General features: G+C 47.3%; 2 protein-coding genes across 11 annotated transcripts in view; one reads left to right on the top strand and one right to left on the bottom strand.

Annotated features, from left to right (window-relative positions):
* Window positions 1–2,648, top strand: part of prkcsh (protein kinase C substrate 80K-H) — a 75,760-nt gene extending 73,112 nt beyond the window's left edge. Inside the window, exon 17 of the mRNA XM_060855003.1 lies at window positions 1,156–2,648. The gene's annotated coding sequence lies outside the window, so the exon portion shown is untranslated. The remainder of the gene's footprint in view (window positions 1–1,155) is intronic.
* Window positions 2,649–29,300: 26,652 nt separating this feature from the next.
* Window positions 29,301–127,513, bottom strand: LOC132836036 (ELAV-like protein 2). 10 transcript variants are annotated; one of them, XM_060855243.1, is made up of 7 exons: window positions 127,261–127,507; window positions 95,599–95,702; window positions 67,124–67,277; window positions 65,085–65,087; window positions 61,741–61,966; window positions 56,895–56,933; window positions 29,301–29,652 (listed from the first exon to the last, which is right to left on the bottom strand). In XM_060855243.1, exons 1-7 carry the CDS (start codon window positions 127,487–127,489, stop codon window positions 29,301–29,303), a joined length of 1,107 nt encoding a protein of 368 aa, XP_060711226.1. In that variant the 5' UTR covers window positions 127,490–127,507. The 10 variants fall into 10 exon arrangements, with proteins under 10 accessions (XP_060711226.1, XP_060711228.1, XP_060711232.1 ...); XM_060855245.1 differs by having other exon boundaries at window positions 29,301–29,649; window positions 127,261–127,504; XM_060855249.1 differs by having other exon boundaries at window positions 29,301–29,628; window positions 127,261–127,504.
* Between the last annotated feature and the right edge of the window lie 102,487 nt (window positions 127,514–230,000).

The raw sequence follows: 230,000 nt of genomic DNA, 5'->3' as shown, positions 1-230,000 counted from the left end.
GGGCTGGCCGAGCACTTGAAGTATGGGTTGCTCTTTGTGTTAGATGCTTTCAGACCTTTGCTGCCGATTTGTAATGCCCTGTTTCCAACACCAAAGCAAAATGCTCGAGTGCTCCTGTAGAAAGTGAGAAAATGCTGGAGTCATTGAGCAGATGAGGCAGTTTCTCAGAGGGACAAGAGAGAGAACTTTTTGCCAGAACTGGGTTTTCGATGTAGACCCGTTCTCTGAAGGGTCTCTTATAAGGCAGGGTGTGGGACTGTGCTGATGTTACGTGGTAATTTCCGCTCCTGAAGGGGTGAGCTTCTTTGCACCGTCAAGAAAATATTTCCACGTATGGAGTCAGCTATTACGAGGGGGCAAAGCTTTAAATTAAGGGGTGGTATGTATAGGACAGATGTTAGGGGTAGATTCTTTACTCAGCGAGTCGTGAGTTCATGCCCTGCCAGTAGCAGTGGTGGACTCTCCCTCTTTATGGGCATTTAAACGGGCATTGGATAGGCATATGGAGGATAGTGGGCTAGTGTAGGTTAGGTGGGCTTGGATCGGCGCAACATCGAGGGCCGAAGGGCCTGTACTGCGCTGTATTTTTCTGTGTTCTGTGCGTGGGCGGCACGGTGGCACAGTGGTTAGCACTGCTGCCTCACAGCGCCTGAGACCCAGGTTCAATTCCCGACTCAGGCGACTGTGTGGAGTTTGCACGTTCTCCCCGTGTCTGCGTGGGTTTCCTCCGCGTGCTCCGGTTTCCTCCCACAGTCCAAAGATGTGCGGGTCAGGTGAATTGGCCATGCTAAATTGCCCGTAGTGTTAGGTAAGGGGTAAATGTAGGGGTATGGGTGGGTTGCGTTTCGGTGGGTCGGTGTGGACTTGTTGGGCCGAAGGGCCTGTTTCCACACTGTAAGTAATCTAATCTAATCAAACTACAGATTGCCCCAGAGTGAGGAATCGGAAATCAGTCCCCTCCCCCCCCCCCCCCCCCCCCCACATCAATCACACTCCTCTGTACATTTCCCGTCTAACCTGGACAACTGAGAAGCAAAAGTATCCTGGACAGTGTAACAAACTCATTTACACAACATGTTTAAGAAAAAATTATTTTCTGACCGTGCCCATTGTTCAGTCATTCATTGATCGCTGATGTGTATTATTCTTTTACAGGTCGTTGGAACCTGGTTGGTGAAGAAACACAAAGATGGGTTTGCTGGAACCTGCAGCACTGTTGACCCCAGCAGGCCTCCCTCCGGTTCGGACCAGTTTGATTTTTTTTTAATTGAAGCCCTTCTCTGTCTGGGCACTTTTTCCAAAAATGATATCTTTCCTCTGAGAGAAGATTTTTTTTTCATCGTTGATCACTTGGAACTAAATCAAAGCTCTGCAGAACTCTTTTTTTTCAAACTGATATGCAGTCATTCTCTCCTCCTCCTCCTCCTCCCCCCCTCCACCTCCCACGTCTGTGAGACACGGTGACTCAGCTCAGTATCCAGTGTCAACCAACACGCTGCTTACACAGTGAAGTGCAGTTGACATATTTTCTTTAAAAGGCTTGGTAATAAGATTTGCAGGAGGCAGTCCGCCCGGCTGCTTTCAGAGGCTGCGTGTGTGCGCAGTTGGCTATTTATGTCCCTCTTCGAAATGCGTCGTGTTTTTGGAAACGCAACCTGTTTCGGGTCTGGCTTCGGGAGTCTGTGCTTCTGTAATTTCTGGTTTATGGGGATTCTTTCAAGCGTGTGCGCTGTCTTTCGCATGCCCTCCCTCGCACCCTCTCACCTCCCCTTTCGTGGGCACCAGGTTCTGTATTCTGTTAGTGAATTCTAAATGTGAAATGATTTAATAACCGCCATTGTGTTTTTGCCAATGTGATTTCTTTTAGTTTCAAAGGTAGCTTTCCCCCCCCCCCCCCCAAATACCACCAGTCTGTTCCCCAGATTGTTGTTGTTGAAGACTTCCTCCCTTTTTTTTGTTGCTTAGTAACTTTGTAGACTCCCTGTCTAGAAATACCAGGGCATTTTGGGGAAGAGAGTGTCAGTGTTGCTCAGTACACAGCCAACTGGATTCAGGCAGAGTGAAACTGATTCCCAGGTATCACCTTCAGGGCAAACATTGCTTTCTTTCTTGTTGTTTTGTCCCGTTAGTGTTTCACATTGACAGTCAGAAGCCAGCAGTTGTACACAATCAAGGGTATGTGACAGTAACTGTATGACAGATTTTACAGCTTAATGGATTTGGAGTCTTGGGGACTGGTGGCTGAATATTGCTTCCCTCAAAAAGCTCAGAGTCCCTTCCCCTCTGTCGGGTACTGGAGGTGAATGGGATTCGGCTACTTACCCAGGCATCTTTTATCTGCACTTCAATCAAGCCCAGCTTTTGTATTCCTCCCTTTGGCTGTGACCAAACAATAGTGTATTAAACATTTTTTGAATAGGATCATTGTATATTTTTATTGGATACAAACTCTCTCTCTCTCTCTCCCTCTCTCCCTCTCTCCAGAGACCACCAAGCTTCACTGGTCGTTTCCCCCCCACTCCCTTTGTCAGCACCTTTCTGTCCTATCCGCTGTTTGCAGCCACGATAGAGTAAAATTGCGGGAGCGTTCAATGAATAATTCTGTGGTGACAAAGTGAAAATAAACTGGTGGTTGGAGATGGAACGAATGACGCGTGTTTTGATTTTTGCTGCTCTCCCACTCCCCTCAAATCCCATGAGCTAAATCTCTCTGAAAAACTGAATGAGCCGCTGATGCTGTAAATCAGAGAGAAAAAAAAAATCACTAATTGCTGGAAAAAAAAACTCCAGCAGGTCTGGCAGCATTTGTACCGGCTGGGGCTAAAATATCTTCGTTCGGGCCAGCGCAGCCTGAAGACCATTAAAGACGGTGTGGGCAATTCCCAGCTCCATAGGCCGCCTCCACCATTCAGTAAGATCAGAGCTGATCCAGTGCTGTTCACATCCGCTTTTCTGCCACACCTGAGCATGCAGGACCGCCAAAGCGCAGCCCTTTGATAATCAGACTGGCGGTACACTGGGGCTAGGGGAGATTCCATTTCTAGTTTCGCATTCAGGGATATGTCAGATGAGGTGAACCCTGGTATTGGCAGGGCTCTTGCTGAGCTACTCGGAGGTTGCAACAAATGCTCTTCGAGTATTGGTTTGAATCCTGCCCGTGTAGCTGCTTGGAATTTAAATCCGATTAATCCACACGGTTGTCGTTGAGAGCCCATTCGGCACGCCATTGTCTTTTCAGGGAAGGAAGTCTGCCGTCTTTACCCAAGTCTGGCCTTCACCGTTGGACATTGACTCCTCACTGCCCTCCGAACATGGTCGGGCAAGCCACTCAGTTCAATCATAGAATACCTACTGCGTGGAAACAGGCCATTCAGCCCATAGAGTCCACGTTGACCCTCCAAAGAGCATCCCACCTCCCCTCTCTACCCTATCCCTGTAACTCTCCATGAGTGGAGTGGGGGTTAAACCACCTAGTCTGCGCATCCCTGGACTAATTTCCTCACGGTCAATCCACCCTAACCTGAACATCTTTAGACACTGTGAGGAAACCCACTGTGACACGGGGAGAATGTGCAAACTGCACACAGACAATCACCCGAGGCTGGAATCGAACCTGTGTTGCTGGTGCTGTGAGGCAGCCGTGCTAAACACTGAGCCGCAATGATGCTTGAAACTGTTTCATACAGTTATGGAAGAGATTGCATGGAATAGAACAGCTGAGGGTAATTCGGGATGGATAATGTATGTTGTACTTGCTGGTGTCCTCCCATGGAGTAATAAATCACGAGCAAATCCCGGTGATGTTGCTTCTCCTGTAGGATGCTTACCACTCAGTTGACGTTACTGCACGCCCACAGGTAGCACGTGCAGATTGGTTTCTGAATGTGAAGTACAGGAGGCAGTGTTGCTGTATCCAGACTTTGGACTAATGGAAAGAGGCGATCGTATGGGAGGTAGCATAAAAGCCCACTGCAGGCTCCAGAGTCACTCTACATTTTGCAAGGTAGCTCCCCTGCACAGGCCAATGGCATTTCTCGACTTGGCTAGTCTTACCCCAGAGTTGTTCAGGTGACTGGGAGGGGTTTGGCCATGGCATTGTGACTAATCCAGAAGTTTGCACTAACGTTGTGGGGACGAGTGTTCAAAGGCACCTCAGTTGGTAAATCTGGAATGCAAAGCTGGTCTCTGTGCTGACCAGAACAATGGACAATTGTCCTAAAAGCCCATCCGGTTCAGAGATGTACTTTAAGGAGGCAAATTAGCCACCTGCACCCATATGTGTGACTGCAGTCCTTCCTACACACAGGGTAGAATCCCTGCAGTGCAGATAGAGGCCATTCAGCCCATTGTGTCTGCACTGACCCTCTGAAGAGCACCAGCACCACCCCACCCACCTCCCACCCTCCTCCATTTTTATAATCCTGCATTTCCCGTGGCTAATTTATCTAGCCTGCACATCATGGGCAGTTTAGCACAGCCGATCCAGCCAACCCGCACATCTTCGGACTGTGGGAGAAAGCCAGTGGGAACCCATAAAGACGCATGGAGAATGTGCAAACTCCACACAGACTGCTGCCCAAGGAACTGAACCCAGGAGTTGAGACAGCAGTGCTCACCCACAATTCTGATTTTAAGATCATCCCCCATTGTTCTGGATTTCTCCAACCAGGGGAAGTAATCTCTTTCTGTAGCACCTTTATAATCACTGTTAACCATTTAAAGTAGATCGTCCCTTAATTATAAAGCTCAAATATTGTTCTGGAGAACCTGTCTTACGATCACTGGTGCTCTGTTTGTACTATATATAGAACCCTCCCTAATTCCAACAGGCAGTTAGAGGATCAGCGGTAATCTCACTGCTCTGGTTGGTGAAGTTTGATAAAACTTGGGATGGAAAGTTGCTTTGAGAAATGGATTCCAACACTGCTATCATTGCTTGCCATCTAGATTCACTAATGTTCTTTGGGGAACAGAGTGCTTATCCAGTCTGACCTATGTGTGACTCCAGACCCACAGTCACCATGGTTGACTCTTAGAGTCATAGAGATCTGCAGCATGGAAACAGACCCTTTGGTCCAACTGTCTGTGCTGACCAGATATCCCAAACCAATCTAGTCCCATTTGCCAGCACTTGGCCCATATCCCTCTAAACCCTTCCTATTCATATACCCATCCAGATGCTCTTCAGCATTCCCTCTAATTTTTACTGATGGATGTCCCTGGGCAAATTCCAGAGACGGAAGTTATTCATCAGAGCTGGTTAGAGACAAAAAAAAAACTGCAGATGCTGGAATCCAAGGGAGACAAGCAGGGGGCTGGAAGAACACAGCAAGCCAGGCAGCACCAGGAGGTGGAGAAGTCAATGTTTCAGGTATAACTCTCCTTCAAGATGTATTCATCAAAGTTGGGCATGCATGGACTGTCCCAGTGGATGCCTATCAGTGAGGGAGCGTTACTCTTAACCACCTTCTGAAGTGATCAAACAGTTTACTCAATCCGAGGGCAGAGGTAGGCAGCAAAATTATGTAAAATCATTTTTTAAAAAATTGCTCCTGTGCAGCCTAGTTACCACTAATTGCAAGAGCTGAGATGGTTATGGCAAGATCTGTGATGGTGCTTTAGCGTTCCCAGCTTCCTGGATGTTTAATCCCCGGCTCTACCTTCTCACTCTTAAGCGAGTTGCACCGAATATTTCCAGGCATTAGAAGGCAGAAACGATTTTTTCTGCTGTGGTTTCTCAGGTTGGGGGAGTGAGTTGTAAACTGACTCCTTATTATAGAGAGAGTTGAGTATCTGTCTCTGTCTTCTCGCTGTCTCCGTGATGTTCGTCTCAGGATCAGCTTTTATAAAGGTAGAGTAGTTGAGTTTCCATTTTCTGTGAATACAGGCTGTTCCATATGCAGAAGGTTTGTAAGGCATCAGAAGTTTATGGAATCCCTGCAGTGTGGAAGTAGGCCATTTGACCCCTCGCGTCCACACTGGCCCTCCAAAGACCCTGCCTCCCAAGCCTGCACACCCCCTACCCCCATCATCTTGTTTTCCTATGGCTAATCCACATCGCCTACACATTCCAGGAGCCTGTTGGGCAATTTAGATTCCCTACAGTGTGGAACCAGGCCCTTCTGCCCAATGAGTCCACACTGACCCTCTGAAGAATAACCCACCCAAACCCGTTTCCCTTTGACTAACACTATGGGCAATTTAGCATGGCCAATTCACCCTGACCTGCACATCATTGGACTGTGGGAGGAAACCGGAGCACCCAGAGGAAACCCACGCAGACACGGGGAGAATGTGCATACTCCACACTGAGACGGTGACAATAACTTCCGGAGAGCAAGAGACAGATGTTCAACTCTCTCTACAATAAGGAGTCAGTTTGCAACTCACCCCCCCACCCTGAGAAACCACAGCAGAGAAAATCATTTCTGCCTTCTAAGGCTGGAATCAAACCCAAGTCCCCAGTGCTGTGAGGCAGCAGTTCTAACCACTGAGTCACCGTGCCACCCCAAATTGAGTTTGGCTAATCCACCCTAACCTGCACATCTCTGGACAGTGGGAGGAAACCCACGCAGACACAGGGAGAGTGTGCAAACTCCACGCCGACATTCCACCCTCGGGCAACTTAAACCCGGGATTCTGGTGCTGCTAACCACTGAGTCACCGTGCTGCCCTGTAACAGTTCCTGTAACAGAGGGGAATGGTCATGTGCTGGCGTGGGTGTCGCAATAAAATCCTGGTGAAAAGTGTTGACCGTGAATTAAATTGAAGCTGTTTTTCTCTTCTGTCTTGAAAGTGCGGAGGTAGTGGCTGCTGCTTCCACACTGAAACCTTAGCTAATTGACTATCAGATTAATCTCCTACTCAAAAAGGCAATTGGAATTTTGGTCTTTAGTGCCTGGGGGTTAGAATTTCAAAATAAGGAAGTCTGGTTGCAACTGAGCAAGGCTTAGTGTCAGTGAAGTCACTCTACAGGGCAGTGTACAGTTTTGCACCCTGTATTTGAGAAACAATATACTAGCTTGGAAGGTGGTGCTAAAGAGACCCATGAGGCTCATTCCTGAAGTGAAGAAACTCGCTTAATTAAGAATAGCTGCAAAGGTTTGGCCTTCCTTAGCGTTTAGAAGAATAAGGGGTGACCTTATTGAAACATGCAAGATTCTGATGGGACTTGACAGGGTAGATGATAACATAGAACATAGAAAAATACAGCGCAGTACAGGCCCTTCGGCCCTCGATGTTGCACCGATCCAAGCCCACCTAACCTACACTAGCCCACTATCCTCCATATGTCTATCCAATGCCCGTTTAAATGCCCATAAAGAGGGAGAGTCCACCACTGCTACTGGCAGGGCATTCCATGAACTCACGACTCGCTGAGTAAAGAATCTACCCCTAAATTTAAAGCTATGCCCCCCTCGTAATATCTGACTCCATACATGGAAAAAGGTTCTCATGGTCAACCCTATCTAAACCCCTAATCATCTTGTACACCTCTATCAAGTCACCCCTAAACCTTCTTTTCTCCAATGAGAACAGCCCCAAGTGCCTCAGCCTTTCCTCATACGATCTTCCTACCATACCAGGCAACATCCTGGTAAACCTCCTCTGCACCCGTTCCAGTGCCTCCACATCCTTCCTATAGTATGGCAACCAAAACTGCACTCAATACTCCAGATGCGGCTGCACCAGAGTCTTATACAACTGCAACATGACCTCAGGACTCCGGAACTCAATTCCTCTACCAATAAAAGCCAGTTCGCCATATGCCTTCTTCACAGCATAATTTACCTGGGTGGCAACTTTCAGAGATATTGAGAAGATATTTCCTCTAGCAGGGGCACCTCAACATAGGAGACACGGTTACGGAATAAATGCATCTGAAACAGATGCAACGGCATTTGTTCTCTGAGAGGGCGGTGAATGTCTGGACGATTCTATCCCAAGAGAGTTGTGGAGGCGAGATCACAAAGTATTTAAACGGAAGGTAGGTTTTTGAGATGTTGAGGGCTATGAGGAACTGACTAGTAAAGGGGAACGGAGGCCTGACGCAGGTCAGTCATGAGCTGGGGAGGCAGATTTGGAAGGGTAAATAGCTTAACTCCTCCTCCAATTCCCACCCCAGCTTCTCTCGGGTATTTAGAGATATCGAAGTAGGGATGTCTTGCTGCAGATAGGTCCTTGGTGAGGCCAGACCTTGAGTGTTGTGTGCAGTTCTGATCTTCTAGTCTGAGGCAGACATTCTCGCTACTGAGGGAGTCCAGCGAAGGCTCCTCAGACTGATTCCCGGGATGGCAGGACTGACATATGAGGATAGACTGGGTCGACTGGGCTTGTACTCTCTGGAATTTTGAACAATGTGGTTGGGGGGTGGGGGGGGGGGGTGGTGGGGGCGAGGGGAGGGGGTGGAGATGAGCCCCATTGAAAGTCATATAACATCCTTGATGGGACTGGACAGGGTAGATGTGGGAAGAATGTTCCTGATGTTGGGTAAAGTCCAGTCTAAGAATGTCAGGGACGAATTCCCTCACCCAGAGAGTTGTGAACCTGTGGAATTCTCTCCCACAGGAAGCTGGGGGGGGGGGCAGTTCATTAAGAGATATTCAAGAGGGAGCTGGGCATGACCCTTGTGGTTAAAGGGACCAAGGGGTACGGAGAGAACGCGGGAAGGGGATACTGGGATTTCATGCTCAGCCTGTGATTGTATTGCATGGTGGTGTAGGCTTGAAGGGCCGAATGGCTTACTCCTGCACCCCTTTTCTATGTTTCTCAATACTGACCTTGCCAGTGATGTCCACATCTTTTGAAAATATATTTAAAAGGAAACCCATGCAGCAAGGGCTCCCAAGACAGCAAGCAGAACCATGTGGATTCGTTTTACGTCAAACTCTTCCTACTCACTGCACCATGAAACTGTGTCTAGCTCGACTGCCCTTTATATGAACTCAATCTGAGGGAAGGGCACATCAAACTTGAGACCTTCTGGTCCATCTTTCTACTTGCTCTTGGCCCATGAGTATTGCTGGAAAGACCAGTGTTTGTTGTTTATCCCCAGTTGCCCTTTGAGGAGCCATTTTCTTGCACCGCCCGTGGTTAATGTAATGCAGTGATGTCGGGGAGATTTGTTTTTCTTTGTTCTTTCATGGCTTTGCAGTAAAGGCTAGCATTTCTCAAGCTATTCCTAACTCCCTTTAGGAGTAGGCCATTCAGACCCATAAGCTGAAAATATGTTGCTGGAAAAGCACAGCGGGTCAGGCAGCATCCAAAGAGCAGGAAAATCGCCGTTTTGGGCATGAGCCCTTCTTCAGGAAGGACTCATGCCCAGTAAGCACCATAAGCCTGTTCTGTGACCATCATGCCTGATGGCCTAACCGAGTAGCTGTGCCCTTGGCAATATCCCTTAATACCTTTGCTTAACAAAACGTAATCTATCTCTGCTATAAAGCTAACAATAGGTTGGCTCTCTACGCTACGTCAGTTAAGAGTTAAGAGCCAACCACATAGTCATTGAGTCATAGCATCGTACAGCATGCCCCCCTAGACTTCAAATCTCCCATCCTCGGGAAAAGGCAACTACCAAATTGCTCTACCCTCATTATTTTATAAACTTCTATAATGTCACCTCTCAGCCTCTTACGCTCCCACGATTAACATCTCAGCCTGTCCAGCCTTTCTCAAGCCCTCCATACCCAGCAACACCCTGGTAAATCTCTTCTGAACCCTCTCCAGTTTAATAATATCCTTCCTATAACAGGGCGACCAGAACTGGACACAGTACTCCAGAAGAGCTGTACAACTTCAGCATGACCTCCCAACACGTTGCTATGGGTTTGGAGTCACATGTAGGTCAGACCAAGTAAGGGCGGCAGATTTCCGCATGAATGAACCAGATGGTTTTTTACAACTGTAGCTACGTGGTTGCTCTTAGACTAGTTTTTAATGTCACCTTTCCTTTTTGTTCAGTTCGGACTTTACCATCTGCTGTGGTGTGGTTTGAACCAGTGTCCCCCGTATAATACTGAAAATAACAAACGCTGGAGATCACAGTGGGTCAGACGGCATCCATGGAGAAAAAGCAAGCTAATGTTTCAAGTCCAGCTGACCCTGCTGCTTCATGTCAGCTGTGACGAAGAGACATCTACACTTGAAAAATTAGCTTGCTTTCTCTCAGTGGATATTGCCTGACCTTCTGTGATCTCCAGCGTTTGTTGCTTTCAGTACTGTGTAGATTCTAGCGGGAGCTGGAAAAGCGCAACAGGTCAGGCAGCATCCAAAGTTTAGCAGGAGAATCGACGTTTCGGGCATGAGCCCTTCTTCAGTGAGTCCCTCTCTCACTGCAACAGTGAGTCCCTCTCTCACTGCACACCCCTGGTTAGCACTACTGCCTCACAGCGCCTGAGACCCGGGTTCAATTCCCGACTCAGGCGACTGACTGTGTGGAGTTTGCACGTTCTCCTCGTGTCTGCGTGGGTTTCCTCCGGGTGCTCCGGTTTCCTCCCACAGTCCAAAGATGTGCGGGTCAGGTGAATTGGCCATGCTAAATTGCCCGGAGTGTTAGGTAAGGGGTAAATGTAGGGGTATGGGTGGGTTGCGCTTCGGCGGGTCGGTGTGGACCTGTTGGGCCGAAGGGCCTGTTTCCACACTGTAAGTAACCTAATCTAATCTAGAAACTTTGGATGCTGCCTGACCTGCTGCGCTTTTCCAGCAACACGTTTTCAGCTCTGATCTGCAGTCCTCACTTTCTCCTCGAAGATTCCAGTGGGAATCAGTTTAACTCAGTTGGCTGGGTTGTTGGCTTACAGAGCAGTGTGATGTCAACAGTGTGGGTTCAATTCCCATTGTCGGTTTGAGGTTACCATCAAGGATTCTGCTCCTCAACCTCTCCCCTCACCTGGGGGCCCTCAGGTTAAATCACCACCAGTTGCTTCTCTCCACTAGAGAGCAGCTCCAATGGTCTGGTCAGACTATGGTGACCCAACAACACAGATTCCAGCATCTACAGTAATTTGTTCCCTGGGATATTAGTCTGGGTTACTGACAGTGATAGTCCCGTTGTATCAGCACTTCCCCCTAGAGTTCCAGGATTTTGACTCAATCACCATGCAGGAACGGCGATATATTTCCAACGGCGACACGTATAGGATGTTGGTTAGGCCACTTTTGGAATATTGCATGCAATTCTGGTCTCCTTCCTGTCAAAAGGACATTGTGAAACATGAAAGGGTTCAGAAAGGATTTACAAGGATGTTGCCAGGGTTGGAGGATTTGAGCTATAGGGAAAGGCTGAGTAAGCTGGGGCTATTTTCCCTGGAGCATCGGAGGCTGAGGGGTGACTTTATAGAGGTTTATAAAATCATGAGGCGCATGGTAAATAGAAAAAAAGTTTTCTGAGGGATGACCTTATAGAGATTTATAAAATCATGAGGGGCACGAATAGGGTGAATAGACAAAAGGAGGAGTACAGAACGAGAGGGCATACACTTAGGGTGAGAAGAAAAAGATGTAAAAGAGACCTAAGGGGCAACATTTTCATGCAGAGGGTGGTACGTGTATGGAATGAGCTGCCAGAGGAAGTGGTGGAGGCTGGTACAATTGCATCATTTAAGAGGCATTTGGATGGGTATATGAATAGGAAGGGTTTGGAGGGGTATGGGCCGGGTGCTGGCAGGTGGGACTAGATTAGGTTGAGATATCTGGTAGACATGGACTGAAGGGTCTGTTTCCGTGCTGTACATCTCCATGACTCTATTTGCAAGTCAGGACTTGGATATTTTGGAGGGAAGCTAACAGCCGGTGGTTTGTGTTTGTCCTTCTAGGTGGCAGAGCTTTGGGCGTTGCCGTCAAAGGAGCCTTTAATGAGTTGCTGCCGTGCTTCTTGCAAATGGTTCACACACTGCAGCCGCTGTGGAGGCAGTGAGTGGTGAAGGTGTCAGTCATAGGATCTTTGACACCATCCTGAGAAAGCAGATGGCGTCTTGGTTTTTCATCTCATCTGCAGTCTCCAACACTGCTGAACCCCCTCAGCAACATGCTAAAGTGATAACTGTCATCCTTTTTGATTTGGAGGGAATTGGGGATAGTAAAGGTATGGCCACTTCTGATGCCATGACTCCCTCGAACACAACACCTTGCCAAAGTGAATCATTCACGAAGTGAACCCAGTACCTGCAAAAAAATGATGAGATTTATTCCACTTGAATTCATTTTGGTGAAAATTGCCTGTGGTTTATCGCTCTGAAACTGATAAAGCTGCAGAGGTGACAGTGAAAATATCTGGAGTTACAGTGTGAGACATGTCTTTAATTACAGGTTTTTATTTTGTCTCATTCTTCAGAGGGCGCCAGTAAATATTTCATCATGATTTATTTTTGTACAAGGAATCGTGGGGACTTTGCTTTTAAATTGGAAGTTGTGTTTAAAAATATAATAATTATCACCTGCGATGGTGCTTCTGCTATTTTTCCTTTTAACAGACAATTCTGCAGGTGACGTGCCAATTCTCTGGTTGTTTTAGTTTTCCTGGGCTGCTCTATATAGCTGTCCCATTACATGGCTCAGTGGTTAGCACTGCTGCCTCACAGAGCCAGGCACCCAGGAGCGATTCCACCCTCGGGTGACGGCCTGCGTTCTTGCTGTGTCTGCGTGCAGGTTTCCTCCGGGCACTCCGGTTTCCTCCCACAGTCCAAAGATGTGCAGGTTAGGGTTGGATTGGCTATGCTAAATTACCCCATAGTGTTCAGGGATGTGCAGGTTAGGGTTGGATTGGCCATGCTAAATTACCCCATAGTGCTCAGGGATGTGCAGGTTAGGGTGGATTGGCCATGCTAAATTGCCCCATAGTGCTCAGGGATGTGCAGGTTAGGGTGGATTGGCCATGCTAAATTGCCCCATAGTGTTCAGGGAGTTGCAGGTTAGGGTGGATTGGCCATGCTAAATTGCCCCATAGTGTTCAGGGATATGCAGGTTATGGTGGATTGGCCATGCTAAATTACCCATAGTGTTCAGGGATGTGTAGGTTAGAGTGGATTGGCCATGCTAAATTACCCCATAGTGTTCAGGGATGTGTAGGTTTGGGTGAATTGGCCATGCTAAATTACCCATAGTGTTCAGGGATATGCAGGTTAGGGTGGATTGGCCGTGCTAAATTGCCCCATAGTGTTCAGGGAGTTGCAGGTTAGGGTGGATTGACCATGCTAAATTACCCATAGTATTCAGGGATATGCAGGTTATGGTGGATTGGCCATGCTAAATTACCCATAGTGTTCAAGGATGTGTAGGTTAGGGTGGATTGGCCATGCTAAATTACCCCATAGTGTTCAGGGATGTGTAGGTTAGGGTGGATTGGCCATGCTAAATTGCCCCATAGTGTTCAGGGAGTTGCAGGTTAGGGTGGATTGGCCATGCTAAATTGTCCCATAGTGTTCAGGGATATGCAGGTTAGGGTGGATTGACCATGCTAAATTACCCACAGTGTTCAGGGATATGCAGGTTATGGTGGATTGGCCATGCTAAATTACCCATAGTGTTCAGGGATGTGTAGGTTAGGGTGGATTGGCCATGATAAATTACCCATAGTGTTCAGGGATATGCAGGTTAGGGTGGATTGGCCGTGCTAAATTGCCCCATAGTGTTCAGGGAGTTGCAGGTTAGGGTGGATTGGCCATGCTAAATTGTCCCATAGTGTTCAGGGATATGCAGGTTAGGGTGGATTGACCATGCTAAATTACCCATAGTGCCCAGGGATATGCAGGTTATGGTGGCTTGGCCATGCTAAATTACCCATAGTGCTCAGGGATGTGCAGGTTTGGGTGGATTGGCCATGCTAAATTACCCCATAGTGTTCAGGGATGTGTAGGTTAGGGTGGATTGGCCATGCTAAATTACCCCATAGTGTTCAGGGATGTGTAGGTTAGGGTGGATTGGCCATGCTAAATTACCCATAGTGCTCAGGGATGTGCAGGTTTGGGTGGATTGGCCATGCTAAATTACCCCATAGTGTTCAGGGATGTGTAGGTTAGGGTGGATTGGCCATGCTAAATTACCCCATAGTGTTCAGGGATGTGTAGGTTAGGGTGGATTGGCCATGCTAAATTACCCATAGTGCTCAGGGATGTGCAGGTTTGGGTGGATTGGCCATGCTAAATTACCCCATAGTGTTCAGGGATGTGTAGGTTAGGGTGGATTGGCCATGCTAAATTACCCCATAGTGTTCAGGGATGTGTAGGTTAGGGTGGATTGGCCATGCTAAATTACCCATAGTGCTCAGGGATGTGCAGGTTTGGGTGGATTGGCCATGCTAAATTACCCCATAGTGTTCAGGGATGTGTAGGTTAGGGTGGATTGGCCATGCTAAATTACCCCATAGTGTTCAGGGATGTGTAGGTTAGGGTGGATTGGCCATGCTAAATTACCCATAGTGCTCAGGGATGTGCAGGTTTGGGTGGATTGGCCATGCTAAATTACCCCATAGTGTTCAGGGATGTGTAGGTTAGGGTGGATTGGCCATGCTAAATTACCCCATAGTGTTCAGGGATGTGTAGGTTAGGGTGGATTGGCCATGCTAAATTACCCATAGTGCTCAGGGATGTGCAGGTTTGGGTGGATTGGCCATGCTAAATTACCCATAGTATTCAGGGATATGCAGGTTATGGTGGATTGGCCATGCTAAATTACCCATAGTGTTCAAGGATGTGTAGGTTAGGGTGGATTGGCCATGCTAAATTACCCCATAGTGTTCAGGGATGTGTAGGTTAGGGTGGATTGGCCATGCTAAATTGCCCCATAGTGTTCAGGGAGTTGCAGGTTAGGGTGGATTGGCCATGCTAAATTGTCCCATAGTGTTCAGGGATATGCAGGTTAGGGTGGATTGACCATGCTAAATTACCCACAGTGTTCAGGGATATGCAGGTTATGGTGGATTGGCCATGCTAAATTACCCATAGTGTTCAGGGATGTGTAGGTTAGGGTGGATTGGCCATGATAAATTACCCATAGTGTTCAGGGATATGCAGGTTAGGGTGGATTGGCCGTGCTAAATTGCCCCATAGTGTTCAGGGAGTTGCAGGTTAGGGTGGATTGGCCATGCTAAATTGTCCCATAGTGTTCAGGGATATGCAGGTTAGGGTGGATTGACCATGCTAAATTACCCATAGTGCTCAGGGATGTGCAGGTTTGGGTGGATTGGCCATGCTAAATTACCCCATAGTGTTCAGGGATGTGTAGGTTAGGGTGGATTGGCCATGCTAAATTACCCCATAGTGTTCAGGGATGTGTAGGTTAGGGTGGATTGGCCATGCTAAATTACCCATAGTGCTCAGGGATGTGCAGGTTTGGGTGGATTGGCCATGCTAAATTACCCCATAGTGTTCAGGGATGTGTAGGTTAGGGTGGATTGGCCATGCTAAATTACCCCATAGTGTTCAGGGATGTGTAGGTTAGGGTGGATTGGCCATGCTAAATTACCCATAGTGCTCAGGGATGTGCAGGTTTGGGTGGATTGGCCATGCTAAATTACCCCATAGTGTTCAGGGATGTGTAGGTTAGGGTGGATTGGCCATGCTAAATTACCCCATAGTGTTCAGGGATGTGTAGGTTAGGGTGGATTGGCCATGCTAAATTACCCATAGTGCTCAGGGATGTGCAGGTTTGGGTGGATTGGCCATGCTAAATTACCCCATAGTGTTCAGGGATGTGTAGGTTAGGGTGGATTGGCCATGCTAAATTACCCCATAGTGTTCAGGGATGTGTAGGTTAGGGTGGATTGGCCATGCTAAATTACCCATAGTGCTCAGGGATGTGCAGGTTAGGGTGGATTGGCCATGCTAAATTACCCCATAGTGTTCAGGGATGTGTAGGTTAGGGTGGATTGGCCATGCTAAATTACCCATAGTGCTCAGGAATGTGCAGGTTAGGGTGGATTGGCCATGCTAAATTACCCATAGTGTTCAGGGATGTGTAGGTTAGGGTGGATTGGCCATGCTAAATTACCCATAGTGTTCAGGGATGTGTAGGTTAGGGTGGATTGGCCATGCTAAATTACCCATAGTGTTCAGGGATGTGTAGGTTGGGGTGGATTGGCCATGCTAAATTACCCATAGTGTTCAGGGATGTGTAGGTTAGGGTGGATTGGCCATGCTAAATTGCTCCATCGTGTTCAGTGATATGCGTGCTTGGTGGATAAGCCACGGGGAATGCAGAAGAGGGGAGGGGGTGTGAGTCTGCATGGGCCGCTCATCAGAGAGTCGGTGTGGAATCTGTGGGCCGAATGGCCTGCTTTCACATTGTAGGGACTCTATGATTCAGACTGCGAGCGTCGAATGCATCCCAGGCACAGGCTTTTTGCTGACAAGTTTCTCTCAATTAGTAACGAAGGCAGACGGTTGTACTTAGAAAGGATCCAGGGGAAAGCCTCTGGCTGTGAGAATCAGGCAGGTCTTCCTGACCCAATTGTGGCTTGTATATCCCCCACCCACCCCACCCCCTTACCCTCTTAGTGAACTCTGCGGTGGGTGTTTGCACGTGTTGTTATCTCAATCTGTGATGAGTAAAATATGGGTGTCGTTATTTAGAAGGAGTATCCAAACTTAGGCTGTAAGCTTGAGCAAGCAGACTTTTTAAAGCATTGAATCAAATCTGTGCGCCCAGAACTCAGATCCCCCGTTGCCCAGCTCACTTCACACATGGACTGGGTTGGTAAGGACAGTTATTCTGAACTGTTTATTTCTTTGTTTTTCTAATTGAGAGGGGAAAGATATAACAGGGACCTAAGGGCAACTTTTTCACTCAAGAGGGTGGTACGTGTGTGGAATGAGCTGCCAGAGGAAGTGGTGGAGGCTGCTACAATTACAACATTTAAGAGGCATCTGGATGGGTATATGGATAGGTGGGACTAGATTGGGTTGGGATATCTGGTCAGCATGGACAGGTTGGACTGAAGGGTCTGTTTCCGTGCTGTATATCTCTAAGACTCTATAATTCCTTTGCCTTCAGAATCTATACCTTAGTACGTTTGCACCTCAGACTGCATTGTGAGTGACAACTTGTAGACTTTTCACTGTACTTACGTGAGTACATGTGACAATAAAACTAACTCTAATTCTAATTTTTTAAATCAGATTCATGAGGGGTGGACTGGCGAGGGGGAGGGGCTGCGAATATATGGAGCGAGACTAAAAGTGGTTCCATTCAGTGGGAGGGGAGCTAGTGTTGTCAGAAGGAAGAAGGGAGCAGGAAAGTTGAGAAAGGGGAGACGTTTCTTGAATTCTTATTGTTTTAGGGGAGAAGTCCATTAGAGAATTGGGAACAATTTTGACTTTGAAAAATGTAGTTGTGGGATTTGGGCCAGGAGTTATTACCATCCCTAGTTGCCCCTTGAGAAGGTGGGGTGGGGTGAACCACTTTCTTGAATCGCTGTGGGTTGACTCACAATGCCCTGAGGGAGGGAATTCCAGGAGTTTGACCCAGCGACACACTGAAGGAATGGCCATATATTTCCAAGTCAGGTGGTGATTGGAATGGAGGGCAACTTGATGGCGGTGGTGTTCCCATATATGTCCATCTAGACAGAAGTGGTCGTGGGTTTGGAAGGTACTGTCTGAGGATCTTTGGCGAATTTCTGCAGTGCATCTTGTAGATGGTACACACTGAGCACCAGTGGGCGGAGGGTGTGGATGTGGTGCCAGTCTGAGGGGGGCTGCTTTGTCTTGGATGGTGAGGGGTGTTCAGCTGCTACAATCAAGCAAACGTTCGGAACAGAACCAGGAAATTTGCGGAACTTTCTAAGGAAGGGTCACTAGACCCCAAACATTAACTCTGATTTCTCTCCACAGATGGTGCCTGGCCTGCTGAGCTTCTCCAGCAACCTCTGTTTTTATTTTGTTTCTGACGAACAGTATCTGCAGTTCGTTCAGGTTTAATGAAGCCAGTTTGAGGGATTCCAGCAACAGCGTGTTTGAAAAGAACAACACGACAGCACAAAGAACTGCAATAAGATTCTGAAGTTTATTGTCTGGCATGAAAAGTACAAATAATCAAACAATTCAATGAAAAATGTTTACAGCTTTCACATTTGTATTCCCAGTAATAAATACTCTAAACTAGCAAGTTTGTCCCAACATGAAATCTGCCATAATTTACCATCGAAATAAATATTAAGTTAAATGATCGTAGGAACTTTTACCCCTCCCCCAACTAAATACACCAAAGAGAAAAAAGATCTGTGCCTCCCCACTAATGCTTTGTACACACAAGCTGCTAAATCCAGTGTTTTGTTTTTGTCTGTTGCTTTCCCCGTGACAACTCCTCAGCCTCCCCCCCCATCCCCACCCCAACCCCCCCCCCCCCCCCCGCCACTCAACCACTGCTGTGCTCTTCCAGCACCACTGATCCAGAATCTGGTTTCCAGCCTCTGCAGTCATCGTTTTTAACCACGCACACAACCTGCCATCGGTAATCCCACTCGACTGGACTTCCCATATCCACCAAAAGAAAATCCAACGAGACGCTGTCTTCCCTTTCTCCCCACCCCGCCCCACCCCGGCAACCCCAAAATAAAATTCCCTTTTGCTCATCACCACTCACCCATTCCACCATTAGAGGATTGGCATAAAGGAGAAACAAAAAACTAAAGAGATAGCAAGCATAACGTTAAATTCCATCGACATCTACTATTAGGATAAGACTGAAAATGTTTAACAAGACAAAAGTAATAGCAAAGTTATAACAACTATCACACAAAGTAACTTCCTAATACTCAATATGTTTCTGTTTTTTTTGTATGAGTCACAACATACACTTTTAATCAGTGTACTCACCTAGGGAGAGCCGTCCTTATACTTTTAGTTTTGTTCCCTTTAGAATAAATTAAGCTAAACCACTTATTGGTAAAATTAAAGTCGTTTTTTTTTGTTTAAAACTTGCAAATATAAAGGAACATAAATATACACAGAACGACTTTTACAGTGCGATAATATATATCAACCTCTGAATAAGTTAAGCTACAAGAAGCTATTATATGTCAAAATATTACCTAGGTCATGGTGCTTTTTTTTAAAATGTTTTTTTTCTTGCAATGTAAGCTACCACAGATTCATACAATACACTTAACACGGTTAAAACAATAGAAAATCTTTTTTTCTTCTCTTTTTTTTTAAATCTTAAAAGCTGTTCTAACTAAATGAGACCCATGTCTTACACATAGAGTTCCAGACACAAAGAAACATCCGACAGTAAGAAAACCAAAAGAAGGAAACAGGTAAGTGAGAATGCGAAACTAACCAGCAAGTTTGGCAATAGTCAAGTCTTGGGGGAGAGGGGGGATATTTTAAAAAAAAGCCCCTCCCCCACACAAAGTCAACATGGGTCAAAGCGAACGCCAAATTGAAAATCAAAAGCTTTTTTTTTCCAAATTTCAAACGCAACAGAGCCTTTGCTCAGCTTTGAGAAGGTTAGGTAGGGCTTGTACCAGTGGCTTTTCATAAACATTGTCTTGGAACACACACAAAGAGTCACCCAGCACCTACCAAACCCAACGAAGGAAGAACAACTTATCTTAAAGAGGTGGTAAAGGTAAATAAATATACTGAGGCCTCCAGACAAATGATCAAACAATTTTCGTTAAAGAGAACAGTGTCAACTTTCCTTAGACTAAAAAAAAACTCGACATTTCCCTTTCATTTTGTCCCTTGTAAGTAAGCAAGTCGGGTAACTGGACCCATCGTCCATCGCCAAGGTCGCAATTTGCTCGCTTTCTCAATAATAACTCGAGATGAGGTTTTAAGATCTGGCCGGACGGAGGATGATGTTTTGTTGGGTCATCATAAATACTTTGTGTGGCCCAAAATCGGGTCAATCTCCTCGAGGAGGCGATAGTGTCTACCTTGAGACCAAGACCAATTGGTCCTTCCAAGCTCAGGCAACTCATTCAGTGGCTCTTCCACAAACGTCAAGGGAAGGAACATTTTAGGACCTTTAGTTGACAAACAGGGGTCATCTGTGCCAATTGTGAATGTGTTGGCACAAACCAACACTGATTAGCTGTCTACGTTCTGGGCGAATATGTCAGGAATATCCAAAACAAAGAGACACAATTTGACGTTTATGGCGTCTGATCATTTTCTACAAGTATGCCAATAGGTTATAAATTTGGAGGAGGGAAAATCTCTATGTTTGACTGAATTTTTTCACCGGATGTGCGTACACTGCCATAAAAGCTATCCAAGTTGGTTCAGAAAAACAGGCGTTTAAGCAGCCGCTGGGTCTCCCAGGGCCACCTACAGTCCTTCATCTGACAATTAATGGCTTAACCGTTCCCCCCCTGACAGCATTGTGGAGTGGTACCCACATGCCAAGGTCTGAAGTGGACCGAGATGCCAGTTCAACACCATCCACCACATTCATACTGGCTCGGCCAGCAGCAGCACCCACATCCTCACGGGGCGAATTCGAAAAAGTAAAAGGCATTGGCCGAGTTGCATCGTCCCTCAGTGGCCCGTTTGTGGTTTTGTTTCGGGTTTTTGAAGGCAAGGGACAAAATGAAGGAAGGAGCTCGGATCCTGACCATTTGCCTGTCTCGCCGCTGTCCAAGACTGGGCAGAGCCAGCAAACTGAGAGTCACTTCACATGTTCTTTCTCTTTCACTCTCTTTGGCAATCTTCTCTTTAGGAACGTTGATCTGTCACGGTAACTAAACAGGTAGGCCTCAACTAAATCTTTTCTGCTGTTATGATGTCACTGTGTGGAACCTGTACTGTTGAGAGACTACTCCCACTCAAACTACATGCTCTCATTACTGAGTACAAACTTAGTATCAACGTTTCTTGCTCAAAAACAATGTGTTTTATGCTCCCATTTTTTTTTTAAGTCTTAAAAAGTTATCAGCCTAGAGCACACGTGACAAAACTGTCCTCCCCTCCCACTAAAAGAACATAACCTGTCAAAATATTCTCTTTTTTTTTCGATCAAGGTTCTGTAAAAATTTTCAATGAGGTCTTTCTCTTTTTTATAAAAATAGATTTTTTTAAACCCATTCACATCAAAGAGATCATCTCTTTGGCAAGATTTATTATAATATGAAAAGTCATCAAATGTTTTGCCAATGTTGTTAGAACCCTCCCAGCCCAGCATGGAAATAAGGACTTTTTACAATAATCTATCACAATAAATAGGAAGAGCTTGGAAGCGGGGAGACAAATGGTTAGAAGTCTGCATCATGTTCTTCAACAGGTCTTTAGGATTTTCAGATACATCCGAAAGGGGATCACTTATGAATTTGTTTGTTCAAAAGACCCTACACATTAATACCTTTCCTTTCTCTTTTATCAGTCCTTCCACATTCACAGGAGACGTTTACACTGTTATGAATACATTGGACCATCCCTGTAACTGTCTTTGGCAGCTGTATGCAAGACATACTCACGTAGGAAATAGTCACGGCCTTTTGCAAATCAGCAAGTCCTTGATAATAATCCCTGTTTCGGGGAACAATGCCGCTCCCCCTGGGTCCTGAATCGCATTTTTTTTCTTTGCATTTTTGTTTTAGGAACAGAGGTGAGATGAACAGAGATGCTAAATGCCACAGTGCACACTAATTGTAGAGTGAAACAGGGAGCTGCCAGGTGAGCTAACTCCTGACTACATTCAGATCGGGATGGGGACATGACAAAACAGGTTGTGATTTAATTGGAAGCCAATGTCATTCTGAGCTTAAAAGGGGAACTGCATTTAGCAGAGTTGGCCCAGGAATAAATAATTGACTGAACAACAGCCTTCTGCACTATCGCTGGCTTGACTGAATTTTAAACTTTGTTTTCTGTTAGCAATCTGTATAGAGTTGTGCAGCCATTTGGGTATCGCGAGTAGCAATGCAAATTCCTCTTCATCAATGGTGTCACATTCCAACTAAAGGTTCAACCCGGTAAAGAGAGGCGACAGAAAGTGAGTCTATAAGTCTGCTTTCGCTAACAGTGGCCTCCATTCTGTGAAAAATATTTGCCCCTCAGACTTTGATGGCCTGTGTCCCCTCTCACTGAGCGGGTGGTAAGGTGATGTTTTTCTTGTCACTGACTCTGACATTTCCGTCCCCCTGCTTTTGGACTAGCAAGTGTTTCCTTGCTCGGTTACCTTGATGATTTTGGTCAACCATGTCAACTAGGTGGTTGTGGCAGCATAACTAACCGTGTTAAGTCCTCTACCTGACCAGCTTTGTTAAAGCATAGTCTCTTCATTCAATGTGCACAGTAATAAAATGAGAAATGAGGAATGTAGGTTTCTGAGGCGTGTGTAACAGTTAGAAAATGCATATCATGTCATAAAGCCTATATAATATATATGTATAAATATATACCATAGAGTATTATTGTATAAACAGTGAGCCTTTCATAGATATAATATTTGGCATGGTGTATATTAATAATGGGGAGATAAATTTTGCATGGGGTTACTGGTGGCTATGGTGCATCTATTGTACAGAAGTCACCGATGAAACCATGAGCAGTGCATAATGTGTGAGGCTGGGAGTATTGCAGAGTCAGTGGTGACCTCCCTAACAGAGGGCTCCAGCAAAGGACAGAGACCCAGCAGTTTTCCTGTGCGGTAGCTGCCTCACACACTACAAGAAATCAGCAAAAGCCACAGAGTTGTGGTTGAGAGTCCAACGTGGATTCAGCTCTGAGTGTGAACCCTCTAAACTGGAAGGAAGCCTCAAATCCCGCCCCCCCCCTACAAACATGGTACGCTCGGCAGTGAGTTATATCAACCTCACACCCAGGTTAACTCCTCATATCGAAGCTCAGTATAATTTCAAGACCTCGGGTTTACTGATGGAGGGAGCAGTGTCTTAAGCCAATTTCGGCTGTCAGTAAAGTTGTAGGAAAGAGGGGTTGCTGCTCCCAATTGCTCATAAACATGACAACAGAGGACATTTCATCAGGGCCAGGGTGGGGAGTATACTCAACACCCCTTAATCCAGGATTGAAGGAGATGAGTCCTGAATCTCGATGATAAATTGGTGCTGAGATGTCTAATGCGTGGACATACATCTTCACACAAGGCGCATTCTACCAAAGACACCCATATTTGAGAATAGTAAACTCTCCTGCTACCCAAATCTTTCCGAATTAGCAAGAAAAGCACTGATTGTCACATATTTCTGCTCTCGTTCATGTTTCCTTGTCCTCCCACATGCACACACACTAAAAATTTGGACTGTCCAGCGAGCGAGAGACAGGATAGGGGTGCAGGTAAGAATTGGAACCCCCTTCCTTTTATTCTACTTCAACCCCATTGTGACAATCATCCGCATTGGAGAGAGAAATGGTCTCAGATAATGTGGGGGGGAGGGGGAAGCGAGCATCATCATTATCACCAAGTGGTACAGGACTGTCACTTTAAATCCTGCCCTCCAGTACCTTAGAACAATAGGTATTCCAAAATGGAGGTCTTTGAAGATGGACCACACTTGTACCTGCGTGTTTTAGACAGTTTGTTGCATGGGGTGGGGGGGGGGGGGGGGAGGGGGAGGCAAATTCTGATAGCTCTCTTTCAATCCATGGGCGGTGCCCTCCTTGCACCTACCCCATAAGACATGGTGGTACATGCGTTAATATGGCATCCTTGAATTGGGTGACATGGAGAACGAATGGTTATCTTGGTCAGTGGCAGCCCAGTGGTTGGCGGGTGATTATCTACGAAGGCCAGAACTAGGGAATGGCATGGTTACGGTTTCTGCTTTACTGGTAGTCATGGACCCCTGGTGGCATTGCTCATGGTTAAAGAGTACACCAATCTGCTGGATTTCCAAATCCGGGAGCAGAGGACCAACAGGATTGGTTGGAAGACAGGTCTGGGTCACCAGTGTTAGGAGCAGAGCTCGGTGGTAACAGCATTGGGCTATAATGCCATCTCATATGTTTACCAATGCAATGAAAGTACATTATTAAATAAACTGTAAATTGCAATTGTCAAAATGACAAGCGGGGAATGTAGAGGATTCATTTTGCAATCTGCAAATTACTACTTGGTAAGACAGAGGGAGCAGACACAACAGTATCTCTTTTGAAAGTGGAATTGAGTGAAGACTTCAGAAGGAAACAATTGAAGAACTGTGGGCAGAAACAGCAGTAGAGCATTCAAAAGGATAGCACAGACAAGATGGGCTGAAGGGCCACCATCCATGAAGGATCATTAAATGATACCAAATATAACATCAGAGGAAGAAAAGAGTGGTGACACACAGGGAAGTCTTAAAAGAACTCTCGAGTTTTAGACATTTTTGTTCAGCGGCGCTAAAGGTTCTACTTCACGATTTACCGGGAGTTAAAAATCTCTTTCAAAGTGTGGCCCGAGTAACCTCAAACAAATGCATTAGGGCTTTTGAAAGCTGGTCTAGAATCCACATTGAATCAGAATTGTCCGTAAGAGTATATCACCCACTGGATTTCAGACCAACCATCAATTACTCACACAGTTTGATTAACGCTTCTTAAAAAAAAAGATGGTTTGAAGCAGAGAAATAGAATAACAAATTTCCTTACTTTGGGTTGCTAAAATAACAGGAATAAGGATTGCATTAACATAAACCTCTCCACTTCCCTCTTGCCAGTGGAATGCAACAATTTGAAATAAAAGTTGGAAATATTGGACATGCACAGCCTTAGGAATGCATGGGCGATTACCTATGAAGGGTCAGATGAAGGAATGGTGGAGACTCAGATTTTGCTTTTCTGATAGTGGTGGATTTCCAGTGGCATTGCCCCTGGTTAGAGTGAATGCCTTCCATCTGCTCTGCTGGATTACAACCAGGGAGCAGAGGTAACAAGGAGTTGGAGGTGAAATCTCTATCTTCCCCCATCCCCACCCCCCAGTTCACCGCCTCACATTCTGCCCTCTCCTACTGTTCCTCCTTCAGACAGTGCCTGATCCACTCCCTGTGGGAAAACGTTCCTGCTTCTAACTCCTGAAGCTCGCTCAGTAATCGCCAAGTTACATGGAACTTTCCAGAACATCAGAAGGAAAAGCAGCCACCACCCCTGTAGCATGGTTGTTATAGGTGGTCTCCTGAAACGAGTTTGGGTGGGAGATGATGTGAGACTTTAGGTTAAAGTGACAAGGTGTGGAATGTTTTAATGCGAGGGTCTCATAGAGATATCAGTCTTACTGGGAGACAAGAACACAACCTCTGGTGCCAGGATAATTTATGACTCACTGTGGAGCGAATGTAGAAATCTCCTTCCTCATAACTATTGGTATTTATCAGGGTATTAATTTACTGTGGAATTTGATGAGTGCATGTATACAAGTGTGGGCGTGTTTGTGTGTACATGTTTGTATATAAACAAGTGTGTGCATGTATACAAGTATGCATGTGTACAAGGCTGTGTGTGCATGTAAGTGTGTGTATGTGTGTGCGCAAGAGTGTGCATGTGTGTGTACAAGTGTGTGTGCAAATTGTGTTCAAGTGGATGTATGTGTGCCTAAGTGTGTGCGCAAATGTGTGTATGTGCAAGTGTGTATACGTGTGCACATGTGTGTATGAATGTGTGCATGCGTGTGTGTGGATGCAAGTGCGTACATGAAAGAGCCAGGACAGCGGACAAGGCGTTGTACACCTGATGTGTTACTGCAGCAGTATCACCTGAATTGACCTGTGGTGTGGGTCAATGATCAGAGGGCTCATTCCACTGAGTGTCAGTATTATCTGCTGTTGGATTCTCTTTGGTTCTTCACTAGGAACTGTAGCATTAGTCTGGACAAACAGGAAGACACTGATGGCTGGGAGCATGTGTCTGATGCATATATGTATCTGTGCCTTTGTGCGTCTGTCTGTGATACAGAGTCCAGCAGAGATGAGTTTGTTAATGTGTGTGTTTGTATGTTTGTACTACAGAGTGTCCAGCACAGGAAACTGTGTTAAATATGTGAATATGTGTGTGTGTTTGTGTGTCTGTATGTGTGTGTGTGAGAGAGAGTGTGTGAGTGAATGAGTGTGCGTGTGTGCGAATGTGTGTGTGTTTGTGTATCTGTATGTATGTGTATGTGTGTGTGTGAGAGAGAGTGTGTGAGTGAATGAGTGTGCATGCGTGCATGTGAATGTGCGTGTGTTTGTGAGAGAGTATGTGAGTGAATGAGTGTGCGTGCATGTGTGTGAATGTGTGTGTGTTTGTGTGTCTGCATGTATGTGTGTGTGAGAGAGAGTGAGTGTGTGAGTGAATGAGTGTGCGTGCGTGTGTGTGAATGTGTGTTTGTGTGTCTGTATGTATGTGTGTGTGTGTGTGAGAGAGAGTGAGTGTGTGAGTGAATGAGTGTGCGTGCGTGCGTGCGTGCGTGTGTGTGTTTATGTGTCTGTATGTATGTGTGTGTGTGTGAGAGTGTGTGAGTGAATGAGGGTGCTTGTGTGTGAATGTGTGTGTGAGTGTTTGTATGTGTGTGTGAGAGAGTGATACAGAGAGAAACTAGCAGAGAGATGTCTGTTAACCATGTGTGCAAGCTTGTTACAAAGATTGTTTATACGAGTGAGAACATTTGTATTCACTGCGCCAATACTGAATCGGGTGAACGGAAGTAACTTGGCATCTTTCAATTAGAACAACATTGATTGTTTTTGGCACAAGATGGGACACGGTGCAGAGTAAGTTCACATGTTAAAAAAATACAGGGGAGCAACCGAACAGATCTCTCCGCTCAGGCTACCATTGTCCACTGCTCCTGGCTGTATGATCCATTGGAATGTGGGCTCTTCAAATGGTAGGGTCTAAATGGCTTAAGAAAAATGCTTAGGCTGATCATTCTATCAATATTACATTAGGGGCAGGTGTCTTTGGCAGGCAGCACACAGAGAGGAATGCCCCCCCATTACTGTCCATGACTTTCCTTGGAGATTTTCCTCATGGCATCCAACATGAAAATGTCTCTACATAAAATATGGCGTTCAACATGATCTATTGGGCAGGCTGAGGGTTAAAGGATCTCAGATCCCAGGAGAGGTTTACTCAGGTTGGGGAGATATCCATAAGAGATTGAGAAGGACAGAGACTAAGGGGGTCAGTGCATATTTCTGAAATGTGTCCTGGTTGCTCAGGGATACAAATGGGCCTCAAATCTTCCCTAAGGCCAAACTCTATTCAACCTCAGTATTGCTACCGGGTTTATTTTGAGGTATATTTTTGCTAATTATGCCCCATCAATGACAAAGTACTGACAGGAATTCAGATGGGTCCTCACTGGAACATGGACTCCCTGTCTTGGAATGATGCCAAGTCAGTGGAGGCCGTGGGGAAGACCTTGAAGGAGCTGACAGTGGCCGGAGGATGGAGGAGGAGTTGGTTGTTAGCCTGGACACCTCGAGATCTTCCTATAATCCTCCCTCGTGCAACACCCCCCCCCTCTCTCCTTCACCTCTCCCCTACAGGATGAGATACACAAGGGAAGAGTGAGGGGGAATCTCTGAAAAATACAAAGGCTTTCCACTAAGGCATCTGCCAGGCAATCTCTCCTTATCCACACTCTGCTCTGTCCCGGTATACAACTCATGCTTATTAAACATGAAGGCGGCGCGTGCTTCATTTGAATGTTTATACACATGGAGATATCAAAGAACTTTCTTTCAACATTATCTTTCCTTCTGAAAACACAGTAACCTGTTTGCAACCGTCTTGGGAAGGTAGTTCAGGTTTGTGAAGACGTTTGTCTAGCAAACAGGGAATATTGCCACTTGAGTGATTGCCTCTAGGACCAGTTGCATTGCTAACCTGAAGATTTGGTTTAAATTTGATCATCAGAATATCCAGGGAGTGCAAGGAAAGCAGACAGCAACAGAGTCAGCTCTGCAACGTGCAGCCTCTGAGTTCAACATGTCTCCTATCAAAGTGGCCCTCAAACAGAGAACCTGGGACTCTAGACCACACAACTGGTCACATAGTTGCCAGCAACTCTCTGTTTTTCCTTTGGGTGAGGCCCCTGAACATTATTTTTCTTCGATTCTTCTTTTAATGCGCTTTCAAATTGGGGAAATCCAAGACATTGTGGGCCACTGCTTTTTTGAAATGGAGACAACGAAGGTGATTTGAAGGATGGGGGATCTCAAACCCACAGACGGCTGAACTGACAGAAGCTTCCCCATTAAACCCTGCCACCTCACCCGCAGGATGGTTCCACTCTGCCTGCCTGCAGCCTGCGGGACGGCAGAGGCGGTGACAGCCCCAGGCGGAGGCCCATTCGGCCCGTCGAGTCTGCTGGGATCCTGGTGAAGCGTGGGGCCACACGTTGCCTTAAACAGGGCGGTGTCACGCCATCAGTGGTCGCACCAACAAGACCACGGGGCGGCAGCTGGCGCTGGGAACCAAACGCTTACTTAACAAAACGGGACGCGCCTCTCCCAACACAGAAGCTAAGGGATTTAAAAAGTTGGCGAAGGTAATGGACCATTGATCAAAAGCTAATGCACTTCAGTGTGTCTGACCCAACTCAAAGTGTTCTGCTAGTCAGTATTGCACTTTTCCTTGTTTTTTTTTGAGTTGTTTGTTCATAAAACCGTGGAAGGATCAGGAAAAAAGAGAAAGAAAAGGCAAATTAATTATGAGCTGTAGTTCATAAATAGTCCCCTTTAAAAGATTTTTTTTTGTTTCAGATATCAATTGCAACCACACGACACTTCGGAAAACAGATCTTTGTGAAACTTCTGAAGTTTCCCAGCTCTCTATTTTGCCCATCATTACAAGAGATAATCACCTTCAAGGAAGGTAGTTATAAGTATTATTGATATTAGACTGGGTTAAAGCCCCCTGCGTAGTATTGTTTTATATGTATTCTATTCATATAGTAAGAGCTATGAAAAAAGTATTCAAAGTTGTTTTATGAAATTGCTTCCTCGTTATTTGTTGTAAGATGTCCTGTATCAATATAACGCTAACACTGGCTCTTCAAAAAAGTCTGTTTGTTATTTTTCTCTGTAAGCCCAGGTATAATAATGATTTTTTTTTGTTTCCTTTTGTGTGTTTTGTTCTGTCGCTGTATTCATGTGTGAATGTGTTTTGTATTGTGTTTTGTGCATGTGTGTGCGCTTGGGTGTTGTGTTTTGTGTCTGAGAGTGTGTGTCTGTGTTATGTGTTTGTGAGTTTGATGGCCTACTGATTATTTTTCCTTACTTTTGTGTGCGTGTGTGTTTTTTTGTTGTTGTTTCTGTTGCGGAGGGTGTTCTTGTGTTTTATTTTCTCTCTCTCTCTCTCTCACTCTCACACTCTCTCTCTCTATCTCTCTCTCTTTCTCTCTCTCTCTCTCTCTCTCTCTCTCTTTCTCTCACTCTGCCTTCATGATTTGTGGGTCTTGCTGGTCTTGAAGGACACCTGTAGCACTCGGTCGCCCAGGCGGTAGCCATTCAGGCTGGCGATTGCCATCGCTGCCTCGTCGTAGTTAGTCATGGTGACGAAGCCGAAGCCTTTGCACTTGTTGGTGTTGAAATCACGGATGACCTTGACATTGGTGACCGCGCCAAAGGGCCCAAACAGCTGCCACAGGACGCTCTCGTCCGCCTCTGGGGAGAGATTGTACACAAAGATGCACCAGCCGGTGCCCGCTGGGCCGGAGAGGTTGACGCCAGCGAGGCTCGTCATGCCCTCGATGGTGATCGGAGAGAACCTGGTGGACAGAGAGAGAGGGCTGCTTGGGTGTGAATCAGATCTTCAACCACTTCTCTCTCACACACACAGCACACAGAAATATACATTACATATAGACTAGCACTTAGTGTTGAACTTGTAAGTTTATTTCTCTACTTTAAAACAACTACAATGTTGAACTTACAACCCTATTTCGTTAAATTTCTACTTTATAAAGACTTTAATGCTGAACCTGTAACATTATCTAATTTTATACTTTATAAAGACTGCAATATTGAACTTGCAACTCTATATTTTTATCTTTCTACTTTATAACAACTTCAATGTTGAATCTTATTTATTTTTATACTTTATAAAGACTGCAATGTTGAATCTGTAACTTTATTTATTTATCGACCTCACGTTCCCCATGGGAGACTGGTTAGCAAGGTTAGATCTCACGGAATACAGGGAGAACTAGCCATTTGGATACAGAACTGGCTCAAAGGCAGAAGACAGAGGGTGGTGGTGGAGGGTTGTTTTTCAGACTGGAGGCCTGTGACCAGTGGAGTGCCACAAGGACCGGTGCTGGATCCACTGCTTTTCGTCATTTATACAAGTGATTTGGATGTGAGCATAAAGGTATAGTTAGTCAGTTTGCAGATGACAACAAAATTGGAGGTGTAGTGGACAGCAAAGGAGGTTAACTCAGATTACAACCGGATCTTGATCAGATGGGCCAATGGACTGAGGAGTGGCAGACTTAATTTAGATAAATGCGAGGTGCTGTATTTTGGGAAAGCAAATCTTAGGACGACTTATACACTTAATGGTAAGGTCTTAGGGAATGTTGCTGAACAAAGAGACCTTGGAGTGCAGGTTCATAGCTCCTTGAAAGTAGCGTTGCAGGTAGATAGGATAGTGAAGAAGGCGTTTGGTATACTTTCCTTTATTGGTCAGAGTATTGAGTTTTGGAGTTGGGAGGCTTTTGGAATATTGCGTGTAATTGTGGTCTCCTTCCTATCGGAAAGATGTTGTGAAACTTGAAAGGGTTCAGAAAAGATTTACAAGGATGTTGCCAGGGTTGGAGAATTTGAGCTATAGGGAGAGATTGAACAGGCTGGGGCTGTTTTCCCTGGAGCATTGGAGGCTGAGGATTGACCTTAAAGAGGTTTATAAAATCATGAGGGGCATGACAAAATCTTTTCCCTGGGGTGGGAGAGTCCAGAACTAGAGGGTAGACGTTTAGGGTGAGAGGGGAAAGATATAAAAGAGACCTAAGGGGCAATTCTTTCACACAGAGTGCGGTGCGTGTATGGAATGAGCTGCCAAAGGAAGTGGTGGAGGCTGGTACAATTGCAACATTTAAAAGGCATCTGGATGGGTACATGAATAGGAAGGGTTTGGAGGGACATGGGCCAAGTGCTGGCAGGTGGGACTAGATTGGGTGGACTGAAGGGATGAGTTGGACCGTTTACATGCTGTACATCTCTGTGACTCTATGATGTAAGTGACATCCACATTCTACGAATTATTGTGGTTTTTTTTAAGGAAAGTTGTGATATTGGAAAACGTGAGAAGCATAAGTTTGACTAGCAGCATCTATTGGCTGTATTGCTGCAGGACTGCTTAGAGAAAACAGATTGGCTATACGCACCCTCTTCATTACTCTATGAACCTTTTTTTCATATGTACATCTCCTAAAGCTTGCAGACAGATCTCCCAATTCTTTATAGAATCCCTTGAGTACAGAAAGATGCCATACAGCCCATCAAGTCTGCACTAACTCTCCAAAGAGTGTGCCATCCAGACCGAACCCGCATTTACCAGACCACATCACTGGGGCAATTTCTGCATGGCTATAATCCACCCTAACCTGGCACGTCTTTGAGCTGTGGGAGGGAGGGAACCGGGGCACCCAGAGGAAATCCACACAGAAATAGGGAGAGTGTGCAAACTCCACACAGGCAGTCACCCGAGACTGGGATCGAACCCGGGTCCCTGGCGCCGTGAGGCAGCAGTGCTGGCCACTGAGCCACTGTGCCACCCATTTCGCCAATACCACAGTTGACCACAGCACTGGGGATAGTGGGGGCCCAAACATAATCCTTGATACTAGCAAGGCAGGTATTCTGAGTGAAGACAGCACTCAGCAGCATTCCTTCATGTTCAATTTGGGACTGCGATTGTTGGAGAGTTAGTGGATAATCTCATGGGTGGTTGGACAAACGTGCATAGACATTTTACGGTGGTAGCCATTCAGTCAGATCAGTCTCTGCTGCTGTTGACCTGCACAAACATCTCCTCTCCACCCATCCTCACTGTCCGCTGATTAATTTGGAAATGTATTATGCTGGTACTGACCCACGCAAAACAGAAAGTCTACTATCACTCATCTATCACTACTTTTCCTCCTCTTTTCTTCTTGGTACACCCATCTAACTTTACCTTCACTTCAATGACTTCCACATTCTCTGGGTCATGAAAGGTTGCCCTAGAAACTTTCTTTGCGGATTTATTTGTGACTGTCTTCCCAATGAGATAATACCACATCCTCTAACATCATCCGGTTCAGGAGAAACAGTGTTGGACCCAACATGATGAAAGAATAGTTCGTCTTGGCTAGTCCGGATTACAGCAGATTACGGAATAAATCTTAAACTGCGTTAGCTTCTAGCTCAGAGTGGGAATGGGCTTGGAATTAGTTCTGGATCAGTGGTGCTGGAAAAGCACAGCAGTTCAGGCAGCATCCAACAAGCAGCGAAATCGACGTTTCGGGCAAAAGCCCTTCATCAGGAATAAAGGCAGTGAGCTGGAAGCATGGAGAGATAAGCTAGAGGGGGGTGGGGGTGGGGAGAGAGTAGCATAGAGTACAATGGGTGAGTGGGGGAGGGGATGAAGGTGATAGGTCAGGGAGGAGAGGGTGGAATGGATAGGTGGAAAAGGAGCTAAGCAGGTCGGACAAGTCCGGACAAGTCATGGTGACAGTGCTGAGCTGGAAGTTTGAAACTAGGATGAGGTGGGGGAAGGGGAAATGAGGAAGCTGTTGAAGTCCACATTGATGCCCTGGGGTTGAAGTGTTCTGAGGCGGAAGATGAGGTGTCTGGTGGTGAGGGAGCTGCGGTGAAGGAGGCCCAGGACCTCCATGTCCTCGGCAGATTTGGGGGTGGGGGGAGTTGAAATGTTGGGCCACGGGGCGGTGTGGTTGATTGGTGTGGGTGTCTCGGAGATGTTCCCTAAAGCGCTCTGCGAGGAGGCGTCCAGTATCCCCAATGTACTCTATGCTACTCTATCCCCACCCCCAACCTCCCCAAGCTTATCTCTCCACGCATCAGTCTTTCTGCCTTTATTCCTGATGAAGGGCTTTTGCCCGAAACGTCGATTTCGCTGCTCGTTGGATGCTGCCTGAACTGCTGTTCTCTTCCAGCACCACTGATCCAGAATCTGGTTTCCAACATCTGCAGTCATTGTTTTCACCTTGGAATGATCTGGATCAAGATGAGAGTGGTGCTGGAAAAGCACAGCAGGTCAGGCAGCATCCGAGGAGCAGGAAAATCGATGTTTTGGGCAGAAGCCCTTCATCAGGAATCATTTTATTAGAAGATTCCTGATGAAGGGCTTTGCCTGAAACGGCAATTTTCCTGCTCCTCGGATGCTGCCTGACCTGCTGTGCTTTTCCAGCACCACTCTCATCTTGACGCTAATCTCCAGCATCTGCAGTACCCACTTCTGCCTTGGGAATTATCTGCAGATGACCCGCAGTGTAAGGAAAGGGACGTGGGAAATGAACAGTTTGAATATGAGGCTACATGAGCGTATTCAACACACGGCCACATCAGCCAGTACATCCATGGCAAAAATAGAGAGATTCCTGGTCAGGCATGTGATGGGAAGAAAAATAATTGGAGCCCTCATCTATTTATAGCGCTCTGCTGTGCATGTACATGTTGCCACAGTACCTGAGTGAACATCAATTAGCTGTATGAGAGAAGATGAACAGTCTAGGCATCGCAAATTCAGACTCCGCTACAACAGTCGTGCCATGAATAACATTTTGTAATGTGCAGGCAGGTGACAGGGAAAACAATACACAGTGACAATAAAATTGGGCAGGAGCTTGCCAATGAAACCAGCTGCACCTGGTCTCACACTGCACTCTTTAAGCCCTCTGCAATAATGGCCATCGAGAAAGACCACCAAAATCTTGAGGCAATCAGGGATGGAAACTAAATGCAACCCCAGGTGCTGCCAGACCTGCCGGCTTTCTCCATCCATTTCTGTGTTTTTTTGTTGTTGTATAACGTTAATTGGGTCTGTTTGTTTCAGCTTGGATTACCTGAGCGTTGACATAGCAATTTGTCTGCTCTCCAGGAAAGCAATGCGTCATTGCTGAGTCACAGCACCCTTGTGACAATGAACAAGCAGCGGCCCCAAATAGTCACACTTTAATGCAAGTCATTCTTCCATCAGAACCTCACTCTATTGTCTTTCAATACCTCAGTGTAAACCTGTAAATATTCCCATCTGAGGCTCCCCGCTAAATTAGATTGCGCACCAGTCTGAATCAAAGCCATTCTGAAATTACTGGACCAAATTTGAAGCTTTGATAGTTGTTTTAGTCTAATTCATTTCATTTATCAGAGAAATACGGACTCACATTCACATTGTGTCTTTTACGATTCTAAAACCCTTCAAAGCTTGTGAAATTCTAAGCCAATTAAGTGTGCAGATCCTATTGTAAATACAAAGGTACAGTGGAAACTATTGTCAAGAGAATTGCGAGTAATGCTGTGGGGATTTATACTAAAAAAGGCCTATGGCGTGCTTCCCTACATTGGCAGGGACATTGAATATAAGGATGACAAATTATGCTGCAGCTTTATATAGAAATTTAGATAGGCCACACTTAGAATACGGCATACAATTCTAGTCACCACACGACCAGAAGATAGTGGGTGCTTTGGAGAGGGTACAGAAGAGATTTACCAGGATGTTATGATTTGGAGATGCTGGTGTTGGACTGGTGTGTACAAAGTTAAAAATCACACAACACCAGGTTATAGTCCAACAGGTTTAATTGGAAGCACACTTGCTTTCGGAGCGACGCTCCTTCATAGAAGTCTCACTTCTATCACTGTATTCTAACAGATGAAAGGCTAAACAGACAATCAATTTTTCAATGTACAATTTCAGTTACATCACACTGTAAATTATTGCTATAAATTCTGTGTTACGATCGAGCCCTCCACAATCACCTGATGAAGGAGCGTCGCTCCGAAAGCTATTGTGCTTCCAATTAAACCTGTTGGACTATAACCTGGTGTTGTGTGATTTTTAACTTTACCAGGATGTTGCCTGCTATGGGGGGTTTTTAGCAATGGATAGACTGGGTTTGTTTTCACTGGAACGCAGGAGGTTAAGGGAGTGGTCTGATAGAAGTTTATAAGATGGATAGAGTGGAAAGTGTGAGGCTTTTTTCCCGGGGTGGAGGGGTCAATTACTAAGGGATACCGGTTCGTAGGGTGGCGGGGTTTGGGGGTTTAGTTTTGAAAGATATGTCTGAAGCAAGATTTTCACACAAAGGGTGGTGAGTGCCTGGAACACGCTGCCAGAAGAGGTGGTCGAAGCAGATACAATAGCAGCGTTCAAGAAATACGGATACATGAATACAGAGGGAGTAGAGGGAGACAGATCCTGTAAGTGAAGACAGTTTTAGTATGGAAGGGCAAAGACTTGGAGGGTCTATTCCTGTGCAGTACTGTTCTCTGTTCTAGTTCTTACCTTTCAGAGCCAGGTTTTGCCTCACACCATCTCATCTGAAAGACGGCACCTAAGACAGTGTGGTATTCCCTCAGCACTGCGCGGAAGTATTAACCTCGCTTTTAGGGTCAGGAACTTGGACTAGGACCTGAAACCATTGCCAGTTTCTCAAGAGGGTAACATCCTGCCCAGGCAGGTAAGACTGGCACTTAACAGGCGTTTAATTCACAGCAACAGTTTCACATCTGAATGCAGGTAGACAACATTGGGTTAGACGTGCGTGAGGGAAGTAGAACACAACTGAAGTTGTGACCAGTAAGGTGAAGAAAGGTGCAGTGAGTCCGAGGTACGACAGTGAAGGTGCAGCCAGAAGGACTGAGGAAGGCAAGGATTCATCTGCTCAACATCTGGGCGGCACGGTGGCACAGTGGTTAGCACTGCTGCCTCACAGCGCCTGAGACCTGGGTTCAATTCCCGACTCAGGCGACAGACTGTGTGGAGTTTGCACGTTCTCCCTGTGTCTGTGTGGGTTTCCTCCGGGTGCTCCGGTTTCCTCCCACATTCCAAAGATGTGCGGGTCAGGTGAATTGGCCATGCTAAAATTGCCCGTAGTGTTAGGTAAGGGGTAAATGTAGGGGTATGGGTGGGTTGCGCTTCGGCGGGTCGGTGTGGACTTGTTGGGCCGAAGGGCCTGTTTCTACACTGTAAGTAATCTAATCTAATCAACCCTAAATTCTCTGAAGGAAGTGGCAGCTTTAGCAACACTGGAAAAGATTGACACCATCCAGACCAAAACAGCCCTCTAGATTGGCACCACATCCACCGTGTGCAACATTGACTCTCACTCCATCACCAATACACAGGGGCAGCAGTGAGGACCACCTACAAATCCCCCAGGCTCCTCACCCATGACCAGTACAATCTGGAAGTAGCAGGACTATCAGGTTCATGGGAACACCACCATCTACAGTCTTGCATCTAAGCTATGCAACATCCGGCCTTGAACAACATCGCCATATACCTTCATTGTCACTGGGTCAAAATCCTGGAACTTCCTTCCTAACATCATGCCAACATCAAAGGATTGAGGGGACTCAAGAAAATGGATCAGCACTCTGGGACAATTAGGAGTAGCCTGGCCAGCAGCACCCACATCCTGCATGTGAATAGAAGGGAGGAGGACAGTATGTGGACAATCTACTTGGATTTCCTAAAGTGGATTTTGATCAGCTTCCTCACAAAGGGACGCTACTGTTGGCTGCTGGAATCGAAGGTGGGATCGCACTGTAAGAAGGGGAAGGGGAGTCATTGATTTTAGTCGACGGGTGACTGCATAGTTTTGACAAGGTGACTCATCACCACCTTCTCAAAGTCAATTAGGAAGGAACAACAAATTCCAATGCCCCCCCCTCCTTCCACTGACATCCCATGAAACAGTGGAATATAAAGTGATGGAAGATGCCAGGAGGGGGAGACAAACTCCACAAAGTGCCAGGAATTGATGCTTTTGGAAATAGTGTCTCCATATGCAATTTGAAGGAAACGTACTCAAAGCTGAGGGAGCACAAAGAGGGGGAGATATATCCCTCACTAAGCACCTACTAAAGATGTAGATGTGATGGTAGAGAGTCTGTTCTCTCATCTGGAGATGAGACAGGACAATATGCAGGTGAGACTTGATAAATGACAAGTAACAAATGCATCACTTATTTACCAGGCAATGACCAGCTCCAACAAGACAAAATCAATCTATCGCCCCATGGCCTTCATTGGGCACTGAATCCCCCATGAAGTTACCACGGCCAGAGAGTGAACTGGGGGACCAGCCCATATAAGGACTCTGGCTGATATAGCAGGCCAGGGACTGGAAATTCTTCACTTCCCAAAGCCTGTGCACCCTCTCCAAGTCAGCAGTGTGATGGAATACTCCCCACTTGCCCTGGATGAGCGTGGATCCAACAGCACATGCAATAACCTCGACACTGCCGAGGACAAAGCAACTCATTCGACTGGCACCGTATCCAACCTTCACCCCCTCCACCACCGATGCTCAGCACCAGGAGTGGGTATCAACTATGAGATGCACTGCAGCAACTCAGTGCGGCTCCTTGGACAGCACTGTCCAAACCGACAACAGTTACCACTGAGAACGGCCAAGGGGCAGCAGGTACATGGGAACACAAGGCCTCTGCAAATTCCCCCTTCGAGCCACTCACTATCCTGACTTGGAAATGTATCACTGTTCCTTCACATAGTTCTGGGGATTGGTTTAGCTCAGTTGGCTGGACGGTTGACTTGAGAGGCAGGTGGATCCCAAACACCATGGGGTCAATCCCTGCCCCGGCTGATATTACCATGAGGAATCTTCCTTCTCAACCTCTCCCTTTGCCTGAGGCGTGGTGACGCGCTGGTTAAACTCATCACCAGTTGTATGGGACAGCGATCCTGTGGTCAGGTAAGACTACCTTAACTGGGTCAAAATCTTGATACTCCCTCCCTAACAAGTGGGTGGCATGGTGGCTCAGGGGTTAGCACTGCTGTCTCACAGCATCAGGGGCCCGGGTTTGATTCCAGTCTCGGGGGACTGTCTGTGTAGAGTTTGCACATTCTCCCCATGTCTGCGTGGGTTTTCTCCAACAGTCCAAAGATGTGCAGGTTAGGGTGGATTGGCCATGCTAAATTACTCATAGTGCCCAGGGATGTATAGGTCAGGGTGGATTGGCCATGCTAAATTGTCCATAGTGTTCAGGGATGTGTAGGTTAGAGTGGATTGGCCATGCTAAATTGTCCATAGTGTTCAGGGATGTGTAGGTCAGGGTGGATTGGCTATGCTAAATTGTCCATAGTGTTCAGGGATGTGTAGGTTAGGGTGGATTGGCCATGCTAAATTGTCCATAGTGTTCAGGGATGTGTAGGTCAGGGTGGATTGGCCATGCTAAATTGTCCATAGTGTTCAGGGATGTGTAGGTCAGGGTGGATTGGCTATGCTAAATTGTCCATAGTGTTCAGGGATGTGTAGGTTAGGGTGGATTGGCCATGCTAAATTGTCCATAGTGTTCAGGGATGTGTAGGTCAGGGTGGATTGGCCATGCTAAATTACCCATAGTGCCCAGGGATGTGTAGGTTAGGGTGGATTGGCCATGCTAAATTGTCCATAGTGTTCAGGGATGTGTAGGTTAGGGTGGATTGGCCATGCTAAATTGTCCATAGTGTTCAGGGATGTGTAGGTTAGGGTGGATTGGCCATGCTAAATTACCCCATAGTGTTCAGGGATGTGTAGGTTAGGGTGGATTGGCCATGCTAAACTACTCATAGTGTTCAGGGATGTGCAGGTTAAGGTAGATTGGCCATGCTAAATTACCCATAGTGCCCAGGGATGTGTAGGTTAGGGTGGATTGGCCATGCTAAATTACCCATAGTGCCCAGGGATGTGTAGGTTAGGGTGGATTGGCCATGCTAAATTGCCCATAGTGTTCAGGGATGTGTAGGTTAGGGTGGATTGGCCATGCTAACTTACCCATAGTGCCCAGGGACGTGCAGGTTAGGGTGGATTGGCCAAGCTAACTTACCCATAGTGTTCAGGGATGTGCAGGTTAGGGTGGATTGGCCATGCTAAATTACCCATAGTGTTCAGGGATGTGCAGGTTAGGGTGGATTGGCCATGCTAAATTGTCCATAGTGTTCAGAGATGTGCAGGTTTAAATGGATTGGTCATGCTAAATTGCCCATAGTGTTCAGGGATGTGTAGGTTAGGGTGGATTGGCCATGCTAAATTGTCCCATAGTGTTCAGGGATGTGCAGGTTAGGGTGGATTGGCCATGCTAAATTACCCCATAGTGATCAGCGATGTGTAAGTTAGGGTGGATTGGCCATGCTAAATTACTCATAGTGCCCAGGGATGTGCAGGTTAGGGTGGATTGGCCATGCTAAATTACTCCATAGTGTTCAGGGATGTGCAGGTTAGGGTGGACTGGCCATGCTAAATTACCCCATAGTGATCAGCGATGTGTAAGTTAGGGTGGATTGGCCATGCTAAATTACTCATAGTGCCCAGGGATGTGCAGGTTAGGGTGGATTGGCCATGCTAAATTACTCATAGTGTACAGAGATGTGCAGGTTAGGGTGGATTGGCCATGCTAAATTACTCATAGTGCCTAGGGATGTGCAGGTTAGGGTGGATTGGCCATACTAAATTACCCATAGTGCCCAGGGACGTGCAGGTTAGGGTGTATTGGCCATGCTAAATTGTCCCATAGTGTACCGGGATGTGCAGGTTAGGGTGGATTGGCCATGCTAAATTACTCATAGTGCCCAGGGATGTGCAGGTTAGGGTGGATTGGCCATGCTAAATTACTAGGTAAAAACAAGGACTGCAGATGCTGGAAACCAGATTCTAGATTAGTGTGGTTCTGGAAAAGCACAGCAGGTCAGGCAGCATCCGAGGAGCAGGAAAATCCACGTTTCGGGTAAAAGCCCTTCATCAGGAATAGAGGCAGAGTATGCTAAATCACCCATAATGCCCAGGGATGTGCAGTTTAGGGTGGAATGGCCACGCTAATTTGCCGTTTAGTGTTAGGTGTATCAGTCAGGGGTAAATACAGGGTAGGGGATTGGGTCTGGATTGGTTACTGTTCAGGGGGTTGGTGTAGACTTTCTGAGCTGAGTGGCCTGTTTCCACACTGTAGGGAATCTGATCTAAACAGCGACGGGTGTGGCTCTACCGCGAGGAGGGTCTAGTTTCAAGAAGATGATTCTTCTCAAACTGGGAGAAAGTGGGGATTGCAGATGCTGGGGAGTCACAGTCAAAAGAAATGTATAAACCCTTCATCAGGAAAGAGGGGGTGGAGGGAACGCCGATAGGATGCCACCCCCCCTCCAAATTCCTGACGAAAGCCTTATATCTGAAACATCAATACAACCTCTCCTCGGGTGCCACCTGACCTGCTGTGCTTATTCTGGCGCCATGCTTTACGACTCACTACCCCCTCCCTCCCCCCAAGGCAATTAGGAAGGGCAAGAAACAGTCGGCCTCGTCACATCCCGTGAAAGCATGAAATAAAAGGTGGCTTCCTGATGTTTCGCGAGAACTCGAGGGAGCGTTGCACCGGAGTCAAACGAATTACTTCGAGGAAGGTTTGTCAGAGTGACGGAGGCTGGAGGCAGCAGCGTTGTCGACGGAAGGACTGGCATTTTCTTATAATTCTGGTGAAAGGGCCGCAAAAGCGAGAGAATCCCACCAGTCGGAATTACCTTTGAAGAGGGTGTCACGGTGGCTCAGTGGTTGGCACTGCTGCCTCACAGCGCCAGGGACCTGGGTTCAATTCCAGCCTCGGGCGACTGTCTGTGTGGGGTCGGCACCCACGTTTGCGTGGGCTAGGGTGGAATGGCATGGGAAATTACCCATAGTGTTCGGGGATGTGCAGGTTAGGGTGGATTGGCCATGCTAAATTACCCATAGTGTTCAGGGATAGGCAGGTTAGGGTGGATTGGCCATGCTAAATTACCCATAGTGTTCAGGGATGTGCAAGGTAGGGTGGATTGGCCATGCTAAATTACTCATAGTGTTCAGGGATAGGCAGGTTAGGGTGGATTGGCCATGCTAAATTACTCATAGTGTTCAGGGATAGGCAGGTTAGGGTGGATTGGCCATGCTAAATTACCCATAGTGTTCAGGGATAGGCAGGTTAGGGTGGATTGGCCATGCTAAATTACCCATAGTGCCTAGGGATGTGCAGGTTAGGGTGGATTGGTCATGATAAATTACCCATAGTGCCTAGGGATGTGCAGGTTAGGGTGGATTGGTCATGCTAAATTACTCATAGTGTTCAGGGATAGGCAGGTTAGGGTGGATTGGCCATGCTAAATTGCCAATAATATTCAGGGATATGCAGGTTAGGGTGGGTTGGTCATGCTAAATTACCCATAGTGTCCAGGGATGTGCAAGTTAGGGTGGATTGGTCCATGCTAAATTACCCATAATATTCAGTGATGTGCAGGTTAGGGTGTATTGGCCATGCTAAATGACTCCATAGTGTTCAGGGATGTGCAGGTTAGGGTGGATTGGCCATGCTAAATTGTCCCATAGTGTTCAGGGATGTGCAGGTTAGGGTGGATTGGCCATGCTAAATTACTCATAGTGCCCAGGGAGGTGCAGGTTAGGGTGGATTGGCCATGCTAAATTACCCATAGTGCCCAGGGATGTGCAGGTTAGGGTGTATTGGCCATGCTAAATTACTCCATAGTGCTCAGGGATGTGTAGGTTAGGGTGGATTGGCCGGGCTAAATTACCCCATAGTGTTCAGGGATAGGCAGGTTAGGGTGGATTGGCCATGCTAAATTACCCATAGTGCCTAGGGATGTGCAGGTTAGGGTGGATTGGTCATGATAAATTACCCATAGTGCCTAGGGATGTGCAGGTTAGGGTGGATTGGTCATGCTAAATTACTCATAGTGTTCAGGGATAGGCAGGTTGGGGTGGATTGGCCATGCGAAATTGCCCATAGTGTCCAGGGATGTGCAGGTTAGGGTGGATTGGTCCATGCTAAATTACCCACAGTGTTCAGAGATGTGTAGGTTAGGTGCATTAGTCAGGGCTAAATGTAGAGCAATAGGGTACGGGAATGGGTCTGGGTGGGTTACTCTTCGGAGGGTTGGTGTGGACTTGTTGGGCCGAATGGCCTGTTTCCATACTGTAGGGATTCTGTAGCAGAGAGGCGGGAACTGTGAAGTTGTCCTTCGCAAACCAGGAATAAGGAGGTAAGAGAGTTCCATTGGCATTGTTCACATCAGGGTGTGTGAAGCTTCTGAGTTCATTGATTATAAACTGCGCTGAAAATTTCTCTGGGGATTGAGTAAGGATGCAAGCCGAGATGTCTTGCTGCAATTATACAGTGACCACACCCAGAGGATTGGGTTTGCAGTTTTGGTTTCCTTGTCTAGACAAGAGTGTTCAGGAGATGGAGGAAGTCCAGCAGATTTATCAGACCGACTTCTCGCAAGGTTGAAATGTGAAGAGAGAGTCAAATTCAGAGCTAACTAATATAGTTAGCGAACTATACTTACTGGGAGTTTAGAATAATGACAGGGGGACGCTCATAGAAACCCATAACTTTCTAACAGGACCACACAGGGTAGATGCAGGAGGGATGTTCCCAATGACCAGGGAATGCAGAGTCAGGGGTCACGGTCTCATGATATGGAGTAGGACATTATTGACGGAGATGAGAAATATTTTTGCCTTAGATTGGTGAGCCTGTAGGATTCGTTACCACAGAAAGCAGTTGGGGCCCAAACACAGAAACCCCACAGTGTGGAAGTAGGCCATTTGACCCATCGAGTCTACACCGACCCTCCGAACAGCATTCCACCCAGGCCCGCCCCACTTCCCTGTAACCCTGCGTTCCCTGTGGCAAACCCACCCTTGGACACCATGGGGCAATTTAGCCTAGCTAATCCACCCTAACCCGTACATCCTTGGACTGTGGGAGGAAACCGGAGCACCCGGAGAGAATGTGCATACTCCACACAGACAGTCATCCAAGGCAGGAATTGGACCTGGGTCCCTGGCGCTGTGAGGCAGCAGCTGCCATGCCACCCCACTGACTGCCTTTTCCTCTGCTTTCTGCCTATCCACTCCTCCTCACAAACACTCACCCCATCTCAGCTTTCTCTCCTTGGTAAGGGGCATAGATCGGGGGGTGGGGGAATGGTCATCTTCCTTTACTTTCTCATGGAAAGTGGGCATCACTGGCAAGATTAGCGTTTGTCGCTGTCCCTAACTGCCCCTCAAATGGGTGGCCTAGCAGGCCCTTTCAGAGGGCAGTAAGAGGCACTCACATTGCTGAGGAGGTGGAGTCACACATAGGCCAGACCAAGTAAAGGTGGCAGAATTCCTTTCCTAAAGGCAATCAGTGAGCCAGATAGGTTTGTACAACAATCGATGATATGTCGTGGTCACTGTCACTCAGGCTAGGCTTTGATCTTATTGACCAATAGCAACGTGCGCCCAGCAGGTCTGGTCAGATGGAAGGCTTGTTCAAGCAGAAAGTGGATGTCTGAGTCTCAGGAGGAAGTAAAGCCTATACAGAGAGAGAAAGCTGGTCACCTGCCTATCAGCCCTGTGCTGACTAATCTATGTGTCTGTGTGCACGTGAGTGTAACTGTACATATATGTGTGTGTATGTGTGTATGTGTCTGTGCGTGTGGCAGAGTGTGTGGTGGTGTATATGGGTATGTATGTGCATGTGTTTGTATCTGTGTGTACACATATGCATCCGTGTGTATATGTGTGTATCGGTATGTATATGTGTGTCTGTGCATGTGTGTGTGTCTGTGCATGTGTGTGTGTGTGTGGTGTATATAGGTATGTATGTGCATGTGTTTGTATCGGAATGTACACGTTTGCATCCGTGTGTATGTGTGTATCGGTATGTATATGTGTGTCTGTGCATGTGTGTATCTGTGTGTGTGCAACTGTGCATATGTGTGTATTTATAACTCTGCATGTGTGTGTCCATCCATGTGTGTGTGTGTGTGCATGTATGTACCTGCGTGTGTGTATATATGCGTGCGTGTGTGTGTCTGTGTGTACCTGCATTTGTATGTGTGTGTGTGTATACACTTGTGCGTGTTCAGGTGCACTGGAGTGTATGTGTGTACATATGTGCATGTGTGTGTGTGCACTTCTGTGTGCATGTGCCTGCATGTGTGTGCGTGTGTGTGCCTGTGGGTGTATGTACATACCTGTGTGTGGGGCAGGGCAGGGGCACAGCAGAGGAGGGTGGTACTGCTGGAATTGGTGTAGACTCTACTCATGACTAAAAAGTTAAGCATCTACCATGACGTGATGACGACTGGCAGCAGATGAGTGCCGCTGAAAGTCTGGTACTTTCTCGGCAAGTGAATAGCCTTTTCAAGAAGTTGGCTACTGCCTGTCTAACAGAGGAAGCACTCTTTGTGAGAGGTGTTTCAAACAGCAGCCTCTCACCTGGTCATTGTTGGAGCTCCTCAGTGTCACTGATCAAGGGATGGTCAGCCTCACAGACCAAGCCCTTCCCGTGTGTAGGCACAGAGTGGCTGTCCTGTGCTGTTGGGAAATAAGGAATTCATGTCTTAAAAAGGCTCCTAATTGTCTCTTTAATCACCTGAACTGTGTTCTTGTCAGTTGGCAGGTGTTGTTAATGGCATATCAATCATATTATCCAAGTTAGAGATAAACAAGTGAAGAGCGCTGATTAAATACCCTGAGCACATATAAAGTGAGACTGTTGGGACACTGAAAAGATTGGTTAGGGAGGAAGCAGACGCATGAAATGTTGCATTCTGGAAATAAATCTAATATTAGGACTAAGAGTGGTGACTGATTTCTCACGTTAGTGTTAGCCTTCTGAGTGATTTAAGATGGTTGGATCCCAGCGGATTCACAACTTGCACTGGGATAAGCGATGACAGGATGGGCTCTACCCTATGGGCAGCACGGTGGCTCAGTGGTTAGCACTGCTGCCTCACAGCACCAGGGACCCAGGTTCGATTCCAGCCTCAGGCGACTGTCTGTGTGGAGTTTGCACATTCTCTCCGTGTCTGCGTGGGTTTGCTTCAGTTTCCTCCCACAATTCAAAGCTATGCAGGTTAGGGTGGATTGGCTGTGCTGAATTGCTCATAGTGTTCAGGGATGTGTAGGTTAGGTTCTTTAGTTAGGGGAAGGGAATGGGTCTGGGTGGGTTACTCTTTGGTGGGATTAGTGTGGACTTGTTGAGCTGAAGGGCCTGTTTCCACACTGTTGGGATTCTATACTCTCTGGAATCCACCTCCTCTGATCTGGGAGAATCCTACACAAATTTTTCTATCCCCATACCTCTTTTTTGAACAGGACTGCCCACTTCCGAGCACGGAATATGAAAATTCCAGAACGCAAGAGCAGAAAATGCTCTGCAAAAATGAGAGATAAAGCATTTAATGGGTCATGGGGTAGTCCGCCAATTACCCTGTACTTAACCTGGTGTCAAAACGTAATTGGGTGTAATTGATGCTGAGACCAGTGAACGTAATTGGAAAATAGAAACATAAAATTAGCTAAATGGACATCAAAAGAAAACAGAACAAGCTTTCCAGGCGTACTATTTTACATCCATGCTTTCAAACATGATGTCATATGCTAGTTCATAACTGTGAAGCTGTCAATGTCCACCTTCCTGTAGCTAGCGGTGGCGATTACCAGAGTGAAAGAGAAAGAAAGAGAGACTTGCATTTCTGTGGCGCCTTTCGTGACAACAGCATGTCCCAAAGCGCTTCACCAGTGACGCAGAGATAGCCAGTGATGTAAAGTGGGGGATGCAGTAGCCAATTTGGATGGAAGGGGAGTTTCCACTCACTGTAGTGTGGCATTGAGCTGATCAATGGGAATGTTTGGGGATGTCGCCTTACGGATAAATAGGGATTGGGAGAGTGGGGGGGTGCTTGATTAGATTAGACTTACAGTGTGGAAACAGGCCCTTCGGCCCAACAAGTCCACACCGACCCGCCGAAGCGCAACCCACCCATACCCCTACATTTACCCCATTACCTAACACTATAGGCAATTTAGCATGGCCAATTCACCTGACCCGCACATCTTTGTGACTGTGGGAGGAAACCGGAGCACCCGGAGGAAACCCACGCAGACACGGGGAGAACGTGCAAACTCCACACAGTCTGTCAGCTGAGTCGGGAATTGAACCCGGGTCTCAGGCGCAGTGAGACAGCAGTGCTAACCACTGTGCCACCGTGCCGCCCCGCTTGTTCGAGGGGATTCTTCGTTGCTCCTCTTCAGAAAGGGGCTGTGATCTTTACGCCTCTTGGCGTGTCAAGACCCCATCCAAGAGACTGCACCGAATTTGGAGATCGAATCAACCTAGGGTTTTGCGATCTAGACCTTTGAAATGTGCTGATTGAGCCACATATGAGGAGAATATGTCGAAGAGAGAGACAGAGAAATCAACATTTTGAGTCTGAAAAGTGAGCCAGGCTGGAATGCTCTTCAGAGGGTGGGGTTAGACTCGATGGGCCGATTAACTTCTTGCCGGGATTCTATGGTGGGCTGGTGAAGCCGTGAAGAGGTTTCAGGGAGAGTGGAAGAGATTAATATATCGCAGGAATAAGATCAATGTAGAATGTGCAAACCCTGAACCGCAAGCTCCACGGTTTCTGTGATATGGTGGGGCCCTACATCTGGATAATCAAGCCTCAGAGATACATGTCTCAGGTCACACGCCGATGAAGCACAAACAGAAGTCGCTGGAAAAACTCAGCTGGTCCGACAGCAGCTGTGGAGAGAAATCAGAGTTGACGTTCCGGGTCTGGAGACCCTTCCTCAGCTTTTCCAGCAATTCCCGTTTTCCAGCTCTTGCGGGTTTTTTTTCCCCCCGGTTTCTCTCACCTCGGTGAGGTCGGTCTGGTGAAAGGCAGACCCCGCAGCCAGGCCGCGGCTAGTGCAATCGTAGCCGCAGAGTCACAAAGAGGCACAAACAGAAGGCCTCTTCTCCCTCAGGCGGCTCGGGAAATTCGGCATGTGTGGAAGGACCCTCACCAACCTCGACAGGTGCACCACCTCTGGGTGCCTCACGGCCTGGTGTGGCAGCTGCTCTGCCCAGGACTGTGAGAAACTGCAGGAGGTGGTGTGCACAGCCCAGACCATCACTGAAGCCAACCTTCCATCCATGGACTCCTTTACGCCTCTTGCTGCTGCAGAAAGGCTGCCAACATCATTAAAGACCCTTTCTACCCCAGTAATGTTCTCTTCCGTCAGGGGGAAAATACAGAAGCCTGAACACACACACACACCAACAGGTTCAGGAACAGCTGCTTCCTGGCCGTTATTAGACTGATGAATGGACTCTTGAACCTCAAATAATGCTGATCTTGTTAACGCTGATCTCGTCCAGCACACGCCATGTGCAATATAACCTGTACACCTCTGTCTAAGCCTTTCTGATCTGTACGTCCTTGCTTACTGTCATTTGCCTGTACTGCTCACCAACAAAGCTTGTCACTGTACTTCGCTACACGTGACAATCAATCAACCTTAGGGATCTACAGCACAGGCAAAGACTGTATCAAAAATAACCAGCAAACAAATCAAGTTCAATTTTCCAGCACTTGGCTCATAATCTTTTGTCTAGATTAAAGTGGTGCTGGAAAAGCACAGCAGGTCAGGCAGCGTCCGAGGAGCAGGAAAATCGACGTTTCGTGCAAAAGCTCTTCAGTAGAGACGAGGCTCATAATCTAGTGTGCTTTGGCATCAGAAAAGTCAAAGTATTTCTTCAACGTTATGAGGATTTCTGCCTCTTCCAGGCAGTGAGTTGCAGATTCCCATGACCTTCCGGGTGAGAGAGAGATCCTCACTTTTCTTGTGAACCTCCTGCCCCCCCCTCACCCCTTGTCAATGATGCCCTCCCCCCACCCACCAAGGGGAAACATCTCCTCCTGTCGATGCTGCCGGTGAAGAGGTTACAGAAGAGCAGGAAGCTGCTGGGATTGAGAGTAATATATCGCAGGAACAAGATCAGTGGAGAAAGTGCAAACCCTAAACCACAAGCTCCATGGATTCTATTGTGTGGTGGGGCCCTACATCTGGATAATCAAGCCTCGTAGATATACATGTCTCAGGTCTCACAGGATGGTGGAAGGTGGAATAGATAGGAAACTCATGGAGGAGGCTGGGATGAGGTTGGCGGAGGATCCTCGGCTTTGGGAGTTCAAGGTGTTGCAAATATCCTCTGGGAATTGGATTTATGAATATTACTTGATTTATCATTGTGGGAGAAAGTGAGGACTGCAGATGCTGGAGATCCGAGCTGAAAATGTGTTACTGGAAAAGCGCAGCAGGTCAGGCAGCATCCAAGGAGCAGGAGAATCGACGTTTCGGGCATGAGCCCTTCTTCAGGAATGAGGAGGGTGTGCCAAGCAGGCTAAGGTAAAAGGTAGGGAGGAGGGATTTGGGGGAGGGACGTTGGAAATGCAATAGGTGGAAGGAGGTTAAGGTGAGGGTGATAGGCCGGAGTGTGGGTGGGGGCGGAGAGGTCAGGAAGAAGATTGCAGGTTAGGAAGGTGGTGCTGAGTTCGAGGGTTGGGACTGAGACAAAGTGGGGGGAGGGGAAATGAAGAAACTGGAGAAATCTGAGTTCGTCCCTTGTGGTTGGAGGGTTCCTAGGCGGAAGATGAGGCGCTCTTCCTCCAGCTATCGTGTTGCTATGGTCTGGCGAATGGAGGAGTCCAAGGACCTGCATGTCCTCGGTGGAGTGGGAAGGGGAGTTGAAGTGTTGAGCCACGGGGTGGTTGGGTTGGTTCGTCCGGGTGTCCCAGAGGTGTTCTCTGAAACATTCTGCAAGTAGGCGGCCTGTCTCCCCAATATAGAGGAGGCCACATCGGGTGCAGCGGATGCAGTAAATGATACATGTGGAGATGCAGGTGAATTTGTGGTGGATATGGAAGGATCCCTTGGGGCCTTGGAGGGAAGTAAGGGAGGAGGTGTGGGCGCAAGTTTTGCATTTCCTGCAGTTGCAGGGGAAGGTGCCGGGAGTGGAGGTTGGGTTGGTGGGGGGTGTGGACCTGACAAAGGAGTCGCAGAGGGAGTGGTCTTTTCGGAACGCTGATAGGGGAGGGGAGGGATATATATCCCTGGTGGTGGGATCCGTTTGGAGGTGGCGGAAATAACGACGGATGATACGATGTATATGGAGGTTGGTGGGGTGGTAGGTGAGGACCAGTGGGGTTCTGTCCTGGTGGCGATTGGAGGGGCGGGGCTCAAGGGCGGAGGAGTGGGAAGTGGAGGAGATGCGGTGGAGAGCATCGTTAACCACGTCTGGGGGGAAATTGTGGTCTTTGAAGAAGGCGGCCATCTGGGTTGTTCGGTATCGGATTTATCATTGTCACATGTGTCGGGATGCAGTGAAAAGTATTGTATTACGTGCTGTCCCCTTACATAAGTACATCAGGGGAATAGAACAGAGGGCAGAATATAGTGTTATAGCTACAGAGAAGGTGCAGAGAAAGATTGACTCTAATTTATGATGGGTACATTCATAACAGCAGCTGTTCTTGAATCTGTTGATGTTTCAAAATTTTCTATCTTCTGCCCAATGGAAGAGGTTGGAAGAGATGATAACCAGGGTGGGAGGGGTCTTTGATGATACTGGCTGCTGTCCCGAGGCAGCTGGGTGTATAGATGGAGTCAGTGGATGGGAGGCTGGTGTCTGTGATTCACAGGACTGCGCTTACAACTCTCTGTAATGTCTTGCAGTCTTGGGCAGAACAGATGCCAGACTGCACTGCGATGCATCCGGATAGGATGCTCCCTGTGGTGCATCTAAAAAAAATTGCTAAGAGTCCTTGTGGGCTTGCTGAATTTCCTGATCCTTCTGAAGAAGTGGAGGTCTGCTTTTTTGACCGTAGCAGCACGATCAATCAATACTATGTGCCGCGGGTTAAACCAGTTTTGGAATTGAGGGGCTGAGGTGGGGTACTCAACCAAGTGTTGAACCCCTGACTTGCAAATGGGAAAGGTTTCAGTTCCTAATTCAGGGGCGGGGGGACCCTGGAAGTCTAGACCTCTCACCAGCAAGGTGGAGGGTAGAGATAAACACATGCTTCATGTCTGCCATACTAGGGGGCTTAGTCACTCAATTAGCACCTGCAAAACAAACTGTGTGCAGCTGAATTTCTGTGCCTGTGTTTCCCGACAGGGTTATTTTTATTAACCCGTGGGACGTGGGTGTGGCCAGCATTTGCTGCCTGTCCCTAGTTGCCCCTTGAGTCGGTGGAGGTGAGCTGCCATCTTGAATCGTCGCAGTTCACCCTGCTGTCGGTAGATTTCCCCCCTCCCCTCAATGACACCCAAGTGGAGAAACAGAAGGGACCGGGGGGTGATAGAGGAATAACGTGATTAATCGGGAGCTGGGTTGGTGGAAAACAGGCCAAGAAAACTGGGCTTTGGAAATTAAGAGCATCAAATATGCAAATCAGGAATCAATGTTGAATTTTGATGAGACACTGTCTGGAATTCTAGGTGTTCCTTTAATTGAAGGGGAACTGGAATGCTGGAAATTGTTAAAGGAAAAGACAGAAAGAAAGAAAAATTTTACAGCATTTCTCATTCACACTCGCTGCTCCAAAGTACTTTGCTGCCAATTAAGTATTTAAGGCTTTACAAGGAAGTTACCAAGGTTTGAGTGACAAGGAGAAGGCTGGGACCTTCTTTCATTGGAACGTAGGAGGCTGAGGGGTAACTGCATCAAAGTTTGTAAAATCTCAGGGGGGACATGGATAGGGTGAATAGCCAAGATCTTTTTCCCCAGGGTAGGAGGAGTCCAAAACTAGAGGGCGTTGGTTTAAGGTGAGAGGGGCAAGATTTAAAAGGGACCTGAAGGGGAACTTTTTCACGCAGAGGAGGGTGTGTGTATGGAAGGAGCTGACAGAGGAAGTGGTGGAGGCTGGTACAATTGCAGCATTTAAAAGGCATCTGGATGGGTATATGAATAGGAAGGGTTGAGAGGGATATGGACAAAATACACGTAAATGGGACGAGCTCAGTTTAGGAAATTGGTCGGCATGGATGAGTTGGGCTGAAGGGCCTGTTTCCACGCTAGACGACTCTATTCTTGAAGGATCACGGTTATAAATGAGGAAATCTGTCAGCCAATTTGCATATAGCCAGCTCCTACCATATTAACAAGACCAGGTAATCTTTGATGTTGCCTGAGGGATAAATATTGACCAGGAGAACCCTTCTTTAAAATGCATATTTGATAACAAATGAGAGGGCAGCAGGGCGTTGGGCCACCATTTCACATTAACTCTGACGGCACGCACCACCGGAGGGTCAGCCTGAATTTTGTGCCCAACTCCAAAGAGTGAGTCTTGAACATACCAACCGTACCCTTTCACAGTGGGTACAGCCTGCACACTCTCAATCTACAGACCAATCTGCTCTCTCACAAAGGCTCATCATGTTCTCGGGATAACCACCAGTTATTGTTTTTGGAGAGCAAATTGTTTTTGGAGAGCCGTCACTGTAACATGCGATCGCAGTGAGGTGCTGCTAAGAGCTAACGAACGTCCAGTTGAAATGCTGCGCCAATTAAGTCACGACAGGGTACCTTGCCCCAGAAATGGAAGATCGTTTGATCAAGACGGTACGTGCTACTGAGTAGTTCACCCTGGAATATGTTGTCAGCTTGGGGTTACATTCAGGAGTTGCACAGTTTCGCTTTTGTGGCAGTCCTCATGATAGTCCTTCCTCCCCGTCTTTCCCCTCTCGCCTCATGGACATTGTCCTGGCCACTCACTCACTCTATTTGTAGAACTAGGAGCAAGAGTCGGCCATTCAGCCCCTCCAGCCTGCTCCGTTATTTGGTACGATCATGGCTTGTCATGTCTCAGCCTCGACTCCATGTTCCTGCCCGCTCTCCCTAACCCTTTAACCCATTACTGATTAAAAACCCGTTTACCTCCTCTTTAAATTCACTCGATGGCATCCACTGCACTCTGGGGGAGTGAATTCCACAGATTGGTGGGAAGTGGTTTCTCCTCATCTCTGTTTTCAATTTGCTCTCCCTCATCTTAAGCCAATGACCTCTCGTTCTAGCTGACCCCAGATGAGGAGCCATCTCTCTGTGTCTGCTTTGTCAATCCCCTTTACACCCCTCAATCAAATCTCCTCTCATTCCTGTAAACTCCAGCGAGAATAGGCCTAAACTGCTCAACCTCTCTTCGTAAGACCCATCTTGGGAATCAATCTAGTGAACCGCCTCTGAACTGCCTCCATTGCAACTATATCCCTCCTTAAGGAATGGGACCAAAGTTGTCTGTAATTCTCCAGTGCAGTGTCCCTAATGCCTTGTACAGTTGCAACAACGCCTTCCTACTGGTATACTCTACTCCTTGAGCAATGAATACCAAAATCCCACTTGCCTTCCTTGTTACCTGCTGTAACTGCATACTAGCTTTCTGTGGTTCACACAGAAGAACACCCAGATCCCTCTGCACTGCAGTACTCTGTCGTTTCTCTCCATTTCGATAATAAGTTACCGTCCTATTGCTATGGATAACGTCACTCTTAAAACTTCAGCTGCCAAACTTTGGACCATTCACCTTACCTTGGCCCGTACCAATTTGTAAATTTCTTATTTGTTCAATGCAGCTTATGTTCCCACTTACTTTAGTGTCATCTGCTAAATTTGGCTAGAGCACCTTCTATCCCTGCATTCAAGTCAGATTGCAAATTGAAACATATTGAGACCAGTGATGAGTCAGATCTCCCAACTTGAAGGGTTAACACGAGATTCAGATTTGAACATATCGTAGCGCCGTTTAGTTACAATCGTTACCTTAAAAACAAGTGTGCAGTGATAATACAAGCTGAAGGGAACATGCATTGAGGGAGTACTCTGCTAATGAAATCTTACACAAGTAAAATGAGTGAAATGTAACAAGAGAGATACGGCTGAACTTAGAGGCAGGAGCAAGATGAACATGCATGCTACTGAGAGACCAGACATTGAAACAGAAATAGCAATGTGTCATCATGCCAGGAAAAGATCAAATTAGCTCGAGATGTGATAAGAGGCAGCCGGCTCGAAATTAACAGCAATCCAGTCATTTCTGTGAACGGCTATTGTGTGGAGACACCGATGCTAAGTCAGGTGAGCAACGGTGAGATTTTGTCTCAAAACAACGATCCATCAAAGGACTTGGGCTTAAGCGTGTTAGAGTTTGAGCGAACGGACGGGTTATTACCAGGGTTCAGGTTATTTCGACAGGGCGAATAATGAGAGAAAATGTAGGTAGTGGGAGTTGGGGTTATGCAGAGATAAAACAATGGTCAGTGTCTTAGGGTGGGGGATTTCAAGACTAGGCAGCATATCTTTAAGGTGAGAGGAGAGAAATTTAAAAAAGACCCGAGGGGTCAATTTTTTACACCGAGAGTGTGCGGAATGAACTTCCTGAGGAAGTGGAGGATGGGGGTGAAGTTACTATGTTTAAATGGCACCAAGGACATGAATAGGAAGGATTTGGAGGCGTGCAGACCAGGAGCAGGCAAGTGGAACTAGTTTAGTTTGGGATTACATTTGAGCATGGACTGGTTGGACCAAAGGGTTTGTTCGTGTATGGCGCCATGACTTTAGAGGATTGGTTCTTACTCAGCGAGTTGCTCTGATCTGGAATCTTCTGCTCACAACCATGACGGAAGTAGATTCAATGGCCATGTCCGAGAGGGTAGGGAAATGTTTCACGAAGGAGTGACTTCCAGGGTTATTCAGTGAAGAACAGCAGCGTGAGACTCAAAGGGTAGCTCTCGCAAAGAGCCAGTTGGTGTATGATGGGCAGAGTGGCTTCCCTTGCTTCAGGCAGCATGATGTCAGGGTAGGTATGGTTGTGCTCTTCCCCATTGGCTGGTGAAGAGAGAGAGGACGTTTACTTGGAATGAATGAGGGTGGATCTGTGAAGGGTTTCCCTTCTTTCGCACAGCCCAGTAGTGGAAAGGAGAGGACTGGGGGTGGGTGACTGAGGGACAGTCCCTACCATTGTTCATAAAGCAGTAAGTGATAATAAATGGGAAAGGTAAAAGGACAAAAGTGAGGTGGAGATGGGAGGATACATGACTCTACCTCAGGGACAAGCCTGCTTAGAGGGCTGAATGGCCTCATTTTGATCACCCAGTGTTTGGATTAAAAAATGATCCCCTATCTACAGGTGCTTGGAATCCACCACCAGGGCAATTTCTTTGATGGACAGCTACAATGTTCAATGGAGGAGGTGGGGGGGGGGCAGTGAAATTGGGGTGGTTCAAAGGCTCTGGACTATACACTGAGGTTTTCGAAGGGACAGCACCAGAGAAGGCCCATTGACCATTTTACTTGTTACCATAATTCACACCATGGGGCAGGCTGGAGTGAGGGGTATGGGTTACAACAGGTTTGTATAACCGCAGTTGGAGGAGAGTCTCCCTTTCCTGTTCAAAGATGGAATTCTATCAACTCCATTAAGCCCTTACTACTTAGACTTGTACCTTATGGGGACTCAAAAGCTCAACATCGGGACATGAGGGTAAGTCAGTGATGAAGCTTGTGATTTCCTGCATGTTAGCCCACATAACGTATCCTGTTAGCTGAGTTCTTATTGGGTCAGATATCTGGAAGTTGGCTTGCGACAGTGATTACTGACAAGGCTACCATCTCACAGATTTATATACAGTCTGGACTCTATGCTTTCTGATTTGTTGTTCATCACGTACACTGACCCCATTGCAAGGAGAGAGTGACTGAAGATGAGCTCGGCTAAATCATATACCACATGTTGCGATGCCATGGAAAACTAGATTTCCAGTCTGTTCTTGAATCTGTGCTGTGACACAGCTGTCAGTGGTACACGATGGAGCTTAATGTCACACACAGGGTAGCTAGTTTTAAACCCCTCTGCCAATGCTGCTTAGAGCTATGGAGTCCGACAGCACAGATACAGTCACTTCAGTCCATGCCGAAACATTATCCCAAACTAAACGAGTCCCACTTGCCTGCTCCTGGCCCATATCCCTCCAAATCTTTCCCATTCATGGACTTATCCAAATGCCTTTGAAACATTGTAATTATACCCGCATCCCTCACTTTCTCAGGAAGTGCATTCCACACATGAACCACTCTCTATCTAAAAGAATTTCTCTTTTTTTAATTCTCCTCTCACCTTACAATTGTCCCCCCAGTCATGAAATCCCCCACCCTAGAGAAAAGACCACTACCATTAATCCTATCTATAACCCTGACGATTTTATAAACTTCTATCAGGTCACATCTCAACCTCCCCCCACTCCATTGAAAAAGGTCCCATCTATCCAAAAGAGAAAATGCTGGAAAATCTCAGCAGGTCTGTCAGCATCTATAAGGAGAGAAAAGAGCTGATGTTTCGAGTCTAACTGACCCTAAAAAAAAGGGGAGAATTAGGGAGGTATTTATACGAGGCCCAGAGAAGGTGAGTCATGGCTCCAGAAGTAAAGCTAGCAAAGAGGCCCGAATTTATTGCTATCTCTGCTTCTGGAGCCATGACACACCTTCTCTCAGCCTCGTGTAAATGCCTCCTTATTTCTCCCCCTTTTGTTAGCTTTGACAAAGGGTCAATTAGACTCGAAACGTCAGCTCTTTTCTCTCCGTACAGATGCTGTCAGACACGCTGAGATTTTCCAGCATTTTCTCTTTTGGTTTCAGATTCCAGCATCCGCAGTAATTTGCTTTTATCCCATCTATCCAATCTTTCTCAAACCTTCCACACTCGGCAACATCCTGGTAAATCTCTTCTGAACCCTCTCCAGCTTCATAATATCCTACTTATAACAGGGAGACCAGAGCTACACACAGTACTCCAGAAGAGGCCTCACCAATGTTCTGTACAAACTCAACATGACAACCCAACTCCGATACTAGCTTAGTTTAAATGTCTTTCCGATTAGCGTAATGACCAGCAATTCCTTCATTAAAGCAAGTTGCTCTCTTTGCTCATTCTCACACACCAATTTTGTACCTTTGCTAACTTTCCATTCTCGAACAGCACTCCCTGATAACCCACCTCAGATATCCCGCCGTCCAACCTGAAGATCTGGCTGAAGAATGATCGTTCCAAACTTCAAACCTGAATTAGGTTCACTTGCTGAAGGAGAAAGGCGGGTCATGGAGGTCACTCAGAGTGACGCACTCACAAAACGAGGACCAGTGTGAACAAGGCTTTAGTAAGCACGGTGTCATACCAATATCAATAATGATGTGATCTAACATTCCTGTTATCACTTCTCCTTTACTGGTTAATTGCAGCTACAACTTTGGTGGAGGGTAAGGGAGGAACAGGAGGAGTTTACACCTGCCTGATTAGTCAAAAAAAAATTCCAGTAGAACTCTAACTAAAATACAACACAGGCAACACTGAATATAATATAAAACAAATGTAGCCACCGAGAGGTTTGGACTGGGAACACAGAGTAGCCTTCGAAAGCCAATGAGGTAAATACATACAGGGGGCACCGATATGGGGAGAGAGTGGATTTAGTATTCAAGAAAGAAAGACATATTTTGCTGAAGGTTTTAATCAGGACAGTTCACTTGAATACCAACGCAAGGGGAATACCAAAATTTGTACTGCATGAGGTGGAAAGTGCTGACTGGTGGGTAAGCATTCTCTGGTTGGTTGTACTGCAGGAGGGGGGAGTGTTGATTGGTGGATAAACAGACATTGCTGTGAAGAACGTGCCAGTTGATGATAATTGACAGTTAACTGCCACTCTTTGTTTAGATTTGAAACGGGATGGGGTTGCCATTACCCTGAGAAACAAACTGTCGCCTATTTTGTTGAGTTGAAAAGGGGTTGAACTGATGTAGCTTATAAAGGTGTTTGTTATTGATCGCCAGATAGCTATCATTTTAAAAACGTTGTGAGTGCACTTTGAAGTTTTAGTACATTTGACTGGATTGCTGGGGGCAATTGTTAATGTTTAGCCCTTAGTCAGTATAGCAGCTTAGGAACATTAATTACCTCTTAACGCCGTAGGCCATGTTAAGTAAATTGTCCAGCCTGTAAAGGAGAAGGAAATGGAAGGAAGGGTGGATGTTAGTACTTATGAAACAGTAGCCTTTATTTGAAGAGAGAGAAAGAAAGAGAGAGAGAGAGAGAGAGAGAGATGGAAAGACAGCACAGCAGATATACAACATCAGGTACATGTCAACCATATAATGAAACAATTCCAATCATGCCCTTTCCAATTATGCCAGCAATATGAGACTAAGATGACTGCTGAATTAACATGGCACAGAAAGCCTGATAGGGATTGTCAGAGTTTGGCTGTCTCATTGCATTAGAACTTGTAATTGAAAAATTGGCTCACTGACTGTAACTTGCCAAATTATTTCTTGTCAAGTGCATGTGTGTATTTTCTCACAAACAAAGACTGGATTTATAAAAAGAAACAAGTTTAATTTTGTACCAGCTTGGGCTCGATATTTTAGTTGGCACAACAGCAGATTATCACTCTCCTACATTTGACTGCAGGATAAGTCAAGAGTTCAATGTCTAACCCTTTCTGTTCCACGCTGCCTCCCCCGCCCCCCCCCACCCCAAGCACACACTCAGAAACATAATCAACACCAAGATACATGTTCATCCAAAGCAGACACAAGATTCCTAATCATTTTGCTTTACGGCACACTGGCTCACAGTGCAAGAGTCATTGGTTCAATTCCATCCTTGGGCGACTGTGTGGAGATTGCACATTCTGCCCGTGTCTGTGGGGGTTTCCTCCCACAGTCCAAAGATGTGTAGGTTAGGGTGGATTGGCCATGCTAAATTGCCCATAGTGTTCAGGGATGTGTAGGTTAGGGTGGATTGGCCATGCTAAATTGCCCATAGTGTTCAGGGATGTGTAGGTTAGGGTGGATTGGCCATGATAAATTGCCCATAGTGTTCAGGGATGTGTAGGTTAGTGTGGATTGGCCATGCTAAATTGCCCATTGTGCCCAGGAATATGTAGGTTAGGATGGATTGGCCATGCTTAATTGCCCATAGTGCCCAGGAATGTGCAGGTTAGGGTGGATTGGCCATGCTAAATTGCCTATAGTGCCCAGGGATGTGCAGGTTAGGGTGTATCAGCCATGCTAAATTACCCATAGTGCCCAGGGATGTGTAGGTTAGGGTGGATTAGCCATGCTAAGCTGCTCAAAGTGTTCAGGCATTTATAAGTTAAGTGCATGAGTGAGGGGTTAATGTAGGGGAATGGGATGGGTGGGATACTCTTTGGAGCGTCGGGGTGTAGACTTGTTGGGCCAAAGGGCCTGTTTCCACACCGTAGGGATTCTATGATAAATGCTGTGAAAAGCAGGGCTGCAGTGTACAGAACCTCTGTCTTCTCATTCCATGCTGCATCTTCATGGTGTGGATGGCATGGGCAAGGTCAGGGTTTGTTGCTTATTCTTAATTGTCCTTGGTGAGTGCAGAAGAGCGTCTCCTTCACCAGCTGAAGATCTGCCAGTGTCCTCAAGAGGGCAGAGTAGAGTCAAACTTATCAATATTGGGAATGGAGTCACGTACAGGTTTACCTCCCTAAAAGGCCTCACTGTTAGCAAGTTATTTCCCAATTTTTATTTTTAACAACACAATTCACATCCTCAAGATTTGAGCTGGATTATTAACTTGTATGTTGGTACCGTGTTTTCTACATGTTGGCACTATGCTTTTTGCATGCTTTCTGCATGTTAGCACTGTGTTTTCAGTATCTTGGCATGATGTTTTCTGCATGTTGGCACAACGTTTTCTGTTTGTGGCCACTATGTATTCTGTAATTTTTTTTTCTGTATGTGGGCACTATGTTTTTCTGTGTATTCTCTGTGTGTCGGCACCATGTTTTCTGTACATGGCCACTGTGTTTTCTGCATGTGGGCACCATGTTTTCTGTATGTTTCTGAACATGGGCACTGGACCACATGCAGGTCTGCTTCTCAACCTCTCCCCTCACCTGAGGTATGGTGACCTTCAGGTTAAAGCACCTCCCAGTCATCTCTCTCTCTCTCTCTCCAATGAAAGAGCAATCCTCTACTCTGGTAGGACCATGATGACCTTCCCTTCACCCTTACCAGGCTACGCACATTTTATCTGGGTTCAACTGACTGCACTGCACAGCAAATTTTCCTTGGTACTGAGCAGTAAAATATGGGCAGAGTTGGCAGCAGATCACTGAGAAACAAAATATTCCTGAATGTGTCAATCTGTCAAATTCTTGTACAGCAATGCTAAAGCTTAAGGATTTTCTGAAAAATCAATGTGGGGAAAGGAGTCCTTCCCTTTGTGTGAGCTGGCAGAGGTATTATTTATAAAATGATGCAGCATAGAAACAGGCCCTTCAGCCCACCATGTCGATGCTGTATCATGAATACCAAACACCAATCCCATTTATCTTCCCCTTGGTCCACAATTTACATGTTTAATTTGCCTTGGAGCAATACAGAGCTGACACTAGCTTCTTCAGTATGCAGGGACCTTTTTTCGTTGGTTTTACAAAGTTTTAAAAAGTCTGCACACCACACTTCCAGCAGCTTTCTGTCGCCTCTGCTCACTTCTGTTCCCAGTCCGTACCCAGTTTCTAACCAGTCAGATATGGTGAGCTTCAATACGCAACAGACCTTAAACTTTGATGAAAGGAGTCCTGCTGTTCAGGCTTTCCATTGCAAGCCTGTTCAGCTCATCGACTCTGCTCCACCATTCAGTGAGGTCATGGCTGATCCTCAACTCCACTTTCCTGCCTTTTTCCCGAGCTTGCACACATCCAGGGTGAGGATGCCAGGAGCTACCTTGATTAGAGAAACACAATTCTATCCAGAATAGGAAGAGGCTCCTGATTGGTTGGCGCGCAGAAGGACTAAGAGCAGTGAGCTGGCCTTCTGCAATTCTCAGACTAAACTCCCAAACCGATCAGAATTTCCTAGCATCCCTACAGTGCGGAAGCAGGCCATTCGGCCCATACTGACTGTCCTAAGAGCATCCCATCCAAACCCTTTCTACCCCTTATTCCCTGCATTTCACACGGCTAATCCAACTAACCATACCCCTGGGCAATTTTAGCATGGCCTAATCTGCGAGAGGAAACTGGAACACCTGGAGGGAACCTGGTCAGACACAGGGAGAATGTGCAAATTCCACACAGACAGTCGCTCGGGGCTGGAATTGAACCTGGGGACCCTGGAGCTGTGAGGCAGCAGTGCTAACCACCGAGTCACCGTGCATCTACCTACCTGGTCTGAGAATTGAGACAAAGAGGGCAATTTCACATTTATAGTGCATTTGCCAGATTTCACCTGCTCACTCAACCTCTTTACATCTTTAGCCTTCTTAGGGTTCTCATTGCATCCCAATTTCCTACCTTACTTTGTGTTCACCAGCAAATTTAGCTACCGTATCTTTGGTCCCTTCATCCAGGTTATTAATATCAATTATACAAAGTTTAGGCCCAGCACTGATCCTTGTGGCACATTACATCTTGCCAAAGTGATAATTAAACATTGATGCCTACGCTGTTTCCTATTGGCCAGCTAGTTTCCTATCCGTGCTACTCGCTATACCATGAGCTCTCACTTTCTGCAAAATGCATTCTGGGAATGCAAATACGTGGCATCCACCAGCTTCCCATTATCTACCTCACAGGTTACGTCTTCAGAGCCCTCAAATAAATTTGTTGAACGTGAATTTACTTTCACAAAACCATGTTGACTCTGCTTAATCACCTTGAATTTACCTAAGTACTCTGTTATAATGTCTTTAACGATAACTTCTAACATTTCCACTCTGAAAGATATTAAACTAACTGGCCTGTAGATTCCTGCTTTCAGTCTCCCTCTCTCTTTTTGAATGAAGATGTAAATTTTGCCATTTTCCGAAGCTTCCCCAGACCTAAGGAATTTTGGAAAGCATCAACCGCTATTTCCATTATGAAGCTGCAAAATGTAGATTTCAATTGATAAATGGGAAGCAATTCCCTGACTGTCTGAATGCGGCCTGGCCTTTAAGAGGCTGAAGAGCTTAAGTTCAATAATTTTGAACTGAAGATGATGGTGACGCTGATAAGTGAGATATTAGAGTTGCAGGTAAGCTCAGAGGCTGGTAGAGAAATCATTGCTGAAAGGCAGGACACGGTGAAAACCCTAAACTGCTGTTAATTACTGAGATAACTGCACAGAGGCCGGAATCCCGTCACCAAGTCATCCTTTATTTACTCGTGCGGAGTACACTGCGTGGAGCTAGCCAGCTCAGAGTCCGTGCCCTGAACTGTGGAGATTCTAATCTCCTGGTTACATTGGTCAGCCAGGGCTCTCGTGAGTGACCCAATCCCAGTCAGTAAACTCATAGTCAATGAGGGCCAACTTGGTTCCATTCATTACAATCAACAAACCCAAAATGGCACACAATCCCACAATGTTGGATTCCTACTGGAGTCTTTGATTTGCAAAAAGAAATGGCTCCCTGTTATTAGCTGTTCAGGGACTACTATCAAGAGATTCTGACTGCAATCAAAATATTTGGGAAGTAAATGCACTTTATATATAAAGTCCTGGTTCACCCTGTGGTTTTTACTTGGGGCCAAATTCGTTCAAAGTGATCAACCTCTGAACGATGTTCCAAATGTTGTTAAAATGCCAAGATGTTGCATGCTGGGACTGCAAGATTCTAAGTCCCCGGGCCATCCAGGTCAATTCAGCAGTCATGGGAATACGAATCAAACTCTCAGCTGGCCCCCTTGAAGTGGTACACGATGACAATTCTGGTTGCTGTGGCAAGGAGGCATCCCACAATGCACAGGGTCAGCAAAGACAAGCAGGAGTCAATCATGGCGTCTTACCTGAATCTCTGTGCCTGGTGATGCAGGGGTCCCGGGTACCGCCGGCTTGTGGACTGGTACAGCTGAGAGAGCAGTGCCTGGCCCGTCTTTTGGCTGGGATTGTTTGCGAACTTGACCGTGATGGGCTCAGTCGCCCCTAGAGGTTTCTGTCCATTCAGTCCCTTGATAGCTTCCTCCGCCTCTATCCTCTTGTCAAATCGGATGAAGCCAACCCCTCGAGAGACGCCTAATTGGGAAAAGGTGAAAGGTCACCATTGAGAACCAGTCTGCAGTCACACAACCTGAAAGACTCGCTATCACTTACTCTCTCGGAGTGAAATGCTGCTTTTACCACTTTCCAATTTATTCCTCTTCTCTCTTGCCTCTCACTTTGACTCAGTTTCGACTTGAAATGCTGAGGGTGTACTGCACTGTCAGAGGTGCCCACTTTTCAGGCAAATCTAGGCCCAGTCTGAGATCCCGCGTTCACAATCTCCTGGCAATATTTATCACTTAACTTCACTCATGCACTGGTTGGGCCAAAGGGCCTGTTTCCACACTAGGGAATCTATTCTAAAAAAAAACTAATCTCATACAGGTAAGATAAAAGTAAAATACAGCCAGGTGCTGGAGATCTGAAACAAAAAAAACTGAAATTGCTGCAGAAACTCAGTGGAGAGAGAGAGAGAAACCTTTAATGTTTTGAGTCTAATATGATTCTTCCTCAGGAGAAGATTGCTCTTCATATTGGACTCAAAATGTCAACTCTTGTTTCTCTCTCTCTAAACAGATCTGCTGAGTGCCTCTCGCACATTCTGCCTTCATTTTTACGAATACAGTCATAGAGTCATACATTCAGTCCAACCCGTCCATGCTGACCAGATATCCTAGATTAATCTAGTCCCATTTGCCAGCACTTAACCCATATCCCTCTAAACCCTTTCTATTCATGTACCCATCCAGATGCCTTGTAATTGTACCAGCCACTGGCAGCACATTGTCACACTGTGGTTGGTGGGAGCTTGCTGTGCTGAAATTTGCTGCTACACCTTCCGACATTACAGTGCAGAGGAACTAAAGTCCTTTGGGATTGCACGAAGTCTCAATCTTGCCAAGGTTTGGATTCTACAACCACCGATTGCTCTCCTAGTCAATCTGTGTGCCTGAGCTAAAGGCATGATGGTCATTCAACTATTTGGAATGCGGTCGAAGAGATACGTTCATTGTTTACTGGATGTTCCCATTTCCATGATCTTTTAGTGGATGAGGTGTGTGTTTCTCCAGGTTTGTGTTTCCCTCTCTATCCCCAACTGCAGCATCTCTACCGCAATGGGAAAGGTGATGGCCAAGTGGTATTATTGCTGGACTGTTAATACAGGGACCCCAGGGGACCCAGGCTCGAGCCCCACCACAGCAAATGGTGGAACTTGAATTAAATTAAACAAGCTTCGAATTAAGAGTCTAATGATGACCATGACTCTACTGCCGACTGTTGGGAAGACCTATCTGATTCACTGATGCCCTTCAGGGAGGGAAACTGCTATCCTTACCTGGTCGGGCCTACATGTGACTCCAGACCTACAGCAATGTTATTGACTCTTAACTGCCCTGATGAAGGGCTTATGCACAAAACGTTGACTCTCCTGCTCCTCGGATGCTGCCTGACCTGCTGTGCTTTTCCAGCACCGCACTTTTCAACTCTTAACTGCCCTCTGGGAAATTCAGGATGGTCAGGCCTAGCCAGTAATGTCCTCATCCCGTGAATAAATAAATAAATAAACCTCAAAAATCGAGTTGTCGAACCAGGGAATAAGGACTGAAGAGAGTTGCTACTGATTTACTGTCAAAGTTTCTCACAGAGGTGGAAATATATAAAGATACATGTTGTTAAATTTCTTTCACAACCATTCGCGGGATAAGGGCGTCACTGGCTAGGCCTACATTTATTGCCCATCCCGGATTGTCCAGGGAACAGTCAAGAGTCAACCACATTGGTGTGGGTCTGGAGTTACATGGCGACCAGACCGGGTACGGACATTAGTCCTCCCTTCAAGGACACGAGTGAAGCACATGGGGGTTTTCTCTGACAATCAGTTGATGGCCATCATTCGGTGCGTAATACCAGACTGCTTTCCTTATTGAATTCAAATTTCACCATCTGCTTCAGCAGGATTTGAACCCGGATCCTCAGATGGTTATAAAAACTGAAAGAACTGCTGGATGCTGTGAATCAGAAACAAAAAAATAATTGAAATTTCTGGGAAAGCTCAGCAGGTCTGGCAGCATCTGTGGAGAGAAATCAGAATTGACGTTCCTCAGAACTGACCCAAAACGTTAACTCTAATTTCTCTTGGCAAGGTTTGTAGCTCAGGTTGAGGTTTAGGGTGTGGGTTTGCTCGCTGAGCTGTAGGTTTGATATCCAGGCGTTTCATTACCTGGCTAGGTAACATCATCAGTGGTGACCTCCAAGTGAAGCGAAGCTGTTGTCTCCTGCTTTCTATTTATATCTTTCTCCAGGCTGGGGTTCCTGGAGTTTGTGGTGATGTCATTTCCTGTTCGTTTTCTGAGGGGTTGATAGATGGTATCACTCAGAAAACCACTCAGGGCCCTATTTCTCAGTAAGGGTGTAATGGCCCTGGAACGTGTTCAGAGGAGGTTCATGAGAGTGGTTCCAGGAATGAAGAGCTTAACATATGAGTAACGTTTGAGGACTCTGTGCTTATGCTCAATGGAGTTTGGAAGGATGAGGAGGGATCTAATTGAAACATATAGAGGCCTGGACAGAGTGGATGTTGGGAAGATGTTTCCGTTGGTAGGAGAGACTGGGGCCTGAGGGCACAGCCTTAGAGTAAAGGGAAGACCTTTTAGAATAGACAAAAGAGAAACTTCTTCAGCCAGAGAGTGGGGAATCGATGGAATTCATTGCCACAGAAGGCTGTGGAGGCCAGGTCGTTGAGTATATTTAAGATGGAGATAGATAGGTTCTTCAGTATCAATGGGGTCAAAGGTTATGGGGAGAAAGCAGGAGAATGAGGATGAGAAGCTTATCAGCCATGATTGAATGGCGGAGCAGACTCGATGGCCTAATTTCTGCTCCTACGTCTAATGGTGTCAATCAAGTGAAGCTAACAATTCATTTCAGCAACAGGAACTTCTGGTCTTGGCTAAATCTGTAAAATGAGGAAAGTGGAAATCCAAGTGCCAAGTTGAGTGGCTGAGGGGGGTTGGTATTGAGTTGGCATGGAGGCTACAAGTGACCATGTTAAGGGGGTGGTAGAAGGGTGAGATGGTGTGAGGGCTAAAGGGTCTCACTGTTTTTATGACTGGGAAGACATCACTGAGGAGAGAGAGAAGCTCCTTCCAACCGGCTGTCCTCAGCACTTGCCCAACACTGTGGCAGCATGGGAGCCATTTCTGCTGTTAGAGGGTCCAACTGTATCACACCTCTGCCTAAACCCCCTCCCATCCTTAAACATGGCTCGATGTATCAAACTGAGGCACGTCCAGCAGTATGGGAAATTTCCTCAATAGTAGAAATCCAGCCCTCAAGTCATTGTGGCACTTCAGGAGGCAATTTGGCCCGTCGAGCACATGCCAACCATATTACTGTTTTGTACATTGTCTTAAATGTGAGATTTTGCAGTTTGGAAAGACAAATCAGGGCAGGACTTATACACCTAGTCATAAAGTCCTAGGGTGTGTTGTTGAACAAAGAGACCTTGGAGTGCAGGTTCATAGCTCCTTGAAAGTAGAGTCACAGGTAGATGGGATAGTGAAGAAGGCATTTGGTATGCTTTCCTTTATTGGTCAGAGCACTGAGTATAGGAGTTGGGAGGCCATGTTGCATAGGCCACTGTTGGAATACTGCATGCAATTCTGGTCTCCTTGCTATAGGAAGGATGTTGTGAAGCTTGAAAGGGTTCAGAAAAGATTTGCAACGATGTCGCCAGGATTGGAGGGTTTGAGCTACAGGGAGAGGCTGAATAGGCTGGGGCTGTTTTCCCTGGAGTGTCGGAGGGTTACCTTATAGAGGTTTATAAAATCATGAGGGCCATGGATAGGGTGAATAGCCGAGGTCTTTTTCCTCAGCGTAGGGGAGTCCAAAAGTCGAAGGCATAGGTTTAGGGTGAGAGGGGAAATATATGAAAGGGACTTAAAGGGGCAACTTTTTCACACAGAAGGTGGTGCGTGTATGGAATGAGGAAGTGGTGGAGGCTGGTACAATTATAACATCTGGATGGGTATATGAATAGGAAAGGTTTGGAGGGGTGTGGACCAAGTGCTGGCAAATGGGACTAGATTAATGTAAGATATCTGGTCTGCATGGATGACCTGGGCCGAAGGGTATGTTTCTGTGCTGCACATCTCAATGACTCTATCTTTTTGAACGTCAAAAAAGTTTAATTGCCTCAGATTCAATGGTTCCAGTTGACTACCAATGCTTGCTGAGGGCCCCCATGGGACTTCAGTCCAGTGTAGATTCCTAGGGCTCTGTCAAGTATGGGAGAATGGTACATTTGTTAGACTCAATATAGGGTGTTGCCTTTCGCCTTGACTACATCTCATGCAGGGTTGTAAAAATTGCCACTTGCAATCCAACTGTACCAGGGTTGGGAGGGGACTGTCAATTTTGATTTGATATTGAAGCTTCTTCTTTGTTTCTGGTTAGGTTGGGCTGTTCAACCGTGGAAGGAGATGCCTGACAGAGGACTTCATACAAGGGTGAAGGTTGTTGACATATATGAAGGCAAACATTTGACACAGCACATGACAGTCCTGGTTCAAACCCAAGGGAGGTCAATATTTTTAGTTCTCCAAATAAGCAATGATTAATCATTGGGTGTAGGAGTTAAAAAGGCATGTAAGAATTTGACAACATTGCAATGAGTCAGAAGTTGATAGGCAAGGATACTAACTCAATCTACTTTGTGATCTTCCAGTAGTTGACAATAAAGTATACTTTCACCATGGTGGTAGTCATGAGACATTTGGCAAAGGCACATATTGAAACTTTTCACCTTGCTCTCATCAGGACAGTTCACAAGAATACCAATTTCAGGGGAAGCCAATATTTCTACACTCACACAGTATAAATGCTGGTTTCTCTTTAAATTGGTTATTCTTGCAAAGGCTCCTGATGAGCACAAGATGAAAAGCTTTGGGCAAGTGCGTGTTTTAGGTGCTGCCAAACAACTTGCTGCATTCAATGGTGGAGTTTCTCTTTCAACTACGCTAGAAGGAACTGGACTGGCAGAATGGACATGATCTCCAACTGGTCAGGGCAGTCAGCGATATGTACATGCTTTACATTGAGGACAGACAAGCCCGGTCTGGGGGCTCATTGATCTATCAAGCTGCCCTTAGTCACTAACCATTGACTGTAGAGGTAGAAGGTGGGTCTTACCTGTGACTTGGTCGACGAGAATGCGTGAGGTGATGATTCTGCCGTACTGTGAAAAGAGTTGCTCCATCTCTTTCTGACTCATGGTCTTGGGAAGCCCACTGACGTAGAGATTGGCATCTCGAATAGAGGCAGAGCTGGGCCGGGCGTAGGAGACCTGGAAGGTGGAAATGGTGACACTCAAAATGTGGCCGTCTCAAATATTTCCAGTGAAGAAAGGGGCAAGGGGTGGGGGGGGGGGGGGGGGGGGCAATTTTCTTGTTCCTGGTCTTCAACTCAGAATAGTGCACTCATTTACGGAGGTAATGAGATGGAGGTCATTAGAATTAGAGGGGGGTCAATTCAGAACAGAAATGCGGAGATATTTCTTCAGCCAGAGGGTGGTGGGCCTGTGGAATTCATTGCTACAGGGTGCAGTGGAGGCGGGACGCTAAATGTCTTCATTGATAGATTCTTGTTGTCTCGAGGAATTAAGGGCTACGGGGAGAACGCTGGTAAGTGGAGTTGAAATGCCCATCAGCTATGATTGAATGGCGGAGTGGACTCGATGGGCCGAATGGCCTTACTTCCACTCCTATGTCTTATGGTCTTATGGACAGAGAGTCCTGGCTCCTCATTTTCACATGGAGCATGTCACTGATTGGGATGCAGAACCCGTTGAGGGTTAAATGGAACTGGTCCAGAGTTGCCTGAGAGCAGTTGATGCTTATTGGACTCTGTATTTAAGAGTTGGGATCACCCCTCCCAATGTAGGGTGGCTCAGTGGTTGGCACTGCTGCCTCACAGCGCCAGGGACCTGGGTTGATTCCACCCTCGGGTGACCCTGTGTGAGGGGTTTGCACGTTCTCTCTGCGTGGGTTTCCTCCGGGTGCTCCAGTTTCCTCCCACAGTCCAAAGATGTGCAGGTTAGGGTGGATTGGCCATGCTAAATTGCCCCATAGTGTCCAGGGATGCGCAGGCTAGGTGGGTTAGCCATTGGAAATGCAGAGGTATGGGGTTTGGATGTGATGCTCTTTGGAGGGCCAGTATGGGCCAAATGGTCTGCTTCCACACCATTCAGATTCTATGATTTCATTTCAATTTAGCCCCTTCCCTCTCTCCCTACCCTCGCTCTTTAAACACTGTATTTTTTTCTCATCAACCTGTTCAAAGATGCTATTGCACAGCTCTGGAGCAGTTGGGGCTTGAACCCTTGTCCAAGTGTAGGGACACTACCACTGCACCACAAGAGGGCCTCATTCCTTGAAAATTGCCCTTAAAGGACTCTGCCTGTAAATATTTGATTGGCTACATGGGCGATTACCAGGGGCGGTTAAAAGAAAAAATAGAAAATGAAACTCCCGGTGATTTTGATGGTGGGGAAGTACTTCAGCTGTGCGGAATAGCACTTGGAAGTCCATAAAAAAATTGTAAAGCAGACCCATTCCATTTTGGTGCAGCCCCTACTCTCTCTCCCTACCTCCCCCTCACTTTGATGGCTTGCATTGACCTTAATGCGCTTTGCATTTGATTGGCTGCAGTGGTGATCACTGATGGTACTTAATGGTTAAAAACAGGAAAAAAAATGTCATGGTGATTTGGTGATGGGGAAGTCGGTCAGTTGTGTGCAGTAACTCTTCTGGATATATAGAATAAAAGCAAAAGTTAGATTCTCCCCTTTCAACTCCATGTGGATTTAATCCCTTCTCATTTTCTCTCCCCTTCGTTGATTGGCTTGCTGGAATGAGATTTGTTATGTAAATTGGGAATTTTCTGGTAATGGATAAAGAAAACCATGGTGACTTGGTGATGGGGGAAGAAAAAACATTCAGTTATGTGTGGATGTAAAATAAAGAGTTGTGTTCTGCAATTGGCAATATGAGTGGCGGCTAATAAATTTTTTAAAAACTTGGTGAATTGGTGACACGCTAAAGAAAATGTGTTTAGTTATGCATAAGAGCAATTCTGGGGTAGAGTGCTTCATCTCCCCTCCCTACACTATTCTGATTAAACCTTCCCTCCCCTCCCCATATCTCTCTCTCAGCTTAATTGACTTCTATTGCCCTTAGAGGGGTTTGCACGTACATTATTCAATTGGAAACACAGGGTCATTTATTGATGTTGGGTAATAGATGAAAGAAAATACCATGGGGTCACTTGCTTATGGGGACAATGAAATGTTCAGTTGTGTGTAAAAGTACATCTGGAGAGAGAGAAAGATAGTTATGGTCTCAGTGGTCCAGGGATATGATTCCAGCCTTGGGATTTGCAGTGGTCTGGTACCTGAGAGGTTCTGTGTTCGAATTCTGGATTGTTTGACCTTGGTTTGGGGCTTTTGTGATGCAGTGGTAGTGTGTCCTGGCCTTTAGACCAGGAGCTGAAAATGTGTTGCTGGTTAAAGCGCAGCAGGTCAGGTAGCATCCAAGGAACAGGAGATTCGATGTTTCGGGCATAAGCCCTTCATCAGGAATCTCTAGACCAGGAGGCACAGGTTCAAGTCCTACCTGTTCCAGACATTTGTGATAGCAACTCTGAATACAGGGTTAGAAAATAAGAGTTGGGTCCTTCTCTGGACACCTCAAGAGAAAGAGATATGAGGCTGAGGTGCATTTTACCCTCCCTTGACTCCATTTTCAATTAGTCCCTTCTCCCCTTCCCTCTCTTCTCCTCCTTCATCTCTCGCATTACTGTTGTACTGCTCCCCCCAATGGCCAGTGCTAATAATTTGTTCTCTATTTAAATTTGTCAACTGGGAGGTGGGTTTACACACACTAAAGAAAAAAGAATTGGGTTCCTTGGGCCTATTCCTAGACCTGACAAAAAGTATATCTAACAACGGGTCCAGGCATGTACACATGACGTGGTCATAATTCCCCAAATACTCGTCTCTCTTTTGCAGTTATGGCTCCACCCATCCCTCTTTGGCGAGGGAACTACAGTGCTCACTGGTACCTGAAAGGTTCTCTGCCCAAATCCTGAGTGAGCGCTAATTGTTTGACTTCAGTGTGGGCTTTTGTGATGCCATGGTAGTATCCTCAACTCCAGACCAGGAGGAACGGTTCAAGTTCTACCTGCTCCAGATGTTGCTGATAGCAACTCAAAATACAGGATTAGAAAAATGAGAGTTTTGGGATTGCTTTTTGGAAATGGTAGGTTGGGGTGGCCATCTCCATCTCCCCTCCTCCGGACAGAACTATTATGGTTTAAATCCTCTTGTTTCCCCCCTCTGTGTTTTTCAGTTTCCTTGATGTTTGGTTATTGTTTGGGGGGGTGGTGGTGGTTGGGACAACACATGTTGGTTGTTCATTTGATTATTGGTTCATTTACAACAAAACAATCCAAGCGTTGAGTTGGTCCCTAGTGATGCATTGTCTTTTGAACAGAGGGAAAGGTGGAAACTGGGGTTTGTGTTATTCCTGATTTGGAGATACCGGAGTTGGACTGGGATGTACAGAGTTAAAAATCTCACAACACCAGGTTATAGTCCAACAGGTTTAATTGGAAGCACTAGCTTTCGGAGCGACGCCCCTTCATCAGGTGGTTGTGGAGTATAAGATCATAAGACACAGAATTTATAGCAAAAGATTTTACAGTGTGATGTAACTGAACAAACTGAACTTGCTGTTAAGTCTTTTACCTTTCGAACGGGTTACCAGTTTCGGTTCCTTAATGGTCCTGCTCCACACCCAGCTGATGAAGGAGCAGCGCTCCGAAAGCTAGTGCTTCCAAATAAACCTGTTGGACTATAACCTGGTGTTGTGAGATTTTTAACTTTGTGTTATTCGGTAGCCTTTTCCTACCTAATTCAGACATACAGGTGTTGGTCTGTGTGATAATGCTGTCACTTGAAAAAAAGTTGTTTTGTCCTTGGTATTTTTTAAAAGAGAGGTTGTAAAGGCAGAGGTGCCAAAGCGACTGGTTTTTACCAATGGAAGGGGAGTGGCCAGTTCTCCCAGGTCAGGTTTTAGATTAGATTAGATTAGATTAGATTCCCGACAGTGTGGAAATAGGCCCAACTAGTCCACACCGACCCTCCGAAGAGTAACCCACCCAGACCCATTTCCCTCTGACTAATGCACCTAACACTATGGGCAATTTAGCGTGGCCAGTTCACCCTGACTTGCACATCTTTGGACTGTAGGAGGAAACCCACGCAGACACGGGGAGAATGTGCAAACTCCACACAGACAGTTGCCCGAGGCTGGGATCGAACCTGGGACCCTGGTGCTGTGAGGCAGTAGTGCCACCATGTTGCCTGTTTTTTCTGGTTTTGTTTTTCAGCTGCAGTTGTCACAAGGTGTGTGAGGAGAATAGCAAGCTTCAATAAAGAATTCCTCTGAAACCTCTCTCTGGATGTTGCTGTCTCCTGCCTGGAAGAATCTGTGTTTGGATCTACCTTTTCTTTGCTAAGAAGTGTGTTTGTGGAATGGTGCTGTATTGGAATACTTAATTTGCAATAGTTACTGTGTCATGTCGATTCATTTTTCTAATTGTTGGGTTATTCTAAATTCTGCTTTCTTTTGTTTGTGTTTCATTCGCAGTGTTTAAATAAATTCTGTTTTGTTTTGTTTAAGGCTGAGCGGTTTGACATCTGCTTTTAAAATAAAAATAATCAGGGGCCACACTACCTTCATGAAATATTTTGAGGGGTGGTCTGTAACAGTCTGTGAACCAGAGCATATCATAATTTGTTTTCTCTTGGCTTCAACTGCACCTGATGATTACAACTACTCCTCAGCTCAGTGTCTGTAATAGATACTTAACCTGCCGAACGATTTTATTTTGTGAAGAGAGTGAGGTTACTGAAGCTTTACCTCTCATGTTCCTCAGGACGAATGCAAGAATGCCAATTTTTCAAACAATCACAACAATTCAAATGAAGGAGAGAGGGGTGCTGATTGGCTGGCCAGTTGATTTTTGACTGGATGAGGCATCACCATTCAGAAAAGAAGGCCCAACCTTTATTCCTTCCATGTCAGTTGTTGCCAGAGGGTTTGAAATGTGGCTTTCTTGCAATCGTCCTGATGAAGGCAAGGCAAAACAAGCTTCAGTGACCTGTCTCTCTCAGCGGGAACGCGCTGACTTTGGTTACATGTCGGTTTCCTGTAGCCTGGGAGTGCCACCATTGTAGGCCGGGGGCTGGTTGGAGCAGTCATTATGGAAGATAATACCCACTTGTGTCTGATATCCAGAGGCTCTGCACACAAAACGTCATCAGCACTTGGAAGTGACCTCAGTGTGGGCTATGGCAAGACAGCGTGCTATTTCAGGAACTGACCTCGTTTGTTACACAAGGGCATGTATGGTCTCTTGTCAGCTACATCCAATGTCATAAGAACATTGTGTCCCTCCTCCCTTTGATTAGACCCTAACAGCATTGCAGACCAACTTTGACAATACTTTCAAACAAATCTTTGAAACAGTTGAATATTATTAAATCCCTACAGTGTAGAAAAAGGCTATTAGGTCCATCAACTCTGCATCGAGCCTCCAAAGAGCATCTCACCCGACCCTATCCCCATACCTCCATGTTTCCCATCTAGTCTGCACATCCCTGGCTATACTATGGATAATTTACCGTGGTCAATCCACCTAACCTGCACATCCCTGTCTATGTAGGTTAGGAGGATTGGCCGTGGTAATTCCCTAACTTACGCATCTGCGGACGCTATGGGGAAATTTAGCACGGCCAATCCATCCTAACTTGCACATCTTTGGACTGTGGGAGGAAACCGGAGCACCAGGAGGAAACACACGCAGGCACGTAGGGTGGCATGGTGGCTCAATGGTTAGCACTGTTGCCTCACAGCGCCAGGGACCCAGGTTCAATTCCAGCCTCGGGCGACTCTCTGTGTGGAGTTTGAATGTTATCCCTGCGTCTGCGAAGATTTTCCCCCACAGTCTGAAGATGTGCACGTTAGGGTGGATTGGCCATGCTAAATTACCCCATAGTGCCCAGGGATGTGCGGGTTAGGGTGGATTGGCCATGCTAAATTGTCCCATAGTGTTCAGGGATGTGTAGGTTAGGGTGGATTGGCCATGCTAAATTGCCCCATAGTGTTCAGGGATGTGCGGGTTAGGGTGGATTGGCCATGCTAAATTGTCCCATAGTGTTCAGGGATGTGCAGGTTAGGGTGGATTGGCCATGCTAAATTGTCCCATAGTGTTCAGGGATGTGCGGTTTAGGGTGGATTGGCCATGCTAAATTGTCCCATAGTGTTCAGGGATGTGCAGGTTAGGGTGGATTGGCCATGCTAAATTGCCCCATAGTGTTCAGGGATGTGCAGGTTAGGTCCATTAGTTAGGAGTAATAGGGAATGGGTCTGGGTGGGATATTCTTTGGAGGGTCAGTGTGGGCTTGTTGGGCTGAAGGGCCTGTTTCCACACTAGGGATTCAACGAACGTGCAGAGCCCGCACAGACAGTCGCCCAAGGGTGGAATTGAACCCAGGTCCCTGGTGCCATTTGGCAGCAGTGAGCCACTGTGCCGCCCGAACAGCTAGCCAGCTGAAAGCTGTTGAACTCCCCACTCCATTTTATACATCGAGATGAAAGTTCTGTGATGACGCCGTGAATAAAGGAGGAGGTTAGCATCTTGCTTTTCGCTGGGTGCTGTTCAAACAAGCCATTAATTGCCAGCTACACAGAACAGATTGTGTAGCAGAGTCCTGCTGTAATGACCTACCCATAATCCCTCTCACACTCACTACACAAACCATCGCAATCCCAGGAGAATACTGCAGCTAATATTACCCTGGTAATGATGCAGTTCCTCCATCTGTCAGACAAACAGCTTTTTAAAGGGAACCTTGCCTCATCCAACACACATGAAAGACAAGCAAAGGCCCATGCTATGAACTCAGGCAGTCATTACAGCTACAACCCCCCTCCCACAGGATAGGTACAAAATGGTTCATAAATTAACCTTAAGGGAACTGCATTGCCATGGCAACCACCGACACACGAACATCTTCGCTCGCTGTCAAATATTTGGCCCCCGCGTCTTTTCACATTTAGGAAAGAAAAATTAAACAAGAACCAAAGCACAATGATTTCTGGAAATTGTTTTGTTTTTGTTGGGGAGGGGGGCATCTTGGTGCGTTGGAAATGAGGGGAGGGGAGGGAAGGGAAGAGTAGATGAAAATCCATCTTGCGTGAGATGCCAGCCATTTGTGTGTGTTTGTGTTCTCTCCTGTGAGTTAAAGGGTTGTGTGCATCAGTTGTGTGTGTGTTGGTGTGTGTGTGGGTATCAGTGAGTGGTGTGAGTGTATGTGTATGTGTGTGCAGGTGTGTGTGTGTGAGGGAGAATGTGTGTGCGTGTGCATGTGTGCATGCGCACGTGTGTGTGTGGGTGTGTTGGTGTGTGTGGGTGTGTGTGTATCTATGTGTGCGTGTGGGTGTGTTGATGTGTGTCTGTGTCTGTGCGCACGTGTGTGTGTGTCTGTGTGTGTGAGCGCGTGTATCTGTGTGAGAGTGTGTGTGAGAGCGTGTGTCTGTGTGTGAGAGCGTGTCTGTGTGAGAGTGTGTGTGAGTGTGAGAGTGTGTGTGAGCGTGTGTCTGTGTGTGTCTGTGTGAGAGTGTGTGTGAGAGTGTGTGTTTGTGTGAGAGAGTGTGTGAGTGTGTGTGAAAGCATGTGTCTGTGTGAGAGTGTGTGTGAGAACGTGTGTCTGTGTGTGTCTGTGTGAGAGTGTGTGTGAGTGTGAGAGTGTGTGAGAGTGTGTGTGAGAGCATGTGTCTGTGTGAGAGTGTGTGTGAGAACGTGTGTCTGTGTGTGTCTGTGTGAGAGTGTGTGTGAGTGTGAGAGTGTGTGTGAGTGTGAGAGTGTGTCTCCTTCTTATTTTCTCATGGTCTTTCAAGGCAAAAAAACCATCAGTGAGTCTGTGATTGGCTGTTGTCAGATTCACACAATTTCATGTCTCGGCCTTGGCAGGTGAATGACTGTGGTGGTGCCGAGGTTGCTCTGAGGACAGCGGATGAGGAGTAAAATGAGTGAAGCTTAAAATATCGTCGCCACATGGTTCCTCATTCTGACTCACCCTGTCCTCCCTCCCTCCTCTCCATCTCTACCTTCTGCTCTCCTGATCCTTGGTTGTTAACATTTCTCTCGAATCTTTTCGCACCGTTGCAATCTTCTTCAGCTTCCCTGTGTTCCTCAAGGCCTCAGCATCCTCCCTTACTCCCTCAGTTCTGTGCCTGTCCCTGGAGGTCTGACACTACCGTGATCGAGTATGGGGCCGAAACTCTGGGTTCAGGGCCCCACGTTAGGTCTATTGGATACACAAGACCAGCTTGTGAATTTTACCCCGACTATTGCCCAGAAGAGGAGCACAAGGAAAAAGTGAACAAGTCTTCCCTTAGAGTTCTTGGCAAGATCTATCCCATTGCTCAGTGCATGCCATGATTTCAAAAGGACATCCCTTCACCAATCACGGAGCTGCTCTGCCAATGTCGGCTGTGGCTTAGTGGGCACTTTCACCTCTGAGGTGGAAGGTTGTGGGTTCAAGCCCTGCTCTGGGGCCTAGTCCAGGCTGTGTTGAGGGGAAGCTGGAGGTGATGGTGAGAGGGGCAACTGGCTGGAAGGCAAGAATGGCAGGCTGGCCAAGTTGTTAATTTTACAACCAGCTGTGGGAAAAACCGACCGGGTTATCGTTTATCTTGTTGCTGCTTTGTGAGAGTACCCCTGTGCAGAGATTGGAGGCTGTCCTTTCCACATTAAAATGGCAACTACAGCCACCAATAAGCTGCAAACAATGGTGGAACCTCTTGAAGTTGTGAAAGGTATTTTGGGAACAGGAAGAGGCCCTCAAGGCTGATAGAGTCAGACACTATGGAAACAGATCCTTCAGTCCAACCCATCCATGCTGACCAACTTACCCAAACTAAACTAGTCCCACCTGCCTGACTTTGGCCAATATCCCTCCAAATCTTTCTTATCCACGTATCTGTCTCAACATCTTTTAAATGAAGGGTATGTAGGTTAGTTTGATCTTAGAGTGGGATAAAAGGTTGTCACAACATCAAGGGCTGAAGGGCCTGTACTGTTCTACCTTTCTAAATGTTGGAACTGTACCTACATCCATCACTTCCTCAGGCAGTACATTCCACATAAAAACTCCCCTCTGTGTGAAAAAGTTGCCCCTCAGGTCTCCTTTAAATTTTTCCCCTCTCACTTTAAAATTATGCCCTTTAGTTTTGAACTCTCCCTCCCTAGGGAAAATACCTTTGCTATGTACCTTATCTGTACCCCTCATGATTTTATAAACCTCTATAAGGTCAGCCCTCAACCTCCTACACTCCAACCCAGCCGATCCAGCCTCTCCTTATAGCTCACGCTCCCTAGTCCAGTAATATTCTTGTCAATCTTTTCTGAAACCACTACAATTTAATAATATCCTTACTATAACAGGGTGACCAGAACTGGACACAGTGCTCCAAAAGTGGCCTCACAACATCCTGTACTATCATAACAAGACAACCCAACTCCTATGGTCTGAGCAAAGAAGGTAAGGGTGCCAAACCCCTCTTTATCACCCTGTCCACCTGTGAGTCAACTTTCAAAGAATTGTGTACCTGAACCCTTAGGTCTCTGTGTTCAACAACACTCCCCAGGACCCTGCCATCGAGTGTATAAGCCTAGTCCTTATTTGTTTTACCAAAATGGAGGACCTCACGTTTATTCAAATTAAATTTCATCTGTCACTCCTCAGCCTATTGGCTTAATTGATCAAGATCCCTTTGAGATCTTAAATAACCTCCCTCCCTGTCCACCATACCACCAATTTTGGTGTCTCCATAGGCCTATACCTTAGCTTCACAAAACTATGTCTACCTCAGATTTAAAATTAACAACTGACCCTGCATCACAGCCAATTGCAGAAGAGAATTCCAAAACTTGCCGACCCTTCCTAACATCTTTCCCGAACGGTCCAGAGCTAATTCTCAGCCTATACCCATTAGGTCTAAAGTCCTCAGCTAGCAGACAGAGTTTATCGTTATCTACCCTGTCTTTTTTGTCAATGTCGAGTGGGGAAACAGACCCTTCAGTCCAACTAGTCCATGTCATGTTCCCGATCTAAACCAGCCCCACCTGCCTGCTCTTAGCCCATATCCCTCTAAATCATTTCTATTCATGAACTCGTCTAAATGTCTTTTCAATGTTGTAACTATCCACCACTTCTTCTGGCACTTCATTCCACATGCAAACTATCCCCTGTGTAAAAATGTTGACCTTTACATAGTTTTTAAATCTTTCTCTTCTCAGTTTAAGAATATGTCCCCTAGTTTTGAATTCCCCCACCGTAGGGGGAAAGTCCTTTGTCGCGCACCTTATCGAGACTCCTCGTGATTTTATAAACCTCTCAAATTCCAGTCCCAACCTCTTTATAAACCTCTCAAACTGCAGTCCCAACCTCTTTATAAACCTCTCAAACTGCAGTCCCAACCTCTTTATAAACCTCTCAAACTCAGTCCCAACCTCTTTATAAACCTCTCAAACTCAGTCCCAACCTCTTTATAAACCTCTCAAACTCAGTCCCAACCTCTTTATAAACCTCTCAAATTCCAGTCCCAACCTCTTTATAAACCTCTCAAACTCAGTCCCAACCTCTTTATAAACCTCTCAAACTCAGTCCCAACCTCTTTATAAACCTCTCAAATTCCAGTCCCAACCTCTTTATAAACCTCTCAAACTCAGTCCCAACCTCTTTATAAACCTCTCAAACTCAGACCCAACCTCTTTATAAACCTCTCAAACTCAGTCCCAACCTCTTTATAAACCTCTCAAACTCAGTCCCAACCTCTTTTTAAACCTCTCAAACTCAGACCCAACCTCTTTATAAACCTCTCAAACTCAGTCCCAACCTCTTTATAAACCTCTCAAACTCAGACCCAACCTCTTAATAAACCTCTCAAACTCAGTCCCAACCTCTTTATAAACCTCTCAAACTCAGTCCCAACCTCTTTATAAACCTCTCAAACTCAGTCCCAACCTCTTTATAAACCTCTCACACTCAGACCCAACCTCTTTATAAACCTCTCAAACTCAGTCCCAACCTCTTTATAAACCTCTCAAACTCAGTCCCAACCTCTTTTTAAACCTCTCAAACTCAGACCCAACCTCTTTATAAACCTCTCAAACTCAGTCCCAACCTCTTTATAAACCTCTCAAACTCAGACCCAACCTCTTAATAAACCTCTCAAACTCAGTCCCAACCTCTTTATAAACCTCTCAAACTCAGTCCCAACCTCTTTATAAACCTCTCAAACTCAGTCCCAACCTCTTTATAAACCTCTCAAACTCAGTCCCAACCTCTTTATAAACCTCTCAAATTCCAGTCCCAACCTCTTTATAAACCTCTCAAACTCAGTCCCAACCTCTTTTTAAACCTCTCAAACTCAGACCCAACCTCTTTATAAACCTCTCAAACTCAGTCCCAACCTCTTTATAAACCTCTCAAACTCAGTCCCAACCTCTTTATAAACCTCTCACACTCAGACCCAACCTCTTTATAAACCTCTCAAACTCAGTCCCAACCTCTTTATAAACCTCTCAAACTCAGTCCCAACCTCTTTATAAACCTCTCAAACTGCAGTCCCAACCTCTTTATAAACCTCTCAAATTCCAGTCCCAACCTCTTTATAAACCTCTCAAACTCAGTCCCAACCTCTTTATAAACCTCTCAAACTCAGTCCCAACCTCTTTATAAACCTCTCACACTCAGACCCAACCTCTTTATAAACCTCTCAAACTCAGTCCCAACCTCTTTATAAACCTCTCAAACTCAGTCCCAACCTCTTTATAAACCTCTCAAACTCAGACCCAACCTCTTTATAAACCTCTCAAATTCCAGTCCCAACCTCTTTATAAACCTCTCAAACTCAGTCCCAACCTCTTTATAAACCTCTCAAACTCCAGTCCCAACCTCTCCTTATACCCTCCCCATTCCTGGCAAAAGGCCTTGCTCAATCTGTTCTGAAATATCTCGAAGACTTTGATCAGATCACCCCCTTAACCTTCGAAATTCTGGAGAAAACGGGCCTAATTTGTGCACTTTCACCTCCCAATTTAACCTCTCTGGTCCAGGTATCATTCTTAGATGAATTACAGTGTGGAAACAGGCCCTTCAGCCCAACAAGTCCACATCGACCCGCCTAAGTGTATCCCACCCATACCCCTACCTTTATCCCTTCACCTAACACTACGGGCAATTTAGCATGGCCAATTCACCTGACCCGCACATTTTTGGACTGTGGGAGGAAACCGGAGCACCCGGAGGAAACCCACGCAGACACGGGGAGAACGTGCAAACTCCACACAGACAGTCACCCGAGTCGGGAATTGAACTCAGGTCTCTGGCGCTGTGAGGCAGCAGTGCTAACCACTGTGCCACCCACAAACCTATGCTGCACCCCCCTCCAAGGCCAACATATCCTTCCTGAGGTGTAGATTTTAGAGACACAAGATCATAGAGATGTACAGCACTGAAAGAGAACCTTCGTTTCAACTCGTTTGTGCCGACCAGACATCCCAATGTAATCGAGTCCCATTTGCATGTTTTATTCATTCACGGGGTCTGGGCATAGTTGTTTAGGTCAGAATTTATTGTCAGTTAATAGTCAATATGTCTGCCCCATTTTGTGTACTTGTCCCCTCTCACATCAGACAAAGGGGGCATAATGTGACCCACACCAGTATCTCCCAGACCAAGATGCCATGCATTAGGGTCAGCTACCCAGGTGCATGAGGTTGTAATTAAGTGGCGCTAGGAGCCCGGAATGTTCTGACTGTGTGCGTGGGTGGGCAGGGCAGGGCAGGGGAGGGGAGGGGAGGGGAGGGGTTCCCATCTGCTGCTCAGAGAGAGCCTAATTTGCAAAGCTGACTCAATTCCGGGATGACACCGTCCCAGAGAGCGGAGAAATGGGATTTGTCGCGCCAAGAGCTGAATCACACGCCGGCCATTCAGACGAACCTGTGACCGGGGGTGGTTTGCGGCTCACTTTCTCGCACGTGGGCAGCACCATATGTGAGACGGAAGACACTTAACAGCTTTCGGAGAACAATAGCCTGAATGCTGAAAAGCCCGTCTGTTCCCAAGTTGGTCCCGGACTTTGCCAGGATTAGGCTAATTCGCCAAATCCAGCCTTTCCCTTTGAGGAGGACAAAGACCCTGCCTGATTTGTAACACAACCCTCATTAGTTCGAGGAAGACAGCTCGCCTTCTGTGAAATAAAGGGGAAACGACTCCATTTCGATAGCGCCTACCAGCTCTTTTGGAGTGTAGCTGCTGCTGCGACATAGGTAGCCAATTGGTGTACAGCAAGTTCCCACAGGGTTCAGAGAAAACAACCAGACAATTTGTTTTTTATCGCTGGGGATGAAATAAAACAAAGGACCAAAGTTGATGGAGAATCTGGAACAGAAATTGCTGGAGAAACTCAGCAAGGTCTGGCAGCATCTGTGGAGAGAAAGAGAGGCGCACACGGGAATGTTTTGGGTCCACTTTAGTTCTGACTTGAAGTGGTGACTCTGATTTCCACAGATGTGCTGAGTTTTTCCAGCACTTTCTCCTCAAGCACACGGAGGGAGGCAACAGCCTAGTGTTGTTATCGCTGGACTGTTAATCCAGAGACCCAGGTAATATTCCAGGGAACTTGGGTTCAAATCCTACCACGGCAGATGGAATTTGAATTCAATGTGTGTCTGGAATTAAGAGTCTAATGATAATCATGTATCCATTGTCAAGGGCGACGGGGGGCTCAGCCTCCCAGCATCAGGGTCCCAGGTTCGATTCCGGCCTCGGGTGACTGTCTGTGTGGAGTTTGCATATTCTCCCTGGGTCTGTGTGGGTCAGGGTGGATTGGCCATGGGAAATTGCCCACAGTGTTCAGGGATGTGTGGGTTAGATGCATTAGTCAGGGGTAAATGTAGAGTAATAGAGAATGGGAATGGGTCCGGGTGGGATACTCTTCGGAGGGTCGGTGTGGATATGTTGAGCAAAATCGCCTGTTTCCACGCTGTAGGGGCTCTATGATTCTATGAAAAACCCATCTCGTTCATCAATGCCCTTTAGGGAAGAAACTGCAATCCTTACCTGGTCTGGTCTACATGTGACTCCAGACCCACAGCAGTGTGGTTGACTCTTAACTGACCTCTGGGGCAATTAGGAATGGGCAATAAATGCTGGGCCTGGCCCACATCCCGTGAATGAATACAAAACAGCTTTCTCTTTTCAGTTAGTATTTAGGCCATTGGTTAAGGGTTGGGTTCAGGAAGTAGCAGCAAGAGAGGGACTTCTAAGAGATTCCTTTGCCTTTGAACTGATCTTTTAGCTTTCCACAATACCCTCTGTATCCCTTGAAACCTGGACCTAGTCATTGACAGTTCCTCCGCAGTCCGTTGGGTCAGGCAATGCCAAAGATGTACTAGCCTCTGAGTGAAGAAATGTTCGCCTCATCTCCCTCACAAATAGAACATAGAACATAGAAAAATACAGCGCAGTACAGGCCCTTCGGCCCTCGATGTTGCACCTATCCAAGCCCACCTAACCTACACTAGCCCACTATACTCCATATGCCTATTCAATGCCCGTTTAAATGCCCATAAAGAGGGAGAGTCCACCACTGTTATTGGCAGGGCATTCCATGAACTCACGACTCGCTGACTCTACCCCTAACATCTGTCCTATACCTAACACCCCTTAATTTAAATCTAGGCCCCCTCGTAATAGCTGACTCCATACGTGGAAAAAAGGTTCTCATGGTCAACCCTATCTAAACCCCTAATCATCCTGTACACCTCTATCAAGTCACACCTAAACCTTCTTTTCTCCAATGAGAACAGCCCCAAGTGCCTCAGCCTTTCCTCATACGATCTTCCTACCATACCAGGCAACATCCTGGTAAATCTCCTCTGCACCCGTTCCAGTGCCTCCACATCCTTCCTATAATATGGCAACCAAAACTGCACATAATACTCCAGATGCGGCCGCACCAGAGTCTTATACAACTGCAACATGACCTCAGGACTCCGGAACTCAATTCCTCTACCAATAAAAGCCAGTACGCCATATGCCTTCTTCACAGCACTATTTACCTGGGTGGCAAATGGCCTGCCCCTTACTCCAAGAGGGCGGGCACTGGTTCAAAAGACTGGCTCACGGCCAGTGAATCCTGTCTGCCCCAATCCCCTGAGTCACTCAATCACAGTGATCTCACTGAAGTTGGCCTGGGATGGAGCAGCTTAGCGCCAAAGAGAGGGCTGGAGAAAGTCAGGTTACTTATTTATACATACCCTCTCATTTTATACGCCTCGGGCCACTCTTTGGAGTGGAGACGGTTGAGAAGGTATCTGTCCTAGGTGTATTAAATGAACAGGGACTTGGAGAGGGGGGTGGGGTGGGGTGAGGAAGCAGCAGCCCCCCCCCTTCATTGAAGGATCAATAGGAAAGGGAAGGTGAAAGACAAGGAGTTCTCAGGAGATGGGGATGTGTGGTGAGATTTGAGGAAAAATGTCCCCCGCCCCAAGGGTGGTGAGAATCTGGAATATCCTGCCTGAGAGGGTATTAGAGTCAGGAAACCTCACAACCTTTTCAAAAAGAATGTAGCAGGGTTCAGAAAAGATTTACAAGTATGTTGGCGGGTTTGAGCTACAGGGAGAGGCTGAATTGGTTGGAGCTGTTTTCCCTGGAGTGTCGGAGGCTGAGGGATGGCCTTATAAAATCATGACGGGCAAGGATAGGGTAAATTGGCAAGGTCTTTTCCCAGCTGCAAATGTGTTGCTGGTCAAAGCACAGCAGGTTAGGCAGCATCTCAGGAATAGAGAATCTTTCCCAGGATGAGTGAGACCAGAACTAGAGGGCATAAGTTTAAAGTGAGAGGGGAACATTTTAAAAGGATCCTAAGGGGCAACTTTCTCTCACAGAGGGTGGTGCGTGTATGTAATGAGCTGCCAGAGAAAGTGGTGGAGGCTGGTACAATTGCAACATTTAAAAGGCATTTGGATGGGTATATGAATAGGAAGGGTTTGGAGGGATATGGGCCAAGTGCTGGCAAATGGGACTAAATTGGGTTGGGATAGCTGGTCAGCATGGACGAGTCAGTCCGCAGAGTCTGTTTCCATGCTGTACAGCTTTAGATTAGATTAGATTCCCTACAGTGTGGAAACAGGCCCTTCGGCCCAACAAGTCCACACTGACCCAAGGGTTCAGAAAAGATTTACAAGGATGCTGCCAGGGTTGGAGGATTTGAGCTATGGGGAGAGGCTGAACAGGCTGGGGCTGTTTTCTCTGGAGCGTCGGAGGCTGAGGGGTGACCTTATAGAGGTTTACAAAATCATGAGGGGCATGGATAGGATAAATATTAGAGGCAGGAAATCTCACAACCTTTAAAAGGCACTTGGATGAACACAGGAAATGTAACATCCAAGGTGATGGATCTAGTGTTGGAGAGTGGGATAGGGTAGTTTATGTTCAGTAGAGACTCGATGGACCGAACGACCTCTTCTGTGCTGTATAAAAACACACACACTGAGTTTCTTTTGACCATGCCTCTTGTTGACCTGCTATCTTTACCTGCTATATTCCCCAGTACATTTACAACTCTTCATTCTCAAAGGTATGAGCTCAGAGTCTCTGTGCCCTCTTCTGAATCGTCAGATCATCCAAAATCTCTTCTGCCTACATCGGAACTCCCATCAAGCCCCACCCATCCATCATCAAAGTATCTCTGATCTCCCAGTCCTCCAATGCATCCCTGACTCTACCTTTCATGGGAGAGGGTGGTCTTGGTGAAGGTTTAGGGTGTAGGAAACAGGAGCAGGAGTCGGCCATTTTATCTCTACCCCACAAACCTCTCCAGCTCTGCATTCCTCTGAGTTGCTGCACACGGTTTTGGGGGGGTCAGTAAAGCTGGATGGTTGGTTTCTGACGCGGTGTGGGTTCACGTCCCTCATTGGCTGGGGTTACTATGGAGATCTGACCTTCTCAGCATCTCCCCTCGCCTGAGGTGTGGTGACCCTCTGGCTAAATCACCACCAGCCGTCCCTCTCCCTAATGAAAGAGCGTCCCTATTGTCCATCAGGGCTATGGTGACTTGACCATCATCACTGTATGCCGATCTGGCTTCAAGTAACTAATCCTCCCTCTTTCTGACTCCTAGTTTCTGGGAAATCTCTCCAAATCTTCTTCCATCTACTCTTCCCAAAGCTGCCCCTTAAAGACTGTTCAGCCAAGTTTCATGATGTCAAAAGGCGCTATATGAAGGCAGGTTGGAGTTATTGTTCTGGGGGCGAGACACGTGGAGACTGTTGAACCAGAAACATTCACTTCCCAATTCGTTCCTGGTGGTCAGGACCTCTGGCTGAGACTCCATCACTGCCTGGTTCCTTCTTGGGACTAACTGTAATCCAACCCCATCCCACCACGAGACTCCAACAGCTTTTTCCTCATCCGCACCAGGTAAGATTCCTGACGAAGATGTAAGCGCTGTCTGACCTGCTGTGCTTCTCCAGCGCCACACTTTTTTTGACATTGCAGAATCTGTACCGAGGTACCTTGTACCTAAGATGGTTACCTATGAATGGCAACTTGTAGACTTTTCACTACAGTCATGTGAGTACACATGACAATAAAACTAATACAATTCAATATTTCCTATCCTATCCCCTGTACTCTTCCCAATTTAGTCTGCAGTTTATCTCCTGCCTTAGAGACAGGACGAGGCCTTTCAGCCCTGAAATCTGTTCTGTTATTCAATGAGATTGTGGCTCACTTGCATCTGGATTTCATCAACCAGCGTTGGTTTCCTCAATTGTTAAGTACCCTTTGCTCAAGAGAATGCACCATCAGAGGGACACACATCCAAAACAGAGGTTACCTCGTTGAGTCCAACTGCCCGCTTAAATGGTTACGAAAGGCAATGTTCAAAACAAAGACAGCAGGGGAGATGGCCAGCGACCTTAGCATCGCCCTTTATCCCATTCCCACTGGGGGTACGGTGGTTAGCACTGCTGTCTCACAGCACCAGGGACCAAGGTTCGATCCCACTCTCACGCCACTGTTCATGTTAGAGCTTGCACATTCTCCCTGTGTCTGTGTGGGTTAGGGTGGATTGGCCATGCTGAATTACCCATAGTGTCCAAGATTGTGTAGGTTAGGGTGGATTGGCCATGCTAAATTGCCCCATAGTGTTCTGGGATGTGCAGGTAAGGGTGCATTGGCCATGCTAAATTACCCATATTGCCCAGGGATGTGTAGGTTAGGGTGGATTGGCCATGCTAACTTACCCATTGTGCTGATTGATGTGTAGATTAGGGTGGATTGGCCATGCTAAATTGCCTGTGGTGTTCTGGGATGTGTAGGTTAGGGTGGATTGGCCATGATAAGTTACCCATAATGCCCAGGGATGTGCAGGTTAGGGTGGATTGGCCATGCTAAATTACCCATCATGTCCAGAGATGTGTAGGTTAGGGTGGATTGGCCATGCTAAATCACCTATAGTGCCCAGGGATGTGTTGGTTAGGGTGGATTGGCCATGCTAAATTACCCATAGTGTTCAGGGATGTGTAGGTTAGGGTGGATTGGCCATTCTAAATTACCCATAGTGCTCAGGGATGTGTAGGTTAGGGTGGATTGGCCATGCTAAATTACCCATAGTGTTCAGGGATGTGTAGGTTAGGGTGGATTGGCCATGCTAAATTACCCTATGGTGTGCAGCCCAGGTGGGGTTACCCATGGGAAATGCAGGGTTACAGGGATAGGGTGACTCTGGGCGGGATGCATTTCAGATGGCCCGGGTGGACTCTGTGGCCTGCTTCCACACTGTCGGGATTCTATTTATGGGATCTTACTATGCCCACGTTTGTCTTCTGTGTTTCCTGCGGGTATAACAATGACCCTGCTTCAAGACTCCCTCATCAGTTAGGAGTAGCTTAGAGATGTTCTGAGGATGTGTACGGTGCTATGCAGATGCAAACTCACACTACATTCCTCTTCTTCAGGAAGAAAACCCTCACAGGCCCCTTGGCTTCCCATTCCAACCCTGTAAATTACCTTGTGTGAAGATCTTTGGGACAAAAACAACCCTGAAGCCAGTCAGAGGTATTCGAAATCAGAAGGGCACATGCTATTGAACAGAGAGCTGCCTTCCTCGCCGACTCCCTCGAGTGGATGCAATGCGCAGTGCAGTTTCCGATGCATGTTAAACTTGGTGGCGGGTGGGTCACATGTTCACGACAGGCGCTACATAAATGCAAGGTGCACTCTTTTTGTACGAGGCGAGGACTGACCACGCGGGGCTCATGGGTGTGATGCTGGAAGAGCACAGCCGGTCAGGCGGCATCTGAGGAGCAGGAGAGTCGACGTTTCGAGCGTAGCGTTTCCATCTTTAAGGGCATTGGATAAACATATGGATGAAAGTGGAATAGTGTCGGATATGTTGGGCTTCAGATTAGTTCTACAGGCCGGCGCAACATTGAGGGCCGAAAGGCCCGTAGTGCGCTGTAACGTTCGATAGGCTCTACCTGTCTCTGATCTGCAGTTCCCACCTTATCCTGATAGAATGCGAAACCTGTTCCCACAAGGAATGGCTGAGAGCCCAGGAGCATAGCATAGACCAGTTGGGCCAAATGGCCTCTTCTGTGTTGTTTAGTGCGATGCAGGGGAGTTGCTTTGGGCAGCATCTTACCCTTTGCACGATGCCCATCAGGCGATCTTTGATAGATGTACAGGTGTTGGAATAAGTCATGCAATTGGCTCACTCCCTCCACGGCACTGAGGGGGGGAAAATAATGTACAAGAAAACCTGGAACCTGCTGCATTTACTCTAACAGATCGCTGAAGATCTCTCTGTCGTTTGCTTCAAATGTTCTCTGTTTTTCCCCAAAATAGCACAGGGCTCGAATCTTCCAGCTCCTGCCACAGCGTTATATATAGAACCATGTGAGGCTTTTATCACAGCATCCGCTGTCATCATATTTAATGTGTAATTCCTCAGAGAATTTATGCTTCTTGTTTTCCGAGCTGAGAATTACCGACCCTGCCCAGGGTTGTGGTTGTGGGGTTGTGGGGAGGCAGCACCTCCCCCTTCCCAAATGTTCCTCACTCTGCGTGATGAGGGGCTATTGGGTCTGTGCCGGACGTCTGGTGTGTAAGTCCATCGATGAACCCCCACGACACGCCCACTGTCCCACTGTAATGGTGAGGGCAGCCCACAGGAGGGCAAAGCTGTATGGGCAGGGACATGATACGTTTCCTATACCCAAAACCTTCCTATACCCTCACCCTTCCTATACCCTCACCTTTCCTATACCCTCACCCTTCCTATATCCTCACCCTTCCTATGCCCTCACCCTTCCTATGCCCTCACCCTTCCTATACGCTCACCCTTCCTATACCCTCACCCTTCCTATATCCTCACTCTTCCTATACCCTCACCCTTCCTATACGCTCACCCTTCCTATACCCTCACCCTTCCTATACCCTCACCTTTCCTATATCCTCACCTTTCCTATACCCTCACCCTTTCTATATCCTCACCCTTCCTATGCCCTCACCCTTCCTATGCCCTCACCTTTCCTATACCCACACCCTTCCTAAACCCTCACCTTTCCTAACCCTCACCCTTCCTATACCCTCACCCTTTCTATATCCTCACTTCCTATACCCTCACCCTTCCTATATGCTCACCCTTCCTATACCCTCACCTTTCCTATGCCCACACCCTTCCTATACCCACACCCTTCCTATAACCTCACCCTTCCTATATCCTCACCCTTCCTATACCCTCACCCTTCCTATATCCTCACCCTTCCTATACCCTCACCCTTCCTATACCCTCACCTTTCCTATATCCTCACCTTTCCTATACCCTTACCCTTCCTATACCCTCACCCTTCCTATATCCTCACTCTTCCTATACCCTCACCCTTCCTATATGCTCACCCTTCCTATACCCTCACCTTTCCTATACCCTCACCTTTCCTATACCCTCACCTTTCATATACCCTCACCCTTCCTATACCCTCACCTTTCCTATATCCTTACCTTTCCTATACCCTCACCTTTCCTATACCCTCTCCCTTCCTATACCCTCACCTTTTCTATATCCTCACCCTTCCTATACCCTCACCTTTCCTATATCCTCACCCTTCCTATACCCTCACCCTTCCTATACCCTCACCTTTCCTATACCCTCACCCTTCCTATACCCTCACCTTTCCTATATCCTCACCTTTCCTATACCCTCACCCTTCCTATACCCTCACCTTTCCTATACCCTCACCCTTCCTATACCCTCACCTTTCCTATATCCTCACCTTTCCTATACCCTCACCTTTCCTATACCCTCACCCCTCCTATATCCTCACCTTTCCTATATCCTCACCTTTCCTATACGCTCACCCTTCCTATATCCTCACCTTTCCTATATCCTCCATTGCAGCTGGAGGCCTGAGCCAGCAGTTTGAGAGTTGGGATTGGGGCAGGGGGTGGAGGGTGGGCGGTGTGGTTTCGGGAGGGGTGGGGATATGTGTGTGTGTGTGTGTGTGTGTGTGTTTGTGAGGGGTGAGTGTGTGAGTTAAGGGAGGGGGTGTGAGGGAGTGGGGGATGTGTGAGGGTGTGTGTGTGTGTGTGAGGGGTGGGGTGTGTGTGTTAAGGGTAGAGGTATGTGTGAGGGGGTGAGGATGTGTATGAGGGGTGGAAGTATGATGGGGTGGGCGTGTGTGAGGGGTTGGGGGTGTGTGTGAAGGTGTGTGTGTGGGGGGAGGATGTGTGTGAGGGGATGGGGATGTGTGAAGGGATAGGGGTGTGTGAGGGGGTGGGTGTGTATGAGGGTGCGGTTGTGTGCGTGAGACGAGGTGAGTGTGTGTGAGGGGTGGGAGTGAGCGTGAGGGGGGTGGGGGTGTGTGAGGGTGCAGGGATTGTGAGGAAGTGGGTGTGTGTGAGGGGATGGGGGTGTGATGGGGTCGGCGTGTGTGTGGGGGTGGGGCTGTGTGAGGGGGTGGGAGTGTGTGAGGGGATGGGGTGTGTGTGAGGGGGTGGGAGTGTGTGAAGGGATGGGCCGTGTGTGAGGGGGTGGGGGGGGGTGAGTGTGAGGGGATGGGGTTATAATGGGATCAGCGTGTGTGAGGGGGTGGGGTGTGTGTGAGGGGGTGGGTGTGTGTGTGAGGGGATGGGGATGTGTGTGAGGGGATGGGATGTGTGTGAGGGGTGGGGCTGTGTGAGGGGGTGGGGCTGTGTGTGAGGGGGTGGGTTGTGTGAGGGGATAGGGTGTGTGTGAGGGGATGGGGTGAGTGTGAGGGGATGGGGTGTGTGTGAGGGGATGGTGGTGTGTGTGAGGGGTAGGGGTATGTGTGAGGGGTGGGGGTATGTGTGAGAGGATGGGGGTGTTTGAGGGGGTGTGGGTGTGTAAGGGGGTAGGGGTGAGTGTGAGGGGGTGAGTGTGAGTGTGACAGGTTGGGGCTGTGTGTGAGGGGGTGGGGTGTGTGAGGGGTGGGGATGTGTGTGAGGGGGTGGGGGTGTGTGAGGGCTGGGGATGTGCGTGAGGGGATGGGTGTGTGCGTGTGAGGGGTGGGGGTGTGTGTGAGGGGTGGGGATGTGTGTGAGGGGTTGGGGGTGTGTGAGGGCTGGGGATGTGCGTGAGGGGATGGGTGTATGTGTGAGGGGTGGGGGGTTTTGTGGGGATGGGGGTATGTGAGGCGGTGGGGGTGTGTGTGGGGGGATGGGATATGTGTGAGGGGGTGAGGGGGTGTGAGGGGATGGGGCTGTGTGAGGGGGTGGGGATGTGTGTGGGGGTGGGGGTGTGTGAGGGGATTGGATGGGGGTGTGTGAGGGAGTGGATGTATGTGTGAGGGGATGGGGGTGTGAGGGGGTGGGAGTGTGTGAGGCAGTGGGGATGTGTGAGAGGGGGATGGGATGTGTGTGAGGGGGTGGGGATGTGTTAGGGGGTTGGGGTATGTGTGTGGAGGTGGGGGTGTATGAGGGTGTGTGTGCGGGTGTGTGTGTGTGTGTGTGTGTGTGTGTGTGAGTGTGTGAAGGAGTGGGTGTGTGTGTGAGGGGGTGGGAGTGTGTGAGGGGGTAGGTGCGTGTGTGTGTGAGGGGGTGGGAGTGTGTAAGGGGTGGGGTGTGTGAGGAGGTGGGGGTGTGAGGAGGTGGGGGTGTGCGAGGGGGTGGAGGTGTATGTGTGGGGTGGGGGTGTGTGAGGGTGTATGCGTGAGGGGTGTGTGTGTGTGAGAGGGGGTGGGGTGGGTGCGATGGGTGGGGGTGTGTGCGTGAGGGGTTGGGGGTGTGCGCAGGTTAGGGGTGTGTGAGGGTGTATGCGTGAGGGGGTGGGGCGGGTGTGATGGGTGGGAGTGAGTGGAGGGTGGTGGGGTGGGACGGTGTGGGTGTCTGTGTGCGGAATGGGGTTGTGAGGGGGTGGGTGTTTGTGTGAGTGGTTGGGGTGTGTGAGGGGGGTGGGGGTTTATGAGAGGGTGGGTGTGTGTGAGGTTGTGTGTATGTGTGTGTGAGGGGTGTGTGTGTGTGTGTGTGTGTGTGAAGGGGTGGGTGTGTGTGAGGGGGTGAGTGTGTGAGAGGGTGCGGGGGTGTGTGAGGGGGTGAGGGTGTGTGAGGGGTGGGGGTGTGTGTGAGGGGTGGGGGTGTGTGTGAGGGTGTGTGTGAGGGAGTGGGGGTGTGTGAGGGATGGGGGTGTGTGTGAGAGGTGGGGGTGTGTGTGAGGGTGTGTGTGAGGGGGTGGGGCTGTGTGAGGGATGGGGGTGTGCGTTGAGGGGGTGGGTATGTGCGTCAGGAGTAGGGTTGTGTGTGAGGGTGTGGGGGTGTGCTTTGATGGGGTGGGTGTGTGTGAGGGGTGTGTGTGTGAGGGGGCAGGATTGTGTGTGAGGGGTGGGGTTGTGTGTGAGGGGGTGGGGAATTTGTGAGGGGGTGGGGTGTGTGTGTGAGGGGGCGGGATTATGTGTGAGGGGTGGGGGTATGTGAGGAGGTGGGGCTGAGTGAGGGTGTGTGTGTGCGGGGTGGGGGTGTGTGAGGGTGTATGCGTGAGGGGTGGGGGTGTGTGAGGGGGTGGGGTCGGTGTGAGGGGTGGGTTGTGTGAGGGGGTGGGGGTGTGTATTGAGGGGTGGGGGTATGTGTGAGGTGTGGGTGTGTGTGTGATGGAGGGGATTGTGTGAGGAGGCGGGGGTGTGTGAGGGGATGGGGGTGTGTGTGGGGGTGGGGGTGTGTGAGGGCATGCGGGTGTGTGTGAGGGTATGCGGGTGTGTGTGAGAGTGTGGGAGAGGGTGTGGATGTGTGTGTGTGAAGAATGTGGGTGTGTGAGGGGTTGGGGGTGTGTGTGAGGGGCTGGGAGTGTGTGAGGGTGTGGGGATGTGGGAGGGTGTGGGGTGAGTGAGGGGGATGTTTGTGAGGAGGTTGGGATGTGTATGAGGTAGTGGGAGTGTGTGAGGGGGTTGGGGGTGTATGAGAGGGGTTGGATGTGTGTGTGTGAGGTGTGCGGGTGTGTGCGTTGAGAGGGTGGGTGTGTATGAGGGGTGGGGGTGTATGTGAGGGGTGGGGTTGTGTGTGAGGGGGTGGGGAATGTGTGAGGGGGTGGGGATGTGTGAGGGTGTGGGGTGAGTGAGGGGGGTGTTTGTGAGGAGGTTGGGATGTGTATGAGGTAGTGGGAGTGTGTGAGGGGGTTGGGGGTGTATGAGAGGGGTTGGGTGTGTGTGTGTGAGGTGTGCGGGTGTGTGCGTTGAGAGGGTGGGTGTGTATGAGGGGTGGGGGTGTATGTGAGGGGTGGGGTTGTGTGTGAGGGGGTGGGGAATGTGTGAGGGGGTGGGGTGTGTGTGTGTGAGGGGTTGGGGAATGTGTGAGGGGGTGGGGTGTGTGTGTGAGGGGGGTGGGGGTGTGTGAGGTGTGGCGGTATGTGAGGAGGTGGGGGTGTGCAGGGTGGGGGTGTGTGAGGGTGTGTGTGTGTGTGTGAGGGGGTGGGGTGGTTATGAGGGGTGGGGGTGTGTGAGGGGGTGGGGGTGAGTGAGGGGGTGGGGTTGTGCATTGAGGGGTGGGGTGTGTGTGAGCTGTGGGTGTGTGTGTGAGGAGGTGGGAGTGTGTGAGGGGATGGGGGTGTGTGTGAGGGGGCGGGGGTTGTGAGGGGGTGGGGGTGTGTGTGAGGGGTGGGAGTGTGTGAGGGGATGGGGGTGTGTGTGAGGGGGCGGGGGTTGTGAGGGGGTGGGGTGTGTGTGAGGGGTGGGGGTGTGTGTAAGGTGTGTGTGTGAGGGGGTGGGGGTGTGTGAGGGGGTGGCGGTGTGTGAGGGGGTGGGCGTGTGTGAGGGGTGGGTGTGTGTGAGGGGGTGGTGGTGTGTGACGGGGTGGGGGTGTGTGAGGTGGTGATGGGTGTGTGAGAGGTGGGGGTGTATGAAGGGGTGGGCGTTTGTGAGAGGTGTGTGTATGTGAGGGGGTGGGTGTGTGTGTGTGAGGGTGTGTGTGTGTGTGTGTGTGAGGGTGTGTGTGTGTGAGGTGATGGGGTATATGTGGGGTGGGAGTGTGTGAGGGGGTGGTGGTGTGTGAGGGGGTGGGGGTGTGTGAGAGGTGGGGGGGTGAGGTGGTGGGAGTGTATGAAGGGGTGGGGGTTTGTGAGAGGTGTGGGTGTGTGAGGGGGTGGGTGTGTGTGTGTGAGGGGATGGGGGTGAATGCGGGGTTGGGTGTGTGTGAGGGTGTGTGTGTGAGGGGTGTGGGTGTTTGAGGGGGTGGGTGTGTGTGTGTGAGGGGGTGGGGGTGTGTGAGGGGGTGGGGGTATGTGAGGTGATGGGGATGTATGCGGGGTGGTGGTGTATGAGGGTGTGTGTCTGAGGGGTCGGGGTGTGTGAGGGGGTGTGGTTATGGGAGGGGTCAGGGGTGTGAGGGTGCAGGAAGGCTGGAGGCTGGTTGGTGTGGGTCGAGTCCCCAGAACTCTAAGGAAACGTTCTGGAAGGTTCTGGAGTCTGTACTGTTCCATTTAGTTGCACGTTGTCTGTCTGTGGCTCGTAGTGTCGCGTATTGCACCATCAGAATGTTTTCTCATTGCATTTCTGACCATGAAAGATGGTCATGGCGTAGTGACAATGCCACTAGGCTAGTAAGCCAGAGCTTGGGGATGGTAGTATGGGGAACATGGCTTCATATCATACCACCGTTGCTAGTGGAGTTTCAATTTGATCAATTTAAACTTTCTGGGCTGTTTCTTATTCACTTGTGGGTCATGAACATCACTGGCTGAGTCAGCATTTATTGTCTGTCCCTAGTTGCCCCTTGAGAAGGTGGGGGGGGTGAGCTGCCTTCTTGACCCGCTGCAGTCCATGTGCTGTAGGGTAGACACACAATGCCCTGAAGGAGGGAAATCCAGGATGGCGATATATTTCCAAGTCAGGGCGGTGAGTGGTTTGGAGGGGAACTTGAATGGGGTGGTGTTCCCATGTATCTGCTGCTGTGGTCCGTCTAGGTGGAAGGGGTTGTGGGTTTGGAAGGTGCTCTCCAAGGGTCCCAGTGCCTGCAGCGCCTCCTGTAGACAGTGCACACTGCTGCTCCTGAGCGTCGGTGATGGAGGGAGTGGATCTGGGTGCCAATCAAGTGGGAACTGCTTTGTTCTGGATGGTGTCGATCTTCTTGAGTGTTGTTGGAGCTGCCCCCATCCAAGGCCAACAGGCAGTGTTCCACCACACTCTTGGAGCAGCCTGGAGCTGTGGAGGGTGGTGGCATTGGCATCAATTTCCCTCCACTGAATGGCTCTCTCGGAACCTCTCCCACTGTCATGGGCCAGCATTGGAAGAATTTACTCGTTCTGTCTGGTGACATATGAACACACCTTCCTTGACTCAAACCCGAAGCCTCTGTCTCAGAATCATGAACGCCACCCACTGAGTCACTAGACCTCCTTACTCAGTTCAGCAGGGGTGTTACTGTCAGTTTGCTCCATAGATGATATCTGAGTTCAAATCCCATCGCCATCGGAGAATTTAGTAAATAAAAATTACTATTATCTTAATCAGCAGTGGTATTTTTGGAGCTAACGGCCTGGCACAGTGCCTCAGTGATTAGCATTGCTGCACTGGGCTCAATTCCTGTTCGACTCTCTGTGTGGAGTTTGTACATTCTCCCTGTGTCTGTGTCGCTGGGTCCTCTAGTTTCCTCCCACAATCCAAAGATGTGCAGGTCAGGTGAAATGGCCATGATAAATTGTCCCTAGTGTTCGGTCCATTAGTCAGAGGTAAATGTCGGGGTATGGGTCTGGGTGGGTTACTGTTTGCAGGGTCGGTGTGGACTCGTTGGGTTGAAAGTCCTGTTTCCATACTGTAGGGAATCTAGTCGCTGTCCAAACCCGTCTCCTTCACTGTTTTGGTTTTGGGAAGAGAAATCCGCTGTCTCAACTGATCTGGCCTACACATGACTCCAAACCTGCAGCCAATAACTGGTGGCTGAAATCCTCGCGGTAAGTGTGATGTGGAGGAGCCGGTGTTGGACAGGGATGGACAAAGTTGAAAATCACACAACGCCAGGTTACAGTCCAACAGGTTTATTTGGGAGCACTAGCTGCTCCTTCAATGGGCAGCTATGGAGCAGGATCAGAAGGCACAGAATTTAAAGCAAAAGATCTTTTGCTATAAATTCTGTGTCTTCTGATCTTGCTCCACAGCTGCCCATTGAAGGAGCAGCGCTCCGAAAGCTAGTGCTCCCAAATAAACCTGTTGGACTGTACCCTGGCGTTGTGTGATTTTTAACCCCTTCAGTTTTAAGGGGAATTGAGGATGGGGGACAAATGCTAGGCTTGGAGGGACATCCCCATGCAAGAGCCACGGCAAAACAAAATGGAGTGGGGTTCTTTCGTGATTAGGCACGTACAGGAGCTGGGAGGGTCAGAGAGCTAAACATAACTGCCATGTTCCTATAAGGGAAAAGGGCAGGGTTATCTCTCGCATCTAAATCAAGACCGAAATCCAGAAAGGTGCACGGCCAAACCCGCGCTGATGGCCACACCCCACGCCATTCTCCTCCCACCTCCCCAACTTCACGGTGACCCCATCAATATATCCGTCAGTTCCATTTGTTTCGACTTACTCCTTTCTCTTTGTGAGCCTGGTGGGGTATATAAAGGGACAAAGCACGCTCTGTTTCCACAGCTAGGGCTTGAGCAGGGGGAGGTCAGTAACCTCTGCCCAGGAGCTGCACCTCATCGGGTGCCGCGCTGTATCAAGCATAACTGACCCACGCACGCTCCCTCCCTTACCCCCTCCGTCTTCAGTGCTTTGGCAGGACTTACAGACTGACCATTTCAGAACACCGAAAAGCACCACATTGACAATACAATAGTGCGGGTTGCTTAGCTCAGTGGGATAGACGGGGGTGGGGGGGGGGGCTGGAGGAGGTGAGGTGCACAGAATGAGCCAAGATTGTGAGTTTAGTCTCTGTACCAACTGGGATAACTGCTAGGGCTTTTGCCCTCATGATATATAAGCCACAGGAAGCAAGCCTTAGACAAAGGATGAGTGAGTGCTGTGCCTACCTTAATAGTTTTAGTTTGCAGCTTGAGTCCGTTTAAGGTGTTAATGGCTTTGTCCGCATCGTTGGGGTCCACGTAGTTTACAAAACCATATCCTAAACTCTGGCCTGTGAAGAAACAGAATGGTGAAAGGGGTCAGATCCCACAGGAAGTAGGAGACCGATTGGAGGGTGAAGTACAAACAACATCACAAACTCTTTTCTCAAGGCAGCCCCCAGCTTCAGAGGAGTACTGAGACACACAGTCCCATGGTTGTAAACCATTGTTTTAATTGCCTGGGACTCGCCCCTGTGAGGCTATGGGGACCACAGCTGCCAGTTATCTCCGGGAAGGGAAAGGATGGCTAATTTCCCTCCCCAAAGGGTGTGAATGAAGCAAGGCAGCTTTTCTGGACAATCAGAGTCATTGAGCTGTACAGCACGAAAACAGACCCTTTGGTCCAAATCATCCATGCCAACCAGATATCCTAAATTTATCTATTCCCATTTGCCAGCACTTGGCCCATATCTCTCCACAATGGAATCGCTGGAAAAATACAGAAATGATGATACAGCATATAACCAGAATAGATGATTAAACAGGCCCTTCAGCCCAACAAGTCCACACTAATCCCCTGAAGAGTAACTCACCCAGACCCATTTCCCTCTGACTAATGCACCTAACACTATGGGTAATTTAGCATGGCCAATTCACCCTGACCTGCACATTTTTGTGCTGTGGGAGGAAACCGGAGCACCCGCAGATATGGGGTGAATGAGCAAAGCCCACACAGACAGTCAACCAAGGCTGGAATCGAACCTGGGACCCTTATGCTGGGAGGCTGCAGTGCCAACCACTGAGCCACCACACTGCCCCATGAGACCAGAACTTAACCTGCCTGCCATCCAAAACTCTGGTGGGATTGTAAGGCAGTTAGACTCATTCGTTTGTTTCGGAATAAAGTAGTTTAAGTGAATAGATTTGCTCATAGTCTGTTCTGCTATAAAGCCATAATCACATTCTCGTGTTATAGAAATAACGGGACCTAACAGGGTTGGGGTAAACCACCAAAAATATCAGTAAAAATCAAAGCTAAAATAATAGTTAGCCACCCCACAAATGATAGTACAATCTAAATAAATGTGGGCGGCACGGTGGCACAGTGGTTAGCACTGCTGCCTCACAGTGTCTGAGATCCGGGTTCAATTCCCGACTCGGGCGACTGACTGTGTGGAGTTTGCACGTTCTCCCTGTGTCTGCGTGGGTTTCCTCCGGGTGCTCCGGTTTCCTCCCACAGTCCAAAGATGTGCGGGTCAGGTGAATTGGCCACGGGAAATTGCCTGTAGTGTTAGGTAAGGGGTAAATGTAGGGGTATGGGTGGGTTGCGCTTCAGCAGGTCGGTGTGGACTTGTTGGGCCGAAGGGCCTGTTTCCACACTGTAAGTAATCTAATCTAATCACAAATAAATGTTAAAATTACATATTTTAATGAAATAATGCAATAACTTCAACACTTGAAAGGGTTGCTGAGTTACAGTACAGTATTAAGACAGGGCTGAGAGTTATCATCAGCGTCAACGCTAGTTCTGGTGCATATTAAAAAAATTTGTTTCCCGATTCACCAATCGTGTTACAGCCGATTGTAAAGCTTGCGTAATAGGAGAATTAAGTCGATTAAATCAATAAATTAGATATATATTGAAGTACAGTATCTTCCTCTAGTCATTTTAGTCAGATCAGACAGAACACATTTGGTTCTCTCAGTGTTACACTATCACATGACCATCACGAGGTGAGAGCTCTGGGAATTTTTGCCATTTCATTATTGCTCATTGCCACAAAGCCAACAGCTCATTCACCACAACAATACATTCCCTTTCATGGTGAGGATACGGTGTTGGGAATGTTTCTGTTTCCATTTCCCTCTGAAGTACACTTCACTGGCTAAACTAGAGTACAGCTGCAGTTGTAGGTGCCACATTACAGGCAGGATGTGGATGCATTGGAGAGAATTACAAGAATGGTTCCGTGAACGAGGAACTTCAGCGATGAGGCTACAGCCATTTCTTCTGTAGGGTGATAGGAGTGTTTCCTGCACCACCCCGCTGTCCAGAAATCGCGTGGTACAATTCATGCTTCACGTGTTCATATGATCACGCTATAGCCAATGTACCTTTTAACAGCTCGCGTTTCAGAAACACCATTCCCTATTCATCAATCGCGACCCAGAGAATTCACATTGAAACGCAGGCTATAGCAGAACAGCATGTAGATTGAAGAAATTAGGAATGCTCTTTGTTTTAATTCATTCATGGGATGAGGGTCAGCATTTATTGTCCGGAGGGCAGTTATGAGTCAACCCCCCATTGCTGAGGGTCTGGACTCACATGTAGGGCAGACCAGTTAAAGATGTCAGCTTCCCTCCCTAAATGACATTAGGGAACCAGATGGGCTTTACCCCAACACTGGATTGATGGTCATCATTAGACTCATAATTCCAGGCAATTATGGAACTTTTCTCCCAACTTTTCTGCTATTGCGGGATTTGACCCTACGTCTCTGGGTTAACTGTCCAACAATAACACCACTAGACCATCGCCTCCCTGACGCTTGCGTGACTAAAATGTAGCTAATCATTTGTGCTTAACTATGAGTGTCTCTCTGTGTATTCACTTTGGGCTTTCCTTGGAGAGATCAAGGCTAAGAGGAAATTTGAGCTGAAAATGTGTTGCTGGAAGAGCGCAGCAGGTCAGGCAGCATCCAAGGAGCAGGAGAATCGACGTTTCGGGCAGAAGCCCTTCTTCAAGCTCTGATCTCCAGCGTCTGCAGTCCTCACTCTCTCCTGAGAGGAAATTTGATCAAGATTTTCCAACTCATGAGCTAGCTGGTTAGAATAGACAGGAGAACTTCTATCCAGGAAAAATGTTCCCATTTGTAAAAGGAGCTGAGGCCAGTGGGCACAGATTTAGGGTGATGGGCAAAAAGGCTGACAGAAGGAAAAACTTAGCAAGGAGTTAGAATCCGGAATGCACTGTCTGGAAACACAATGAAACAGGTCCAGCTGGCCACTTGGATTTGATAGAAATAATCCGCAAAGGTTTGGGGGAAAAGGCAGGAGACTGGCCGGAGAGATAACGACGCTCATTCGAAGAGCTAGTGCAGGCATAGTGGGCTGAACGGTCTCTGTGGCTCTGTGCAGGAGTTGCCTTCACTAATGGGAGAGAATCGGTCGGTGATGTAACATTTCAGAAACATGGAATTTTTGCAAAATAACCTTTCAGTATTGTTGGGGGGGAGGGAAGGTGATGGAGTCAGTGGTGCTATTTTTGTCCTTTTATTGACGGAGGCGACACTCCTGTGGTGATGTTCCACAAATTGCAGGGCAGTGTACACAGAGCTGTGGATCCAAACAGCAGCAAAGATGTGGAAGCCGGATCAAATCCTCCCAGAGACTGAGCGTTCCCGCTGTCTCTGGGGATGAACCCCTGCAAGTTTCTCCAATACAACCGCTGTGAGTTCAGGTGTTCCGGTTAACTTAGGGAGATTTCGATCTGGGAGAGGGAAACAGGAACCGCATCTAATCCTGGATTCTGAATCTTGAGTGGGTAGGAAAGGAAGGAATTGCATTCATGTTGTACCTTTCACATCTTCAGGGTATTCCAAAAAATGCGTCACAGCCAACCAACCGGATTTAAGGTGGCAGCATTACTGTTTGGCAGGAAAATTGCAACTGCTAGTTGTCACATAAGCTACAACTGGGATAAATAACCAGTTCACCTCTTTTTTTGTGTGTGTGCGTGTGTGTGTGCATGTGCATGTGTGTGCATGTATGCGTGTGTGCATGTGCGTGTGTGTGCGTGTGTGCATGTGTATGTATGCGTGTGTGCATGTGCATGTGTGCGTGCATGTGCATGTGTGTGCATGTGCATGTGTGTATGTGCGTGTGTGTGCATTTGTGTGCGTGTGAGCATGTGTATGTGTGCGTGTGTGTGCATGTGTGTGCGTGTGCATGTGTGCATGTGTGTGTGCATGTGCATGTATTTGCATATGTGTGCGTGTATGCATGTGTGTGCGTGTATGCATGTGTGTGTGTGTGCATGTGCGTGCGAGCATGTGTGCGTGCGTGAGTATGTGTGCATGTGCGTGTGTGAGAGCGTATGGGGGGTGGGTAGTGGAGGTGCTGCTCCATGAATGGTACTTGGGACAGAAAAGAGATCTTCTGCTCTCCTTCCTTAAAAGTGGCAAAGCTGGCAGAGGTGGGGCTAGATTGGGTTGGGATATCTGGTCGGTATGGACGAGTTGGACCGAAGGGTCTGTTTCCATGCTGTACATCTCTATGATTCTACGGTGTTGGAGCAGCGGTCTCATTCATCTCACTCCGCCAGCAATGCAGCACCTCCTGCTGGTGTACACTGGGGTTTCTGCTGAGGTTTTGGTGCCTGAGGAAGTGGGGGGGAGTGGACCTTGAGGTTTCTGATTCAGAGGTGAGCGCTCTACCACAATTGCCAAACTCTTGACATTGCGAACCCTGTGGGTGGCTGTTATGTCCCGAAAATGATCAGCATCTGCTGTGGTTTCTTACTTTCGCCAACAAAGTAAACTGTCCGCCAATCGGGGGACATAGACATCGCTGGCTAGGCCAGCATTGATTGCCCATCCCTAATTGCCCAGAGGGCAGTTAGAGTCAGCTGCATTGCTATGGCATGTGGGTCAGACCAGGTAAGGATGGAAGGTTCCTTCCCGAATGGCCATTAGTGCAACAGCTGTCTGAAAGTTGACAATGGTTTCACGGTCATCCCTGTCTTATTTAATTCATAATTCCGCATCTGCTATGACTAAACTTGAACCTGTGCTGCCCTGAAATGGTTCTCTGGATTAGTCATCTAGAAATAATACAGCTGGGCCAACATCTCCCCTTAGTTTATTGTAAATCGCTAGTCACCCAGCAGGAGGCAATGCTGAGCCAACCTTCTTGATTAGATATATTCTGGACGTCCAGAAATGATTAAACGAACAGGCCATTTGGCCCATCTATTTGGCGTGTACCCTCCACCTTTGCTGTTCACCCTCCTTTAAGCCCTTTTACTCTCGTACGGGCTGCGAATTTTCTTGGCAAGGCTGGCATTTGTAACTTATCCCTAAATTGCCTCTTTAGAGGCTGGTTAAGGGGGAACCACGCTGTTGTGGAGCTGGGGCCAGACTGGGGAAGGATGGCTGCTACCCTCCTTAAAGGACGTCAGCGAGCCCCAGATGGGAATTTGCAATAATTGAAGGTGGTTGCCATGGTCACCATCATTGAGGCGAGCTTCCTGTTCTAGTCTCCTACATGAATTTAAATGCCACCATCTGCCGCGGTAGGACATGAACCCATGGCTCCACAGCATTAACACAGAATGGCAATGGATTTGATGTTATTCAGCAACAACCATCAAAACTATCTTCCATTTGGATCACACCGCTTTCCTTCCCCAGCGATATGCTTGTTTGGTTTTACTCTCAACAAGAGCTGGCCTATTTTCAGCTATTACTAGGTGTCATTAACACCTATTCTGCATCTGTTTCAACCCTTTTGCCTTTTTCTCCTCACAACCTCACCATTTGTTCCACTCGTTCCTCTTCCATCAACTTTCCGGTCTCCTTCAAATCTGAAGGAGAGTCATTTCGGACTCAGTATTATCTTGCTCTCTCTCTCTCTCTCAACAGATGCTGCTGGACTGGTTGAGTTTCTCCAGCACTTTCTGCTTTTACTTATCATCACGGAGAGCTGAATCTCTTTGGCCCCTCTTACAAGGGAGGAAGCCTTTTGGGACTGCACGGTGGCTCAGTGGTTAGCACCGCTGCCTCACAGCACCAGGGACCCTCGTTCAATTCCAACCTCGGGTGGCTGTCTGCATGGAGTTTGCACATTCTCCCCGTGTCTGCGTGGCTTTCCTCTGGATGCTCCTCCCACAGTCCGAAGATGTGCTGACCAGGTGTATTGGCCATGCTAAATTGCCCGTTGTGTTAGGTTGGGGAGTCCAGAACTAGAGGGCATAGGTTTAGGAGGAAAGATTATAAAAGAGACCTAAGGGGCAACTTTTTCACACAGAGGGTGGTACGGGTATGAACTGAGCTGAGTGGTGGAGGCTGGTACAATTGCAACATTTAAAAGGCATCTGGATGGGTATATGAATAGGAAGGGTTTGGAAGGATATGGGCCGGGTGCTGGCAGGTGGAACTAGATTGGGTTGGGATATCTGGTCGGTATGGACGGGTTGGACCGAAGGGTCTGTTTCCGTGCTGTACATCTCCCTGACTCTATGCATGTAGGGTCAGGGAATGGGTCTGGGTGCATTACTCTTCGGAGGGTTGGCGTGGACCCAGACGGCCGAAGGGCCTGTTTCCACACTGTAGGGAAGCTAATCTAATCGGTCTTCTATTTGTAGCTGGACAGAGTACTTGTATTGCTGGCTGATGCGTTTTCTGTATTTCCGAATACAGGTAGTCCCCATGTTGAGAACAGGTTTCATTGCTGAGTCCACTCTTAAGTCAATTAATATCAATTTGGGACATAATGCAGGACAATTTAAAGCAGCCGTTTGTAAGTACAGGAAATGTCCATATATTGGGCCGACATGGTGGCTCAATGGTTAGCACTGCTGCCTCATGGTATGAGGGTCCGAGGTTCAATTCCAGCCTAGGGCGACTATCTGTGTGGAGTTTGCACTTCTCCCTGTTTCTGCATGGGTTTCCTCCTACAGTTCAAAGGTGTGCAGGTCAGGTGAACTGAACGTAGTGTTAACTGCATTAGTCAGAGGGAAGTGGTTCTGGGTGGGTTTCTCTTAAGAGGGTTGGAGTGGAGCTTGCTGGGCCGAAGGGCCTGTTTCCACACTGAAGGGAATCTAATCTGATCTTTAAAATTAGAAGGGCTCATGCCCGAAACGTCGATTCTCCTGCATCCTTGGATGCTGCCTGACCTGCTGCGCTTTTCCAGCAACACATTTTCAGCTCTGATCTCCAGCATCTGCAGACCTCACTTTCTCCTTTAAAATTACACACCTGTAAATCAGGCGCTTGTAATCTGGGGACCCGCAGATTTCTTTGATGACCCTAGATGGGAAGACTGTTGCTATATGACAATGCACCATCAATATATGCTGGGTTGACTGGGTTGGTGACACTGTGGGTGGGTACTCAAAGCTGCCTGGGGACCTACGCTGAAAAACCCACAGCGGGTTTGATGATAATGATTACGTGGCCACAATGAGGCTGGGATTTAAATCCATATTTTATTCAGTTCAAGTTTCACAATGTGGATCTACGTGCCCAGAACACTAGCCTAGGGTTATTAATCCACTGGCATCATCACTACATCACCACTTTCTACATATGCATCTCCGTCAGCCACTTTAATTATTAACACAATCTCCCCTTTAGTCCCTTATTCTGGAGTTCGTAACTCCCAACTTTCTGCATTTGTTTAAAATAAGGGTTCATGCAATTCTCCACTCCAAATCTCATACCTGGTAAAGCTAGCCTTTCTGGTGGAGAATCAAAAACTCTGAGTAACCTGTTGCCCATCATGGGAGCAATGGGAGTCAAAAGCTAATCTGCCTCAGTTTAATCTGCAATTTGTAGCCATCTCCACCTTTAAATCCTTTCGCTGTGAACACTGAGGGAACAGTATGACTCACAAACAACTGTAATTACAAACACGATTCCATACAGGGGTGTAATGCTAAAAAACAGCCACACAAACACTTTCTGGACGTGAATGAACAGTTCCTTTATATTGTCCGGCATTATGTTCCGACTCGCGAGAAGACTCCAGGACGGAAACGAGTACAGAAATTGTTGGAAAAGCTCAGCAGGTCTGGCAGCAACCGAGGAGAGAGGCCAAGAGTTAACGTTTCAGGGTCCGGTGACCCTTCTTCGGAACGGAACCTGTGCACAACTCAGGGACTGTCCTTACTTCCACCTTTCAGCCAGTTCTTTCACACTGACAACCCCAGCATTTGTATGGCAGCACTTGAGGTGGGGCTATACTGGAGATTCCAGTTGGCTAAGAGTTCCTGCTGATGGGCTTGCAACTTTCTGACTGCTCTGATTCCCAAGTCCACGTGTTCCCAATCGGATCAATACTTGCCCTCCCCACCCCAAACAACATCACAGAAACTAGCTAAAAAAACATTCACAACTTGCTCTATGTGCGAGCTTGATTTGCATGACTAAGCTTCAAAAGCATTGCAACATTTTGTGAAATCCGGTGGCTCTGAAAAGTGCTATACAAACACCGTCCTGATTTTGGATTTGGTTTGTAAGAACTGTAGCAGGTGTGGTTTTTAACGGAGGGAGTTAGGCCACAAATCAGCCTTGATCGCATAGGGTCTCTCCAGTGCAGAAGCAGGCCATTCAGCCCATACTGACCTGATAGAGGTTTATGAAATCATGAGGGGCACGGATAGGATAAATAGACAAAATCTTTTCCCTGGGGTGGGGGAGTCCAGAACGAGAGGGCATAGGTTTAAGGATGAGAGGGGAAAGATATAAAAGAGACCTAAGGGGCAGCTTTTTCACACAGAGGGTGGTGCGTGTATGGAATGAGCTGCCAGAGGAAGTGGTGGAGGCTGGTACAATTGCTACTTTAAAAGGCATTTGGATGGGTATATGAATAGGAAGGGTTTGGAGGGATATGGGCCAGGATATCTAGTCAGCATGGATGAGTTGGACCGAAAAGTCTGTTTCTGTGCTGTACATTGCTATGTCCAATCCTCAAAGGGCCTCCCACCACCTGCATTGCCTATTGCTAAACCACCTAGCCTGCATCTCCCTGGCCATTTCACCTAACTTACACACCTCTGGATTGTGACACAGACATTGGAAGGAAGTGCAAACTCCACACAGAGAGTCACCCAGAATCGAACCCGGGTCCCTAGCGCTGCGAAGCAGTAGCGCTAGCCACTGAGCCACCGTGCTTCCCAGTCTTCAGCTTTAAGGAAGGATATAACTGTACTGGATGCATTATGGTAAAGGTTCAGTAAATGGATTCTGGGGCTGAAGGGTTAATGCTACAAATGCCAGACTGAGTGAACTGGGCTAACACCGCTCCGGAATTTGAAAGAACGAGAGGTGACTTTCTAGAAGCAGGATTTGGATGCGGGAAATGGTTCCACTGTGCGGGGAATCTAAAACAGGGGGACACAATCTCGGGATAAAGGCGCCGTCATTTTGAACTGAAACCTCAGTGGAATTCTCTGCCAACAGGAAGGTGCATGTTCCATTGTCAAATGGATCTGAGGCAGAGGCAGATATTTGGTCTTTGGCAATCGACGGATATGGGAATTGAAGGACATGGGGTGGGGAGGGGGGATGAAAGATTGAGAGGTGGGTCAGGTGCGAAAGTTTCAATGGTCATCTCCTAAATCCTGTTTCTTACACTATAGGTGCCTTCTACTGAATGTGCTCAGACCTCCTATTCAACACCTCTAGATCAAGTGGGTCTCAAATCTGATCATCCTGGTTCAGGGCTACGGACACTACCCGTGCTCCACATGAACCCACTGTTTCTTATGTTATATTCTTGTGTTTCGATCTACCCTTCATAATTTTAACCCTGCTCCCCTACCCCATCAAATCCCCTACCCCATCAAATCCCCTATCACATCAAATCTCCTACCCCATCAAATCCCCTACCCCATCAAATCCCCTACCCCATCAAATCTCCTACCCCATCAAATCCCCTACCCCAACAAATCCCCTACCCCATCAAATCGCCTACCCCATCAAATCCTCTACTCCATCAAATCCCCTATCCCATCAAATCTCCTCCCCATCAAATCCCCTACCCCATCAAATCTCCTACCCCATCAAATCTCCTACCCCATCAAATCCCCTACCCCAAGAAATCCCCTACCCCATCAAATCCCCTACCCCATCAAATCCCCTTTCCCATCAAATCCCCTACCCCAACAAATCCCCTACCCCATCAAATCCCCAACCCCATCAAATCTCCTACCCCATCAAATCCCCTACCCCATCAAATCCCCTACCCCATCAAATCTCCTACCCCATCAAATCCCCTACCCCATCAAATCCCCTACCCCATCAAATCTCCTACCCCATCAAATCCCCTACCCCATCAAATCTCCTACCCCTTCAAATCTCCACTTAACTTCCTCTGGATGGGATGAAATACTGAATGAAAATGTCATAGAATTTGCTGATACCAGGGAACAAAGAGCCTGTTGGTCTCTCTCTGTACCCTCTCAGTGCGCACAGCCCAAAACTGCATCCAAAACTCCAACTTTGTGGCGATTAAGCTTAGATTAGATTCCCTACAGTATGGAAACAGGCCCTTGGGCCCACTCAGTCCACACCGCCCCGGAGAAGAGTAACCCAGCCAGACTCAATCCTTTACCCCTGACTAACGCACCTAGCACTATGGGTAATTTAGCATGGCCAATCCACCTAACCTGCACATCTTTGGACTGTGGGAGGAAACCGGAGCAAACCCACGCAGACGTGGGAAGAATGTGCAAACTCCACGCAGTCAGTTGTCCGAGGCTGGAATTGAACCCGGGTCCCTGATGCTGGGAGGCAGCAGTGCGAACCACTGAGCCACCGTAAGACTCAGGAGCAGACCATTCAGCCCATCGCCCAAGATTATGGGTAATAACCGATTAAAAATCTACCTCGGCCTTCAGTGTATTGAGGATTTACTCTCTGCAGGTTTACTGGGTACACTCACCTTCGAGAGCAGAAACACCTCCCCATCTCTGTCTGAACTGTGCTACTCCTTATTCTAAGATAGCACCCTTTGGTCCTACACTGTCCCACAAGGGAAAACAACCTCTCTGCATCTACCTCATCAAGTCCCCTAAGAATCTTGTGTATTGCTCGTAAGCTGTAGTTTTAATGAATTTCAGAGAAACCTCCAGGTCTATCCTGCCCCCGGCATTCTTATCTACATCTCAGTAATAATTGAGGTATATTTCACATTTGTTAAGTTAAGCCTTTTCCACTTGAGTCACAGCTTTGAATATTGAACTCTCAATTCCCTCAGCATTCCTGTGTCTCTCCTGTCCAGTGGATACTGGGAATGAACATCTAACCGTCTCTTGCAACAACCGAAACTTTCCAATGATAAATATTGCTGAAAAATGGCACATTTTGCCAAGTGTTTAGCCCTTGGATCATTTACAAGAAATACAGGGGTCCAACATGTTCACAGTGTATAACAGGGAGACAATTCAGTTTGATGTAGCACATAAGCGTCTTTGGACGCAGTAAGGTCTACATTCATTGGGTTCCATCCCTAACTGCCCTTTCCATTAACACAGCACTTCTATTGACATTGCAGTAGAGTGGATTTCACTTAAATCCAAACCTTCTGAGGCTCCAATTAAGCCAAGAACTCCAAGTGGTTCAGCACTTTTCCCGAGTCTACAGGAATACAAGCTGTCCATATCCTTCAGTGCTCCCCACTTACAGCAAGAACCCCTTCAGGAATCTCCTGACTACCACTCTCCTTGCACAGTGCTATTCTTGAGTTTTAAAACTTGGTAAGACATCTGCAAGTCCAGCTGTTTCTTTAAGCAGGATGGAAGATGGAAATAACCTGCTCCTTTAGACTCGACTTGGCAGACATGCGAAACGTTCACGGGTTATGATTTTAACACAGTCGAAACCCATCGAATCACAGTTGAAATTGGACCTGAGTTTGCATGTACAATGATACAGGTGCAAAATCGCACTCTTGCGAACTGTAAACCACAGGATGCTCAAATGTGCTTGCAGTATTTATACCGATGATTCGTAGAGTTAGACAGACAACTAGGTGTGACTGCAGTCTTGGTTTAATCGACGTGTAACCACTCCTGGGCTCTTGTGGATTCTCGGATGCCCGTTTACTCTTGTTAGTGTCATTCTGAGACATCGGTCATTCTATTACTTTTGGGGAACAAAACTGTAGGAAGGTGTCAGCAGAGAAGGAGTTGATTCAGCCAGCCAATTCCGTGCTGGACCTCTGCAGGAGAATGTTTTTTTTTCCCTTGATTCTCTCACGGGATGTGGGCGCCATGTGGGTAAGACCAGCAATTTCTGCACGGTCTTAATTGGTCTTAAAAAGCCTTTTCACGGGGGGGCGGTTAAGAGTTGACCCCACATCGCTGTGGGTCTGTGGGTCACATGTAGGCCAGATCGGGTAAGGATGGCAGATTTCCCTTCCCCGAAGGAACAGCAATGATGCAGATGGGCTTTGCCACTGCCTCTGAGACTTGCCTCAGATTTTATTAAAATTTCCAGGGGGTCTGATGGGATTTGAAGTTGGGCCCCCCAGAAAATGTGCAGCAGGTCAGGCAGCATCCAAGGAACAGGAGATTCGACGTTTCGGGCATAGGCCCTTCTTCATAAACTTATGCCCGAAACGTCGAATCTCCTGTCCCTTGGATGCTGCCTGACCTGCTGCGCTTTTCCAGCAACACATTTTCAGCTCTGATCTCCAGCATCTGCAGTCCTCACTTTCTCCCCCAGGAAATGTACCTCCACCCACTCTTAGGCAGTGCATTCCAGAGCAGCACATAAACTGCATAGAGATTTTCCATATATCGCTTTCAGGTTCACTATTACTTCCTGAGTAAATTGCTATAAATCTTGGGCAGCATCTAATTTGCGTATGATATATTGTTGTGTTTGACACAGTACTCTGTATTACAGTCAGCACAGTTCCACTGCTGCTAAATAGCTCACAAGCGGGACATTGCAGAGAATGCATAGATTATTCTCTTCTTAAACTGTTCTAATTATTGAGCACAGCGGGTACACAGTTCCAACCAAGGTGTCAATTGGTTTTTGCTAATACTGCTGTCCCACTTGTACAGAAGTTTAAGAAAAAAATGAGGGAGTGTAGCAGTTAATAAATGATCTCAGCTACAGGATGATGCTGGCTTCCAAGTCAATGGCTGTGAGACCTTTCTGAGAGACTTCAGGGACACCGCTTGCACAAGTTACTGCACTGCATTCCTACTCTGTCAGTCTTTTCCCACCCGAGAACGGGGTTGAGAGCGAATGACAGTTCTCTTCAAAGAATAACACAAACCATCCTTTTAACTTTGTAGCCACAACATGGTGAAGTGCGGGCTGTGAGTGTGAGTACCTGATGTGGCAGATATGTGACAGAAAGGTATGTTGGCACTTAAATGTTGTCTGGGTGACAAAAGACAACACTGTGGATCTTACAATAAAGAGATCCCATGACTGTGAGGGACTGCCAAGACTTGTCATGAGGAGGGAATATTGAGGATTAATGGGAACAGAAAGGCTGTTCCTGTTCATCACTCGGTGAGTTATAGAACATAGAACATAGAACATAGAACATAGAAAGATACAGCGCAGTACAGGCCCTTCGGCCCTCGATGTTGCGCCGACCGAATCCTACCTAACCTACACTAGCCCAATAACTTCCAAATGCCTATCCAATGCCCGCTTAAATGACCATAAAGAAGGAGAGTTCACCACTGCTACTGGCAGGGCATTCCATGAACTCACAACCCGCTGTGTAAAGAATCTACCCCTAACATCTGTCCTATACCTACCACCCCTTAATTTAAAGCTGTGTCCCCTAGTAACACCTGACTCCATTAGCGGTAAAAGGTTCTCAGTGTCGACCCTATCTAAACCCCTAATCATCTTATACACCTCTATCAAATCTCCCCTAAACCTTCTCTTCTCCAATGAGAACAGCCCCAAGTGCCTCAGCCTTTCCTCATAAGATTTTCCTACCATTCCAGGCAACATCCTGGTAAACCTCCTCTGCACTCGTTCCAATGCCTCCACATCCTTCCTATAGTATGGCGACCAAAACTGCACACAATACTCCAGATGAGGCCGCACCAGAGTCTTATACAGTTGCAACATGACCTCAGGACTCCGGAACTCAATTCCTCTACCAATAAAGCCCAGTACACCATATGCCTTCCTCACAGCACTATTTACCTGGGTGGCAACTTTCAGAGATCTGTGTACATGGACACCAAGATCCCTCTGCTCATCCACACTACCAAGTAGCCTACCATTATCTCACTCTTTTGAAGCAGGTCTGTTGAACGAGTGCTTCAAGAACACAAGGCTCAATCAATTTGGAGAAGATACAATAAACTTGAGATTGCAAACAAAACTGTCCTGTCTTTCAGACAATTAAAAGCAGAAGAAACTCTTACGTAAGGTTGTGACAGTCCCTGGCAGGCCCATTGTCGAACAATATTTGAGACAGACCCTTTTCTTTCATTCATTTGTGGGACATGGACATCACTGGCTGGCCCCAGCACTTATTGCCCGTTTCTAGTTTCCCCCTTGAGAAGGTGGGGATGAGCTGCCATCTTGAACTGCTGCGGTCCACCTGCTGTGGGTTGACCCACAATGCCCCCGAGGGAGGGGATTCCAGGATTTTGACCCAGCGCCCCTGAAGGAATGGCGATATACTTCCAAGCCAAGATGGGGAGTGGAAGGGAACTTGGAGGTGGTGGTGTTCCCATGTATCTGCTGCCCCTTGTCCTTCCAGCTGGAAGCTGTGGTGGGTTTGGAAAGTGCTTGAGGACAACAGATGCAAAGAGGTGGATGTGAAGAATTGGATGATGAGAGAGGGGTGGTAAGGATTAGAGAAGGGACCCCAAGGAAGCTAGTGCCTGAAAAGCAAAGATAGGATGTGGATACGGACCATTGGATATTTCTTCACTCTCTTGTTGAGTGATTTTTGGGATAGAATCTCACTTTTGGCATTAAGGGGGTGTGGAGTGTATGGCAACTGGTCATCCTTTCTCCTCCTCATTAACGACAGCACGACTGACCATTGAGCAGGAGAGCAGATGTTTCAGTTTTCCCCTTTTGTACAAGACTGGCCTTGATGTGTTATCATTGCAACTGCAGTCCCAACAGCTCTCCAATGGTGCAAATCAGTGACCAATCCAGTACTTTATAATGACAGATGCCCCCTGTAATGCGCGATCTATAATTCTGCTGCTTGTTCAACCATTTAGAAGCTAATTGACATCAGGGATGGAAATTTGCTGATTGGGCAATTTTTACTTTTGTCATTCATTCAGAGGATCATAGATCGTAGAAGCCCTACAGTGTGGAAACTGGCCATTTGGCCCAACAAGTCCACACTGACCCTATGGCGAGTATCCCACCCAGACCCATTCCCTTACACTATTACTTGGCATTTCCCCTGACGATGAGGGCATTGCTGGCTAGGCTCAGCATTTATTGCCCATCCCTAACTGCCCAGAAGAGTCAACCACATTGCTGTGAGTCTGGAGTCACATGTAGGCCAGACCAGGTAAGGATGGCAGATTCGTTCCCCAAAGGACATTAGTGAGCCAGAAGGGTTTTTTTCAACAATCAACAATGGACTCATGGCCATTATTAGATATATTTTTTGTTGAATTCAAATTCCATCATCTGCTGTGGTGGGAATCAAACCTGGGTCCCCAGAACATTACCTGACTCTGGATTAACCGCCCAGTGATAGTACCACGGGATTGTCTAATTTCTGTGTCAGATACCAGTAACTGTTGATCAAAAAGCAGGCAGGAAGAAATTACGGTTTCCTTTCCACACTCACTGGAGATAATTTCGAGTCAATCTGTTCAGAGATGTTTATGTCCCAACTCTGGACAAGAATGCAGGTGTCCTGACTCAGAGACAGGGACACTACCACTGCACCACAAGGTCCCAATCTTCTCCTGTTGTATATCCATGACGTTGGAAGCCAGCTGGAAGATGCTTACCTTCTGGAACTACAAAGCAGCAGGGAGGAACGTTGCTTCAGACAAGAGGTTAATGGCTGAGGTCTGGTGAATAGTAAGGCCTTTAATTCCCCTGTGTGAAATGGTTCCTTGAAATCAACAGGATGTCAAATGCCTTACTCTGAATTATGACAAAAACATGTCCCATGCCTCTGCTTGCTCATTGGCAAAGATACTTGATAAGTGTCATAGAGTCAGAGAGATGCACAGCACAGAAACAGACCTTTCGGTCCAACTCATCCAAGGTATCCTCAATTAATCCAGTCCCATTTGCCAACACTTGACCCATATCCCTTTCAACCCTTCCTATTCATGTACCTATCCAGATGCCTCTTAAATGTTGCAATTGTACTAGCCTCCATCACTTCCTCTGGCAGCTCCTTCCATCCATGCACCACCCTTTGTGTGAAAAAGTTGCCCCTTAGGTCCCTTTTATATCTAAACCTATGCCCTCTAGTATTGGACTCTCGTACCCTTAAAAGACCTTGTCTATTTACCCTATCCATGCCCCTCATGATTTTATAAATGTCTTGAAGGTCACCCCACAGCCTCCGACGTTACAGGGAAAACCAGCCTCTCCCTGTAGCTCAAACCCCCAAACCCTTGCAACATCCTTGTAAGTCTTTTCTGAACCTTTTCAAGTTTCACAACATCGTTCCTATAGGAGGGAGACCAGAATTGCACGCAGTTTTCCAAAAGTGGCTGAACCAATATTCTGTACAGCCGCAACATGACCTCCCAACTCCTATACTCAATGCACCGACCAATAACTGCAAGCATACCAAACACCTTCTTCACTATCCTATCTATCTGTGACTCCACTTTCAAGGAGCTATGAACCTGCACTCTAAGGTCTCTTTGTTCAGCAACACTCCCCAGGATCTTACCATTAAGTGTATAAATGACCTTAATTGTTAGACTTTCTCTTTTGGTTACAAAGAAACATTTTAGTCCTATCTAATCATCATTGTAACCTTCCTCATAACCTATACAACAGCGGGATCATTTGGACTGAAGATGTGTCTATCAGATTTGAAGTCTTTAGAACTTTTTTTGCTGTTGTTATTAAGTGTCACGATGATATGACACTTTGCAGTTGAGATCTCTTTGTCATAACAATCCAAACCAGTGCTCTGTTCCCTCCCCACAATCCTGCACGCTCTCCTTCAAATGTCTAGCCACTGTTTCTTTAGAATATGCAATATTCTCTGCCTCATATATTCTCAATGGCAGAACAATCTGTCCCGCAACAGATTTCAGTCTAAAGACATCTCTCCTGATCTGCTTCGTAAGTTAATAGCACCTTGCTAAAACTCTGACTACATCCACTTGCTTGTGAGACAGCACCTCCCACACTTGGTGACTTCTACAGTCATCATGTGGACAGCAGACGCAGGGGAACACGGGTATCCCTCTAAGTCACACACTGTCCTGACTTGCTACTGCACTGCTAATTCACTTCATTCTAGATTATTGGGGAAAATGGAATTCTGTCCCTACTCATTCTCAAACCCTGGAAAAAAAACTCACCTCCATCCTCACATCTGTTGTGGAAATAGCCCCACATTTTGAAGCATCTTTGCATATTGTTGGCATCCCACTTCTGTCATCTTCCCACATACTATATTGTCCTTCCCATTACAAGGTGCGCAGAATTTCACACCCGGTGCATCCATGTGGTTATCGCTTTACAAGGGTTCATGCTATGACCGAGAGGAGACGTTATTTGGGTGCAGGGAAGGTGAAGGGAGATTTAATAATGGGGTTCGGTATTGATGGACCAGGGATTGTTACAGCGATCAGTCATGAGAGTGTGGTGCTGGAAAAGCACAGCAGGTCAGGCAGCATCCGAGGAGCAGGAAAATCGATGTTTCGGGCAGGAATCACGCCTCCTTTGTCTACAAAGCAGCATCTGCAGTCCTCGCTGTCTCCTAGTTGATTTCAACCTTACTGCGAAGCCTCTTCCAAGGCTGCCTACCTTGAAGACATTCTCCACCTCCTCTCTCTACAAAAGGCCTCATTCCTGATGAAGGGCTTGTGCCCGAAACGTCGATTCTCCTCCTCCTCGGATGCTGCCTGACCTGCTGTGCTTTCCCAGCGCCACACTCTCAACTCTGATCTCCAGCATGCGCAGTCCTCACTGTCTCCAGAGTGATCAATAGCCAGAGAGCAGCAATTTAAGATGATGTTCAGGAGAAAGTTCCTGACTCAGAGAATTGTTGTGTCGTGGAATGTACTGCCAATCTACCCTAACCTGCACATCCCTGAACACTATGGGCAATTTCCCATGGCCAATCCACCCTAACCTACACATCCCTGAACACTATGGGCCAATTTAGCATGGCCAATCCACCCTAACCTACACTTCCCTGAACACTATGGGTAATTTCCCATGGCCAATCCACCCTAACCTACACATCCCTGAACACTATGGGTAATTTCCCATGGCCAATCCACCCTAACCTACACATCCCTGAGCACTATGGGTAATTTCCCATGGCCAATCCACCGTAACCTGCACATCCCTGAACACTATGGGCAATTTAGCATGGCCAATCCACCCTAACCTGCACATCCCTGAACACTATGGGGCAATTTAGTATGGCCAATCCACCCTAACCTACACATCCCTGAACACTATGGACAATTTCCCACAGCCAATCCACCCTAACCTACACATCCCTGAACACTATGGACAATTTAGTATGGCCAATCCACCCTAACCTGCACATCCCTGAACACTATGGGGCAATTTAGCATGGCCAATCCACCCTAACCTACACATCCCTGAACACTATGGACAATTTAGCATAGCCAATCCACCCTAACCTACACATCCCTGAACACTATGGGCAATTTAGCATGACCAATCCACCCTAACCTACACATCCCTGAACACTATGGACAATTTAGCATGGCCAATCCACCCTAACCTACACATTCCTGAACACTATGGGCAATTTAGCATGGCCAATCCACCCTAACCTGCACATCCCTGAACACTATGGGTAATTTCCCACGGCCAATCCACCCTAATCTACACATCCCTGAACACTATGGGCAATTTAGCATGGCCAATCCACCCTAACCTACACATTCCTGAACACTATGGGCAATTTAGCATGGCCAATCCACCCTAACCTACACATCCCTGAACACTATGGACAATTTAGCATAGCCAATCCACCCTAACCTACACATCCCTGAACACTATGGGCAATTTAGCATGGCCAATCCACCCTAACCTGCACATCCCTGAACACTATGGGTAATTTCCCATGGCCAATCCACCCTAACCTACACATCCCTGAACACTATGGACAATTTAGCATAGCCAATCCACCCTAACCTACACATCCCTGAACACTATGGGCAATTTAGCATGGCCAATCCACCCTAACCTGCACATCCCTGAACACTATGGGTAATTTCCCATGGCCAATCCACCCTAACCTACACATTCCTGAACACTATGGGCAATTTAGCACGGCCAATCCACCCTAACGTGCATATCCTTCTGACCCCAGGAGGAAACCGGAGCAAACCCACGCAGACATGGGGAGAATGTGCAAACTCCACACAGACAATTGCCCTGAGGCTGGAATCAAACCTGGGTCCTTGGCGCTGTGAGGCAGCAGTGCTAACCATTGAGCCAACGTGCTGCCAATTTGATAGTGAACGTTGTATTTAATGGTGGCAATTGTAGGTAGACAGTGATAATGCCATTGGACTAGTACTCCAACAGTCAATGCTCTAGGAACATGGGTTCAAATCCCACTAGGGGAGAATTTAGAATTTGAGTTAAGTGAATTAATTAAAGGAAAAAAAAGATGTTGAAAACATGCTCAGTAAAGATGACCGTGAAACTATTGTAGAGAATCCATCTGGTTCACCAGTGTCCTTTATAGAATGAAACATACAATTACCTTGTGTACAAGATGTAACTAGTAAATAGGTTTGTAACAACAGACATTTACTTTGGAGTAAAAGTGAACAAAATGTACATCTCAAAATCATCAAGAAATAGAGCAAGTGAACTGGAACAGGGCGCAAGAATTCAGAGGAACCTCGATTAACCAGCATTCGATTAACTGAATGATATACAGCCCACCCGTGTCCTTCAGATAATACAGAGGAACCTCGATTAACCAGCATTCGATTAACTGAATGAAATACTGCCCACCTGTGTCCTTCAGATAATGCAGAGGAACCTCGATTATCCAGCATTCGATTAACTGAATGAAATACTGCCCACCAGTGTCCTTCAGATAATGCAGAGGAACCTCGATTATCCAGCATTCAATTAACCGAATGAAATACTGCCCACCCGTGTCCTTCAGATAATACAGAGGAACCTCGGGATTATCCAGCATTTGATTAACCGAACGATATACAGCCCACCAGTGTCCTTCAGATAATGCAGAGGAACCTCGATTATCCAGCATTCGATTAACTGAATAATATACAGCCCACCTGTGTCCTTCAGATAATACAGAGGAACCTCGATTAACCAGCATTTGATTAACTGAATGATATACAGTCCACCTGTGTCCTTTAGATAATACAGAGGAACCTCGATTAACCAGCATTCGATTAACCGAACGATATACAGCCCTCCTGTGTTCTTCAGATAATACAGAGCAACCTCGATTAACCAGCATTCGATTAACTGAATGATATACAGCCCACCCGTGTCCTTCAGATAATACAGAGGAACCTCGATTATCCAGCATTCGATTAACCGAACGATATACAGCCCACCCGTGTCCTTCAGATAATACAGAGGAACCTCGATTATCCAGCATTCGATTAACCGAACGACATACAGCCCACCCATGTCCTTCAGATAATACAGAGGAACCTCGATTAACCAGCATTCGATTAACCGAACGATATACAGCCCACCTGTGTCCTTCAGATAATACAGTGGAACCTCGATTATCCAGCATTCGATTAACCGAACGATATACAGCCCACCCGTGTCCTTCAGATAATACAGAGGAACCTCGATTATCCAGCATTTGATTAACCGAACAATATACAGCCCACCCGTGTCCTTCAGATAATACAGAGGAACCTCGATTATCCAGCATTCGATTAACCAAACGACATACAGCCCACCCGTGTCCTTCAGATAATACAGTGGAACCTCGATTAACCAGCATTCGATTAACCGAACGACATACAGCCCACCTGTGTCCTTCAGATAATACAGAGGAACCTCGATTATCCAGCATTCGATTAACCGAACGATATACAGCCCACCCGTATCCTTCAGATAATATAGAGGAACCTCGATTATCCAGCATTCAATTAACCAAACGATATACAGCCCACCCATGTCCTTCGGATAATCGAGGTTCCTCTGTATTTAGGGTGAATGGTTAAAGTGGACAGACAGTGCAACAAGAAATAAGAGTGAGGGTAACAGTGGGGAACATTCAGTTAATCGAATGCTGGTTAATCGAGGTTGCTCTGTATTATCTGAAGAACACAGGAGGGCTGTATATCGTTCGGTTAATCGAATGCTGGTTAATCGAGGTTCCTCTGTATTATCTAAAGGACACAGGTGGACTGTATATCATTCAGTTAATCAAATGCTGTGTTGAGAACAGCCACCAACCAGAAAGCTGAGTACTCAACTCAAAAACCACTTAAGTAGTCAGAGTGGTAAAGAAGGCATCTGGCCTGCTTGCCTTTATTAGTTGGGGAATTGAGTACAAGAGTCAGGATGTCATGTTGCAGCTTTATAAGACTTTGGTTTGGTCACATTGCATTCAGTTCTGGTCGCCGCACTACAGGAAGGATGTGGAAGCTTTGGAGAGGATGCAGGAGAGGTTTACCAGGATGCTTCATGGATTAGAGGGTACGAGCTATAAGGAGAGGCTGGATAAACTTGGATTGCTTTCTCTAGAGCAGCAGAAGCTGAGGGGAGACTTGATAGAAGTGTATAAAACTATGAGATAAGGCTGACGGCCAGGACCTTTTTCCCAGAGTTAAAATGTCTAATACTATGGGACCCGCATTTAAGGCGAGAGGGGGAAAGTTCAAAGGAGATGTGAGGGGACGGTTTTTTTTAACACAGAGAGTGATAGGAGTCTGGAACGCACTGCCAGAGATGTTGTGGAGGCAGATATGATAGGGGCATTTAAAGGGCTTTTAGGTAAGTATATGACTAAGCAAGGAATGCAGGGATATGGACCAGGGAAGGCAGAAGGAACAACATTGTGGCCCAAGGGCTCGTTCCTGGGATGTACTGTTGTATGTTCTATGTCCTAAAAAGTGACTGGGAAAGAATGGGATTTCTGGTATTATTTTACATGAATAGGAGACCAGGACCTTCTAAGAAGAGACAAGTTTGCCAAATCACCTTGAAGTTAGGTTTGTAGGAGAATGGGAGGGATCTTCCAGACAAATAAAAAAAAAGATGATGGAGTACTGAGGGGGATGACAGAACAAATAAATTGAACGTAGTCAGGAAAACATCGAGAAACTGAGTAGAACACACCTTTAAGAGGAAATAAATAAAAAGTGTGAAGTGATTCATTTTGGAAGGTCGAATTTGAATGCAGAATACACGGTTAAAGGCAGGATTCGTGGCAGTGTGGAGGAACAGAGGGATCTTGGGGTCCATAGGTCCCTCAAAGTTACCACCCAAGTCGATAGGGTTGTTAAGAAGGCATATGCTTTCATGAGCAAGCGGATTGAGTTTAAGAGCTGCGAGGTTATGCTGCAGCTCTATAGAGTCCTGGTTGGACCACATATGGAATATTGTGTTCAGTTCTGGTCGTCTGGCAGAAATTGCTGGAGAAACTATTCAGGATAGGGAGAATCAGAGTTAATGTGAGGCTCAAAGAAGGGTCATGGGACTCAAGATGTTAACTCTGTTCTCCTCTCTGCAGATGCTACCAGACCTGCTGAGTTTCTCCAGTCATTTCTGGTTTTGTTTCAGATTTCCAGCGTCCGCAGTTCCTTGTTTAATTTTACATCTTAAGAGGTAAGAGACATTATGGAAGAATGTTTTACGGGAAAAATGGAACAGAGGAAGAACACATCAATGTAGGATGGCTTGGAAATTGAAGGAAATTATTGACAAATGAAAAGGCCATCCCAGGATAGAGAGACATGGAGAGACTGTACAATGAGTCGTGGATATATCTTTGGGTAGAACAAGATTATAAGGTAACTCCAGACCCGGTTTATTAGAGTCATCGAGATGTACAGCACGGAAACAGACCTTTCAGTCCAACCCGTCCATGCCGACCAGCTATCCCAATCCAATCTAGTCCCACCTGCCAGCTCCCGGCCCATATCCCTCCAAACCCTTCCTACTCATATACCCACCCAAATGCCTTTTAAATGTTGCAATTATACCAGCCCCCACCACTTCCTCTGGCAGCTCTTTCTGCTGCTCTCTGAAATGGCTCATTCAGTCCAGGGGCAAGTAGGGAGAGGCAACAGCAGCTGGCAGTGCCAGTGATGCCCACATCCCGTTAAAGAAAGGAAAAGGCTATACCTTCGGGAAGGGTCCAAATTCACAGACATTAATAATTGATTGATGGGGAGGAAAGAAACCAGTTTATTCCTTCCTCAATCTACAACGAATCAGACAATGGCTGGAGGAATTATCTAGGTACTCGGCTGTGGGAATGGACCATCTTTTAATTTTACTTATACATGAATTTGGGTTAGAAGGCTACAGGCAGCTCAGTTTAACACTTCTGGACATGTCCAGTTGAAATAAAGACAGTGTGAGCAACTCCAAAGATTTTGAGGAACTTTATAAAAGCTGGATATTCTGGGGGTCCTGAGTGAGACTTACGTTTACGTAGTTTTTCTCATCCTTTCGCCTCATTTTCCTGTACCTTTGGGGGTGTAACTGGGCAAACCTTTTTCTGTAGGTCGCTCACAATATTGATTTTTTATAGTGTAAAAGCAGTACAGAACATAGTACAGTAGAGCACAGTACAGGCCCTTCGGCCCTCGATGTTGTGCCAGTCTTTTATTCTACTCTAAGATCAGACTAACCTACACACCCTTCATTGTAGAATCACCCATGTGCCTGTCCAAGAGTCGCTTAAATGCCCCTAATGTCTCTGACTCCACTCCCATGGCTGGCACTGCACTCCACACACCCACCACTCTCTGAGTAAAGAACCTACCTCTGACATCTCCCTTTTATCTTCCTCCAATCACCTTAAAATTATGCCCCCTTGTGACACCATTTCTGCTCTGGGAAAAAAGAATATCCACTCTTTCTATGCCTCTCAACATCTCGTACACCTCTATCAAGTCACCTGTTATCCCTCTTCACCCCAATGAGATAAGCACTAGCTCCCTCAACCTTTCTTCATAAGACATGCCCTCCAGTCCAGGCAACATCCTGGTAAACCTCCTTCGCACCCTCTCAAAAGCTTCCAAACTCTTCTTATAATGAGGTGACCAGAATTGAACACAAGGAATTTGTGTTGCAGATGTTTCGTCCCCTGTCTAGGTGACATCCTCAGTGCTTGGGAGCCTCCTGTGAAGCACTTCTGTGATGTTTCCTCCGGCATTTATAGTGGTTTGTCTCTGCTGCTTCCGGGTGTCAGTTCCAGCTGTCCGCTGCAGTGGTCGGTATATTGGGTCCAGGTCGATGTGCTTATTGATTGAATCTGTTCACAGAAACATCACAGAAGCGCTTCACAGGAGGCTCCCAAGCACTGAGGATGTCACCTAGACAGGGGACGAAACGTCTGCAACACAAATTCCCAGCTCGGCGAACAGAACCACAACAACGAGCACCCGAGCGACAAATCTTCTCACAAACTTAGAATTGAACACAATATTCCAAGTGTGGTCTAACCAGGGTTTCATAGAGTTGCAGCATAACCTCGCTATTCTTAAACTCAATCCCCCTGCTAATGAAAGCCAGCATACCATACGCCTTCTTAACAACCCTATCAACTTGGGTGGCGACTTTGAGGGATCTATGGACATGGACTCCAAAATCCCTCTGTTCCTCCACACTGCAAAGAATCCTGCCTTTAACCCTGCATTCAAATTCGACCTTCCAAAGTGAATCACTTCAGACTTTTCCAGGGTGAACTCCATCTGCCACTTCTCAACCCAGTGCTACATCCTACCAATGTCCCATTGCAACCGACAACAACCCTCCACTCTGTCCACCACTCCACCAACCTTCCTGTCATTGGAAAACCTACTAACACACACTTCCACTTCCTCATCCAAGTCATTTACAAACATCACAAAGAGCAGAGGTCCCAGAACAGATCCCTGTGGAACACCATGGTCACCGAGATCCAGGCTGAATACCTTCCATCTACCACCACTCTCTATCTTCTATGGGCCAGCCTTTTCTGTATTCGGATAGGTAGGTTTCCCTGAATCCCATGCCTGCTGACTTTCTGAATGAGTTGAAAAATGTGGTGCTGGGAAAAACACAGCAGGCCAGGCAGCATCTGAGGAGCAGGAGAATCGATGTTTCAGGCCTTCTTCAGCCCTGTACATGGGCCCTTAAACCTGAAACGCCGATTCTCCTGCTCCTCGGATGCTGCCTGGCCTGCTGTGTTTTTCCAGCACCGCATTTTTCAACTCTGGTCTCCAGCATCTGCAGTCCTCACTTTCTCCTACTTTCTGAATGAGCCTACTATAGGGAGCCTTATCAAATGACTTGCTTAAACCCATGTACATCACGTCCACTGCTCTAATCAATGTATTTTGTCACATCCTCAAAGGATTCAGTAAGGCTTGTAAGTCATGACCTGTCCCTCATAAAAAGCCGTGCTGACTATCTCTAATCAAACAATGGTTTTCTAAGTAATCATAAATCCTGTGTCTCAGAATCCTCTCCAATAAGTGTTCAAGGTTTGTGCGAAGATTTGTAGCTCGGGTGCTCGTTGTTGTGGTTCTGTTTGCCAAGCTCGGCGAACAGAACCACAACAATCCTCTCCATTAATTTGTCCACCACCAACGTAAGATTGATCTGTAATTCCCAGTGCTATCCCTACTCTGTTTCTTGACTAAGGGAACAAGCTTTGTAACCCTCCCATCATCTGGTACTACCCAAGTGGACAGTGAGGCTGTTGTATGAATTCTTATAGAATATTTTAGTATCTGCAGCGATTGGAACCAGGTGGATCTTATTGACTATAAGATCCTTGCTTGGGGTTGTTAACCCTGGATCAATCAGGGAACCCTGGCTGACAGAGGAGATTCAGAGAGTCTCCTTATTCTAGGGACTGGCTCTGAGCTGTCAGATCAGAGCCCATGTACCGTGCACATGATATTAAAGGGTGATGGGAAACCGACCTCTGTGCAAGTATTTCATTGAGTAAAAAATGAGGTCTGCAGATGCTGGAGATCACAGCTGCAAATGTGTTGCTGGTCAAAGCACAGCAGGCCAGGCAGCATCTCAGGAATAGAGAATTCGACGTTTCGAGCATAAGCCCTTCATCAGGAATAAGAGAGAGCAGCCAAGCAGGCTAAGATAAAAGGTAGGGAGGAGGGACTAGGGGGAGGGGTGATGGAGGTGGGATAGGTGGAAGGAGGTCAAGGTGAGGGTGATAGGCCGGAGTGGGGTGGGGGCGGAGAGGTCAGGAAGAGGATTCCCCCTAGTCCCTCCTCCCTACCTTTTATCTTAGCCTGCTTGGCTGCTCTCTCTTATTCCTGATGAAGGGCTTATGCTCGAAACGTCGAATTCTCTATTCCTGAGATGCTGCCTGGCCTGCTGTGCTTTGACCAGCAACACATTTGCAGCAGCAAGTATTTCATTGTCCATCCAACAAAGTCCTCTGCATTTCCCATGTTTTAGCCAATGATTCTGCTCACTGAACCAGTCTCTGAGTTCGACCTCTGCCCTCCCCCTTTCCCCATCCCCTCCCTTGACAGAATTTCACATCTGAATTGACAGAAGTGGAAGGAACACAGATTGCTAGGGTCGGGTCATATTTTTGGAGTCAGGCACGTGATAGGGTCAGAGGAACAGAAGTAGGCAATTCAGTCCCTCAAGACTGGAAGAAAGTGAGGGCTGCAGGCGCTGGAGATCAGAGTTGACGAGTGTGGTGCTGGAAAAGCACAGCCAGTCAGGCAGCATCCGAGGAGAGTCAACGTTTCGGGCAAAAGCCCTTCATCAGAAGGTTCCTGACGAGAGCTTAAGCTCGAAAGGTTGGCTCTCCTGCTCCTCGGATGCTGGCGGACCAGCTGTACTTTCCCAGCACCACACTCTTCCACTCAGTTCCTCAAGCCTGTTCCACTATTCAGTGAGACCATGGCTAATCAGTGGTCGAACGCCATTTCTCTGCCTGTGGGCCAGACCCCTCAAAACCTTTGCTTAACTAGAGAAAAGAGCTCATATTTAAAATGAACAACTGACCCAGCATTTGCAGGAGAGAGTTCCAAATTCTATCATTCTAATAAGGTGCTGTCAGAGAGTTGGTTTGCTCAGTTGGCTGGATGGTTGGTATTTGCTAGAAAAGCGCAGCAGGTCAGGCAGCATCAAAGGAGCAGGAGAATCGACGTTTCGGGCGTAAGAAACATCGATTCACCTTCTCCTTGGATGCTGCCTGACCTGCTGCGCTTTTCCAGCAACACATTTTTAAGCTCTGATCCCCAGCATCTGCAGTCCTCACTTTCTCCTGGATGGTTGGTGTGCCAATGGTATGTGTTCTGCCAATGGGGTGGCACAGTGGTTCAGTGGTTAGCACTGCTGCCTCACAGCGCGAGGGACCCGGGTTTGATTCCAGCCTCGGGTGACTGTCTGTGTGGAGTTTGCACATTCTCCCCGTGTCTGCGTGGGTTTCCTCCGGGTGCTCCGGTTTCCTCCCACAGTCCAAAGATGTGGGTGGATTGGCCGTGCTAAATTACCCATAGTGTTAGGTGCATTAGTCAGGGGTAAATATAGGGTAGGGGAATGGGTCTGGGTGGGGTTACTTTTCAGACGGCCAGTGTGGACTCGTTGGGCTGAAGGGCCTGATTCCATACTGTAGGGAATCTAGAATCTAGATGGGTTCAATTCCCTTGGTAGCCCAGGCTACTGTGAAGGCTTCTCCTCCTCAAATCCTCCACCCCACCTGAGACAAGGTGACTCTCAGTTTAAATTCTCCACCAGTTACCACTTTCTTGTCCAAGAATGGGACTTTGCCTTTCTTTAATAACCTTGCCATTTGCATCTGACTTGAGTTGGGCTACCCGTAGTAGCATGTTTCTCATTCTGGAAAAGAAACAGAAACAGTTGGAGGCCATTCAGCCCCTCTAGCATTCATAAAATCACGGCTAATCTGCACCTCAATTATATTCATCCAACCTCACCTCTCTCAGCAGCCTCAGTTAATACCAATCCGCTTTGGAAAGATTAATTGATCCAATATCCGGGCACTGAATTTCCACCACTTTTTTAACGGGAATAAAGCTTTTGCTCCCACATGGGCTCGGATTTCAAGATTGTGCCCCACCATTTGGATTCCCTCACCAGAGGCAACGAATCCTCCATTTTTATCCCCTTTCAGGACCTTGGCATTGTCCCACCTCAACCCGAGGGAGAGATGAGGTTTGTACAATGATGGGGCGGCACAGTGGTTAGCACCTGCTGCCTCACAGCGCCAGGGACCTGGGTTCGATTCTGGCCTCGGGGGCGACTGTCTGTGTGGAGTTTGCACATTCTCCCCGTGTCTGCGTGGGTTTGCTCCGGTGTCCTTCCATAGATATACAGGTCAGGTGAATTGGCAATGTTAAATTGCCCTTAGTGTTCAATGTATTAATCAGAGGGATTTAGTTCTGGGTGGACTTGCTGGGCTGAAGGGCCTGTTTCCACACTATAGGGAACCTAAAACTGTGTAATTCTACTCTTTATTGTGCCAGTGCTACATTTTGAACAGGCAATTTAATTCATCCCACTCCTCCTGCTTCTTTTTTTACTCCCCCTCGAAGCCCTTCTGTTCTTTCCATTTCAAATATTTTTCTAATTGCCTTTGTTGAACATGACGACTGAAAGCACTTCCTCGCAAAGCGAAGGTAGCAGGGTCTGGACTGCACTGCTTGGCTCAGTGGTTAGCACTGCTGCCTCACAGGGCTAGGGACCCGGGTTCGATTCCAACCTCAGGTGACTATCTGCGTGGAGTTTGCACGTTCTCTGTGTGGGCTTCCTCCCAAGATATGTAGGTTCGGTGGGTTGGTCCGTAGTGGTACTGTATTTGGCTTTGCCTGGGATTGTTGGACAATAGCGCCTCCTACAGTGTGTGCTGGCTTTTCATATTTTAGATTAGATGAGATTCCCAACAGTGTGGAAACAGGCCCTTCGGCCCAACAAGTCCACACCGACCCTTTGAAGAGTAACCCACCCAGACCCATTTCCCTCTGACTAATGCACCTAACACTGTGGGCAATTTAGCATGGCCAATTCACCCCTAACCTGCACAGATTTAGACTATGGGAGTAAACCGGAGTACCCAGAGGAAACCCATGCAGACACACGGAGAATGTGCAAACTTCACACGGACAGTCGCATGTGTGGAGTTTGCACATTCTCCAAAATGGGCACCAAAACATTTTTGCAGCCCAGATCAAAATTCTTTCACCCCTTACTGGGACTAGGCAAGACTGGCATTTATTACCCACCCTTAATTGCCCCCTGAACTGCTTGGCCTTCTGGCCCAACAGTAGGTCAGAGATCACAAGTCGACAGATTTCCTTCCCTAAAGGGCATCAGTGAATCAGATGCGGTTTTAAGACTGATTATTGTTACTTTCACACACCGCAGTACGGGGGCAAGGTTTTGTTTATTCACTCAAAGGGTGTTGGCTTTGCATCATTTGTTGCTCATCCCTAGTTGCCCAGAGGTAGTTAAGAGTCAACCACATTGCTGTGGGTCAGGAGTCACATGTAGGCCGGGCCAGGTAAGGAGGGCAGTTTCCTGCTCTGGAAGGTGAACCAGATGGGGGTTTTATCCCAACAATCAACTCACATTAGACTCATACTTTCAGATTTGACTGAGCTCAAATTGTACAATCAGCCGTGGTGAGACTTGAACCCAAGACCCAGGAACATTTCTTGGGTCTCCGGATTAACAGCCTAACACCACTCAACCATCACCTCGCTCCCGGCCCAGATTTATGTATGGAATTTCAATTCCACCGGCCTGCTGTCAGCCTGGCCTTTTCCGATTGCGAATCCTGTGACTTTGTCAGGACATCACTGGTCTACCCCGAATCCGTGTTTCTGTGCCTTGCCTACTCTCCCCAGTGCATTGCCAGACAGCGCTACACCCAGAAAGGAGGCAGTCAAGGAGGCAGTCTCGCTTCACATGTCCCAGCTTCACAGAAGGAGGCCATTCAGCCCGTGATATCTCCACCAGCTCTCTGAACGAACGTCATGGCTTTGTGCTGTGCTGCCTTTCCCACCACTCTACCCATTCCCTTTGCGCGCTGTTTCATTCCCCTGGACAGAGTATCCCTGACTGAGTTGAAAGAGAAAGTCAAATGCATGTAAGATCTCAGAGTTGGAAGAGGCCATTCAGCCCCTCGGCCCTGCTCCACCACTGAATACAATCATGGCTGATCTCAACTCCACTTCCTGCCCACTCTCCATAACCCAGCACTAATTAAAAACCCTGCCCATCGCCCTACTTCGCAGAATCGCTACAGTGTGGGAGCAGGCCGCTCGGCCCATCGAGTCCATGCTGACTCTCTGAAGAGCATTCCACTCAGACCCTTTCCCAGTACCCTATTCCCTGCATGTCTCCATGCCTAACCCACACATCCCTGGGCACCATGGGTAATTTAGCACGGCCAATCTACCCTAACCGGTACACCTTTGGATTATGGTTGGCAACTGGAGCACCTGGAGGAAACCCACACAGACACGGGGAGAATGTGCAAACTCCACACAGACAGTCGCCCGAGGGTGGGATTGAACCCAGGTCCCTGGCGCTGTGAGGCAGCAGTGCTAACTATTGAGCCACCGTGTCCCCCACTTAAACGTATTCTGTGTCCTGCTGTCCGCCGCACTCTGGAGGAGTGTATTCCACAGATTTACGGCTCTCTGATTCCTCCTTGTCCCTGTTTTAAATCTGTTGTCCCTTATCCTAAAACTATAACCTCTCACTCTAGACTACCCCACATGATGAAACATCCTCTCCACACTTAATTTGTTGGTCCCCTTTGGAACCTTATATATCCCAAGTGCTTCACTCTGTGAGAGACTGGAGAAAGTCTCACTGTTTGTTATAAAGTGAGGGGCTCCTCAGACAGCACCTTCCAAACCTGCAGCCACTACCATCTAGAAGGACAAGGGTAGCAAATACATTGGGACACCACCCCCTGCAAGTTCCCCTCCGAGCAACCCACCGTCCCGACTTGTAAATACATCGCTGTTCCATCACTGGGTCACAATCCTGAAACTCCCTCCCCTAACTTGTCTATCTACAGCACATGGACTGCAACGGTTCAAGAAGGCAGCTCACCCCCACCTTCTCAATACAGGCAGCAACACCCGAAGGAATAAAAATAACAGATCTCCTCTCATTCTTCTATACATGAGTGAATATTGAGCTAAACTGCTCAATTTTCTTTCTCATAAACTTATTTTCCCCTCGTCATTGAAGGGGCAGCACTCCAAAAGCTTGTGATTTCTCATTAACCTGTTGTCCTGTGACTTCTGACTTATCCTTTATAAGATGGGGTAGCCATGATGAGGAGGTGCTGGTGCTGGACTGGGGTGGACAAAGTTGAAAATCTCACAGCACTGGGTGATAGACCAACAGGTTTTCGAACCTCATAAAACAAGCCTCCTGAATTGATCTGGTCAGCTTTCTCTGACCTGCTTTCAATGTAAGTAAAGGGGTGGGGGGGGATCGTGCAGTCGCCATCTTGTGACGAAACATTGTGCAGCAGCACCGTTTGTGGTTTTACCTGTGATCTTATCGCGGACGAGTTTGCAGGACTCAATCTCCCCGATGCTGCCGAAGAGGCTCTTGAACTCTTCCTGCGTCATGTTTTGCGGTAGATAGTTGACGATGAGATTGGTCTTGCTGTCGTCGGAGGGCCCAGCCATCATTGGTATGGAGCAGTTTGTGCTGTTGAGGGATGGGCCATTGGATGTGTTGTTGCTTGTAGGACCGTTTGCCACCTGAGTTTCCATAGTGCTGATTATCTGCTGAAGTAGAAGGAGAAAGACCTTAAGCTTGGGCCGGGCCTTCGCGGATTCCCGGCTGGGAGAGGGAATTAAACAAAAAAAAACACCACGGAGCGAGATGGGAGCGCGACTCAGAAAACCTAGGCACACCGACGTTTCGCACAAGGCACGTCACATGGGCAAGATGGAAACTCATGACATCTCTGAGGTGCGGCGGGGTGGTGGGATGAAGTTGGGGGGTCCTCAATTCTGCGCCTGTGGAAAAGTATTGGGGAGCGCACCTCTCAAAATGATCAGTAATGGCCGTCTCGGAAGTTGCCCTGTTGATGTCAAGTGAGCTATGTTTTGTTCAGCGGGGAGCCCAAAGAGGCAGAGTTAGAGTGGGGTTACTGTGCCAAAGGACTACCCAATAAGCAAATCAAAGCCGTCGTTTTATCAGTCAGGATAGGCATCAGTTGGAGGTTTCAGTCAATCTCAGTTGGGAAGTTTCAGGACTGGTTGAATGGCAGTCATTGTACTTTATAAAGCCTTGCCCACAACTGGAGTGCATGCTTAGCTACAAGGGGCAGAGCTCCCCTGAGTAGTAAGCGGGATCTCTTCCATAAGGGTCATTCCTCTATGGAATCCTCTTTGTCTGGAGAGGAATGACTTGTTTTGCAGGCCGTTAGATGCCGTTGGGTTGACCAGGGAGTCGACGTGCTGCAAGGCAGACAGGAAAGAGGAGTTTGAGACTACAGTAAGCCATCCTGAGATTGTAGGAGCAGACGCAGGCCATTCAGCCCATCGGGTCTGCTCCGCCCCTCCAATGAGATCATGGCCGGTTTGATCTTCAGGAGGAAGTGAGGACTGCAGGTGCTGGAGATCAGAGTCAACAAGTGTGGCGCTGGAAAAAGCACAGCCGGTCAGGCAGCATCCGAGGGGGAGGTAGCTGAGAGTGCAATAGGTGGATGGAGGGTAAAGGTGATAGGTGGGAGAGGAGGGTGGAGTGGATAGGTGGGAAGGAAGATTAGCAGGTGGGACAGGCCATGAGGACAGTACTGAGCTGGAAGGCTGGGACTGGGGTATGGTGGGGGGAGGAGAAATGAGGAAGTGAGGGAAAACTTTCGCCTACTCTTGAAGGAGGGAGGGATATGATTGAGCGGTGTGAAATTATGAGGGGCATAGATAGACTAGATTCCCCTTTGGTGGAAGGAATCAGCGACCTAGAGCGTGGATTTAAGGTAAGAGGCTGGCGTTTGGAGGGAATATGAGAAAATGAAATCACTCAGAGGGTGGTGGGAATCAGGGACTCGCTGTCTGTAAGGGTGGGAGAGGCAGAAACCCTCTTAATGCCTGAGAAGTATTTAGATGTGCCTTTGCAATGCCAAGGCACAGGAAAATGGGGTTAGAATAGTTCAGTGTACAGTTTTGACTGGCACAGACTCAATGGGCCGATGGGCCTTTTCTGAAGGCCTCTAGTAATGGAAGGGAAACATTGGGTATTGAAAATAACTGCACAGAGGCCAGTATCCCATCAGCAAGTCACCCTTTATTTACTCGTACACAGTACATTTGCTGTAGCCAGCTGGGTCAGAGTAATCCCCAGACTGAGGAGATTCTAAATCCCCTGGTCATATATATTCATTTAATATTTCTACTTTTTTTTGATTTTTTTCTTCTTTTTTTTATTTTTTCCCTTTGGATTTTTCTTTTCTTTTTATCCTAAATCTCTTGATTATGGTTTTTTAATTTATTTTTCCCTGGTGATATTTTTTTCTAAATATCCTGGGTGTTTTCCCCCAAAATTTCCTGGGTATATTTTTTCTTTTTTTTTCTCTAAACCTCCCAGTTATGTTTATTTTCTCTTTTTGGTTTTTTCTGTAATCTCCTGCTTTTATATATATATATATATATATATTATATATATCTATAATACATTCAAAATCTCTTGGTTATATATTTTCTTTTTCCTCAATTCCCACCACCAGGAAGAAAGGAGACTCCTGATGAGTCTTCTCATCAAAGAGCGATCAAACCATGAATGGGAGGGCAGCGATTAAAGCAAAATAGAGTTGGAGGGGGAAATAAAGCACTCCACTCCCCGCGGCGCCCACCTCTCCTTGAACAGCTCAAGGGTCTTGGAGACACTATGTGCTCCTTCTCCAGAGACACCTGGGCTTGGACGTAGCTATGGAAGAGGGGCAGGCAGTCTGCCATTACGACCCCCTCCATGTTGCACTGTCTGGACCTTCTTTATGGCCAGTTTGGTCAGGCCCGGGAGCGGGACTCACAAGGAGGTCACCTTTGGTTATATATTTTTATTCAACAATTCACATAGTTTACAAAACAGTTAACATTAATAGCTGTATACAAAGAAACAGCACAATCTTACATGGGAGAGGGTGGCAAAGCCAAACCCCAAACCCCACCGTTCAACCTGTTTTCAGGGAAATGAGGAACCTCAAATCCTAGTTTCAATCATTACAAAATAGTAACAATGACATTTGTACACACAAGACAGTCCAGTTACATTAAAAACAGTGCATACAATACAGACTCCCAGAAACCCAGCAAGCTTCCCTCCCGTCCTTCCCACCTTCCGGCCACTCTAAGGCCCCTACATATCTTCCGGCTCTCGGTCCACTCCATGCCCCTTCCAGTTCTCGGTCCGCTCTGACCCACCTTCCGACCACCTCTAAAACAGCCTGCCCTGGTACCCGCTTGGTGTGACAGCGCCAGCAGGGCCTACCCGCCTTCCGGCTCTCGGTCTGGCCCTACGTACCATTGGGCTCTCACCCACCCCAATGCGCCATCTGGCCCATGGACTGCCCTGACACACCTTCCGGCCACCTCTAGGCAGCCTGTCCCCTCATCTTTGGTGATATTGGCCAGCCTGGGCTTCCTGATTGACACGGGGTAACAACTCCAATTAAGCATCTTATGGTTTCCAAGATCCACCTGGCTCCAATCAGGTCTGGAAGTGAGTTCATGTGAATTACTGTGGGGCCACGAGTGTTAACTGGGACCACGTTTTTGCTATGTTGGATTCAGAGAAGTGTGTTCTAGGGACCAACCGAGATGCTTGGTGAAAGAACTGATGGTGGCATGCGATATGTTTTCCTGAACAGCACAAAGTGTGATCTACAACTTCTGATAGAAGCATGTAAGCCGATTCCACAATAATGTGGAAAATTGGATAAATATTTGAAGAAAACAGCCACAAGGCTACAGGGAAAGGGATGAATTGAATGGTTCTTAGAATGAGCCAGCAGAGCTGTGATGGACTAAGTGGCCACTGTCCTTCCTTATGATTCTGACAGTGGCTCTGATGCTGATTATTCTGGGGGAAGGATTGACTTCCATTTGGTGATGGATGGTTAACCCCATCACTCTAACTATTGTTTGTTGTAGCAGGGTGATTCTGGGATATCTAGGTGATTGATCTTGTCATTCAGTCACTCATCACTGAGCATATCTGGTGAGGAATTGAGCCATATACATACCAGGAAGGTCCTCGTGTCCATCCCCGGTCTGTGCTTTACTCGATCTCAGCCATGGAAAAGGAAGTATAATTATCCCCAACGCCCCTAGAATGGGGATTGGAAAAATCAGCCAGGGTTTCTACTTTGGATTGTGTGTGTGTGTGTGTGTGTGTGTGAACGTGTGTGTGAGCGTGAGAGTGTGTGTATGTTTGTGTGTTCATATGTGTGTGAATGTGTGTGTGTTTGTATGTTTGTGCACATGTATGTCAGTGTGTGAATGCTTATAAATGCATGTGTATGTTCATGTTTGCGTGTGTGTGGATGTTTATATGTGTATGTATGTATTTGTGTATGTTTATATGTGTGTATGTTTGCATGTGTGTGTTTATGTGTGTGCACGCATGTGTGTGGATGTTTATATGCATGTGTGTCTGTGTGTGTTTATCTGTGCATCTGCATGCATGTATGTTAATGTTTATAAGTATGTGTGTGCATATGCGTTTGGCTGTACGTTTGTGTGTCTGTGTATGTATATGCGTGTGTGTGTATGTGCATGTGTATGTGTGTCCATTTGTGTGTGTATGTGCATGTGTGTGTCTGTGTGTGTTTGTGTGCGTGTGTGTGTATGTGCATGTGTATGTGTGTCCATTTGTGTGTGTGTGTGTGCATGTGTGTGTCTGTTTGTGTGTGTGTGTGTGCATGTGTGTGTCTGTTTGTGTGTGTTTGTGTGCGTGTGTGTCTGTGTGTGTATGTGTATGAGCGTGTGTGTATGCGTGTGTACATGTGTGTGTTTGTGTGTGTGTGTGTGTGTGTCCGATACCCCGGGGGGAAGACCTTGCTGACACTGCGCGTTAACACTGACCACTTGGCTAAAAATGTTGAAGTGGCCTGTGTGGAACTATACCTTTGACTGTAGAGACCAGAGAATATTGTGATACAGGGAAGGAACTTGGAAATATGCTGCAGGTTTCCACATCCACCATTCCTCACTTTGGGCTTGGAATAAAATCTGTGCTGACCCTGAGAGAGACAGTGGTTTGGAAATGAAACCAAACCCTGTTCACGATCGACCCCTGAAAAGGTTCGATGGATATGGCCAATACTTGGTATCCAGACTCAGCCAGTAACCATGGCCTGAACCCAGAATGACCGGAGAGAGACAAAACCAAAACACACAGTGGGACTGAGGACATGTGCCTTCAGGAGAATGTGATAGTGGTGGGGGTGATGGTGTTGGTGGGGGAATGGGGGGAATGGGTGGTGGGGGGAGTTGACATATAGTCAAGCTAACGATAGCATGACATCTGAAGGGCTTTGAGCTGGCAGTCTGCAGTACACAGGGAATTCGGTTGAGTAGATAGCAGGGAGCTGAAAATGTGTTGCTGGTTAAAGCACAGCAGGTTAGGCAGCATCCAAGGAACAGAAAATTCGATGTTTCGGGCCAGAGCCCTTCATCCCTAGATAGCAGGGAAGCCATTTTAGGAGACTGTTCGTGGACAGGATAGGTGAGAGTGGTGCTAGGCCCGTGAATCTCTGACTCCAAGGCCATAGCAATGTAGTCGACTCTTAGCCACCTTCTGGGCAATTAGCGATGGCCTCGCCTTGCCGGCCGAGTCAGCGACGCCCACATGCTGTGAAAATTCAGGATGGAGCGTGCAATTGGGAGATTGGACGTGTGGTGGTCAGGGACAGGGGGAGAACTGACATGGATTTGGTGTACAATTTACGAATTTAGCATCAACTACGGGAGGCGACTGCATTAGCAGTGGGTCTTGGGTTTGTGAACCTCTGGGGGCAAGTCACAAAATGATTGGCTCTGTCAGAGAAGACGGGTGAGCATTTTCCACCCCCACCCCAATCATATACAACAGCAATGCAGGATCCCTCAGACACCAACAATAACCCCAGTCTCCACCACAGCCGTTTTAACCAAAGGCGAATCCTCGGTTTAGGACTCCGAGTCTCCCCAGTTATTTGCTGCAATTATTTCTCAACACTTCAGGCAGCGAGTTATTCATCTTTCATCTGGGAGTGTATTTGTCAGGCATGGACCACTGCCAGAAGTGAAGCACATAAAGACTTCAATCTGAATATCACTCCCACATGAAATCAGCACAGCTTACGCAGTTAAGCAGAGACTGAATACCAGAGTGATTTTTCAAGGCAAGGTAATCTAATCATGGGGTTCAGTTGACGGTAAAGGAGCATTTTCAACTTCACAAACAATCTTGCTTTGTTTTTCTTGCGTTTCTAGGAAGCCAGCATGTTTACCCAGGAAGCAAGTACAACTGGGACGCCCATCGGCCATTTTCATCATGACAAGCATGTGTGTTTATGCGACTCTTGATTCTAAGTCTGAAAGTCCCATGTACTCCAATGCCCTGAGCCCTAGCGCTCTGTAGTGTTAAATTAAGCTGGTCTGTTCACCAATCCCCCAACAGCGCTTTAGTGCTCAAGTATGTGGAATGAGCACATCAAGGTATTGGGTTCTAACTCTCAAACACAAAAGTCTATGAGAAATTAAACGTGCTGCTTCCAACAACATACACGCTATAAGCTCGCTAACATTCTAAGAGGGTTTTAAGTCATGTTAATAAATGGTTCAAATGTAGACTGATCTGTGCCATACTCAGAGATAAATAAGATATGCTACACAAACTGAACATAACACAATCCAGCACAGTACTGAGTGAATGCTGAATTACTGGAGATGCTACTGAATGTCATATTGAGTTGAGGCCTCCTCTCAGGTAGATGTTAAAGATCCCATGACTTTATTTCAGATTACAAGGAGGGGCATCTGCCCTGCTGAATAACATTTAGCCTTGAACTAAGATTGCATTAAAAGCTGTATGAACAAAATATGATTTGTGGGAGTCCACTGCATGCTAATGGATTGTTGTGTTCCCTTCATTGTAACACAGACTTTTTTGATATATCCTTGGGACATGATGATGAGCAGTAAGATTAACATGAGAAGGTAATCAGACCATCAGAAATCAGAACAGGGGTAGGACATTTGACTCCCAAGCCCTCTCTGCTATTCCATGGCTGATCCAACATTCCAAATATCCATTTTCCTTGATTTTTCCTTAATTCCCCGTCTTGGTCAATAAGGTAGCGATCTCAGTCTTAAATATGCTCGACAAGGTCATGATGAGTTACCTCCTGAACTGCTGCAGACCGTGTGGGATTGGTGCACCCACAGTATGTTTAGGGAGGGAGTTCTGGGAGTTTGACCAAGCAGCACTGAGGGAGAGGCAATCTATTTCCAAGTCAGGGTAGTGAATGCCTTGGAGGAGAATGTTAGCAGGGGGAGGGGGTGGTGTCACCATCTGCCCACTGCCCTTGTCCCTCTGGGTGATAAAAATCCCTTCAAAGCTGCTTTCGGACATCATGAGGTGCTATATAAATGCAACTTCTTTAAAAAAAGCTTTGGAGGTGCATCTCCTGTACCTTTACTATTGTCTTTGCTGACATAATCATTGGAAATTTACCTTTTAATTTGTCAAAGGCTGGACTAATTACAGTGAAGGTTTCTCACAGTTGGACCCAGGAAGGTTCTGAGGGAGGGTCACTTGAACGTTAATGCTGATTTCTCTCTCCCACAGATGCTGCCAGAGCTTTTCCAGCAATTTCTCTTTTTGGGACTGATTCACAGCATCCGCAGATCTTTCGGTTTTTATTTTGCAGGAGCAAGATGTGGAGCAGGGGTTTGACCTCGTGACAACGGAGTGAGTGGGATGATTGAGGAAGGCTACACTTACAATGGAGGGAGTGGAGTGAAGGTCTATTCAGTCGGTGATGAGGAGGTCGGGCTACAATGGGAGGCTGAGTAAACTGGGGATGAGAGGGGGATCCTGAGATTCCTGGTCTTGTTGAGTAGATGTTGAGGGGTTGTTTCTGTTGTTGGGAAATCAAACAAAACTTGAGGAAAACGTCTCAGGGTGAGGAGCCTGTCACTTGGGATTGAGCTGAGGAGAAATGACTTCACTCAGGCAGTTGTGGATCTTCGGAATTCCCTTCCCTCAGAGTAGCATTCCCTCTAATCTTGGCTACGCATCCACTTACAGAAGGTGCAAGGACCTCAGAGGGAACCCTGGCTTCGAGGATTTGAGGTCAACTTCTACTGTTAGGACTGAGAGAGACATCTTTTGGAAATAAGGGAGCAAACAGGAACGTGGAGCTAAAGGCCAAGTTTAGCCACGATTGTATTGAATTGATGGTATTCTTGTTGCAATTATACAGGGCCTTGGTGAGACCTTACCTAGAGAATCTTTTGCACTTTTGGTCTCCTTATCTGAGGAAGGATGTTCTGGCTCTGGGGGGAGGGTAACAAAGGTTCACCAATTCCTGGGATGGGCAGGACTGATTTATGAAGAAATTCTGGACTATATTGACTGGAATTTAGAAAGATGGAGGAGAGGGGGTGGGAAGAGTTGATGGAAACCTATAAAATTCTAATAGGACGAGAGAGAGCAATCAAGGAAGGAAGTTCCCTTTGACTGAGGAAGTCCAGAACCAGGGGTGACAGACCAAGGAAATGGGTTAGACCTTTTTGGATGGAGATGAGGAGACCTGGAGAGTGGGCATCCTGTGGAATTCTCTACATCAGGAAGGAGTCAAGGCCATAACTCTGAATGCTTGCCAGGAGGAGTTAGATATTGTTTATTGAGCTGAAGGGAATCAGAGGGTAATTGGGGAGAGAAATTGGGGCACAGGGGACTGAGTTGGATGACCAGCTGTGATAGTATTGAGTGGCGGAGCAGGCTCGAAGGGCCGAATAGCTTCCTCCTGCTGCTACTTTCTACGTTTCGCTGTTTCTTTTCTATCAATGAGCGATCGGGCTGATTGGTCTGCTGTGAGTCCCCTCTCCCGTGTTGGTGAGCTGGGTGATTTGCAGAAGGAGCTGGTGACCTTCCAGTGACACCCCTGTCCTTGTCATCGTGTTGGCCGAGGTGGCACCATCGCCCTCAAACGACTCGTCCAATCTCCTGCCGCGCCTCCTACCTCGCTGGAACTGAGTGAAGGAGAGGACCAACCTCTCACCCTACCCCAGAGCCTCATCCCGCCCCCATCGTGTGCTTATCTCACTCTGAGGCCTGGTATTCCAACTTCACTCCCTTTTAAGGTTGGGTAATAGAAATGGAATGTTCTGGACAATTGGAGAAATGCTCCTTTCATTTTTGGTGCATTCAGCGAGTTTTTTTAATCACAACAATTTAAGCTCCATTTGGACACAATCTCCGTCTCTTCACCATGTTCAATCCAACTCCCACTCCTTTTAGATTTTGCCTGGTCTCCATACAGAATCACAGAGTACCAATGGTGCAGAAACTGTCTGTACTAACTCTTCAAATGAGCGTCATTACCAAACGCCAACCTCCTGTTTCCACCAACTCCCCCAAACCCCTGCACATTAATTTGCTTGAGATAATCATCTAATAACCTCTTGAATGCTTCAACTGAACTTGCGTCCACTATATTTCCAGGCTCCCCCTCTCATCTTCCCTCAGATCAATACTGTCCTACTTGCTCAACTTCCTCCCCGACTATCTGCTCCACCCTCCTCTCTGATCTATCACTGTCACCCCCACATTCATCTACCTATCACACCCTCCAGCTACCTTCCCCCCAGCCCCACCCCCCTCCTATTTATTTCTCAGCCCCCTTGGGCCACCCCCTCATTCCTGACGAAGAGCTTATGCTCGAAACGTCGACTCTCCTGCGTCAAGGATGCTGCCTGACCGGCTGTGCTTTTCCAGCAACACACATTTTTGACACTGCGTTCCTACGCCCCAGTTCCTCGCTGAATAAATTTTCTTGTATCACATCACACTGCTCATTTTGAGAATCATTTTAAATCTGCACCGCTTGTTCTTAATCCTGTTATTGGGTCAGTTGCTCCCAAACTATTCATGACCTCTAATCGACCACCTTCACTTCAAGGAGAACTGTTCCAACTTATCCAATCTATCTCCATCAGTGAAGTTTCTCGTTCCCGAAACCATTCTAGTAAATCACTTCTGTACTTTAGCCAGTACATTCACATCCCTTGTATAGTCTGGTGTCCATAACTGTACATGTTACTACAGCTGAGACCTCACCAAAGTGTCTCATGAAAGGTCAACATCACCTCCTTAATCTTGTACTCTAAGCTCCTAATAATGAAACTGTATGAGTCTACACAGTTATGGAGATGTACAGCACAGAAACAGACCCTTCGGTTCAACTCGTCCATGCTGACCCAATATAGAGTCATAGAGTCATAGAGATGTACAGCACAGAAACACACCCTTCGGTTCAACTCGTCCATGCTGACCCAATATAGAGTCATAGAGATGTACAGCACGGAAACAGACCCTTCAGTCCAACACATCCATGCTGACCCAATATAGAGTCACAGAGAGGTACAGCATGGAAACAGACCCTTCAGTCCAACACATCTATGCAAACCCGATATATAGTCATGGAGATATACAGCAACGAAACAGACCCTTCGATCCAACATGTCCATGCTGACCAGATATCCTAAAGCGATTGAATCCTATTTGTCACCATTTGGCCCATATCCCCTCTAAACCCTTCCTACTCACATACCCATCCAGATGCCTTTCAAATGTTGCAGCCTCCACCACTTCCTCTGTCAGCTCATTCCATACACGCACCACCCTCTGCGTGAAAAAGTTGCCCCTTAGGTCCCTTTTAAATCTTTCCCCTCTCACCTTAAACCAATTTCTCTCTCAATGTGTCCCGCCACCTTCCGCAATCTTTACAAATCAGGAACCCCTTTTCTACCCCCTGTTTTATATTATCTTTCAATGTCATCGGAAGGATATTATGAAGCTGGAGAGAGGTCAGAAGAGATTTACCAGGATGTTGCTGGGAATGGAGGGATTGAGTTAAATGGAAAGACTGGGACTTTTTTTTTTCACTGGAGTGTAGGATGTTGAGGTTTATATCATCATGAGGGGCATAGATAAGGTGAATGGCAGGTGTCTTTCCCCCAGGGTGGGGGATTTCAAAGCCAGGGGGCATATATTTCAGGTGAAAGGAGAAATATTTAAAAATAGCATGGGGGCAATTTTTTTTAACACAGATACTGTTTCGTGTGTGGAATGACTTTCCAGAGGATGTGATGCATGTGGGTACAGTTACAATGTTTAAAAGGCATTTGGACAGGAATAAGAAATGTTTGGAGGGATATAGGCCAAGGTGGCACTAGCTTAGTTTGGGATCATGGTCGGCACGGATTGGTTGAACCGAAGTGTCTGTTTCCGTGCCGCCAAAATGTATCATCTCACACATGTCTGCACTAAACTTCATCTGCTGCCTATTTACACACTCCCCCAACTTATGGAGAGACAGGAAAACTGCAGATGCTGGAATCCAAAGTGGATTACCTGCCCACTACACCAACTTGTCCAACATGACACAGCTTCTCTCTCTTCCCTCCCGCAAGCCCTTCCAAGCCTTAAAGACTCTTACGTTTCTCCTTCTCTTTAGTTCTGATGAAAGTTCACCGATCTGAAAGGTCGGCTCTCTGTTTCTCTCTTCACAGATGCTGTCTGAGTTTTCCCTGCTTATGAAAATGTTTTGGTGGAGCACTCTGTTTTGGGGGCAAGAGCGCATGAAGCTCGAAAACACGATCAGCTGCTTCCCCTTGAGGGAAGGTGCTTCAGCTTACTGCACGGGTCTTGTTCAGGCTGTTTTGGATAACAACACGCTGTCAGAGGTTTGGCTTTGAAATTATGAGTGAATCCACTTTCACAAAATGGCAGCGCATTCAAAAGCGGGGAATGGCATGGTCTCCCAGAATGCACCTTTCGGGACAAACCTGATCAAACTGGAATGCCCAGTTGTACGATTGGAGTTGCGTGGAATGGTTTATGACCAATATATTTCCTTCCACGTAAAGAGATCTAAGGGTATTAGGGGTGGTAAGAAAGCGGGAACAGGGGACTGAGTTGGACAATCAGCCACAATCCTATTGAATGGCAGAGCATGCTCGAAGGGCCGAATGGCCTACTCCTGCTCCTATTTTTTTCAATGACTCCATGTCAACAGGAAGTGTGCTCACTCTAAGATCTATATCTGCCTCCTTTTTGAAGACATGCAATGTTTTGGCCTTCAAATGTATTAGGCGCTTAGTGGGTGGCACGGTGGCACAGTGGTTAGCACTGCTGCCTCACAGCGCCAGCGACCCGGGTTCAATTCCCGCCTCAGGCGACTGACTGTGTGGAGTTTGCACATTCTCCCCGTGTCTGCGTGGGTTTCCTCCGGGTGCTCTGGTTTCCTCCCACAGTCACATAGATGTGCGGGTCAGGGTGAATTGGCCATGCTAAATTGCCCGTAGTGTTAGGTAAGGGTATGGGTGCGTTGCGCTTCGGTGGGTCAGTGTGGACTTGTTGGGCCGAAGGGCCTGTTTCCACACTGTAATCTAATCAGCTCAGAATATAAAATGGAAAAGATCAGTGGATTTTTTTTCACAGGATAGGGTTAGGGTTAGGATTATGGAGCAGAGGGTAGGTGGACCTGAAATATGGACTGGCCCACAATCCGAGAAAACACAACAGGTCAGACAGCATCCGAGGAGCAGGAAAGTCAACGTCTCTGGCCATGGGCTTCCAGATTCCAGCATCTGCAGTCCTTACTGTCACCTAGTCCACAATCTCTCAGCATAGTGTCTGGGCCCCAGTAGCTGAACGGCCTGCTCCCCTCAGAATCATTTGGAAGCAATTGCCTACAGCCCCAAGTCTGTCAAACCTGATGATGTAGCTGGGTGCAGAGGATTTGTTGCATATGTCACAGATTTTATACGTGTGTATGAGGAAACCTTATAGTGCCCACCCAACGATCCACAACAAAGTTTAGGGGAGCACCAGTCTCAGTCAATCTTTCACTTATTTTCGCTTTCTGGAATGTGTTTAAAGGGATTGACTTTCGAAATGGAAAATGGCAACAGAATAGGTCAGAGAAAAGGGCTTTCATTTAGGCAGCGCTTTTCCCCCAACGTCAGGATGTGTTGCGCCCCCATCCCATCCCACAAGGGCATGAACCATTCCTTACCACTGGCAGTGTTGTGCCATCTGCAACCCCTCCCCACCCCGGCCAATGCTGTGGTAGACAAGTACAATTCTAATTGGCTGCGGTGACCAATCTGCTTCTCCATAGTTGCGATGTGGTGGACCGGACAGGCTAGAAGGGGGATGGAGCTTCACGATTACTGGGAAAGAGGGGAGGGTCACAGGCTAAGGATGCAGGGACATAGGCCATTTCAAATTGACAGTAGGAGAAATGTCTTTGTCCAGAGAGCAGAGAGCCTGTGGAGCTACAAAAAACAGTCAAAGTCAAAGTATTGAACGCTCTCAAGGAGGGGCTAGATGTAGTTCTTGGGGCTAAAGAGATTGAAGGTTATGGGGGTGAATGCATGAACGGGGGCCTGAGTTGGATGGTCAGCCAGGATCCTGTTGAGTGTTGGAGCAGGCTGAACGGCCGAATATCCTCCTCCTGCCCCTAGGTTTCGACGTTAATGGGAAGAGAGAGTTCTAAAGTTACCATCCTCCTGCTTTTGAAGGGCACAAGTTGCAACTTAATATAGAACAGCAAGCTCTTTAATATCTTTTACTGTGGGCTGTGAAAATGCAGAAATAAAAGAATATTTCCACACATTCTACGGCAGATTTAACTAGTAATGGGTGTTTTAATGCACTGCGTTGGAGACTATTGTTCACATACTTTGAGACCACATACAGGAAGAGAAATAGCCAAGCCATTTAAGAGGGCATTGGGTTAGAAATGGTGTGACAGGACAGGTGGTAAAGTCAGCAGATTAGTGCAGGATATAGGGTCAGTGCAGGTTATAGGGCCAGTGCAGGAAATAGGGTCAGTGCAGGTTATAGGGTCAGTGCAGGTTATAGGGTCAGTGCAGGAAATAGGGTCAGTGCAGGTTATAGGGTCAGTGCAGGTTATACGGCCAGTGCAGGAAATAGGGACAGTGCAGGTTATAATGCCAGTGCAGGTTATAATGCCAGTGCAGGATATAGTGTCAGTGCAGGTTATAGGGTCAGTGCAGGATATAGGGTCAGTGCAGGTTATAGGGTCAGTGCAGGTTATATGGCCAGTGCAAGTTATAATGCCAGTGCAGGATATAGTGCCAGTGCAGGATATAGTGTCAGTGCAGGTTATAGGGTCAGTGCAGGATATAGGGCCAGTGCAGGTTATAGGGCCAGTGCAGGTTATAGGGTCAGTGCAGGATATAGGGCCAGTGCAGGTTATAGGGCCAGTGCAGGTTATAGGGTCAGTGCAGGTTATATGGTCAGTGCAGGATATAGGGTCAGTGCAGGATATGGGGCCGGTGCAGGTTATAGGGTCAGTGCAGGTTATAGGGTCAGTGCAGGATATCGGGTAGGTGCAGGTTATAGTGTCAGTGCAGGTTATAGGGTCAGTGCAGGACATAGGGCCAGTGCAGGTTATAGGGCCAGTGCAGGTTATAGGGTCAGTGCAGGATATAGGGCCAGTGCAGGTTATAGGGCCAGTGCAGGATATAGGGTCAGTGCAGGATATGGGGCCAGTGCAGGGTTATAGGGTCAGTGCAGGTTACAGGGTCAGTGCAGGTTATAGGGTCAGTGCAGGTTATAGGGTCAGTGCAGGTTATAGGGCCAGTGGAGGATATAGGGCCAGTACAGGTTATAGGGTTAGTGCAGGTTATAGGGTCTGTGCAGGATATAGGGCCAGTGCGGGACACAGGGTCAGTGCAGGTTATAGGGCCAGTGCAGGTTATTGGGCCAGTGCAGGTTATAAGGCCAGTGCAGATTATAGGGCCAGTGCAGGATGTAGAGCCTATGCCGGTTATAGGGTCAGTGCAGGACATAGGGTCAGTGCAGGACATAGGGTCAGTGCAGGATAGAGGGTCAGTGCTGGATATAGGGCCAGTGCAGGATTTCGGGCCAGTGCAGGTTATAGGGTCTGTGCAGGATATAGGGCCAGTGCGGGACACAGGGTCAGTGCAGGTTATAGGGTCAGTGCAGATTATAGGGCCAGTGCAGGTTATAAGGCCAGTGCAGATTATAGGGCCAGTGCAGGATGTAGAGCCTATGCCGGTTATAGGGTCAGTGCAGGACATAGGGTCAGTGCAGGACATAGGGTCAGTGCAGGATAGAGGGTCAGTGCTGGATATAGGGCCAGTGCAGGATTTCGGGCCAGTGCAGGTTATAGGGTCTGTGCAGAATATAGGGCCAGTGCGGGACACAGGGTCAGTGCAGGTTATAGGGCCAGTGCAGGTTATTGGGCCAGTTTGGGTTATAGGGCAAGTGCAGGTTATTGGGTCAGTGCAGGATATAGGGCCAGTGCAGGTTATAAGGCCAGTGCAGATTATAGGGCCAGTGCAGGATATAGGGTCAGTGCAGGTTATAGGGTCAGTGCAGGTTATAGGGTCAGTGCAGGTTATAGTGCCAGTGCAGGGTATAGGGTCAGTGCAGGTTATAGGGCTAGTGCAGGTTATAGGGACAATGCAGGTTATAGGGTCAGTGCAGGTTACAGGGTCAGTGCAGGTTATAGGGTCAGTGCAGGTTATAGGGTCAGTGCAAGATATAGGGCCAGTGCGGGTTATAGGGCCAATGCAGTATATGGGGTCAATGCAATTTATAGGGCAAAGGCAGGTTATAGGGCCAGTGCAGGTTATAGGGTCAGTGCAGGTTATAGGGTCAGTGCAGGTTATAGGGCCAGTGCAGGTTATTGGGTCAGTGCAAGATATAGGGCCAGTGCGGGTTATAGGGCCAATGAAGGTTATAGGGCCAGTGCAGGTTATAGGGTCAGTGCAGATTATAGGGCCAGTGCAGGTTATAAGGCCAGTGCAGATTATAGGGCCAGTGCAGGATGTAGAGTCTATGCCGGTTATAGGGTCAGTGCAGGACATAGGGTCAGTGCAGGACATAGGGTCAGTGCAGGATAGAGGGTCAGTGCTGGATATAGGGCCAGTGCAGGATTTCGGGCCAGTGCAGGATATAGGGCCTATGCAGGTTTTAGGGTCAGTACACGTTATAGGGCCAGTGCAGGTTATAGGGTCAGTGCAGGATATATGGCCAGTGCAGATTCTAGGGTCAGTGCAGGACATAGGGTCAGTGCAGGATTTTGGGGCAATGCAGGTTATAAGGCCAGTGCAGATTCTAGTGTCAGTGCAGGATATAGGGTCAGTGCAGGATATAGGGCCAGTGGAGGTTATAGGGTCAGTGCAGGATATAGGGCCAGTGCAATTATAGGCCAATGCAGGTTATAGGGTCAGTGCAGTTTATAGGGTCAGTGCAGGATATATGGCCAGTGCAGGTTATAGGGTCAGTGCAGTTTATAGGGTCAGTGCAGGTTATAGGGTCAGTGCAGGTTAGAGGGTCAGTGCAGGATGTAGGGTCAGTGCAGGTTATAGGGCCAGTGCAGGATATAGGGCGAGTGCAGGTTATAGTGTCAGTGCAGGTTATAGGGTCAGTGCAGGTTATAGGGTCTGTGCAGGATATAGGGCCAGTGCGGGACACAGGGTCAGTGCAGGTTATAGGGCCAGTGCAGGTTATAGGGTCAGTGCAGGATATATGGCCAGTGCAGGTTATAGGATCAGTGCAAATTATAGGGTCAGTGCAGATTATAGGGCCAGTGCGGGTTATAGTGTCAGTGCAGGTTACTGAATCAGTGCAGGATATAGAATCAGTGCAGGATATAGGGCCAGTACAGGATATAGGGCCAATGATGGTTATAGGATCAGTGCAGATTATAGGGCCAGTGTGGGTTATGGGGCCAGTGCAATTATAGGGCCAATGCTGGACATAGGGTCAGCGCAGGATATAGGGTCAGTGCAGGTTATAGGGTCAGTGCAGGATATAGGGTCAGTGCAGGTAATAGGGCCAGTACAGGATATAGGGCGAGTGCAGGTTATAGGGTCAGTGCAGGTTATAGGGTCAGTGCAGGTTATAGTGCCAGTGCAGGATATAGGGTCAGTGCAGGTTATAGGGTCAGTGCAGGTTATAGGGTCAGTGCAGGTTATAGGGCCAGTACAGGATATAGGGCCAGTGCAGGGTATAGGGTCAGTGCAGGTTATAGGGCCAGTACAGGATATAGGGCCAGTGCAGGGTATAGGGTCAGTGCAGGTTATAGTGCCAGTGCAGGGTATAGGGTCAGTGCAGGTTATAGGGCTAGTGCAGGTTATAGGGACAGTGCAGGTTATAGGGTCAGTGCAGGTTACAGGGTCAGTGCAGGTTATAGGGTCAGTGCAGGTTATAGGGCTAGTGCAGGTTATAGGGACAGTGCAGGGTATAGGGTCAGTGCAGGTTATAGGGCTAGTGCAGGTTATAGGGACAGTGCAGGTTATAGGGTCAGTGCAGGTTATAGTGCCAGTGCAGGGTATAGGGTCAGTGCAGGTTATAGGGCTAGTGCAGGTTATAGGGACAGTGCAGGTTATAGGGCTAGTGCAGGTTATAGGGTCAGTGCAGGATAAAGAGTCAGTGCAGGACATAGGGTCAGTGCAGGATATAGGGATAGCGCAGGTTATAGGGTCAGTGCAGGATAAAGAGTCAGTGCAGGACATAGGGTCAGTGCAGGATATAGGGATAGCGCAGGATATAGGGATAGCGCAGGTTATAGGGTCAGTACAGATTATAGGATCAGTGCAGGATATAGGGCCAGTGCAGGTTATAGGGTCAGTGCAGGACACAGGGCCAGTGCAGGTTATAGGGTCAGTGCAGGACATAGGGTCAGTGCAGGTTATAGGGCCAATGCAGTATATGGGGTCAATGTAATTTATAGGGCAAAGGCTGGTTATAGGGCCAGTGCAGGTTATAGGGCCAGTGCAGGTTATTGGGTCAGTGCAAGATATAGGGCCAGTGTGGGTTATAGGGCCAATGAAGGTTATAGGGCCAGTGCAGGTTATAGGGTCAGTGCAGATTATAGGGCCAGTGCAGGTTATAAGGCCAGTGCAGATTATAGGGCCAGTGCAGGATGTAGAGCCTATGCCAGTTATAGGGTCAGTGCAGGACATAGGGTCAGTGCAGGATAGAGGGTCAGTGCTGGATATAGGGCCAGTACAGGATTTCGGGCCAGTGCAGGATATGGGGCCTATGCAGGTTATAGGGTCAGTACAGGTTATAGGGCCAGTGCCGGTTATAGGGTCAGTGCAGGATATATGGCCAGTGCAGATTCTAGGGTCAGTGCAGGACATAGGGCCAGTGCAGGATTTAGGGCCAGTGGATGTTATAGGGTCAGTGCAGGATATAGGGCTAGTGCAATTATAGGCCAATGCAGGTTATAGGGTCAGTGCAGTTTATAGGGTCAGTGCAGGATATATGGCCAGTGCAGGTTATAGGGTCAGTGCAGTTTATAGGGTCAGTGCAGGTTAGAGGGTCAGTGCAGGATGTAGGGTCAGTGCAGGTTATAAGGCCAGTGCAGGATATAGGGCGAGTGCGGGTTATAGTGTCAGTGCAGGTTATAGTGTCAGTGCAGGTTATAGGGCCAGTGCAATTATAGGTTCAGTGCAGGGTATAAGGTCAGTGCAGGTTATAGGGCCAGTGCAGGTTATAGGGTCAGTGCAGGATATAGGGCCAGTGCAGGATATAGGTTAAGTGCAGGATATAGGTTCAGTGCAGGTTATAGGGTCAGTGCAGGTTATCGGGCCAGTGCAGGATATAGGCTCAGTGCAGGTGATAGGGTCTGTGTAGATTATAGGGTCAGTGCAGGTTATAGGGTCAGTGCAGGATGTAGGGTCAGTGCAGGTTATAGGGCCAGTGCAGGTTATAGGGTCAGTGCAGGTTATAGGGTCAGTGCAGGATGTAGGGTCGGTGCAGGTTATAGGGCCAGTGCAGGTTATAGGGTCAGTACAGATAGTAGGGTCAGTGCCGGTTATAGGGCCAGTGCAGGTTATAGGGTCAGTGCAGAATATAGGGTCAGTGCAATATACAGGGAGGGTGCAGGATATAGGGCCAGTGCAGGTTATAGGGTCAGTACAGATTATAGGATCAGTGTAGGTTATAGGGCCAGTGCAGGTTATAGGGTCAGTGCAGGTTATAGGGTCAGTGCAGGTTATAGGGCTAGTGCAGGTTATGGGATCAGTGCAGGATATAGGGTCACTGCAGGATATGGGGCCAGTGCAGGTTATAGGGTCAGTGCAGGATAAAGGGTCAGTGCAGGATATAGGGATAGTGCAGGTTATAGGGTCAGTACAGATTATAGGAGTGCAGGCTATAAGGCCAGTGCAGGTTATAGGGTCAGTGCAGGACACAGGGTCAGTGCAGGATATAGGGTCAGTGCAGGATATAGGGCCAGTGCAGGATATTGGGGCAGTGCAGGTTATGGGGCCAGTGCATGTTATAGGGCCAGTGCAGGTTATAGGGCCAGTGCAGGATATAGTACAGGCACAATGGGCCAAGTGGCCTTCTTCAGCACTGTAACGAATTTGCAATTCATTAATCCAAATGTATTTAAGTTGACATTGAAACAAAGAAACTATCATTGATTGACAACAGACCCTGGGGATTACTTACTCCATTCTGTACAAACCCAGTGATGAACTGGAAAAGTTCAGCAGGTCAGGCAGCATCCGAGGAGCAGGAGAATCAACATTTCGGGCATGAGCCCTTTATCAGGAATGTCCAAAACAGCTTATGCCTGAATCGTTGACTCTCCTGCTCCTCGGATGCTGTCTGACCGGCTGTGCTGTTCCAGCGCCACACTTTACAACTCTGACACTCCAGCGTCTGCAGTGCCCACCGTCTCACCAACCCAGTGCTGGTTGGCTGGTGAATGCTGTTGTCCTACATTCCAACCATGAGTACACTTTTAAAGTACCTCATTGGCTGTAAGCTGCAGGAATCCCTGCAAGTGTGGAGTCAGGCCATTTGGCCCATCAAGTCCACACCGCCTCTCAGAAGGGCATTCCGCCCAGACCCACACCCTATTGGCTAACTCACCTAGCCTGCACATCCCCTGGACACTTCAGGACAGCCAATCCACCTTTGGACTGTGGGAGGAAACCTATAGGGAGAACGTGCGCACAGACGGTCTGCCTGAGGGTGGAATCGAACCTGGGTCCCTGGTGCCGTGAGGCAGCGGTGCGAACCACTGAGCCACCGGGCTATTGCGTGCTCTGAGGCAGCATGATTTGGAAATGCAGCTGCGTCTTTCTCTTTCTCTGACATTGCACAGCAAGATCCCACAGGCAGCACACTTGAAAACCGACTGCCATCCCTTTTATTGCCGCTGGGTGAAGCCTCTCCCTGACCACGGGCCCAAGGTGGTGGTTCACACCCATCCTAGCTTTGCATTGGCACCAAATGATGGGACGCTGGCTGACATCCATCGTGGAGGGTTTGCCATTCTTTGCAAAGGAAGGTTGGAGGTGTACCTTTAAGACTCGGTCTCTTTTAAGCAACGTCTATCTGTCACTGACTGGGCCATAGCGGTGTGACCCCCAAGGCTAGAGAGTTCCCTGGGACCAATGGGAGCTCCTGGTTGGCGACTGCTGCCAGTCACCCAACATGACAGTGCCACCACAAAGGCACTGCCTGCTCTACATCCACCCCAGGCCCAAGGTCCTTGCCTGGATAAGCCAGCCAACTGGTAGACAAAAGCAGGAGGGATGAATCATAGAATCCCTACTGTGTGGAAACAGGCCATTTGGCCCAAGTCCATACTAACCCTCCGAAGAGTAACCCACCCAGATCCATTCCCCTATATTTACCCCTGACTAATGCACCTAACCTGCACATCCCTGAACACTACGGGCAATTTAGCACGGCCAATCCGCCTTAACCTGCACATCTTTCGATTGTGGGAGGAAACCCACACGGACATGGGGAGAATGTGCAAACTCCACACAGACAGTCGCCCGAGGGTGGGATTGAACCCAGGTCCCTGGTGCTGTGAGGCAGCAGTGCTAACCACTGAGCCACTGAGGAAGGTGGAAGGAAGGTGAGGGCAGGGAGCTGGGTCTTGGTGAATTCCCACACCTTTCCCAATGCCAGCTCCTTCAGCCAGGCAGGGGAGCAACTTTGCCTCTGAGACTCTGCAAGCAACCCAGGAGGGGTGCATTACCCACTCAATAAAGCTGCTGTCTACCATTGGGTTCATACCCATTGGCATAAATAGATAAGGTGAATAGCCAAGGTCTTTTCCCTCAAGGATTGGGGAGTCCAGAACTAGAGGGCATGGGCTTAGGGTGAGAGGGAAAGATTTAAAAGGGACCTGAGGGGCAACTTTTTTCACCCAGAAGGTGGTGTCTGTATGGAATGAGCTGCCAGAGGAAGTGGTGGAGGTTGGTACAATGACAACATTTTAAAAGGCATCTGAACAGGCACATGGATAGGAAGGATTGAGAGGGTTATGGGCAAAACACAGGCAACTGGGGCTAGTTCAGTCCAGGAAACCTGGTCAACATGCATGAGTTGGGCCGAAGGGTCTGTTTCCACCCTGTATGGCTCTATACAGAGGAAGCCGTTAAGTAGATATTAATTACCCACCTAAGGGTTTTAATTGACCGTGGATGGGAAGGTCATCCATGGAATGGATGAAGGGATGGCGGGAATGCCTCATCTTCCACCTTGGCACCCTCCAACTACACGGGATCAATGTGCATTCCATCAGCTTCCCCATTTCCCCATCCCCAACCTCATCTCCGATCTAACCCTCCAACTCGGCACCGCCTTCTTGTACTGTCCTACTTGTTGATCTTCTTTCCCACCTTTCTGCTCCACTCCCCTCTCCAACCTATCACCATTACCCCCACTTTCATCTACCTATCGTATTCCCAGCTTCCTCCCCCTCGCCCCCAGTCCTGCACCCCTCCCATTTATCTCTCTACCCCCTTGGGCCACCCCTTCATTCCTGATGAAGGGTTTTTATGAACGAAATGTCAATTTTCCTGCTCCTCGGATGCTGCCTGACCTGCTGTACTTTGCCAGCACCACACTCTGTGACTCTGATCTCCAGCATCTGCAGTCCTCACTTTCTTGTAGGGATGTAGACCTTCCTAGTTTGCTGATTAAATGCCTCCCTCCTCAACAACAAATGCCTTCCCTCCCAGAGAGGGACACATTACGTTCTGCCCTTTCTCATCGCCTCCTACCCTATTCGTTAACTGCACTCCTGGTCTTTGCCTGTCCCTCTCAGTTCTCTGAACTAAAGAATTGATTACGCGCGTTAAGCTGCCATCAAAAGGATGAAAGCATGACGTGGACCCTTATTCAGACATTCAGCTGAAGTGGGCGGCATGGTGGCACAGTGGTTAGCACTGCTGCCTCACAGCTCCAGAGACCTGGGTTCAATTCCCACCTCAGGTGACTGACTGTGTGGAGTTTGCACGTTCTCCCCGTGTCTGTGTGGGTTTCCTCCCACAGTCCAAAGATGTGCGGGTCAGGTGAATTGGCCATGCTAAATTGCCTGTAGTGTTAGGTGCAGGGGTAAATGTAGAGGAATGGGTCTGGGTGGGTTGCGCTTCGGCGGGTCAGTGTGGACTTGTTGGGCCGAAGGGCCTGTTTCCACACTGTAAGTGATCTAATCTAACCTTGAAAAAGGTGGGAAGGGAATGGGAGGCAATGCAGCTGTAAAAAGTGCTGTTGGAATTAGGAGATAATGTATAGTGTAAGCATTTGCTAATCTATAGCATTTAAGCACAGTGAGAGCTCAAGGCAATAAAAGAGCATATCTGTCAAACATTGGGAACCAGAGATGATATTAGGGTGGCTCAGCGGTTAGTACTACTGCCTCACAGTGCCAGAGACCCAGGTTTGATTCCAGCCTCAGGTGACTGTCTGTGTGGCGTTGCATCATTCCCCCTGTGTCTATGTGGGTTTACTCCAGCTGCTCTGGTTTCCACCCACAGTTCAATGATGTGCAGGTTAGGGTGGATTGGCCACAATAAATTGCCCGTAATGTCCAGGGATGTGTAGGTTAGGGTTGATTGGCCATACTAAATTGCCTGTAGTGTCCAGGGATGTGCAGGTTAGGCTGGACTGGCCGTGCTAAATTGCCCATAGTGTTCAGGATGTGCAGGGTGGATTGGCTGTGGGAAATGCAGGGGTAAGATGGGTTTGGGGGGATGCTCTTCAGAGGAGCAGTATGGACTCAATGGGCTGAATGGCCTGCTTCCACACTGTAGGGACCCTATGACTGAATGACTTCCCCTACCCCCAAAGAGAAAGGCCATTCTGCATTTGATTCTGTCACAAACAACAAAAGCTCAGCTGTCCGTTTCTGTGCTGTATGACTCTGCGACTCCTTTTCCAAATGCGGGATTTAGCATTTGAAAAATCACTGCAATAAATTGATTTATAGTTAGTGCGCAACTTCGCCCTAAACTACAAAAAAGAATTGTTAATTTGAATAATAAATCCTACTCAGGATATTGATCCCAGTGTTGTCATTCACATTTTGCATTAGGAAGGCTGTTTATTTTCCCTTCACTGAGGCTGCTGGAGGATTTATAACTCCTGTCTTGGATATGATTATTTCTTCCTCTGCTCCCCACTCCCAACTGCACAGCATCAGACCCTGTTTGGAGATGCCCTTTTCTATCAGGGACGCAAAGCCGTCTCATTTATAAAACAAAATGAAGTCTACACTTGACGACAGCTCTCTTCATTACAGGGGAGAGCAGAGACCGGCAATAAGGCTTCATCAGTTTACCTCAGGGAGGTAACTTGATGTCGCAGATGCTATGTGTGTTTTGGACATATCTCTACAGCCTGGGGCGGCCAATTCCCTCAGCCATGCAGAAACAGCGACGGAAGGGTCAATGTCCTTCAGAATAAAATTCCACAAATCACCATTTTGTGACAAACGCACTGACTGATTTGCCGAACACTTGGTGGTAATTTATCCCAGCTGCGTATCTCTCTGACAACGCCACAGTCACCAGCTTCTGGTCTCTGCGTGTGTAAATCTTTATTATATAGCAACCAGTCCTCCCCCAGTTTCCATTAATAGTTGATTTAATTTAGCGAGTTCTAGATAACGCGATCCTGTTAACCCATTGGCTTGCATGCACCATCTGTGATGTTGAGGTGATAGTTCCTACAGGGGTTCAGGATTGAAGGCGTTTTCACAGCTTCCAAACCAAAGAACATGTTGGGAGGATTCAAAGAACAGTCATTTTCTCTCTCTCTCTCTCCACAGACCTGCTGAGTTTCTGTTTTCATTTCAGATTTCCAGAACGCAAAGTGTTTTGCTTTTTTGTTCGGAGAATGATAGTTTGGTCAAATGTCCAGGTCTGATGGCCACAAACCTGCAATTTATTCCCTTGCATACAAAAACATAGCAATTTTTCCCAGAATAAATCTTGCAGCGATGTTAAAGAAAAATGCTCTTTCATGGGGAGGTGGGTGTTGCAGGCAAGGTCAGCATTTGTCAGTCCATCTCTCAATACCCTCAAACTGTATGGATCTCTCAACCATTTCAGGGGCAGTTAAGATCAACTCCATTGCTGTGGGGTTATGGTCACTTCTAGGCCTGACCAGGTAAGGATGGCAGATCTCTTTCTCTGAGTGAGACAAATGCAAGGTGCTGCATTTTGGGAAAGCAAAGCTGAGTGGGACTTAATGGTAAGGTCCTAGGGAGTGTTGCTGAACAAAGAGACCTTGGAGTGCAGGTTCACAGCTCCTTGAAAGTGGAGTTGCTGGTAGACAGGATAGTGAAGAAGGTGTTTGGTATGCTTTCTTTTATTGGTCAGAGTATTGAGTACAGGAGTTGGGAGGTAATGTTGCAGCTGAACAGGACATTGGTTAGTCCAATGTTGGAATATTGCATGCAATTCTGGTCTCCTTCCTATCGGAAAGATGTTGTGAAACTTGAAAGGGTTCAGAAAAGCTTTACAAGGCTGTTGCCAGGGTTGGAGGGTTTGAGCTATAGGGAGAGGCTGAACAGGCTGGGGCTGTTTTCCCTGGAGTGTGGGAGGCTGAGGGGTGACCTTATAGAGGTTTACCAAAATCATGAGGGGCATGGATAGGATAAATAGACAAGGCCTTTTCCCTGGGGTAGGGGAGGGCATAGGTTTAGGCTGAGAGGGGAAAGATATAAAAGAGACCTAAGGGGCAATGTTTTCACACAGAGGGGGGTACGTGTATGGAATGAGCTGCCAGAGGAATTGGTGGAGGCTGGTACAATTGTAACATTTCAGAGGCATTTGGATGGGTATATGAATAGAAAGGGTTTGGAGGGATATGGGCCGGGTGCTAGCAGGTGTGACTAGATTGGGTTGGGATATCTGGTCGGCATGGACGGGTTGGACCGAAGGGTCTGTTTCTGTGCTGTCCATCTCTGTGACTCTATGACTCAGCTGGGCTTTTAGAGCAATCGGTAATCCTGTCATGGTCACCATTACTAACCTCTTTATTTCAAGTGAATTGAAAATCCATCTTTTGAACCGGATTTTGATTCCAAATTTTACCGAATTGAGTTCTAAATTCCACCAGCTGAACACCAGGTAGCATGTTAATGTGTCAATCCTTTGTGAGTTGAGACAGCATCTTGGGACAGTGATGCGTTGACTAATAATCGATATATTTGTTACGTGTGTTGCTACTTAATGTGTTTACAGTACATGGACAGGGTGGAAACCTCCCCTATTAATGTGAAAGGATTCCAGAGGGACAATAGTAAGATGAGGCGTCAAGTGCAAAGTAGAGATGTCCTATTTTTATGTGGTGAATCCAGATAGTCTCATGTCTAAAGTCAAGGAATGTTTTAAGCTAATAATAGTCACAGCTCCAATCTGATCCCCTTTTGCACAGAGTAGTTAGGGCTGTTCAACCAATATTACCCCAGGAATGAGTAAACATAACGTTGCCTGTATGAGTGCAACTCCAACAGTATTCAAGTGATTCCATACTGTCCACCTCTTTAATCACTCACTCCCTCCATCATGGGTGCACTGTAGCAGAAGTGTGCAGCATCTACAAGGCACACTGGAGTAACTCACGAAGCCTCCTCTGACCCGCAATCTCTCACTGCACCCGGGCAAAAGAAGCTGACTCATTCAAAGACAATCTCCTTCACGTAGCCTTCAAACCCAGCCACCATCCCGACTTCGAACTGTGTCTCGGAGCTCCCGAACAGCACTGCGGGTGTATCCACACCTAACGGACTGCTGTGGTACACCAGCACCCTTTCACAAGGTCAGTCAAAGACGGACAATACAGTCTGGCCTTTCCTGTGACATCCACATCTCCTAATTAATTCATAACTCAAGCAGAGGTGCGTAGATTCCTAATTACTAATGGGATGAAAGGTTACTGGGGGAAATGCAGGAGCATAGAGTTGAAGTTAAAATCCGATCTACCATGATCTGATTGAATGGGCTTGAAGAGCCAAGTGGCCTACTGTTATTCCTATGTTCACAACGTTGAAGAAATGAGCCTGGTGCTAATGTTTGGAGTGCAGTTGGTCTCTACATTGATTGTGTTCAGCTAGGTGGCACTACACCTATGGGTGGCACGGTGGCTCAGTGCTTAACACTGCCAGTGCCAGGGACCTGGGTTTGATTCCACCCTGGGGCAGCCTGTGTTGTGTGGAGTTTGCACGTTCTTCACGTGTCTGTGTGGGTTTCATCTCACTGTCCAAAGGTGTGCAGGTCAGGGTGGATTGGCCATGGGGAATGCAGGAATAGGGTGGGGTGCTCTTTGGAGGGTCGGTGTGGACTTGTTGGGCCAAATGGCCTGTTTCCACACTGTAGCAATTCTATTTGTTGGTCTGTGGGAAGGATTCCGATGGCTGCCTTGTAGCCAACAGACAGTCTGAGAGTCCAATTCGAATATTTTGAGGAGTAATCTAGAACTGACCAAGCTCTTGAGAGCTACATTGAGATTAGATTCGATTAGATTCCCTGCAGTATGGAAACAGGCCCTTTGGCACAACAACTCCCTGAGGAGTGACCCACCCAGATCTACATCCAGTGTCAGAGCACACAGAAAGGTACCAAAGACCTGGAGAGACCAGAGAGACTGGGGTATCTCCCTCCTTAGGGTCAAGAAGATATAATAAAATTGTGTGAAAATCAAGGAAAGGTTTGACAGACAAGATAGTGAAAAATTGTTTTCAGTAGCAGGAGGATAGGTAATCAGAGGATGTGGGTTTTAGATAATTGCTAAAAGGGCTGTGAGGTTGGGGACTTGTGTTTTAACGTGTTGTAGCTATGAACTGCCGTTGAGTAGGTGGGGAAATGCAGGTTTGGGACCACCTTCAAAAAAAGGAAATCGAACAAAAGGGGACAGACTGTCCCCGGGATATTGGGTGGGAGCAGAGGAGTGGGACTATAATTGGAAATCTCTTTCAGAGATCTGGCAAAGGCTTTGGAAGTTCAAAGGCCTCCAACAGTGCTGTTGCTATGAGGCTGTGAAGATATTGGTGCGTTGTCGAGAGGGAGGACAGAGAAACAGAGATATAACTGACAGCTAAGATGACACATCAGTATGAAGCATGCGATGTGATGTGATGTGAAAATAAAGAATGCTAGAACACTGCACGCAAATTGCTCTGGCCTGCAGAATAAAAAGATATATGTTTACACTAAATTAGCAGACAGCAAGATGGAAACAGAAATTAGAAATAAAGAACAATTACTCAAACAGTGATTATTATTTGGAACAAGTACTAAATAAAGTCAAAATCCCTTTTTTTGTTGTCTGCCATTTTCTTATAACAGTAATTGTAAGATTGCATTGTTTCGGTTAAGCCAGAGTTCAGGGGTCAGCCACTCCCTGATATATTCATTGTGGAAGTCTCATGACCAATCAGAATCAAATTGCATTTAAACAAAAGCTGGGAGGTTCACTGTTCCCATATTCTCCATTGCAACATCTCTTCAACCAGGGTCGACCTGCCAACCATTGTCTCATGCACTACGTATCGTTGTTCCCTTTGATATTTGGTATTCTTGCAATGCGTTCTGAAGAGGGCACGATTAAACAACTGGGCAGAATGGCTCTTTTGACAGCAAGGAGTGTGAGGTCCTTGATCTGGGTCGAAGCATACTTCTGCCCTGATAATGGCATATTCATCCTGAAATCCAACCACAGAAGAAACAGAATCCCACCAATTCTACAGTTAATGGCGTTCTGTTCCCGTAAGGAAGGTGACTCCACCTCTGTGGTCTTATAGTTAGACCCAAGGCACATCCACTGCCCTAATATCATTGTGTGAATGTATGAAGAATGATGGAACCTTTGGATGGACTCAGCAATTTGTAAATAATTCATTGAGTATATATCATACACTTCAAATCTCATCTTGGATGTCTTTTTCGTTCATCCCTGTGTCCAACGCAACAATATCTTCACAACCTCACAGTAACTAGACCATCTGAGGCCATCCAACCCCCCCCTCCAGCTCCCCAACACAGCTCTCCAATTATAGCCCACTCCTCCACTCCCATACACCACCTATCACACTGCATGTCTCCACAAGACCATCTGACAGTGTCAAAAGCCAGGTTTTAACATCTCCAGTCAATCTAAGGGAAAGGAATCTGGGCATTCTCCTACCTAAGGGACCACTTATCAATGGGGCAAAATGGTGGTGCATCTGAATGCATCTGAATCTACAGAGCTGAGATCCTGCCAAGGCAGATAGTGAAGCACAAATGCAATGAAGGAACTAGCACAATGCCACCCGTACATGCTGATTGTCATAAACACCCCTCTGGTTCCCTGATTCACTTAGAATGGAGGGAAATCTGCCATCCTTACCCAGTCTGACCGATGTGTGAGCTCAGACGCAAGACAATGCGGTGGGACCCTTAACTGCCCGCTGGGCAATTAGGGAAGGGCAATAAATAATGAGCCCAGCCAGTGACGTCCTCATCCTTTGAACGAATAAAACAAAACAGATGCATCTTGAGACATCACTTTACAGGTTCACCAACAGTGCTACAGGAGGCTTGTTGGCACATTTTTGAGCATGTTTGGAACAGCTAGACATTGGGTGAGGAACACCACGATAGTTTGTTGTTGAGCAGGAGTACAGAGTTTATCTAACGCATTGAGAGTTCCACCAGAATTGGGAAAAAACCTTGCAAGGTAAGGTGCTACCCTTTGAGAGAGATCCATTAGCTTCCTCATCAATTGCTTCCATCTTGAGCCAAATGTCCACTTTCACATACACGTTGAGACTTTTCAAAGGCAAGGTTTAGGTAAAACCATCAAATGGAACAGCAAAGGTCGGCCATTCAGCCCATCGAGCCTGCTCCACCATTCAGTGAGGCCATGGTTGATCTGATAAATCTCCACTTCCTTCCCCAAAATCTTTGATTCACGGTGGCTCAGTGGTTGGCGCTGCAGCCTCACAGCACCAGGGTCCCAGGTTCGATTCCAGCCTCGGGTGACTGTCTGTGTGGAGTTTGCACATTCTCCCCGTGTCTGTGTGGGTTTCCTCCGGGTGCTCCGGTTTCCTCCCACAGTTCGGGTGGATTGGCCATGCTAAATTGCCCGTAGTGTTAGTGCATTAGCCAGAGGGAAATGGGTTTGGGTGGGTTACTCTTCGGAGGGTGGGTGTGGACTGGTTGGGCCGAAGGTTTCTACACTGTAGGGAATCTAATCGGAAAATAAATTGTCTATTTCAATCTTGGTGGCCCATCCTCTGCAGATGTCTGTGGTAAGCTGAAAATGTGTTGCTGAAAAACAGCCCTGATCTCCAGCATCTGCAGACCTCACTTTCTCCTCGAAGATGTCTGTGGTAAAGCAATTTTCCAGCCTCTGAGAGACAAAATGTTAAATGGGCGACCCCTATTCTGAAATTATGCCCTCTGGATCTAGGATCTCCCACAAGTGGAAACAATCTTTTCCATGTCTACCCTGTCAAATTCCCGAATGTTTCAATTCGGTCGCCCCTCATTTTTCTAATTCCCAATGGCTCAGTCCCTGCATATCTATGATCAACTTAGTGAACCCTCTCTGTACTGTCTCCAATACTGATATATCGTAAGGGGTCACATGTCTGGGCACTGCCATCTCCCCACCTCCCCTTGCCCAGCCAAAGAGGAAAGGTGAACATTAACAATGCTGGAAGAGGTGATGACAGGTCCGCTGAAGAACAGCATCAAATAGCCTTAGCCCGTTGAGCCCTGATCTGCTACTGAAGCCTTACTGTGTACCTTGTGGTGCCCCCTTCCAGAAGTGATGGCCTTGCAATATTATCGCTGGACTATCAATCCAGAGACTCAGGTAAGGCTGTGGGAAGCTGGGTTTGAATCCCATCAAGGCAGATGGTGAAATTTGATATTCAGTGGTGGGGGAGGAAGAAAATCTGGAATTAAGAGTCTAATGATGACCATGAATCAATTGCCAGTGGGGAATCTGCCCATCTGGTTCACTAACACTCTTCAGGGAAGAAAGCTGTCACCCCTATGGCTGGGGATCCTGGGATTGTATTCATTAGAGTTTGGAAGGTTGAGGAGAGATCTAATAGAACCTAATAATGCATGGCTTAGAAGGATGGACACTGGGAAGTTGTTTCTGTTAGGCGGGGATACTAGGACCGGTGGACACAGCCTTAGAATTAGAGGGGGTCAATTTAGAAAGGAAACAAGCAGACATTTCTTCAGCCAGCGAGACTGGTGGGTCTGTGGAATTCATTGCTACGGAGCGCAGTGGAGGCCGGGATGTTAAATGCCTTCAAGGCAGAGATTGATAAATTCTTGATCTTGCATGCAATTAAGGGAAATGGGGAGAGTGTGGGTAAGTGGAGTTGAAATGCCCATCAGCCATGGGACTCGATGGTCCGAATGGCCTTACTTCCACTCCTATGGTCTTACCTGGTTGGGCCTACATGTGACTCCAGACCCACAGCAACGAGGTTGACTCTTAACTGCCCTCTGGGCAATTAGGGATGGGTAATGAATGTTGGCCCAGCCAGCAACACCCTCATCCTGTGAAGGAATACATTTTTTTAAAATTCTAAAAGCCATGGGCGAGGACTTTAAGGGAATTGGCCATTTTCTCCATTATCAGCTGAGCAGCCATTGGTGGGAAAGACGGGAGAGGGTGACTGCTTTGTCATTGGAATGCATGTGCGTTTGCTCATCCCTGAGACTAACGTACACGAACATATCTGTACACGTGAACAGTTACACGCCAACATTTACCGCTAATGGAGTCAGGTGTTACTAGGGGACATAGCTTTAAATTAAGGGGTGGTAGGTATAGGACAGATGTTAGGGGTAGATTCTTCACACAGCGGGTTGTGAGTTCATGGAATGCCCTGCCTGTATCAGTGGTGAACTCTCCTTCTTTATGGTCATTTAAGCGGGCATTGGATAGGCATTTGGAAGTTATTGGGCTAGTATAGGTTAGGTAGGATTCGGTCGGCGCAACATCGAGGGCCGAAGGGCCTGTACTGCGCTGTATCCTTCTATGTTCTATGTTCTATGTTCTATATCAATGCATGTGCGCGCGTGGACAAATACTGAGCAGGAGAAAGCAGGAGGGAGACAGGGAACCCACCATTTAGTCTCGTCCTGCTTCCCATCCTCAGGCCAGGTTGCCTAGCCCTCCTGCGGCGCCCATTGATCTCTTTGCTGTTTGATTGTCGGATCGATCTGAGAAGTTTGCAATGGTAGGGGCAGCTTAGCTTTGATTTCGACTTTACCCGTTTGTCGCGTTGGGATCTGGAGTCTCTCGTTTGACAGCAACCTATTGTTCCGCTCTCAAACCGAGCCGAGCAGTCTGTATAAATTAACATAATTTTAAATAAAGATAACTCTGCTCACCATGATGGTAAGAGACAGCGGCGGGGAAAAGCAATATTTTCATCTGGCTTCCAACTCCTCAGTGACGCAGATCAAATTAAAACGTGGGCTCCCCTAGACTGAATTCGGCCCTGCTTTAAACCAAGACAAAGAACATTACAGCTCACTAACAGGCCCTTCAGCCCTCCAAGCCGACACATTCTGCCCTTCCGTACTAAAACTGTCTTCACTTACAGGATCTGTCTCCCTCCATTTCATGTATTCCTGCTCCTTGAACATCATTACTGTGTCTGCTTCCACCACCTTCTCTGCAGCACGTCCCAGGCACTCACCACCCTTCTGTGAATGAGCAAAACTCGGCTGTCCTTCAGTATAGCTCCCATCCCAACCTTATTCATGATGAGAACGCCCAATTAGTGTTGATAGCTCTTTCACTTGACTGTGCTATGACAGTTTTGGGTCTGCTGCTGTCAGAGCCTGTTCTGTACGTATCATATTCACAATAAAATAAAAACAACTCAAGGTGTCAGACCCTTTCTGCAAATAGAAGCAAATTTGTTTTGGGCTGTGCTCCTTCTAAATGCATAATGGCTTCTGTCTAAGATCCTCCTGGTTCAGCCACAACTCTCCCCTGTAGTTCACTGTCAAGTTGCAGCAAGGTAATAACTGCAGTGTGAGAAATAAGACTCTAGTTGTTAATTAGGTTCTCATCTCTCCCTCTCAGCCGTGAATTACTCAAGTTTTATTTTAACCACCAGTGAATCAACGCTATTAATCTGAGACTTTTCATTTGGGTGTGGGGGTTAGCAGGGAGCTTAAAGAAATGGAACCGTTGATGAATTAGAGTGGTGCGTGCATGTTATGAGGGGGAGGTGGGGGCTGGTACAATTGCATTTAAAATTTCATCTGGATGGGTACACGAATAGGAAGGGTTTAGACAGATATGGGCCAAATGGGACTAGATTAATTTAGGATATCTGGTCAGCATGGAGGAGTTGGGCCAAAGGGTCTGTTTCCATGCTGTGCAGCTCTAAAACTCTGTGATATTTGGTTGGCATGGAGGGGTTGGACTGAAGGATATGTTTCCGTGCTGTACATCTCTAACACTCTATGATATCTGGTCGGCATGGAAGAGTTGGGCCGAATGGTCTGTTTCTTTGCTGTACATCTCTAAAACTCTATGATATCTGGTCGGTATGGACGAGTTGGGCTGAACGGTCTTATTCCATGCTGTACAGCTCTTGACACTCTATGATATCTGGTGAACATGGATGCGTTGGGCCGAATGGTCTGTTTCTGTGCTGTACAGCTCTAACGCTCTATGCTATCTGGTCGGCATGGACGAGTTGGGCCGAAGGACCTGTTTCCATGCTATATGACTCCATATGACTTATTATCTAGAATGGTGAGGCACATCTGAAGGGCTGAATGGCCTGCTCCAGTTTCTATGCTCCTAGTTGTAAGAGAATTCAATGCTGTCATTTTCTTTTTCAGTTCAAAGGTTCAGAAGGAATGTGAAAAAGTAAACAAAAGAGTTAAAGAGAGAACATGAGAAGAGACTGGCAGCGAAGATGAAAAGAATTCAAAAGTCTTCTCTATTCATATAAACAGTTAAAGAGTGGTAAGAGGAGGGGGTGGGGAAACAGGGACCAAAGAGAGGAGTTAAGCACTGAGGTAGGTGCATTGCTAATGCACTTAATGATTCATTTACATATTCCTGTATTAAGGAAGATGCTGTGAAGGTTATGACGAAAGGCAAGGTCATTTATACACCAAAGGGTATTGAGTAGGCGGTATTGGATCTACTCCCTGCTCTCAAAATGGACAAGGCTCCAGGAGCAGATGAGTTACATTCAAGGTTATGGAGAGCAATGGGAGTAGAAATGGTGGAAGGCCCTGGTTATAATTTGTCAGTCTTCCTTAGACTGGGATTGGTGCCAGAATCCTGAAGAATTACAAATGTTGCACCCTTGTTAAAAAAAAAGGCACTTGATCAAGGATCAGGCAACAGACTTGTGCCCAATGTTGGACCTCATGGAATAAAAAGGAGGGTAGCAACACGCATATGGAGTTGACCAAGGGATAGGAAAGAGCAGCGGTTAATGGATGTTTATACACAGCATCTGTACTGCAGTTCTTCTGAGTTTGGTGTTAGGGCCTCCTGCTGCTCCTGATATAAATGCACAGGAAATGATTTCAAAACTTGCAGACAGTACAAAACTTGGATGTAATTGTGTACAGTGAGACACAGTGTTGGATGGAGATTGATCAGTGGAATGGGTGAACAAATGGCTGATGAAATGTAATACACAGAACGTGAAGTGATTCACTTTGGTAGGAAGATGGATAAAACAAAGCTTACAATTGTCATAGGTGTATGGGTGCAGAGCAACATGAATGTAGACGCATAAATCATCAAAGGCGAGACACCTTCAGAGACAATGCAGAGATTGATAGAGGCACAGAGGACAAGTGAAAGGTGGTCTTATCAAAGCTGTGCAAAACACTAGAACATTACAGCTCAGTGCAGGCCCTTCGGCCCTGTGCTGTCATTGGCTTCAGCCTCAACTGGAGCATTGAGTCCAGTCCTTGGTGCTTAACACCTTCGGCATAAAGACATTGGAAAAATACCGGAGAATGTTTCCAGGAATTGGGAACTTCGATTAAATTGCAGAAGTTGGAACTATTTTCCATGGGGAAGAGAAAATGTGGAGAGTGGGGATTTGTTTGAGGTGTTCAAAATCAAGAGAAGTCTGGAGAGCGTGGATAGGGAGAAACTGAGCTCTGTTGGTGGAAGCTTTGAAGGCCAAATGAGACCGATTTAGGGTAATCATGACACAAAGACAGTGGGTATGATGTGGGATGCATTGCCTGGTGGAGATAGTAACAATCAAGGCTTTCGAGACTGAATTAGGTGTTTATCTGAAATTGTAAAACATGCAGAGCTACAGGGAATAGGCTCAGACATGGCAGGCCGAATGGCCTCCTCTTGTGCTGCGACTATTCTGCGATTCTGCAAAATCAAGAGGGACAAAATGGCTCCTGAGGGTCAAAGGTTGAAGGTATTAAAAATGAAAATTAATAGAGAGTATGGCATTCAACTCCATTAACCAATTTGTTTTTCAAACATTAACCTCCGGTTTGAGCAGGTGCTTAAAAACAGATCATAAGAGATAGAAATACGAACAAGCCATTGTACCTAATCTGCTGTCCAATATGGTCGGTCTAGTTGCAGCCTTAGCGCCACTATCCTGCCCAAACTCCATGAGTCTTCCAATGTTTCAAGGTCTGTCCAACCCATTTCAAGTGAAAGTTCAGGTCACCATTCTGTCCTGCTGACTTCCTATTGTTACAGAGAGTTGACAGCACGCGTGGCAGCCATTTTGCCCCATTTTGCCTACATGAAGCAGCTGTTTGGAAGAGAGATCTGGCTCACTCTAGCCTTTCCTCAGGAACCCCGTCAATGAATCCTCTTTGTCCAGGTGCCTCTTGAAAGTTTCCATGGAATCTGATTCCCTCCTCCCTTTACACAGCAGCTTCCATACAATCGGGAACGCCACCCAATGCCAAATTTGACAAACATTAGAATTCAGACTTTCCGCAAGATGTATATCGAATCTGTCGACAAAGATCTCTTTGGTAATAAATCAGCCAACATTTCTAACTTGTTAGAAAAGTCACAACCCATTTATTCTATTACTGTGCCCTTAAAGAAAAACGAAGCAATGGTAAAGTTGTATGAAAATTAAATCGACCGTGGGCCGACCTGAAAATTCCTTAGCAATTGACAGAGACTTGCACTTGTTATTTTGTATTCAAATACCTGAGAGGCAATATATTGAATTTTCCATTATTTCTTTCTCTGTAGCTGCATTGAATGATGCAAATTTCTGACTGGATACAGGAACTGTTGCTCTAAATGATGAAGACTGTGCCTTCCCTGATAGTTCATGTCAGGCCTTATTCCCAGTGGATTTCCCTGAGAACATCTGTTCCCAGTCTAGGCGCCCCAGTTCCTGCCTAATAACATTGTAATTCCCCCGATCTTTACTTATGTCCAGTCCTTTAAAAGAATCGGGCTTTGCATTCTTCAATGGCTTTGAGTTATTCCTTTAGGTCTCTGTGATGTCGGGACTACTGTTCCATCATTGTCACTCATGTCGCTCACGATTCCCAAACGACACCATTTACGTTACACCATCCGACACCCTTTTTACAAAAGGACAGGGGCCTTATTCCTGTTAGTCCAAATACGGAGTACCTTTGAAGAGGCAGTCACTGTGATATCGAAGATGTGACCACCAAATTGTCCATCTCGAGCGCCCACAAACAAAATGATAGTGAAAATCTAATTTGAGAGTTCATTGAGAGCTATTTATTGGCTAGGACACTGGGAGTAACGTTTCTGCTCATTCTAGATTGTAATCTGACAATTAGTGTGGATGGACAGCATAGCACTCCCTCAGTACTACACTAGATGCTGTGGTCAACCCTCTAGAACGAAGCAGCGGCCCTACCGCTGAACCAGGAATGTAGGAGCCTAGGCAGATGTTCTGGGTTCGAATCCCACTATGTCAACTGGTAGAATTTAAAGTGAACTAATGAAATATCGATGACTATGAAACTATCACTGATTGCTGTTAAAAACCCATTTTTAAATATATATATATATATTCATTAACATGCTTCATGGGCTGGTCCAGAATTTATTACCCGTCCCTAACTGCCCAGAGGGAAGTTAAGAGTCAACCACATTGCTGTGGGTTTGGAATCGGATGTAGGCCAGACCAGGTAAGGATGGCAATTTCCTTCCCTTAAGAGAGACGAGTGAACCAGATGGGTTCCACCTCCCAAGCAATGGAATTGTGGTATCATTAGACTCTTAATTCCAGATCTAGAATTGCTACAGTGTGGAAGGAGGCCATTCAGCCCAACCCGACCCTCCAAAGGACATCCCAACCCTATGCACACCCACCCTGTCATCCTGCATATTTCCCATGGCTAATCCACCTCATGTATACATCCCTGGGCTTATTGCGGACTGAATTCAAATTCCATCATCTTCTATGGTAGGATTCAAGACCGTGTCCCCAGAACATCACCTGGATCTCTGGGTTAATAATCTACTGATGATATCACTAGGCTATTTAATGCTCTTTAGGGAAGAAAATCTGGCATGGTCTAACCTCTGCAGTGATGGCAATTTGGTCAACTCTGAACCTGCCCTCTGTAGCAACCGGGAGAAAGTGAGGACTGCAGATGCTGGAGATCGGAGCTGAAAATGTGTTGCTGGAAAAGCGCAGCAGGTCAGGCAGCATCCAAGGATACTTGGATGCTGCCTGACCTGCTGAGCTTTTCCAGCAACACATTTTCAGCTCTGTAGCAACCGAGCAAGCCACTCAGACTAAGGGCAGTTAGGAACGGACAACAAATGGTGACCAGAGACCGACCAGAATAAAAGATAACTTTCTGACTTGACTGCAAGAATAGCATCCACTGAACGATCATTGGTCCCTTAATCAAAATGCATAGAGAATCCATCTTGAGGTGACAGGGAGTATATATATATTCAGAAAAGTATTGGTTGATACGCCAACTAAGTTCAAAACCTCTAACATACATTATGCAGCATTAACGCCAAAGATTCTTGCAATACAGAAAGAAACCATTAATAATGTCTCTTAGTCCAAAATCCCCTGTACTTTTCTTGTAGACCAGAATGTTTACTCCTTTGAGTCTTTGTGAAAAAAAACATTTGTGAAAATTGCACTTTGAAGGTTACTATTGAATCTTCTCCCAACCCTTTTCAGGCTATATATTCCAGACCACAAAACACTGCGTTTATAATAGATAGTCTCCTCATCCTCGTCTGTGCTGCTTCTGCCAATTAACTGAAATCCATGTCCTCTGTTTAATGACTCTCTGCCTGGTGGATGCGGTTTTCGCTCACAGAAAATGTCAAGCCATGTCTCCCAGAGGAGTTTCTCAAAGACTTTTCTATGATGCAAAGTGTAATTGGGAAAATTTACTCTATCAAAGCTGTTCATAATTTTGAACAGAGCTATTAAGGGCATTTGAAAGGGCATTTATCTATTGCAGTTCATAGTGGCACAATGTAATTTGCAAATATCTTAGTCCAGTAGATGCATCCTCTACATTGTGCAACTATATTAGGTTAATGAGTGCTACATCAACCTACTCTCTTTGGTATGACATATCTAGTTCATGACAGAGCCCTCCTCTCATCTTAGTGCTCGTTCTGCTCTCAGTTAAAGCATGGTATACCTTAGCTGTTTTATGCTGGAATCACTGCACTCGCTTTGCAAAACAAAAAAAAGGGGTTGTCTCTGTGTCAACATTTGTCGCAAAGAACTAATGAACTGTGAGAGCTTAGTGTTTGCCTCAGGCAATCTCTATCCTGACCTGATTCTCGATTCCCTGAAGCGAGCTCACTTTCAGTCCCACCAACCCCCGACGTCACAAACTCAAGGGGCCTTTTCAACTCCTCCATCAAAACAAGCGGCTTCGAGTACCCTCTGATTACATTGATCGGAACCGGACAACGGTAGGTGATCCCCATTGAATGGAGGGACATGTTGCCAATGTTCTGTACTCCATCAGGACCCATGCAAGAATGCCCAATTTCAAGCCCGTTACAACAATCTATGCTGCAGGTGAAAAAGACACCAGTTGGCTTTAAAGTTGATTCTGATTGGCTGAGGCATTGCCATGCAGGAAGTACTATTGGATCTCAAGCTCCCCCATAGTTTAAGAAAAATGCAAGCCCTAAACTTTTTTTTTATTTATCCACGGGATGTAGGCATCGCTGGCCGGGCCCAGTATTTATTACCCCATCCCTAATTGCCCAGAGGGCAGTTAAGAGTCAACCACATTACTGTGGGTCTGGAGTCACATGTAGGCCGGACCAGGTAAGGATGGCAGTTTCCCTCCCTGAAGGACACCGTAGAGTCACAGAGATGTACAGTACAGAAACAGACCCTTCAGTCCAACTTGTTCATGCCAACTGAATTAATCCAGTCCTATCTGCCAGCACTTGGCCCATATCCCTTTAAACCCTTCTTATTCACGTACCTACCGAAATACCTCTTAAATGTCTCTTTTAAATACTTCACCTCTCACCCTAAACCTATGCCTTTTAGTTCTAGACTCCCCCACCCCAGGGAAAATACCTTGCATATTTACCCTATCTACACCTCTCATGATTTTATAGGCCAGTGAACCAGATGGGATTTTCTTGACAATGGTCATCATTAGACTCTGAATTCAATAACAATCTGGAATTCAAATTACACCATCTGCCGTAGCAGGATTTAAACCGAAGTCGCCCAGAACCATTATCTGGGCCTCTCAATTAACAGTGTAGCAATAATACCATTGGGCCACCAAACCACCAGCCGCTTGTTCAGATTGGTTCTTGCATATGTTGCTTCAACAAGTGTAAACGAGCCACATTACAAGTTTGACTGATTGTCTTAAATCAGTTGTTGGGGTGTAACTATTTGTTCAGTCAACATTGGAGAAAGTGAGGACTGCAGATGCTGGAGGTCAGAGTCGAGAGTGTGGTGCTGGAAAAGCACAGCAGGTCAGGCAGCATCCGAGGAGCAGGAGAATCGATGTTTCGGGCACAAGCCTGATGAAGGGCTTATGCCTGAAACCATCGATTCTCCTGCTCCTCGGATGCTGCCTGACCTGCTGTGCTTTTCCAGCACATTCAATATTGTTCAGCAGGTCTCAGAGTTACATTGAACAGCAGCCATTTGGCTTTGGGTTTTGCAAGCACAAACATTTGGAGTTCAGCCTGTACTCTGCCGAATACAACCAACCAATAATCCCCTGCCCTATAACTTAAGCTTGTTCCCAACCTTTTGATGGGTTTGTCCGTGCAGATGTGACCAGCTCATGCCAGGAAAGTCATGAGGCATTGGAAAATTATAGGGAAAGGAAGCTTGACCCTTGCTGTGCTTTGTAATTGGCGACAATGAGATGGGCAGGATGAACCTTTGGTAGCTCCAAAATATCCCTTACCAGCTAGGGTCAGGATTAAGCATGTGTTCCAGGCCCCTTTCAAATCAAGCTTGCAGATCAATTACCTTTCCTTGTATTACTGACCCAGCTAAAATGACTGACAGTGTTGGTTTCTAGTGAATGGCATATAGGGTTGAGTCTGTCATAATCTCGTAAGGTTTTGTAGACCAGAAAATGGAACCAGAGTACAGGTGACTCTGCTAGAATGTGCGTATTTTTTTTAACGCAAATTCACTGTCATGTGATCGACGGACTGGGGACACTGTTTCTAAATTGCAAACCTTTAAAACGCGTGTTGGCAGTGATGCAACTACACCTCCAGCACCTTAAACACTGACAAAGCATCAGTTAGACTCGAAACGTCTGCTCTTTTCTCTCCTTACAGATGCTGCCAGACCTGCTGAGATTTTCCAGCATTTTCTCTTTTGACTTTAAACACTGTGTCTAACAACCGATTTTTCTGTAACATGGGTTGTACAAGAACACAATTATCATGTTATAGAAGAACTCCCTGTAGTGGTTTTACTAATTTAGGGATAAACTGAATGAGGATTTTACGTATGGGTAACAAGTAATTATTGTGGCTGAAGATTTTGTGATGAGTGAGTCAGCATAAATCTCTGATGGAAACCAACAGCCCATTTGATTCTGTCTAACTAACCTTTTAATGGCATCCCTACAAAATGGAAGTAGGCCATTTCGCCCACTGAGTCCTCTGAAAAGCATGCCATCCAGATCCACCACATCTTAGGAACATAGAACATTCCAACGCAGTACAGGCCCTTCGGCCCTCGATGTTGTGCTGACCTGTGGAACCAATCTGAAGCCCGACTAACCTACACGCTTTCCATTGCTATCCAATGACCATTTAAAAAGCCCTTAAAGTTGGCGAGTCTACTACTGTTGCAGGCAGTGTGTTCCACACCCCTACTACTCTCTGAGTAAAGAAACTACCTCTAACATCTGCCCTATGCCCTATCAATTTAAAGCTATGTCCCCTCGTGCTAGCCATCACCATCTGAGGAAAAAAGGCTCTCACTGTCCACCCTCTGATCATCTTATATATCTCAACCTTCTTCTCTTTAATGAAAACAGCCTCAAGTCCCTCAGCCTTTCCTCATAAGACCTTCCCTCCATAGCAGGCAATATCCTCGTAAATCTCCTCTGCACCCTTTCCAAAGCTTCCACCTCCTTCCCAAAATGCAGTGACCAGAACCGTACGCAAATTTGGACTGTGGGAGGAAACTGGTGCAGAAACAGGGAGAAGGTCCGAACTCCACACAGGCAGTCACCTGAGGCTGGTATCGCGCCTGGGTCCCTGGCGCTGTGAGGTAGCTACTGAGCCACCATGCCACCCCTTTAATTCTCTGGAGCTTAAAAAAGTTTTGGGGAATGTCGTTTTGGGAGGTTGGGGGTGGTGAATGGATGGTGTTGGGGCTGTTTGAACCCTAAGACCCTCTCATTTTGGGGTTGAGGGTCGGGTCAAAAGGAATCCTTTTCCAATCAGTTTCCTCAGTCACCAAGGAAGCACTGCTGGCCTGGGGAGCCACGAACAACAGACTACGTAATGGCGGCTAACGTCTTTTTGCAACCTTCATGGAAGTAGCATGGTGGCCTCCCAATTCCCAGCAAGCCAGTCTGCTGAGTCAAACTGCAAGAATAACAAGTCATTGTGTCTCCAGTTCTCACATTCTGATTCAGGCTGGTATTAATGGTGGATCAGCAAATGACCCTCACTTCTCCTGGAATGAATATTACAAAGTAAGGAAGGATCTGCACGTCATCAAATGGATTCATTTATTCCCTAAATTGCTTTTGACTTTCGGTGAATGATAAGAATGAATTGGCGCCTGAGATCATATCCATGCACCTCCGCCCTCAGACCCCATCCCTCCAACCGTAACAAGGACAGAACGCCCCTGGTGCTCACCTTCCACCCTACCAACCTTCGCATAAACCGAATCATCCGCCGACATTTGCGCCACCTCCAAACGGACCCCATCACCAGGGATATATTTCCCTCCCCACCCCTTTCCACCTTCCGCAAAGACCATTCCCTCCATTACTACCTGGTCAGGTCCACGCCCCCCTACGACCCACCCTCCCATCCTGGCACCTTCCCCTGCCACCGCAGGAACTGTAAAACCTGTGCCCATACTTCCTCCCTCATCTCTATCCAAGGCCCTAAAGGAGCCTTCCACATCAATCAAAGTTTCACCTGCACATCCACCAATATCATTTATTGTATCCGTTGCTCCCAATGTGGTCTCCTCAACATTGGGGAGACTGGACGCCTCCTAGCAGAGCGCCTTAGGGAACATCTCCGGGACACCCGCACCAACCAACCGCACCACCCCGTGGCCCAACATTTCAACTCCCTCTCCCACTCTGCCGAGGACATCGAGGTCCTGGGCCTCCTTCACCGCTGCTCCCTCACCACCAGATGCCTGGAGGAAGGACGCCTCATCTTCCGCCTCGGAACACTTCAACCCCAGGGCATCAATGTGGACTTCAACAGTTTCCTCATTTCCCCTTTCCCCACCTCACCCTAGTTCCAAACTTCCAGCTCAGCACTGTCCCCATGACTTGTCCTACCTGCCTATCTCCTTTTCCACCTATCCACTCCACCCTCCCTCCCCCCAACCTATCACCTTCACCCCCTCCCCCACTCACCCATTGCACTCTATGCTACTTTCTCCCCACCCCCACCCTCCTCTCATTTATCTCTCCACCCTACAGGTTCTCTGCCTTTATTCTTGATGAAGGGCTTTTGCCCGAAACGTCGATTTTACTGCTCCTCGGATGCTGCCTGACCTGCTGTGCTCTTCCAGCACCACTAATCCAGAGCCTGAGATCATTGCATGTGCTAAACTTTGCAGTTTTAATCGGACGAACTAACTCCAAGATAAATCGTCCTGCCTCCTGTCTTTGGTGGCACGGTGGCTCAGTGGTCAGCACTGCTGCCTCACAGCACCAGGGACGTGGGTTCGATCCCACCCTCAGGTGACCGTCTGCATGGAGTTTGCAAGTTCTCCCTGTGTCTACTTGGGTTTCCTCCCACAGTCCAAAGATGTGCAGGTTAGGGTGAATTTGCCGAGTTAAACTGCCCGTAGTGTTAGCGAGTTTGATCAGATTTGCAACTCAGGTTGAGGTTCTGGGTGTAGGTTTGCTCGCTGAGCTGTGTAGGTTAGGTGCATTAGTCAGGGGTAAATGTAGAGTAATAGGGGAATGGGTCTGAGTGGGTTACTCTTCAGAGGGTCGGAGTGGACTGGTTGGGCAAATGATCGGTAGCACTAGTTGAGGAGATAAGCAATGGACAAAGATAAAGTACAATTTCCTCATGGTGTTTGTTCAGTACTCTTCAAGCATTAACACAAACTTGCTTTTACATTCAACAGAGAAGGCATCTCTGGTAGTACAGCATTCCCTCAGTACTGTACTGTAGAGTTTCACCTGAAATAACGGATGGCATCCCACCACCAAGCCATCCTTCATTTACTTGTGTCCAGCACACTGGCTGGGGCCAGTCAGCATGGAGTTAATTCCCTGAACTGAGGAGATTCGAAATCCCCTGGTTATATCGGTCAGCCCAGGGTCTTTCTGGTTAGCGACACCAAACAAGGATCTTGTAGTCAATGAGATCCACCTGGTTCCAATCACTACACCACCCGTTCACTCAAATTCCAGGATCTTGTTTTGAATTGAAAATGTGTTGCTGGAAAAGCGCAGCAGGTCAGGCAGCATCCAAGGAGCAGGAAATTCGACGTTTCGGGCATAAGCCCTTCTTCAGGAAGGTCATTCCTGATGAAGGGCTTATGCCCGAAACGTCGATTCTCCTGCATCCTTGGATGCTGCCTGACCTGCTGCGCTTTTCCAGCGACACATTTTCAGCTCTGATCTCCAGCATCTGCAGACCTCACTTTCTCCCTTGTTTTGAATTCCCAACATTCTGTACTCCATTAGTCAACTGGACCAGAGCCGGTGCAGCCAACGTTAGCTGAAAAAAACTCAATTCCTGGTTCTCCAGTTTATTGCGCCTCCTTAACAGGGCTACCCTGCAGGATTGTCCCAGAGTCTCCCATAATTACACAGGAGTGGAGGCAGTCAAAGGAAGGGTTTTCATTCACTTCCATTTGTTGACCGCGAGGTGATTGGAGGTGGAAGAGAGAGGAGGAGTCAGAGGGGCAATTTTTTTTGTGTGCGTGTGTTGGGTGGGGTGGGGGGGGGGGGGCCGTGGGCAGGGTGGAGATGACGGGTGAAGAAAGATTGCTCGCTTGAAAGACAATGAGCCTCCAGTCAGATTCAATCCACGTTGCAAACAGTGTGGAGTCAAAGTCAGAGGACCAATGGCAAGACCATTAGAAATAGGAACAGGAGTAGGCCTTTTGGCCCCACAAACCTGCCCTGCTGTTCAGCAGGATCCTCGATGGTCCGACATTCCTCACATCCACTTTCCTACCCTTTCCCTGTAACCCTTGATTCCCCGATTAATCAGGAACCTGTCTCGGTCTTACTTACGCTCAAGGACTCAGCCCCCATAGCTCTTGATGGCAAGGAGTTCCAAAGACTCACAACCCTAAGAAATTCCTCCTCACCTCCGTCTTAAATCAGTGCCCCTTTATACAGAGACTATGCCCTCTGGTCCTACACTCCCCCGTGAGGGGAAACATCCTGTCAGTATTGAGCCCGTCAAGCCCCTACATGTTTCAATGAAGTAGTGAGATAGAGGTAGGCTACTGCGCCTTTAATGTAATAACAGACCCCCTAAGTTCTTCGGTATACTGTCACCATATGTCTAGCCACGGGAGGCAATATTAGCACAAGCAACCAAGCAAGGTAGGTTTTCAAGACCTGAGACACCAAGACAGAAGAAGGCATAACTGCCAATGACACAATGCAAAGAGATGAGGGCTCTCTTAGCCAGCATTTCCCATTGGCGATCAGTGCTAAAAATTAGATGAATCAATCATAACAATTAAGAACAGGAGTCATCTATATGGTCCAGCCCAATCCGCCTCTTAATAAGATGGGAGCTAATTTTCTACATCAGCTTTATTTCTTTAAAATTCACATATGGAATGTGGGTGTCGCTGGCTAGACTAATGTTTGGTGCCCATCCATCAGGGCATTAAAGAGTTATCCATGCTGTTATGGGCATTGGAGCCATACGTCGGCCTGACGAGGTAAGGGTGGCAGACTCTTTTCCGATAGATCACGGGATTTGGAGCAGGAGAAGACCACTCATCCCTGAGTCTGCTCTGGCAGACCCATGGCTGATCTGAACATGGCTGGTGCTTGTATGATAAACAACAGTCACGTGGTCAGCCTGAAGCCAGCTTGTTTTTGTTTCGAAACGATCGAGTTGAACTTCCAGTGTCTGTCAAGAATGGGATTCGACACCAGGTCGCCGGAAATTCCGAGGTTGCTAGCCCAGTGACGTCACCACCACCTTCCCCGTTCTATCAGCACTTTCCAAACCCACATCTTCTTGACCAGCAACAGCGGCCAACACGCTGTAACCCTCCAGATTGTACATTTATCCTGACTTGGAAATACATTGCTGTTCCTTCACTGTTGCTGGTTTAAAACCCCAGGAACATCCTCCCTGATGTCTCGACACCCCATAGACTGCAGGTGTTCAAGGAGGTGACCAGAGATCGACAATAAATGTCAAGCAACATCCACCTGAAATCCCCAAAATCCTTGAGAGCCCAAAAGTCTATTTGTCTCGCCTTTGAATGCAGAATCGTTGAGAGGATTACAGTGCAGGAGGCCATTCAGTCTATCTGCACCATGCTGCATCTCTGCAAATGAAAGGAATTCAGCTCGTGTCATTGCCTTTAACCCAAAGCACTGCAATTTTTCTTCCTTTCCACCCATTCTCAATAACTGAGCAACCACAGTCCTCTGGAGGTGGCTAATTCCAACGATTCACAAATTTCTCTTTCTTTCTTAGACCCAGAAAATCTTACTGCTTATTTTGACACCATGGTTCCCAAGTCCTAGATTTTCCAGCCACGGGGAAAGACCTCTCTACCTCACCAAGCCCTCCGTGAATCTCCTCGGTTTGAAGTAAGACAAGGGAATGCAATTATTCTCTCATTCTCCTCTCCTGTCTGTGGGAACAGTGTTTTATTCATATTTCATTTCCCATTGGGAATAGGCCACAGTGTGTTCCCCTAAAAACTTCAGTGTCCAACTTTTAAATGACCGCCAATGAATTCTCTTCAGTTTAACGCAATAGTATGGTTTACCGGTGTATTTAAATTCGGGGGATGACCGTTGTACCACACACAAATGCACAAGTACTCGAGGAAAAGGAGAGAAAAGAGCTTACGATTTGTGAGTAATTTTTTAAAAAAGTCAAAATATATTGCGGTTAATTCATCTGATTTGTGACTGGATTCAGAAAGTCAGTGGCCAGTGGATATTCAAAGATGGTGTTGAATGACAGACTTTGCATATCTTTTGGTGAATATAAATTGTCTCCCAAGAGATAAATTTAAAGATAATTTAGACCAAAGGTAGCCTTAGCTACGCCTGGCTGTGGTGTCACCAATTAAATTTCCTAATGGACTGCCTGGATGTTAACAGCAATCTGCTTTTTGTTAGACTGAAGAGAGATTTCAGAAAATGTATAATTAAAATGTCAAAGACCAGGAATTTAAATCATGTGTTCAGATTCCTCGATAAACCTTGGATTTACCTAAGGTGAATTTGGATTCACCTTAATGGGGGAGTTGTTATGCAACAATGCGTTTCTATTGCTGAACGGGATCATTGTTCACTCCCTAGGCCAATGGTGAGCCGTTAGTGCCACTTCAGGCATGATGAGTTTCAATAGTTGGCTGGGGAGTGATCTCCTCATTGGTCTTTTAGTGTTTGCAGACTTCAAATTCCACCCAATGCAAGGATGTGACATTTGAGAAGGATGGTGCCTGAGTTGTGTTTTAGTAACTGATTAGAAAGATTCCAGCATTTGCGGTCTGTTTGTCATGTGATTAGTGGCAGCCATGTTTTAGTCCAGCTAAAGATCATTTCAGAACTGAAACTATTAAGCTGTTAAAAACAATCTACAATCTCTCATCTGGGCATGACTGATTCTTCTAAACCCCAGAGATATAGGGTCACTCTATTTGAGCTTTACTCTTAGGACAGATGTTAGACAGAAGACCCCCTCAAAATATTTTAAGAAGGTAGCCTCAACCTTAACTTTTTCCTATTTTAAAGGTAAATGTAAAGTGCTGTGATGTGACTGGTGAAACTACTTGACATTAAACAAAAAGCACTTTATTTCAACACTTGAGTTAAAATACAAACAAGAGAAAGGGGCCTTTTAGAATAACCATACTAAACTTAACCGAATAACACATACAGTGCCTCTTCCCAATTAGCTGTTCCAGAACAGTAACATCCCATAAGCACACCCCTTGGCACAGATACAGATTCTGACATGCGGTTCTCCAATCTGGGAGGAACAGAACTGAGAGAAGGCTGACAGAGCAGCCGGGAATCATTCACTGAAGCTCTCAATTCCTCAGAGATCCCAAAGTTTTCCAATGCTTAAAGCTTACAAAAATATCACCAGAAACCCTGGGCCATGAGAGCTGGCAGTGCCCAGACTGTTTCTATTGTCCCAACTCTAAAAACAAACACACCCCGAGGTGCCGCAAGCTGTTTACTTAGATCACATCCAGTAGTTAGTGCTGCACCCCCTACCTTACAATCTCATTTTGAAAATAAAAGCCTAGATAAAATAAAATGACAGCATCATCACGCAGTCCTCTGAACGTAGAAATCAACTTCGTGATCCTTTGTTTGGGGGGGGTGGGAGAGGAGATGCCTCATCTATCTCATTGACTGTCAGAGCAATGAGAACACTGCACCCCAAGGGGCATGAATGGTTCACGATGGCAGCTCACCAACGTCTCCCGCCAGGGGAAGAAACAAAAGAGATGGGCAATAAACACAACGGGGGTGGGTGGAGGTATCACCGTAATGTCACTGGAATGGTAATCCAGAACCTCCTGACTGATGATTACATGGGTTCAAGCCCCATCACAGTAGCGACTGGAATTTGTAGGGTTGGCACAGTGGCTCGCACTGCAGCCTCACGGGGACCCGGGTTCGATTCCAACCTCGGGCGACTCTCTGTACGGAGTTTGCACATTCTGTGTCTGCGTGGGTTTCCTCCGGTTTCCTCCCACAGTCCAAAGGTGTGCAGGTTAGGGTGGATTGGCCGTGCTAAATTGCCCCGTAGTGTTCAGGGATGTGTAGGTTAGATTACTTACAGTGTGGAAACAGGCCCTTCAGCCCAACAAGTCCACACCAACCCTCTGAAGAGCAACCCACCCATTCCCCTACATTAACCCCTTCACCTAACACTATGGGCAATTTAGCATAGCCGATTCACCAAACCTGCACATTTTTGGAGCACCCGGAGGAAACCCTATAATGTGGAAGTAGGCCATTCAGCCCATTGAGTCCACACTGACCCTCCCCACTCAGATTCACCCTACAACCCTGCATTGCCCAGGCTAACCCACCTAGACTGGACACTATGGGCAATTTAGCATGGCCAATCCATCCTAACCTGCACATCTTTGGACAGTGGGAGGAAACCAGAGCACCCGGAGGAAACCCACGCAGACACGGGGAGAATGTGCAAACTCCACACAGACAGTTGCCTGGGGTGGTAATTGAACCTGGGTCCCTGGCGCTGTGAGGCAGCAGTGCTGACCACTGTACCACTCATGTGGTATGGGTGTGGGCAGGATGCTCTTCGGAGGGTTAGTATGGACCTGTTGGGCCGAATGGCCTGTTTCCACACTACAGGGGTGCTGCGGAAATAAAACAACCGTGCACATCATGTTTCACTGTGCCGCACTTTTGCTGAGGAAAACGAAGAAGGTGCCTTTGAGACACCAGCGGCCATGAGGTGATTGAGCATGACTGTGGGCTACTCTGTTCCGAACATTAACACCAACATAGGCCAGTCGGCCTTCCCTTTCTCACACGCTGTTGTCATGCAAGGTTGTTGGCAGGACTCGAGGGTCTGAGCTACAGGGAGAGGTTGGACAAGCTAGGACTTTTTCGAGTTTAGAAGACTGAGAGGGGATCTGATTGAGACATATAAGATTATGAAAGGATTGGACACTCTGGCAGCAGGAAACATGTTTCCGCTGATGGGTGAGCGCCGAACCAGAGGACACAGCTTAAAAATACGGGGTAGACCATTTAGGACAGAGATGAGGAGAAACCTCTTCACCCAGAGAGTGGTGGCTGTGTGGAATGCTCTGCCCCAGAGGGCAGTGGAGGCCCAGTCTCTGGATTCATTTAAGAAAGAGTTGGATAGAGCTCTCAAAGATAGTGGAATCAAGGGTTATGGAGATAAGGCAGGAAGCGGACACTGATTAGGAATGATCAGCCATGATCATATTGAATGGCGGTGCAGGCTCGAAGGGCTGAATGGCCTACTCCTGCACCTATTGTCTATGGTCTATTGTCTCTTTAGAGCATGGGACACTGAGGGGGGATATTATAGAAGTGTATAAGATCATGAGAGGCATGGATGGGGTGAATGCACTCAGCCTTTTTTGCCAGGGTTGGGGAATCGAGGACCAGAGGGCATCAGTTTAAGATGAGAGGGGAAAGAATAAAAGGGAACCTGAGGGGCAACTTTTTTACACAGAGGGTGGCACACGTATTAAATAAGCTGCCAGTGGAAGTGGCTGAGGCGGGTACATTAACATCATTTAAAAGGCATTTGGACAAATACATGGATAGGGAAGGGTGAGAAGGATATGGGCCAAGTGCTGGGGAATAGGGTTAACATGGACGGACATTTTGATCGAGACGGACCAAAGGGACTGTCTCCATGCTGTAGGACTCAATGACTCTCAGATTCTGGGGAGCTACGATTGACTGCTACTTCCCCACATTACCCAGAGCGTGATTATTGTCACAAATGACATCAAATGGAAGGTTGATTTGAAACCTTTTGACGGCCGGGTCAATGCTGTCTCGCCCTCGTACAGGAGCGCATCCTACCTGCTGTCTGAATGAAGCGTGTTCAAAAAACAGAAGGACAGTACCGAGCATTCATCGCTCCTCAGCAGATTCCACAGGCAATTCTGAAGCCCCCAGCGCTGCATCAGTCACTGACCCCAGATCGAGATAGCAGCAGTAAAGGGGTAATGTGAATATGTTGGATGAATTCAGGGAGAAGTTGGATTGAACAGTGCTGGAAAGCGTAGCAAGTTAATTACAAGGATGGCTTACAAACAGCACAGTAACAGGCCATTTGACCCATCTCATACTTGCTGGCATTTATGTCCCACTCATGTCCCTACTCATCCAAATCCATTTCCCCCCTCCCCTGTTTCCAAACATTGCTAATGAATATGAATAAGAAGGCTTTGGAGGGAGATGGGACTAGATTAGGTTGGGATATCTGGTCGGCGTAGACGAGTTGGATCGAAGGGTCTGTTTCGGTGCTGTACAGCTCTATAACCTGTTCAGGCAGGTAACTACCATGTGTCTGGTGCAAGTGGGACCTGAACCCCAGGACCTCCTAATCCAGAGGCAGGGGCACTGCCACCGTGCAACACTAGCCCAGGATCAGTGCCACTGCCACCCAATAAAACCCAGACACTCTCCATCTGCACTGCACCTTCCCAAGTCAAAAACATGATGGCTGGACTCTTTCTGATCCAGAGATGCTTCCTAATCAACTGATTCAGACATATTATGATGGACATCTGGAACAGGTTAGACTTGTATCCAGAGTTTCTGGCCTAGAGGTAAGGACACTGCACCATAAAACGCCTCACTTATGGTTTAGCTCATTCTCCCTTAAATACCGAAGTACCATTCACTACAACCACCCCCTCTCCCTATGGGAGTGAGTTCCATTTTCTCATCACTCTTCCAATGAAGATAAGTCATTTAATTTCCCTGTTGGATATCTTGGTGCCTATCCGAGACTGACAGACTCTAGTTCTGCTCTACTTCCCTTTCCCTCCCCACCCCCCACCCCTCCCCCAACAGGGATACATTCTCCTTCTTTTTACTAAATCAAGCCATTCAAGGGTGTGGCTCAGTGGTTAGCACTGCCACCCCACAATGCCAGGGATGAGGGTTCAATCCCACCCTCGGGTGTCTGCCTCAGTGGAGTTTGCACCTTCTCTCTGTATTTATGTGGGTTCCCTCCCACTGTCCACAAAGATATACAGGTTAGGTGGATTGGCCTTGGTAAATTGCTCATAGTGTGTAGACTAGGTGGATTGGCCATGGTAAAATGCCCATAGTGTGTAGACCAGGTGGATTGGCCATGGTAAAATGCCCATAGTGTGTAGACTAGGTGGATTGGCCATGGTAAATTGCCCATAGTGTGTAGACCAGGTGGATTGGCCATGGTAAATTGCCCATAGTGTGTAGACTAGATGGATTAACCATGGTAAATTGCCCATAGTGTGTAGACCAGGTGGATTGGTCATGGTAAATTGCCCATAGTGTGTAGACCAGGTGGATTGGCCATGGTAAATTGCCCATAGTGTGTAGACTAGATGGATTAACCATGGTAAATTGCCCATAGTGTGTAGACCAGGTGGATTGGCCATGGGAAATTGCCCATAGTGTGTAGACCAGGTGGATTGGCCATGGTAAATTGCCCATAGTGTGTAGACTAGATGGATTAACCATGGTAAATTGCCCATAGTGTGTAGACCAGGTGGATTGGCCATGGGAAATTGCCCATAGTGTGTAGACCATGTGGATTGGCCATGGTAAAATGCCCATAGTGTGTAGACCAGGTGGATTGGCAATGGTAAATTGCCCATAGTGTGTAGACCAGGTGGATTAACCATGGTAAATTGCCCATAGTATGTAGACCAGGTGGATTGGCCATGGTAAATTGCCCATAGTGTGTATGCCAGGTGGATTAGCCATGGTAAATTGCCCATAGTGTGTAGACCAGGTGGATTGGCCATGGTAAATTGCTCATAGTGTGTAGACCAGGTGAATTGGCCATGATAAATTGCCCATAGTGTGTAGATCAGGTGGATTGGCCATGGTAAATTGCTCATAGTGTGTAGACCAGGTGGATTGGCCATGATAAATTGCCCATAGTGTGTAGATCAGGTGGATTGGCCATGGTAAATTGCCCATAGTGTGTAGACCAGGTGGATTGGCCATGGGAAATTGCCCATAGTGTGTAGACCAGGTGGATTAGCCATGGGAAATACAGTGTTTACAGAGAGGGGGGGTGGGCTTGATGGGCTCACCACCCACACACCGCAAACATCAGAAGAGCCTTTCCTGAAATGTTTCAGCCCCTCCTCCCTTTCTGATATCATTGTGACAAGCCGCTACATAAATGCACCTCCATTTTACCATGGGGTCCACTTGCAAGCACAACTGGCGGACGGTGGGACAATGGGGTTTTGCGGAGATTAGGAAGGAGAGAATGGTGAATCTGAGCTGCCCAGCGGAATCCCATTGCCACCTCTGATATCACTCATACTTTGCGTACACAATCGCCCAGTACGGTTTATTCTGGGGAAGCTTCATTTGATTTCATTTGACTCATTGTTGGTATCTGACACGCCAGACTTCCCTCGCTAACAAATAACCAATAAATGCCCTTAAGCCTTAATCGTATAGTGTTCGCCAGCGAAAGCATATGTTACTGATCTGTTGTCGTTCCCCACTGGGACACACAAGACAGCCACCTGTCACTTTCTCAAATCTCTGTCCCAAAGACCAGTAGCTCAGAGCCAGTTGCCTTGGCAACCTTTTCACCCTTTTTCTTCTCTAATGCTTTCTCTCCTCCACCCACCACCTCCCCCTCCCGCTCCTTTTCTGAGCTACTGCCTCTATTCCGTTCAGCTGTTTAGACTAAACCTATTTGTGCAACATGCATCAGAATAGGCATCTGCAGCCCTAAGCTGCTCAGGAATAATGGAGCAATGTAACGGGGAAGGGGCACTGGAGATTGGAGTGGGAGGAGTAAGGCTGCCTGATGGGCCTCTGTGTCATCTGCTGGGAGATTTCACCAGAGAATTTACAGCCTTTCCAACAGAAGACGAAGAGAGAGAAACAAAATGTCAGTGAAAGTTCCAAGCAACCAATTGCTTAGTGTTTATTTAACTTAAGAGGAACAGTTTCCTCCCACAGTCCAAAGATATGCAGGTCAGGGTGGATTTGCCATGAGAAACTTCCCATAGTGCCCAGGGATGTGCAGATTAGGGTGGATTGGCCATGGGAAACTCCCCATAGTGCACAGGGATGTGCAGGTCAGGGTGGATTGGCCATGGGAAACTCCCCATAGTGCCCAGGGATGTGCAGGTTAGGGTGGATTGGCCATGGGAAATTGTCTACAGTGGCCAGGGATGTGCAGGTCAGGGTGGATTGGCCATGGGAAACTCCCCATAGTGCCCAGGGATGTGCAGGTCAGGGTGGATTGGCCATGGGAAACTCCCCATAGTGCCCAGGGATGTGCAGGTTAGGGTGGATTGGCCATGGGAAACTCCCCATAGTGCCCAGGGATGTGCAGGTTAGGGTGGATTGGCCATGGGAAACTCCCCATAGTGCCCAGGGATGTGCAGGTTAGGTTGGATCGGCGATGGGAAATTGTCTATAGTGGTCAGGGATATGTAAGGTAGGTGGATTAGAGTGGTGCTGGAAATGCTGAAAAGAATTGATGTTTCAGGCAAAAGCACTTCATCAGGAACATCGATTTTCCTGCTCCTCGGTTGCTGCCTGACGTGCTGTACTTTTCCAGCATCACTCTAATCTTAACTCTGATCTCCAGCATCTGCAGCCCTCACTTTCACCTAGGGTAGGTGAATTGGCCATGCTAAATTGCCTATGGTGTCCAGGCATGTGCAGGTTTGGTGGAATGTCCATGGGAAATTACCCATAGTGCCCAGGGATGTGTAGGTTAGGGTGGATTGGCCATGGGAAATTCCCCATAGTGACCCGAAAAATGTAGGTTAGATGGATTGGTCATTGGGAATTGCCCATAGTTTCTAGGAATTTGCAGACTAGATGGATTAACCATGAGAAACACAAGGTCAAAGGGATGGGGTCAGCCTGATTTGGGATGTCTGTGGAGGGTTGGTGTGAACTTGATGGACCGAATAGCCTGGTTCCACACTGTTGGGATTCTATTAGCCAATCAGAGATGTATGTTGATTGTACGCTAACTCAATGTTTCATGAAGCCCTTAGAGTGGCACGGTGGCTCAGTGGTTAGCACTGCTGCCTCACTTGCTCTGGCCTACATGTGACTCCAGACCCGCAGCAAGATGGTTGGCTCTTAATTGCCCTCTGGGCAATAAATGACCCGAGGTGCCCACATCCTGTGAGTGAGTTTTAAAAAAAAAATGGGTCAATCCCTTGTTTTTAACCTTTGACCCCTTCATTCCAAACTATGTTCCTGCCCAAATCCAAGTCCAAATTCTACTGAGGCATTCAATATAACCTTGATCACTTTTGATGGCCCTCTTCTCTGGTTGGACTTGGGGAAGGTGGCTGCTTTGCTGGGGGCAAGATAGTCAGCTGCTTGGACACATCAAAATGAGATCTAAGGTTAATTCAGAAGAGAGGGCATACCCTGTCTATTTTTGGAAGATCTTACACTGCATTGTATGTTATTTATATTCCTGAAAAGAAAAATGGCGCCCTCAGCATATTCCCACGTTGGTTTTGCGGTCATTAAATCGGCCTTGGCGTGGGTGCTTCGCGGGCGGTGGCAACTGGCCTTCTGTGCACAGCAAAATCCCGGAAGGTGGGATGGTGAAGTACAGCGGGCGCGGGGAAGGAGGCGCACTGCATCAGGGATGCCCAGGGGCAGACCTCTCTGCCCCCTTGGCAAGGGTTTTGTCCGCCCGGGGTGGGGGTTAGCATGCATCGACGGAAGGAGGGGGCCTCTCTGTCTGTCTGGCAGCCCCACCTCTGCCCTGAGGCGCCAGTCTGGGACTGTACCGCTCCGTTCTGGAGTGCCAGCATAGAATCGCAGCTGGCACCTAATAAGGGGAATCTGAACATTAGCCTGCATTATCGTGAGATTATTTCCTGCCCTGTGCTCTTACTGTAAGTAATCTTTTGGCAGGAGCCCAAAGTAGATCCAATTTGAGGCTTAGGTCAGCTATCCTACCTCTTTAATGAATAAAGCCTATTTATTAGCTCAGTTCTGCATGTTGGTGAGCAGCACTGAACTGCCATTGGCCTTTGAGCACACACAGTTTGCTTTTGACCAGCTCCTGTGTAAGTACTTTTGACTTGGAAGTCATTAGCTCAAATTGAGAAGCTCAAGCAAGGACAATATTGAGAATAAGGGGATCCATTTTCAAAGAGGTTTTGAACGTTTCCAGCGCTGGGGAATCGTACCTTCCAAAGCTGCTGAGGAACATGATGTTTTTTTTGTTGTGTCTGTGTGTGTGCGTGGCATTGACACTGTTGTGAATAACTGGTGCTTTCTGTCATACAGCCCAAGCTGCCTGGCATTCTGGTGCTAATCTTGTGTTTGTCTCCTTTCAGTTTGCACCTTCCAATCCCTCGCTCCACTTTGCCCTGTCGCTTAAACATTATGAATGATTTATGTTAAAGTCCCACCGGCCGGAGCATTTATATTCCTCCCCAGCGGATCATTTCAATCATGTAATGAATGCAAATTCCCCCCAGATGAGCTTCTGGTGAGCTGCTTCGTTCTGGAGAGGGAGCTGTCCTTGATAAGGGTCAGCACTGTTTGTATCACTTCACAAGTACATATGGGCTAGTCACAAAGCCCCATTGGTACGGCTTGACTTGAATCTGTTTGGCAAACCCACCTCCCCACCCCCCCACATCCGCCCCCACCCCCCCCACCACATCTGCCCCCAATCCCTGCCATCCAACAGACAAGGTTTATCACAGACATCTTAATAGTGACATTCACATCCCCCTCATTCTTTGATCCAAAAGTTGGTGGACCTGGTCATGAAAGGACACAATACCAAAAGGAAGCCATTTTGTCCCATTCTGCCTGTAAGCATGCATCCAATTTTCTTTTATCCATTCACGAGATGAGGGGGCCAACATTTATTGCCCCATCCCTAATTGCCCAGTGGGCAGTTAAGAGTCAACCCCATTGCGGTGGGTCTCGAGTCACATGGAGGCCAGTTCCAGGTCAGGATGGCGGTTTCCTTCACTGAAGGGCATTGGTGAACCAGATGGGTTCCTCCACCTCCCCAACAGTCAGCTTATTTCAAGATTTTTTTTTAATATCAAATTCAAATTCCACCATCCGCCAGGTCCCCAGAACATTACCGGGGTCTCTGGATGAACAGTCCACTGATAACACCACAAAACCGCTGTCTGTTCCACATGTGAGCATCATTGACTAGGCTAGCTTTTATTGCCTATCCCTAATTATCAAGGGGTAAGAGTTACAGTTTAGCCAGACCAGGTAAGGATGGCAGTACCTTCCCATTAGTGAACCAGATGGGTTTTTCCACCAATCAGCAGTGGATTCATGGCCATCACTAGACTCTTAATTCCAGATTATATTTCAAAAATTAACCTCACTATTTTTCTTCCCCCATAGCCTGGCAATCTCTTCTTCAATTATCTATCCCAACCTCTTTTCAAAGTTGCTGTTGAATCTGCTTCCACTGCCCTTTCAGACAACACGTTCCAAATCTATTTTTCGCTAATAACGGTGAGTAAGCATTCTGGTTCTTTGTTATATAATTGTGATAAACTCACTGCATCAGGCGCAGCATCATTAGAATTTTTTAACAGGAAACAGATACCAATGGTTACTGAGGTTACCAGAATAAAATCCTCTTGTACAGGTCTGCCCCAATAGATGCTTAAACTCATTAAACGGACACCGCATCAAGAACCAACTGAGTTCTTTATAATCTGCACCTACTGCTGCCTTTAGAATACGCTTTTTTTTTCCAATTTACTTCACCGATAGAGAGAAAATTCTGGAAGTATTTTTCCCCAGAGGTATTCGAGTGTGGGTCTCGAATTCTGTCGTTATCCTGCCTGTTTACTCCCCAGAATTGCCATCCTCCTCTTCCCAAGAGTTCAGGAGTTGGTAGGTCCCATGGAGAATAATCACCAACACCCACCTCTGAACTGGGAACAGGTATTTCTTTTTTATTCTTTGACCGTATGTGGGTATTACAGGTCACTCCAGCTCATCCCAATTTGCCCTTGAACTGAGCGGCCATTTCACAGGACAGTTAAGTCTTCACCACGTTACTGTGGACCATCATCCCCCACCCTCATCCACTTATCACCTTCCAAGCCACCCCACCAGCCCCACCCCTCTCCTATTTATCTCTCAGCCCCCTTGGGACCCCCCACATTTCTAATGAAGAGGTAATGCCCAAAATATCGACTCTCCTGCTCCTCGGATGCTGCCTGACCTGCTGTGCTTTTCCAGCACCACACTTTTGGAGTCTGGTTGTGTAGGCCAAGCCAGGTAAGATTTCCTTCCCTCAAGGGCATGAGTGAACCAGACAAGAGCTTGTTATAACAATCATTGATGGTCATCATGACCAGTGTTACTGTTTCAATCCCAGTTTATTATTAATTGAATTTATAATTCAACCAGCCGGCACTGGTGGGATTTGAAACCCTGTCCCTAGCGCGTTAACACGGAGCAACAATACGCATTAAAAATGACCATCTAGGAAGTACACAACTGAATCTTTTTGACTTCTTTGCAAGGTGAGAAACTGCCACTTACACACAATTTAACAGAGAGAGAGAGGGACAAAAGAAAAAGGATGCTTGCTATGGGAATGGTGCATCAGAGTATGAGCTAGCGTATCACTACTCTTTACAGCATCTCTGATTATGAGATTCTTCAAAGACTTGGACGGGTAGACAACTGCGAGACAAGAACATTTGGCCAACCTGTACTGAGTTAGTTAATCAGTCTCCACTAGTTGGCAACACATGGGTTTTGCCACTCCTGGACTAAGCACTAGCCAGGGCACACATGTTAGACAGCTGCCTGGTCACCTGCACTCAGAAATGTGCGTCTCTGACAATCCATGGGAACAAGGTTCCATGAGATAAACCATTTCAGACAGAGAGTGGTGAACTCGCAGAATTCTCCCCCACAGAAAGCATCTGAGGCCAAAGCATGGCTTAATTTCAAGAAGGAGTTAGGTTATAGTGCCTGGGGCTAAAGAGATCAATGGTATGGGGAAACGTGGGGACAGGTTGTGAAGTTGGATGATCAGCCACAATTATATTTAATAGTGGAGCAAGCTCAGAGGGCCAAAGGCCTACCCCTATCTCATCCAATGCCCACACATGTCTTCAAAGCTTCGGAGTCAATGAGTTGTTTGACAAGTTATGTCAACTGCCCTCAAGAAAATTGGGTGGCACGGTGGCTCAGTGGTTAGCACTGCTGCCTCACAGCCCCAGGGACCTGGGTTCAATTCCACCCTCAGGTGATTGGCTGTATGGAGTGTGTACATTCTCCCCGTGTCTGTGTGGGTTTCCTCCCACAGTCCAAAGATGTGCAGGTCAGGTGAATTGGTCATGCTAAATTGCCTGTAGTGTTAGGTGCATTAGTCAGAGGAAAATGGGTCTGGGTGGGTTACTCTTCAGTGGGTCGGTGTGGACTGGTTGGGCCAAAGGGCCTGTTTCCACACTGTAGGGAATCTAGTCAATCACTTTCTTGAACCGCCATTATCCATGTGGTGTAGGGACAACCACAGTGCATTGGTGTCCCCTGTAATAGATGGATACATTTTGTGACCATTTCTGAAGGTCAACCAAGTCATCTACTTGGCTGTGAAATTACACCAATGTTACTAATACGCTGCCAATTTACAACCATGGCCCTGGCTGATTCTACAGTGATTTCTATGCCAACCTCTGCCAACACTAAGGATGAAGGCAGCAGATACACAGGGTCCCTGCAAGTTGCCCTCCAAGCCGTGCACAATACTGAGTTGGGAATATATCACCGTTCCTTCACTGTCACTGAAACTCCCTTCCTAAGTGCAGACTGTCCTCTGCAGTGCTCCGTGAAGGCAACTCACCATCAATTTTCACAAAGAAATTTGGGAATGGGCAATAAAGGTTGGCCCAGCCACATTCCATGTTTTTCTTTTAAAAAAGCAAATGAGTGAGTGCGGACAAGATTAATGTTAGAAGGCAGTTTAAAGAGGATGCTGTGAGACTTGTTGGCGTTGAGTGGTGGAGGGAGTCATTGTTGGGGAAGGTCCCATCACTATGTATGGGTTACAAATTGAGTAGGAACTGTTCACTAAGAAACACAATGTCCCTTGTACCTATCCCACTGCAAAGCCGGGGAAGTACAGCTCTGTGAGTGACCCTACACCCCAACGATTTCAGTGGATCACCAGCAACCTCTCCAAAAGCGAGTCAGGCTGGACAATGAAATGCTAGCTCTGCCAGTGATGTCTGTATCCAGTGAAGGAATTTTGAAAACGGTAATGCGTCACTCTTTCAATGTTGTCCTGAGCAACATTCTCCCCTCAACCATTGAAAGACATATGCCCGAAACATCGATTCTCCTGCTCCTCGGATGCTGCCTGACCTGCTGCGTTTTTCCAGCACCACACTCTCAACTCTAATCTCCAGCATCTGCAGTCCTCACTTTCACCTCATCCAGAAACTACCTGTCTTTTCTGTTTATGGCAAATAATTGCCACTTTATGACATGTAACAAGAGTAACTGTGTTTCAAAATAATTCGCCATCCCTGATTTATTATTTCTGTGATGTGACTAGATACAAGTCTTCTCTTCAGTGAAAGTTGAAGCGAGAAAAACACTTAAAAAATATTTTTTTTAAAAATCCAGAATAAAGTACTGACTGTAATTTGCAGCAACAAAAGCGTCCTGAAATGACTTACTATATCAAGCCATCAAATTATACCGCGGAGCTGTCGAATACATATTATATTCCACTATGGTGATGGCAAAACAGAAACAATGTAACATTCAAATAACACCTTGTATTCATTTAATCGAATTCCCCAAATAGTAAATGATTGAACCTTGTCAAATTCTGAGTTGACAGCAGAATCAGCTGCAGAATGTTAATTTTGCTGAAATTGCTGTGTCCAATATCACAGATTGTTCAGCGACAAAACAAAACCTATTTCATTCCTCCCTCGAGACAAAAGAATCTCTTCAAAGTGATTATGGTCTCGAGTTGCTAAAATAGTCAGTGTCCAAGGCAATTACACACGCAAGCACACACACGCATATATATCCATATATGTTTTTTATATATATATATATATATATGTATATACACACATACATATAAATATATATATATGCGTGTGTGTTTTAGATATATGTTATATACGTGTGTTATATATGTTTGTGTTTTATATATATGTTTTATATGTGTGTAGATATATGCTTGTATACATGTTATATATGTATATGTTATATATATGTATGTGTGTGTGTATGTATATAGATAGATAGATAGATAGATAGATAGATAGATAGATAGATAGATAGATAGATAAAATTTATATATTATAAAAGATGGGCCTTTTTTTTAACTTTGCTTCTGTTAACATGGTTCTGCATGACTGAACAAAAATATTGGAGACAGTTAGTGCACCTCCGGATTACAGTTTGCGTGTTTGAGTGTGACACATTGTGGGATTAATCTGGGGAAGCTGTGGGGGTTGAACATATCTACTGTGCTATTAAGCTGTACAGACTGTTTGATGGCACCAGCGTTTGCATTATTCATGCAATGCAAGTGATGGTGGTGGATAAAAATGAATGCCTTTTATTCTCCCTCCTTCCAATCTGTTTCGACTCATGCTCTTGGGACTCGGGCAAGGCTGGCATTTAACGCCCGATGCCCTTGAGAGGGTTTTGATGAGACGCAGAATCACACGGCACAGAAGGAGGCCATTTGGCCCATTGTGCAAGTGCTGGTTCTTTGAAAGAGCTATCTAATTAGACCCACTCTTTCCCCGACGTGTAAATGTCTCCTCAAGATTAGATTTCCTACAGTGTGGAAACAGGCCCTTTGGCCCAACAAGTCCACACCGACCCTCCGGTGCGCAACCCACCCAGACCTTCTGATTAATGCACCTAATACTAAGGGCAATTTACCATGGCTAATTCACCTCACCTCTACCGCTTTGGACTGTGGGAGGAAACCCACGCAGACACAGGGAGAATGTGCAAACTCCACACAAACAGTCACTTGAGGCTGGAATCGAACCTGGGAACCTGATGCTCTGAGGTGGCAGTGCTAACCGCTGAGCCACCGTGCCACCAAATTCATCTTAATCACTTTCGGGGATGGGGGTGGAGTGGGGGGGATGCTTTATAATCTGTTTTCTTCTCCATCCCTTCAGACAGCGCATTCCAGAACGCACAACAAAAACAAAATCTTCATCCTTTCTTGGATTCTTCCACCAGTCACCATAGACCTGTCTCTTCTTGCCCAAATACTTTATTAAAATCACTACTCAGTTTCAGCATCTCTATCAAATCCCTGCTTTGATCTCGGAACAGCCAATCCAGCTTCTCCACAAAACAAAAACGGAGGTTGCAAATTTCTGGAACCTTTCTGGTGAACCTCCTCTCTGAGAAAGGGGATTCACGGCAGTCCATGCTGTGAGATACTGAGATTCTTATGCAAGAGATGAAAGCCAGAACTGTTCCGGAAATATCTGTATGGATGCTGCAAATGTTAGTTGGACAAAGAAAAACCAAATTTAAAATTGTGTAAGATAGGAATTTCAAACTGAGCACCAAAATCCCAGCTCATCAAATGCCTGTGTGACTGTCAGTTGAGCAACCTGCCTTTTCTACACCTGCTGTTGACATTACAGACACATTATTGAACAACGAGAGGCCATTCAGCCTATTGAGTGAATTCTAGCGCACCCCCTCCCCCACCCCTACCCCCCTTCAACCCTCCAGCCCCAGGGTGGCCATGGTCAACAGATACATTTTCCCCTCCAAGCCACACACCATCCTGACTCAGAACGGTGGGTCAGCACTGCTGCCTCACAGTGCCAGGGTCCCAGGTTCAATTCCAGCCTCGGGCGAATGTCTGTGTGGAGTTTGCACGTTTTCCCCGTGTCTGCGTGGATTTCCTCCCACATTCCAAAGATGTGCAGGTCAGGTGTATTGGCCATGTCAAATTGTCCATAGTATTAGGTGCATTCATCAGAGGAGGGGTGGGTTACTCTTCGGAGGGTCAGTGTGGACTTGTTGGGCCATAGGGCCTGTTTCCACACAGTAGGTAATCTAATCTATATCACCGTCTCTGGGTCAAAACCTTAGCTGCAGCGTGGACATCTTTACACGGCTAGAACTGTCACCTTCAACAAGGGGCCACCAGGGATGGACAATAAATGCTCGCTCCAGAACGCCCACGTCCCATGAATGAAAAGGACATCACACCATTTGCCTCAGGCTGCCAATGTTGGCGCAATAATTGCAAAAAGGAGGAATGCGCAAATGGCAAATTCTTCAATAGCAGAGAGCGCAGTGAACAGGAGTCTGGTGCAGTGGGATGTGCTGTCTGGCAGCAAGTTCCACAGAAAAAGGCGATGCTACTATTTCGGAAACTATACAGCCAATGGGACATATACCCTTCAAACAGACATCAGTCCAAACCTCATCCCTACCTTACAACAACACACACTCACATTTTGTTTGATCATTGATGCGCAATTTTCAAGGTGAATTTACTCGATCATTTTGTCTTTGCTAAACTGTACAAATTAGATAGCACCCTTTATTCCTCAAGCGTTTTAACACAACCCCAGTTGGAGTTTTCCTGTGTAGAGAATGACCTGTTCCCTGATACCTCACAAGCTAATCACGATCAGACAAGAAAGACCACTGTGTGTCCAATAAGCCTGAAAGTCTCACTGTTCCTCTGTTCTAAAAAGCTCCCCTGCACTGTTGGGGGCACTCCCTCGTGAAATCTCTGGAGCACGAATCCCCTACAGCTCGTCACGCCTAACGGCGAGTCAGTGGATATAGCACTAGACCGAGGGAATACTCGCTGACAAGAGATAACTGCCTTTACCACCTCATACGTGGTACTGACCTTCCCCCTGGGGCAAGAGGTCTGGGTTCAGGTTCGACCCATCCCAGACATGAGTCGTGACATATCGGATAAAAAATGAGGTCTGCAGATGCTGGAGATCAGAGCTGAAAATGTGTTGCTGGTCAGGCAGCATCCAAGGAATAGGAAATTCGACGTTTCGGGCAGATTCCTGACGAAGGGCTTAACCAGCAACACATTTTCAGTCATGACATATTGGAGCAGTGTGGAGAAAGCTATTTACAAATAAAAAAGCTGTTCAATTTTGAAACGGGCAGCCTGTTCGGACCTGATAGGAAGTAATTCCAGCTGCCTCACTGAAAAAGGGTCACTTGTGGTGCAGTGGTAATGTTCCTACCTCTGACCTTAAAGGCCTGGGTTCAATGCCCCAGGTGTGTATTATCACCTATCTGAACAGGATGATTAAAATCGAATACGATAGAAACCAACCCCTAGCAAAGAGATAGAAAATAGGAGTAGGAGGAGGCTATTCAGCCCCTCCAACCTGCTGTGCCATTCAATACGATCACAGTCCCTTGTTTCCACTTTCTCCCCCATACCATTTTGTCCCTTTAGTCCTAGGAACCACCTCTTCTGAAAAAAACATTCAGTGTTTTGGCTTCAACTGCTTTCAGTGACAGAACATATAATGCTCTTACAAGCCCCACAGTACAGGCCATTGAGTGGGTCAGGTAGGCTAGGATGGATGACACCACCAACCTTCTTTGTTAAGGTTAGATTTGCAGATGGTGGTACAGGAGAGGAGGTCTTTTTTTTAAAAAAAAACAACACTCCTCTGATGCGTATGTTCAGGAGGGAAATGTCTATGTTTAAAGGAAATGCTTAGATTTAAAGGAGATTTTCAGTCTGTTGAAAGTGACAAACGTTGTGGTGCTGTTAGACCAATCTCACTCGACTGGGCACAGCTCTGTTCTGACCACGAACAAAATTCACATCTTTCTTGTATAGTTTCTACACCTGCACGATTCTATTTCTCTCAGCCTGCCATCAGGAAGGAGTGCCCCCACAGCTCAGCTTTAACTGGTAACCAGCTCACCAGTGCTGGCACAGGTGAAGACGCGATGAAATAGGCAAAATAAAAGTGGAGGCACACCGTGTTGCATTGGCAAGGAGTGAAGTACTTTCTCCCCCCTGCCCCGGTACTCGGTCAATCTAGATTTTTAAAATCTAAAAATCAACCTTTTCAAAGAGGCTATGCCACACTTCTGAAGTGGGTGGACCTAGACGTTCATGCTCTGAGGTAGGAACACTACCACTGTGCCACATGACTTCCCTTCAACAATGGTGGAATGGCCGTCCATAATTTGTGGCACCATACTAGACTCCAAGACACCACAGTGCAGCCATTTTGGAACTCAGCAGGGAGTTAGCAAAAGAGATACTACTGGGTTTTTGGTTTCTGACTGTCCAGGCACACAAGGAATATGGGAGATCACCAGATTGCCGTCAACACCTAAATCTCAACCCCACCTATTTCAGTATTGGTAATGTCATCATCATTGCCCGGAGGGGAAAAAAACAATAGCATCTTCAGTCAGCCAGTGTTAAGTCTAGTGTGCTGTTGGCTTTGCCCATGGGTTTCGGACGGATTAAAGTTTGGTCTGGGTGGAAGGTCAGTCTGCTATACCATTGCTGCCTCTGGTCTGGGAGTATAATGGTTGGCAAGGCGCCTCTCAGAAAGGGAGAGAGAGAGCTCTAAATCAGAGCCCGGGCCGATTCGGAGAAGCTGTCAGAGGCCAGAGGGGTCAAGGGCTGCCTGGGGGAAATCTATCTGTGGCTACACTGCTGCTTTTGGTTCTCTGCAGGGGCACGCGGACTGCAGTGTGGCAGGGGCTGGGTGCAGAGTGGCGTGGGGTGGGGCTGGGAGTCTCTTCAGTACCAGGGCTGGGATCCTGAAGGTTCGAAGTGAGCTGAGGCATTGAACTTGACAGAAATGGTTTTCTTAACCGGCAGCAACAAGACGAATGCATGTTCAGAAGGAGAGAGTGAGAATGAGTGTGTGTGTGTGTGTGTGTGTGTGTGTGTGTGGGCGTGTATTGTCTCATTGTAACCGAGGGTGTGTGAGGAGCTGAGTAATCTTTCTTCAGGACCATAGTATCTGTGCAAAATGACGAATTCTGGCGTCATGTTGAACCGAGGCAGATGCGACTACATTCTTAGAGCCGCTGTCTCTCTATTTGAATGCAATCTGCGTAGCACTGCGTTATTTTCTCTCTCTTCCCCCCACCCCCTCACACACACAGACGACCAATCTGTCCTCACCCCCCACAGGCAGGATTGTGCACTGTGCTTTTTTTTTCTTGATCTAGTCGGTGGGGAGACGGGTAAAGCGAAACTCAGTGCCTCAACAAAGCAACTCCCAAGATCGGGTCACTGCAGAGAGGGCTAACTGGGACCCTGCATTCTCTGTCAGAGTAAGGTCATGTCAACCCACACACAAGCTGGACAGCTCTGAGGAAGGGTCATGCCACCCGAAACGCTAACTCTGATTTCTCTCTCCAGACCTGCAGAGCTTTTCCTTCACTGTCTGTTTTCGTAACCTGTACACAACGACCTAACCTTGCTCAGAAACGTTATGATATACAGGCCTCCTATCTCAGAGATAGGGACACTACCAATGCACTGCAATAGCCCCTTGCAGAGTCAGCTCATATTTTTCATCATCTTGCTCAGAAATGTTTGGAGCAGGTTGAACTTTAGACACTGGCCTCCTATCTCAGAGATAAGGACACCACCAATGCACCACAAAAGCCCCTTACTGTGTCAACTTATATTTTTTCATTAACTTGTTCAGAAATGTTATGATATGCCTTTGGAGCAGGTGGGATATGGAACACTGGCCTCCTGTCTCAGAGATAGGGACACTACCAATGCACTGCAATAGCTCCGTTACTGTGACAAATTAATGATTTCGCATTAACTTGTTCAGAAATGTTATGCAATGCTTCTGAAGCAGGTGGGATATGGAACACTGGTCTCCTGTCTCAGAGATAGGGACACTACCGATGCACTGCAATAGCCCCTTTACTGTGACAAATTAATGACTTGTCATTAACCTGTTCAGAAATGTTATACAATGCCTCTGGAGCAGGTGGGGTATGGAACGCAGGACTCCCATCTCAGACTGGGTCACTACCACAAGAGCCTCTTACCGCCAACAGTTCATATTTTCCCATTGACTTGGTCAGAAATGTTATGATACACCTCTGGACCTGAACCTGGACCGCCTGTCTCAGAGATAGGGACGCTACCACTGCGCCGCAAGCTCCCCCCCCCTCCCAACCCCCCTTTGTCTCTCATTCTGTCAGCTCAGAGAAATGATAACTCCTGAGCCCATTGTAACGCGGAGCTGGATTCTAAAGTGCTTTGGAAATTCTGGTTGAGAATCCTTTGAAAGGAAGGAGGGGGCAGGGGTTGCGTTAAAAACAAACAAAAAAAACCCTCTAAATATTACTCTTCCAACTCCTCAGGGGAGGGAGAGACTAGTGTGGAGACACACACACACACAACACTGTGGACTCTGCATTCAAACAGCAGTGACCTTGTGTCTCAGAATTAGACATTGCATCTTTTTTTTTCTCTCTCTCTCTGTTGGGTGGGGGAAGAGAGAGGGAAAAAAAATTGTCAAGTGTACACAATGAATCAGAGCTTTGACAATTGGCCTTTGACTCGCCTCGTGTGCAGGACTTTGCGTTTGTTGATACCAGACGCCGATGGTTTCAATTATCACTGGCCTGCTCTCACATCCTGCATCTGAAACAGTCCCTGGCACTCAGGGACAATAAAGGACCGAATTCTTTGAGGACACCCTTCCCTCTCAAAGCATACCTCCCCGCGTGTCTGTGCCTGTGAGAGAGAGAGAGGCGTAGTGTTTCCAATCCAGGACGGGAAAAAATAAAGAGTTAGGGGGAGAAATGTGGTGGGAGTGATCGCCCTGCCATTTCTGTTTTGTTGTTGTCGATGTGTTTGACGCGCTGCCTGTTTAGGAAAAAAAAAGGCCAGCATTTTCACCCCGCCACCCATCCCGATGAGCCCAGCCTCGCCGGGGAAGGGAAATATCGCCCGAAATTCCGCCTTTTCCAGCGGGCAAAAATAAAACCCAGTCCAAAGACGGAGACTCAGGGTGGGGGCATCTGCAGTGCACCGGCTGGGAGCTCCCAGTGACAGCTCACCCAGTGCGCTCTCTCTAGGCCTGGGAGAGCATTGGGATAAAGGGGACACACAATTAGATAAAGGGGATATCTCAAAGGAGGGGACGCTCGGACAGTTGGATTAAGGGGATTGAGTTGGACTAAGGTGACATTTTGATGGAGGGTGCAGTTGGATTAAGGGGACATTTTGGTGGAGGGTGCAGTTGGATTAAGGGGACATTTTGGTGGAGGGTGCAGTTGGATTAAGGGGACATTTTGATGGAGGGAGCAGTTGGATTAAGGGGACATTTTGATGGATGGAACAGTTGGATTAAGGGGACATTTTGGTGGAGGGTGCAGTTGGATTAAGGGGACATTTTGGTGGAGGGTGCAGTTGGATTAAGGGGACATTTTGACGGAGGGTGCAGTTGGATTAAGAAGATTGAGTTGGATTAAGGGGACATTTTGATGGAGGGTGCAGTTGGATTAAGGAGATTGAGTTGGATTAAGGGGACATTTTGATGGAGGGTGCAGTTGGATTAAGGGGACATTTTGATGGAGGGTGCAGTTGGATTCAGGGGACATTTTGATGGAGGGTGCAGTTGGATTAAGGAGATTGAGTTGGATTAAGGGGACATTTTGATGGAGGGAGCAGTTGGATTCAGGGGACATTTTGATGGAGGGTGAAGTTGGATTAAGGGGACATTTTGATGGAGGGAGCAGTTGGATTAAGGGGACATTTTGATGGAGGGAGCAGTTGGATTAAGGGGACATTTTGATGGAGGGAGCAGTTGGATTCAGGGGACATTTTGATGGAGGGTGCAGTTGGATTCAGGGGACATTTTGATGGAGGGAGCAGTTGGATTAAGGGGACATTTTGATGGAGGGTGAAGTTGGATTAAGGGGACACAGATTAAGGAGTCATCGATTGGGGGACAGTTGGATTAAGGAGACACTGTTGAATAAAGGGGACATTTCGATGGGGAGGACCTTTGGGTTAAGGGGGAGTCAGTTGGATTAAGGGGAAGTCAATTTGTTAAAGGGGACATTTTGATGGAGAGGATAACTGAGGTGGGAGGCAGTTGGGTTAAGGGAACAGTTGGACAATTGGCTAAAGGGGGAGATTGTTGGATAAAGGGAGCACAGTTGGATAAAGGGGATAGTTGGATTAAAGAGTTCATCTTTGCACCCCCCCCCCCCCCACCCGTGAGCTACTCCCTGAGAAACAATCTCAGAACAATGGCCCCTTTGACCAACAGGGGGGTGGGATGGCTGGGTGGGGCAGGGAGGGATGGCTAAATTTGGGCAATTATTTGGGGATTCCCCCCCCCCTCCCCCCGGCTAGCATGGGAAAAGGGGGTGAGAGTCTCAGGGCACAAGCCGGGCCGTCGGAGGGGGGTGTTCTGAAGCCGGGAGAAGCAGAGACGAGACGGGGACTTCCACACAATCGCGGGCTCCCCGCCCTTCGCTCCCCGCACTGCGGAGTCCACTTCCCTCCTCCCCCTCCTCCCTCCCCCCTGAACACATCGATAACAAATCCGATGCATTTTTGGGGAGGGAGGCGGGTTTCTCATCTACTGACGGCTGGTGGGGCTGTGTTGAGGAAGCTAATCTATTGTGGGGTGCGGATTAATGATTTCAGATCAGTTGACCGTGTCTTGATGCTTTATGAAAACGGTGGTGAATTTTTCCAGCAAAATTTTGTATTTCTTTTCTCTCTGAAGGGGGGGTGGGGGTTATTTATTGACAAAGCTGACTCAGAGGAAAGTAAAAAATCTGCTTTTGACACTCAATGCGAGGCGGTGCGTGTGAATGTTTGCTTACGAGTTATTTTGGGGGGGGGGGGAGTTTGGAACCAGGCTGGGGACTGGACACTGACTTCTTTCGCCGTCAGTTCTCAGGAAGGGTCACATTATCTCTCGTTTCTCTCTCTCTCCCCCAAACCCTGCCAAGACACCCCCTCCCCCTGAGCTTTTCCAGCGATTTCTGTGTTTTCTGATTTGCAGCACCCGCGGTTCTTTCAGTTTTGCTTTTCTTTAACAACACAAAAATAAACTGTCTTTCTTCTTAAGGCTTCGGGGGAAAAACAGGAAGAAATCCTGGGAGACCTTTGATGAGGGAAACCACTCCATTTGAACGGCGCTAGAAAATGGGTGTGCATTACAGTTACCATCAGCTGAAAGTTTGAGATGAGGAATTAAAGACTTGTCCCCACTCACCCTTTAACAAAAAAAGTGTACAAATCATCAGCGATTTATTTCAAATTTATAGATATATTCTCCCTAGAAAGGAATTAATTTAGGGGTGGGTGGGGATTATTTTGAACAGAAATCGCTGGAGAAACTCGGCTGGACTCGAAATGTTAATTATTTTCCCCCTGTTTTTTTCTCTCCTCAGATGCTGATGAGTTTCTCGAGATATTTCTGTGTGTGTCGGAGATGCGCCATTCTCTGTGTGGCTTCAGGGAATGACTTGAATTCCTTGTCTGTTAACGACGTCCCGCCCCACCCCAACATCCTATATCCAAAACCTGCGGATGATATCCATCAGAGACAATAAAAAAAAACAGAATTCGCTGGATAAGCTCAACAGAGAGAGAGAGAGAAAGTGGAGATAACATGTCGGGACCAGTCTCTCCTTCCTCGATTTTTCTTTACAGCTAAATTTGATGATGGTCAGCCTTTTTCCCCTCAAACTTTAAACATGTAGAGAACTATGTCATCAACCCGCTTCTAAGCCCAGAGATTGAGGCATTATCACCCCACATCACCGGTCCAACATCAATAATTACAATCACAAGCCTTTAGCATAATTCATTGTTAGACAGAAGCACTTGTCGCTTCATCAATTATTATTTTGTTTTGAATAAAAGCCCGCAGTAATACAGGTGCTGTGATTTTGCCACCAAATTGGACCCTTCTCTCTCCCTGAGGGCTGCCAAGACTGGACCACGTTAAAAAACTGCCTCAGTTTAGGGGCAGGAGAAGGAAGGGGACTTTTGAGTTTTAAACACGACACGGTCGCTAAGAGTGGGACAGCCCCCCCCCCACCTTGACCAGGAGCGCTGAAGCGAGCCGATGCACACTCGCCATCGACCCCCGTCTCTGAAACGAAAAGCCCTCCTCTCCATCCCCTGACGGCTGACAGGGAGCGGCCCAAGAGCAACTGGGAAAATGGGGCTAACCACAGCGCTGGGGAGAGGGTGGGTGCGGTCGGGGAGGAGGGAGGGAGGGGGGTGCAGATGAAGGGGCACGGTCGGATGGATTGAGTAGTGTGCGAGGTGGACTCCGGACGAAGGATCTGCTGAGGGTTCAGTCCCTGAAACCTGTTTTCTTTGCCCCCCACCATCTCGCAGGAGACAAAGACATAATTCAACAGATTTTATCTGACACTCCTACTACAGAATCTTATGTCTTGATTTTCAATCCGGTTATAGTTTCGTATTGATTCCACACCCATCCAAACCCACTCACAGCCACCCTTCATTCCCTGGTGTTCCATCCATAATTAAAGGCCGAAAAAAAATGTTAAGTTTCATTGCAATTGTCCATTAAATCGATCTGACACCAGCAAATATACAACGGTCAGGCATTATTCAAAGCGAGTTCCATTAGGAGGTCCACAACTGAATTAATTTCTGAATAACCTGATGTCGGGAAATCAAAATTCAATATCCCTCCACTCCCCCACCCAGGGACAAAAAAAACAAATAACAAATATTAAATGAAAACAGGAAAGCAGGTCACCTGGGTTTAGCAGCGCCCCTGAATTAATGAACACAGCGAGAGAGAGAGAGAAATATCCCCGTTGCCTGACGCTAAGGAGCTGGGTGGGAATTGGTATCCAGCATGGTCCAACGAGAGAGAATACCAACAGTTCTATTTCAGGCAGAGACGGACAGGTCACTGATTGCCAAGGGGGTGAAATATTATCGGATGGGGATAGGCAGGATTGTGGAGTTGAGATCGAAATCTGACCAACCGTGATCTTATCGACTGGCGGAAGACTCTTGAAGGGCCGAATGGTCAATTTTATTCCCCCTCCCCGTTCGTTCGTTCGGAAATACACACAGTTTCCCTGGATCTTCTGAGAGGGAATTGCTAAAGGCGCTCATTCTAAAGTGGGATCAGATAGAATTCTTGATCCCTTGACCCTTTGGCATTGTGGCAGGTGGGAGGTGTCGCCGACCCAGGGGTGGGGTTGACTCTGACGGGGGGTGGGGACACTCAGATGGGGGCGTCGTTCCCCTCTTCCGCCCCTTGTCCCCACCCACAATGGCTGTGCTGTTGCCTTGCCATGATGTTCCAATCCCTCTCCTCGGCTTCAGGGGGCACAGGAAATGTGCCACCTTCCTGCAGTGGGATGCCAGCTGGATACTCTAGGGTGGGTGATGGGTTGGGGGGGTTGGCTACATTGGGGGAGGGGGAGGGGGGTTGGGATGGTGTGGGAGGGGTAGAGGAGGGGGTTGGACTGATAAAGTCCACGATGGGATTGACTTAGGCCACCTCGGCTGGGCAAAGGAGGGCACCCGAGGTGGAGACATGCGTTTGATGCCAACCCCTCCCTCACCCCTCAGGGGGTGGATGGGGGGCATTGTAGTGTCACTTGGTCTCCCTGTACCAAGCGCAGACCACTTGGTAATGGAGACTCTTGCTCGGAAACATCCCTCCTGTGTGTCAGGAAAGCCAGGCACATCTTCGCATCAATTAATGAGCTTTTCACCTGGAAAGCAAAATCCACTTCAGAATTGCCTCTTTTTTTTAGCATTCCGACAACCTGATTACATTTCCACAGGGATTGGGTTGCGGGGGTGTATTGGGGAGGGGGTTGGAAGAGTTGGGGGGGGAGTGGGAGGGGTGAACGGGTTAAGAAAGGGCGGAGTGAGCAGAATTTTCACTGACAAGGGAGCAGTGATTTGTTCTCGAGGGAGGGGGGCAGATCCAATCAATCCTCATTTAAATATAAACATGGGGAGATTGTTGGGGGGGGGGAGTGTGTGTGGAATTTAATGTCCACAGTGAGTGCAACAATTCAATTTGCGATCACAATCCTCACCCTAATCTCTCTCTCTCTCGTTTTTGTGTGATTTCTGAATAATTATAATTGCACCCCCCTCCTCCTCCTCCCTCAAGGGTGTCCTGGAATGCTGCAATTGGATTCTGTGGCAATCTCCCGCGGTGGGAGAGTGGGACAAGGTGGGCGGTAAAGAAATGGTCAGGTTAATGCCGGAGGATTTGAAATCAAAATAGATTCCCCCCCTTTTGTGTGTGTGTGTCGTCCACTGCTTTCCGTCTGGGTTAAATTCTACGGCTTTTCAGAACGGGAAACGTTCCTGGCAGATTTTTAAACCTCTGAACCCAGCCCCGAACGGTCGAATAGGCTGGGCATTCGCCCTTCCGTTTGGGAAGGCAAAGAACAGAGGAGCATCTCACAAAAAAAACAGAGAGAGAGAGAGAGAGAAAAAAATCCTATTGTCCGTACAGGAATTCCTACCGTTTTCCCCTCTTACAACTGTTCAAGATGATTTTTTTTTAAAAAAAGGCTTCCCCTCCAACGCATTTGAAATTGTAGCAATGCTGCCTATTTATATCTCTTGCCCCCCCCCCCATCCCGTCTCCTCTCGAATCCACCCCCCCTCTCAATATCCCCTGTCTCTTCAGGAGAGTTGAAATTGTCTCCATAGGTGTTAGAGTGAGATTAAGTATGAGGTGGGTGGGTGGGGAAGATTTGGAAAGATGCAGGGCTGGTATTTCTCCACCATCATTCCCCCCCTACCCCTCCTCAACCACCCCCTCCATCCCCTTCCCCACCATCTCCCTCCCCTTCCAACCACCGCCCTCCAACACACAATGTATCCACTCCTTTCAGACCTGAAACGAGACACGTCAACAGCAAAGAAAAAGGGTATCTCTATCACCCCCATCCTCATTTACAAAAGAGACTTCGCAATCTTTTTGGGTTGTGGTGGGGGGGGGGGGGGGGGGAGGAGGAGGAGGCAGGGAGGGAGGGACAGTTCACCATCGCCTGAATGCCCTCTACGTGTCCTATGTCTTCAGAGAATTGAGACCCACCCTGCTTTCTCTGAGGGAAGAGGGGCCATTTTATATTAGGAGAGACATACAAAAGCCTTCTTACATACACACACAGACACACACACACAAATCTTGGAAGCTGTGCTAGAGGGAACAAAAGACAGCACAAAAAGAAATAGCTATAACGAGAGGGAAAGCTCAAACCGCCAATGATAGAGAGAGAGAGAGGAAAAAAACCACAAATACCTACAGTGACCATTCTTAACGGGCAGAGCGACGATTTCTTAAGTCCGGCGTGGCTTTCTATCTTCTTTGGGGAGGGAGAAAGATTTATAAAGGAGGAGCGCAGTTGGTTAACGTCTTATTTTCGCCTCTGTCTTCAATTGGTTTCCGATGGACATAAAGTCTTGCACACAGGCGCGTGTGTGCACACGACACACGTACACACCCACACACTCTCTCACACACGCGTGCACACACACACAGGCTCAAAATTTAAAAGAAAAACAAGCTAGTGGCTGGGATGCTGACGGTCCGGACCAGCTTTCCTTTTGCCTCTGTCCCCGAGGTTTAAGCTTCAATAGCCCTGCAGTGTGCTCCTGTTCGCTTTATGTCCCCATCTGTTAGAGGGAGCGTGCTGTCTGATTGGCTGCCGCTTCACGGAGGCAGAACTGATGGGGCCTGTCTTTAACATTCAGTGCCCTCCCCTCTGCCTCCCTCCCCTCTGCCTCCTTCCCCTCTGCCTCCAACCCCAACTGATTTATGGAGGATGCAGTATTTCTCTTCTTACCTGCAGTGTATGAGCTTGGAGTGTTTTAATACTGTGAGTGTGAGTGTGTGTGTGTGTGTGTGTCTGTGCTATATCCCTGTGTTTGGGAGTGTGTGTCTGCCAGTGTGTGTGCGTTTCTGTGTCTGTGTGTGAGAGTAAGTGTATCTGTCTTTGTGTTTCTGTGTTTGGGAGTGTGTGTCAGTATGTGTCTGTCAGTGTGTGTGTGTGTGAGTGAGTGTGTGTGTGTTTCTATCTGTGTGTGTGTGTGTTTCTGTGTCTGTGTGAGTGAATGTGTATGTAGCTGAGTGTGTGAGTGAGTGTGATTGTGCGTGTGAGCGAGTATGTGTGTCTATGTATGTGCATTTGTCTCCCTGTGTGTGTATGTGTGAGTATCTCATTGTGTATGTGAGTGTGTATCCATGTGTTTTTGTGAGTGTTTGTGTGTATCTGTGTGCATGTGAGAGAGCGTGTGCATCTGTGTGTGTTTGTAAGTCTGTATCTTAGAATGTGTATGTGTGCATGTGCGTGTATGTGTGCATGTGCGTGTATGAGAGTGTGCGTCTGTGTGTGTATGTGAGATTGTGTGTATCTGTTTTTATGTATGCTTGTGTATATGTGCCCACGCGTGAGTCCCTTTGCAATGTTTGTGCCTGTGAGGTTCAGTTTACCTTCAAGACAGGACATTAGGAACCCATCGCTCTCACCCTCCTGCCCCTCCTTTCCCAGGCCCACATGAAGCCAGGAATGGCAACTACCAGTGAACGCCACCATCGGCTTGAACGCTGAGGGACCCTCTCCTGATAGACGTGTGGGGGCGCTTCGGTGGGACGGTAGTGGACATGAACTATCAACGTTGGCCCACGCCACCGTCTTGAGGGAGTCAGACCCTGACCAAGGACTTGAGAAGGCTCTGGGAGGTGCCAGCGAAGGGTCGAGGTGCCACAGAAACGCACGGGATGTTAGCCCTGGCGTGTGGTGCTGGAGCGGACCGGTGTCAGCACCTTGGACAGCAACAGGCGGCTCATATGAACTGGGAACAAGAGGAGCCCCTACAACTTGCTCCACCACGCAATAACATCATGGCTGGATCTGATAGCTTCAACTCCGCCCTCCTGCACATCCCACACAGCATGGCTACTGCTCATTGGCTCACTTTGCATCGCGCTTGGCTGTTGCAATTAAACCAGAGGCACTGCTTTCCAAAGCATCTCCTCTCTTGAGTGAAACCTTGTTATGAATTCTCCCAGGCAGTAGGGTCGCCTCACTTCCAGGATTGTCTCGAGAGTTTCCAAAAATTGCAGCTTAATCTCCATGACATTCCAGCATGTAATGCCCAGGGAAAAACGGAGACGGGATTGAAAATAATGTTAATTGCTCCAATTTTTTTCAAGCCCTTTTTCTCTGTTAGTATTGGAATAGTGGAGATGGGATTAAAATGAGGCTTTTCAAAATCTGTTCATGGGACATTGGCCTCACTAGTTAGTCTGTTTATTGTCCACATTTAATTGTCCTTGAGGGAGTGATGGTTAGTCACTTCCTTGGACCTATGCCCACAACGCTATTAGGGAGGGAGTCTAGGATTTTGACCCAACGACAGTGAAGGAACAGTGATATAATTCCATGTCGGATGGTGGGTGGCTCAGAGGGGATGGGTGTCCTATGTATCTACTGCCCTTGTCATTCCAGTTAGTAGTATTTGTAGGGTTGACAGGTGTTGTTGAAGGAGACTTGATGAATTTCTGTAGTGCATCTTGTAGTTGGTTCACCCTGCCGCTACTGAGCGTCAGTGGTGAGGGAGTGAATGTTGGAAGCAGTACTGATCAAGTGGGCTACTTTGGCCTGCATCATTTATTCATTGCTCATCTCTGCAAGCACCGTTGAGAAAGGGCAGCTGGAGATTTGCAAGAGATGTTAAGCTGCCCCTTCAGGAGTTGACCTTCTTGAGTGTTGTTAGAGCTGCATCCATCCAAGCAAGTGAGGAATATTCCACCTCATTCCTGACTCATGCTTTATAGGTAGTGGACAGGCATGGGGAGATGGGAGATGGGTTGCTGCATATTTGACTAGATGGGCAAGTTGGAGATGATGATGAAACCTTCAACATGATGGCTAGCCAGACTGGTCATGGTGTCAGTGGAGGTCACTGGGCTGTTCTAGATTACAGATTCTGGATCAGTGGTGCTGGAAGAGCACAGCAGTTCAGGCAGCATCCAAGATTACACCAGTGTCTTTTGCTATCTATATTTTTATTGAGATCCTGGTGAGGGGATTGCTACTAATGAACTGCAAGCAATTTCTCAATAAGTTATTGGTTTAATTGTAGCTACCGCCCACATGTTGTACACTGAATAACCATGTCTCAATATTTCCACCATCACACTTAGCCATAAATTAAACTGCAAGCAGAAGTACTGAAACTGACAGCAACGATCAAAATGGAAAGATCGCTGACCAACTTACAATTGAGCTCTGACTGACCTGACCCATGTTTGCTGAACACCAAATTAGACTTTGTCATCTTAAAGGGATAAATACTTATAACAAAATAATACACCATGTGTTACTTGGTACCATAGTTATAGTATATTGCTAATTCATTAAAACGCCTCTTAGATTCCTTGTATTCAGTCATGATTTAGAATATAGTACACAAATAATGTGAGGATTCCATTTTCTAAATTAATAGTTGTTTTGTTACAAAATGCAACAATTGAAAGTTTATGGTTGCCACCAGATTAGCTTTCAATTTTAGATTTTTATGAACTGAGTGTAGCCTGCACTAGTTGCTGTGGTGAGATTTGAATCAGGAAGTTAGGCTGAAACTCTAGACTACAAGTCTTGCTGCAGCATCAACCTCTCCCGTCTTGTATAGTGGAAGCAGAATTTCATTGATTTCTGGGGTAAATCAACTCTTTGCTCTTTGAGGATGGAGGAAGGGGAACTGGATGGATTCCATTTGAACTCTCCCTCCTAACAGCACGGTGGGTGTATCTACAACTCTGTGGACTGCAGTGGTTCAAGAAAGTGGCTCGCCCCCACCTTCCCGCGGACAATTAGAGATGGGCAATGAATGCTGAGCTGGTCAGTGATGCCAACCCCCTGTGATCGAGTTAAAAAGAACCAGCAATTCCTCAGTCTCTATAGTATTGCCATTGTGTGGGGATGGTTAGCTTGGTCAGTTGTCTTGTGGTGCAGGGTGACGTCAGCAGTATGGGTCCAGTTCCCAACACTATCTAAGGTCACTGGGAAGGGTTCTCCTTCTCAACACCTCCTCTTGCTTCAGGCATGTTGACCCTCAGGTTAAACCAGCACCAGTCACCTCTCTCCAATGACAGAGCAGCCCTATAGTCGGCTGGGGACTATGGCAACTTTACCGTTGCTGATAACACACACTATTATCGTGAACTATGCTTATTGAATTAAAGAGAAAAGAAACAAAAACAGACACCTCCTACTCAACTACAGAAACTTTCAAATCCAACTGAGAATGCCCTCTAATGGAATAGGAGAGAGTTTAAAGAGGATTTATTAATTTAGGGCTGGACTTTCTCTGAATCCAATCATTGGGCTGAAATGTCTGTCAGAAACGTGGAGCCAATCACTCAATGTGATTTTAACTTCCTTCGGCCAACCACTGGTCAGGGCTGGGGATTATGCCTGGCATCCAATTTAGGGGGGAAGTGAATGGCTCTGGAGTCAAGATGGCCAACTAATTGGAAGCAGCAGTAAGAGCCCATTGGCACGACAATCGGATTCCAAGCCAGACATATAAAACTAGATGCAAATACCTTTCTTGAAATTTACTTTATTTCCACAATGTAGCATTACAAATGCCTATTTCCTATTGTTTCACCAACCCAGAGTCCCAGCAGTCCCTCTTTATATGTGCTCACAGCACCTGGTCAATCAATACCCACTGCAATTTTTAAAATCCTTAATCTTAATAACACAATTAACATAACATCAACAATGAGGCGGGGTCGCCCTCTCTCTCTAGCTACCTTTTTGGGATATTCCATTTACAGTGACATTTTTTTGCACGATATGTGTTTTTGTGGGTGTGTGTCAGTGAAAATATGTGTATGTGAGTGTGTGTGAAAAACTGTATCAGTGTAAATGCATGTGTGTGAATGTGTATGTGTAGGTCGACCTGTGGGATTGTATGTGTGTGTCAGTGAAAGTGTGTGCACGTATGAGTGTGTGTGCGTGAAACTGTGTCAATGTAAGTCTATGTGTGTGATTGTGAGTGTGTGTATAAGTCTGTGTGATTGTGAGTACATGTGGGAGTATGCAGGTGTGTGTCTGTTGTATGTATGACTGTGTATCAGTGTTTTGTTTTTATATTTCTGTTGTGTGTGTGTGACTGTGTTTTGTGTGTGAGTGCTGTTTGTGCACATTGTGTGATTCTGTGCATATATGTGCATGTGAGTGTGAGAGTGCATGTTTGTATGTGTGTGAGTTTGTATGTGAGTGTGCGTGCATGTGTGTGTGAGTGTGTGTGTATGAGTTTGTGTATAAGTGAGTGTGCATGTGTGTGAGTGTATGTGTGTGTGTATGGGAGTGTATAAATGTGCATGAGTTTGTGTGTAAGTGTGAGTGTGTGTGTGTGAGTTTGTGAGTGTGTATGTGTGTGTGTGTATGAGTGTGTGTGTATGTGAGTGTGAGCGTGTGTGTGAGTTTGTATGTATGTGTGTGTGAGTGTGAGCTTGTATGTGAGTGTGCGTGTGTGTGAGTGAGTATGTGTGTGTGTCTGTGTGTCTGTGCGTGTGTGTGAGAGTGTGTGACTGAGTATGTGTGTGTGTCTGTATGTGTGTGTGTGAGTGTGTGAGTGTGTGTGTGTGTGTGTGTGTGAGTGTATATGAGTGTGTGTGTGAGAGTGTGAGTGTGTGTGTGTGAGTGTGAGTGTGTGTGTGAGTGTGTGTGTGTGTATCTGTGTGTGTGTGAATGTGTGACTGTGTGTGTGCGCGTGTGTGTGTGTGAATGTGTGAGTGTGTGTGAGAGTGTGTGTGTGTGTGTGAGTGTGAGTGTGTGTGTGAGTGTGTGTGAGTGAGTGTGTGTGTGTGTGAGTGAGTGTGTGAGTGTGTGTGTGTCTGTGTGTGTGTGAATGTGTGAGTGTGTGTGAGTGTGTGAGTGTGAGTGAGTGTGTGAGTGTGTGTGTGTGAGTGTGTGTGAATGTGTGTGTGTGTGTGTGAGTGTGAGTGAGTGTGTGAGTGTGTGTGAGTGAGTGTGTGAGTGTGTGTGAGTGAGTGTGTGAGTGTGTGTGTGAGGGTCTCCCTCTCTCCAGACCGAAAGCCTTGGGGAGGGTGGAAGAATAACCCAGGACCCAAGAGCAGTTGGAAATCTCAGATTGACCTGCACAGCTGATTGGTCACGCACTTTGAGGACATTCACTAGTAACATGCAACTCTTAGAAACAAGACAGGACATTATTGCATGTCCCATTTACTACCTTCTGCCAATGCAGAATGAGCAATGCCACTGACTAATTCTAAAGAGTGCCTTCCACACATTGAAGCAAGTCTAGGTAGTAACTTCGAATTTGAATGTCGAATCATTGAAGCATATGGCATAGAATGAGGCCATTCGGTCTATCATGAGAAGGAGGCCATTCGGCCCATCAGGCCTGAGCTGACCAGAATAGAGCCTAACCCGCCATGTTTCAGCCCTATAGGCATTACAGATCCAAATTTATTTTCAAATACCCTTCACACTTCTACCTTGATAATCTTTCAGGCAGTGAGTTCCAGGCCCCATCCTATTTGTCTGCGGTGACCCTTGCACTCCCTTCGGAACCTTCCCCCAATGGGCTCTGAGCAGCTGCCTTGGGTTGTGGGGCAGGGTTCTCTGTCGCTGTGATTTCCTGCTGCTGAGTGGTTCGTGGGACTAAGAAGAGGCCATTTTGTCCCCTGAGTCTGGTACGTCATTCAGTAAGAGCATGGCTGATCCACATTCTAACGCCATCTATGTGCCTTGGGCCTACACCCTCTCTATGACCTTGACGGGCAAAAGATGCTTTGATTTCCGAATCGCTGAGTTGGCATTCACTGCATCCTGCAGTAACAGGCCCAGACATCCACCACACTTTACCAGAAGGCCCCTTCCCTTAGCTTCCCTCCTGAACAGCCTGGTGCTGATGTTGGAATGATGACTACCTTCCCTCACTGACCTAACAACCTCCTTTCAAAAGACTCCACCCGGTCACCCCTTCCGTACACAAGTTTATGGCACCTCTTCTCAGAATTAGATTAGAATCCCTACAATTCGGCCCAACAAGTCCACACAGATCCTCTGAAGACCCAGACCCATTCCCCTATCGTTAACCCCTGACTAATGCACCTAACCTACGCATCCCTGAACCCTATGAGCAGTTTAGCATGGCCAATCCACCCTAACCTGCACATCTTTGGACTGTGGGAGGAAACCCACACAGACACGGGGAGAATGTGCAAACTCCATATAAACACTCGCCCAACATGGGAATGGAACCCGGGTCCCTGACACTATGAGGCAGCAGTGCTAACCACTGAGCAGCCCCTTAATTAGTACTGAGAATGTAGCCCGGTCCAACTCCCCTTAGTTAGCTGGTCCTTATCTGTCCTGACTCACTGCAGGAAACATATACAACATCTCGCCAATTGTTCTGTGGTTATTATGTATCGGAACATTATGCAGTACAGAAACAGGCTTTTTGATACAACTCATCTATATTATTAGCTTCACATGGACCTCCTCCAGCTCTTTAAATCTAACACCATCAGAATAGACTTGCCCCCTCATGTTTTCAACAATATATTATAAATAGTTATTGCCGTTTAGAAGACTGAGAGGTTATCTGACTGAGGCTTTAGGGGCTGGATGTAGAGAGGATGCTTTCCCCTTCCCCCTCCAATTCAAACTGGGAGCAGGAGTAGGCCATTTGGCCCCTCCAGCCCATCCCACTTTTCAATAAGGCCATATGACAGATCTCAACACCATGTGTATGTTGATGCCATTGTCAATTATGGATCAGTCCATCTCTGCCAGAATACGATTGGGATTATGTGGGAATGTCGAAGCCACAGGGGGCGCAGGTTCAAAGTAAGAGGCGTCTTCTTTGGGCGGCTAAATGGTTAGTGCTGCTGCCTCACAGCACCAGGGACCCAGGTTCGATTCCAGCCTCAGGCGACTGTCTGTGTGGAGTTTGCACATTCTCCCCATGTCTGTGTGGGTTTCCTCTGGGTGCTCCGGTCTCCTCCCACAGATGTGCAGTTTAGGTGAATTGGCCATGCTAAATTACCCACAGTGTTAGGGGCATTAGTCAGGGGTAAATAGAGGATCTGGGTTGGTCCTTCAGAGGGTCAGTGTGGACTTATTGGGCCGAAAGGCCTGTTTCCATACTGTGGGAAATCTAATCTTTGGCACAATGACGAGGTGGAATTTGCTATCTCGGAGGGCCTTTAGCCTTTGGGATCTTAGCCTGGGAAGAGCAGGAGCTGGGTCATGGAATATTTCAGGGCTGAGTTGGACAGATATGTGATGGACAAGGGAGTTGAGGGTGATGGGAAACAGGCTGGAAATTGGCCTTCCGGCCACAGTCACATCAGCCTATTGAATGGTGGAATACATCCAGTGGGCTGAATGGTCTACACCAGCTTCTGTTTCTTACGGTCTGGTCAAATCGTTCTGAGGTAGTCACCGCAATCACTCCTCCTGGGGTCAAGCTCCAGACTGTAACAACTGTCTGGATGAAGAACCGTAGAAAGTAGAATGTAAACATTATTCAGCAGCCAGTCAGCCCTTCATATCTGGACAGCCTGAGTATGCTAGCCCCCATTCTGAGTCCACTTCCCAGGTTCATTTTCAATGAGTCAACCACCAAAGTGAGTAGACGTGTACAAGAGCTTTCTGCAGGAATCCCAATAGGATTTATTGGTGACTACGTCTTTCTTTACCGAGAGCGATGGATGCGGGAGTGCACTGCCAGCAGTGGCAGTAGACGCAGATACATTAGGGATATTTAAGATCCACCTGCACATGGATGATAGTGCAATGAAGGGTCTGACCTTAGAGTGGTCAGCGCAACATCAAGGGCTGAAGGGCCTGTACTGTTCTATGTTCTGTTTATGTCTTCCTCCCAGTTTCCATGCTCACTCTTAAATGGTAACCTCCTCTCCACCTGTATCCAATCATAATCTGAAAGACCCTTACCCAGTCACCCCTTACTCACTCTTTTGCTTTCGAGAGTAAAAGATCTCCAACATTAAAATCCTTCAGGAGTCAAACCCCGCACTTCGCTCATCACTCCAATAAATCAATTGCTTGTCCCTTCGAAAATGACTCTGTCGTTCTTTTCATAACATGGAGGATAGAACTGAACATCTTGCTGCAGTTAGACAGGGCCTCGGTGAGGCCACACCTTGAGTGTTGTGTGCAGTTTTGGTCTCCCAGTCTGAAGACGGACATTCTTGTTATTGAGGGGGTCCAGCAAAGGTTCCCCAGGCCGATTCCCGGGATGGCAGGACTGACATATGAGGGAAGACTGAATCGACTGGGCTTGTATTTGCTGGAATTTAGAAGAATGGGGGGGGTAAACTCATAGAAACGTATGCAATCCTGACGGGACTGGCTGCGGGAAGAATATACTTGATGTTGGAGAAGTCCAGAACTAAGGGTCACAGTTTAAGAATAAAGGGTAAGCCATTCAGGACTGAGATGAGGAAGCAATTCTTCACTCAGGGAGTTGTGAAGTTGTGGGATTCTCTCCCACAGGAAGTGGTTGGGGTCAGGCAGTTAAGATATATTCAAGAGGGAGTTGGATGTGGCCCTTGCAGCTAGAGGTATGGAGAGAGAGCTCCAGAGGGATACTGAAATGGCATGATCAGCCATTGTCTGGTGGTGCAGGAACCTACTTTCTATGTTTCTAACCAATGAGGTCTAACCAAGAATCAAGTTCACCGTAACTTCTCTGCCAATGGTATTTCTCTTGCAGGGAGATCCAACGGATTTTCTTTACGCTTTAGTTTACAACCCATGTCATTTGCAATATTTCGGTACATTTGGCAGCTCCCTTGCCTTCTCCACTTCCATTAGACACCCGACTCTTCAAGGAGTTAATGGACTCCTTGTTCTCTCCACCAAAATGCATCGACACTCATTGAAGTCGATTTGTCAACTGCAAATCCATTCTGCTGTATTGGAAGCCTCGCTGGTTTTTGTTTCTCACTTTTTATCATTTTATTCCTTGATCAATCCTGTTTTGCGGTTGTGAGCGGACAGCTGTGAGCTGAAGGCGACCTCTGGACTGTGAGCAGCAGCTTGTGTTAAAAACAGGAGGATTAAAAAGCCCAGAGAAGCTGTTGTTTATTTGTGAAGATTAGAGTGGTGCTGGAAAAGCACAGCAGGTCAGGCAGCATCCGAGAAGCGGGAAAATTGACGTTTCGGGCAAAAGCCCTTCATGAAGACAGGCCTGAACGTTTACTGCAGATTGGTGTTATTGGAAGGATTCCATAGAGTCTTCAACTCCAGGGGAAGGGCGGGGGAGTGGGGTTCAAGGAAGCAGCATGCTTAACTAGACAGCAGACGTTTGGCTGCTAATGGGCTCGTACCTGGAAACTGGGGTGGCACGGTGGCTCAGTGGTTAGCACTGCTGCCTCACAGCACCAGGGACCCGGGTTCGATTCCCACCTCGGGCGACCGACTGTGTGGAGTTTGCACGTTCTCCCCGTGTCTGTGTGGGTTTCCTCCAGGTGCTCTGGTTTCCTCCCACAGTCCAAAGATGTGCGGGTCAGGGTGAATTGGCCGTGCTAAATTGCCCATAGTATTAGTTGCAATAGTCAGGGGTAAATGGGTGGGCTACTCTTCGGAGGGTCGTTGTGGACTAGTTGGGCTGAAGGGCCTGTTTCCACACTGTAGGGGATCCATTCTAATCATGGTGACAGAAAGTCTGGAAGGCAAGATGATGGTCAAGCAGAGGGGATGGTGTGGAGGTGCTGGACTGGGGTTGGACAAAGTTAAAAATCAGATAACAAGGGAGTCAAAATTTTGAAGTTAGGGTTTTGGACTGGCTTTCTGAGAGAAGATGCTTCTCTGTTGATGCTACAGCTTGAAGGTTTGAAAGCTCCCTGCCTCACCTCCCATTATCAGCTGTTGAAAATTCAAAGAACAGGCAATCTCGGTGTCTATGTTTATAGGTGTCACTGACTTCCTCAGAGTGAAGTGAAAGGGTGGCCCCTATCCAATCTCTTCAGAAAATCAATTCAGAAGGGATCATACGTTCCTGGGAGAAAGTGAGGGCTGCAGATGCTGGAGATCAGGTGCTGGAAAAGCACAGCCGGTCAGGCAGCATCCGAGGAGCAGGAGGGTCAACCTTTTGGGCATGAGCTCTTCACGCTGAGGGAATGGTGTGGAGGTGCTGGAGTTGGACTGGGGTGGACAAATGAAGGGCTGATGAAGGGCTTATGCTCAGAACGTCAACTCTCCTGCTCTCTGAGACGCTGCCTGACCGGCTGCGCTTTTCCAGCACCTCACTCTTCGGATCGTACGTTCCTGTGGAACAAAACATTGTGAAAACTGTGGAAGTAATCCGGTTTTGTTTTTCCTTAATTTATCCCTTAATTGCCTGTCTGAGGGCGGCTAAAAGTTAAGGGTGTACACTGTGATTATCTTTGAGGTTGCTTTGAATTCTGAGGAAGGATCAGTCGACCCAAAATGTTAACGTTGATTTCTCTCCACAGATGCTGTCAGACCCGCTGAGTTTTAGCAGCAATTTATGCTTTTGTTTGCGAGTGAGATTACTTTCTTGTTTAACATGGCTCAGATCAAGTTATCCTTCTGTTAATAAATACTTAAGGCTTTTGTTTAAGTTATAAAATGGTCCAGAATTGGCTGTTCACACCCCCTGGGTTTTGGTTCTTCAGAAAGTCTGGGTGGGAACGGTTGGGGTCAGCTTTGAGGGTCTTTGACGGTTTTAAGTTTACAGCGTGGCAGATGCAGAGGCAGGAAGCCTGATCCGAGTAGGCCGTCTGTCTCTGCGTTACAGCAGCACACTTCCCTTGGGGGGGGGGGCAGGTTATCGTGGGACACATTATTATGGGGCACAGGTGGCAAATTGATAATCAGATGGCAGCTTGTAGAGAATCCTGCGTAACCCGCTGCGGGGCAGGGGCGATTAATGGAGCTTCTGCCCTTTGGTGGGGAACCTCTTCAGCTCCAACTGCCCCAGCTGCACCATTTATCGGCACTGGATGAAAGCCCCTGTGCACCCAGGTAAGTCCGACAGCATTGGGGCGGGATGTGTTGGAACCCCTTAGCAAATGGGGTGGAGGGACGAGGTTTAAAGAGCAGACAGGGAGGAAGGACGTACAGAGGGTGCTTCAACGGGGCAAAGCCCCAGCCAAAATACCTTTTGCCCTGCCTTTTGCATTGAGAAATGAGACACCCCGCCACCTGCCCCACTGCCAACCTTGTCCTGGTGTGGGCAACATAATACCAGGTCAAATTTAGCTGTTAATAGCCTCAATGGATCCTTAATTGTTTACTTTAATATGACATGTGGTTTCAGCCTTCGCTCTGTCAGCGTGGGGGTGAGCTCCTGGACGGTGGGGGCTGAACCTGTTTGCCTGGACACCCGACATAATTTCTGTCCATTCTAAATATGCCCCCCAGTCTGTAATTTGCTGTAGCTGCCCTCTGCATTGACTACCTCCACTAGGACCACCCTTGAGGGTGTCAATTGTGAACCGCATTGGCCCCAGCCCCAATCCAGGTGAAACATCAATTTCCCACCTTTCTTCGGTCTCACTGACTTCCTCTGTCTGCAAACCTGACCCCCAGCTTCCAGTTGCCTGCCACTTTGACTGCCCGCCCTTATTCCCTGGCAGACATCTCTGTCTCAGGCTAGCTGCAGTGCTCCAGTGAAGCTCAGCACAAGCTGGAAGAACAGCACCTCGCTTTCCTCTCAGGGACCCTGCAGCCTTCTGGATTCAATGTTGAGTTCAATCAGTTGAGAACGCGAGCACCTACTTCCACCTCCTTAGCCCCCGACCTGTGTCCAGTTTTGGTCCCCACACCTCAGGAAGGACATACTGGCACTGGAACGTGTCCAGCGGAGATTCACACGGATGATCCCTGGAATGGTAGGTCTAACATATGAAGAACGGCTGAGGATCCTGGGATTGTATTCATTGGAGTTTAGAAGATTAAGGGGAGACTTAATAGAGACGTACAAGATAATACATGGCTTGGAAAGGGTGGACGCTAGGAAATCGTTTCCGTTAGGCGAGGAGACTAGGACCCCTGGACACAGCCTTAAAATTAGAGGGGGTCAATTCAGAACAGAAATGCGGAGACGTTTCTTCAGCCAGAGAGTGGTGGGCCTGTGGAATTCATTGCCGCAGAGTGCAGCGGAGGCCGGGACGCTAAATGGCTTCAAGGCAGAGATTGATAGATTCTTGTTGTCTCGAGGAATTAAGGGCTACGGGGAGACCGCTGGTAAGTGGAGTTGAAATGCCCATCAGCCATGATTGAATGGCGGAGTGGACTCGATGGGCCGAATGGCCTTACTTCCACTCCTATGTCTTATGGTCTTATGATCTTATGGACCTCATCCACAACACTCCAGGCCATGTCTGCTTTGAGCACAGTCAATACATTTTCACTGATTCATGGTCCCCGTGAATCTTTATCTGTTGTTCTCTCTCTCTGGCATCCACCTCGGCCTATCAATTCACTCTGAAACCCCCTGTCTTCAGCACATACACCAACCCTTTCCTAGCAACCATCAGCTCTGAAGAAGGGCCGTTGAGTTTGGAATGTTAATCTCTCTCCAAAGATGCCGCTAGACCTGTTGAGTTTCTCCAGCAATTTCTGCCTTTGCATGCAGTTTCCTATTTTGTAGTCAGCTTGCCATCCATTCCTTGCTCTGTGACTCTAGACATATTCAGGAGTTAGTTATCGAGAGAACGCAGGTTGGATACCACCATGGCTATCTGGTGGTGAATTCTCTGAATTCATTTAAGTCATTAGCTGTGGTTCACAAAGAGGCTTTCTCTCTGTTAGAGAGACAATGGGTCCTACAGCATGAAAGGCACCAATCTCCAAGCATGGCGAAAGGTGAGGTTCCCCAGCCCACAGCTGGCATGGGAAATTAAACCCAAAGATTTGGCATCACATAGGAAAAGATGAATCTGAGCTGGTGTCAATGACCTGGCCGATTGTGAAAAAAGCCAAATGGGTTTTACTCATGTGCGTCTGGAAAGTAAACTCATTGTCTTTACCCAGGCTGGCCGATACGTAGAATCCCTGCAGTGTGGGAGCAGGCCATTCGGCCCACACCGACCTTCTGACCCAGACCCCTCACCCCTACCTTATCCCTCTAAATCTGCATTTGGCATGGCTTATCCACCTAGCCTACACATCCCTGGGCACTATGGGCAACTTAGCACGGCTAATTCACCCTAACCTGCTCATCCCTGGGCACTATGGGTAATTTAGCGTGGCCAATCCACCTTAACCTGCACATCACTGGGCACTGTGGGTAATTTAGAATGGCCAATTCTCCCTAACCTGCACATCCCTGGGCACTATGGGTAATTTAGCATGGCCAATTCATCCTGACCTGCACATCCCTAGGCACTTTGGGTAATTTAGCGTGGCCAGTTCATCCTGACCTGCACATCTTTAGACGCGAGAGTCAACCCACACAGACACGGGGAGAATGTGCAAACTCCACACACCCGAGGGTGGAATCGAACCTTGGTCCTTGGCGCTGGGAGGCAGCAGTGCTAACCACTGAGCCACCCCTCCACTCTAATTGTGATGTCATTCCAACACCAGCATGGCTGATAGTTAATTGTTCCTTGAGGCGAACCCCATGAATCCCTCAGACATAGAATAGAACTGTCATGGTCACTGGGCCATGAGTCAGATGATAAGGGCACCGTAGTCCCAATTGGCTCCACAAAGAGACCCCTTGCCAAGAAAGGGGGTGCTGCGGGACTGAAACCAAGACAGAACTGCTGGTGAAACTCAGCAAGCCTGGCAGCATCTGTGAAGAGAGTTAACACATTGGGTCCAGTGACCCTTCTTCAGAAAGCCGCTAACAATTCGGACACAGGAGCTCAAGTCAGGAGAGCCGCCTCATCACCAGCTGCACCATCGAGGTGGCACCAACCACCTTAAAGACATCCCAACCTGACCTGGCCCCCTGCCACCCTGTACTGACCACGGTTAATCCCCCAAAGCCTCGCCTTGTGAGACAATTTCAGCATGGACCCATCCGTCCTAACCTGCGTATCGTTTGGACTGTGGGAGGAAACCGGAGGAGGCCCACACAGACACGGGGCGAATGTGCAAACTCCACACGGACAGGCGGGAATCAAACCATTGGAGAAGGGCAGAAGAGTGTGGGAATGATAACCTTTAGCTCTCGTCATCCCCCCACCACCCTCACCCTATCCCACCCCCAACTACACAATTCCACTTCCCAGTTATGGATCCTAACTCTGACCTATACATTGACCACCCCTTCAGTAGCTCAAAGTCCTGGACTGCTTTTCCGAACCGCATTGTGGCTGTCTCTTGACCACATTGACAGCAGCAGAAGATTCTCTATTAATTCGAAGGCAAACTGGGGGTGGGTGGGTGGCAAGTAGAACTGGTATTGAGCGGGACAGGGCGTACTACAAGAACTGGGAGTGTCTCCTTGCTTTCGGATATAACTCCAAGAGATCACTGCTTTATATAGAGGCTGAGTTATTTCCAGGATCGCACGACAGGCGAGCTTCCTGTAATCTCAGCATCGTGTTGGACTGCTGCCAAATTCAGGGAGAAATCCATCTGACGGATTTTGTTACTTTTCAGCTCGCACGTTATGTCACTGAAGTAATCATGACTATAACAGTACCTCACTGCACTACCACACGGAATACAGCAGTTAAGTCAGACTTCCAAAATAGCATATTAAATAATGTTAATCTGCAGCTCGTCTTCCTCCTAGTCATACCTCTTTGCTCACTCTGCACCCTATTCTCATCCTTAGCACACACTTGGTCCGAGTCAACAGGCCCACCCCTGTCTCATTGTCCTCATGTCTCCTGAGGGGAGAAAGTGAGGTCTGCAGATGCTGGCGATCAGAGCTGAAAAGGTGCTGCTGGAAAAGCGCAGCAGGTCAGGCAGCATCCAAGGGGCAGGAGATTCGACGTTTCGGGCATAAGCCCTTCATCAGGAATGAGGAAAGTGTGTCCAGCAGGCTGAGATAAAAGGTAGGGAGGAGGGACTTGGGGGAGGTGCGATGGAGATGCTATAGGTGGAAGGAGATCAAGGTGAGGGTGATAGGCCGGAGTGGGGTGGGGGCGGAGAGGTCAGGAAGAAGATTGCAGGTTAGGAGGGCGGTGCTGAGTTCGAGGGATTTGACTGAGACAAGGTGGGGGGAGGGGAAATGAGGAAACTGGAGAAATCTGAGTTCGTCCCTTGTGGTTGGAGGGTTCCTAGGCGGAAGATGAGGCGCTCTTCCTCCAACCGTCGTGTTGCTATGGTCTGGCGATGGAGGAGTCCAAGGACCTGCATCTCCTTGGTGGAGTGGGAGGGGGAGTTAAAGTGTTGAGCCATGGGGTGGTTGGGTTGGTTGGTCCGGGTGTCCCAGAGGTGTTCCCTGAAACGTTCCGCAAGTAGGCGGCCTGTCTCCCCAATATAGAGGAGGCCACATCGGGTGCAGTGGATGCAATAGATGATGTGTGTGGAGCTGCAGGTGAATTTGTGGCGGATTATGGAAGGATCCGTCTAACCTGTCCATGCTCGGACACGATGGGCAATTTAGCATGACCAGCCCACCCTAACCTGTTCATCTTTGGATTGTGGGAGGAAACCCACACAGACACGGGGAGAACGTGAAAATTCCACGCAGACAGTCACCCAAGACTGGAATCGAACCCGGCTCCCTGGCACCGTGAAACAGCAGTGCTAACCACTGAGCCACCTAAAGGTGCTATGGGGGGGGGCGGATTGGCAAAGTGGGTGGAGAGGGGAGGTTTCCTCATGTGAGGCAATCTATACTGAGAGGTCATAGTGTTAGGCTAAGAGGTCATAGATTTAAATCAAAGAAGAGGAGAAATGACTTCTCCCAGAGGTTATGAACCTGTGAAATTCACTCCTACAGTGTGATGGATGGCAGGGCACTGAATAAGTAGAAGGTGGACTGATTTTTAATTGTAATAGGTTGATGCTTTTATGTATTCACCAGCCTCCCCATCTGCAATTGGCTGGGGAAGAGCATTCCAAATAACCTTGACCCTTTCATAGCTAAAAGACCCATGCCATCATCACCTTAAATCCCTGAGTTATTAACTGTCTCCCCTGGTTCCAGTCTCTCCCACCAGGAGATCAGCATCCAACCTGTCAAACCCCCTCAGGTTCTTAGATGATTCAATAAGGTCACCTCTTCAAAACGGCAATGGAAACGAGCATTGTCTGTCTGGTGTCTCGTTCTAAGATAAACCTCTCCTCTCCCAAGTATCAACTGAGTGAATCTTCTCTGAACTGCTCCTTACAAATTTACATCCTTTCTGAAATAAGTAGACCAGAGCTGTCCCCATTATACCAGACGTGGCCTCACTAATGCTCTGTGTAACAGTAGCGAAGCAACACTACTTTTCTATTACAGTCCCCTTGCACTATTCCATTTGTCTTCCTCAGCAATGCATGCTAAATCTTTGTGATTCATTTACCAGGACACCCAGATCCCTCCTTAGAGCTCTGCAATCATTCTCAAATTAAATAATTCTCAGTGCCTACAAAGGAGCCGTTGACAGAGAAATCAGCTCCGTACAGGTGAGTCAGACTTTGCTTTGACAATGCAAGGGTGACTCAACTTGTTGGAGACACTGAAGGGTGTTAATGTTTAAGGATTACTTTGTGATGTAAATACAGAAGCCAAAGGGCACCACTGACAACACAAGCCTTAGCCTGGAGATGGTGTTCATTTTGTTATCTCTCAGAAGCCGCCAATGCAGTTAAATTCACCCACACCCCCCGCTCAATGCTTCCTACTTAACCATTTCAGAATGCCCCTTTTTCCATGCCCTTCAGTATTCACATCAACCACCCCCCCCCATCACCATCAGCAATGCTGGGGGTGTACTATCTACACAATGCACTGTAGCAATTCACGAAAGAACCCTTCAACAGCACCTTCCAAATCTGTTGTGATGTTGCCCCCAGACCATGGGAGCTGTTCTCTCATTAGATAGAGAGAAGAGACTGGTGGTGCTTTAACCTGAGGGCCACCAGACCTCAGGGAAGGGGAGAGGTTAAGAAGGAGAGCCCTTCATGGTAACAAGACTTGAACCCATGCTGTTGGCATCGCACTGCTCTGTAAACCAACAAGCCAGCCAACTGAGCTAAACCAGCTCTGCTTCTAAATCTATGACTGAGAAGGACACCAGCAAGTGTACAGTGTTTGGAAGGGTACATGTAGAGAGGATGCTTCTTCTTTTGAGACATTCTAGATCTGGGATGGTGGGGGAAGATTGTGAAACATCATCGGACCATTGAAAAGTAAGACAAGACACTTTTTCTCACAACGGGTGGTGGACCTTTGGAATGCTCATTCTCAAAAGGGGATGGGAGTAGAGTCTTTGAATCCTTTTAAGGCAGAGATTAGATCGATTCCTGAGAAACAAGAGGGTTAAAGGTTATTGCAGGTAGATGGGAGTCTGGAGGAATCAGATCAGCCATGCTCTCAGAGAGTGGCCAAGCAGGCTTAAAGGTCCGAATGGCCCACTCCTGCACCCAATTTGTACGGGAGAATCAACGCTCGCATGTTCCCTTCCAAGACACACACCACGCTGACTCGGAACCAAATCCCAGTGCACCCTGTCGCACTGTCGCAAGGTGAAAATCCTCAGCCTTCCTCCCTTATTAGCCTTGAGGTTGCCTCACCAACTCAAGGACTGTAGCAATTCAAAACGGTAGCTCCCACCTCTTTCTCCACCGCAATGAGGGTTGGGCAATAGATGATGACCTGACCAGTGACACCCACATTACGTGAAGTAATAAAACAAACAAATAAAAGATTCATATTCTGACAAAGCACACGGGGTTTACGAAATGACGTATCGAAAGGGTAAATAATGATTTCTCTTCTCGGTAACTTGGCAACTGTGAGGAAATGGATTGAGAATTCTTCCCTGAGGTGAAAGGTGAATGGCTGAGACAAACCCTACTCACACAAACAAAGTAACTTGTATTTCTGCTGTGAGCAGTTCTGGGCATCAGGCTCCAGGAAGGACATATTGAACTTGAAGGATGCTCAGTGCTTTTCAGAAGTTAGACTTCCTGGAAAAGTTGAACCAAATGGATTCGGAGACCCTGGAATACAGAAGCTTAGCGAGCGATTTGAACAGAAGGTCAAGGCGAACAGATGAGGCAGTCAGCGAGGAACTGTTTTGGCTTCTTTGGTCAGAGGCCAGAATTTAAAAATGCACCAGCACTCACTTCATGTGTTCTAAGCAAAGGTGGGCCAGATATGTAGGGGTAGTGGTCAAGGGACTGAGTGGAAAGCCAGATGTTAATGAGAGTTTAATGGAAGGGAGCTTCAGAGGCACTGGGGGGAGCAATTTGCAGAACATGTCACCAAGGCACATCCACCAACTACAGTCAGATTGACATGGATGATGTCCACGAGGTGAAGCACAGGGGGGGGGTGAGTGATCCCTGAAGCTTGTTAGTGGTGTTTAAAGGGCTTTTGGATAAGCACATGAGCTTTCATAGCAACTTGAGAGAAGAGCAAAAACCTTTCTTTAAATCCTTCATTTGGATAACTCAAATTTTGAAAGTTTCCGACATAGATATAAGGGCTGAACCACCTCCTTCCTTATTGAAATTTCGATGATTTAATTTTCTTTTTCTCTTGACTATAAGGTCATAAAGACTCTGCTGTGGGTATTGGATGTGACCAAGACTCTGGTTAGTCATAACGCAGAGTGTAGGAATGGTCTGGTTTTACCTGCATCAGTGAAGATTGGGGACAATATTTCATCCTCATTAACACACAACACTGAAGCCCCCTCCCCCCAGGGGTGTGTACTCAGCCCCCTACTATACTCACTGTGTACCCATGACTGCGTCGCCAAATACCAGACTCATGCCATTTACAAGTTTGCTGATGACACCACCATAGTCAGTTGAATCTCAGAAATGGACTATAGACAGGAGGTGGAAGACCTGGAAAAACGGTGCACTGAGAACAACCGAGCTCTCAATGCTGGCAAAACTAAGGAACTCATTATCGACTTTTGGTGGGATGTTACTCACATTAACAGCACAGAGGTGGAACAAGGGGAGAGTGTCAAGCTCCTGGGAGTGGTCATCTACAACAAGCTTTCTTGGACTCTCCATGTGGATGCACTGGTTACAAAGGCCCAACAATGTCGCTTCTTCCTCAGGCAGCTGAGGAAATTTGGCGTGATGGTGAATACCCTTGCCAACTTTTATAGGTGCGCCATCAAGAGCATTCTGTCTGGGTGCATCACCACCTGGGATGGCAACTGTACCATTCAAGAGCAGAGACGGTTACAGAGAGTGGTGAACTCGGCCTGGATAATCACATCTCTAGAATCCATCTACCAGGCCCCGCTGTCAAGGAAAGGCTGCCAGCATTCTCAAAGATCCATCCCACCCTGGCAATGTTTCTCCTACCATCGGGGAGAAGGTACAGAAGCCTGAACACACACACCAGCCGGTTTCAAAACAGGTTCTACCCGACTGTTGTTAGAATACTGAATGGACTCACAAACTCTTAGCATTCCCCTGTACCTGTGTTTTTGTTTTTGCTGCTGTTTACCTATTCACTTATCTATGCCACTTAACTCTGTCATCTGCCTGGATTGCTTTTCACTGTGCCTCGGTACCTGGGACAATATATTCAATTCAATTCAATTCATTTCAATTCATACATGGGCACTTGGTAATGACTTCAAGACCACAGTCAAGGTGACAAGGAGGCATTTTGTGTTCACTCTCCCCATCCACTCAAAGCAGGGGGATGGAGCATTAGCTGAGGATGAAAGAATGCAGCCCTGAGCTCATTCCCACCTGTTCAGAGTTTGTATAATAGACCGTTTGACCTGAGGGAATATCTGGTGTGAGTACTTCTGTATGGAAAATAAAACTGAAATGTAAAAAGCTATTAATCTGTTATATTCGTATTTGTCAATGGACAAAAATAAATTAACATCTGCTATCACTCCCACTACAGGATTTTCACAGAACAAATCGCAGAACAGAAAAGCCAAGGGGTGAAAACCTGGAGATGAGACATACTGGAAAGGCACAGCAGGTAAGAAGGAAAGTGATCAGAGGAAGAATATACCCAAACTTCTTTCTCTCTGCCTCTCTCTCCCCAGTTCGATTTCTCTCTCTCTATGTATATCTTTCTCCCCCCCCAGTTCTTTCTCTCTCTATCTCTCTCTACCCAGTTCAATTTCTCTCTGTCTCTCTCTCTATCTTTCTCCCCCAGTTCTTTCTCTGTCTCTCTCCATCTCTCATCCCAATTCTACTCTCTCTGTGTCTCTCTCTCTCTCTCTCCCTCTCTGTACATCTTTCTCCCTCCCAGTCTCTCTCTTTCCCTCTTGGAGTTCTATTTTTCCCTGTCTCTTTCTTCCTGTCTCTCTCTCTTCCCAGTTCTATTTCTCTCTCTCTATTATTCTTTCTCCCCCCAGTTCTTTCTCCCTCTCTCTATCTCTCTCTCTCTCTCCACCCAGTTCGATTTCTCTCTGTCTCTATTGATCTTTCTCCCCTCAGTTCTCTCTCTGTCTCTCTCTCTCTATGTATACTGTATTCTCCCTCCCAATCTCTCTCTTTCTCTCTTAGAGCTCTATTTTCTCTCTCTTTTTTTCTATCTTGCTCCTCCCAGTTCTATTTCTCTCTCTTCTCCCCCTCCCCCAGTCTTATTTCTTTCTGTCTCTTGCTCTCTCTCACTATTTCTCTCCCTCCAGTTCTGTACTCCTCTCTCTCTCCAGTTTCGTTTCTCTCTGTCACTCTCTCTTCTCCCCACGCTATTTAATCTCTCTGTCTCTCCGTCTATGTCAGGAAGTCTCTCTTTTGCTCAAACCCTCTGTGTCGCCTTCGTTCTCTTGCTCCCCATGTGTGTGTGCGCGTGCGTGTAAAACGTTCTCTCGGTCAGTCATTCGGCCTGTCACATTTGTGCTGGCTCTTCACGGCAAGTCTCACTGCGCCTTCCCCACCTTCTCCCCAATCGTGCCTATTCTTCTTTCGAGATAAGAAGCCAATTCCCCGTCGAAAGCCTCGATTCAATCGGCTGCCCCACCCTCTCATGCAGTACATTCAAGAGCCTGCCCACTCATTGTGGCAGGAAGTGCAGGAAAGGGCCTGACGGCATATCCACACGATAGGAAAATCCTGCCTCAGCAGATGGTGGAATTTGAATTCAATAAAGCATCTGGAATTGAGGGTCTCATGGAGACTGTTGGGGGAAATAGTTGACTTATGCCCTTTAGAGAGAAAATCTGCCATCCTTACCTGGTCTGGCCTACATGGGGACTCCAGACCCACAGCAACATGCTTGACTCTTAACCGTTGATTTAGCCAAAGATGCCACATCCCCTGAGTGAGTCCTTAAAAGCAAAGGCTTTCCTCACCCTGCTCCTTTTCTGAAATCCATGCCCGCTCATTCTCAATCGCTCCATGAATGGGAACGGAAGAGATCTCCATATGACCTTGGGTGACCCTGAGCTTCAACTCCTGTACTCCGTTTATGTTCCACGACTCTTGACTCGACGTTCACAGTTTTCACACCTTCTAAAAACCATTCTGTTTTCTATTCTTACAACCAAAGTGAACAACTTCACACTTCCCTGCACTATACTCCATCTCCCGACTATTACTATATGTAGAGTAATAGGTTTGGGGAATGGGTCTGGGTGGGTTACTCTTCGGAGGATAGTGCTAGGCCGAAGGGTCTGTTTCCACACTGTAAGGATTCCGTTCTATGGACTTGGTGCCAACTCGCACATAACCTGCCCAAATCTCTTCGCAGCCTCTCTCTGCCCTCCCCTACTTTTCGCCTGACTTTGTTAGCAAACTTAGATATAGCACCCTCTTCATTTGAGTCACTAACTCATGTTGTAAGTAGCTGAGGCCCTAGTATTGTCCCATCTGCTCGATTTAAAGCTAAAGCTATGGATACAAGTAAACAGAAGACCCACAAGAGGCACTATCTGGATAAGTGGTGCTGGAAGAGCACAGCAGTTCAGGCAGCATCCGAGGAGCAGGAGAATTGACGTTTTAGGTATAAGCCCTTCATCAGGAGGTTTGAGGGTCAGGGGGTGAGAGATGAACGGGAGGGGTTGGGGTTGGAGGGAGGTGAAAACAATGACTGCAGATGCTGGAAACCAGATTCTGGATCAGTGGTGCTGGAAGAGCACAGCAGTTCAGGCAGCATCCAAAGTACAGCGAAATCGACATTTCGGGCAAAAGCCCTTCCTTTATTCCTGATGAAGGGCTTTTGCCCGAAACGTCGATTTCGCTGCACTTTGGATGCTGCCTGAACTGCTGTGCTCTTCCAGCATTACTAATCCAGAATCTGGTTTCCAGCATCTGCAGTCATTGTTTTCACCACAAGAGGCACTAGTCAGACCATACTGTAAATAGCTTTGGTCCCCTATCTAAGGAAAGTTAAAAATCCCGCAACACCGGGTTATAGTCCAACAGGTTTAGTTGGAAGCACTAGCTTTCGGAGCACCACTCAACCACCTGATGACGGAGCAGCACTCCGAAAGCTAGTGCTTCCAATTAAACCTGTTGGACTATTACCTGGTGCTGTGTGATTTTTAACTTTGTACACCCCAGTCCGACACTAGCATCTCCAAATCATATCTAAGGAAAGAGAGACAGGCATTGGAAGCAGTCCAGAGAAAATTCATTAGGTTGATTCTGGATATAGAGGGATTTTCCCTTGAGGAGAGGTTAAGTAGGCTGAGACTGTTCTCATTGGAATTCAGAGAATGAATGTAATGTACACAATTCTTAGGACATCTGGGAGGTCATGTTACGGCTCTACAGGGCATTGGTTAGAATGGAATATTGTGTGCAATTCTGGTCTCCTTCCTATCGGAGAGATGTTGTGAAACTTGAAAGGTTCAGAAAAGATTTACAAGGATGTTGTTGCCAGGGTTGGAGGGTTTGAGCTACAGGGAGAGGCTGAACAGGCTGGGGCTGTTTTCCCTGGAGCATCGGAGGCTGAGAGGTGACCGTATAGAGGTTTACAAAATTATGAGGGGCATGGATAAGGTAAATAGACAAAGTCTTTTCTCTGGGGTCGGGGAGTCCAGAACTAGAGGGCATAGGTTTAGGGTGAGAGGGGAAAGATATAAAAAAGACCTAAGGGGCAACGTTTTCATGCAGAGGGTGGTACGTGTATGGAATGAGCTGCCAGAGGATGTGGTGGAGGCTGGTACAATTGCAACATTTAAAAGGCATTTGGATGGGTATATGAATAAGAAGGGTTTGGAGGGATATGGGCCGGGTGCTGGCAGGTGGGACTAGGTTGGGATGGGATATCTGGTCAGCATGGACGGGTTGGACTGAAAGGTCTGTTTCCGTGCTGTACGTCTCTCTGACTATCTTGGCAGGTCACACATGGAAATGTTGTTTTCACTTTCAGGAGAATCTAGGACCGGAGGATATCTTCTCAGTATAAGGCTCGTCCATTTAAGACAGAGTTAAGGAGGAATTCCTTCTTTTGAGGGGTTATGAACCTGTGAAATTCTCTACTGCAAAGGGTTGGGTCATTAAGTGCGTTCAAGACAGATACAGGTTTTTAATCAGTCTGGGAATCGAGGGTTATAAAGGGAGGACAGTGGAGGGGAACTGAGGATTATCAGATCAACCACAATCTCATCGAATGGTTTAGCAGACTTGATGGGCCGAATGACCTACTTCTGTTCCTATGTCTCACGATTGTGAGACCTGATCAAACGTACTACCCCAGGGAATGGGTGAAGCAAATAATGTCAGTTCATTCAAGAGATTGCTAGACATAGGTGTTGGAGAAGGGGATCGAGGGCTATGCAGGCAGAGATAGGGGAGGACCGATAAGAGAGATAAAAGGCATAACAGTCTCTGGGACTGGTTGGGCCACATGACCTGCTTCTTATTTCATGTCTGACTGACGAGTGCTCAAACACACTTTTCCAGCTCTTCTACTGACAAGGCAAAGTACTCTTTGGAAGTGTTACAGTTCAACACAACAACAACTTACACAGTACTTAAAAACGCTTGGTCACTCTGGACAATGCAACCTGAAGATGGGTGGACGAGGCCCAAGTTAATAATGGATTCTCGTTAGTCCTCTGTGTAAACCTTCATGTTTAAAACTTACTCTGGGGTCGAACTGAGGGCGGCATGCTGGGTACTGTTAAAATGTGATGTCCTACATTCTGGGGACATGTTGCCCACATCAGGCCTGTACAGAGAGCACAATGCCAACTGATACCCAAGTCCAGGGAATTTCTAAGAGTGCCCAGATGGTAAAGCGGGAGTGTTCATGTGATGGAGGGATGGGACCCACTGGTCTATTGCTTGCAGCTTGACTTCAGGGTGTTGGATTCTCCAGTTGTGGACTGCACTAGCAGTGATGAATTTTATCCCCAGCTTGAAACCCCCTCTTGCTTGTTGCTAGCGCTCAGTCCTGTTGCTAACATTAGTGGGTCTTTTGATTGAGTAGATATTGTGTAAGTGATGGCATGCACCATTAGTCAGAGAGTTGTAGAGATGTACAGCACGGAAACAAACCCTTCAGTCCAACTTGTCCATGCCGATCAGATATCCTAAATTAATCTAGTCCCATTTGCCAGCACTTGGCCCATATCCCTCTAAACCCTTCCTATTCATGTACCCATCCAGATGCCTTTTAAATGTTGCAATCTTACCAGCCCCCACCACATCCTCTGGCAGCTCATTCCATACACGTACCACCCTCTGTGTGAAAACGTTGCCCCTTAGGTCTTTTTTATATCTTTCTCCTCTCACCCTAAACCTATGCCCTCTAGTTCTGGACTCCCCCACCCCAGAGAAAAGACTTTGTCTATTTACCCTATCCATGCCCCTCATAATTTTGTAAACCTCTATACGGTCACCCCTCAGCCTCCGACGCTCCAGGGAAAACAGCCCCAGCCTGTTCAGCCTCTCCCTGTAGCTCAAACCCTCTAACCCTGGCAATGTCCTTGTAGATCTTTTTTGAACCCTTTCAAGTTTCACAACATCCTTCCAATAGGAGGGAGATCAGAATTGCTCACAATATTCCAAAAGTGGCCTAGTCAATGTCCTGTACAGCTGCAACATGACCTCCCAACTCCTGTACTCGATGCTCTGACCAATAAAGGAAAGCATTCTGAACACCTTCTTCACTGTTCTATCTACCTGAGACTCCAATTTTAAGGAACTGTGAGCTTGCTCTCCGAGGTCGCTTTGTTCAGCAACACTCCCCAGGACCTTACCATTAAGGGTTAGGTTCTATTCTGATTTGCCTTTCCACAATGCAGCACCTCACATTTATTTAAATGAAACTGCAGCGTCTCTCCTCAGTCCATTGGTCCATCTGATCAAGATCCCATTGTACTCTGAGGTAACCTGCTTCGCTGTCCACTACACCTCCAATTTGGTGTCAAAACCAAAGTCCAGGCTTCCAAGCTCCTGGGATATGGGCTCACATCATGGGGAGTCGATCACCCGGTGGTATTATCACTGGACTGTTAATCTAGAGATCCAGATAATGTCTGGGGACCCGGGTCCAAATCCCACCACGATAGATCGCTATCTGGAATTGAGGGTCTAATGATGACCATGAATCCATTGTCAATTGTTGGAAAAACTCCATGTGGTTCAGTAATGTCCTTGAGGGAAGGAAACTGCCGTCCTTACCTGGTCTGGCCTACATGTGACTCCTGACCTACAGCAATGTGGTTGACTCTTAACTGCCCTCTGGGGCAATAAGACAATGCTGGCCCAGCCAGTGATGTCGTCATCCCATGAATGATAAACAAAAATCCCGTCCTGGCCCTATTTGGAATTTAAAGTGAGTCTGTGTAATGGTGACCAAGTGTGGTCACATATAATTCATTAATCCCCTTCGGCTGCCCATGTACGAATGGCATCCATAGAAGCTGAATCATCGAGCATTGCTCAGCCAAACATCGACAGATCTCTAGACACTGAGGAATGTGAGGAGAAATAGCCTTGAGGTCAATGGTCAGGTGTGACCTAGCTGAACAACAATGGTCAAATGGATGAGTTTTGCTTCTACCTCCTGTGCCTAGTCTTGCCTGCCTCAGACTCCAGCCCCACAACGATATGTTTGACTCTTAACTGCCCTGAAGGGAAATTTAAGCACGGGGAACCAACTCTGGCCTTGCCAATGATGCTCATGTCCCATGGAAGACATAGAAGGGAGTTGAGGCACCTGAGAAGCTAATGCAGCAATACTTTGGGATGGTCCATGGCAGGGATTGGCTGCGGTGCCCTCATACATTGGGCTCCTTGACTGAGCCAGATTATGGGAGGGGGGTGTGCTGAGGGAGGTCAAATATTACCAAGACACGGAAACTTCGGAAATACAGAAGAAAGGCATGGTTGAAGGGGTTTGGCTCCCTTCGAGAATTCCTTACAGGGTGGTGAATCTGGACACTTAAAGTATCCTGTCCGAGTCACCTAAAATTCCGAACGAATTTACTCAGCTCAAGGCCTCATGAAAAATAGCATTCCCCACTCCCAGGCTCTTTTAAAATAGTAAAGCAGTGCTATTCCCTGCAAATTATTCCTTAAATCCCCCCATCATGTAATTGTGGCACGATGGTAGTGTCCATACTTCTGAGCCAGAAGGCCTCAGTTTAGGTCCCACCTTGTCCCAAAAGATGTGTGAAAACATCTCTGATCTATCAACTGGAAAAATGTCTCTCGTCTCGGTCAAAGTTGTTCTTTGATGATGTTTTATGATTACGACGAGTCGAATTGAGAGGTCGAACGACAATGATGGGCCAAATAACAACTTTATGAGTTGCAAGGGTTCTGTGGCTCCACGATTTCACTTGCAAGTACGCCCCAAGAAACTACAGCCTAGATTTGGAATGCCTTCTTCACTTTGTTTGCAACCACAAAGCATCAGATGGAAGGTGATCTAACAGCGAGTGACTGGCTCCCTGCAGACTGTTGTAATAAACTGTTCCAGTTGTCAGCTTGGCTTTCTGCTTCAGAGATCAGAACACAATGCACGACACCGTCTCAGCGATGCTACGCCAGATCCTTAGCTGACCTCCCTGCTTCTCCCGCCCCAGGCAGGAGATGTTGTGCTGAATTAGCCGGCAGCGCTGAACCTCAAAAGTTGAGCTGTCAAGGCACCTGGGGTTTGTACTGTCATTCGAGGTGGATGGCTCACACCAATGCTAGGGGAGAAAGTGAGGTCTGCAGATGCTGGAGATCAGAGCTCCTCATTCCTGAAGAAGGGCTTCTGCCCGAAACGTCGAATCTCCTGCTCCTTAGATGCTGCCTGACCTGCTGCGCTTTTCCAGCAACACATTTTCAGCTCACACCAATGCTAGCCTTCATTGCCTCGAGGGTTCCCTTTGGCATTGGGCGAACCGGGCTGGGGGTGTTGCGTGGGAAAGCAAAGGTGTCCGGCTTCTCTTCCTTCACTGTTAACTTCTGGCGGGAAGATCTGGACAAATGTTTGCAACACAGAAGGGAATGTTCCACGTTTTTCACCTCTGCTGTCTCAGATACGTCCTCACCATCACCTGGTAGTCACCTACTTGGAGAGTACCAGGAGCAAGCAAACCCCATTGTCAGACACTCATAGATACATCACAGACCTCCTACAGGGTGGAAGCAGGCCATTCGGTCCATTGAGTCCACACTGATCCATATGTTTCCCAAACCCACCCCTCTATCCTACCCCTGTAATACTACATTTCCCCATGTCTAACCCACATAGCCTGCACATCCCCGGATACAACAGGACAATTTAGCATGGCCAACCCTACCCTGACTTGCACATAGTGTCGTAGTGTCATACAGCATGAAAACAGTCCCTTCGGTCCAACCAGTCCATGCTGACCATAATCCCAGACTAAACTAGTCCCACTTGCCTGTTCCTGGTCCATATCCCTCCAAACTTTTCCTGTTCACGTACTTATCCAAGTGTCTTTTAAACATTGCAACTGTACCTGCATCCATCACTCCCTCAGGAAGTCCATTCCTTCTTTTTGTACATCTATCTCGTTGCTCAGGTAAAAGGCATTCACACTGGCTCAGCCCCACCCATTGACCTTCTACGGGGTCACGACCTCCTGGGCGCCCTTACCTCCGCTATGAAGACGACAGCTGGTGACAGGTGAAGATGGCCGACAGTGACGGTCACAACAAGGAGAAGGTGACTGAGGACCATGACCGGCCAGATGCTGACCGTTTGGAAAGCCTTTGGAAGAGGTGAACAGGGATGGGAAGCTCGGCAGGCTGAGAAGAAACAAATCCCAGGGAATCATGCACCTTCTCAACCCACCACCTTCCTCAGCAGAAAATACATCAGAGAGAGCCAAAGCAGAATAAAGCTCTTCAGCCCCAACTCCACCTTCCCTGCTGGCTCTCTACTCCATTGGCTCGTTTATTATCCAAACACCCTGGACCTGGGAGGGCCCGTTAGATTGGAACAGAGCGAGTGTTCTTTATTCTTAATTCAAAACGAAAGTGACATAGAAAGCAGGACACTACAGGCCAGTTAGTTTAACATCAGCCTTCAGGAAAATATTAGAAGCTGTTATCAACATTACAACAGGTCACTTAGTTAAGTTGAAGGTGATTAGACAGTTTCGAGAAAGGGAAATCATTGTTAAATCAACCTTCTTTTTATACATTTGTGGGACACGGACATCGCTGGCTGGGCCCAGTATTTATTGCCCTGTCCCTAATTGCCCCTTGAGAAGGTGGGGGTGAGCTGCCTTCTTGAACTACTGCAGTCCACCTGCTGTGGGTTGACCCACAATGCCCTTAGGGAGGGAATTCCAGGATTTTGACCACAACAGTGAGGGAATGGCGATATATTCCCAAGTCAGGACAGTGAGTGATGTGGAGGGGAACTTGAAGTTGGGAGTGTTTTTATTGATCTGCTGCTCTTGTCATAGAGTCACAGAGAGGTACAGCATGGAAACAGACCCTTCGGCCCAACCTAATCTAGTCCCATTTGCTAGAACTTTGTTCATATTCTTCTAAACCCTTCCTATTC

The sequence above is a fragment of the Hemiscyllium ocellatum genome, chromosome 45 (assembly GCF_020745735.1).
Source record: "Hemiscyllium ocellatum isolate sHemOce1 chromosome 45, sHemOce1.pat.X.cur, whole genome shotgun sequence".
In the NCBI taxonomy this organism is placed as follows: domain Eukaryota; kingdom Metazoa; phylum Chordata; class Chondrichthyes; order Orectolobiformes; family Hemiscylliidae; genus Hemiscyllium; species Hemiscyllium ocellatum.
Note: the sequence above shows the minus strand (reverse complement) of the source record. Positions and strands in the feature narration are given on the sequence as shown.

Coding starts and splice junctions, on each gene's coding strand:
- LOC132836036 (XM_060855242.1), bottom strand. CDS start 127,489: ATGGAAACTCAGGTGGCAAACGGTCCTACAAGCAACAACACATCCAAT. Junction 67,278..95,598: donor TGCAAACTAAAACTATTAAG/GTAGGCACAGCA, acceptor TCCACCTTCCAG/GTCTCCTACGCCCGGCCCAG. Junction 61,967..67,123: donor TCTCGTCGACCAAGTCACAG/GTAAGACCCACC, acceptor TTTCCCAATTAG/GCGTCTCTCGAGGGGTTGGC.